Consider the following 288,358-nt stretch of genomic DNA (forward strand, 5'->3'; position numbering starts at 1 on the left):
TTCATTTGTTTTAAGGTTACTTGCTTGTTTTTCCCCTTTTTCTTATTACAGCAGCTTGCTTTATATTTTTTTAATTACTGCCTCTTTCCTGGAGAAGAACTTCCAGTCTTTGTTCCTACAACAGCAGCATTTCTAAACCTTCTGAAACAAAAGCCAAGACTCAGTTTTATTTGTATTGCAAAACCTGGATGGCCCCAGTTCTTTATTTACAAGTTGTTTTTCCTCAAGTGTACCTTGCTATGTTTATTATTACTCGAGGTGTGCAGTAAGTTCAAATATTTACTAAGAAGAATTTTTAGCCATATTAATACACTCTTAAGTAGTTTAAAGAGCAATTTTACTTAAAATTGGATGTTGAAAGTGTTTCTGCAGAAATCCAAGTGCACATATTTAAGTTATTAGTACCAAGGACACATTTAGCTACATCATCTGAAGTTCATTGGGATGGGACATATTTTCATAGAATCATACATAGAATCACCCAGGTTAAAAAAGACCTTGAAGATCATCAAGTCCAACCACAGCCTAACCACAGTACCCTAACTCTAACTGTCCTCTGTTAAATCATTTTTAAACCATATACCTTAAGAAAGCTATATTTTTTTGAATACTCAACCGATTTAGCGTTTCAAAGTATAGCATTAGGTCCTCTTTTTCATGGAAATATACCTAACAATAGCAATACTTAAGTCTGATGGATTACCAAAACACCAACCTCAATGCTGAAACAAAATCATTTGTCAGTGGTTTGATGCAATAGGAGATCTATTATTAGCAATGATAAATTGATAGGATGTCTTCTAGTTATACCCCAAATCCCAGTAAAGGCTGATTACAGAAACACCATATGGTCCTCTCCTTCAAGCTATATTAGGGGCTGCATTGTTTGATAAATGTTTGCTTATTTTAGACAGACCTTTATTAGGAAATATCAACAGAATCTGGGCATCAGATCCTACCTACTTCTCCCTTATTAAACAATAAATTAAAATTGTCTGGAATTATTCCACAGATTACTCCCAAGAAGAGGCCAGTGTTTAATAAATGTAGGAGACCCTATTGCATTGGCAAGTTTGATCTTCTGTACACAGAATAGGGAATAACTGGCTTTTAAAGTAAAAGAAAACCCTGCTAAATATTGAATTATTTTAATGTAAATCTCTATAATCGGTTTTGTGCAAGTATGCATATTTCAGAAAGATAATCTCTAAAACCCTGTATGCTTTCACATTCTAGAGAATCCTTTTTAAACTCTGCAAGACCACCATCTAGAATTTGCTCCTAGAAATCTGAAAAGCTATACTGCACTGTCTGTCCAGCTTACAGCCAATGAATCATAACATGTTCTTAAATGAGGAAAACTTCACTGGAATGGAGATAAAAAAGAAAGTACAGCAACCATTCTACTTTTTGAAATTGGAAGCCTCCCTGATGAAACAAGGCACCTCACTCTCTGCCCAGCAAGTGTTCATGCAGGTACCTCATTGCTTATCTGATTGAAAAGCCTGGGAATTTTCAATCAATCCCATTGATTAATTTACTTGAATATATTTATTTTCCCCCTTTGTGTTCTGTTGCCAAGTGTTTATTTCTAAAACTGACTTGAACTCTGATTTTATCAGAGATAAAATACAGCTGACAAACAACATTTGTGCCTATAGTACATGGGTGTATCAATTCATAGATCCCTTGCAATTGAGTCAAAACCAAGCTATAACCTAAGAAACTGACTTCCTATATTTAATGACACCAAGTGAACTTCCCTGTTGATATACTACAAGCAGACAAAAAATGAATTCATATAAAAGAAAGTTCATACAGTTTAGAAGTAACTAGCTTTGAGAAACAGTTTAACAAATAGCTGCACCACAGTAAAAAGTTTGTCAATGCAAAAATGTGTGACAGGCCAACAACAACAATATATATATATATTGCTTATATATATATATATATATGTATATATATATATATATTTATTTATTTATTTATTATTATTATTATTCTTTAAAATCCTACTTTAAGTGATAAAATATATCTGAGAGATAAAAAGACTGTTCTGTAAATGAACTGCATGGATTTACATCCCAAAATTGTCCCAACACACTTAGCGTAAACAGTTCTTGCTTTATAGGAGGATATTATTGAATTAGATTGGTATAGACAGCATTCTATATAGCATGTTATTAAAGGTGAGTTATAGTTTCTAACAATCTTAACAAAAACTACGTTTACTCAGTTGATTAGCACTTCCCAGTACTGACTCCTACTTTTTCCATGCTGTTCTGCCTCAGGTTAAAATTTGTCAAAGAATTGAAACAAGACCATTGTACGCAAACATTTCCATCTCCTTACCCAGCCCAAGAAGATTTAAACAAATCTATATGAAAGTGAGGTTTTTTAGTGGTTTGTTGTTTTTTGTTTGTTTGTTTTTACTCATTTCTGAAACAGGGAACACCAGTGGGGATTTTTTGCAATTTAAAAAAAATTTGTAAGAATTTGTAGAAATACACAGCTGTACCCCACAGTCAATGAAAAAGGTGGGAACAAACTATGAAAAGTACTTAGTCATATTCACAAGTCCTACCAACTTGCTGAAAATCTGCATTAACGCCTTGTCAGAAATGTAACACTGGAAGATCTTTTAAACGTTGTGTTCCCTGAACAAAATTGTATTTCTTCTTGCGTTACTTACAGATATCAAAGGAAGTTATTAAAGAAGAAAAAATCAAAGAACAGAATTAATTTATTATTATTTATCCTCTTGGGCTTTTTTTTTTTCTTCATACTTTTTACTTTAGAATTCAGTGCAACCCCAACATGTTTTTGCAATTTCAGACGAAATGTACATGCTGTGAACTTACATGAAACGTTGTATATGAATTCACTTGAAGTACATAACCAAAATTTGTGAGAGAGGTATGAGATACTCTCTTAATGTTATAGAACATAATGGATCCTGCTTACAGCTGTGCAAGCTACACAAGCTTGCACTAAGGCCAAGCTAAGGCTTTTAGCAATGTAGATCTAAAAAACAGCATCTATTTTATTTTAATACTCTTTGGGACTTTTTACATAAACACACATGTGATAACATTCTCAAGTAGTAAAATTTTCTGCAGTAAGAAGTGCTAAACTTGTTTACTGTAATGTCATTTGCTTGGGTGGGCATCACTACCTTTTAACAGACAGTACAGCTGCACTGAGACAGGTGTGTGCAAATGAAGGGACTTCTTGTAAAAGCCCTCATCTATTGTTGTTTTATCTTGGAAAAGACCTGTAGAGTAATCTTTCCCAGTTGATGTGATGGAAAAAAAAAAAAAAAAGGAAGACATCTAATTAAATCCAAACATAAATGTTAAATGGTGAGTTTTCTTTTTCTAAACTTCACCAGAAAAGATTACAAAACAAAGCTGCACATCTAAGCTTTTACAGATCACCGCTGAGCAAAAGATTAGAATTAGATTTACGTTCATAGTAAACAAAAATTCAGATTAGGTGCTGGACTTCACAGATAGAAATTCTCTTGTCAGTTACCCTGAGGATGCTTAGACAAAAGCCCCATGGTTTGCACACATAGTGCCAGTTTAAAGTTTTTATATAGCCATTTTATATGTGACTACATTGTTTAAGTGGAATTGGAGAGAAGGACCCAGAAAAGAGTACTCTCACCTCACACATCCTCTGTGGATCAGTACATCAAAGGTTGATGATATTTTGGGGTCACTTAGACCATTTGATGAGTGATAAAAGCAATCTGTATCACTCCAGGACAAGGGCTTGAGTTAAGAATCCGATTCCATGTTACACTTAGTTTTGCAAAGAATGACAGAAAACAGGTATGGTTCTGCATGCTTAGGTGACTAGAAAAATGATCATTCACAGGAAAAAAAAATACAGCAAAAAAAGTCCTGAGTGCAACCAAATGTACTCACATGTATAAAAGAAAAGATCAGAACCTTCAGAATTCCTAACAAACAGAACATCCATTTAAACTGAATCATGCATGTACATACTAGTAATAAATCACTCTGAGGCTAATCATTTAGAAGTATATGTCACTGAATTGTTATGAATCTGTTATGTCCCTAACACCCCACGTACTAAATTGAAAAGCCAGCTTCAACACAACACTTATATGGCTTTTTCCTCCATTATCTGGTATGTGAAATGAAATAATGTTTCTTAAATAGAAATCATTTTTATGTCAGAAATTGCATACCTGAACATTTGTGAACATACTCTCTTGCACACAATTCAAAGTCTGAAAGAAAAAAAGGACGAAAGAGAGTGTAGCCGATTTATAATTTGACCATTTCCCTGAAAAAAAGTTTACTGACAGTTTCGTGTAGAGATTTGGGAAAATACCATCTGAAACTTAATTGTCTCATATCCTCAGGTGTGGGGGCTCCTTTTCAAGGCCACCAAGAATTTAGAAGTCTGTTCATGTACTGTAGTCACAGGAAAGAGATAAACAAGGGAATAAGAAGGCATTAATATTTCCTTCCACATCAGGAGAAATTTCTAACTCCTGAAAAATAAGCAGTCCTGTCCTTAACTTAATAACAATTTCAATGAAGCACATATTGGGTTTTTACTGAAGGCTTCTGATATGCATGATCACACACGACAGTTAAGCTCTCCTGCTGACTGACATCCGTTTTGCCTGAGGGAGAGTTTGCTAGATGCAATAGATACTTTTTTAAAAGAGGATGGTAAAGCCTGTTTAAAGATATGCCCTTCTCCATCCAAATGTATCTACAGACACCAACAGGATAAAACAAATGATAGCATATACTATACATCATTACCGTTTGATAGATATATGCTGTTTTAAATGGATAATGAATGGATTGTGGTCTCAGGAAATTTTTAGCAGGCTAGAACCCAAACAGCAAAAAGCCATGACCACCACTGTGCTAAGTAGCATTCTCAGCAAGAGACAAAAAGTTTAGGAAACTGCATTCCCTTTAGGCAACGGCAGATATGTGGTAGCTGTTCAGCACAAGCAAGATAGCATGCTCATTACCACAGACCGTGCATTTTAACTATCAAAACATATAAGCTTTTATTTCACTGGTGCTAAATTCTCTTTGCAGTTTTATTTTCATTGATGTACATACTACATACTTCTCATGAAACCCCAAGTTAAATTTTCAGGATATCCTACAAATGCAGCTCTTTTTTTTCAGACAAGAATGAACTATTTACAGGTCTTCATATATCCTTAGATACAGTAAATATATACTTCTATTTAAATCAGGACGACCACCCTTGAGACTGCTGAAGTGATTAAATAGGGGAACTCCCCTCTGTGAGCTCAGCATTCAGTTATAGTGAACTCTCAAGAGAAATGAAGATAAGAGTGAAGATGTAATCCCAAATTCAGAATCAGAGCTGGAATGGTCTAATACATGATACTGAGAAATCGCAATGACCCCAAGTTCTAGGAGCAAGAGACTGATTCCACCACAAACAAAAAGATAAAAGAGGCAGAAAGAGGCAAATTAAATGAGGTGACCTCATGCACCTGCAGCTGCTGGATCTATCATACAAGAAAATTCAGAAATAGAGGAAGGAGACATTGGAAAGGAAAGCATAAGCATTCACTGTTTGACACAGAACAGATGCTAATTCAAAATGAATTACAAGTGTAAAGAAGGTATAGCAGCTACATATTAGAGTAATTTAGCAATTAACACACATTTATTTTTTATGCTTGACATGTTTTTAATTAGGTTAGTTTAGCAGTTCTGGTCAATTCCATGAGAATAAAAAGTCATCATTTGTGTCCCATTACTGTACGCTAGCAATAGTAAGTTTTGTCTTTCAGTAGAACGTTTGGTGAGTGAACAAATAACAACTCTGCACAAATAACTCCCTTGAACAACAAATGGTCCTGGATACAGGTTAACTGAAAATAATGTGCATTAGCACCTTATTAGCACAACTTTTCCAGGTTGGCTTTTGATACCTCTGCTGTGCTTTTGGAAAGAAGTGAAGTTTCTACCCAGCTAGTGATAGTATTCCCACAACAAAACAGAAAACAAACAAACAGAAAACAAAAGAAAAACCAACAAAAAACTAATATATTGCTACACTGAACAGATTATAGTGTGGCAGATAAACGGGATTGTGATTTTCTTATCTCACTGAATGTTACCATCCACATGGTTAACACAATAGTCTGGAAATGTGTTCTTTATTAGGTAGGAATTAAATCACCTAATTCCTTTAAAATAAAAGGTAATAATGTGACCTCACAAAACACCTGGGAATTGCAACAGATTAGCCAATAGTCACAGAGTTATGATGCTAACATGATCCTAACATCAGGAAAAGAACAAAAATCCCATTCCTAAACTGGAAGACTGTAGTAAGGTGTCCAATCTTTGAAAAAGTTGTGTAGTAATAATTATAAATGAAAGATGATTATACAAATAATAATGACCAAGAGAAATTATGAGCTTGAGAGAATTGATATACAAACTTCCTGAACTTAAGAAAAAAAATATCTTTCCAAGTCATTAGTTCTTTATAACATGTCATTGAGTAAAACAGTGACTGGAGGAACTGGGGCTGTTTAGTTTGTGGAAAAGGAGGCAGAGGGGAGACCTAACTGCTCGCTTTCAACATCTGAAAGGTGCTTACAGCAAGAGCAGGGCTGGTCTCTTCTCACATGTGACAGGACAAGGTGAAATGACCTCAAGATGTGCCAAGGTAAGTTTAGGCCGAATATCAAGAAAAACTTCTTTACAGAAAGGGTCGTTAAGCACTGGAATAGGTTCTCCAGGGAGATGGTTAACTCACTGTCCCGGGTTACCTAGATTTACCTATGCCCATGACAGGGGGGAGCCACGCCGTAGGGCCCCCCCAGCCTGGAAAGAAAAGGAAAAAAGGGGAATGGGATAAAAACAGAAATCTAAGGAGGAAAACTTATTTTACTAAATATGATATCGGAATACAAGATAACACAATATAATATAATTGAGGCTAATAAATCGAACAAAACAGAGAGAGAGAGTCTCCGAAAACCGAGAGGCCTACTGTGAACTCTAGGTGACACGGCTGGAACGCTTCCCACTCTCCGAGAAGTCCGAGAGAGAAAAAACTCCAGCCTGGGAACGAGATTATATAGCGTCCTGATCCCGTGACTTATCCCTGACCGTGATGTTCTCTGGGATATGTAGTCTTCTTCTGTGAACTGCACATTCGATAAAAGTATCCATACTTTACATGATGTTATTATGTGGAATACTGATAGCAAAATTACAAAATTACAAAACCATGACAGTCACCATCCCTGGATGCATTTAAAAACTGTTTGGATGTGGTGCTCAGGAACATGATTTAGCAGAGGGTTGTTAGAGCTAGGGTAGTATGGTTTAGGTTGTACTTGGACTGGATGACCTTTAAAGAGAGACAGTGAGGGGTTCAGAAAATCATGTGATAACATGCTTCGTATGATGAAAATGGGACAGCATTGCCTGCTTAGGAGCTTGTGAGTAACAAAGTAACAAAGTACTCAGAAATCATATCAGCTGTTAATGACATTGTGCAACAAGAACAGATACAGCAGCTTTTTCCACCTTGGGATGCTGGTGGGCCACTACTTCAAATGAGTTCAATTTATGTATCATAACAGATAAATATTATTCATGAAATTGCAATACGAGATTTTATCACCTCTGCCACATGGTGAGAGTCACAGATATACACTCTATTTTGGAGTGATAGAAGAGAAAAATGCCAGAGTACACTTATAAAATTAATGGTGACCTCAGTGATCTAACTACTACTTCTGCATTAGACAAGAGAGTGTTAGAGTGACAAATGCAGCAAAACAGGATGCTGAAAATTAATAACATTATAGAAACCCTAACGAAAAAACAACACTGAAGATATGTATTCGAAAAAGGCTAGAACTGAAATTTCCATAAAGATAATATAAGTTGATATAAATGGAAGTGTAGTATTCCAGTACATTTCTAAAACACTTAGGTCTCCTGCTGCTTTGAACACTTATCTCAAAACCTTATATAGCAGAGAGAAGAGTTCCAATACAATTTTTCCAATAGTCCTCCCTCTCCTTCTCCCTCTCTCTCTATATATATACATATACACCTTTTTAATTTAAAAGCCTCCAAATTCTCAGTTTATAACACCATACCATTCCCATTTTAAAAGTGAGGAAATTAGATTCCCATCTTTAGTCCCCATGGCAAGTAAAGTACCCACTTACAACTCCAGGACCAGGTAAGTGAATATGAAGAAATTTACTTTAAGCTACTTAGTGATTCTCAGACTTCAGGCACACAAGCCCAGTTTCCAATACATTTATAATTATTGTGTATTTCCTAATTAGTTGTATTAAGTCAGTTGCAGATTGTCCCAAACACTTATGACTTTTTCTATTTACAAATTAGGTTTAATAAATAACTATCACATGTTAATAGAGGAGAGCACTTTTATGACACTAACACAATTTTACAGTTGAAAGATTCTCCCATATGCCATGACTTGCAGGTTTTTATGTATGCTTCCTTCTGTAATACCATGCAATACCATCCTCTGTTGAGAACCTGATATACGAAAGAACATCTTTGTTTCTTTGTTTTAAAGAACATATTAAATGATGCAATGATACCACTGAAGCTTACAAGAAGTAGATTTTCAATTGTTTTATAGCTGAAAGATCTTTTTTTGAGAGTAAAGAGACAGGCATCCCATGCTAATGATAAAGTACGTTATCTAAAGGGCAGTGCTAAAGGGTCACACATTATCCTTAGAAACATATTTACTAATATTCAATTGTTTAGGGCTTGTTTTTTCCCCCTCCCCATACCATTATACGTAACTTGATTTGCTTTAATATTACTACCCATAGTAAAAAAATAAGTAAGATTCCTGTTTATTAAAGTAGAATAATCTCAGAATTAGTTAACAGTAGCATTCAACTGCTGTCCCTGAATTCTGAGTGGCATTTGTCAAGCTCCTTTTTCACATCACAATCAGCAGTACAGATGTCAATAGAAGTAATTATTGACAAGGGCTATTTCTGTGTCTGTTCTAGGACATATGTTTCTAAGTGGCTAGTTGCCAATATCACACAGCACAGCTGAGGATCCTCTGTCACTACTTCTGTTGTGCAGCAATCAGCTACATGACCAGATGTTAAGTGGGTGAAGTGTGGGTAGAAAATCAGAATAAGAGAACCATTAGGACTCTCAGTGTGATGCTGCATCCAGAATGGTCTCAGATTATTAGTCTTTTTTCCCTTTCAGAAACCTGAAGGTATACACTGTCTCAAATACAATGATTTAACCCCAGGCACCAAGAAGATTTACATGAAAAAAAAACCACAAAACTTCACTGTATTGAACTATGTAAAAATGAGCATTCTGCAAGGACTAGTCTTAAGTGTCCCTGGAAATAGTCCTTAAAGTTGGGAAGCCTATTTACAGAAAGGTTACAGCATTCAAAAACAGAGACCATCTCTTCACATTTCTCTCTTTGCTGTTAAACTACAAGGCAGTCCAGTTAAGTAACATTGTCTGTGCAATACACATACACATATATATAAAATACATACACAGATATAGATATATATATATCATGGAAGAGTTTATCAATTAGAAAAATGCATAAATGAGTTACTGTTATTAGTGAGGGCAACAATGATTTCTATTTATCTAATGACTGTTCAGACATGATGGAAGCATACTAAATTCAATGAGATTTTTCAGCCAGGATGCTGGATACAAAGCTACAGCCTTGAGGTTGGTGTTGGGACAACAAGCCAAGTCAGAAGCAGTATGCAGACAGGGAAGGAATAGTAATCTTTTTCAGAAGCAGAATTGAAGTTGGGGTAAGAGCATGTATATCACAGTGACCCCACTATCCATTTGCCAGGATAAAAAACAGATGTGTAGCATGGCATTTCTTTACCTCATGATTTCTTTCCTGGTCATGTTAATATCAGTAAGAGTTTTACTACTAATTTATATGGGAAGTATTAGTCTAATATAGAACATTTTGAATAATTCTTCCCCCCTCCCCCCCCCCCGAATAAAGGAACTTATGAATCCAGTTTTTAAAAAGACCTTTCAAAGGAGTATATCTGAAGTTTAACAAAAAAAAAATCTACTGCTATGCACAAGAGCTTAAAAGAAAGTGTAAAAATTCTTATGATTCTTTCTTCTATTTCATGCTTTCATTTTATACTTCTTTGCAGTGAATGACCTGGCCTCCTCAACTCACTTCTTTATCAAACTCTTTAGAAGATCCTGATTGAGATAACATAATTTGTCAAATACAAGAACTGTTTCAGAGAACAAATGAAGCAAACTTAATATCTAATGCATTCTCCCAGTAGTCTGATTGAAGTCATTTTACCTCATCCTTGTTTTCTAACCTAAGAAAAACAGACCAACTGAATCACAATAAGAAAAATTGCTCCTATATTAAGTAAACAGTGAATATTTTGCAAGTGAAGCAAACTTCCACATGGCCTTATTTCTACTTTCTCTGAAGAATTTGGTAAACGTAGGATTCCAAGTTTCATTTCAGAAAAAATACCTGCATAACTTAGAGAAGTAGCTCATGATCCTGGGCATTTTCCTGTTTTTAACCCACTAGCCCTACTCCATAAAAAGAAAAACGTTTTATGAAATTCAAATTTCAGTTTATTCTTCAAAGTGATTTATTTTTATTGGTAACATTATCTAATAATTGAGCTTTTAGTTGCACTTAGCCTCTATTTATTTTCTAGATGCACAATTATAAATTCTGCACTTCATTAACCTGTGCCTTAGGAAGTTAAATTAATTCCTATTAGAATCTTCCACTGAAGAACAGGGGAACCAACATGTTATTTAAATTAGCTCTAGAGGTACCCAGGTCTAAAGCTGAGGGTATGCAGAAAACTACAAGCTATGCTGAAGCTTTAATAACTTAAATATGATCCCCAGTGGCTGCCCATAGGTACCCTTATTTACCGGCCTAGTTTCATAACGTATCTAAACAAATTCAGAGGATTAAAACAATGATTAATGAAGCATGCTGTCGTAGCAGATAGATACACTGCTATACAAAGGAATATAATATTGCCCCAACGAACTTTTCAGTCTATATATAAATACGCACACACACATACACATATTCACAGATAATTTGACAGTTGTTTTGTTTTGGTTTTTTGTTTGTTTGTTTGTTTTTTAAAGTATACATGAATAAGAGGCTGGGAAAAATATTAGAATGCTCAGCAGAAAATATTGCAAATAAGCAACTCACATGGAGCAAAGAAAGAACAGTGAGAACCGTGAGGACAGCAGTAATAAGTATAAAGAGATAATAGCATAAGATGGAAAGAAGAGAGCTGTATTATAAAACACCTCATGCATATTGGAAGAAGAAAATCTTCATTTGGTGTTTGGCTGTCAGCAAAATCATAAAAACCTGAAGCTATGTAGTCTATAATAAAATGGTCCATCTCTTTTATGGCTTTGCTGACAGGTATAGGAGATCCAAATCTTTCCTTACAACAAACTAGTACAGGTTTTACAGCCATGCTTTACACATCCTCCCTTCTTCTATGTCACCCTTTCTTCCCAGTATGACTGCATCACCCCTAAGCGCAGGCAGAAACAGACCCCTCCATCACAGGCACCAGCAAATCCTCCTCTCCAACTGCACTCAGCTGATGCTTCCCCCTACCTTTTGCTGCTGTCTATTCAGTGATTAAGCTGACATTATCAAGGAAAATTCATTTCACTTGGGTTTAAAAATAAATGAAAAAAATATATATTGTTGACCTATTGTTTTATTTAGAACTTATAGCCCACCCCAACAGTTGGAAATCTCTGAAAAGTTATATTACTCTATAACTTTGTGCCCAACGTCAACATTCTCTACAGATTTATAGAAGGGGGATTTTATTTATTTATTTTTATTTCTTGCCACTCTCCCCCCAGGAACACAGTATTCAGTCATATTCTGGACAAAACTAATCAAGTATCTGACTTCAATCTGTCCTTGAGGATTTCATGCTTTATTATGATGCTGATAGGGGAATTATTTTTCATTTCCAAGGACAAACTGGACTGCATAGTATGCAGTCAGTGACAAAAATTGTAATAGTTAGATGTCTCATCAGGACACGCTTTTATCAGACCTTTTGCATTAAGTGTGACAGGTCAAATCATTTCTTCTAGAGAAGATAGCAAGGAAATCTGATATCCAAGCAATGGAAGGTGGTATTTAGTAAAAAATCTTCTTCCCCTGGCACTAAAAATGCACATGCAACTAAATCAGTCTAGGAAAAATACAGACCTACTCAATTATGCTTTTAGTATTTTGCAGTGTAGGGCTTTATATCTGGAATAGTTTCTCAGGCTGTAGCCCATGATGTACGGCCTGTAACATGTGAAACAATGTCAAAATGTATACACTTTTCAACATAGGCAAAGTGTGAGTTTTAATTAAGGATAGCTTAGGCTAAATTGATTATTGTTTAATTGTACATAGGTGAAATCATATTGTAAAAATGGTTGTGTAATCTCTTAATACAAGAACATTCGAGAATATCTGTGTGATGCTGAAGTAATTTCCCCAAATGAATCTGCTAATTTGTACAAAGTGGACCAATATAGAGACACTGTGGTCAGGGGAAAAAAAGGGGGAGCAAGAGCAATCTAGTAGTGACAGTGATCACTTTCAGTCTGTTGGGAGCACCTAATCCTCAGGGAGTGCTTCGTTAACACAAAATGAATTCTCAGCAAGATAAACTGATGGGAATATTGTTACAAGCTGTCAGCCTTTGGATCAGGGTCTTTGAATACATTACAGACTTCTTTTCAGATATCTGCAGCTGGAAGAAAGATGAAAAAAGCTTTCCCAGAGCACGGACAAAAGAATCAAACTCTTTCCCCCTTTCTCAAACGCAGACCCTCCTACTGTCTTAATACAGCCAGGTAATTATTTGTGCCATTTTGAAGATTCATGAAAAGTCTCAAGATGATAAATTTACACTGGAGATAATGTCTGTCAAAAATACACCCAAACCCAATCCTACATGTGCTAATTAACAATTAAAGCTTATATTATAGCCTTGTTACCAATGTATTTGATTGATGTTTGTATCAACCGAAGCTATAGATGAAGGAGTATCGCTCAATTCCTAGATAATGGTAACAGCTTCATAAAGAAAATTATTGTATCTCAGACTTTCATAACACATTTAAATTGATTACTACAGTACAAGCTGGATGGATGCGTACAACCTGACATAACAAGTTGAATACTTTCTCTCTGAAGAATAAGTTTCTTAACAGGTATATATACACAGTAACATTTTGAAAAGAGATGCTGCAACTTTCAGTATAGAGAGTATATCAGAATTCTGTGAGATTCTGGTGCTTTTGATATTTTAATCAACAGCGACTATTTACATGAAAGTGATCTTGTAAACCTAAAACAGAAATATTTTATGCAAGCAAGATATATACGTATATAGATACGTTAATTAAAAAAACCAACCACAATGCTTATTGTCTTCAATAAGCATTTGAAACAACACTCAGCTTGTGCATACAATAGTGTAACCATATTCCCTTTAACAGGGCAACATTAATGAAAAGACAGGATCACAACTAAAGCAAGTAGCTTGAAAATGTATGTTAAGGAGAAGTGACTCAGTTAGATACAGTTCCCCTGTCAACCAGAACAACCACCCATACAAAAAAGTCCACAAGCATTGCTAGGTGCAACAAGGGCTTTATGAGCTGGTAACACTACTTGTAACTTCACAGAAGGATTCTTCAAAAGCGAACACAATTAGCAAATGAAACTATTTTAATACATCTTGATTAAGCACAAACTTCATTTACAGTTTTATGTCTGTTGGTCCTTGCATGGCTTGCATGTCAAATGTTAACCAGTTAGCAGCACTATCTGTTCACAAACATACATTTTACAGGATGTATATTTGTTATCTGAGAAGTCCAATACCCCAGAAACTACTATTTTACTGCTGTGTACTTTAAAATGCATTTTGTAAATAAAGTTTCATCATGTGAGAATTGGTGCATACAGGAGTAAAATTTTCATTGCAGGAAACGAAGTACTTCACTTGGCATTCAAATAAACCCAGCACTTCTTAGGTGTTCCCATTATACAAAAGTTGGCCAGTCTGATTTTGAACTACACCACGGCAGTTTGACTCTCTCAAAAAGAAAACAAATATCAAAATAAACCTGTTCAATTTAATTTCCTTTAAGAAGTAGAAGAACATTTGTAGATGTTTTTCACTGCCCAACACATCTCAGCTTTTTCATTGTTAAAAAATGAGCAAATTTCAGTAGAAACAAAAATTATTTGACCAGTTATAGCTGGTAGTCAATTACTATACACAGAAGATGAGCTTGTGTATTTCCACACCTTTGCTAAAATGAGGGAGGAACAGGTTATATACTACGCAACTGTAATATGTAATGTAGACAGCCTGCCAGCACCATCCATTAAAACTAAAATTTATGATTTTTTTAACTGTATGTAATATTGATAAATATTAGCATGAAGCTATTCAGATCTAAAACAAATTATCACTATTGTGACATTTGATCATAACACATCCTTCTACAAATACTTCGTAATGATATGACAAACCAGTTATTCAACCATAAAATTTCACTTGTTACTTAAATGCTGCACATTAGAAATTGTTACAATACACCACAGTGCTAGTTCACCTAACAATTACAACTGTGTATGAAAATAAATGCAACTATTGAAAGAAATGAATCACTGGAGAACTGCTTTGTCTTTTATATTGGCACAAGAAATATAGACAAGAGACAGATGCTAAACAGTGTTCCAAGAATGAAATGATGAAGGCCATTACACAGTGATGCAGACTGTGAATCTGACTTCAGACTGGTAGGAGACTTATTCAATTATCAAACTGTTCATAGTGAAGCTAACAATAGCAGTAGAAAATAATTACATTCTCACGGTTTAGCACTGCCACTTTATTATTTGAAACATCCCATAGACTTTCAAAACTGCGGCAACGTGAAAAACAAAAACACTTCTCTTGTTCAAGCCAAAAGAGCTTTTCAAATATTACATGCTGTGCAGTTTAAAAATTATGTAACAGTTAAAGATGTTATTGAGATGGAAAATAAAGAGACTTTTCTAATTTGTTCTTCAGTTATTTTCTAGTCATGTAATATAATCCTACTTTAAATTTTATACATTATAAAAAGCAGCTGACTGTTCACAAGTCAGCTGTGGTACAAACTTACAGTAATTTTCAATAAAATATATGAAGCTGATAACACTTTTTTCTTTAAACTGTAAATTCATACAGATAATTGCAATCTTATTTCTTTTTCCCTCACAACTACATTGTTATGTATTCATACATGTGCATGTATTAGAAAAACAAAAAGCACTTCAGTAAAAAATAAAAAGAAGTCCACATAAATCAGGTCGATTACATTCAAAGAAAAATGTATGAATTCAGTCCCCTTTGCTTAATTGAAAGTAAGCATAAAACATATTAAGTGGTTTATGTATAAGCATCATCACATAAAAGAGGTGTACATCATTAAGCAATTTTCTCCTGCGCACAATATTGATACACTCATAAGGATGTAACAGCTATAAGTAGTATAAGATCTCTCTACTGAAGTACTTCATTTCAAAAGCAGCATCTATTGTGACAAAACAGAGACAGTATTTCAGGTCCAAGGTGAAATACCTTGTTACTGCTGACTAGAAAGACTCAAATTGAAAGTTTGACCTTTCAGAGTGGTAACAGATGTTTCATTTTAGGGAAATATATTGATGTTTTGATTTCATACTCATGCAAACTGCTTTTGAATGATGGCTGATGTTCAAAATTAGCAGCCAGTCTTTTTAACAAGGATCTTTTATTTCCCCCTGCCCCTTCCTTTTAATTTTCCAAAGAACTACGAAATAATAGAACATCATTATTTTTTGAGTTCCCTCCGCCCCCCAAAAAAGAAACATTTTCAAGTTATTTTTTAATGCAACTGTGTAGAATACATTTTTATAATTGTTATCCAAGCTGTAGAAACACTCAGTTCTATAACTAGGAAAAAAAATACATTCGCTATTGGCTGCCTAATTGAATAATTGATAAAAATATTTAAAATAAATTTTTAACAGTCAGCTTTTTTTCTCATGCAGGGGTCAAATAATTCTCAGTGTAATTTTATGTCTGTTTCTAACAACCCTCACTTTAGCCTCTAGGAACGTGCCACTTGATAAACGTGATACTGGCACTTGAAAAATACTGTTTAAAGTATTCTGACCTTTCCCAACCTACCTACTTAATTCTTCAGCTATTTCAAGCTTACTCTTTTGGATTAAGTTGATTCCAGTACAGCTTTATCTCAGCAGTTAGCCTATTCATAATCCTGTGACAAAGATATGGCCACTGGGATGCTGCAGTTCTCTATGCTCACAAAGTGGCTTGCAGATATTCTTTGAGGGATTTCCATTATTAATCCGAAACCCACTTAGCCATGATTAAAACACCATATAAAACTCTCTGTGAAAACTACCAGCCCACTGCTTGAATTACACCTCCTCTCTCTGTCAGTCCTTCATATAAGAAAACTAAATGCAGATTTCCTGTACCAATGACAAGTTTCTGAAACTAATGGTCTGTTAAATAATCCAGAGTTGAGTTCTGCTTTGAAGCCTCCATAAAACTGCAATTCAGAAAAAGATGAAGTGGCATTTGTATTTATCATTGAAGTTTATTAAGTCTACTAGTCTTCATGCATATTTTAGGTAGAAGAAAATTAATAGCAGGATTTTGCAACTAGCAGGATGAGACATACATTGTACATAATTATAGGCAATCTAGAACTTCATTTCTTCAGCAAGGGTAAAAAGCATTTTCAGCTAACAAAATGCATGGTCCTAAACACAGTCTGAGAGCACAGAGATTTAAGAAAAAAAGTTATGCAAGTACTTACAGAGAAGAAGACGGACATTACTAGTGGGGGAGAAACAAATACTTATGCAGAACAGATGAAACACTGAAATTATTATATCTCATATTTCTTTGCAACTTCAAATGGCCTTCACTGACTTGCTCAAATATCAGGTTTCAGGAGGCTTTTGTTACCCTGCTTTCCGAGTCAGTTCTAATATGCTAGATAATATATACCAGCAGACATAAGGTGAATTAGAGATGTTAATGAAGATGTGTCTTTGGTAACAATATTTCTGGATCTGATGTAGCAGTCTTCTCTGACACGTGATGCAAATGCAGGAGGCAAAGGGACAAGGCCAGACTCCTTTCAGTGGTGTGCAGGGATTGGATAAGGGGAAATGGCCACAAACTGAAGCATAAAAAGTTCCGCACAAACATGAGTAAAAACTTCTTTATGGTGAGGGTGATGGAGCACTTGAACAGGCTGTCTGGGGGGAGGGGGTGGTTGTGGATTCTCCTTCTCTGGAGATAATCGAGACCCTCCTGGATGCCTACCTGTGCAACCTGCTGTAAGGAGCCTGCTTTGCAGAGGGGTTAAGCTACATGATCTCTAGAGGTCCCTTCCAGCCTCTACAATTCTGTAAACTCTGTAGATGTAGGTACATGTGCATGTATAGGTATATATATTATAGGTGCAAGTTTGTATACAAATACAAACATATTTAATATATATATGTATACATCTTTGCAGGAAAATAATCAATTCATCTAGAGCTAAAAGAATTGATTATGAATGTACTATGGAATACACACAAACTGCATTATTTATTTATTCTGTAATTACTATAACTATCAAAGCTATTTGATAAAGTACTATTCCTTTGAAGGTACACTTTAATTGCTCCACAACTGAGCTCCCACACACTGAAATTCATCTGAAGCAAACATGAACCATTTTCAACTATCGCTGCAAAGGAATAAGGTGATCTATCACACACCAATCAGGAACCCACCTACAGCTCTGCTGCTATTGCTTAAATGTCATTCTGTGAATTAGTCGAGACTCATTAACAAGCATGTTTTCCACCTATATGGAACAATTAAATATGATACTATTAGCAGCATCAATTAAGGTAGATAAAGTAATAGTTTAATTGAATGCTCGAGGAGGCTAATGGTCTTTCTTTCGTCTTATAATAGATGGCACTCTGTAGTCATGTACTATTAAGTCAGACATGGGATCAATACTTTCTTCTGCTTAGAAAACCTCCTTGCCTGGAGCATAACAGATATCTAATTTAAGAATCATTGCTCAGGCTTTCTTATCCTCATCAAGGAATAATAAATACATTGTGGGGGAAAAAAAAAAAAAAAAAGTATCTTTTCAGATGCACCATTCTCCCCATCAATCCATATTAAGTTTATTAAGTTTAAATAACTTCTTCAGCTTTTACTCCATAGAAGGGATCTGCTGTCATGTACTCTGGTTCTCAGTAAGTGACAAGAGAACCTCCAAATGAGCTCAGTTGCAGAAATATTATCATATTTGGAGCTCTGTGCTCTTAGAAGGGCTTTTTAAAGACTGCTGAATCACTAACAAAGTTTGCATGCTTACAATTAAATCAACAATGAGATTAAAAAATTAGTTTGGATTGTCTCATTCTTTTGCTTGGGTCAAGACAAAACTGCTGTAATGGAAGAAGTCATCTTTATGTATTATCAAGTTAGTGGGATTGTGTTGCATATTGAAGACAACAGCATGTCACAGCACAAAATACAGGAAAATACTTGGCACTTTCTATAAACTTGGCAGGAGTAACTTCATAGAACAAGAGGAACATGTCCACAGAGATTACCCCAGTGTTTCAGCTAATACTGCAGTTGCTGCAAAATTTAAGCTTAGTAGAATACATAAGCCCTCAAGCAAGACACCATAAAGTTGAAGACGTGAATCTACTCCATTGCAAAAGTAAAAATACAACCTGGTGTGCACTGACTATGAAACACTTACCTCTAAATGTGAACAGAAGACAAGGCAGAAGACTCACAAATTTCTAAATTACTCAATAAAGCAAATATCCCAGACTGGTTCACTTTGAAAGCATGAATGTTTTCCTTTATGTTTCATTTTCACAAAGGGCATTTATTCACATCTGTACAATATAAAAAAGACAGATTCTAAAACTTAGTAATTTCAATAATGTTTTCCCAAAGCCTCATAGAAATATCAATAACTCTAACAGTTTTTTTAGCATTAAAGCCATAAATTCCTACTTTTTAAACAAAAAGAGCAGAAAAATATATAGAGAGAGAATCTTCAAATGAGTTCAGGCCCTTAATATTCAAATTTTAAATGTTACATCCAAGTGAGATGCAAACAAAGAGCTGTTTGGACTGCATATCATCAGTGTCTTAACATTGCTTTTTCTGTAACTGTCCAGATCTGACATCCAAGTGGAAGTGACTTGAGCTGTGAATAAGTTTTATAGAGTTCATGCTAAAGGTACAATGGAGGTGTGCCTAAACAGTGGTTTAGCATTCTCCACAGACTAGCTCCTTACAACTGTCTCATCTGCAGGCCTATTGCACTGACAGTTCACTAGTAGGCCTGGTCACTATAAGCATCTATTTTGCAACAGAATACTTAGGCAAGGTCATAGTTAATGAACTGAAACTTGGGAACTTGTAGCATATCCAAAGAACCAGACTGAATCTGATTTTTCTGGGGTACTGTAATACAACTTTTATAATCAGGATGCCATACAACAAGCAATGAAAGACCAGTGGGCTCAAAGAATGGGAGAGAAATAACAGATGTGTTCATGTTTTTTCAAGAGGAGACACCTGGATTTTAGTTTTGTTTCAATTGGTCACAACTTTACTTACAATTATCTAATAAATATGCATAAATAGTGCTGGAAACATAACCAAGTGCCTTCCTCCAGGTATGTATATTCTTTCCACATTCCTCTTCATGTGCTTTTTCCTTCTTACATAGTGTTGTGTTGAATCAACCTTTTATTCTTCTGCAGCTTTGATAAGAACAGGAAAGAATAAATTAAAACATCCACTGCTAAGCCTTTTTTTCTTTTTTCCGATTCTAGTATTTTTTGAGAAATATGCCATGAAAGATTGCACCACCCCCCTAAATTGTAGAACTCATTTGTAGATATTTTATTTTTCACAAATAGCGAAAAAGGCAGCTACTTTAGGTGTCTGGAGAAAAAAAGAGTTTTCATATCACTTCAGTTTATTACCTCTAATCAACTGTTTTGAAGTGGTCTGTTCAGTGCTGTGTAGGAGGCATACCCTGAATTAGAACACAAGGTATTCTGAACCTCTTGCATCTAAGGTAACGTCTCTAAGTCTTTTTACATTCAGACTGGTGTTAACAATTAGAAAGATCATTACAATGGAATGGTGATACAAGAGGTGTAATGACAAAGAGGCACACACAGTGGAAAGGTGTTATAAGGGAAGGATAAAAGGACTGCTCACCCATCTCTGAAGATCTAGGCTCACAGGGAAAAACTCAACAAAGGAGGGCTCTCCAGAAATAGACCCTTTGCCAGTGGTAGTCAGATCTTAAATGGGGTCTAAGAGAGGTGCAGCCAGGCTCCATTCCTTCCAGTTACACAGCTGAATTGCTTTCACCTGTGTTCCCAGGGCTGACCAGGTCCTTTCCTCAAGTGTTCAATCAGTGGTTCAGGCCATGACTCAACAGTTACACAAATTACACATACAAATGGTTCTTAGACACCAATAAGTCCTTTTTAAAATATACATGGAAGATTGAGGCATTCCTTCAGTACTTCATTCCTATTAGGCATCTTATACTGGAAAACAATACAATAGCCAACTTCCTTGTACTCTTCTTCTTTGTAGCTCATCCAAAATTAACAGGCAGAAGTGGTTTGAAATGCTCTTCCCCAATAAATCTTTTCCCCCGGGTCCAATCTAAGATCAAAGATCATGTACTCTGGACACAGAGAGAAATGTTTTGTTTTGTTGTCCAGCAGTCCACAGATAGATTATTCCTTATGAAGGAAAGTGCACAGCCCAGCAGAGATCAGAAGTTGTTTTACCACTCACAGAAAGGGTAAATACATGTTAAGTTATACAAAAATTTACTAAGTGAAAACTGATAAATCCAGCATTTGACCTAAAATTAGTATGTTTGAAACACAAAAGATAAAAGGATAGACAAAAACAAAGGTAATATGACAAGAATAGAAACTAAATCAGAACTGAGACTGGGATTTAAGCAATCCTCACATGATTAGAATATCTGAAATTTACTACTGCCAAGGCAACAAAATGCATCTGACCTAGAACAAAACTTAATGAGCACAGCCAAGAATTCAGAACATGCAGTGTGCTACACCTTTATAGATTGACAGTAAATGAAATAACAGCATTTAGCTCTAGATGAATTCTTGCAACAAGCAAAAGCCAAGACAAAGCTAGTATAAGGACAGAATAGAGTTTAAAATACGTTCTAGGCTGTATCACTTCACGAGAGTTATCTCAGGCATCACAATGAAAATCTCTGGACAGAAAGAAAGCACTTCATCTCAAAACAAGTCTTAATCAAAGTAATAGGTAATACAGTCACAAGAGAAAAATGGTCTGCACATCTCCATGCTAAGCTTATCTGTCAGAGAAACATGGGGGAAGAATAAAATTCAAAGCTTACAGATCATAAAAAAAAAAAAAAAGCAAATCAACAACAACAAAAAACAACAACAAAAACACAAAAACATGCAGGTATACTGGTTTGCCCCAGATGAATGAATACTAGAGGATTAGTTTGAGCAAAAGTTAACGAGAATAACATTTCCAGAACTGTCAAAACAGAATAACCAGACATGTCCAAAGTCTCCAAATATTAAGGAAATAACTGAAAAAGTTGATTTGTGTTTAGTACTAATATTAGCGTAGCACTAGTGAAGAACAAGTTTTGTAAAACCTGAACAATCTGCATTTATCATGGATATCAAAGCAAGCATGCTTTGTGAAAGACTGTTATTTGTTCCAGATACAATGAGATAAACACGAAAGGCAAACGCAACAGGCATTAATGTACTGCCAGTTCCTGAGGGTGACAGCATCATGGCTATCTGTAATACAAGTTTCTTATAACAAACAGCTGTGGTACCCAGAAGGGTCCATTTGCACTTCAGGGATATACAAGCATATGGAGGAGTAGAAAACAGTTCCTCCTGCTTGCAAGTGTGAGGCCCAAAGGCATGCTAAGGAGGGCCTCAAACAAGCCTTGCACAGGTACAACTGGATCACACAGACGAGTCCCACAGCATATGTTTGAGAGCTGGGAGGAATGCAATGCCTTGCAGCAACGCATCAATAACGTGAGGAAGCCTGAGTTGTTCAAGGTACTGGATGTTGTCAGAGAGCTCAGGTAGTGCTTGTAAATATTCTAAATTGTTTTATACAATGTCATTTATTCTCTGCTGTTATGGTAACATTTGACTAGAAAACTGTACATTTGAGACTACTGTTATACAATTTTGAGACTGCTGGAACAAACACTGAGCAAAGTAGATCTCTCAAGTACCTGGTCCCAGCATGATGCTTGAAGACTTCAGCCATATATCTTTTCCTGATATGCAATACAACACACAGTTGAAATATATATGATTAAAGTAGCCCCTTCCAATGTCTCCTTTTCCTATTCTGAGCTAAGAGGAGCCAGCACTTCTGCACCAAACAAGTTGTCCTGAGAAGCCCCCAGATGTTTCTGATGTCCCTTCAAATACTAAAAGGCTGTAATGAAATCCCCCCAGAGCTTTCTCTTTCTGAAGCTAAACAATCCTAGCTTGCACAACCTATTTTCATATGAGAGGGGATGCAGTCCCCTGGACACACTCTGTGTCTTCCTTGTGTGGGGACTCCAGATCTGTACGCAGTACTGCAAATGAAGGCAGAGGGGAGAACAATCACTTCACTCACCCTGCTGGCCAACCTTCTTTTGACACAGATCATCTGGAAATTTATCTGTGAAGATTTTTCAGTGCATGTTTCATGTTTTAGAGATTCCATTTCTGAATTGAAGAATGGTTACCATAATGTCACTTTAGAGCAGACTGGCAACACATTTCAAAATATCAACACTTATTAATGAAGCTTCTACTACTATCACACAGTAATCATGGGAAACTTCCATAATGCTTGTACTGTTGCTTTTTTTTGGTAAATTTATAAGTGCCTGTTTCTCTTGAACTCCAAGATTGACTTGCACTGCTACCCTCCCCAGTCAGTAACAAAATATAAATACTAACACTGCAGGAAATGTCCTGATACATCGCTGAATGCTCAAAATGTTTCTTTCCTTCTCTCTTCAGTTTTTTGGGTTTTGTTTGTTTGTTTTTAATTCAAATTAATCAAGTGTCTGAGGCTTCTTTCACTACCAACTATTTTCAAAGATTTAGAACTCCTCTGAGAGATAGACTCCCTAGGTTCTGTGCAGTCTTTAGACAGACATTACTAATGGATGATCTAAGAACCATTTAAAAGTGACTACTTCTCCTACATGAGAAAGCTGGGTGCCTATTGTTGGGAAGAAAGTGCAGGCATAAGTCAGACGAAAAACCTGTTATTGTGAGCTCAGTTAACACATTTCTATTTTGCACATGCTGAGAAAGGATACTTGAAATACCACCACATACCATTTTAAAGAACATGTTTTTGTGTCAGTGCAATTAACTCTCCTGAATGAGAAGCACAAGCAAACTTATGGCAGTGAAATAGGTCTACCTATAGACACACAAGTTCACAACATAGACCTTCAAAGATGGGAAGTCCATCAGTGTGTAAGGTCTTTCCCACTAGGTTCCCAAGGCTTCCACTTTCTGTAGTCATGTCACCCAATCACCTAGCATTATCCTCCCTTCAGAGTCTGTATTCTCTGCCCTCTCATAACCTGTAGAGACAGCACTGGTCTCACTCTCAAGGTATATCCCATGTTAAGTTACTACGAACCAAAAGGTGAAAGAAGGATTTTTTTCCTTCCTAGAGTCCCCAACTTTTTCTGCCTTCAGTACAGAAGTATGCAGATATCTGTCCACATCACTGTCCACTTGTTTTTATTCCTCTGAAATTTCATCACCCTGCAGACACAGTGCAAAGAGAGCTTATGGTCTGCTTTTCTCCCACCATCATTCCCGTTAACCGTAAACAATTTGACAATATACTGTCTCAGATAGCAGAGCAATCCAAGCCTGCCAAGCTGAGAACACTGGATGCTCTACAGGAAGAAAGTAGAAGTTATTTCCTGTACCCAAAACATCTGAGAGAAGCATCTGATCAGGAAATTCCAGGACAACAGTGGGATGAGACAAGTCTCTCTTCTACTCCTTCCTTGGAGAAATACTGATATAAAACATCATAATTCTAAAAGACATTTCAGTGTTATGAAGCTTGATAAGTGCTCATATTTAAGAGATCTCAGGAAATGTACTTTACTTCATGTGGTATACTTCCTCCTCTGCACAGTAGTCTTTATGTATAGTAAGTAGCTAGAAAAAATTTAGCCTAACAGCAAGTGATCTGCAAAAGAAAGTAGATGAGTTCGCACAAAACCCAGCTGTACAAACCATATTCCACACTTCCCTACAATAGTTACTTCAGACAGTTTCTTATTTCAGGTCTCAAGCAGAAAACAATGCATCTGAAAGACTATTGAAAATCCTTTTGAAATACTACTGATTTTCTCCCAGAACACAATATTTAACTCAAGCTCTTGTTAAGGACTTTGGAAACTGTTCTGAATACCTCTGAAGATAATAACTTGTAGACCAAACTGCTCCTATTATCACTTGTATGGCAGTACATAATTAGATGCACCCTTTGGCCACTTATCCCACATCCAGCCATACACAATAGCTTAAATGCTAGCACAGCCTTATAATAAGGTTACATTTCCTAATGCAAATGTATCTCAGATATATCAAGGCAGAGAAGAAAAATGCTTCTCTGGATATTCTACACTGGTGTTACGCTTCTCTAACACTCAACAGTTTTTGGTAAAGCAAACAGGACATAAATAGATGGAATGCCTAACACAAGCCATTCCTAGTGCATTATCACCTGTGTGGAACATACAGCAGAACAGTGGTTTTCCTAACATCATAGTCCTTAGGAAGCCAAAAATTTGAACAAGCTACATTCGAAGTATAGTCAGCCATGACTGTATTTTGAAATTATTCAGGGATTTTCTCCTTTCTAAGCACAGAATTATCTAAGTATTTTTCATCTATTTTCAGAATTGCAGAAACTGTCTTGCTCTTTATCATGCAACAATAAAACACCTAAACTATTTGCATCCAGGTTCACACTCAGAAAAGCAAAAGCCCTCAAAGCATCAGCATTCATGAGGAACGCTTAAGTAGTGTGTTAATCTAATATGCAATAATGAAACAGACAGTGCAAGGATGGTCATCTGTTCTGCTTATGAAGAAGTGCAATTGCTTTGGACAGGCTCTTGGCAATACCAGTCAAAGTATTCACAGGTAGATCATACAGAAAAGAAGAGCTGTACTCACCCAACTGGTGAAGATCTCTGACTCTGCAGCACTCCTCCTCAGGGAGCAGTCTAGGTCAAAGAAATAACCTTCCTTCAGTGGCCAGCCCTTATATGAGCCCAACATGGCTCCACCCTTGGTCCACCGCTTCTGATCATCTGGGAAGCACAGGTGAAAAACATCCCTTCACCAGGTGTTCAATCACCAGTTCAAGACACAACCTAACAATTCCCTTGCAACATCATTTACATTTCAGCAATCACTGCTTCTTTGTTTTAAATCCAAAAGGCATTACTCCAATAATACTCATCAATGAAAGAATTAAGAAGAATATTTGGAGGAATCTTATGAAAGGACAGGAAAACAGAATACCTTTGCCTCACATTTCTAAGTAGGGGTATATAAAAATGCAAATAAATACTGATCCTTCAATACATCACACTATATTTTCAATTGTCTTTGGGTAAAAGAGCATGAGATGGAGCAGTATTTGATAAGGATAATTTCACAGCATCTTATTACCCCACAAATACAGAGAGCTGTTATATTAAAAAACGACCAAGAAGATGTACCTGTATCCAGCACAACACACTCTGGAATTTGATTTATTTTTAGGGAACAGACAAAGCTACTTCACATACTTCCTTCTGACCTGATGGTAAGGCCAGCCACAGAATATTCCCACCAAAGGTCACACTGAACTTCTCAAAGCAAACATCCCTAATGGAGGCAAGGAGTAGATAGGCTACTGTCCTGACATAGGACTGTGTAGAGAGCAACATAACATGAAGTTAAAAATTAAATCACTGGCAGTGACAGCAACACAAAGTGAGAACAAAGTTAAACGCAGAAAAGCTGGAGAAATTCAAACATGAAGAGGGGAATTATGTAAAATTGAGAAATTGCACAAGGTATTAAAATCAAGAGAACGTGAAGTTCAGAAAAATGCCTATAAAAGATTATTGCTATGCAATTTAGTTGTTGGAATTGAAGTCATAGCCTTTAGATTGTTCAAATGGAAGAACAGCCAACAAATATTGAGTTGCTCTCAGTTAAGAGAAAAAAAGCAAACTTCTGCAAGAGTTCTCAAGTAACACTAAGAACATAATTCAAGCAAAATAAGCTTGCTAAGGAAGGTACAAACAAAATAATTTCAAAGTTGTCACATAATGCACATTTTAGCCTGCAGACTATTTTAAACCAAAAAATTTTGAAGGAAAAAAAAAAAACAAAACAAAACAGCTGGTGTTTGGAAACCCAGGCAGAGTTTCCAAACCAAGAAAGAGAAACAACAAAGATTCATCATTAACATTTAAGGTTAATGATGTATCTATTAACTAAGGTTAGAAAAGACCTCTCAGGTCATCTAGTCCAACACCAGTACTGCCCACTGAACCAGAATTCGTTCAAGTACAACGGAAACAACAGAGCAAGGATGATATATTCCATGTTTTAGCTTAAAAGCATAAACAATTGCACGTTACATTTATACCTCATATTCACTTTCTCCAAAGCTAATTAGAGCAAAAATGTCTTAGGTCAGTTTTCATCCCATCAAGACCCAACCCCTAGACAGACTGTTTATGACATACTAAGTCTATGGCGTGGGTGATAATATCCACTTGATTTTCAGCCTATGAAAGAATATCATAACTTATTGTAAGCTGATGAGTAAATTAATTTTAAAATTCTGTGTTTCAGTAGATTCACACATGTTAGAGATTGAAGTCTACTGGTCAACAACCAAAAGTTAAAGAAGTTTTAGCAAACAATTTTTAAGAACAGATCAAGTGTGCGCACAACTTTTTGAAATAATTTTCATCTCTCTCTGTTCAGTTTTTTATCTCTGCTTTAAAAATCAAAGTTAATTCACGGAGAGGCAACAATAATCACAATAACTTTTCAATGTTTTTTTTTGTTTTTTTTTTTAAGTATTGACATCATTCCATCCACAAAAAAAAATAAAGCAAACTGCTGTTCTAAGCTACTTATCCTTGCCTAAGAATATACAAGATAAAGATATATGACATGCTTTGCTTTGTAGCAAGGAAACTTGTTCACTAGTTTAAGAAGCCTTTAGAAACTATAGAAAGATTCAGAGATGGAATTGCTCTGTGACACACAGAAACCAGCAATAAGCTGCCACATGCGTGGCATGCATTTTAAACTAGAAACTGGCCAAGGAAGCACAGGATAGCACAGGATGATTCTTTCTTCCCTTTCTGGGGATTTAGGAGACATAGATGTTTGTTCTCCCATTGCCACTGTGGTACTTTGAGTAGATTAGCCATGGATGGCATGCTTTAATAGTACATTAGCTTGATGGTCACAAATACCACAATCGTTACTAAAAAATGAGGATCTGTCACACTAATATTTTCCAATTCATTCTCAAAAGACAAGCACAAATTAAAAACATAAAACATTCCAATGCAGTTAGCATTAAATATGAGATGCTGTGAAAGTAATTCAAATATGTGTGTTATTTAAATGCACATATATCTGTGGTGTTTATATATTTATTCATTAGAGTACCATTACTAAAACAAACCTTCTTTATTTGCTTTCACTAAAGAATCAGAGAAATTCTAAATTTTTACCTGTGGTTAAATATTACCTAAGCTAAACCTTAGCACCTTTCTAGCTTTATAATTTCTTTCCAAAAAAATCCATCTGGATTCATTTTTAAGTGTCAGCTATTTCCAGATTGAGGACTATCATATGTTTCACCAACCAACAATTACTTTGCTTGCCTTTAGCTGTAGCAAAATGCTTGTTGCTTATGTTTGAAAAGGGTGTAGTAGAAGTCTTGACAGATCAGAAGTAACACAAGGGAGATTGCAGCTATGCCCTTGCAAGACCCTCTGCCACAGAGAAGTGCCCATCACTCTCTGCTACAATCCTGGCAAGTAATGGAATTAACACTTCAGGATGACTGGAGGGGAGGCAGGGGAAGTTTGATGATGTTTTCAGTGCAGACTGAGGTGAGCTGTTGCAGTCATGGTGTCAGCCCTTCCAGGCGTGCATTTGAGATAGCCCGCAGAATCCAATAGGAACCAGAAAGCTCTGTTATTAACTGTTTTACCCGGAATAAAAAAAAAAAAACAAACATTTCAACTACAAGGAAGCTTATTTTGGGGTGCCCAGATACATAGATACTGTTTTAAACTAGTTTTATCCATGCAGCAAGTGGATATTCGGTGCATCTGTATACATTTTAAGGACTGCAAACTACGCTTTTCGAAATGACGGAAACTGAAGATAAATACATTCATCATCCCTCGTGGCCAATTATATTGAGTTACAGCTTCAATCTTGATACAACTGAATGTTTTGCCCCTTCTGGTAAGGAAAAAAATCCCACCTTTTTACAACAAACCTCCCACAGATATTACAGTATTGGTTTCAATAAGCTGCTTGAATTCAACTGCTTCTTTAGATTTCTTAGTAAGGTATTCTTTACTTTCTGGTTGGCAGCAATTTCTACATAACTACTGTGTGCTCATAAATCAGTGTACAAACTTAAGCATAAGTTACTAAAAGTATTTTAATTTTAATAGTGATTCATTAAAACCATGAAATCTCTTTTTTCTTCTGGTTCATTTCTGTCCCATCTTGTGACCATTTAACTTCATTTAAAAATTACAACTACTGCCAAGACTGGCACTGACCAGCAACAGCACCACATCAGCCCACAGCACAGTACTGCTATAGGGCAGCCTGCACCAAGCCAGTCTGCCCAGTAACCTGCTGCACACGGGAAGAGATGTAGGGCCACTTCATTGCCTCCTGCCCTAATTCAGACAGCCAATGCCAACTTCTAGAGATGAAAGAATGATGTTAAGAGGATGTTAGATACACTGTCTGAAAGACTCAACATTTGCTATTTCTTTTGGTGACAAACCTAAAAGAACAATACCTGCAAGAGGAAAGTCTTATTTGATTTTTACCTCAGATTTTGCTTAAGCAAGTGCTATCCAGTATTTTCACATCACAACTTTTATTAGCTTAGCTGCATCACAAGGAAGCTTGGAAACAGTGGCATAAAATCTGAACTGTGCTGTCAGATTTGTTACCATTTCTCAGAAACAATTTATTTTGCTACTGCCAGAAGTTTCCTAAAACCCAGGACAGCTTTAAGAGCACTAACAAAGTCCAAAAGAAAAAAAAAAAAAAGCAGAAGAGCAATCAGAACCACATACCTCTGGTCCTCTGCTAGGGCTGGTAAAGAAGGCTGGGAAATAATTGCCACAAAGTAAACAGTGAACTGCAGAATCTTTTCAAACTTTCTAAAAGAAAAAAAGAAAGTAAGAAAAAGGATTATGAAGAGAAACAAAGTTCTGCCATTTTCCATTCCCCTTTCAAACTTAGGAGTATTTTTTAGGGTTGGGTTCTTTGTTTGTATGGGGACAACAGGAAGCACACACCATCATATATTTTTATTGCATCTTTTCACCTGCTTCATTCTTTCCATGATTTGTCTTCAGAGAAGGAATAAAACAATATGTAATTCCCAGAATAAAGTGCAGTTCTGCTCAGATTTAGGTTTTATGCTTGCTCTATCCTTGTCTAATATGCACACACAAAAAGGGCAATGTGTTACTGAACAAAGTACTGATGCAGATTAAAGCAAACAAAAACGACCGCTTGAAATCATGCACTGACTCAGTTTTAAGTTTTGTCAAAACAGGAGCAGAATGTCAGAGCTCTGCCTGCACAGCAGAAGCTGGATCTCCTTTACCTCTTACTACTGCTCTAAGACTAACAAATACCACTTTAGCTATAAAATTACCTGCCACAAAAATGCCTTTGCATCCCAAGCCAACAATGCTGTTTCTAAAGCTCTTCACCATTAGAGATAACATCATATTCATGGATAATGAGTACACAAAATCCAGGTTTAAGCTGTAATTCTACTTCTTTCACAAACTGCATAAATACATATTTTTAATCACTTACCTTTTGCTATTCTCAGCTCTTTTAAGATAACTTAATTAACAGAAACCTCTGTTTTTCTGATAGAGAATGGGAGATTTGAAAGAATGAAGTTTAAAAGAACAGCTAACTATTTTCTAGCACAGTAGAGTACAGCAGTTTTCAGAAATCTATATCTAAACCTTTTGGAGCAATTCAGATATGCCTGTTCAATACAGTTGGACTGAAATGTTGATGAGCCATTTTAATCACCTGTAGCACAACTGAGCGGAAAAATCCTAGCACTCCCTATATGTCTTTCAGCAAAACCATTACCATATTTTTCATTGTGAAATTCTGAAAAGATTTTATCTAACTGTGTCCATTTCAATAAATATTTATTTTCTGACAGTTCCTGCAAGCTTTTTCTAGATCTTTTTGATTTGATCCAGACGGAAATCGGAGTTGCCTCAGATAAAAGCTTCAAAGACAAAACTGTACAGATTTATTGCATGTCAACTTTCTGTTACTGTTTCCATACCTCTGTTGTTGAAGAGGCAGGACTCTTTCCACCCTGTTGAAGTATATTGCTTATTCTTTCTATTTATTTTTACTAATAACATATTGAATTAAAATATGAAGACAGGGCTTCATATTTAGATTAAGAGCTTATGGTCAGATCATTCTCTCCTTTCAGGGCTGAAGGGTTAAGTACTACTTACTTACTACTGGTGTAAGTAGAAGTTTCCACAAAACTATTTTTGTTAAGGCTTTCTCTACTGCAAGCATGCATTCAAGAACTACCTTTTTTCTTTCTTTCTTTCTTTCTTTCTTTCTTTCTTTCTTTTTTTTTTTTTTTTTTTTTTTTTAAATCAGAGAAAGTCCCATGGCTATATGAGTATCTTCTGCAGTCTGACCATGCTGCGCTTCTATGCAAAACTGCTTGGAAATTGAAGTTCTCAAAGATGTTCTTTGTAAGATGGAGGTCCACTCCCAGATATTTTGGACATAATGAAAGTCAACTAGTAAAAAGGATATAGAAATCCATGGAAGACTGAAACAGGCAAGGTCATCAGGAAAAGCAATGAAGCTATGAAGGATCAGACTGTTAGACTGGTTTCTTCAAATAACCCCTTTGAATGTTTATAAATAATACAGTTCCATTGCAATTTAATGTCTAAGAGTGACATGCACAAAGATACATGGAGACGCACAGTATTATGTCATATAAAATGACACAGGCTATCTGCACTGACTTTGCCTTTCTTTTCAACAATCCAGTCCAAAAAAAGTAGCTCTGATGTGCTGCTGGGGTACTCAACATACTTTGGCTGTAGCTTACAACAGGTATGTAGTACAGCCCTATCTTTTGACTTTTTTTTTTCCCCCATTTGAGTCTGAAGTTAATGAAGTTTGAAGACTTCTAATTTCTCCAGGCTATAAAAATAAATTGCTGTAACCACGCTGTGAGAATGCTAAAAAGTTGTCTAAGGATAAGCTAAAGGAAGACCTGGAGAGAAAATACTTGAGACAAAAATTTCGGAATTTAAACACTGGAAAGAAGCATCCAAGATGGAAAACTTCATCTGTGTTATGAAAGAAATATCTGATCACACTGGCAGTAACAAAGAAAAGTTAATTTTCTGGAACTTTCTATCACCAACAGCATTAAGGTTTCTTTCTGAAGCCTTATTACATTGTATGTGGCATACTTCTTATTCTGAATTTTGAATCTCAAGTCTCCACTCCCAATTCCAGCAACTTCTACCCATCAGATCTTCCCTTTTCCACACACACAGAAGCTTTTTGCAATTGTAGAGGGCAAATCTGATACCTGTAGCCTTAAACGATTCTGAGATCACTTCCCTTTTTTCCATAATTTTCTGTTCCTGTCATGTCCTACACAGCAGGCTCTGTAACTGAACCTCATGAGAAATTTCTGCAGGACTGCATAATTCCTTAAAATCACAATGTATTTATTCATTTTGTGGTGGTACCCACTGAGCCCTAAAATAATCAGATGACCTGCTAAACTCACTTCCAATCTACTAGCACTTTACTCCTTGTGAATCTTTGTCCCTTTTGTACTGGCACTGTAGCATCTTTGGTGTATAAACCACATTTTTTTCTCCGTATAGAACACTACATTAAAAAGGTACACATTTTTCCTTTAAAAAAAAAAATAAAGTGTCTGTGATGTTCCCTAACTTTTCATTATTTTTACTGAAAAATAACTATCAGTAACATAAAGATGTGTCATCTAAAATAAGTCTGAAATTGACAGTTTTGTTGTAAAGGTAAGATGATAAAAGTGAGCTTATCATCATAGGAACCTTACAGTTTAGAGCACTAAATGATGTACTCCATTGGAGAAGAGTTAGTACTTGAATACAGCTGCTAGAAGACCCTAACAAAATTCGGCACTGAATACACTTCACTCTCTTGTAGTCAGTGAAAGACACTCTAACACTCACAAACATGACTGAGTATTTAAAGTAGCTCAAGAGGTCCCCATCACAAGACAGGGCTTCAACACAGCCAGGCCAGGAACAGCACATGCACACAACATTTGCAGTAGGTGTGAACCAAACTTAAGTCCTACCTACAGCAGAGGCAAAAGAGACTTGATGAAAGACAAGACCCTCACTGTGAAATCCAGAGAGCATTCATGGAGCTGACAGTACTAAAAACAAAACAAAAGACAGTTGTCATCTTTGTCCTTATGACACCAAGACTGTTTGTGAAGATTGTTACCATGACAGTTGCAGCCCTACAAAACTGTCTCCTGAGAAGACAGACACAGAAGAGAAGAAATGACATCAACTCAAGGCTCCCAAAGGAATTAACAGAAGCATGAGGAGCAGCAGAAGCACAGGGAACACTGATTTAGAGCTCTGTCACAATCAAAGTGAAGCTAATCATCACACTGCTGCCTGACAACAGTGACTTGAAGTCTCAGGGGAACAGGCAGACTCTGCTATGTACAAATACCCTGATGGCTTACTGCCCATACTCTGCATCAGGATCTCAGAAATTACTCAAGCATTGTTATTCTCTGTGTGTTTTAAATATTTTTACAATGCTGAGGCGTTGATATTTTTCTGTTGCTAGGCCTTGGGAAGAAGATGTAGGCAACTGTATCTTTAAAAACCTCTTTAAAAAGAAAGAGTACTGCTTTGTATGGGAATTCACGCTATGCCACGCTGAGCATTTACATCCAAGACACAAGGCCTCTCTTGTTTAGAGAAACAGAACTGCAGGCAAAAGCTGAACAAAAGCTTATTTTCTGAATTACAGACATGGAAGAAACTTGACACAGCAGTTCTCATCTGCCATACAAAATACAGAAGTATAGTCTGCATTTCTATTCAAACGTATCTGAGACAAGACAAAGATGTGACACCTCAGCATGGAGACACACACCTATTATCACTCAGAACAGAACCACAAGATGCTGGCAAGCAAACAGGTACATTGGTATGCATTATTTCACAACCAGAGTGAACATTTGGAGCAGTGGGCCCTAACCCATATAACAACGACTAATAGGAGCAAGTGCTTTTGTGGTGTTTTAATTTTAGGCAAGAAAATTACATATGAATTTAGCATAACATAACCATTAGTCTGCTGAAATCTGAGACAACAAAACATCTTTAAATAAAATTACGTAGAACAGGTGAAGTGTTCAAATTTCAGTTTAATTTACATGTTTGTAAAATTTTGAATATCTTGATTTAAAAAAATAGTCTGTTGTAAATTAAATACCGTCTATTTTCCTTTGTTGAAACAAAAATAATCATTGAAGTGTCTTTTCTTTGATTAAAATACAGTTGCTGTCTTTCCTCTACATCACTTGTTATAATAATCCTATTGGTGCAGTTGCCACTTCATACAGGTGTACTCCATTACTAATCCAAAAAAAGTGGTGTACAGGGTAATGCCACACTCAGCAAGATTAAAACAATATCCCACATTAAAAAGACCATAAAAAGACTGATGTATCTTTAGGGACCTGAAGAGTAATTAACTCATACAGACCTTCATGCTTTTTTTTTTGTTTGTTTGTTTGTTTGATACAAGTCATGGATGATCATTTATTATTTGTGAACATATTAAGAATCAAATTCTACCTGCTTTAGAAAGAATATCTACATTGTTTCAGGTTTAATCTGTTCACAGAGTCTCATCAATTTGCACAATAAAACTTCAACTCCGGCTTGGCTTTTAGGAAAGCAAAAAAATATTTCATAGATATTCCTTGGAAAAGTCATGCTTTGATAAAGTAATTTCCGTTTGTCTTCTTGTACATTTATACAATTATACAGTCAATAGGTAAACAGAGGTTAGAGATGTTTCATATGAAAAACTATCATGATAGAAAGATAATCCATGATAATTGGAAAATGCTCACTGATGTTGCAGATTTGCAGTAAACTCCACAGAGGAGTGATTTCCAGAAAGAGATCCTGCCTTAGTGGTAGTCAGCCCTTAAGTGAGATATGGGAGAGGTGGAGCCAAGCTCCACCCCTTCTGGTAGCACAGCTGAATTACCTTCACCTGTGCTCCTGCAGCTGACTCGTTGTTTGCCTCAGATGGTTAATCAGAGATTCTGGCTGTGATCAACAGTTTCTCATACAGTTCTGTACAAGATGCTGTCATTAGGGCAGACAACAAATTAACAAGTAAAACACAGGCAAAGTATACTGTGGATCCGGCACCCAGATAAGCAATATTTCAAACTTGTGGAAATGTAGAATAGTAACTTATCTCTACTAGGACAGTTTCTGAGTATAAGCCCATGTAAGACCTCTGGTATTTGAGAAGCAAATGGCACATGAACTGAAGATCTAACATGAATTCAAATTTGAGAGTAGCTGCTGACTTAGGCTGATGAAAGTTATGCAAATAGAAGTTAGTCTTCAACTGTCATTAGAGCATTATCTTACCCCGTCTGCAAACATCTCAACATACAACATCCAATTGTTTGAGTTGCTTTACCATTAAAAACTTGCAGGGAAATTCATTGCATTTTTATTTGCACAGCACTTGTGGGTTTTTTTCCTCCCAAGTCCTGATACATGGATATATGTAATAAATACAATTTTAATGAACATCAAATACCCGATATATATTTCCCCAAAGTAAAAAATTCCATGAGATTAGAAGATGTGAAAGGCCTGATGATGAAGATGAAGTATTAGGTCTGCTTTTACCAGTGAAGTTAAACTTGACTTGAACAGTAACTGACTTTTTAAAAAGCATGTTCTCAATAAAGTAGTTTTTTATTTTTTTTTCTGCAGAAGGAAACTTTTCTTTTTATTTTGTTTACACTATTGAGAATTATTTTCATTTTATTTCTATATCTGTTGACTGCAGCCAGAAGTATAACTTAAGAATTTTTCAGGAATTTCTGCATTACCGTAAAAAATCGTTGACACTAATATCTTTGATGTATTAAGATAAAATGAGAACTAACATTACTATAAAACCTGACTCCACAAATACAGACTCAAAACGTACAAAACACAGGCTTGGCTACATGTATCCTTCGCCCGTTTTGAACATTTATTCTTAACTCATCAGATATATGTCATCTGCGAAGGCAGCTTGTAATTTGGGCTTTTCATTTTCAGCTCCACTATTAAATCTAATAAAGCAGACAGATTATTTTTTCAGCAGGTACTACTTATTTCATCAAGGTGATATAAGCTACAGGATAGCAAAATCAGGACATTTCTTATCAAGGTTTGAAGAAAGTCATACTCAAAGGCAATGACTACAAACTAGACCCAGTCCAAAACCTCTAAACAAGGCTGAATTTCCATATGTGCTCTTAACCATTTATTGATACAAGTCACAGGAACACTTAACAATGGCAAAAACCTGGTGTACATCAAAGTCACAACTTTTAGCAATGCAACTGACAACAGAGACATAACTTCCAGAAAAGAATAAGCAATGGAATATAGCTCCCTACTGAAAACTGAAGAAGCATGTGAGCTTCAGTAAATCATAAGCTGCTAACAGCTTCACAGATTTTTATAGCAGAAACATGTTAACTGGAGTTTTAAGCATAGAAAATGGAGGCTGGTAGAACAGCATATCTGAATAGCAAAGGAAAAAATATCATCATACTCCCTATAACGAGTTATGATTTCTCATTATACAAATGTGCCTTGAAGAGTCACATTACCACAGGGTTATTACACTCAATAACTACTGACCCCTGGGTCACAAATTAAAATCAACCAGATCTACAACTCTATTTAAATTATAATACACCTCTCATTTCATGGAAGAATCTCATCATGAAGATCATAATTGCAAATTGCCCACCATACACATTAGGCAGAAGTTGGATTTATTTTAAATTAAAAAGTAGCATTTCTTCCACCCCATCAGCATACCATAAGGGTGATTAAAACATTTTGGGAAGCTCTAGTTTTAGTTTGTCTTCAACTTTTCTGTTATAGAAAAATAAGTTGCTAATTTATATTAAAATTCTTGGTATATTTTGAGATTATATCCTGCAGGGAGGGAAGGGGGGGGGGGGGGGGGGGGGGTGCGGGGAACAAAGCAAAAATACAAGAAGCAAAGTTATATTTATCACTGTCATCATGAAATACCAGAAGAAAATATTTATGAGCCTACTGTTAACAATGGATTTGAAAAAGCTAGAATCAAAAATTAGGTTAGAGGTTGTTAAAGCATGTGCTGCAGGATAAATAATGCACACAAGGTAAGATCTCCAAAGCAGCTTGCATGTTTACAGCACTATAACTCCTTATTTTACCTCTCCAGTACATGTCACACAATGTAGGTGACAATAGCCGCGTGCAAATTGCAAGGTTAGGACTGTTTTCCCTGCTGAGATGTGGGTATTCATTTCCTCTCATAACTTTGTATGCTTCCAGTGAAAAAAGAGCTAGAGTACCCAGTAGGTAACCAGAGCACAGGGACTCTAGCAGGCAAAACAGCAAACACCCCTGCTGCTTAGGTTAAGCAGGGATGTTTTAGTCCAGCATAACCATTGTGCAAAGCAGATTTACACACTGGCAATTTGTTTTATTTCTGCTTTTCCTTAGTTTTACCAGGAGACTCTTAATTCAAGAATGGATTTATTCAATAAAGATTCATTTGACTATTTGTCTTTAGAGTTTGTTTTATGCAGCTTCTATGTACCTCTATATTTAATCAAGCACAATACTCTGAACACTGCTGTCCACTAGACAGGGCAATAATAAAGCATTCATCTTTTTTGTCCCACAGGAAATTAGAACATTTGACTAACTTTATGTACAAAGATCACTTATGCCACTGAAACAGTCCATAAAAGCTGAAGAGTAATAAAATCAAGACTAGAATTGGAGACTAGGGATAAAAATTTGAGAGAATGTTATCCTTGTTTATAACCCAAAGGACAAAACTCAACTATGGATGAGCAATTCAAAAAAAGAAGCACAAAGATGAAATTAAAGCAGAACAGCCTAGACCCATACTCAAAACATTTGAAGCAGCTATCAACTTCTGTAGATTGTTTTACTTTAAAAATCCATAGACACTCATCTTGCTAATAATGCACATTAACAAAGCAAAGCACAACACTTTTTTGAACTTTTAAATATGCAGGAAGCTTTTTTCATCTACATTTAAATAACAGAGATAAGTATTTATGAATCACAGTAGTTCTACACTGTAGTGCATACTACTTATCCTATTTAAACCAGTGCTAGAATCTCAAGGAAGAATCATATCTGTGAGTAAATACCTACAACATAAAAATCACTAAGTATAAATAACTCCCACATTCTGCATAAGAAATGAAAAGCTTGGCTATTGTTACCCTATGTAAGAGGGGTTCAAGTATCTGGATGAAATTTTGTCCTCAAACTACTGAGGTTATCCTGAGTGAATGCTTAAAATGAATTTTGAACTTAATCTCCTCTTCAAAATGTTTGTGAATTGCTCAAGGTTTGTCTTCAACAGATGTACACAGTAAGTTAGAAAGCATCATTTTTTTGATTATGGGAAGGCGGTAGATTTATCACTTTGAGCAATCAGCAGTTAAAAGATAAGGCTGTCAGCTGACAAGAGATGAACAGAAACCCCCAGTTTTCAAAGCCTTTCTACATACTCAAAAACAATATCTAAAATCAAATTGCCATAGCACCTCAAAAGCCAACTACAAATCATAAATTCATTACAGAAAAGTCATTACTGAAAAGCAAGACCGGGTAGAACTGAACAGTAGGGACAAACTAGAGGTGTACTGAAAATTAAAGTCACACTGATCATCACAATGAACAATGGACACATATAGAAGAGACACTGTCAGAATTTGCAGAACTTAAAATATTTAAAGAATGAGGTTTACAGATGTTTCTGGTAATTTGGTACTATTTGGGAAATGGAGGGAAAAAAGCAGCAGTGGTTAGTTGAGATGGACTTGGGCAAAATTCAACACATGGATAGATTACTACACAAAATGTTCAAAGTGAAACAAGGTCCTCTCAAGGTGAAGTTAAAGTATTTGATGTGAAAGAAAATTGGGAGCCTGTAAGGGAATATAAAGAGAAGGTAAAAATGGTCAAAGCCGGCAGCAGTAAACAATCTGGCAGTATTTTCCAGTCATACATGAATTTGTAACAAAAATAGGGACATTACATTTTGAAAGTCTGCTCAGGGAGCAATAGAGCAGAGCACACATCTTAAAGACAGTTTGCAGAAAGAATCTGTAATGGTTAAAGGTATCTGCACAGACTAAGTTAAAGCAATATAAGAACAGTTGACAACTGAGGTTATACACACCTGAATGACAAACAGCTCACAAGAGGAGGAAGCAAGAGACAATAACCCTATGAAGACGAGTGCAGAGGCATTGTAATTTGCTTTAGTTATTTTGAACTTGAACTAATAGCAAAAGGATTGCTAGTGGGGTAGATCAAGATTTCAGTTCAGACAGAAGACAATTCTGAAAGGGAACTGTATCTGACTGGTTTTTGCAAGAAGTCAAATAAGTGCAGAATAGAAATACTGCAGGCTTTTCAAGCAAACATTACCAACTATTGCTAGGATTATTCAAAAATATTACTAAAACAAATTCTTCAGTATTTGCAAGGAGCGTGACCCAGTCCTGCCTTGAGTGGCAGCAAAAGGTCAGCAACAGGCTTTAAAGAACACATTTACAATGTTTTTCCCAGTGTTTCCCAAAGCTGTGATTGTGACTCCTGTCATGGGAAACTACACCTACCTATAAAACATAGTATTTGAAAAGATTTAAAGAACCTTCATATTGTATCTTCCTCCCACAGTTCTCCCAGACTCGGCACTCTGGCTATGATCAAAATAAGGAAGCAAGGCCACAGACATCTTACTTCTAGACCCTCTGCAAAAGTACTCTCCTCAGCACTATTGCAAACCTAATTGACATCCTTATTATTCAAATTCAGTAAATGCATTCAATAGCAGCTGAAAAACAACATTTTCCTCAAGTTCTCAAAGTTGTGTTAGCCTCAAGCTGTTTTCACGTGGACATCAAAGTAGCACAATTACTCTCTCAAAAGCAAAGATTCTCAAGAATGCACTTATGAAAGCTCAAAGCAACCGGATAGCCCCAATGTAGATTACCATGATCTATGTTTTATTTAATTTCCTGAAACCCTTGCCCAAACCATATCTGGAAACCTCAATGCATTCAGTTTTCATCTTTGAAGACCCAAGAACACTGGACAAAACAGTCAACTGTATGAGTTTTTCTGATCTATTTCCAATTATATAATAGACAAACATCTCACTTATGGCTTTACACATGCACTAGAAAACCATAGAGATACTCCCCTCAACAAAAGGCAAATCATAAGTTCCTTATTCACTTAGTATTAGCACATAAGTTTTACACGTTTATTTAAGATAAATTCTTAGCTGAAAACACAGAACAGATTTTCTAAGTGTTTCCTATGCAAATTCTCGATATAAACACATAAACACACAGTAAGTTGCTTCTCCCTTCTAGGTATTACCTACATCGAATAATCGAACTACGGATAACTGAAGTATGGTTTCAAGAACAGAAGATAAGTAACAGAGTTTTGATTTGCCACATTCTTGTTTCCTCTTTTTACACCCAACACATTATATCAATTATAAAAACAAACAAACAAGGCAACTTAAGATATTTTGCAGCTTTCACAAAAGTCTAATGATACAAGTGGAACTTCAACAGTTTTTGGGTTGTTTTTTTTTATAAAAAGTCCAGTCAGTAACAAGCAGACCAAATTCAGTTTTATTTTCTCTACAGAACTGGCAGTGAGCTCTTTCATTATAAGGAAATTGTTTTGTCAGCACACTGCTTAGAAGAGAAATAGGGCTACGCTATACAAAGCTATGGATACTGCTTACTTATTAAAAAAAGAAATCTGAGAAGTCATATAACCCACTGACCTTCTGAAAGTGTTCAATATTATAGATTTCAAAATCTCCATATTAAACAATTTCACAAGGTACAATGTGAGTACAAGACATTCAGTTGAACCAAGTTATGTTGAAGAGTTTTAAAACTGATTTTGTTTTTTTAATTTTGTCATTCAGTGAAAACCTAATAAGAGGTACTTTAATCTTCCTTTGAGATTTACATTAGTGATCTATATTTACCTCACTACTGAAATGAAAAGAACTTTTAAATGACCACAACTATCCCATCTTTTCTCCAGCTCAAGCTATCATATGTTTTGACTGAACACTGGATAATTTGTTATTTCATCTATGAATAATGTGGTAGGGAAAATATGCTCCCTTCACAACCAACCTGGTAGCTTTCTGTGCTGTCACAACCAGGTAAGCAGGTAAGGGTAAAGCAGTGGATGTTTCCTACCTTGACTTCAGCAAGGTTTTTGACACTATTTCCTGTAACATTCTTATAGCTAAACTTAGGAAGTGTGAGAAAGATGAATGCACCATGAGATGGCTTAAGAACTGTCTGACTGGCAAAGTTCAGCATTTACAGTCAGTAACAGAATCTACTTGGAGGCTTGTAGCTTGAACCTAGCAGTGTTCCCCAGGGGTCAGTACTGGGTCCAGTCCAACAACTTCATCAGTGACCTGGATGAAGGGTTAGAGTCCACTCTCATCAAGTTTGCCAAAGATACAAAGCTGAGAGGTATGGCTGACATCAGGAGGATGTGCTGCCCTTCAGCAAGACCTATATTGGCTGGAAAATTGGGCAGAGAGGAACTTCACAAGGTTCAACAAAGGCAAGTACAGAGCCCTGCACAGATCTGTACAAGTTAAAGGCTTGCCTGATAGAAAAGACCTCCGAGGAAAAGGATCTGGGAGTTCTGGTGATCAACAGATTGGTCATGAGTCAGTAATGTGCTCCAGGGGTCAAGAAGGCCAATGGCATCCCAGGGCACATTAAAAGCATGTGGTCAGAGTTTAGGAGAGGTGACCCACCCCCTCTATTCTGCCATGGTGAGGCCACATCTGGAAAACTGTATGCAGTTCTGGGCTCTTCAACTCAACAAAGACAGAGAACTTCTGGAGAGTTCTTCACTTATATTCGTTAAGTATAATATAATGGTGGAATCTGGACAACCAACCCTTGATTTTACTGAAAAGATTTATCCCTACTCTACACAGATTCCCAGAGTTATGGAAAATACAGAATTGTACATCATTTTCTCTTCATATAAGATTTCTGCAATGTACATGTTTGAACTCAATGCACTGGTTGAGCTCAAATACAATGGAATTGCTTCTTGAAGGGCCAGGATTCCCACCACCACCTTGCCTGGGTCCAGTTACAGCCAACATATTTTACACTGATAACTATATACCAGCTTATCTATAATAACCATGTAGATTATCAGCAACCTATCACAGCTTTAGTTAGAAGCTGAGTAACGCAGAGAAATGCTGATCAAAAGCCCACATAATCATTGGTCCATTTGTAAGATATGCAGATGTTTATAACACTTCTCATACTACCTGCAGTATCCTCCTAGATAACTGACTGTAAGCTAGTAATTTTATTAATTATCCTATAACATTACTGAATTTTCTAGATTTATAAAAGTCAGTAACTTTCTCATCATCTTCTTGGAAAAGAACTCATACTTAAAATAGAATGGTAAGACTTCTCCAGAGCCACCTAGTCAGAAGCAGGCAAGAAGCAGTAAAAATCATCAGGCCTCTACAGGTCCAGTGGACTGCTTTACTTGTTTCTTGCAACCTATTTCATACATCGGATATACCTACAGTATGTCTGTGGGTTTAGAGAACTAAAACAAGTCAGCTTCGACTCATGTAATTTTCAGATTAAATGGAGCGTATGAATTAAATGGAATTCCTGAAAATGTTTTCAGCATGTAATAAGAAGCAGTAATGTTAAAACCTTATACACAGAAAAAAAAAATACTTAGAAAAAGCTGAACTTTTGCTCAGCTGTATGTAGATATAACTGAAAATATGGGATTTATATTTCAACAGGATAACAATGCATACTCATGCACTACTTAAAAATATTTCACTTCGTCATTCCAAATATGGATCAACATTTTTATTATTATTTTAATTATTGCTTGCCCTGATTATCCAGGGACACATACACCATTTCAGTTTACTGTACTTGCTCTGCCCTTCTTCAAAGAAGACTGAAAATGGCACTTTAAGCAGGCCAGGTCCTTAGAGCATTCAATGTTCATTCACAGCTTGAATTTAAAACTAGCCTTCTCACTTGCAAAACTGTAATTTAATTAGCACTTTTTCCCTTGTATATAGAACTGTTAATGAATCAGCTTGGTTAAAAGCTTTCTCTGAAGTTAACAACTTGTGAACAGGAGTATAAAAAAAATAGAAAAATAGAACAGGATCATAATTTCTTAAACTGAAATTTGTAATTATACAAGCATTTTTCTCCCTCTAGATTCATGACTCATTTGTTTTGGTGCATGGTTTAGAATATTCCTCTCAAATTACTCCTAGTTTGCTTTTAACTTATGTCTGTTTTAAAACACCAAGAGCATGAAGTTTGGACTACACAGAAAACATCTCTGCAAGAAACTGATCTTGTTGATTACTGACCAACCCTAAAGCACTTGCTGATTTCCAAGCCTAGACAGCACTTCAGTGCCTGCAAGGAAATCACAGCTCTCCCTGTGTGCATCCACAGAGCTGGCATGCTCAGGAAGAGGTGGCATCTCAGACATGCCAGCACTTAGGAACTTGATGGAATAGCCACCATGTTGGAAAAGCCTATACAGCACTATTGTGTGTATATATATATATATATATATATATATATATATATACCAAACAGAAGAGTTGATGTAATAGTTGATGTAATATATATAGGCAATATAGTCCACTTTCTCTATTTTGAATCTCACTTTGGGAGATTTTGTTCTCCCCACGATAACTTCTGCCTAGAGTGGCAAGTCAATCTAAAACAATATCATTTGTCTCGAAGATCTCCAAATTCTTGTCCTGAAGCAGTTAAAAAAAATAAAAAAATAAATTTAAAAAAAAAAAAAGGAAAAAAGGAAAGAAAAAAAAATTTAAAAAAAAAAGAAAGAAACAAGCCTTGCAAAGAAACATGGATTAGATAAGGCAAATAAGGTCTGGAATTTGTTATCATCAAGAAAAACAATAAAACTGAGCAGTGATGTACTTCAAGTATTTCAGAGTTGAGAAAATTTCTCAGCACAACTACAAAAAAAAAAGTAAGCTGTTATATTTGTACCAGAAAGACTGTAAAATATACTCACTGCAATTAATAGCCTGAAAATGAGAAATTCAAGATGCAGAACTCAAAACGAGATATTGAAATCAGAGTTTTCTATTTCCTCACTCCAATTCCCCTTGTTTCATTTAATATTATTTATTAATATTAAATAATATTAATACTATTTAATACTATTGTAGGCATATGAATTACTTAATAGCAGTGAAAAATAATTTTTTCCAAAACTAATCTTTATTATTTTAGTCTTCTTGAGATATTTTTTGAGACTTAGATTTCTCAACATACCTCAGAAATTATTAAATAGCTTTAAGTTTTCCCATTTATTTTTCCAGCTCAAGAACTAAGAAATTATAACTGGGAAAAAAAATAATTTCCTCAACCTGCAAATATTGAGTGAAAGAAAATCAGCATGGAAACAACATTTCAAAACATAGCCTAAATACATATATATATATATTTTTAGTGTGGTGGGAAAAAAAAAATGTATTAGAGATTCACAGCTACTTTGACAGAGGTCAAATTATTGATTTTCTTAAAATTTTTTGAATTCATACATAAATACAGCACTGCTTTGTGTAATAATATAGCCAACTGTCTCACAGAATTCAAAGTTCTGAACTTACACAATTTAAGAGTTTATAATAGCACTATCATTGTTTTTGTGGTGAAAATTTACCTTGCTTCAGTAAACAAACAGATCAGATTTACACCTATTGTTTTGGTTTTGCTTTGTAAGAACTTCAGGACTCAACCTTCTCTCAACTTCCTCACTGAAGGACAATGTGCCATTTTTTTTTCTTACTACCCCTATCACCCAAGATATAAAGAAATAGCAGCAGGGATGCTAGTTTGATGGTGTGTCCTGGAATGACTTGTGACAGGAAGCTCAGTTTCTGAGATGAAAATGGCCAAGCCCAGCTACAAGAAGAGCTTTATTAGTACAATAAGAAGAATGATAAATGATTCGCAACCACACTTTAAGGTCACAAATAGCATTCAGATTTATGAGTTATAAGAATCTGTTGAGTCAAAAAAAAAAAAAAAAAGCCTAACATACTTTGCTCCTGCTACTCTCTCTTCTATTTTGGGAAAATACATCTTTGAAATAAACACATTTGATTGTAAACATGTACACAATGGATAGAGTTTTGCTTTTTATTCAGAAGAGGAAAGGATTTTATTCATGACAAAGATACCTTTTAAGAGTCATCCTAAGTTATTATTAGCTAATATTCCTGCCACTATATTCTAGTAATATGAAACATCCCAAAGTTGTGTATACACCTGCCTACATCACAAAGGTCTTGAAAAAAGACACCTGGTTTACATCAACAACATAGCTTATGCAGGCTCTCTTCTTTAGAACTCAAGCTCAGGTTGATTTGGGGGCACCTGAAGCTCCTGTTAGATTCTTCACCAATGAGAATTGCTGAATTAAGCTCTTCCCTTCAATTGTCACAGGAGTACCTTATTTCATCTCCAGCCTTTATTGCCCCCTTAATGTACATGACAGAAATATTTGCTATGCACATCAAGCAGAAAGATGAAAGAGTGTAAATCATAGACCTTGGGTGATTATACAAAAATCAGATGGCTGAGAAATGAAGCATAATATCAGTTAAAGTGTCACTAAAATAGAGTTATGAGTATAGTCAGGTAAAATACTTGATAATTGCTTATAATTTCCAATGTTTGGAAAACAATTTCCTGGCCAGATGCTTTCATATTGTATTAGATATTTCACTCCCTGTCAAGTGTCGTACATTTTCTCTGATTTATGATTCAAAGTGTTAATCATATTCAGTCTTTCAAGACGATTACCTGGTGACATTAACATACAAATGTACACTGATTATCTCTGCTTTTTAGAATTCCTTGCATTTTACACAAGGAAAAAAATAATAAAAGAAATAAATCAGATTCTTTCAACTTGCATGATGCCCGTTGCAAAAATGAAATTACCATGAATTCATATTGTATGAAAATTAAGTATTAATCAACAAAGTATGGAAAAGTTTCACCTGTGCATAAAAGCAGTCTTACAATAGGAAGGAGTTTATAGGCATAACTTACATACTTCCCACATTCAGTCTCCAGTGTTCTCACACTGATAAAACCTACTGAGTACTGAGTATCTACAAGTGTTTCTAAAAGATATGATGTAACCAACAGGACAACATCAGTTAAAAAAGGTGCTACATCAGAATAGAGAAGAAATTCCCATCAAATCTTCGGTTTTATTGTGAAACAGTAAAAAGAAAAAGCAGCAAAGCTGGGTCAAGTCCAACACTACCTGAACCACAAAACCTAAAGGATATTTATTGTCTATCAAATTCCTTTATATAATGAATGTACATCTCCATTTTACAATGGTTTAACAGAAGTTATGTGAAGTAAATAAGATCGTTTCTAGAGGTGCTAATACATAATCATTTTCTTATGTCTCACCTGGTTATGTCCTGCTGCAAAACAGAAACAGTGCACATCATATCAACACTGCACATTGCTGTTGATATGGACATTTTTATGAATCGCAGACTCATAGAATCACAGAATGGCCTGGGTTGGAAAGGACCACAATGATCGTCCAATTTCAATCCCCCTGCAGGGTCATCAACCACCAGGCCAGGCTGCCCAGAGCCACATCCAGTCTGGCCTTGAATGCCTCCAGGGATGGGGCATCCACAACCTTCTCAGGCAACCTGTTCCAGTGCCTTACCACCCTCTGTGTGAAAAACTTCCTCCTAGTATCTAACCTAAAGCTCCTCTATTGCAGTTTAAAATCATTCCCCCTTGTCCTATCACTATCCACCCTCGTAAACAACCATTCCCCTTCCTGTTTCTATGCTTCTCTCAAATACTGGAAGTACACAATGAGGTCTCCCCAGAGCTTCCTCTTCTCCATGCTAAACAAGCCCAAGTTTCCTCAATCTTTCCTCATAGGAGAGATGCTCCAGCCCTCTGACAATCTCAGAGGCCCTCCCCTGGATCTGTTCCAAATGTTCCATGTCTTGCTTGTGCTGGGGGCCCTGGGCCTGGACACATTACTCCAGATGGGGCTTCACAAGCGCCAAGTAGAGGGGGACAATCAACTCCATCTCCCTGCTGGCCAGTTCTTTTTTAATGCAGCCCAGAACACAGTTGGCCTTCTGGGCTACAAGTGCATGCTGCTGGCTCATGTTCTCTTTTCTTGGGGGTCTACCATGACCCCCAAGTCTTTCTCCACAGGGCTACTCTCAAGGAGATCTTTCCCCAGTTTGTATAAATATCTAGGATTGTGCAAAATTCACATAAAATTAGTGACTGGCATTTAGAGCATGGTGGGGGGGAAAGATATAATTTGAATGACTACTTTAATTTCTCCTAAATGTTTCATCCATGCAAGACACTGAAATGACATACATTTTTGTTGAAGACCAGCAAATACATTCTTTTTGAGCAAGAACCAGGACCAACTATCTCCCAGTTTGGTAGAACATTATCAGAACACCACTACTACAAAAGAGAACTGAGAAACCAAAAGCAGCAAATTAAGGGAAATACTTCTCTAGATTCATAGGAGACTAAGCTTGGTAAGCTTGCATCAAGCTTATTCCGAGTTTCAGCATTTTGCCCATATTTCATTAGTTATTAGCTTAATTTGCATGAAAGAAGAATTTTCCCTTAAATTTTGTGCTACTGAAAGAAATCCCATAAAGACAGGAGAAAGGATACAAAAGAATGGATCCTGAGTCTTATTAAAGTCAGGGACAAAAGGATTACCGGAAATAAGAGCAAGGTCTGAACAGGGCAGGAATGATATTTAAACCCCGGACAGAATATGTGTGTTTAATAGACTATATGATTATAGTATGACCTCTTCAACCCCATGCTTATATAACAGTTTTGCTTCATCAGTATAAATTTTACTTTTATCTACATTTATTCAACACATTTTTCTCCCTATTTTTAGCTAACCATTAAAAAACAGAAATTTGCCCTAAGAAATATGTTCACCCAGTATCTAGCAGTAAAGAACTACAAATTATAACCTTAGAAGACTGAAGACAAATATTAATTACTGGACAAGCATTTCATGTTTTCTGAACAAAATTTCTCTTTATACTAATGCTGTTTTATTCCATGGTGTTTTAGCCAGCACATATAAAATCCAAAAAGGGACAAGTTGATCTCAGAGATAATTTGTTATATTAAGGCTTATTTTAATTTTCCCTGTGAGCATCCATATTAATAACAGATTTACCTGCACTTATTCTGATAGTAGGATGCAGATGTTAGGATCCACAGTAAGCAGAATTAAGAGAAATATTACAGATCTGCAAACAGTATTATTGTTCTGTAGACAGTTGCTCCACTGCCTCCAAGTCATGAACATTTTCTGAATGTTTGTATAATAAATACACATGGCCAAATACAGAATTCACATCAATGTTTGCCCCACTTCACCAAAATCCCTCCACACTTAGAAGTTTATTTCTGACACCCTGTTACTTTTCATCCTCTACTCACAGGCTTTGAAGATATGTAATGGTTAATGATGTAGTCTATCAATCTGTAATGTCGAAAGGCTACATTTTCAAGTAAAGATATTAGCCTTTCACTGAATACAACAATTCTAACACTTATTAAAAAACAGCATAACTAAACAATGTTTTAGGAACACAAGCCCTTACCACTACCTTTAATAAACTTGTTTACTGTTCCTGGGTAAGATACTTCAAGAAGTCTTTCAACCTTGAACAGCAGTTTACCAGAACATGATTCAAAATGAACCAAAGATGTTATATTCCCCTCATTCTCTCTCATCTTCTAAACTACATTCCCTTTTTTTATTATTATTATTCTTCAATGAATTTCTCCCTAGATGTAAAAGCAAAGCAGAAAATCAGAGAAACATAAACTTTAAGTAACTATTTTAAAGAAATAAATATTTCTATATGAAATTTGACTTCATATTTCATGTCCAATAATCTTTACTTATGCATTACTTTTTCCAAAATATTTGTTTTAAAACTTTACTGACTTCCAAAAAAAAAAACAAAAAAAACCAAAAAAAAACAAAAAAAAACCAAAAAAAACCCCAAAACTGAATTAAAATGAGAGTTTCTTGGTTTCTTGTGTAGAAGTTATCTAACACTCAGCATTAGCTAAGGAAAAGCAAATGCAAATCTTCAAAAAGTTATATACATATATTTAAATGTTATACACAATTAATGAGCTGCCATAATCAATGAATGCCTTAAGACATGTTTCCATAAACTTTTTCAGATGAGCCTTAAGAGATGAATGAAGCATGTCCTGCCAGATCTGCTGTTGTTATTTTGTTGTGTTATACCTGGAGGGCTTAAAGGATCTCAATTATTTATTTATTTATTTATTTTTAATAATAGCTATCTTCCTGTTAATCAAATTTTGCTTTATACTGTGCAAGTACTATTACAAAGAGAAGCACATGATACTAACTCAAGTGTTCAAATTAAGTAGATTGCACAGTTATGTCAAGTTCCCCCAATGAAGAGAAGTCAGTTGCTAAATAGAGATGCAGTCACCTCCCAGAGTACTGGTCTACAGGGCACATATGCAGTAACTTTTATCCCCAGGCATATCCAAGCTAGTTGGCCTAAGAACAGTAGGCAATAGAAAATACAGAAAAGCTTGCATTAACCCTATTAATAATTCTCAATTATCTTTGTAAATAGGATAAAAGAAAACTCAATAAAAGCTCTGGATACAACATACCACACCAATCATTATGCTTTCATGTGAACTTACTCAGGAAAGAGTACCTGGAGATATGACAACTTGACATTGCTGCTAAAATATTCTCTGGGGAAAAAGAAAGGCAGAGATTATGCTCAGGTTCCTTTGTAAAGGAGTATCAAAGAATCATTAAGGTTGGACAGATCCCTAAGATCACCTAGTTGAACCATCAACCCACGCATGACTGCTTTAGACCACGTCATTCAGTGAGACATCTACCCTCGGACAACTCCAGGGATAGCAACTCTATCACCTACCTGGGCAGTCTGTCCCAATACCTGCTCTTTCTGAGAAGAAATTTTTCCTAGTATCCAATCTGAACCTCCCCTGGTGCAACTTGAGTGCCTTTCTTCTCATCCTGCCACTGCTATCTAGGAGAAGAGTCTGACCCCTACCTCACCACAACCTCCTGTCAGGGTGTTGTAGAAAACAATGTAGTCTCTCCCCTAAGCCTCTTATTGTCCAGACTAAATAATTCCAGGTACCTCAACCACTCCTTGTAAGACTTGTGCCACAGAATCTTTACAGCTTTGTTGCTGTTCTTTGGACATGCTCCAAACTCAACAGTGAATGTGTGGGGATTTCTGCCCAAGCAGTCTAATAGTACAAAATATATTTTGACGAAGGTGTTCTGCAGTGTGACCCCAAGAAATTTAAGAGGATCTTTGCTTAATTTTTATAACAGAATCGCACTGACTTTAGCCCTGAATTGAACCTCTGAGTTTACTTGCATCTCACCATGTATGAACACAAATCAGTTTTGTCTCCACACCTGGAGAACTGTCAAGGTTTGTTTATACATTCAGAGCCTGAAAAACAAACAGACACCCAAACAGGTAAGACTTTTGAAAACAGCGGGTACCTATTTGTTTCCTTTCTTGTCAGTACAAACTCTCAGTAAGGCAGCAAACAGCAAGCATCCTGCTCTAACAAGCAGAAGAGGAGGGCGGGGATGGGGGGGGGGGAAGAGAAAAAGCAATCTGTGCTGAGAGAGTCTGGTAAAAACAAAACTAATTGTGGATTCCCTGACTCCTGAGGTATTCCATCTGAGCAACAGAGATAGAAGACACTGCCCACTGCTCTCCTGATGAACTCCTGAAACTTGGTACATGCTGAGGTTACTGCTTAAGTTTAAATAATTGGGGAGCAAGACAGACACAGCTGAGTCATAAACCCTGCTGGTCCCTCCATCTTTATTGAAAAAAAAAAAAAAGTGGTAACATCATAGCAGAGAAGCTGTCCCAGCCTCTTTAATGACCACCTTGGATTATTCATCACTAAGACCAGCATCAAATACTGACTTGCAAATAAGAAACAAAGTCCGACTTCCTTCCCTGTTTCTTCTCAGTGTTGTCACAAACCGAGCTTTCTACTACCTGAACAAAATGCACAGTTCACAATGCCAGCTATAAAATCTCCCATAGTTATCACACAGAATTAAATTTTCATCTTGTTTCTGTTTGTCTGACCACATTTTCCATTCAGTACCCCTGTTCATTGGGTAAAATTGTTTGTCCATCTTATTTTCTACCAAAATATTTTGATAAATCTAAAGGGTTTTGGCTAAAAAATAGATTCTCTTCTTTTCAACTGCAAAAATATTCCTCATATAACTACTTTCTTTCCCATCTTGGTATTTCTTCTCTCATTTGCAAAGCATAAAATAAAGATAAGCAATAAGTGAGGATAATTTTTAGTTCCCTGCAGAAAAGCAATACAAAATTATGTTGCTTTCACTAAGTTCTTAAACACACAGAGTACACAACTTGAGTGATTTTTTGATTGGTCATTTAAAGCAAAGAATATAACATGAAGGGATTATTTGCATAATGACTTCAGAACTGAAACAGTTACTTTAAGGTAACTTGAAGTAAATCTTGAAAACTGATCATAAGGAACTGAAGCATTAATTCATACAAAGCATAGGACTGGGGAAACTCTATACAGAGACTACAGTTCTGAAATTTATGCCAGGAATGAAAAATTTGAATCTACTAATTTGACAGCTATTTCTGCAATTTAACCACCTCCATTTAACAGTATTTATTAAACAGCAAAGTCTCTTCACATAAACTGAAGGAAAATATTTGATTTTTCAGGTAATAAACAATAGAAGACATTTTCTTGCTAATTTGTTGGGGAAAACTGTATCAGAAGTGTTTTTGTAATAATAGGTACATCATAGTTCCTAATTCATTCCAATGCAAGGAAATGCATATCTAAGTGTATAGCAAGAACCATGTTCTGTGTTACTGGATAACTGACATGGCAGTGACAAAATAGCTTGTTGTGTGCATGTATATATTTCTCTGCAAAAATGAAATATTTGTCCCCTAGCGATAGCCAACTGTGCAATACATCCCAACAGTGTTTTCTATAATTCTGTGAATGGAATGTGAAGGACTGACAGCATTAAATCAGGTAACTTCTAGCTCCTAGTATCCATGCACTTTCTCTGAATTGACCTCTCTGCTCCTCTCTCACATGCATGAGGGCAACACTTACACCAAGCAAGGTGTGTTCAGCTGTCCAATTGAGAAACTAAGGACCTCATAGAATAAAAAGAGACAAGGCCAAAAGGTAAGTCTTTCCCTTACTCAAGCATTTCGAGTGAATCCTTATTTATAAATTTGCTCACACCAATATCACACACGTATGCAATGGAAACTTTCATTTTTGGCAGTGGAAAAGCAATGCTTGCAGTCTGAAAAGAGGGGAGATAGACTATCACAATTTCCCCCTACATTCACATATACCAAGTGACTTGGAACTTTCAGTGAAAGGGGAGTTTCAGCCTGCCCTCCTGAGAACTGTTTTAACTGGTAAAGGGGCACTTTGATCCAAAGACTTCCAAAAGCAGAATTCCAAGGTCCTCTTTAGCTGGGAGCTCCTGGAGCCCAGCAAGGCAACAGTTGCTCATTGTTCAAAAGCAGTTCAGGCTAGTTTTGCATATTATACTAGACAATAAAAAACTCTAAATCATATAAGTGAGGCATTACATTCCATTACAGATGCATTAGAATGCAGATGTAGTTAATAACACATCATCAAATAGACTGGGACACATTTACTAACAGATGCCAGTGAGCCATCACTGGAATCAATACCAGTGTGCTACTGTGTCCAACTGACTGGAAAGGTCATACACGTTTTGCTTTCAGCACGATCGTATTTTATCTGATCATAAGAAAGCAAAAGCCTTAGATCACTTGTAGTTGTGATTCACTTAGATTCAATTCTACTGCACACAAACACATGCAATCCAGAAGGCATGTGTACTTTATTTTCTTACCTCCTGCATAACTTAAAAAGCAGAGCTATAGTTATCACATGTTGAACTTTCTAAAGCTAACACCAAAACCCACTAAAACCTCAAGTTTTGTTTCTGTTCCACGTGCCTGGGTACAGGAAATACACAGTTTGGAGCCAAACAGGAAGCAGCGTTGTATAAAACACAACGAGCTGTGCAGCATCACACACCTCAGCATCTGAGATAATTAAGAGGCTGACAGTAATTGAAAATATCCCTGCTTCTTGCACAGTAAGTACCTTGTATTACTGGTTGATGTATTGTAGCTACTGACACATGACAGAATAATTTGTCTTTTATTCAACTCCAACACTGAATTATTGGAACTTGGAGTTGTCTGTGGCCTAGAGGGAGACATTGTGCCAGAGTTTCATTTGCTGTTATTGAAGGCAAGAGGTTTATAAAAGTTAATGAAATACAGCTAGCTAACAGACTGAAGTCAATGTGAATCTCAGAAAAAAAAAACAAAACACAACAAAAAACAGCTGCCTATCATTATTACACGAGGCAACTAAAATGCATTAGTCTTTCCAAGCTATAACACAATAGAAAATATTTAACATTTTCAAAGCAACTTCTGCCTTTGAAGTCAGCTGATTAACAGCATCATCTCTTCTTTATACAGTAAGTCATTCATTGCCATTCTGCAGCATAAGCAAATGCACTGAAAGGAAGACAATAGAACTCAAACACGAAGAAACTCTTTCAGTAACAACTGACACACTTTAAAATCTTCAGTTAGCTTGGAGATGTCCTCTCTGCTACAGGGAGACACAATCTTCACCTGACTACTTAAAGCGCAAGTGATTTCAGAGAAAAAAGAAATGACTCTTAAATTTTAATCCTATGTGAGACACTGAAACTTGTATTATCCTAGTATAGGATGAAAAGCTCTTGGCAGAAAAATAGTAACATTACTTTATAGCTCTGTAACAGTTGAACCATCACTGAAAGACTTACTTGTTTACATGGCTTGGTTGTATATTTTTAAATTAAATCTTCCTAATAATTTGAGAAATTCACGGTACTATTTGCTTTCTGGGACACAGAAAGAGATTAAAATGGCTCTAAAAACATCAAGTCTTCTAAGATGCACTGTTACTGATAACGGCTAAATAAATTTCCCTTATTACTAAGAAAAATGATTCTGTATCAAAATATCCATGAACTTCTGCATAAATAAGTCTGATTATTTTTTTTACTATATATATGCATATATATATTTATAGATATTTATATATTTTTTTAATTTATATATATATATATATATATTTTTTAACTGTAACATTTTTGCATCACTTGGAAAAAGGAGTCCACATTTTTTTCTTTGGAATAAAACAGAGAAAGAACCACCGACCTTGAAACATCTCTTTTATTACAGCAGCTCCCCTAGCTTTTTTTTTATAAGCCTTTGAGATTACTCTTGTTCTGGAACCATCTTACAGTGCACATTACAACCAAGGTTATTCTGGATGCTGAACTGTTTGCTAAGCTGGGAATGGGAAGATCAGATAGATTCCACAATCATTCCTACAAAACCATGATAGCTGTCTCTATGCTATAGAAAGCAACTCTTACACAACTCACCAGTGTGTGAAATATCAGGCAAGATCCTTTCCTACAGCACACAGTGCCAAACTAGAGCTTCTCCTGAATGCCATCTCCTACAGACTTCTTCCTCATGCTCTGCTTCTTCTACACTCAAGAGTTTCTGCTTGAACAGAACCAAGTTTGGTGCAGACAGGGCTGCCAGTTTTCCACAGACAGGCAAGAAGTTATATAATGTATAACTCTTACTGTGTTTCCTTGTCTTAGTGGAAGGGAGAAAATAATTCATAGAAAAGAACATAGAAATTCAGAGACAGATGTAAATATCCCTGGCAGGAGGAAGACAAGGGCAATAAGAATATTTGAGTGTGTTAGAGAGGACTAAAAGAAGGCAACAGGAAGGGAAACAATGCACGTCAGAGAGGAGGGGAAGGAAGTGGCTGTACATCACCTCAGATACCATTTGTTGTGTTAAGATGTCAGCTTATTCCTTTAAGAGAAACAGACTTCTCTCCAAATTAAACAAGATTAGATACTTGCAGTCATATCACCAAGAGTTAACAATACATATTAAGTACAACCATTATAAATAGTTTTGTCAGTAGCAAATACTAAATATTATTTAGAGCAATGGAAATTATTGTGTTAATTATTTTAATGCTCTCTATTTCATATTCGCTATATCAAAGAACTCCGTATGCACATTTACCAAAGAACAAGTGTTCTGCCTGGAGATATTACTATTTCTGCACTGCTGGAGAAGTGTGCCTAGGGAGCCAGAAAGCTCTGAAATAATGCTGCTTCTCAGACTGAAGTTTTAATTCTTGTTCGTTCTTCAACCCTTTGACATAAACTTCCCAATAAACTATCTGCTTGTACACTGCTTGTTTAGGTTCCCCTTTCTCCCATGTTCCACCCACAGCCCACTGAAGTAGATCATCTTCATGCATTCTAAATGTTAATGGCAAAAGCTCTGAAATCACATTTCTTAGGTGATTTTGTACAGAGCTTTGTATGCACTGAATAATAATTCATTAAAGGTTCAGTAGGTTATTAGATGCTCAAAGCTGACATGATGCTCAAGATTTGTTGTTATGCTTAGCCAAGCACAAATAGGCATTGAAAAATGCTTTTCATATAGCTGAAAAAATTCTGGTAGAGTTCAAGCAGCAACTGCCCTCTTAGAAAACAAGATTTCCACCACTACCAATCCTATGGCTTTAGTTTTCTTTCTTCATTGGTAAATGATGAATAATACCTCACATTGGATATTGGGAAACAGGCTGCCAAGGGAGGTGGTGAGGCCACCATCCCTGGAGGTTTTCAAGAAATGCCTAGATGTAGTATTTAGGGACATGGGTTAGTGGGCACAGTGGTGATGTACTCGTAGTTGGACTGCATGATCTTAGTAATCTTTTCCGACCTTAATGACTTTATGAGTCTATAAAAACCTTTCTATAACCATCTGCTGATTTTCTGGAGGGTAGCAGTTGCCCTCCAAAGAAAGAGTTTGAAAATTCAGTACAAGACAAGTGTGCCTGAATTCCAACTCAGATGCTCAAAGTCTGGTGAGCGTAAATTCATAAAGCCAATGACAGCCAATCTCTCAACAGAAGAAAGTGCTTTAAGTGCTCCTAACAAATACATACAATTGCATCTTTAGTCACATGTTCAAAAAATGTCACTTATTTGCTGCAGAGAGACATAACACGTTTTTCAGTTCTTCTGAAAGTTCTGTGGATAGTCATGTCATGCACATGAGCTTGAATGTTATCAACCAGATACTACACACTGCGTGAGCAGCAGTTTCTCATCTGTGCACTAAAGAAGGTTAATCCCATTTGATTTCACACTAAATGCTATATTGGTGTGCAACAGCAAACACCAAAGCTAAAAACAAAGCAACAGCAAACCTTAGAAAGCAGGGCTGTAAAAACTGGCAATCAAGTAAATGCTTCCATTTGATCATCCCTAACTTCAGTGCTGCGAAGTTTGCACCCCCTTCTCCCTTTTCTTAGCACACAACTCATGTCCAACAGGAACAGTTCTTCTGGCATAGCAATGAACGTGAAAGGGTTTTATCTCAAGCACTTCCTCCTAACTGCACCTAATACTAGCTGACACTTCTCAGTGCTTGTTGTTGATGATAGTTTTGCAAAAGCTAAACTGGTTGGAATGTAATAGTCCATTCCAGACAGCTGCCTCAGGCCATTATTTCAGCCAGAAGTTCTTACTAAAACAGCCTGTCATTTTCAAGAAACATCAATTATGTTTTCCTCCTCATCTTCTTTCCCCTTTTCCCTCTCTCCAGAAGAGCCTATTTCTGCCATACAGAAAAACAAATATCTTTTTTGTCCAGCTATATCTGGATTTTCATACACACGCACTGAAGCTTGACAGTGAGGTATAGCTCACCTGGCCACTGGTGAGACTAGTTTTTGTCTACAAAAATCCACCTAAACTCAGAAAAGCTAAGACTTTTCTCCTTTGTTCTTCAGAGTTTCTAATCTACTTCCATTTGTTTCCCAGAGCACTAAGCTTCTTGAAAAAAAATCCATCTCCATAGAATATATAACATCAACATTACTTACCATTGAACCTCTCAGGAAAAAGAGAGCATAATAGAAAAAAAATTGTGTGAACAGCATAACCAGGCAGAGTTGCATTTAAGTTGTACAGGTAATATACTATTTGATGCTTCTTCTTTAGATGTGTATAAGCATTTTAAGGAGGTCAGATGTTTCAGCATCCCTTCGCATTTCTAGAAAAGTTGGGGGAAGCAGTATGCTAAAATGCATAGGAACTCAAGAGACAACAGAACGTCTTTGAAACCAGAACTTATTTTGCTATAATTGACTATGGTTTCCACAGAGTAGAATATCTGGTAGTATATCTCTAGGTAAAACAAACATTTATTTTCTTTCCTAGGTAGATAGACACTTCTTCTAACTTGTATTTTAGAGCTGTCATAGGTTCAGGAAAAAAAAACAAAAGCAAACGAACAAACATGTACAACATTCTACATAAATGACTGTTATAATCATTAGGTTTATTCAAAATCTATTTCCAGTTGCTTCAGAAATTACCCATGGCTGTTTGTTTGCTGGAGCAGGAGATGAAAGCCAACTAACCATAGCTACTTGGGGGAAGTGGGGGAGTAGGGGAGGAAAGCTAGTTAACTTCAGAGGTCTTGTCTATAAGACAATACCAATTTCTGAAACCAGTCAAAGTGAAGCCAGATCAGAATTAAAACTGCCAGTCACTCTTTTCCTTCTTGGACTTGTTTACAACCTCTGTGGAACTTCTTACTGCATTCTGTGGAGCCTCATAACAGACCTTATCTGTATTTCACTCAAAATATGTAAGAAATAAGTTTTCTGTTCCATTAGTCTTTGTAAGAGAATTTGGGCTTTGAGAAAAAAAAAGTTTAAAAGCAATCTCTTATCTTCTTCATTGATTCTATGGGTCTCTTGCCTATCCTGTAGGTTTCCATAGTTATCTTTGATAGCTCTTTCCACCATTGCACGTATGTGCCAAGAACGGCTTTCATTTATAACTTCATGCCACCAGCCTCACTGGAAGCTCTGTTACCTCTCATCTAGATAAAATGTTCATCTCAAGTCTAAAGAAGACTCAGGTTCACCTGATAAAGTTTTGCAGGGTGGGGCTAACAGGTGACTTCATATAGGTCCAGCAATGTGAGAGTTAACTACAATCCTGACATTGAATAAACACCAGACAGATTTGGTCCTGCTTGGGATTCTGACTACAGGTACAACAGCTAGGAACAGTTCCACAGGGAAAACAGAGGGAGGAAGCAAGGTCCAGTGACTATACTACACATATTTTAGATTGCTTAATACAAGTTTGATAAAGTATTATCATAGACTTTATGCAGACAGGTAAAACTGATTAATCCAGTTGGTATACTACAACCCAAATTACATCAAGAATACATTTTTAGGATAATCTTTCATCTATTCCTGCTTATTGTAAGAGGTGGAACAGATAACATTATGCTGGTGTTGGTACTTCAGCCTGTCACAGCATGCAACATGCTTTTAGACATTTTGAGCATTCAGAAATTGTATTTGCTCTTCTTTAAGAATTTATTGTGTGCTGTTGTAGTAACTGTAAAAACTAAAATACCAGCTACTGAACAAATGTTAATGGAAATGAGCTCATCGCACATACAGTTCTAGAAGATGCAGACAGGAAACTACTTCAGAATTTGCTTCCTAATGACTAAACAACTGAAAGGAAAAAAAAAAAAAAAAAAAAAAAAAAAGGAGATTCTGGAAGAAACGGGCTTCTACTAGCTCCCAGTCATAGGCTTGCAAAGTAGCTCTGACATTTGCAGATAACTCATGAAGAGCACAGTCCTCTTCTAAACTTTTCATTAAGTTCTACACCTGACTTAATTGAAAGCAAGTCTTCTACACTATAATGGACATTAAATTTTCAGCTACTGTAGCTTTTAGGCTGCATGTTACAGAAGAGCACTCTCATGATAGACATCCTATAGAGCACCATGTGCATTTATTTTTTATATTAAGCCACTGGCAAGCAGTGATGTGTGAGTTTCTACCCAAATTCACAAGCTGACAATGAAGTATATCTCCCCGCACACAGAATAAACTGCCATCTTTTATTTGACTGAGGTAATAAAAAGACCCTCTAGGTTCAACCTTATTTAAGATGAGAAACAGTTAGAAGTTGTATGACAGGCCTTCCTCAATTATTAAAAAGCAGTGTAGTGAAAGAGCTGTCACAGAATCATTAACGTTGGAAAAGACACCTGAGATCACCTTGCCCAACCATTCATCTACAATCAATATTGTCCCCTAACTCATGTTCCTGAGTACCACATCTACATATTTCTTGAACATCTCCAGGGATGACCTCCCTGGGCAGCCTGTGCAAGTGCTCCAATCACTCTGTCAGAGAAGAAATTCTTCCTAACATCCGAACTGAACCTCCACTAATGCAACTTGAGGACAATCCCTCTTGTCCCATCAAGTCCCACCAGTACAACATTTCCTTTTCTGAATAAAGGAGACTGCTGCAGCCTGCTCAAGTGGTCTTCTCTCACCAGGAGGAAACTGAAAACATCCTTCCAGTATCTTTCCCATGAAGGGATTTGGAACACTTTATCACTACCTGTACATGGTTTTGTTCAGTCAGTGCTTTATATTCTGGCTCTCAAAATAGCATCCTAAAGGGAGAAATATGTTTTCTTTAGATAAAGATTAATTTTGTTGTGTCAAACCCGAGGCTTTTTTCCAATTGCACATACATCTGAGACAGTACAAAGCACAATTTGTAATGGGATCTGACCACAGGAATGCAAAGCTGCTTTCCATGAGACCCAGTAAGCATGAGAGGATTCAAACATGTGCAGTCTCGATATTAGAGGGCTCTCCCCACTGTCTTTTGAACAGACCAAGAAGCCTGACCTGAAAACTCTCCAAGATGTGCATATAGAAGGTCAAAAGCCTGCCCAGCACATGAGATGGCATTGCAAAACACAGGGCTCAAATGCTTCAAGGTTCCCAGAAAGTGGTTTATAGACATGAAAGAAAGTTTTTTGGGCCAAAAAGCTTTAAAAGCTCACTGAATTTTTGCATTAATTCCACCACGCATCCAGTGTCTCAGTTTGCTGCATCTACATTGCATTTCAGTTATTACACCATTAGATTTTCTCAGAAAAAAACATCGGCATAACACCATGAGAGGTGGGGGGAGGGGGAAACAAAAAAAAAAAAAAAGCCCTTCCTTGCTACCAAAACCAAAGTCTATTTCTGTCTGTGTTTACAGAGATTAGTTTTCATTTCCTTTTCCTCTCCTTGGTTGTTACAGCATTTGACCTAATTCTCATCACATTGACTTGAGGCAATATAAATATATATATACACACACACATATATATATATTTAAGCAGGCACTTATATACCAATTTATATACACAGAACAACCAGTAAATAATTTATAAATACTAACCTTGAAGAATGATATGAACCTAATAGTAAGGGACAGGCAGAAGCTAAATACAAAGTTGGCCAAATGCAGCTTAGTGCTCACATGCAGGTATGCAGCAATAGAAAGTACAATAACAGCTTCTACCAGGATAGGAACACTCTTAGAAAGGTATTAGTCACTAGTTTAGAAAGTGACACAGGAAAAAGCAGCTTAACATTTCTGAAGGCTAGAGGAAGCTCAAGAATCGAATTATCACCAAAAAGAGACAGTGCTACCTCAGCTGCTAACCCTTAAATGGGGGTGAGGCAGGCTGGACCCTAAGCCTACTCCTTCCTGTCACTCAGGTGTGCTTCTTGCACCCGTGCTCCCTGGGTTACTCACACCTTCTCACTTGGCACTCAATCACTGATGACCTAGCAGTTCCCATACAACAGCTTAAAACATAGGCAGCCGGAATATAAGCAAGTATATGACCAGGATAACACAATCCTTAACTATGTCAGATATCCCCTATAAACCAACACAAGTCCTTTTAGTCAGCTTTCTCAGGCATACTAAATACACGTTGGTTATATTCTTCAGGGACTTACTTTGGTGGAAAAAAAAATAAATAAATAAAGAAGAAGAAGAACACTCTCTGCTCTTTTACAGAGGAGATACGAGAAGATTGTACAAGAAGATATACAGAGGGAGAACCAACTAGACTGCTCATACATGCAGATTAATAGAATTTATGGAGAGGGAGATATATCTCATTCTTTGATAGCTGCATTTCTGACTTAGCCAAGTACTGTGAAAAAATAAAATCTGAGTAAGGAAAAAGGAATCCACAGCTTTAGCACAAAACTAGAAATCCCACTTTGGCTTACAGAGAACTTACAGACAGATGAGGCCGTACCAGTACTGGCATCTCCACAAGACACTGCCTGGCTGTACACAGCACATCCCATCCAAGGTGCTCTAGCACCAGCAGCACAGAGAAATCATTGCATCATCCCCACAGCAATCCATAACATCTCTTTCATGGAAAACATTAAAATACTTAACTTATTGGGCCAATAAAATACACCTTCAGAATCATGAAAAAGGGCACTTCACCCTTGCTTCTGTTCTGATCTACTAACATCATATTATCTCTAAGAGAGCTGCATTTCCTAACCTCAAGCTTTTTTAACAGATGCTCCTGATTGATTTCCTACAGCTGGGCAGATAGTAATGTGCTCCCAGTGATAGGGCAGGCAGCAAAGCCTCTCAACAGCTCTTGCCCAGCTTCCCCCTCTTCCAAATGTATTTGATCTGGAACAGTCAACAGTCTTCTGTGAGACTGTAGGTGAAATCTCAATCTTTGAGATATATTTTATGTTGATAAATGCTGTTCCATACCTGACTTGAAAGACTATTTTTCAGGGGGTAATGTCTCCTGTGCTGAAGGCTGATGGTTGCACAAGGATTGCCAGGGCTGGGTTCAGCTAGTCTCTGCAAAAAAATGCCCCATCTTTGATAGGGTTTGCATGGACCACTGAGCTCAGCTTTCAGCTTGCCTTACTGTATAGCTCAGGCTACACGAGTCTGTACTGGAAAACACATAATTTGCACTAGCAGAAGACTCTGATAAAATATTAACAAGCATAAAATAGTCAAACCATTCCTCACACTATCCTCTACTTGAGGACCTGCATCTAAATGTTTGATGTCATGAGGGGATATTTTTCTCTTTCTAAGTGTGTATAACTCTTGTAATACTAAATGAGAATACGCTCCACGGTGTCACACTAAGACATTCACTGACTATCCATCAGCACAAAAAGGGTCTGACTCACAAGACCAAAACAGAATGCAAATATAAGAATTTTCTAGCTGTTAGGGAAGAAGAAACACCACAGAGAGAATCCTTTTGCCACCTTCTGTGAGAGCTCCCCCAGGAAGTAATGTGAAGTCACATAGCTTCCAGGTTTTATAAAGCGATTTGCCATATTTATATGTGCTAAAAATCCAGAGACTTACTTTAGCTTAAAATAGGGAATAAAGATAGGGCCACACGAGAGTTCAGATGACAGCTACTAAAAACAGGCTAGGAACATGTAAACATTTTTATAGGTCTCTGAAGTTAAGAAGGCAATCAACATGAATTGCACTAACAGCTTAAAGGAAGGCAAAAACGTTGGAGCCTAAAAGGAGAACGTTGGAAATATTACTGGTAAATATACAGTGATGTGGCTGAATTTATGAAAGTCTTACAAAACTGGAAAGGACCTTGACGTACTAAGAGAAGCGATGTAGTGACAGGGCTACAACTAATGAGAGAGATTTCTGAAAGGAGAGAGATTAATTTAAAAGGAACACAAGCAAGGATAGGGACACTGACTAACTTGGGGAAGTGTTTATCTACCCCCTTTCTGATACCTGATGTTGGCTATTTACATCTTTGTCTTCATACACTCTGTATTCTGAAAAGCAGCATCAAAATGTGTATCTACTCTTGTCTTCAAAAATGACTCTTATCACCTCCCAGTTTCTCCATGAAATGCTTAGATTTGCTTATTTTATTAAGATTATATATACAAAGCATGCTTTCTCCTCCAGTAAGAGATGTTTGGTCTAACTTTCTCCCTGATACACTGAAATGTTTGGCGCTAGAAGTATAATTTTCCAGATATAACATTGTCATAGTTTTGTCATAGTTTCTTGCAATACTGAGCTTCTGAAAACTAGGCTTTTTTTATACTGCCTTTGTTGCTCGTGTCCAACTTCAGTCTTGAATTTGTTATAGTACAGTACATACCTGGCTACCTGATTTTCTTTATTCACTTGTGTGCCAAGCACCACAAGCTTCATTACAGACTTGTGCAAAGACATGAATCCAAGCAGAACCTGAAAGCCAGGTCCATTTCAGCAAAACCCAAATATGGCCCAGCTGTCAGCACGCAGCACCTCAAGCTGTGGGAAGAGGTTTGTCAGAAAAATACCTCATGCTAAACCACAGTTTCTCTTTATTTATGGCAATGTCTGTTTTTTTTTCCTGTGACTTCCTATGTATCCAGATTTCTTAAGAATTATCCTGTCTCAAAACCAAACCAGCTTTCAAACCCTGTCTTGTAAATTAGATGGAATGGTGGGCACAGTGACACTGGCTCAGTCTTTAGAGAACTTCATTTTCTATCTTAGGAAAGATCACCTTTCAAACTGTTTCAGAGTGATTAAATAGAAGCCAGCTGTAGATTTAAAATCACATTTCCTAGGTCCTGATATTATAATGCCACTAGTAATAAGAATATTTTGGATTTTCATTCTTATAACCATATCCATATAACTTTGAAATAACAGTCATCACTAATAATTGTATGCTAACTGGTGACTGACTGCAGAAGGATTGATAATTTGCTCTGAGAAGAACTGAAAGTCTTTATGCAGCAAAAAGCCTCACAGCTTTAATAAGAGAGAGATATGTAGGATTGGCACTTGGTAAAACTCAGCATGTTTTGGCATGTTTTGTACTCTGTATTTTGCAGTGCTTTGCACACTGAGGAAAAGCAAAATTATTGCTTCTTTCTGTAAGTTCCAGTAAGGAAGCCTATCTTAGAAAGAATAGAGAGGATTAAATAGGCCAAAATAAACCTGAGAAGACCATATTATGAATGTGAGAAAAATTAGATCCACTTTGGCAGGAAAAATTTACCAAACTTTCAACAATTTCCACAGCAATTACCACCACAGTCTTTACAAACTCCTTTAAAATTAGTTTCCATCAGAAGTATCATAGTGTTACTTTAAGAGACAAAGCTGATGGGATTAAGAATAAATTCACTACTTGGAATAATATTTCGTACAATGAATTATATCATCTAAGTCTGGGTAACTTCTGTTAGAGGTAAATTTAGCACAGGAAATACTGACTACCCACTTTGCACTTTCAGTTTTCAGTTACATTAAAATTAACGCCTTACAGCAGAAAACATCAGACTTGGCTCTTCCAGCAAAATGTGAAAAGAAGATTGTGTGTAATGGATGCTTCACATAAATCAATTCTAGCACTGAGTACTGGGTTTTTTGATCATACGATGTACAAGAGTAAGATTTCAGCCTGCACTACACTGGGTATTCAAGTATGAAAGGAAACACTCCATCAGTCAGCTCCCAGTAGAGCACTTCAGTTTATTCCTGTGTTTCACATTTTTAACAGCAAATTTCTAAGTACAGTTTTCTGTTGGCCTTCAGAACATCATAATTTGCAAGTGAAACAGGAGTTTAGGAGATAACAATAACTGGTGGAAAACACACACGAAATCTAAGTCTTATGTTGGTGCTGAGCCCTTTTTTAGGCTCCTCATTTATCAGATGAGACAAGTTTAGCAAATTATGAGTTCACTTACATTATCACTCCTATGTCATAAATTGTAAAATTAGACTTTTTACTATAAACCTTAATCTATTTTGACTCAAATTATTTACAGTTTTAATAGATGGCAATATACAGATCCTCTCTGAATATAAGAAAGGATCTAGCATATATGAAAGTAATTTTGTTAAATTCATACAAGCCTGTAAGTCTCAGGAATGGGTTTAAAATTTTCTCCATCTAATTTTGTATTACTTCTTCCCATTTTATTGTATTACTGTACTCAAGGGGCAACAAACCAATGAAAAGTGGTTCTGTATTGCTCACATCATTTCATGTTGAGAGCAAAATGTAGTGACATGGGTGTAAATAGAAGATTTTGTCCCTGTTACATGGCTCAAAGCTTAACTCATAAATAAGAGTAAGGAAAAAGAAGACTGAATTCTTGCCTTATTTAATTCCCTAAGGTGCAATTCTATTGTTCAATTAATTTTTTGTAATTGCAGAACCTGGGAAATGACTTAAATTTAGTGTGTTTTACTGGCTCTTAAATTTAGATCACTGGCTTGTTAAATACATCCTTTAGTTATATGGCCATGTACTGAATGGCTGTTAATCTATTTGACATGATAATTATGCCTGCCATTGAGTTTACAGCTTGTACTTTGAACAGAGCACTTCAGAATGCTACCTATTCAGAAACCTTTTTGTTAACCAAGTAAACAGTTTTGAAGGTCCATGAGATTACTGATATATGAACCAGCGATTCAGTATAGGCAGTATACATGCTGGGGGCCACTTTTTCGTTATTAACAGTGGCAAGAGAAGTATGCCAGGTGTCAAGTCCGTTACACTATATAGCTGCAAATCACTTCATGGAATCACAGAACCATAGAATGGCTTGGGACAGAGAGGACCTTAAAGACTACTCAGTTCCAACCAAGGCTGATTTCAACCCCCTAGATCAGGCTGCCCACAGCTACATCCAGCCTGGACTTGAGCAGCTCCAGGAATAGCGTATCCACAGCTGCTGCAGGCAGCCTATGCCAGTGCCTCACCACTCTCTGAGTAAAGAATTTCTTCCTAATTTCTAAATTAATTTTTCCCTCTTTCAGTTTAAAGCTATTTTCCCTTTTCCTATCACTACACACTCTTGTATAAAAAAAAAATTCATCTCCAGCTTTACTGTAGGCCCCCCTTAGGTACTAAAGGCTTCAATGAGATCTCTCCAAAGCCTTCTCCTCTCCAGGATGAACAAACCCAGCTCCTTCTATCAGCCTTTCCAGGAAAGGTGCACCAGTCCTCTGATCACCCTTGTAGCCATCCTCTGGACCCACTCCAATATATCCACATTATTCTCAGGCTGCAGCTCCCAGGGTGCTTACTGCCCACAGTAAAGTTGCTTGATCAGGTTGGTTCTTTCCTCAGGTTTATTTCAATCAAATAACACCTTACATAATAGGTTGCTTTCAGTACATATGCACTGTAACATTTGCCTTCATTTTCAGCAAGCTTATGGAAAACAGCATGGAAGTGGTCAGGGGTTTAATTCTGTGCCAGTGCTGATCAGTGTGGATAATTCAGCCACTTCTGCCAAGATGGAGTTTTCACCCTTAACACTGATAAAATGCGTCATGATGGTAAACAGAATGCATAAATTGATTCCATCCTGCACATATAGCAATGTTGGGGCACATTCCACATAGTAGATGCTTATAAATATTAGAGGAAGTCCTCTCCATGAGAGTATCACACTAGGTGTTATTTCTGCTTCTGAAGAGAAGGTGTTTTTACTTTTTAATTGATATTTTACTCAGAGGTTTCCCACTTCATTTCCCATGTCCTTTGCCATTCACTAATACTTCAGAGTTAGTTCTAACTACAAGTTGCTTTACAATATAAATCAGTCACATAGGTGTTCCCTTCTTCTACCTTGCTACTTTTTAAAGGATCACATTTGAACTCTTGAGTCCAGGAAGACACAAGAAACTTAAATTTCAAGCTAGCAGCTGTAAAATCTTCCAATTATTACTTATTTAAAAATTGACATCAATTAATATTGTCTAAGAGGAGATAAATAAGGGAAGAAAAGGAAAATATACATATCAATCCTATTCCTTCAACAGATTGAGTAATAAGTGTCTGTTTATTTTTCCTGAAAGTAAAAAGAATATCAAATGAAACAATCTTTTAAAAACGTTTCCCTTAGAATTATAAGGAGGATGTTTCAGTTTCAGAGATTTTAATGAAAAAAAAATAAAGAGACATCATTCTATGTCTATGAGCAATGCATCCTAGTGCCAGCCTATGAAAAAAACAAATACAAACATGGGATAGTGGGTCTGAACTTGAGCTGTAGAGGTAGCAGAAATGGTTTCCACAAATCCCACTGCAGCAATTCTTCTCCACAGGTATTACTATAGATCACACAAAAAGGCGTCATTTAAAAGTTCAGATCTAAACTTTCTTGGCAAAAGAAATAGTTTAACTGTGAGAGCAATTCAACATATTTTCAACACTGGATCTTGGTCTCATAATGGGAAAAACAAGCAATGTACTCTTAGGCCAAAGGACAGATTACTTTTTAAAATGTAAACCCCAACTTGTACCTGGGCTGCCTGGCACAAAATCATATTAACAGGCTGTAATGCAAGGTGACTTCATCTTCATGTAAACAGCTAATATTTAATTTAGGCATGTATGGTGAGCAAATATGTAAGTGTATTAATCCATTGCAATCTTCTGATGTATACTGCAGCCATGTGATTTGATTTGAATTGATTTTGCAACTAACTTTGGTGACCTCCAATAAAAAAAATTGTTGCACTCACCGCAAAGTGATTTATGATGGCAGGACTCTCTATTACATTAATACTTTCCAATGCATTAGTCAGAAATCAACTATCTTACTTTATTAAACCAACATCAATAATCAATTCTTATCTGATTTACCAGGATTTTATGCAAGGAAAAAATATTCAACCTTTATGCCAAATGGAGTTAAAATGTTGATCGTATAATATGAAATGTCTCTACCTCAGTGTGTAAGTGCAACTAATCAAAATCAGAGGCTGCATTCAAGATTTTAGCTCTGATCAAATTCCAGGTTGCACATTACAAGAATTAAATACAGTACTTCTGCACTTATAGCTAAACATGCATATGCATATTTTGATAATAAATAGTGCTGAGCATTAACACTGTGTCATTCTGAAGTTAAATGGCCACCTAGTTTAATCAAAATGGAAAACTAAAGACATTTTTAAATACGAGCATTTTACAAATGCCATTGGGAGACAAAGTCATTACTGGCAACACATTAGTAACATATATTTTATTCTAAAACATCCTGAAGCACTTTACTATCTGTATGCATAGGCTTGTGAATGCTAATATGTGCACACTGATATTATACACAGGAATCACTTTAATCATTATAGAAACAGATAGAAATTTTGCTTCCTGTACACATGGAGACAGAGAATAACACATCTGCAGAAGCAATATGCTATCTTTTTAATTTAAAAGGATAGATTCACTACTGAATCTATGGCTGCTTATTACAATGCACAGACATTAAAAAGGGTTTTCAACCAACTACTACATAATCATTGATACTTCTGCCAGAGTGCAGTTTATTACAGATTGCTACTTTCTAAGCCTAGTTAGAGAAGGCAGAAAAAGTAGGACGTGGTATTACTTCATCCTCTAATGCTAAAGGTTTATAAAACTCCAAGAGGAAACATGACACTGACAATCAAAAGTGCAATTCAGAAGCACCTCAGTTATTTGCTGTCTAAGCCAGAATTAGGCAAGCTCTTCTTTCATACCTCCAAGATGCTAAAATATATAAGGTCATACCTCTGGACAATCCCTACAGCTACTTTGGTGACAAGACTGTCTAAATCAGAACTAATCCAGAAGTTAAGCTCTTGTCTATATTTCAATGTGAACCTGATTGAGTATGCAACCCAAATTTCATTTAGCTGATGAGAATTTCGATGAGTCATTATTTTACACATAATATCATCATTTAATCCATAACAGTCCCTGATGCAAGGACAGGAAGCTGATATTTTCCTCTTTCAGAAATCCATTCCAGTCACTGAATAACAGAGACCTTTCCTTTGCCTGTAGTCTCCCTCTGAGCCATTTGCTCGGATAGTAATTTTGCAGTAAAACTCAGAGGGATTGTTTGGTCACCTTTTGTGGACATATGACTTCTAACCTCTTAAGTTCAAAACAAAGGGAAAAATGAAGGTATGAAGAACCTCAATCAGAGAATAAAAATGATTCTGTATTTTCTGTCTCTCACTCATTTAATCATTATAACAACAGAAAGAGATGATTTGGTTACTGAAATACTACAAAGAAGTGATCAGGAGAAGGATATTTCCATAACACCTCCTCTTCCCTTGGAAGCTGTGATTTACAAATAAAGGAATTAAGCCAACCTCTAGGTTCCTGAGGAGACTTTCATGACATTTTCTTGAGGAGTGCCTCAAGGAACATGGTATAGCTCCTCAACTCCTGCCCTGAGAGTTTTGGAGAGCACTCAGCAGCTGTGCAATGGCCATTTTTGTTTCAGGAAACTTTTTCCTCAGCATGTCAACTCTGCTGAATCCCCTTAGACAGTCAGCCAAACACGGGCAGCACTGAGCTCCTGTTCCTATCTCTCTGAGATATACAGCACTGGCATAACCTTGCACTGCCTAGGAATCCTAGACAACTTGTACAGGCTCTGCATGCTAATGCAGCAGCCCACTACCCAAACACAGGGCGCTGTAGAGTCCAAGTCCTTTTTAAGATTCAGAGCAATGATGAATGATTAATAGCAAAGCCAAGTCATGCTCAAGATTCTGCTGATGCATGTACTACCCCTACCTTCACTCACTGAAGTGTAGGAAAGGGTCTTGTCTGCTTCTGTGAGGGATCTAAATTTCTGTAATACTGTCTGAATATACACAGAGTACAGCAGTTCCAAAGGTGCCAAAGCCTAATGCAGGGTGCTGCTGCTGACTGCATGCATACCTGTACTGGGCTCAGCAGGAATTGCCTGACTTTCAGCAATAAACAATGCTCAGCTACCAACATCTGAGCTAAAGGACCAGTTCACTTAGCTATCAGCTTCTGGCATTCCTGTTCTTTGTTGGCACATGTTAGACATCAGAGGGAGACTATTACCAGCACACACTGCAAGGACAACATAATTTTCCAGATAAGTTAGGACTGGTAACACTTTGAGGTCCACAGCATTTTCATTCTGTAATAAACTGCAGGATCCTCTACAGATACCTCAAATACTGTGGGACAGACATGGCATCAAGTCTGTCTCTTTTTCAGCCCCTTGAGCTACATCAGTAACTTTGCTAGCTGCCAGGAAATAACAAGCCCCTCTCTCTCTTTGAAGCAAAACATCTGATCTCAGTCACAAAGTCTTTGCCTCACACTACTAACAGAAAATTCAGGAAATATTTGATAGTTGGAAAGGGAAAAGAAGCAACACACACACACACACAAAAAAAAAAAAACAAAACAAAAAACAACCACCACACATGCACACAAAATAATAACAAAAATCACAGAACTCTTTATGGTATTTAAGAATGTTGCCATCAGTTTCTCTTCTCCCTGTATATAATCCAGCAACACGAGGGAAAGGATAAAAATATTTGTATCAAAGGATCTCTCTCTTCAGAAAAGGAATATTGCTCTTACTAAAGGAATTGAAAACATTTTCAAATACTGGAACATCTACCGTACCTATGGACTTTTTCCAGTTGTTATATTTTTTATCAACTGGTAAAATGCTGTTGTATCGTCCAAAAGCTTCTATTTCATTGAAGTTTCTGGAATTAGTTTCTGTTATACATCAAAGAGCTTTCTTGCTGATGTTTCCTAACCCCCAGTGCACCTGTGGAATTCTACTGCAATGTTCTGTGAAACCATCTTCATAAAGATACAGTTACAAAAGACAACAGATGAATACAGGCTTAAACAGAAAATAAAATAAATTAAATTAAATAAGGAACAACTCCACAGAGGAACAGACAAAACCAGTCAGTTATAAGGAGGCATTTTCCTTGGGCAAAGATTGTTCAGCATGATGCACTGCCAGAACATTTTCCTCTAAGACTAGCTCATTATTTTAATGTCAATTTCATGTACAACAGAAGTTATAATACATGGTTCAACATTCTTCATTTCATCTCTTCTTATGTGTGGCTCTTTCATTTCAACTCACACTGAGCCATAGCACTACAGCATACACATTTTGCAATGTCATACAGTAGGTGCTGAGATGGGACAATAATACTGTCTTGATTACAAGGCACTTGAAGAGTGGATCAGGTAAAAGTGCAGTTTGCAAGGGCTAACATCTGCATAGATATCAAGTCAAGACAGGAAATCACTTTTAATTTGGCATCTCCAAATTTGCAATTTAGTCGTAAGGCAGAATGCTTAAAAAGAGAAGCAATGACGCAAGTAGTCCCCAGGACTCTTTAGGCTGCGGCTGACCAGCTGTTTCAAGCATAGCTGCTCAAGGACCATTAAGAGGATAAAGAAAAAGGAAAATTTCAACTCCTGCAAATGGTTTGATTGTTGTTCATCTGGCTTTATTTTTCACTGATGATAATCTGCACTCAGGAGTAACAAGTGCTGCACAAGCTAAGTACATGACACTTGACTGCCTTCCTAATGGCAGTGGTGAATGGGAACCGGATAGAGTTACACAAACTCTGATTTAACAGAGTTCATTTTTTTAAGGCATATGTTACAAAATGAGACTTAAAAAAAGAACTATGGAACTATGTGGGCAGCTTACATTATCGGGTGTAGTACTATTACACAGAAAGAAATGACATTTAGAAATTGCAACTCATATACCTTTTTCAAAAGAAATACTCAGGTATAAAGGAAACGTCTGGATGAATAATGGAACTCTTCTTAATACAGTGTGCCCTATGTTTAGATGTTTGTCTCAAAAGATGAAATGGCCACATCCTTTGATGGAGCTTTTCCAGCACAGAGCTTAATAAATAAATAAGGCATAGAAGAAGCAACCTGATGGACTGATAGTGAATTGTAGGTGAGCCTCGTTAAAATGATATTTTGCTACGTGAACTGTATGTTTCTAGATACTGCCTGCAGATGTTACTTTCAAATGTCTTTTCTCCATCTTTTCTATTTAGTACAAATTATTTTGGTCTCGGAATGAAGTGAGCCCACTTATCTATTAGTTTCAGGTTTATCACATCAAATTAAACATGAGAATACTCAGTAATTACAAATCACTTCGCCCTGGAAAATGGGATAATGACAGAGTCCTTGAAATCAATGAAGGTTAAAGCTGCATGTTTATAACAACGTTTCTATAAACCACAGATAAGATGCTGATTACGATATTATATCAGCCACATAACAATTAAAAGTTATATTTAAATCTGAAGGAACAGGTTTATTTTGAGCACTGCAAGGCCTCACAAATGTATCCAGCAAATAAACCACCTGATGTGATGCTGAAGATAACAAATAGGGAACTTTGTTCAAACTTGTCTTATGCCCACACTCTTCTCACAGCTAATCATTCAGGGACATTAACTGCATGTGAGGTGTTACTGAAAATAACAGTCTGCAGAAAATTGATGGGCCCAGGGTTTTTTTCCAATAGGAATGTGTAAAAGAACATTATGTCAGCTAAAACACAGACAAAAGTTTCCGATATAATAACTGCAGGTTGTATCTAGGTCAATTTTGCAACTATTCATTATTAAAATGAATAGAGACGTTCTCCTCCCCTCCCAGTAACTGTAGTGCCTGACCTTTGTAAAGATATATATATTTTCTGTGGTCAAATGAAATTAATTCACCCCTTATAACCAGCTTAACATTAGCTTGATTAGCAAGCTTTAACAGCAAGAACAGGTATATTCTAAATGCAGGATGCAACACATCTGGCATCAGGGAGTTTTCATGAAGGCTCCAGAATGTCCAGATCAAGAGAAAGTTTGCCAGTGACCTGCCCAATCCTCTAATTCCTTCACCTTCATACTGTTAAACGCATTAGACTTGCCATATGCTTAAATTAAAGCGCATGCTTTTCTGAATCAAAAGCTGACTTGAATTATGCCTGGCCTTTTTACTCGTGTTTTAAAACAATCTATTTTCCTGAGGGACTTACTGAGGCAGCAAATTGTCCATATGGAGAATGCTGCAGCTAGAAATCACAAATTATTTATCCTTTTCTTGCTTTAAACAGCACTAAAGACAACCTTCATTGGAAATGCTTCTATTTTTTTTTTTTTTCTCTTGAAAGCAGATCCAAGGAGGTAATGGTTTAGTTAGGAAAATCCATCATTGTTTCATTAGAGCAATATCAATTCTACATTTTCCTGAAAAGAATGTTAGGAATTTTCTACATCTGAAGTCAACCTATCTAAATATGTAAAACAAAAAAAAATGTTGAGCTGAACATTCTCCATGAGAGTGTTTTATTATTTTCCTGCCCTTCATCTGTTCTTTTCAAGCAGCTTTCCCCTCTTTGTGTTTCCTTTAAGTATTAAGGACACAATTTCCACACAAAGATTGTGAAGTTAATCTGCAGTGGTGGCAGCTCTTTGTTACTGTGTGGGTATGATTCTATTGCAACACAGAGGTCACCTCTGAGTCTCCTGCAAAGCTATCCTTCTAAATAACATGCCAAATCTTTTCCATAGTTGGCATTAAAAAGGATCCAAGTTGTACACAGCATACATGGATAAGCAGAAACTATTTTTGACCTTTTCTTTGTGAACTCGCATTATTAATAATCATGGCATTTGAAAAAAATAATGCCTAAAGTTCCACGTGAAACAAAAGTTTCATACAGATTTAACAATTTTGCTTTCATGTAAGAAGGCCTGGATCACAGCCTCCTTTGTTTTGACCTCCCGTATAATAATCTTCTCCGAAACGATGTACATAACTTCCAATTTGCCACACTGAACAACAATGTTCACACAAGCAATAGCTAATGCACTGTAAACCTAAACTCTAATTTCTGAGTTCCTGCAATTAAATCTTAAATGTGCCTTTCAAATGTTCAGAAACAGAACATTTGTTTAAAATCTGTAACACTTTACTTACAATTAGTTAAAGATGTGAGGGGAGGTGGAGTTATTGTAGTACTCTTCAGGACCTTGAAGTAACAGGATTTTTTCAATAATCTGTTTTCCTGGCTAACAGCTGGAGTATGAAAGTATGAGGGGAAAAAACTGACATTCTCCAAACAATATAATTTTAGTCTCTTAAAATCAGATCTACCTTCCATTACATACACACAGCACTATCAGCATGTACACAAAGGAAAATGTTTGTTCAAATCTTCTGAGAAGTCTCAACCCATAGATCTGAACAAGATCTTCCTTTACATTATTTCTGTCTTATGTGTAAATTTACTCTCCTAAAGAATACGTTAACCATAGAATTTGATATATTATTTTTCACTGCCAGCTGTATTCAACTTTTAAATTTGATGCTCCAATCAATACCAGCTATTTTTATGGCTCTGATTGAATTCTATGACTGAAAAGAAAATCACCACAGAATTAGATCTTTCTGCTCCATCTCTTTATGAACAAAGATAGTGCTGCTCTAAAAAGTTCAAATTTGAAAATGACTAGGGTTTGGGGTTTATATGGTGAACACTGGCCTGTCCATGACTTCCATCTGGACACTGAACTGTCAGTGCCTGGTTATCAAGGCAACAGAAGTTGCCAGTCTTCTCACCCCTCTCACCTTGTTATCTGTGCCATTCCATGACACCAGTGGGGAGCCCATCCTGTGGGATGGGTTTCCCACAGCACAGAGCTGCCCTGAGCCCCATAACTAACTCCAGGCATGAGAGGTACCCTGAGCTCCAGCACAGAATCAGAGAATCACCAAGGTTGGAAAAGACTTCCAAGATTATCTGGTTCAATCACCCTCTTACCAAGACCGCCCACAAAACCATGTCCCTAAGTACATCTGTATGTTTCTTCAACACCACTAGGAACAATAACTCCACTGCCTCCCCTGGGCACCCTGTTCTGGGCACCCCCTGGCAACCACTCTTTCTGAGAATCTTTTCCTAATATCCAAACCAAACTTCCCATGGGACAACATAAGGACATTACATCTCATCCTACCTCTAATTGCATGGAAGAAGAGGCCAACCTCCACCTCAGCACACAACCTTATTTCCTGCAGTTGTAGAGATTGATAAGGTCTCCCCTCAGCCTCCACTTCTCCAGACTGAACAACCCCAGTTCCATCAGCCACTTCCCACAAGACCTGTACTCCAGACCCCTCACCAGCTTTATTGCCTTGATGTCTTTCTTGTAGTGAGGAGCCTAAAACTTGACATGGTACTCAAGATGTGACCTCACCAGCGCTGCGTAGAGAGGGACGATCACTTTCCTGTTCTTGTTGGCAACACTATTTCTGATATAAGCCAGGATGTCATTGGCCTCCTTGGCCACTTGGGCTCATTGCTGGTTCATGTTCAGTTGAGTATTGATCAACACCCCCAGATCATTTTCCTCAACACAGCCTTCTAGCCATCTTGTCCCAGAAACAGCCAGGAGAAACACACTCTAAAAAATAGGGAAAATTTCAAGTTCTGAACAATAAAGTCAGCAAATTAATAAACAACCTGACAGGGATACATCTTTCCAAAGGATGTCCAACTGAGCAGAGAGTAAACAGCATGCAATCTGAAGTTGTATAAGGTATTACCATAAGTTTTATGGGTTTACAAAATCAGCTGATATATATATATATATCCTGACAATTAAACATACATTAATTTCACAAATTAAAATTTATTCAAATAAATAAGTAAATAAGCAAGGAGACAGACAAGGAAAAAAAAAATCCTTCAGAAATAAAGACTTTCAAACTGAAGAGCTGAATTTCAAGCTAAAATATATGCCTTAGGGAAAGCAAATGAGAGCTCCTGAAAGTCAAGCTGGTGGGGCAGTAGTCTTGGTAACAAGGTTACAGTTCTGTTTGTTACAGGAATCAAAAACACCTTCGGGATGATTTAGGAGGTATTTCAACTGCTGTTGAGCTCACCAAGGAATACCGTGCTATTTTCACAGATAAACTAAACTCACTTTCAACCTATAAAAGAAGATACTAGATATTATTTCTCCATTCTGATTTAAAAAAAAAAAAAAAAAAAAAAAAAAAACCAACAAGGAAAACATTTGGGGGTTACTTTTGCAAATGAGGTCATGTTTGCAAATTAAACAATATAGCAACTCACTTTTATGTCAACATGGCAGAACTTTTAATTCTGAAGAGAAGCAAGCATGAGAACCAATAACCATGGAAAGGGCTGAGTCAGCAACCTTAAATGTTATTGATCTACAAATCATCAAAGCTGTTAGATGAACTATAGACTAATATTTATAACAAATGGTACATGATCATCCATGTCAGTGTAACTCTGTTAATATGCTTGTTTTGATTTTTAATCTGGGGCTCATCTGTGCTATTAAAATGAGTGCAACTCAACCCTTCCAGACAGGCATAGGGAAACCTTCTACACTGTGCATACTTCTGCACCAATGACTAAGTAAAATCTCATTTCTCAACCATATTGTGTGGAAGGTTATGTTGTTTAAACAACAGCTTTAGACCTAGACAGATAAAACCAAAATAAAACACAATTGTTATTTTTTCCTCTTAGCCTTCATATCTGGATAATAAAAGATTCATTTTCTCAAGTGAATCAAAGCAGCAAGTTTGTTCTGTGATTTTCTTTCTGCTTTTGTTGGGTGGTGATTTGGCAGCATTAATTGTATTAGTGTTTCTGTCAGCACCCACAACAAATATGCTTCTTTACGGAAGAAGTCAATTTCCAGCCTACTTTAGTATACTAAATATACAGCCTTCATCACATCCAGATTTAAATCCAGCTACCACCTGGACTGATGTATGGTTTACCTAGCAAAATCAAAATGCCCATAAAATTTCTGTTCCAAATATCTTACTAAAAATTAACTGCTGACAGAAAACCACAAACACTTTTTGCTTTTGCTTCTATCTTACTCCTTTTTTTCTTTTTCTTTTTTACCATCAGAGCCAATTCCTCCCACCCTAATTAGAATTAGGTATATCACATGCTCTTTTGATATGGTAGCTGAATTTACTTTCCCTTGTTTTACATGTTTTGATAGAATGCCCTAGTGGTACTGCAGCCTTCCACACTACTTTTGATGTCCTACAATACTTAGAAAAGGATTGATGAATTTCAACAGAATCAGAATGGGATCTTGATATCTATGGAAGTAGATATCCAGAGAGCTGGGAACAGAGAGAAATGACCCTGCTTCAAGCCAGATCTCTCTCCAGCCCCTGTAGATGTCCCTGGATATTGCCAGTTCAACAGATTAGAAACCAAACTTCAGTACAGCTATTGAAAACAGTTTAGACATTGCCCTGTGGTCTGTCCAGAAAGGTGTTCAAATATCTCAGATCCTGGGAGAGTTAGGTTGTGTTTTTGCAGTAGAAAAACTTCCAGCTCTGAGATGCAGGCCTTTACTAAACTTTCTTAAAAAATGGCTGCAGGGGCTGTTGTTCACACAGAGCTGCTGAGGCAGCGCCTGGCAGAGGGTACAGTGAGTCTGCCAGGTATTTTGCTTTTCAGAACACTCTGACCAGGTGGGTAGAAATGGTACTAACTGAAGTTAGTACGGATGGCGTTGATTGTAGAGCGAAGTTTCTCCCTCGCCACGAGGCGGCGCGAGCGGAGCTTTGCTGCTGCACGGAGCATAATAGTGTGTATATCACTTGCCTGCCAGTGATTTGCCTGAAATCACTGCTTTTGAGTGTTTCTCACAGACTGCGTAAGAAAATAAGTGGATTTCCTTTCTCCGCAAATCTAAACAGCCGCCTTCCTGACCAAGGAGTTTTCAGGACTGCCGTTTTGTTGGTGGGGAGGAAACTGAAGCAGCTATCCGTTACCAGCACCACATTCCTTTTCTTACCATGTATGAGTAATGGCAGGAACCACAGTTTCAGAAATACAGGTGTTAGGTGTTTTATTATTATTAATTTCATTTTAAATTACTCATGTGCTCCAGAATGAGTCTCATTTCTAATTTTACTCAGAAGATCTGGCTGTTATTTTTCTTACCTTTCATTATTACAACCAGAAGATAAACACTGCAAAAGTAATTCAAGCAGTATTTGAGGGAGGGCACTTTCTTTTTTCCTTCTGGCAACTAATGCAACTCTTCCACGTTATTTCTGCCCAAAAAAGAATGGCAGTGCCACAGTGACATCTGAGCGCTTTGAAGAATACCACTTATTTTCTATTAGAGTACAGTCGTGGGTCTACGGATCTTCAAGAAACAGGAACCATTATGACAAAATTGTATTAACTTCTGTAAACATATTAATTTGGCACTGAGATCAATAGCTTCTGTAAAGTGCACTTTTGCAAATATGATCTGATTCAGACACTAAGTAATGGGGAAGTTACTTTATCTGTCTGTGAGTGAGTCAAAATAAAGTTTGGAGTTTTAGAAGTATATTCAGGTACTTTGCATTTGGATTCTCAGTGCTTCTGATTCTATCCGCAGCACCATCTATACCAAGACAGCTTTCTGAGATTCACTTTTTTCATTTTGGTATAAGTTTCTTTGATGCTTGTGTTTGTTTCCTTGTTTTTATTTATTTATTTATTTATTTTTAAATGATTACGCTATGAACATTATTGGATTCTGGCCACACAAAACAATAGAATTGAAACTAAGGCATATATCTCATTCCCATGAAACTACAGCACTATTGTACTTCTAGTTGAAGGGCAAAATTCAGCACACGCTTAACTTTAAACATGTAAGTAGACCTGTTTCTTTGAACTGAGGTCTAAAGCTCCCTAGCTTTATATAATGGACAACATTATTTAAACTCAGAGACACTGTGAATGAACTAATGCAGAAATCAATGGTAAAATCTAATAGAAAGCAAGAACATTTGGAGCTTCATTTTTCCTTTTGTTTCCTTTGACAATAATTATGCCCTTTTAGTACTGTTTTTCCTCAGTCCTCCACACCTACAATGTAATATTTATAAACTCATATTTTAGAACACTAATTAAGAACATATTCACAGCAAGAATAGTGGATGGGCGGACAGAAGAAAAGTGTTCAAGCACCAGAGAGCAAATTAATACCCATAAAAAAGAAACTAAAAGGAAGGAGAAAGGGAAAGAGAGAGGAAAAAAGGAGTTTGCTATCTGCTGGTAAATAAACAGAAAATTATACTGTCGAATGCTTATCAATAGTCTTTTCTGTCAACATTGCACCAACTTTTATATCACATAATTGATCTTAACATATATGTTTTCCCTGATGTTTTGAAAATGTCATATATACAAGTAGCTAAAAAACAAGTACTTAGCTTCAGCCATTAAAGTGCTATAGCATCAGCTTTTTGCAGAATAACAGAGTGTTGAAGTATCCCTTTTTACCTGCTAAATGGATGTACACAGTCCTAAGTGTAGATACAAGTACTCTAGGAGCAGCTTTTCTTGGATCATTTTAGGTAGTGTTTAATAACAAGTCATTGTGGCTGGGCAGCACCCCAGATGCATGCAGAAGAATGGCAAGACAGAGGAGACTGACTGCGGTCTTCCTATCTTAAGCTCAGAAACTAAAATTATTAGGAAAAAAAAAAAAAAAAGATTATTAATTGCCTGTAGATTTTTAATTATTGTAAACAACACAGGTACCATTAGTTAACTTTAATGAAAATGGCAGGCTGTCAGTTATCTTGAAGACTGCTTGCTCTGAATCTTTATTCCTGTGACAGATCTTAGTATTCAGGTGCATTGACTTGCTAACGTGGGATCAGGCTACTCAAATATGTGCTTATTAATGTTTGGCAAATAAAAAAGTTATGAAAAGGAAACATGCTATCAATTTCTTAGCTTGTTAAAAAATACAACACATAGGATTTTAGATATTCACATAATCCAAAGGATTTCAGCTCAGTCCTTCTTTCATATGAGATTTAGAGGTGGTGAGAATAATTTTCTTAAAAGTTAAATACCTGGTAAAATATGTGAAAGCAAACAATCACATATAACACAGAAAAAGTGAACGCTTGCTCATCCTCAAGAAAGGCAAATGGCAGGCACTGTAAAGATGCTAATCATACGTTAAATGTGTTTGAATTCTACAAAGCAACTTTGTGGCAACTATCACAAATGTATTAGCCATAACATGATGAAATGGAAGGCCAATATTTAGTATATTATATTTGAGGTCAGAGGAGATAATCAGTATCACCAGGGTAATTTTTATCCATTTTTAGAGACCTTTATATAAGAGAGTAATTATGGAAGCAGAAAACACACATGCAAAAGAGACCATCCTGTAAAAGGTGCTAAAATGTGCCCTGAAAAAGCACTGAAGGTTTGGATTAGCAGCTTGACTAAATGCTGGAGCTGTGAGCTATCAGGGAACCCCTCCACCTAGTTTTCTAAGTTGCTTAAATGTACCCGTGCTGCCTAAATTACAAAATCAGCAAAGCTGTGGCTGTGTCCCTAGCTGGAACTAAAGCTAGAGGTCCTCTTATATAGAAGCAGTCTTATTTCACCTTCATTATCTGCTAGGAAAAAAATGAAAATAAAATGATGGGTAAATTCTCTTTAGGGCAATGACATCTATAGGTTGTGTGGGGTAACAGATCTTAATGTGCTCTTTTCTAAATAACCAGTCCAATAATGAGCTTCCCAAGGAAAGCCAAGCATAACAGAAGAGAGTCCTGTAGTGAAAAAGCAACGTTATTTAGTGATACTCAGCATTCTCCCTACTGCAAGGATACATTTACATTCATATTATGGGATCTGAGACAGTCTTTAGTGGTGGTTCTGAGTACCAGAAATTCAGATTCCTAGTTTGTGCGTTACTGTAGAGGCCTTTCAAAAGTGTAGTGTTCATTTCATCAAAAATATCTACTTTGAAAAAGCTTAAAGTTGAGGAGACAAAACTGGGAGTCATTTATTTTATATGCTATGTCTGCCTGTGGGGAGAACATAGGAACTAGCAAAGCAAACAAACAAATGTGATTTACTCCGTATGTAAGCTGTCCTGAGCACAGTGGCAAGTTACACAACAGTTAAAACACAGCATGGCTCTTGGGATCTCCAGTCTGTTTTCAGGAGGTACTGGGGATCTCTATTTGAAGTTAGATATTTGGTGTTCAGAATTATTTCTAGATGAAATGTTAATTCCTTATATCTCTGGTTATTCATGAACAACCAGTATTCAACATGAAGAACATTTTGACTGAACATTTGGTGCTCTCAGTATGGATTGCTTCCTGATTGTTTGCAAGTATCTTAGAAAATCAGAGTGCTGATGCTTGCATTCACAATCCCAAATTTAATTGCTGTTACTGTTCTGCAATTGTTGCTTAAAATGGTTTGTTTTGACTAATGTTCATTGCCAAGCTCATACTCCCACAGGATGAATGAACTCAGTTGGCCCAAATATGAAACAAATCAGTGATGGAGGGTGAGGGAGATGAAATATCCTCCATCAATTTAGATGACAGGTTTATACAGTAAAAGTCCAAGGGTCATATTTGCCAGGGCTGGCACAGGAAATCACATCTGACAACTCCAAGGACAGATCCATCCCAGGGAGGAGATTTGCTTGTAACTGTAATCTTCCTTTCTCCCTTTTACCCCCACTTCCCACCTGTCAGCACATGCAGTGTTCAGATGAAGGAACATACCAAACTGATGTGTCCTCTGGCACCTTCCAGAGTGACTGCTACCGCTCACATCTGGGACAGCAGCAGCTTCCTAAGATTAATGCTTTTCAATGTTGTTTCTACCTTTTCCTTTCTACCTTCCCAGCTACTCTGTGTAGCTGACTGAAAAGCAAAATATCTCTTTAAGTAACACTGTGATACAGTAGTAAATCTCTTTTTTATTTTTTTCCTCCATTATTCTTCAAATATGCAAGTAAAGTAAGACAACTTGGAGTCGGGATCCTTTCTCTTACTTTTCTTTTTCTCCTCTCTCTCCATTGTATTTTATTGATAGGTGAAAGGCTAATTTAGTCTCAAGTGTTCTGTGTCCATTCCAGATACTCAATTTCAATAAATAACCTTGCTGTGAATACATTCTAATTAGTGATTTCATACATGGAATTGAACAGGTATAATACAGTAGGCAAGAGGATCTATTGAAACGGTATGAAAAAGGCATAATTATTTTCAAAAGCTCTGTTGGAATAATGCAGGTAAAAAAATACCCCTGCTGGTGTCTGTTTTCTGTGTCCAATGTATCATTAGCACTTCACACTCACTCTGTGTTTATAAAAGGTTAGCGATTGGGCTTCAGCTTCAGGATGCCTCACAGACCTGGAGACTTTTTCATTTCTTATTTGCTGCTGTCTGCTGAGATGATTGTAATGAAGACAAGACTTTGAGTTCATTCAAAATTAGACTAAAGTGATCATGAAGAAAGATAAGAACAACACCATAAGATTCACAAGCGATTTGATAATGCTATGGGCCTGGTCTGGGCATATTCCATGTAGAGTGGAGTAATGTAAAATGAGCCTAGGAACAAAAAGTCAAATACTTGTCACGTTGAAGGCAAGCTGAAAGAGGAAGAGGTCTGAAGTGTGGTGAAGGAAAACCTGCAAGGACTGTAAGCTCATTTCAGCACTGAGTCAGGATAAGATGCTGTGCTTCAGCCTAGGGGGGTGTGATACAGAATGAAAGGGGGAACAACGTATAAAGCAATTAAATCAGGCATTAGTTACACTTACTGGGACTGCAGCACCATAAATCTGGCCAATGCTCTCAGGACACGCATCACTGCACAGAACAAAAAGGATGATAAAGGCCAAATGGATTTTTGAACATTGCATTAGGCTGCATTTGATGTGCAAGTTCCCTTGAAGGGCCTTTTTATGCAAAATTATCATGTTTGAGAAAACTGCCAGAAATTCACTGGCACGTCAATGAAAACAAGAAAGTGTTCTTAAAATGTAGGCAATTTACACCTACTTGCAGAGACTGCAGTTAAGGAACACGTAGATGGAAGCTGTCATATCTGCCTCCTTCAACTCCCTCGTAATGTCTATGTGGACATTTTGGCAAGTTTCCTGACCTGCGCAGAGCCTGAATGAGTAGGCTGTGTTCAGCTGTCATATGCACCTCAGCCAGGCTTTCAGCCCATGGAAGAGCGACCTGTAAGCAGGCAGAGCAGCAGACTGCACAACAGTCCTCAGGCTCTGCTCTGCAATGGGCTTTGAATGGCAGCTGCCACTTTACGTAGCACTGTAGTATTGCAGACAATGCAGTTGACTGAAGTAACATTTTAGCCAGAAGCATGGTTGCTTTGTCATAGAGATGCTGTACTGACAGCTTTAGCGAGGTACCTAACAGTAGTCAATAGGAGGGAGAAAACAGGCTTCCCAGGGAAGCTGTGGATGCCCCATTCCTAGAAGTGTTCAAGCCAGGTTGGACAGAGCCCTGGGCAGGTCGCTCTGCTGGGGGCAACCTAGCCCATGGCAGGGGGCTGGAACTGGGTGGGCTCTGAGGTTCCCTCCAACTTAAGTCATTCCATGATTCCATGATTAGTTTATGGTCTCAGAATAATGGCAAAATGGGAGGGTAAATATTCTATTTGAAATTCTACTGGTTCAGAAAATAAAACTTTTAAAATGCCTTTAAATGTGAGGCTTGGCAGTGCCTCTGCTTACTCACCCTGTTGTGGTGCTGGCCTGGTGGCTGCTGTATTTATCCCTCATTTGTATTCCTTTTCTGCATGGTTTACCATTTCTTAAATTTCTTATATCTTAAACACCAGTATCTCCACAGGAGAGGAGCCTGGCTTTCAGGGAGAAAAGTTTACTTGTGTGTAGCCTCCTCAGGCCAGCACAGCAGCATCACTGCCTGTGGCAGCATTTTGCTGCTAAATAATTACCCATATGTTGCTCTAAGCAGGAAAGCATTTTCTTGAAGAGCACCAAATAAGTAGTAGTTTTGTTTCCAGAGAAACCTCAAGGTATAATTATATAGAGAAGGTGTTGTGAGATCACCTGCCTAAATTCACTAATACTAAAGGTTTGGAGAGAGGGGAAATGTGGGAACAGAGAGTTCAGAAAACGTCTGAGTCACTTGAAAAACAGCAACTCTACAACCTGGGGTCAAGAACAGGGAAAAGGTAAAAATGAGAAAGGAGTCTCAAGCATAAATATGTGGCCAGTTACAGAACGAATTAACTCTGAGACCTATTTCTCTGGGCTTTTCCACAGGATGCTTGGGAAGAAATCTGAGAAACCTGAATAAACTTGAAAGGAATGTATAAAAAAGTAATAAGCCAGCAGAGAGTTTGAAGAGTAGAGAGAAGTGAATGAAGAGATAAGATGTAAAGGTCGGTATGCAAGGACCCCACAGTATATGCATTCTTGACCAAGTTTTAAAAGAGGAGAGAAATATATTTGTCTTGCAAAGTGGAAAGCGGAACACGGCGTCTGGTATGCTTTGTGCAGATAAAGCTTACAAAAATACTGCATATCACTGAGGAAAATAAAACACAAAAGTTCTTCTGGGAAAAATAAAGACTGAAATCAAGAAATAAACAAAGAATAACAACATTTATCCACACCTGCTGCCTTGCAGTTGTAGGAAATTAAATATCTTAGATGAGTCTATCTGCACCGGACACAGAACTGCTGTTTAATGTTCTCAGGGTAAATCTGGAAAACACAAAGAGATCAAAATCTGCAGGGCATTTCCTCCCTTTTCATGCACCATACTCAATGAAGCAGTGACCACATAAACTCTCCCCCAGTAACCAAACCTCTGCTTTTCCCAGAAATTAGAGTTCTAATAGCAGTAGAGGGAGAAAATCATCCTTCCCATTTGTTCCATTTATACTGCTGAAACCTGAATTAGAACACATACTTCTTACACCTCAAGAAAATGGTTTCTGTTAGTGTCTTGGTAAAACATTCACCCTGGGGAAGAATGTGTAATCTACAAGGCTGTGCAAGGAAGGCAGAGGGACACACTGCCTCTCTGCCACCTCCTACTCCTTTCCCCATTTGGCTCACTGTGCATATTGGGAGTAATGGAGAGAGGCCAGGTTTTATTCCTGCTTGACTTTTTCGAAGTTTTCCAGAGATGAGCAAACACCAATTACTGCACACCAATCTCAGTTCGAAGCATGTTCTGCTCCTATATAAAAATGACTCCTCTCCTTCTTGTGCTTTATGAATGGAATAAGTAGACGATGGTCCTATGTGACTAAATATTAGAAAACAGAGTGGTGAGGCACCTTCCGTATTGGCATAGCTATACTCTTCAGGTCTCCAGATTAGGATGCAGAAAAAGAATGCAGTCTTTGCCTTAGCGAAATGCAAAGGAAACTTTTTGCATATTTTTGATATGTGATCTTATCAGCAGACAACTTTTTCTTTCCAGTACAGTAAATCCTTCTAATTCCACAGTGCAGAAATCTGCCAGTGCAGAAGGAAGCTTTATGATTGCTTAAAGTCTTTGCACAGCATATATTGCAGCTTACCATAATTATTTATTACTGATATAACCATTACTGAGTGTTTAATGCACTCACGGCCAGTGGGCAGAAAATAAGCTATACTGAGTGACAACAGTAAGAATGTACTTCAAATGGGAAGTAACGTTCTGAAGTTCTTGTCAGGCTGTAGTATTTTTCCCCCCTATGCAAGAGTACAAAAATAAAAGCTTTGGATATATATAAATCAGAGTAGGGTGAACTCAGTCCTGTGCCAAGAGGAAGCTGAATGAATCCTATAGATGTTAAAGCTGAAAGGGCTGCCTAGATCAGTTTGTTCTGCCTCCTTTCCCATTGCTGCTAACAAGTGCTAATGTCATAAGAACAGACTCCTAAACAGAAAGTATAGAAAAGAAATACCCCCTTCCAGCTGCTCATCACTGCATTACTGTTTTCTACAGAATGCTCACTACAGCTTTTTTTTTCAATACCCTTATATTTTCTCATGTACCATATCTAATATTCACATCATCACTTCTGCAGTGATGGTACCATAACATCTTTCTCTAGATAAATTATTCTATTGTAAGACTGACCCTCCCTTTTTTTCCTAACATATAACATGATTTTTATTTTTCCTTGTTACAGCCCATTACATCTTCTAGGTACTCAATAATTCCTTGCCATGTTTACTGTTAGTAGAGTTACATATTTATAGACAAATACATCCCTTGCTTATTGCTTCAGTGTGGGGCATGGAATTGACAGCCTCATGATAAATTGCATATCCATTTGATGAACTGAAGAATCACATTGGAGAAGACATTCAAAGGCAAAAAGATGAATTAATAATCCCAAGTACAAGTAAGCGTGGCACATAGCCATGTAAAAAACACAGGAAAAAGAGGAAGGACTTTCAACAGGACAATTTCCCCCTGAGGAAATGATTCTTTAAAGGTAGATAGAGAGAACTAAGATGCATCTATCAGTATGCAATATTCCTTATTTTCTCTTCACAGAAACAATCAATGAATGATGAAATTAGGCATATGAAATATGGCTTACGAAGTAAGTTCACTACTCTGTTATCTGATACTGCATAATAATGCTTCATGTTTTCCATATTATACAACAGGATTTGCTTTGCTTCCCTTTGCTCCATTTTGAGTCTGTGGTTAAATCCCAGCATACTATAAGAGAAGGTGGAAGTGAGCTGGCAGTGTGCCACCAGCATCAGGGCTATACTGTGCTTCCTGAGATATGCCCATGCTCATTATGAGCTTCATCCCCTTGCACTGAGTCCTCCTCAGCCTCAAAACTCAAGCCTTCTTCTACCAGTACCCCTCATGTGGGATTCACTGTCTCACCAGCAGCTCTCCCTCTTATCTTTTTGTAAAAGTCCCCTCTTCTGGAGGGGACTTTAAAGATCATCCAGTTCCAATCTTCTGACATGGGCAGGGCTGCCACCCACCAGATCAGGCTGCCCAGGGCCCCATCCAACCTGGTGCTGAATGTCTCCAGCCACAGCCTCCCTGGACAGGCCATGCCAGTTCCTCACCACCCTCTCAGTAAATAATTTCTTCCTAACATCTAACCTAATTCCCTTCTCTTTTAGTCCCTCTCATCCTACCGCTATCAGATCATGTAAAAAGTTGCCCCTCCTCCTGCCTGTAAGCTCCCTTTAAGTACTGGAAGGCTGCAATGAAGTGTCCTCACAGCTCTATCTTCTCCAAGGTGAACAAGCCCAGCTCCCTCAACCTTTCTTCATAGAGGAGGTTTTCCAGTCCACTGATCATCTGTGTGTCCCTCCTTTGCACCCACTCCACCATCTCCATGTCCTGTCTGCACTGGGTGCCCAGGCGTGGATGCAGTGCTCCAGACGGGGCTTCATGAGGGCAGAACAGAAGGGACGATCCCATCCCTTCCCTGCTGCCAGCCCTCTGTTGATGCAGTCCAGGACCCTGTTGGCCTTCCAGGATGCTAGAGGACTCTACTTGCTCATGCCCAGCTTTTCATCTATCAGGAACACCAAGTCCTTCTTTGCAGGGCTGATTGCTTTTAATTTCCCCAAATGAGTTATTGGAAACATGTCCACGAAAGGAATCTATCATTACAATTTCATGGTCATAGCCAACTGTATTTCCTGGTTGTCCAAAGGGTGCTCTTTTCTTCCCCATATTTCTTATCTCACCAGCATACATATTAAAGCCTTTGAGTAACTTTAATCCATTTTCCAAGTATTGACTTCTGCTTTTTGAATACCGCGGAACTTGCCTAGTGCTCTTGTGGTATATCATCTGAATGCAGGCTATTTTTTCCTATTATGCAAATTTTATGTTTACTGAGAGTTAGCTCAGTTTTCATGTATATTAAAGTGTTTGACAGCTATTATTGTTATCAGTAACTGCAACTTGCTTATATCCTGAAACAAGTAATGCTAATGATGGTGGTATCAGCTTAGTAAAAGACATAATACTTGAAAAGCATTGAGAAAATAGAAATGGTCCAGAGAGCTGGCAAGCAAGTGGTGAGATGATTCCTCAGACTGACCAATTTCAATTTTGCTGAATCTCAGGTTTTACAAGCTATAAAAACTTCACTGAATGGTCTCACATTTGTTTTCATTTTAGGCCTGTTTTTTCCAAAATAAAGTATTTTTTTGTTTGCTACAGCTCAAAGTGCCATAAAGCAAGTGCAGAGATGGTAGCATAGCAACCACAAAAAAGTAAGTTTAAACACTGAGAAAATGAGCTTTTTGCTTTCTAATAGCAGAGCTTTCATGTTCATATCTTCTTGCTGGCTTTGAAACACCTGTTTCTATTTCAGCTGACTGTTTGTTTCATCCTCTCAGTTCAGGAAGCTCCTTGGAGCTTCTGAATTACAATTAAGTAAGGCTGTTTTCTGTAGGTATTCTGTGGTCACATGCAAAGCACTGGCAATATTTTGAATGATGAGGAATTCATTTAGGTTTTAAATGAAAATAGCATATCCTTGAAATTGAAGTGGATTTTGATGCAGTGCTGAATTGATTCGTACAATAGGCATGAAAATAAACTCACTTTTGGCTGCTGACTCAGGAAAATTTTAGTGATCACACCAAAGAACTCCCAGCACAAACTTCTGTGATTTTTTTCTTATAACTCTTTTAGGGATGTTTGTGAACTCTGGACAGCAGAGAGACTGAGAGTTCTGTGTCTTGGCATGTCACTGGTTTTGCCTGATTGTGAGGCTTTTGTCTGAGTGTAAGGCTGTGACTCACCTCAGATTTACATCTTTGCTTTACAAGTTATTGGTGTCTGGAAAAGTAGATGTGAAAAACTGAATTTAATAGCATCCTTTCTAGTAACATTTACTCTGTGTGTGTATACATAGCCACATAATAAGAAATGCAACAGAGAACAATCAGTGAAGATTTTTTAATTGTTTCTTTAATCCTTCTGTATTTAATCTGAAATCCTTTTGCATTCTCTATTATGATTTTAATTTGGGTAAGTTTTCTTTCTAATACATTTGCTGTAACAGACGATGAAGACTTCTGAATTGTAGAGTATACTGCACCAGGTGCACTCTCTGGCTGCGATTTACCCTGAAATGAAACAATTTCTACCAAACTGGTATTTCACTATCTCCACTTGAGTTGATGGCAATTGATTTTTCATCTCATTTATCTGTATTTTCACCCATTCTGCCTTCCAAGATGTGAGTCTCCTAAGCGTATACTAGAACACCGCTAAACGTGTAACAAGAAGCTATGCCTCTGTAGATTTTACAATTGTGTTGGCTTGCTTCCAACATATGTGAAGTATCTTGACATTTCTGTTCTCAAATTATATGATTTTTGCTCTCCTCTACACTCCTTGTTAATGAGGGAATGTGAAAAGCTAAAGGGACTTGTTCATGGAAGCTGGAGCTCTGTCAGACATATTGCAGTGTCCATAAAAGACAAAGATTAGCATAAAAAGGAAGGAAATGACTGAATGGCCCTCATGATCACTAACATGATGGCTTCCCGTGTCTATGAGCTGGACAGATTCCAGCCAACAAGATGCATAGATGAAGAGCTGACAGCTTGCCATGCTCAAACCCATGCAATTTTCCTCCCAGCTGGAACAAGAAGTGCTCAGGGCTCCTTTGGGGCTACCATGTCCTTATGTCCCCTGTTGCCTTTGCCACTGCACAGTACAGTTGCACTGCTTGGGTAAAGGCTGCAATGCAAAAGTGAGGTCAAATGTTTTCCTATCTCTGATGTGGACACAAACCAGTATGGAAAGCTTCAGGAAGGACCCAAAATGATTTTCTGCCCTAAGTTTCACACAGAATGAAAATAACTCAACATTCATACACTGTAAGTACAAATATTAGGCTTTTCCTCCATTTTTTTCCAGCTCTGATTTTCCATGACCAGCAGATTAAAATGAGAAATGTTTAAACATATTTCATCATAGAATCATAGAATGACTCAGGTTGGAAGTGACCTTAAAGCATATTCAGTTCAAATCTCCTGCCATGGACAGAGTTGCCATCCACCAGATCAGGCTGCCCAGGGCCCCATCCAACCCAGCCCTGTGTGCCTCCAGGGATGGGGCATTCCACAGCTTCTCCGGGCAGCCCGTGACTATACCCTCTGAGTAAATATCTTCCCAGCCTAAACCTCTTCTGTTTTAATTTAAAGTCCTTCCCCCTTGTCTAATCATTATTGTGCAAAAAGTCAGCCCTCCTCCTGCTTGTAAGCTCCCTTCAAGTACTGGAAGACCAGAACAAGGACTCCATGAAGCCATCTCTTCTCCAAGCTAAACAAGCTCAACTCCTTCAACCTTTTTCATAGATGTGCTCCTACCCTTTGATTATCCTGTCATTGTGAAGCAGATATTTGTTATGACTTAAAAAGAAAAAAAAAAAGCAAAAAAAAAACCCATCTTATAACTTCAGTGTCTCTTCTACGCAACTATATGCACACTACACAATTTGCTATGTATTTTTTCATTAGTAACTCAGTCTTTCTTTCTGTTTGCCTCTTCCAACTCTAATTCTGTTGGCAGCATTTCACTTGTTGTGAAAGTTTTCTGTAATACCACACGCCAAGCTGTGCAAAGCTTTTAAGATTAGTGAGCTTTACAAAATGGACCTAAAATTCTTATGTTCGTGTTACAGGAGGGTTATCCAAAGCCCAAAAGTTATGTAAATTGACTACAGATATGCAGAGCAGAGCTCTGAAGAAAATACTAATATCCTCACTCTATGCCTCACTCAGAACTAATCAGAGATATCCACTGCCATAATTAATGTTCTTGTTTATGACTTACACAGTTTTTCTATGCACGTAATTGACACATTTTTGTTTGCATATACAGATTGTATTGGAATGTCTTTACTGATGACTAATTTGCAGTAAAATAGTAAGAATACTTGAAAGATTCTTGGAGAATTCTTCATTATTGAATAATGCGCTGGTAAACTATGAACTCTTTGTATTTGTGTAGTAGATAGAGCCAGTTCTATAGTTAAAACTTGAGTTTGCTATTGTAAGATTTATTACTAATTTATTTATTTTTCAAATGAAAATCACATACCCCATATTTTATCAATATATCCCATATTAGTCAATATACTGCATATTTAGCCTGCACAATCTATGCAACTTTTTTGCCAGTTCCTTCTCCTTGCAAAAGCCACTTACTTGGCAATTTGTGGACAGTGCATAACAGGCATCAGGATTCCTCCTTTTTTCTTTCGTACGCTCTCACAAAGGAGGTCAGAGGCTTCACTCTGCTAAGCCAGACATGTCTGGAGAAAAGAAGCAAATAACTGTTTTCATGGCTACAATGAGTTGTTGTATCCAATGGGATCATACCAGATATACCTAAAATACACTTTATGTTTTCCCTTGTTTTGTTACAGTTCTTTGGCAGATGGAAAGAGGCTTTCACATCCCTGCTGGAGCACTGAAACATATGCAATGGGCTGAAGAACTGCTTCTGTATCTGTCCCTGCTGGTTGCTTTTCTTTCCTAATCCTTGGAGGTTTCTCAGTTAGCAGCAGCAAGAAACTTTGCTGCACGCCTCCCTGGCCCACTTAGGATGGCAAACAGTTATGGAAACAAGTAGTGCCACTGACAGAGCTATGATGTGAGAATAGCATTTACAGTGATTGCCATTACTAAACTTCACTACTAAAATATATGTGAAAAGAATATACAAAATAATGTATGTGTAATACATATCAAAATAAGATCTAATTTGTTTAAATACAGTGGTTATAAGAGATTACATGGGGAAAAAAACACATATTTTTTCACATTTATGTAAAGTAATTTGAAGCAAATTCCTCAAATTCCAATATCTTTTCTCTCACCTGAGAAGTGTGTTTTCCTTGAAGTCCTTTTTGTGGGCCCATCTGTGTTAGGACCACAGTGTGCATTGTGTGCATTTCCCCATTGCGGCTCAGCTCTTCAGGGATCTCATACTGAGTCAAGACCCCGTGGTCCACTTTTCGCCAACATAAGTTCTGCAAGAAGCGAACTCATGAGCAGAGTTGAGTAAGCAACACAGCAACTTCCAAAAGGCTTTTCTATCTGCATGATCAAAAGACCTGAGGTATACTCATCTCAAGCATTAGTCTCAGACAGTGGTATTACTCTTAGAAGGAGATACATGGTAACATTCACAAAAATACAGAAACCTGACCCTAAGTGACCCGCATATATTTCAAAGAACATAGATCATTCTCCGCCTAAAGCCAGTCAAGTGCAAGGATGTGCAAGAACAGACCCCTAAGTCTTAAGCAAATATTTCTCATTAAGCAAACTTCATTTTTAATGGATATATGAAAGCAAACAATGTACTATTCAGAGCAATAATTATTAATGTTTAATTTAGGGGGCTTTCTTTCACTAGTATGTTAACTAATCTGATTTCAGTGAAAATCTGGGAATTTACCACTTTTGCAATTTAATCAGTCATCTCTAATCTGACTGAATCTTTTAAAGACATCTGTAAAGGATTTTTCCTCATACAAATTTTATGTCATTGTTTGAAAGAATGTTATCTGAAACAGTGGGAACACATAATTCTTAAGACTGTAGACATGAAACTGCAAGGAGCACTTCCCTTTGAAGGGCAAGTATAAACACAAGGGCTGTTTATGAGGGTGGATAGTGATAGGACAAGGGGGAAGGGTATTAAACCAAGACAGGGGACGTTTAGGTTGGATATTAGGTTGATGTTTTTCACACAGAGGGTGGTGACACACTGGAACAGGTTGCCCAAGGAGGTTGTGGATGCCCTATCTCTGGAGGCATTCAAGGCCAGGCTGGATGTGGCTCTGAGCAGACTGGTCTGGTGGTTGGCAACCCTGTACATAGCAGAGGGTTGAAACTAGGTGATCATGGTTGTCCTTTTCAGCCAAGGACAACCTATGATTCTATGGTTCTAATATCACTATCCGTGAAATTAAAGCCAGCACCAACAGTTAACAACTTATTGACACAACTTCTCAGTAGCACTCGTGAAGCAGTTAAATAAGGTTAGGTCAAAAAGTTAATATATGATACTATTTTAAAGGGGAATAGATCTTTCCATGCTTTACCTGTTGAAGAGCCTGAAAAGAACTGAAGTACAGGGTGCTATGTTGACAACATATCAAAAGCAGAAAAGTACAAGAGTAAATTAAAACATGATGGTATATTCACACCAGTGTATGAGAAGCAGTACAGAAATATGGATGACTTCAGAACATTCCAGACTCAACTATTGACAAAGGCTGTACCAAACTTCATCACAAAACTTGGGTGAATTTTCTTATGGATATGCTCAATCAACTTTAAGAGAATATGACTGTGACTCAGTGACTGAACAGAAAATGTGAGCCAAAATATGGTAGTTTATACTTTACAACCTACAATTGGTAATCTACAAAATTAATTTCCTTCATCTTTAATGAGGTTCTGTTATGTGGTTTTGTGTGCATTATTATGTGTATTAGTCATAGCCTGACTAAAGGGAAATGCGGCATCAAATTTATCGTAACAGCAATTTTCCTTAAAGTATATTAACACAGATGAATTGGCAGATCTCTAATATGTGGCTTAAACCTATCTTTTATACAATATTGCCCTCTATGGGAGCACAATATGTAACAGATTTGAAATAAGCATGCTGCTGTGCTTTCATCTTTTTACATTTTTAGCATAATATTTGTCTTAAAATGCTTTTCTTTTTACCATAAAAGCTTTATGCATCAGAAAATCCAACCTATTGCCCTACTATCATTTAATCTATTTCTTTCAAGCATACATATAATATTGTAATAAATATATCTATTTCTGGCATTATGCTTTTATATGATAATTTCAGTTAACAGAGTCATTACTCAAAGCGTGTATGCCTTTCTGCCATCTTGTTTTGTTTTCTCTTGTTTTTTATAGCACTTGAATCCAAATGCACACAATGAAGTAGCTGCCCTAGTGGCATAAATGAGCAAAAAACATTTTGGATAATATTTCTAAAGCACCCAGAAGTTTGCAGTGAGTGAAGATGCAATCTCAGAACATTATAACAGATAGAACCAAATATGTTCAATTGTAACCTATTGAACATGAGTGCCATGAGAAGTAATGAGGCACAAGAAAGAAGTGTAAGGGTTAAGTCAGGTATCAAGAGCTTACTCACTTTAAGTGCTCTCACTCTAGATTATTCCGTCTTTTTTTTTTTTTTGATCATTTTAATTATTTTCTTTACTTTCTTCCCACGATAAAAAAGAAAATCAAATAAATTTGTACTGAAAGATGATTGCTTAGAGAACAACAATCATTGTGCATTTTTCACACTCTACATTACTGCACCTTCCAAAACACCTTCTGCTTCTCTCCTGATTTAGGAGAGCTGTGCTGAAAGTCTATAAATAATTCCTACCTCAAGGAAAATTAATCTATAGCAGTTAGACATTAAAAACATTTTTAGCTTATTAAGTCTGCTCTCTTTACACACACTGCAGAGAGATTTCACATATCTAAAGAATGCCAGTGCAATATAAATATAAAATCACAATCTTTATTTTTCTCTGTCAGACTAAAATTCCTTGTAGTCTGTCAGCTTGCCTTTTGTTGAGCACAGCCCTGTACATTTTACTAAACGTTAAGGCAAAGCACAGTTGCATCAGCTTAAAAATAGACCTTAGAGAAAAAACATTTCCATCTACCTGTTTGAGCTTTTAGGTTTCATGGTTTGGGGTTGCTTTTGTGATCGCATGCAGGTTAGCATATCTCCCTTCCAGGAGAGAGATCAAAAGAGAGCCCTCCCAGTGTACTGGCATATGCTAGACACTGCCAGACTGGAGATTCCAGGAGGCTCTTGTGTGATAAGAGCATGAGCACGTTACAATCATTTGGTGCCAAGTTCCCCATCTAGTTTTGGAAGTTTGAAAATTATCCTATAATGTACAGCTAATGGTTACTGCAACACAAAAACATTGGACTCAAAGTTCTCATTCTGCTTACTCAAGTAATCCCTCCAAAGTTAATACATGTCTAAGGGACACAGTTATATTTGAATGCCTATGGAAAAACATAATATCCTCTTTTTTTTTTTTTTTTTTTTTTTGCATCTCAAAATAAAAAGCTGCATTAAACATTCTGGAGACATTTGAAGTGCAGAACATTCACACACCCAATAATCTCTAGGAACAAACCAATTTACTTAAGAACGGGAAGACCAAGAACTTTGGAGTACCAGGGACATGCCTCAGGGTGGTGGAAGTTTGCAGAGAGGGCCACAGAAGAAAACAAAAAGTGATTTACTGAGTCTCTGTTTAACATCAGTATTTCTCACAACAGCTAGGGCATTATCAGCAGCAGTCTGTAAGTGTGAGGCCTCCTCCTATAGGACCAGATGAAGCAGGAAACAAATGATAATGGGATTTCAAAAATAAAACAGATTTGCTAAAAGCTGAAACAGAATACTCTGTACAACAGCATCCATTTATTGCTGTAATACTAGAATACCAGTTTGAATGTGGTTTAGTAATGGATTTTTCACTTTGACTTTTTTTAAGTTTTAAATTAGGGTATATAAAAAACTAAACTTGTAAGAGCTAACCTAGAAAAAAGTCATCTTTAGAATGTAATGGAAGCTTGATATCTACATTGCAAAGACAGAAAACTAAAAAGAGAAAGATAAATGCTCTTTGTAGTTCTCTTTTTGAAAATATCATTCCTGGTTTCACCTTTTATTCAGAGTGGATTAGAGTATTTAAAGAACCTCTATAGACATGTTTAAGGGGACTCCCATCAGAGATATGGTTTAATTAAGTTACCTTATGAACCCTTCCACTGCCTGAATAACGGGGAAAAAAACGTGGGGCGTGGGGGGTGGAAATCACTTAATACTTTTAATACTTTAAACCAAGAGTTCAAGCTTCTTAATTTTTAGTAATCAAGGAAGAAATGCTTACTTTCCAGATTTGTATGCTGTCAGTTTTCTGGAGGATGTTATTCTATGTGATAGAGGCTTTGCAAACAGCTGCTTTGGATTCCTCTTTATATAAAACTATGTGCTTCCAGACAGCTTACCAGCTCTACAAAAACTTCACTGATTTTACTGTTTGTTCTCTAGAGTGTGCTATTAGCTATTGGGTCTTCAAAGAATTTATTTTAACTATTGATTTGTTGATTTATCCATCAGAAAATAATGCACTGTGGTGGTATAACTGCTTTCCTCTCTCTACTTATAAAACTACCAAGTCTTAGCTATGCAGCTGGCATATGACAACCAAATGATGATATTCTACAGAGATAAATCTTCTCATTGTCCCAAGTGTTGCGATAGAGCAGGAAGAATGAATTACTTCTTTATTTCCCAATATACTTCTGTAATTTGTTATATAATTGCTCCTTAAAGTGAAAATGGAGTGGAAAGAAGGATACACATGACTCCCCAATGGCTGAACCACAGACCTTTCCTCTGAGCACACTGTGATTCTCTTCCTTACTTTCATTATTTTAGAAAATAGCTCCACTAAGTTTGGAGTGGGAGAAAGCAGAAAGGCCTAAGGAACCACACCAAAACAATGACTTAGCTGGGACCAGCCCAATCGTGGATTCTTTGTTTTTCCCAGAGATCCCAAATCAGTGCAAATCTTTGTGTCTTTGTTTTTTGGTGGTTTGTTTGGTTGTTGGTTTTTTTTTTTTCTTTGGGGAGGGGTTGGTTTTTTTAGTGTTTTTTTGTGTGTGTGACAGCAAGGCACTCCTTTGTGTAGGGACTTCTGCTCTCAGATTTGCCTCACTCCCTTGAGGGTTCCACTCTCTTATGAAACTATAAGAAGGCACTGAGTGGGACTGCTGAAGCCCATGCTGCAGAAGAGAATGCTACACAGCCATCTTGTGAGTAGTTTTTTGAGCGGCTGCAAAGTCATGCTGAACAAAATACATGTTAAAGTAAGTCACTTTATCACCCTGAACTTGTATTGTGAGTAGGCACTGGAGAACTGGAAATAGCTGACACATACCAGGATGATAGCATTTCTGTTTTCTGTGTTTGCCTGGCTACAGGACTGGGGAAGAAAGAAACTCTCTGGTCATCTCCATGATGTTGAGAAAACTCACATCATTTTCATAGGAGAAAGCAGTGGAGTTTTCTTTTCAAAGAAAAGAAAAACAGGTGCTCTACTGGCATTTTTAGAACAGCAAATTTCCACACATGCTGCAGCTAGCTATGTGCTAGAGGTAGCTGCATGAGTAGTGAGCTTTTCTGAGAGAGGCAGTCATTGGGTGAATTGTTGCTGCTTTTAATCTACTCATTTTGATCATTTTTTTAAATATAGGTTGACTTGCTGATTAGTAGGTAGGTCAAAAGCACAATCTTCAGGAAAACACTCCAGGTAGGAAAGGGTTTATAGGCACTGGCATAGTGGTACAGGTGCAAACACAATTTATGGCACAGCTAAGCAGAACAGAACCCTACCTAGCAATACACTCCTGCCCCATGAATGTGCACCCCAGAAAATAGCTTTTTTCTTTCTAGGCCTACACCTATTTACCTCACAGGACATTTCTGCTTACTTGAGACCTAACCCAAACCTAGGAAAGTCTCAGTACAGCAAATAGTGGGAAAAAGCCCCAGAGGCTTTAAAGACTTGCAAAGATGTGCTTTCCCTCTCACACAACACCAGATCTTTTCTCAGTGTCACAGTGAGCTCAATAGCTCAGAAAGCAGTGATGTAGATCAGACTTTGGACTAAGTGGAACAAATACTTTTTTTGCCTTGATAGCATCTTGATGACAGTCCTTTCAGAACAGAGTTTATGAGTTCATAGTTGAGTAAGCACTTAGGACATAAAACAGTAATGCAATTAGAGATTTGCAGAACAGCTCTAATGCTACATGTTAATGAATGTATGTTAGTTTAACAGATACTTCAATATTAGTTTCTATCAACACTCTAAGACAAATACATCCAAATGCTTGCAGGAACTAAGATACACTAGGACACCAGCATTATTTCACAAAAATATGAAAGGTAAAGATAAATAAATAAATATATAAATAATAAAACTGATATGTGCTGATTTGCCTTAGTCATTTGCAGAAGAAATTTGTCCAGACATCAGCAGGGGAGGTTAATAGAAGCTGTGTAGGTGGTGAAAGCCAGTGGTCAAGTAACCTAGTTCATATTTTTGCATATCTATTTTATTTTGCAGATAGGACTTTGCAGTATTTCTGCTCTTGTTTCAGATCAGTTCTTCATACTTAAGAAGACTACTTGTAGCATGTTCTCCACTGCTATCTGGAAAATAAGAATAATCCACAAGTCAGGAATTTCCAATACAAGATGGGAATGTCTCAGCTGAGTTGTGATGCTCAAAACTCTGCTCGAAGTATCTGTGTATTTCATTTCCACCTTTCTGAGCATACAGGACTTCTAATACATTCTGGGTCAAAAGCAACTTACTCGGTAATTAAATGCAAATAGATAAATAAGTAACAACAGAACCAAACCCAACCAGATCAACAGACTTCTCTTAACAAAGGTATGTTTGAATACTCTGAAAAGACCCACACTCATCTGTGCCTTTTTGTTCCTTGCGCTTTTCTTGTGATCATAATTAAGTTCTGCATATCTTGAGAAGCTGCTGGAGGATTAGAAACTAATCCATAATTGTTATAAGTTGTCATAGTTCCTCTGAAATCAATGGATATTTTAATAGTTTACACCAGCTGAGGAACTGCTCTGTGTTCTTAATAAAAGACACACTGTTGTTCGATTATAGGGAAGTTTAAAAAGTCTCCAAAGCTCAACAAAAAGCCAACCCTTTGAGCAATAGTCAATTTTTGTTTCTTTAAACTCATTATGAACTCAAGAGTCAAAAGCCATCTTTCTTTCAATAAAATCTGTACAGATCAAATGTCTTTAGCTGAAAGAAACACTCATATGTATTGTAGCCAACTACATTTTGCAGTGTGGCCTTTGTGCTGCAAGGCAGATTTTGAGAGGAGAAGTCTGGAATGCCCATCACAGTGTCACTAAAGCACTGTAGTAACAAGTGAGAAATCAGAAGAGAATTAAAGAAAACAAAAGCTCTGCATTACAACAAAATGTCCATCCAAATATTTCTATGAACATTTTCAAGCATCCCAGAAGTGTGCGCAAGGGAGAGATCATACACTATAGTGTATGGAAATTATTTGCATGCTGTGTATCACATCTCTAAGCACAAAATTGAAGGAAATGTATTTTTATTCATAATAATATGTTGTGAAGATAAATATCTTAAAAACAGGTAGGTGCACAGACATTGTAGTAACAGTACAGTCCTTAGAAGAACTATGAACACCAGAGTCTGGATTTAGGTACCATAACAGGAAAAGGACAATGAATATTCAGCAGTTGCCCTTAATGTAAATGCAGTTGCCCCTAAAAAATATAAAATAAAATCTGATTCAAAATGTGTTTTTAACATACACAGCACTAAGCAGAGTCAATGTGAAAGCACCAGGCTTAGAAAAGCAAAACATTTGTTTACATTTGCGTAAGCTCCAAAAAAATTGGACAAAACAAAGCACTTTCACTGAAGTCTGAAATAAACCAAAACCAACCAACCAAACAAAATACACCAAGAAAAACAACAGCAGCAACACCACCATGGCAGAGCTATAAGTTAAAAAGGCATGTTTCTGAAAGGCAATACCAGTTTGGGGGCAAAATATATACAGGTTTTACATACAACTTTCGAATTACTGAGATAGAAGAACTAGGCAATGATGGTTAGCTACATATACACAGGGGAAATAAATCACATAATAATTAACTAATACGCTATTTCCACCAGCTAATGCAAAATCCATGCTGCAGGTAAGTACAGAGAAACGTACACCCTATGGCAAGAATTTCAACATCAATACGGTACCTCATTAATATGGTATTTCATTATTAGAGTTTCCCTCATTTTACTGCCTCTCTCCATCCATACTTGATTTCTGTTTCTTCCTGCTCTGTTTCTGTTTTTGGATATTTTCCCCTAAAGCAGAGTGTGAAAATAATATCATGATTGGAAGAAAAGTTTTGATAGGATAAAGGGGAATGGCTTTAAAATAAAAGAGGGGAGATTTGTGTTAGATGTTAGGAAACAATTCTTCACTCAGAGGGTGGTGAGGCATTGGCACAAGCTGCCCAAAGATCTGCTGTGGATACCCAAGTCTGGAGGGATTCAAGGCAAGCTTGAATGGGGCTCTGGGGGACAACTCTGACATTACAGGGGTTGGAATTAGATTATCTTAAAGGTCTGCTTCAACCCAAGTTATTCTATGATCCTAGGGAACAACACCAAAGAAAATCGGTATCTGAGCAAGGCAAGTTCTCACCTGATACTCTACTTAAAATGAATCACTAAAAAAGAGAGCAGATACTGAGGAAGCACAAATCAACAGCTATGCTTCTTCACGTTGTATTCATCTAGCAAGGCATGCTATTAAGCTAAGGATTTAAGTTCAAAGAGCGACTTTAGCATCTGAATTAAAATACACTCCCAACTGTATGCGTAACCACTTGGTTGCTGGCCTGCCATGGGAACCTCTGCAGCATCAGCTCCACCAGAGTGTGGTGGCTCCAAAGGGGCAACCACTGCTCTGCCACATCTGACAGCATATGAGCTGCCCTGACATTCACATCCTGCAGTGAAGCCTGGAAACTCACAGTGATGCCTCTGATGCTCTAATTACAGCCAGGAACCAAAAGTAGACAGGCAGCAAGAGGGGCGATCACTAGACTTTCTTCTCGCACAACCGTGGCAATGGGATTAGTAATAGGAAGGCCTCACATTTTTTGTAGTTTTGAACCAAGTGGACCCAAATTCTTTCTTATGTTGGGAAAAGATTCTCTAACTTGATTCAGAGTTCTTGATTTACTGCCTGACCAAAAACTGTATTCCCAACAGTATTTGGAAAATAAAGCCCAAATCCAGAGTCAGCCATAGGTGTGAGGGATTTTAAAAGACCCCAGTGCTTGCTTTGTAATTAGAAAGTGCAGGAAATGACTCAGACATACTTTGAATTTTAATTTTCCCTCAGTTTCTAATTTAGCCAGAAGGAATAAATTAGTCCCCAGTCAGGAATATCCACCATCTTTGAAACCTGGATTATCACAGAGTAAACAGCTCTTCAACGCAGAAGATCCCAGCTGAAGGATGGGAAAATACATGGAATACCATTTATTTACACTATTTTGGAAACATGAAAGGTTGAGCTGACCCTCCCATGATTCAAATCTGAGTTTACAGCATCATTCATCATTTCAGAATGGGTTTGTTCCAGTCTCCTTGAACAAAACTATTTTCTCCTCACATTTGCGGCACAGAATTGGCTGAATTTCAATTCTGAGGTGCACGGTACAAAGAATAGTTCTGGAGTGAAAGGTGTCAAGCTGGCAAAAATTGAAAATTAGATTGGTATAAAATCTAATTCTTCTAATACAGGAAGTGTTTAGATTTTCCTCTGTAATATAATTTAACCCAGAAAGTTGCATAACAATCATGTATCTTGGCAATGGGTATAGGCTGCAACCTTAGCTGGATGAGCTAAAGGATTTTAATAAGAAATTATGCAACAAATACGTGGAATTTGTGTTGCATATAGTAGAAGAAAGTGCTTTGCACCTCCAAGCCCTGTATGTTTGCTGGAATCCACCCAGAGGTGGTAGCATCAAGAGCACTTTTAACCAGCTTGCTGGGTGACCTTTGCTTGATTTTGGTCACACTGTTGCACAAACAAAAAAACCAACCTCCTATTACGCCAGGTGATCTTACCAGTGACCCAGCAAGAGAACAAACCACCAACTCTTGCAGCGCTGTGATTTTATGGAGCCCCTGTTAGCATTTGGGGATGGGGTGGGCTGCCAGGAGCTCCCCTTGCACACTTGCCTGAAGCACTCTCCTCTCTCCTTCCAGGAAAAAAAAAAAAAAAAAGACTCTTTCAACTTTTCCATTTTTTTTTTTCCTTTTTATTTTTTTTTTTTTTTTTTTTTTTTTTTTTTTTGAGTCTTTCAGCTGTAAGAAGCTCCAGGGGTAAAATCAGAAGCTGCCAGCGGTGTTTTCCTCCCGCATTTTGGGAGGGAGGTGGACCAACTGCACAATGACAGATTATGCAGATCCTCCCGGAGCATCTAATCAATCACGGCGGCGCGAGAGGGACGCGGCTCATCTCCGAATTAGCCTGCGTGGCGGCGGCCTCGCGTGAAGCATCCCCCCGCCGGCGTGACATCAGAGCAGCTCGAGTCCTTGAAAGTCTCGGGGTTGATTAGCGGAGGAACGGGCTGCTCCTGCCAATCACCGCCCTGATACTCGTGGAGATCCGAAGCGGAGGGAGGCTGGCTCCGGCGAACAGGAGGCACGGCGGCAGAGGCACTAGTAACAGGAGCAGCTGGTATTCGGGTGATTAAATAGTTCTCGCAGCCTTTTCGCTGCGCTTCGGCTGCTCCCTGGTGTAATCCCCGTGTCCGAGAAGGAAGCTGCATTTTAACGGTGCACTGAGCAGAGGTTTGAATCGTTCCAGCTGGCTGCTTGTTTGGAAAAGGACAGCCTGTGTATAAATGAGATGTGACTGTGCCGGCAGAGTTCAGTCATTGGGACTGGAGTGAGAGGAGCCTTCCCGGGATGCTGCTCCGACAGCTGCCATCAATTGAAAACTCTCTCTAGCTTACCTGGGGCTGCGTGAGGAGATGTGAATAGCAGATGTCTCTTTCCTGCACGCTAGGAAAAGAAATTCTTCTCTAGGTAAGCTATTCTTCAGCACGCATTGCTACACTAGCCTATACTTCTGGGTATATGTTAAGGCTACTGATTAGGCAGTACATGTACTCAGAGAAAACTGTTCTTGAAAAGGTATGTTATATGCAGAGCATACAATAGTATGCCTATAAGCTATTCATTTATAACAAGCACTTCTGAAAGCTACTGACAGCCTGGCATTCAAAGGTTTATCTGAAAGTTTGATATCCTTGCTTTCCTTGCATGCAAGTGTCTCAGTTGTAAAAAGAGGGGAAATAGTTGTTGGGGTAAATATGTGAACGAGCGCAGAAGTTATAGCACTGGAAGTTAGATGACAAGAGGAAATAAATAGATAGGGTTGCAATTCTTTAGTCTGTTCCATATACTTTGCTTTTCTTTGCTACCATCTAGCAGTCAAAGTTGAGCAAAGCAAAGTTGAGCACTGAAATGACAATGTGAAAGCTTGCCATGGGTATTTAGTAACAATGTACTATTAAAAGTGCTCTGCAAGGAAGCCAAGATCTGCTCTTTTCCAGCAGTTTTGTTTCCAATCAACATCCATCAGCAATGTTATTTTAAAATAGTATGATCATTCACAGTGTGGAAGCAAAGAGCATGTCAGGCAGAAAGAAGTAAACCAAATAAATCAGCATTTATTCTTCAGATTACTATAGTCTGAGCACACAGGCAGCCCAGCACTTTTAGGTTGCAGCTGGCACATAGGCTTTAAGTCATTGCTGCTGGGAATAAGCATTCAGAGGAGAATTGTGTGGAGATGAATAAGTCTCTCCCTACAAGCACTACACTACAGTAACCACACATGCATACAGAAGCCACGATCGTTAATTCTGTCTTCCCCAGGGAATTTGTCCTGATATTTTTCTTAACCAATTTTTGCAGCTCCTAATTCTCTTGATTAAACCTTTCCTCACTTTTCATAAATGTTTCCGAATTTGGCCTATCCTGTGTAGGAGGTTGTTCTGCCTTTTCAACCTCAGTACTCTGGATGTTATCAGAGCAAATGTAAAATGGAAACAACAAGTAATTTTCTCTCAGTTACTTCAGTAGTTTTTGAATTATGATCCTTCTGCTATAAGAAATTCAACTTGTGGGATAATATCAGAATCTCCTTGCTCATAAAGTTTACATAGTTGGCGATGCTGCCAGGTGCTTCCCTGTCTTGCCCTATCATGTCTGCATACTTTCATCGAGCACATTTTACCATCAGCCAAGATGCACTGTCTGATTTGCTTTCTGAAATGCTGTTCTAAAGATGAGAGCAGTGGGAAATGCCAAGTCACATTTAACAAAGGAAATTCTTGGCTTTCAGTTTTCTTCTGAACCTTATCAATCCAGATAATATGATGGGCTCAATTAGATTAGATATTCCTATTGGCACTGCTCCCCGCAGAAGTTTAAGATTGTGTATTAGTTTTTTGTGCCATTTCCCCAGAGCATGGATATTTTTCTGATTCATAATAAATGCCTCATGTCTGAAAGTGTCAGAAATGAAAGCAGGAGTTTCTTGATTTCCTTGTTAACATCAGTTTTCTATGAGGCTGGAGGAATGATGTTCTATCTTTCCTTTTATTGGAGTAGATCAAATCAGAGGTATTAGTTTTAAGCATAGATCAGCATGCTCAAGTCAGTGACTACCTCTGTGTGTGTGTGTGTGTGTGTGTGTGTGTGTGTAAATACACAGATATATTTCTGTCTGAACACCCTGTTAACTCTCACTATAAAGTTGGGGAAGTCATTAAAACTTTATGGATGTCCAGAGGTTGTGATAGCTGCTATATTGCTCTTCATAATGGCACTGATCACAGCTGATTTGGCAGCACACAGGGAATTGTGATCTCCTCTGGAGTTCAAATATCATTCAGTATGAGTGAGTGCGGAGAGGAAATATGCTAATAGTAAAGACTATTTTTGTGAAGCCGTGCAGTATAGGAATTCTTAGAGGTATAATAAGATACTTTAAGGAAAATATGACTACATATTGCAAAACCAGGGCAATATTGTTCAAAGAAAAAAACAGTGAGTTACTAGCAAGTCATGACTGAGCTTTCAGTTAAGCAAAAAAATGGCATTTAAACTTATACCACCAAAAGAAGTCTCATTTTATTTTTCTACAATCAATAAAAGAAAGAATATCACTCTCTCTTAACCAAATGTCTATCTATATATCATTTCTCTTCCAAGTCTGATGGAGCCCACACAATTTTGATTTGCCAGCTTTTATGTCCATCAGGCTGGCTGAGCTTCGGCTGTGCGTATATACTGATGTTTGTTTCCATCAAGCATTGGCTTTGCAAAGCTTTAATAATGCTTTAGCTTCTTAGATGCATCCAGAGACCTACAACCCATACCTGCAAAATGGACCTATTCCAAACAAAACAAAAAACCAGTAGGCTATGAACAAAGCATTTGTTGACCAGCACTTGGTGACCAGAGAAAAGAGTAACTCAAAACTGTGCAGAAAGCGTGATTCCCCAGCCCGTAGAGTCAGAAATGGGACGCCAAGCTAAAGACAAGAGAGGGCTTCTCCACACTTCCCATGGTGAGGGGAGCCTGATTGTGAAGCAGTCTGCAGTGAGATACAGTGGCAACTGAATAGATTCTGTGTTTTCAGAGTCCAGAAGGAATCTGGGACCTGAGCAAGGAGCCAGCATTGAGGGGCTGAACTGCAGGAGGCGGAGGGTAGTATCCACGCTGGAGTTTACTTAGAGCATTGTTAGTGTCCTGTCTCACATTTTGAGAAAGGTCGAATAGTCATACCACAGCAACAAGTTCTTCCTATTGAGATATTAGCATTACACCTATCATGGAGCAGAAGCCGCACAGAAGAGTGCAAGAAAATAAAAACACCAAAGAATTTTCTTTCCACGTCAACATCTAAATTTGAAAAATTGTTTGAACTACTAAAAAAAAAAATAATCGTCTGCTGGAAGAAAATAAAAGCCATGCACGTCAATCCAAAACATTTATTACAACTATTGTCAGTAATAATAGTTACAGTGAAATCACAGATACTTCTGAAATTAACAGTTGCTATAGAAAATGAATAATATTTTATCTAAACAGTAATGCTACCAGAATCACATGGCAACAGCACAACAGTGTAGAAACCATGTCAGTATTTGATGAAGAAATTACATTGGCACCAGAACTCCTGTATTGTGACGTGATGTTCTAAACTATATCTGGAAGGAACAGAGAAGTATTAAAACCCATTTCCATGTCTCTGGCTACAGGAAGGGTCACAGCTTCTTTCCCCAAGTGCAGGCAAATAGAGGAAATGAATCCTTCCTCCAAGGCTGCAGTCTCTTTTGGGGAACTAGAGCAAATACAGAAGTGAGAGCAGGGTGGGCTGCTTCCATAGGAAAAAAAATAGCAGGGAAAAAAAAGCTTTCCTCTTTGTACTTGGCTCATTTGACCAAGTGAAAGCCTGCTGAATTTCTGAATTGCTTTTCATGACCTTCATTCTATTTGCTTCATGTCACATGCAGTTTGTCACACAAGTTTCTTCCCTCCCTCAAACCCTGCTAAGGCAAGATATTGAGTAGTGCAGCCCCAATACCAGGCAGTATAATACAGTCACCAACTTAAGATCTGCTTACCTACAGTTGCTAACACATTTCTCCCATTCCTCAGTGCAACTACATTTAGTGAGTGTATGCTTTTTCACACAGTTGGCCACTAACAAAGTTGCTGTTGGAGAATTTCAGCCAGGACAATGGTGAAACTTCAGGATTGAGCCCTAAGCAGCCACAGAATGAGAGAAGTACCTTCAATCCTGCCATAGCTCACCAGAGCACTGAGAAGCACACACCTTGCTAATGCTCATCGTTGATTCATCTATGGCTGTAGTTTTACTAATGGCTGGGTCTTAACCTTATGCCGTTATATATCATTATTAGAGACAGAGCAGACAATATAACATGAGTGGGTTCTTCCCTGAGCAAAACTGGTCTTGAGATGTATTCTCCTGAAGGACTATCCACAGCTACTTATTTCAACCTGCACTCTGCCAGGCTTCCACTGAAAGGATTGCATTTAGCTCTTAGTGTATAAATAAGTGTTGTTCTAAATAATTAATAGCAGCTGCAGGCCATAAAAGAGGCGACTGTTCAGAAAGTTAAAACAGTCTGTCATGAAATATGCACCCACCTATGTTCTAATTTCAGAGGACGCTTTATCCCCCATCCTTTCCCTGTACAAGGGACCAGCATTTTGCAAGAAAGACAAAGCTTGAGCTCTAGAGCCTAAGGGTATTCCTTAAATATATTCATTACCACAGGGAAGATTTATCAAACCCTAAACCACCAGAGGGGAAGGAGGCAGGTGGTCATTGTTTGACAGGGAAATTTTTATATATGACAGGAAAGCGACTGGTCACTTTTGATTTTAAGGCTCTTGGGGCTTTTTTATTTTTTAAATAAAGTAGGACTATCTATGTTGATAATTTTGCAAAAATACAGACAGCCTACACTGATATAATGGGCAGTTTATTCATTGCCAGTCTTCTTCATTCACTTTGATTCACTTCTAGTTTTTAGACTGTATTTGTGCTATTTAAATGACTTCACTGTTCTTCTTCAAAATGACTGTACTACAAATGGTGGGACACCCTGTACACAAAAGTTGCAGTCTATTCGGTCACAAGGCACTGCAAAAGCCAGTGAATACCATCAGCAACATAGGGGCCATGATTAGAGTTTGCTTAAGATGGAGGAAAGGATGCTATATTGCTGGTAACTGAAAAGCAGTGATTCTGGAACAGCATAACATATGAGCTGAGTCTTATCTCCCCATACCTCATTGTTTCTAACTTACCTGTAGGGGTCCATGTGGTTATAACTCATACCACAAAAATCACAATTAAAGATCAGGATAGCTCCATGCTATGCACCGTCCACACAACAAGGAACCCACTCAGACACTGATAAGACTAATTCCTTATCAGGTTTAGAAAGAGAGAGATTTACATGTCAGCATGAATCAACAGCAGGCGTTTTGCATTCTTAACTAATGTAGCTTAGAAAGCACTTTGTCCTCCTTGAAAAATCTTTTCTTTCAGTTAGAACAGTATACATCTATACATATAGATACATGCTTTGCTTGAAATAACTATAGATTCCAGTGTTTCATTGCATTAAGTAATGAGACATCATTCTGTAGGCTAATAACTCCCTTTCATAAACCAAAAAGCCAAGCTAAGTTTCAAGAAACATCCTGGAAATACATATTGGAAAATCCAATCTATACAAGACAATAGGAAACTGAATATAAAGGGCAATGGCAGCACATTCGGTTAAAAAGATTTTGATTACTGGTTGGATTTTCTTTTTTGCTAGATCACTTTTTCCCTCCAAAAACTAGCTAACCATCTCAGCAGATCAATAAGCAGAGAATTTTCACAAAACATGTTAGTCAAAGCCTTTGCATTCTATCATATAACTCTAATGGTATTAGTTCAAGTTCCAGTCCGTAAGCTTAGTGTGACTCAACAAAAAATCCCTTGAATTCCCAAGTAGATCCATTATCCAACTAGTGGCATTTCTAAATTCAGCTTTATCTAGATGAAACAAAGAACAGATTACTTGAAGGGAAATATTTGTCTGTATTTTGAACTAAAAGAAAAACAGGATGTATAGGTCACAGATGATGCATCAGAAATCTCCAAAGTGCCCTTCCACTTGATGGAAAGTGGCTTATCTCAGAGAAATATTTAAAAAGAGTATTGGTGAGCATATGAAAAATAATAAGATAAAACAAGCACAGTAATTCATTGGTCTATATAGGTGAAAATACTAGTTCTGCTCTGGGTTTTAAATTAACTGTTTGCAGTAATCACACTACATACATTTGAACAAGTATGAATCTCAGAATAATACAAGGGAAAATTGAAGTGCTGAAAAAGCAGTGACTTCCAGAGGGCAAATGATGGTGGCAAAAAGACAGAAATCAACATTCTGTCTCCTTGCTTTGTTCTCTCACCACTAGATATTTTTCCCTCTTCAAATGCAAACACCACTCAAACGTTCATTTTAAGATTAACAAAAAAAAAAAAAAAAAAGAGTTGAATCTGTATTATATTAACATCATCCATAAGACTCTCCTGAACTATCTTGTCTTCTTGCAGCATTGGAAATACTTAAATGTGTTAAAGTGAGATATAGTCTGTTGGATTGCATTGTAATATTTTTAGCAGATGATGAAGTTTCTGTCTAGATTAGTTTTACTGACAGTAGAAATATGCACAGCCATAATTGGCTCCCAACAAGCTGGTCTTTCTAGTTTTAAAGAGCTGGTAATAAGAACCAGAATCTTCTAACTCTTGTTTACTCTAGTTTGCATAGAAACCATTACCACCAGTTGCAGGTTAGCAATGTCAGCTCGTTGCATTAGCATGCACATCCCAGGCCAATGCCAACAGCTAAGATGATGCTTCCACTCATGCATTTGCCCTTATCAGAGGCTGCCCGGACCAGACACAGATTCTGAGCAATCTGAGAGGTAAAAGGAAGGTCTCTGGCTACACATATCATTGCACTTCTACTTCAAATATCTCCCAGAAAAGACTTGCTTTTGCCTAGCTCACTGCCTATACTACCTATTTCTCTATCAAATCCTCTTGATGATAACAAAACCCTTCAGTCAGCAATGATGAAGACAGGGAGGGGAAACTTCAGTGGAATTTATTTGAAGAATAAATATAGGCAAGCTGCTACAGTTGTATCCAGAGCTTGAAAACCATCCCTGCCTGCCTAGAGCCTGGCTTGAGCAAACTCAGAATAAACCTGTTTAAATGTTAGGTTGTAAACATGCTGCTCTGAGGATTTGGGTACAAAGTTGTCGTTATCTCCGTTTAAATAGACTTCCTTTGTAGCAAGTGATAGATCATTACTGTGTGACAGAAGTAGTTTTTCATAAGTTAGTGGCCTCCTAACTCCTAGCACAGATGTAACCACATTGGACTTTCTCACAACTTGACAGGATACAGGTATCAGAAAACACGTTGTTCAGGGAAATATATTGTTATTGTTATACGAATGAGACACTTTAATTATCTTGTATGACAGCAAATGTTTCGAGATCCCATTACAGCAACAGGAAATCAGAAAATGTGGGAAACCATTAAGCACTGGAAAAGAGTATCAAGACCAAAGAACTTAGCACAAAATAAGCCAGTTCAGAGCCTGTAACTGTACCATGTATGTAGAGACTGCTTCTTTGAAAAGAAGGAAGCTTTTAAACCTATTTAAGAATCCTTCAAAAAGTAAAGTACCAATAATTAACCAGCAAATCTGTAATTGATGGCAGATTTGCAATCTACAGAAATTCTGCCATTAGTTAGATGCTAATAGGATCATCATGAAAGAGATTTTTTTGTTATGTATTATGTTCTTTTTATATGTCAGCTTTCACATATGATCAATGTGCAGAGTTTAACTATTGTATTGATTGAATTTAAAGACTACTGGTAGGCTACCATTAAATTGCACAAATATTGTATCTTGACTAAATTCAAAGCACAAATCATTCTATTGAAACTGCATTACTAATTGACAGCCTTACAGGAGTAGACAAAGATAACAAAATACATGAACTATAATAAAACAACTGATACACCATCTCACATAGGTTTCATATGAAAAACAAATTCAAATTAGCTTTCATCGAAGCATCGAACTATGAACTGAAAAATGATGAGGAGCCATTAACCAAGCAAGATCAGATTCATTGCATCAGGGCAGGAGAATATTTTGCAGGCTGTCTTGGGGAAAATGTTTGAAGCCTGCTTTTATCCACCACCTTAATTCAAAAGTGAATTTACTTGGTGAAATTACAGGATGTTCATGATAGCTGCATTCTCTCTTAATCCAATTGGGAAAGCAAAGAATGAACAACAAGGACATGATCCTGTAGGTCACACCCTACTTTGCAGCATAGGAATACCTGCTCTCTTTTCAACCACAACTTTCTGCTGTGACATTTTTGCTCTGTCATTATGACTTACACAGTAAGCTTCTGACATTCAGATCATTGCTCAATCTTCTCATTCTTGGTAGTATTTTTATATGGATCCCACAAAGGTTATGAAGACAACTGTCACTTGGAGGAGGTCATTTTCCAAGAGCAAATGGCTATTGCTTCCAGCTCAGCTGAACTGCCTTAGACAGGACTGCACTCAGGAGTGCAGTCATTAGCTTTTGAATATTTGTTAAATTATCAGCAAGAAAAGGTATATGTTATCATTACTCAAGTAAGACAAATACATGTTGGAAAAAGCATGGTGTACTGCTTATAAAGAAGCAAAATTGCTTCTGACACATTTTTAGCAACGCAAGGCAAAATATTCACCGTTAGACTAATAAACATATACAGAACGAAGACCTGAACTGAACTTCAGCTTTGAAAAAAGACTGAGAGGGGACCTGATCCTGGTCTATAAATATCTGAGGTGTGGGGGGCAAAGTGGTGAGGCCAGGCTCTTTTCAGCAGTGTGTGGAGACAGGACAAGGGGAAACAGCCAGAAACTGAAGCATAGGAAGTTCTGCATGGATATGTGCAAGAACTTTACAGTGAGGGTGATGGAGCACTGGAACAGGCTGCCCAGGGGGATTGTGGAGCCTCCTTCTCTGGAGATATTCAAGATCTGCCTGGATGCCTACTTGTGTGACCTGGTGTAAGGAACCTGCTTTGGCAGGGGGGTTGGACTCGATGATCCCTGGAGGTCCCTTCAACCCCTACAATTCTGTGATTCTCCAGTTATTTGATGGGATTTTTCCCAGATTCTGGGAAAAAATGTTTGAGGAAATATTACAGAAGTGAGGTCTGGGTGAGCCTTGGGTTTAAAAATTCCTAGTGGGGATTAAGTATCTTGAAATGTTACATCTGGGCTGGAGAAGGAAGCCACATTTCCACAAGGGAAGATTTGCTGAAGGAAAACACCATCCTTATAGTCTCACTAGCTCAGGCTTATAAGTGTTCCACTGACAGAATGTTTTTGTGGGGTTCTCATTAGTGGAGATTACATTAACTGGTCAAAAAAGGGTATCACTGAGGAAAAACACTTGACAAGTCAGCAGCTTTAGATATGTGTGAATAAATGAGAGCAAAATACATCTGTTTACATGCTGTCATTAAAGTACAGCTATCATGTATGTTCATCAAAGTGGGCCTTATGTCTCTTACTCAGTTAAAACACAGGTTAAGCACTGAAATAAATAAAACCATTACTGTGCTTCAAATCACACTTAACAATACTAAGTGTAATAAAAATAAGCCAACTTTGGTGATCCTGGTGTGATATCAAAAGTTAGCTTTACATCAATTACGCTGCATCAGCCAGATGTTATTTGTTTTATCAAGGCTAAAGAGTCTGAAGACTCACTAAGTATTTGTTAAGAGGTGTATTTGCATATATGTACATGTGAGAATGGGCATGTGTAAAACTCATCTTCAGATATGCCTTCAGCTGCCCTTCCATCAGGGAAGCATTATTTTCTTCAAGTTCTGAAGTCATCTGGTAAATGTAAGCAGAAAAGAAATTTGGAATTCAAGGATCTAGTTTCCAAGTGTTCTTTCATGCCTAAGATCATGGTCTTTCCAATACTACAGGTGCACTATAATTAGAATAGTTCAATTGAGAGTGTCCTAGAAAGACCATCAAGTCCAGTTGTTTGACCAATTCAGGGCTACATAGAATTTAAAGTATTTTATTAACAAAGCCTGTTCCAGTGTTTGACCACCCTCGTGGTAAATAAACTTTTTCTTAATGTCCAGTCTCAACCTCCCTTGATGCAGTTCTGTGCAATTCCCATGCATCTTATCATTGATCACTGGAGAGCAAAGCCTGGTAACTCACTGTCTACTTCCCATCCTTGGGAAGAAAGCAATGAGGCCACCTCTCCTCAAAGGAGATACCTTGCAGGCCTTTTACCAGATTTTTTTGTCTTCCTCGACACACTCAAGTACCTTACATTCTTTTTATGTTATGGTGCCCAGAAATGCACACAGTAGTCAAGATGAGGCCACATCAATGCTAAATACAGCAGTAGAATTATATCTTTCAACTGGTTGTGCTGTATTTAATGCACCCCACAATGTAGTTTGTCCTCTTGGCTGCTAGGACACACCTTCTGACTAAGAGGCTACTGTCATCCAAGTATCTCCACGGGGCTTTCTGCAGCCACTCATCTCCCAGTCTGTAATTGTGTCTGGCATTCCTCTCTCCCTGGTGCAGAGCCTGGCATTTATCCTTGTTGAATTTCATGCCATCGATGATTACCCAACATGCCAATCTATGTAGATTTCTCTGCAAGGCCTCTTGTCCCTTGAGAGCCAACTGTATTTCCCAGTTTAGTGTAATCAGCAAACTTGCTTTGGATGCACTCCACTCCAGCATCTACATCACTGAAAAAATGCTGAACAAAACTGGCCCTAAAATTGAGCAGTGGGGAGTGCTGCTAGAGACAGGAAACTGGGCAGATGTAGCCCCATTCACAATGGCACTAAGCTCTATTGCTGAGCCAGCTCATCATCAAGAAAAGCATTTATATGCTTATCTCAAAGTTGGCCAGCTTGTCCAAAAGGATGTTATGAAGGCCAGTATCAAAGGCCTTCCAAAAATCCAGAAAGATTTCAAACACCACAAGGACTATTCTCTCTCTGCAGTGAGCAGAAAACCTGAACATTTGCCTGTGGTCAACAGGAGTTATTTTTCACTTGAATCTGTTTTCTTGTTTCTGTGTTGAATGAGCAGTCGTTATGTAAGGAGTAGTAAGCTGGTGTCATGGATCATTAGACTGCTAATAAATGGCAGAAGTCACATAAGCATAGAAAGGAAGGAAAAGAGGAAAGATTTTAGCCTAAAGGGAAGTTTTATATATAGAAAATAAAGACATGCTGACTACTGATTTATACTGGAATAGGATGAGAGGAGGCCCTGGCCTGTTTCCAGATGAGGTGCACATAGAGTATTGCACGCAGCATTGCATTGGCTGAGACAGGCAGCCGGAAATTACCATATTACAGAAAGTGTACCGCTCCTCTATGTAGCCTTGTAGTCAGCAACATATTCCTAACCTGTTACAGATGTGAAGTCTATTCAATCAATCAGCAACATGAATAAAAACAAGTTTCCTTGGTGTTAATCAAGATTTCTGCTTTTCATAAACCAAACCAGAACCTTAGTCTGTCTACAATGACAGAAGAGCTGATAGCCATGCCATGCAGTGTTCGCCCCAACCTTTACTTGAGCTGGCAGCCCAAGCACCAGATACCTGCTGCTATTCTCACTCCTGAGCCAGACCACTAACATATCACGTATTTCTCCTGATGATACAAGCCAGCAACTCTCACTCTTCATAGAACTCTTTATTTACCCAGGCAATGACTTCATTAATGCAGTGATCCCTCAACAGCAACAGCAAGCTGATTTTGCAGTATGGAGCTGCATTCTGCATTGTCTGTGTTTCCCTATCCATTAGTTGCACCTATTTTGGTTGAAATATGTGCTAAAATCACTACACACTGCTAGAAGATCCATATTCAGAAACTGGGCCATGAGAGTCAGCTTTAACTCCTGGTGCCGTGCTAACACAAGGCATTAATAACACGTTGTTTCTTTTCACTGCTGCACTGTCATCTTTTAGCCATTAAGTTTTGATCTCCCAATCAATCATCTTCAATATCAGTACACTTTAAGCAATCAGATGCATTTGTATGAGGAAGCAGCAATTATTATTTAGCAAAGAGATGATTTTTTACAACTTCCAGGATGCCTAAGTTAAAGAAAATTGACAGTTCTTACAGACAGGTGTGGAACCTCAACATACAGTTTCTGGCCAGAGAGACACAGTGTCCAGGGAGACAGCTAAGCACAAGACTGAAAGACCTACTAAAGGATCAAGTCTGAGCAAATATAAGCAGAATTCCTTGGTGAGTACCCAGCTCTAGACTTTGTCCCTGAAGTGTCAGTGTGCTTTGACCAGTAATCATAGGTTCACAGGCCCTCAAATACCAGTTTCTAAAATGAAACTACATTAGTAATGTTAATCATGAAAGAAGGCCAATTTGCATGTTTTCAAATTAATATAGTACAGAAACACTCTAAAGAAATTTGAATTTTTGAATGAATATAAAGATGCTGAACTTTGAGGGGGAAGAGTTTCAAAGGCACAAACAGCATTTAACTTCCAATTATGCTTTAGAAAATGTCCCACTAACGGCTAATAGAGCTGATTTATTTTCATAAACTTTAATTACTTCACACTTCTTTTTTTTTTTTTTTTTTTTTTTTTTAACTGAACAATATAAACAGATCGACTCAAATGCAATACACAAAGCAAAAAGAGACCTGCTCCAAATCCACATTTCTTCCAGGAAGTTTAAATTTTTTATTAATCTTAATATTGCATGTCTATATCATAGAATCCCTGGCAGTGTTCAAGACACATCTGGATGAGGAGCTACGAGATCTGATCTAGTGGCTTGTGGTAGCAATGGTAATGGGAGGACAGTTGGACTAGATGATCTTGTAGGTCCTCTCTAGCCTTGTGATTCTATGATTCTCTGATTACTCAGCTGGGAAGGGACCTTACAGACCACCCAGATACAACCCCTGCCTTGGGCTGTTTGTCTTGCTGCCCCCATCAGATAAGGCTGTCCAGGGCCCCATCCAACCCAGTCTCAGGCACCTCCAGGGACAGAACATTCCCAGCTTCAAGACAGATAACTGAATACTTGCGTTTGCTGAAACATCTACATACAACAAGTAGACTCTTCTACATACCTGGAAACTACATACTATTCTAGATGACTAGGAGGTATTTTCAGTAATGGTATTTCTATTAACTAATTTGGGATAAAAATACTTTGTTTTGTCTTATATGAATTTGCATGCTTTTTTTAGCTACGTAAATGACAATAACAATGAAGATTTAGCTCAAGCGTATTATTTTGACAGTTTGCAATGCCAGAGAGAGATCCAGCAAGACAGAATAGTGAAGAGAAATGTGCAGTTTAAGGTCTCCTTGCGTGCAATTTCCCCTTGTGCTACAGATGTTGATTGAGACATCCAGTAAGTATTCAGTGCAATTTAGCAGCAGATTTTTTAGAACAGAAACCCTGTTTATTTCCTATATTTATTAAACATAAGTGTCTCAATTAAGGTGCTTTACATGCATGGATGATTTGTGAGACCCTTCTGGAAAGAACACGAAGGCAGAGCCGTTTGCTCTGCGAGCTGAGGTGAGAACAGGTGCTGTCTGGCAAAAAGCAAGAAAATATTGCCCTCTAGTGCTCAAAGAAAGCAGAAGATGCAAAGTCCGAGGTGTGTGTGGGAGGGTGTTAAGCATTGTTCCAAGATATCTCACATGCTAACAAAACTAAGACTTGCTGCAATTAGCTGTTTTGTGAGGAGATTGCTCGACCCCCCTCTCCTCCCTCCCTCCCCCCCAGGCTATTCTTCCCACAGAGAGAGCAGTTCTCTTAATCCAATAAACCCTGAGTGACTCATCAATGTCACTGCATCTGAAGCACAGCCTCATAGACAATGCTTCACTTGATCTGGTTTTATCTTTTTATAAAATCTTAATTAGAGCTTTAATAAGAAGTGAGATCCAGACAAACACACAGAAAACTGCAGAATGAGGGAACTACCAATGGGATTTGGTGGGGGGGGGGGGGGGGGGGGGGGGGGGGGGGGGGGAGGATAGGAGGATAGGAAGGGGAAGGTACTCTTACAGTTATCTTCATGATTTTAATTTCTTAGCAATAGCTTCATAGCTTCATTTCTTTTCTATTTCTCTCTTCACACATTAGACTTTACTAAATACAGGACACTTTTCTCACTTCTTCTTTTTTTGACTGCTTATTAAAGTCAGTGCAGAAGTTACCCACTTTGCTCGTTGTTTTTGTTAACTGCCACTTGACACACAGCAGGGTCACTAACACTAAGTAAAAGTCCAGCCAACTCACAGCCAGCCTCAGCAGCAACTCCCTCTACCTAAACTGCGCGAGCAAGAGCAAGGTTCTCTTGAATAAATAGACCTCTTAATTCACAATTGCTTCAGCAATTGTTCATGGCTGAAAGTGGTTTTTTGGTGCCTAAAGGGGGGCTTTAAGATAGAAGGAGACAGACTTAGCAGGGCCCATGTGATAGGACAAGGGGAAATGGTTTTAAATTAAAAGAGAGGAGACTGGATATAAGGAAGGAGGTTTATTTATAATTAGGGTGGTGAGGCACTGCAATGGGTTGCCGAAGAAATGGTGGAAGCCCCATCCCTGGAGACATTCAAAGTCAGACTGAAGGGGCTCCAAGCACCTGATGGAGCTGTAGGTGTTCCCGTTCATTGCAGAGGAGTTGGACTAGATGACCTTTACAGGTCCCTTCCAATTCAAACTACTCTGATTCTAACTCAACACCAAAGCCATAAAATATAACTGGCAAACAAGTTTCCTCGGTATCTTTCATGAAAACTCTTTTCAATTTTTTCCACTTAGAGATTAATATGAGTAGCTTTCAGAATAGCAAGAAATAAATAAATCAGAATTATAACTCAATACACGCTTGTCAGTTGATAAGCATCTTCTGTGAAAAAGAGTTTCTTCCTCCTGCTGCTCAAAAATCATCCATTACTTACAGTCCCACATTTTTCCAATAGGTAAATAATACAAATAACTCAGGCAGACATTACTTCTTACTTAAATCCATAGAGAAACATAGGCTATTTGTTTAGTTAATTTTAATTGCTTCTGAGTCACATGATTCTTTGTCAGCAATGGTAGCTCCACATGAATTTAGGTAGAAATATCAAGTGCACAACTGTGTCAGAACTGGCCAGGCAGTCAGGTTTGAGCACCTCAAATTTCAACTATACAACATGGTAGAAACTGCCCAAAGCCCCCGACAGTTAGCAAGAAGTGCTTTGATCCAGAGCACACACTATTGCTCCCATCTAGTACTCACAGGACAAACCTTCATGGCTCAGCAACTCCAACACTACTCATGTCCCATGCAATCGCCCCCACTTATCCCTTGGAGAGTAGAAAATTGAGCTCTCACAGCTGTAGCCTGCAGTTTCCACAACCTACTCATTCATTTGGAAAATTCATGTGAAATTTTAATCATTGATAGTCCTTAAATGGACTGTAAAATACTGATCACTCCAGGCACAGAAGAGAAACTGGGGAGACAAGTTCTCCAAAGCACTCCTAACCTCTTTTTTTTTTTTTTTCTTTGCTTTCACAGTCTAAAAGAGAATCCGTTACCCCTTTGCAGAATATTTAACCACAAAATTATGAATTTGACATGGAACTTGACCCTATATTTAACCAATATTTCATTTCTCCTTGTTTTATTACATGGTTATCCTTAGTTATCCCTAGTTGTAATAGTAATAAACCAGTCTAGCCAATAATTGGCCATAAATAAAAGAACCACTGTGCTCAAAAAACTATATTATTATTATTGTTGTTGTTGTTGTTGTTATTTACTCTAAGAATAAGGGAGAATCCTGCTGTATGAAGATAAAACACAGAGGTTACCTTGAAAGTAATTCCTCCTATTTATTTCCTTGGAAACTACAACAGATAGAAGAGCACACTGTTTGATAGAGCAAATTCTCAGCTACAAAACATTGTTTTTCAACATAGTCACCACCACTGGCTATGCATTTTTCCCAGAGATGAGCGATAACCTTATAAAAAGCCACATCAACATAGATGACCCACTGTTTCATAGCTGCTATGACAGCATAGTCACTACAAAAATGTTGCCTATGCAGTCCATCTTTCATCATCCTGAACAGATGGAAGCCAGATGCACCAAATCTGATCTATACAGTGGGCATGGTTGGTAGGATAGTCCAGCTTAGACTGGCTAATGTGCTCCACAGTCTTCAAACTGGTATGGGGCCTGGCATTACTGTGTTGCAAGAGAAAGGTTGTCTTCTTCTCTGACCTGACTTTAGAAGTTTGAACCTTCAGCTTAGTCAGCATCATTATGTAGTGGCCAGAGTTCATGGTTTGTCCAGGTACCAGGAAATCCAGAAGGATCACCCTTTTCCTATCTCAAAAGTACACATCGCTTTACCCAAAGAGGGCTGTGTCTTGAACTTTTTCTTTGATGAACAATCCGCATGTCATCACTTCATGGATGGCTGTTTTGATTCCACCTGGTAGTAGTGACACCATGTCTTGCCACAGGTAATGATGTGCTCTGGGGAACTGTCACCTTCGGCTTTATATTGCTTCGATAGGTCCTGACAAACGTGTATATGTTGTTCTTTCTATTCCTGTTCCTTGCACAAACCTTGCAATATTCCAACGCTGCCACCATCGTTTCCAACACATTGAAGCTGAAGATATTCAGCTTCATACACAGTTCTTTGGTCATAATCTGCTGATTCAAATAGATGAGCTGATCGAGACACTCTGCATTTTGTGGTATGATAGCTGCGCATGGCTGCTTGGAAAGTGGCTTGTCTTTCATGCCACAGTCCTCACTGCTGAAACACACCACCCACCACCACCTCACTGTGCTCACGTCCTCTTTGGTCTCCAGAAACATTCAGCAAGCACTGATGCATCTCAGTGGGTGCCATTTTTCTTCCACACAGAGGAGTTTAGTGACACACCTTTGCTTCATTCACACTTCCATGTCAGACACCATTTTGTCAGCACCTCTGCTGCCATTTGTCACACAGCAACATAATGCAACAGAATGCAGCAATATTGGCAGGAAGGTTCACCTTCCACTGCTATATCACCAGCATCCACCTCTGACATTGTGGGCTGATATAATAAAATAGAAGCAGCTCTGGTATGTTAAGACAGCAAGCAACATTTTAACTGTTCAAGTAGTGCTTGAGCCTCCCTCTCAACTCACATCACTGATACTTTCTTTATTGACATACATTTTTAATTGCTTTATGAATTTTATTTACTTTTCTTTTACTTCTTGTTGCAGATAATGTTAAGAGTTTTCTTCATTGATTATTGGCAACTGCTGCATTCTGAGAAAGCCTCTTTCAATTTAGCTTTCCAGATCCTTTGATTTCCTGCTTCAACAGCTTTATAATCTCCCCAACAACTTCATAAATGCACTGCAATGGTCACATGAACGTCTCAGGAGAGGAATCAGCACCTCTGCGTCTAATTATTATTATGGCACTTTAGAAAGAGAAAACCAAAAAGCAGCAAGTCCAAGTATAGTTGGAAGTCCTACAGAAGATGAATCTAATAGTGAGGCTCCGAAGAAGTTTCAGAACACTGGTCATTCTCCTGGCTGCCTTCTGCCTAGCAAGTATTGTCATTTCTGCCTATTACCTGTACACTGGTTACAAGCAGGAGATGACTCTTGCAGAAACCACTGGAGAAGCAGAGTGTGAAGATCTCAAGCTTTTACCATACAGGTCCATGGAGCTGAAAACAGCTAAGCCAATAGATCCATCTAAAACTGATCCCACTGTCCTTCTCTTTGTGGAAAGCCAGTACTCCCAGCTGGGACAAGACATCATAGCCATCCTTGAATCCAGCAGATTTCAATACCATATGGTCATCGCACCTACCAAGGGAGATATTCCCCCTCTCACAGACAATGGAAGAGGAAAATACACAATTATTATATATGAGAATATTTTAAAGTATGTATCCATGGACTCGTGGAACAGAGAGCTTCTGGAAAAATACTGCGTGGAATACAGTGTTAGCATAATTGGTTTTCATAAAGCCAATGAGAACAGCTCCCCAAGTACAAAACTGAAAGGCTTGCCATTACATCTTTACAATAACATTGCCCTCAAAGATTGTGTTGTAAACCCTCAGTCTCCCCTCCTTCGCATTACCAAAGCACCAAGAACTGAGAAAGGCCCATTGCCTGGTGAAGACTGGACAGTTTTCCAATTCAACCATTCCACCTACCAACCTGTTCTTTTAACTGAACTGCAGGCTTCTAGGCCAACCCCTATGGCATTGCCAAAGGCTGCTCTGTATGCAACTGTCATCCAGGACTTGGGGCTTCATGATGGGATTCAGAGAGTTCTTTTTGGAAACAACCTGACCTTCTGGTTGCACAAGCTGATCTTTATTGATGCCATCTCTTTTCTGTCAGGGAAGAAGCTCACACTGTCTTTGGATAGGTACATTCTGGTTGACATTGATGACATCTTTGTTGGGAAGGAGGGCACAAGGATGAATGTCAACGATGTGAAGGTAAGGCAAGAACTGGGAAATACCATCCTGGATGCAAACATGTTCATTGGTAACTAGGAGACAAAGGGTGAGAAAACCAAAAGTCCCACTTCCGCTTAAAGGCTCAAAGTGCACAAGTATGTTGAATACACAGAGGTGGCCTCAAAAATAACATATGTAGAAAACATATAGACCACCTCTCACTCTTGAAAGTCCTGCTCACTTGAGCAAGCTAATAAAAAAGAAAATAACTTTTGAATATCTCACACAACCTTTTTTTTTTTCCTTTTTTTTTCCCTCCAAATTATAACAAAGACATCTCCATTTCTGGAGCAAATTTACTGCTGAGAACTCTGAATTCAGATAAGAACACGCTTTATACTACATTAATTTTTTCCCCCTTTGAATATACAGATGTACACGTGTATGTCTACTTATGACATACATATAAATTTCATTTGTATGCATTTGCTGTATTATTTCTGTTATAATGAACAGAAAATGAAAGATTGTTCATTTTTTGAAATCTCCCGTAACTATCACTATATCAAAATAGAACAAAAAAGAATGGAAAAATTGGTCACAGTTTTACTTACAGTGCTTAGCAGGATAATTTTCATTAATAGATAAGTATCCAAAGTTACTTGAGATAGGTTGAAAGCACAGCCTCAGCTTTAGCAAATATCCTAAGTAACTGATAAGGTGGACTGTTCACAAACTTCTTTTTGGAGAATCTTTCAAACTTATTTTCATAGTCTTTAATATTCAGAGACTCAATTATATCTGTTTAGATTAATTCTTAAAAGTGTGTGCACTGTGGGAAGACATACAGACTTAAAGAGGTAAATAGACAGGAGTCTACTGCATGAAAATTACTTTATTGTGATTTTCCACATGCAGGAGAATCATGTTCAGATATTAGCTGAAGCTCCTAAGCATGCAACATTACATTCTCTAGCCTTTATTACAGAATTTTCATGTAAATACTCTACTGCTTTTGTGAGCAATAAGTAAGCCTCTTTTTTTTTCTTTTACTTTTCTTATTTTTAACACTTAGATACCTATTTTGTTTCTTAATACTTATTTCCAGCTCTATGAGTTTCATATTTGCCTGCCAACTCACCTGTATCATTAAGAGAGTGATATAATACCCTCCAAAAAGAGTAGTTTCAGACACATAAAACACTGAAAAACTTTGGTTCTATTGACCAAACCAGGAGTATGACAGATCATCAGAGCTGTTTCCAGCATCCAGATGCTTAAGAGCCAGTATTAGATATTCTTGGTGTCTTGTGATCCAAGCCCTATGCACAAGCTAAGTGATCAAGTGTTTCCTCTGAAGAAACATGGTTAAACACACTGATAAAGGGCCCATCTAAGAGAGGAAATTAGCTGAAAAGGCAATTGTGGAACAAGTTTCTCCAGGTGGAGCTTTTTGCACACACAACTTTGAGACTCTTTTTCTACATTGATTAAGGAGTCCCTATTACTAGAACAGAACGTCCTCACTGAGTCACTTGAAAATTCAAATCATACTGACTACTGAAATAGTCTCCAAGCCCCAAGGAAATCCCCATTTCATTTTCCTTATCATCCAGAAATCAGCAACACTAGCAGACAAACCTTTCACTTATGCTTGGCAGAGCAGCCATGTCCCATCATCATTCTTTATGGGAGATACAGGACAAAACTGAAGATCTGAGGGCTATGTTAGGAGATCGATGTCAGAATTATAGCTGCTAAAAGCATTCAGCAGCACTTTTGTATTCTGCACACAGTTACCCATCTGAAAACTGAACAATCCACAACACTGGATACCTCAACAACAAAAGAAATGGTCTTCTAGGCTTCAGACTTTAATAATAATAATAATAATAATAATAACAATAATAATAATAATAATAATAATATATTTATGGTGATACTTCTCTTTATGGATTATATTTAAGTCAAGATTTGAAGGGAAACTTTCATTCTTCCCACTTTTCTCAAGTGCTAAAGAAGTAGCCCATATCCCTTGCAGTATTACAAATAGATTCATTCATAGGAGAAATTCTTTCTTGGTCTCAGAGAAGAAACAAAAACCATGGTGAGATGTCTTTTGCGAGCACATGCTCAGAACCATCTTCCCCATCAGGTACACTGTTGTAAGGTAGAAGTTATTTCCCTTTTGAATGATGCTTCCATGTAAAGGGATTCTGCACCTTGACCATCCGTTGCTATTCTGCATGTCAAACTGGGCTTTCATTTCAAATCAGACTAGACATTCTCAGAATATAGTAGCACTCAAAGCAGGATGCTTGCTAATGAACAGGACAAAAAAAACAGGGTATACTTTACTTAGTTTACAGTAAAGGATAATTACAGTGAGTTAGAGGAAAATCTCAAAAGTCACTTGGGAAATAAAGCAATTAAGAGCCAGTGAGCCTGGCTTCGCTTCTCACAACAAAGCAGCATCCTTGGTCAAAACACAAAATAGCTAAGGAAAACAGTTAAGAGGCTAATGCTTAAGTGATGTCAAAATATTGCCAAGCATTGTGACTAGCTGCTCAAAGGGGGCTGTGTTTCCACAGCACAGTGGGAGGCTACCATGAAAGGCATGGAGGTAACACATAGAGGCAACATGAGATATAGGAGCAGGTTGTACTTGCCTTGTATGTGTATTGTAAGAGTAAAAGCAGGAGCAAGGAGGTGCTTGCCCCCCCTGTTTTCATCTGTAGTGAGGCTGCACCTCAAGTACAGTGTTCAGTTTTGGGCCCCGTGCGACAAGAGAGACATTGAGGCCCTGGAGTGTGTTCAGAGAAGGGCAACAAAGCTGGTGAGGGGTCTGGAGCACAGGTCTCATGGGGAACAGCTGAGGGGGTGGGACTGCCTAATCTGGAGAAAAGGAGGCTCAGGGGAGATTTTATGGCTCTCTACAACTGCCTGAAAGGAGATTGTGGTGAGGTCGGGGTCAGCCTCTTCTCCGTGGTAACAGCAATATGATAAAAAGGAATGGCCTTAAGTTGGTTACGAGGAAGAATTTCTTCTCAGAAACAGTGGTGATGCACAGGAACAGGCTGCCCAGGTAGGTGAAGGAGTTGCTTTCCCTGGAGGTGTTCAAGAAAATGATGAATATCATATTTAGGTACATAATCTAGTGGACAGTATTAGTGGTAGATGGATGATTGGAGTAGATGACCTTAGAGGTCTTTTCCAATCTTTATGATTCTATGAGATTAGTACAGGCTCTTATGTTGTTCAGTGAGAACAAACTTTGAATGAGAAACAAACAAGAAAAAAAAATTAGACCGTTTCCTTTCTTTTCTGAGATGCATATTTCAAGTATATTTAGCATAAAAATCACAATCCACATGAGCAGTATTGTGCACATCAAAATTCATTTCATCCCATCTCCTGTAACAGATGTTTACAATATCAGCATCTCCAACATGGACTTATTTATACAGTACTTTAAAAACACATACACACACAAACCAAACTTGAAATGCTGCTTGTAATGAAGAAGTTTCTCAGCATAGCACAATTCACAGAATTATGTGGCATCACTTTTTCTCCACTTCCTTCAGTTCATATAGCATTTGTCACTGGAGCTGGCATAGGTTGATTTTGCAAAGTTATTTGAGATTCTGTTAGACTCTTACAGTACCACAGACACTAGTGTTGCTTGGGAATGCTTTTATATGCACCAGATTCCCAGATGCATGCAAGTAAACTGGAAACAGATGCGCACTTCCGAAACTGTGTTAAAAATACAGCCAAATAACATCCCCCTATTCAGGCTCTTAGGAATTTCCTCCCTTACCAAGTGTGTAATAATTGCCAATCCAAAGAACACATGACTAGAAATGAGTTTTTTGATAACAGTATTCATATGTAGCAATAAAAAGACGAGTAACACTGTTCCTGTGTAATTACTTCCTGCAACGTGAATGTTTTTATCCTCTCACAAAGCCTTTCCTCAATTAGGTGCTTTGAGTACATATATATAGTTTTATAAGGGGTGGCATCAGATAGAGAAACAGAGATTAGAAAACAGAGCTATTATGGGCTCTATTTACCACAAAAGATCTGCTAGTCCCTTGTATTGCAGAAGTTGTGCAAGGTCATATCTGGCTAAGTAATTAAACAGGAACTCAGCAGAGCCACAGAAAGCTATTTTCCCAAGCTTTACAGAGATCTATCTTGAGCTCAGTGAGCCCCTGCAAATGAATTCCTCCCTTCCCCTCCTGCCAATGTATTATCTCTCTGCTTGATTTTAGAAGGCAAAAGACTCAAGAACTCTTCAGTTACTTTGCAGAATTACTGAATTCATGTTCTTGCAAATTATTTTGGTTCTTGACCATATGATGAGTCCATGATTGGCATCAGTGGTTTAGCAAAAACAACTAGAAATATCTAGCTTTTGTGGTCTCCGGGGTTGCCAGACAGAAAGAATATAGAACATTTATCTTTAAATTTCCTTCTAAGTGAGTGCAAACAGCAGCATTACTCAAACATGTAGTGAGATCTCATTAAGAATTTTCCTTTGCTGCTATTATAGTATAAAGTTGCAAAATATATAATTTAAATGCACCTATGAAGAGCAATAGCTAGGAAACTTTCAGCACCCTCACTGGTTGATCTGGGAACAATCATTTAAAGCAGCACAGTTAAAAATAAAATAAAAATAGCAATGCTATTGGAACATCCTATATGTTCCTACCTGGGAGTGGACTCTGCTTTTCCTAGCAGCATCAAATAGCCTGTCTGCATTTTCTCCCATTCTCCTGCTCTAACCTTCAGTCTACTCGCTTCAGTGGAAAAAAGAATTGCATTAATCTCTGACACTTCCTCGCTTCCATAAGTCTGCTCTTTGCCTTTGACTTTAACCATCATTAAAATGCCTAGAACACTTAAAAGGTGTGATTTCTTGCTCATTTTAGTATTTTAAAGACAAGAATTCATGCTGGAGTCACATCTTTTCTGATAATTCCAAATTAAAGAGTACTGGCTCAGCAGGAGTCTGCACTTGATAACAGAATCTCTCTAGCATATGCTTTTTCTGATCTTTCTGCTAGGCAAATTGCTTTCAGATAGAACGGTTAGAAATTTCTGGGCCATATCATCAGGCATAACAGAGACGTATTCAGGAAAAAGCTGCAGGTGAACGCGGGATGGGATATGCTGTGTGCTACAAGTTCATGCAAAGTCTCAACAACTTCTGAAGGAAGGAATTTAATAAACTGTTCTGGACCAGTGCTATATTTCTGCTTCAGTTCTGCTGGAATCCCATCCCTCTCATGCTGTTCAGGATTGGTAGCAAGGATTGAATCCAGACCCATGGATAAGGAAGATCTATTTGATCACAGACAACAGTGTATTTCTCGGTCCCTTTACATCTAGTGTTGCAACACATGCCCAAGTTTCCGTAGAAGTTTGGCAGCAGAAGTCAAGAGCAGACAAAGGAATCGGGGAGGATGATAATGAATAACTAAATTTCTGACTCAGCTTTCTACAGATTTTCTCTGGATGCCCTCTTCTCCTATACCCTTCTAGAATTCATGCAGAACTGTGGGAGAGAGCATGATAGAAGTTACAGTAGCCGAATATCTCCGTCTCCCTCCATTTAGTTCCAAATGTACTCATTATCAGTTCCCCACATGAATCTCCAGCACTTCAGCAAAATCTGAAGTTCCTGGTGCTACAGATAAGATTGGAAACAAATCTTCCTTTTTTTAAAAATTGTTAATTCATCATATCCTAAGCAATCATTTCCTTTCTGATAACGAGATATGCTAGTCATTCCTGTAGTCCTTCTATAGTAATAAACTCCTGCCAATAAAATAACACATCAATGGACAATAACATGGAGAAACTGAAAGCAGAAGATGTATGAGCACTGGAAGTTAGAGCAGACAGCTGAGCATTAGTCATTACAGTCTAAGTGTTACCATCATGACACCCTTTAAAGCACTTGAAAATGGCAGTGGAGAACACAATGAATAGAAATTCAGAAGTTTCCAATTTTGGATGATCTTAAAGACTTTAAAAATGAATTTTAAGAGCAGTTGAGAATGCATTATAGGAAAAAAAATAAAAATCAGGCGATTTTTATTTTTTTTAATGGGAGTGCCTATGCCATGTTACTTCAGCAGAGATGACCGATCATTCAATATTTTCCTTGTTGATTCCTCTTGATTCTCCCTGTTCTTTCTGCCTAGTGTTGAATACTGCTCAAGTGCCTTGTCTAGATACATCACACAAAGCATTTCATACTTCAGCTCTTTTCTAATTTTGGTTTCAGTAAAGCCTGCTCTTTCATTCACAATTTCAGCACTGACATAGTGAAAAAACACAATTTCTTTGCCGTCAGCAAGACATTTATTTTTCTCTTTGGCAGCCTGGAGGATTGACTGTCTGCCCAGGCACCTTATCTGAATTATAATGGATTTGGGGTTCTCTTGTGTTATAGATTTCCCATTACAGATATGGTAGGTCTTCAGCCTGTATTTTTACTGTGAAACAAAGTCAGGGAACTCCAATTGTCTAGAACTTTCATACTGTTAATTTAGATAATTACATTGCTTCCATGCATCTCACATGTTAAAAGAGTAACTCTCTTTTCCCAGAGAGCACACTGACTTTTATGCCGTGCACTCTGATATTGCTTGTGGGAGGATCTCAGAATTACACACAAAACAGACTTTTTCAAGAAAAAGCTTAATCTTTCACAAAACAAGAAAAAAAATTTTTAAAAAAGATTTAAATCCTTAATTTTTCCAGCTTTTTAAGCAGCTTTAAGAAGTAAATTGTTTTATGTTCAGAACATAATGAATTCTGATTTAAAAAACAAGCAAACAAACACAGAACAATACATTTTAATATGTAGAAAGGTCGTGGGTTCTTTTGTCTAGTTCATGAAGTGTGAAACAGCTAGTGCTCTTAGCCTGTGCCTAGCATTGTTAGTATGTGACACAGTCTTCTGTCTACAATTCTGTGAATTTCCCAAGTTTAGACCTATTTCCTGAATGCCTTCAACAAAATAAGTCTGCAGTCATAGGATGTGTCATACTGGAATATGTTTTGAAGATGTATGTGGTTCTCTCTATTTTATTTAGCTTCATTTAATTTCATTTAATTCATTCTCATGGCATTTGGGGAATCAGTAGGAGCCAAAAAGCATGGCTGCTTTATATCCGCCTCTCAAGAGGCCTGCAGTAACCCGTGTTTTAAAACAATGCATGATACTTTAAAAGGTGCACTAACAATTGTTCCCTGTATAACAAAACAGCATTCTAAGTGATGGAATACCTTTCAAAAAAGGCTAGCCAATGCAGATGTAAAAAGGAGTCATAATTATTGCCTTAAAAGCACCTGATGCAGCAAAAAGCACATTACCATGAATGTCCTATATACATTGCAGTTGCTTTACTGGCAGTGTTACTTAAGCAACTTCAGTTGTGCCATTGTCATTCAAGCTCAGTCTAGTATCATTAGTATCATTAGTATTATTTAAACAATTTGAAAACACAAATGTTCAGAAAAAGAGTGACTAGATAGAAGGATGTGCAAACTCATAAGAGAAAAGAAAAACTCAAAGATAAAAGGTGTATACTGAAACCACAAATATTTAGCAATAATTAACTGGCAATTTTCTGTCCACTTTTGAGTCATAATACAGTATGGAAACAAATCTTTGTTTATGTCTGGTTTTGAATTCTTAGAAACATATCTACACATATATGCATACATCCACACAGATTTGTGACCTTTTGTTTGTCTCGTCTATTAATGTGGTCATAGATGCCCACGTAGATGCTTATCATAGTGGCAGAAGAGTGTAAGATCCTTTAAGTAAAATATACCAAATCCCTGAGGGCAGCAGAAGGGACAAGTGTGAATGGCATGTCAAATTCTGGGCTCGGTGTCCCTCTGAAGTCCAAAGTAAAATTCTAGTAAGTGGACTCTATTATAATTCCTGAAGATACTGCATGTCAGCATGCAGAACTTCAAAACTGGTGGGTCCTAACAGATTGTGGTAGCAGATAATAAGATGACCTTCAAACCAAAGCTCCTGTTTCCTTTCAGAAAAAGAAATGACAGTGGTCAAAAACTGGTATATGAGCATTGCCTTCATTGAGCTGTGTGCTTGTCGGTCAGGAGATAGACTTTCTCCAAAAAAAGACTTTATCTGTTGGAAGACAGGCTTTCTCCAAAAGGCTGGACACTTTTTATAACGGTTTCCTTTTCCTCTGGCCACATACAGAGTCCTAATATTTTCACAGAGACCTGAGAACAAATGACATTCTGACTCCATTCTTCAACATGAGTCATGCGTAGCTTGGAATCGTTAGAGTGAATCATATATTGCTTTCAGCACAGTTTGTTGGAGAATACCGCTTTGCATACAAATACTTTGATTCTTCTGGAGAAGTTCACTTTGCAAGAAACTCTTTTAGTTAGGAAATTTCCTAAGATCCATGTGTAGCTACACTAAGAAATAAACAAACAACAAAGAAAAGTTATTTAATTGAACATTTCAAATAGTGACAATTTGATATAACTGTTTCACTGCCAAAGGGGATTTCCATGCATTGGACAGTTTATTGATTTTTCTCTGCAGTGATTGTAAGGACACACACACAGAGTCAAACCTGATGAAAAAATCATTATGTATTTTATGTTTATGACACCAAATAATATTCTGTGTCCATGTGGACTGGCCAAGCTAAAGAAGAGAATGTATTGCAAAGCATTCAGGATTTGCTGAGAAAGCACAAGCTGTAATAAACCACCCTGATGCATTGTGGTTTTCCATCAGATGCAGTTTAGCTAGACCTCAGTGTCAGTTTTTCATCAACAAGCACTGGCACAACAACTCCACAAAACACTTCGTTAGGGTACAAATCAACTGCAAGAATGTCCAGCTTAAAATCAAAAGCACAGGGGCAAGAGATAGGTTAGCTCTTCACCATCTGCTAGATCCCTTGAGAAGGTACACATTTAGAGGACTCACACTTCAGCTTTTGTCTCTCAGACTCCTTCTTTATGTCAGAACCTGGGCAATGCAGTTTCAAAGGATGACGTTAAGAATATTGGCAATGGTAGCCAATGGTTTACTCTCCAGGTGCTGACTAAGACTAGTATGCACCACACTGTCAGTACTGAATGCTGATCCATTCATCTCTATGCACAAGTTCAGTTGCACATTATAGTTTCAATTGAATCTAGACTTCTCATATCATTGCCAAGATAGCTAAGTCACTCTGAAAACAATGCCTCCTATTTGTTTTCATAGAAACCATGGCACATACAAAGAGCACTATTTGATAGTGCTAATTCTGCTACAAACTGGTACTTCTTAACACAGTCACCAGCATTAGCTATGCATTTTCACCAGTGATGAACAAGAGCCTGCAGGCAGCACTCATAAAAATCCACACCAGTGGAAGTGACCCATTGTTGTCACTGCTGAAACACACCTCCATTGCCTCACTGTGCTCACCATTCATTGTTTGGTCTCTATCAACATTCAGTAAGTGCCAGTGAATTGGTGCTCTTAGCCCCAAGTGCAAAGGTCTTTTTTATCTGCCTCTATCGTTTCTATTTGACTGGAAATATCCCTACTGAGGAAAAGCACAGCACTGTTCTGCAGGGCTAGCAATTTGCAGTACTCGAGACCTTGCGCATGCTCAGAAGAAGTCATAAACTAGTGAAAATGCACTGTAGTGCTGGGAAGTTCCTGAAAAATCTTCCCTTTCCACAGATGCCAGAGTCCCCGTGCTTAGGAGTTTTGTAAGATCACTTCATTTTCTTTGTTGTGTGATGTGTGCACAAATGGCTGGACCTGCTGGGGGCTGGATGTTAACATGTGTCAGATGCAGCCCCCTGCTTTGCTGAACAGGGCACCCTGACTCCCTTTGCAGTAATCACTGCTGCGCAGCTGCTTTGACCCCCTTCATAGACAGACTCTCAATTCTTCAATGTGTTTTTGCTGCCAGAACAGATTACTCACTCACTGGGTCTGTTTTTATTTACTGCTGCACACATGCTAGAAGCAACAAGGTTCTCCATCAAATCCTTCTGCTTTTTTATTGCCAGCCCATTCTCAGTTCAATAACAGGATGCCAATATCAGTTTCAGCTTATCCTCCATTTTCGTTTTGTGGCCTTTATGTCTTATCTATCTGTACATTTCTTAGCATTGCTATCTACATCTCTTTTGCAGCGCCAGTTCCAAAAGCACAGCAGTACCCTTCTGAAGTGATGCACATGCATGTAGCATAGCTCTTTATCAGACTGTAATCATTTTCTGCAGACAGCAAACACAATTACTGCATAAACACAGAAGGTGAGAGGAATAAAGCTATTTCCCTTGGTCCAAATGCTCAAGGCAATGCTTTTCCAGAGATTTACTTAGATATAAAAGGTAAAAGTTATTCAAGAACTATTATCCATAGAGCATCATAACCCAGAGAGAGATGGCAGTCTTTTGTTCTGGAAACATTGTCCTAATAAACTAATATACCCTCATACATTTAGTGTTCTTACTGTGACAGAATATGCAGTGCTCCTAGATTCAAGTGTTCCAAGTATTTGTGAAATTCATTAGCACAGGACCTGCCTTTTCAGTTATTAAAATTGTACACATTTTATGTTCTTGTTTTTTTCTTCTCTCATTGGAAATGCCATTGTAAAAAACCTTACTAATTCTTCAACATTTAGATGAAAAAGTTTTTTGGTTGCTAAAAATAAATAAGGATTTCTTTTTTTTCCCTCTCATGGCTGATAGAAAACACTAAGTAATCTCATGTTACGATATTAGAATGTATCATTTCATGTGGATGCAGATTCTGTGCTTGTAATGGAGAAATTAATTACAATATATAGATAAATATATAATTTAGGAAGTTGCAATATTTTATACCCAATATTTCATAAAAATTAAGAATTTACCTCTAGATATGACAGGATTAAAAAAAAAAAAACAAAAAAAAACACCCCCTTTTTTTTTAATGTTAATTGAATTTTACTTTCAAAATTAACAAAAAATTGAAAAAAGTAAAAAAGTAATTTACAATTTCTGCAAAACAAATATGAGTAAAAGCTACAGGAAGTCCTAAATAGTGTTTTTTTAGGATTTAATTTATTGCAAAGCAGCTCATGGGCTAAGGTTTTCTGATTTGATACTCCAGCACTTATTCTTGAATAGTATGGTGTACAGCAAGTAATTCTGGTTAAGGCTGGCACAGAAAGACTGCCTAGGCAATGTAATGTCCTTCCCACCTGAGTTCAGAATAGATTGACCATCTCTGTGGCCAGCGATGTTGAGTGAAAAAGGCATTATCCCACTTCTGGCTCCTTTTAGACCTACAGATTAGGATTATAACTTTCCTTTCCTGGACTAAAGGGGTGAAAAATCCTTCTGTATCTGCAAAGTGGCAAGGCAGGCAAAAATGAAGATTTTATTCTTCTTATTTGATCAATTTGGACCTCTCCAGTGAAACAGTTTTCCATGGCAAAATATTGATTTATTAAATGGAGAATGTTCCACAGGAATGAGATTTAAACAAAATGGCATTCTGCTAACTCATCTGCTCTGGCAGACTGAAGGGAAAGTGGACGGTTTGAAGAATATTTAAAAAAAAAATTCAAAAAAATCATAATGAAGTGCAGCTTTGGAATTGCTGTTCTTCCTGAAATTAAAAATGAAAATAATTCACAGTGTGTTGAGAGACATTTTTAATATGAGAGTATACCAGAAAAATGGGTATTTCAATTTTGTACTGCCTCTTCATTTCACGTAAAAGCCAGAATTATTACTGTAACTCTTACATTGCATATTAAATCCAAAATGTCAACATTTAAGCAATCTTTAAAAGTTCGCTCGATATTATAGTGGAATTGCATTGACTGAATCAGATTGAATCAAAGTCATAGGCTTCAAGGACTTATGTTTTTGACCTCAAAACATCAGAGCTTTGAGTAAAGACTATATAAAGAATGTTTGAATTCACATTTTTGACAGCATACTGTATTTGCTTCCCTTCCCTGAAACTCATGAAATATTGGCTTTTAAAACTGTTAGCGATTCTCGAAAGCACAAGTGCTTTTTTGGTTGAGGTCCAATTGTTTTAACAGGGTTCGTCTCAGTATAATTTTCCATTCCCTGCGTTTTTAAGCTCTTCACAAGTCTATAGGCCTGTACATTAGTCTGCTCATTAATAGCACAGACATAAAGCCAAGATCAGATCATTTTAGGTGACAGAAGTTTTGATATTGATTTAAATATCAAGAGCCTGGCCTCAAAAATATTCTCTGCAGAAGCAGTTCCGGTCGTGATCCTCAGATGGTCCTACCTGGTCACCCTCTCCTCCTGCTGTAAGCAGGTATGAAATAACTCCAGTCCAGAAGTCAAGCCAAACCTATGACATCTGCCTTGATTATTACTGCGAGTTCAGGAGAATAAAAAGGCAGGAATCACAGAGGCTATGGGATCCCAAGGGGGAGCAGGTTTTTCAAGGGGAAAAGCTGCCTAGTAAAGTACAGAATGTGGGAGAGAGGCTCAAGCGAAGAGGGTCAAAGCAGACCCTGAAGCAGGGTTGTGTTCTCACAATTTTCCTGTAATACGATGTCCCTAAGGGCTACAGAGACTGAAAACTTCCTTTGTAATTATCTTTACTGTAGATTTGTCAACAAATTATCACAGATATTTGGAAGTTAATGAACTATACAGGAATAAATAAACATTATTTTATACTTATTTGTCATTGATACAGATTAGATACTCTATAACATTATTAATTTAGAATATGTTTAATGAAGTTCCAGACATGTAAGCTGCTGAAACTATACATGTTTAACAATAAAAGCAAATTAAAAAAAAAAAAAAATAGATTCAGTTGCAGAATGTGAATTCTTTAATATAGAAGCTCTGCATGTGTCTTCCTTATAGCATAGCTCAAGATTTATGTGCATCATAAACAAATATGTCTGTGTTATTATAAAGTGTAATTCCATTGTATTTGTTATTAGGAAAGGGAATAAGGTTTCCCATATGCTTTCACTGCTATTTCTCTTCTAACTGGGAACATGCTGGAAACATTATCAGAAAATACAGGCTACCCCTCAGTGGTGTAAATATTGTGAAGTGGGTGTTACAGGGCCGGTCTGTTATAGACTGCAGGGGCTTAGCCCTCCACCTTCAGGCAGCAGGTCCATTCCAAAGCTGAGCAACAAGAGGTAGAGCCTTGGACTAATGACATGGTGTGATTTGTTCACCTAATATAAGGAAACATTTTGAGTTGATGATACACACACTGACTTCACCAATGTAATAAGATGCTGGAGGGAAGCTTAGAAATTTTCAAAGACCTTGGCTGAGACAAGGATGTAACATTACCTTACATTCAAGCTACTATTTTTCTCTCAGCCCAAGATTTCATGAGGGTAAGGGAAAATTCCTTTCTAGTCCTCTGTGTATTGATTGTTGATATTAAAGTGAGATAAGTCCTAAGGAAAAAAGAAAGTGTCTTTAGAAAAGAGAGTTTGTTACTGTTTTGCCATTACTGTTATGGTTTGCATTGTAGGGCATTAGTGCAGCCAGCAAGCCCCTGTATACTGCACGGGGCACTCTTCAAACTCAATAAAAACTCAACATGTTGACATGAGGGTACAAGATAATGGTGCTGATAAATTCTCCTTTTACTATTCACCAGGTTGGACTAACATCACGTGTAACCATTTAACTGTCTAAATGTATTGGGTGAAAATTCTTGGCTAGGTCACATATTTTCATAACTGCTTTTTTCATAACTTGCTTTTTTCTACTGTTGTACTGGACAATATTCTGTGTTACACCCGTGTCAAGCTTGTGAGTGTGGAAAGACTTCAATTCACTCTGATACATACAGACACAAATGTGCATGTGTACATCTATATGTACACAAAAAGGCTGGAAATGGTTCAGCATAGAACAACTGAAGTCAGTTTTCTAATATTTCTAATACCATCAAACTGATGGTAAAACAGCTGAAGCTCCTTCACAGAAGTACTCTCTTTTCACTCATTCCACTGTCTATTTGCTGATCCTAAGACCTCATAACAAAAAGGCCTTGGCATGAAACACACCGAGAGAGGAGAGGAACTGCAAAGGAAGGGGAAGGTAGTGTCTATAGTAGAGCTTAAGCAAGAAGGAAGATTTTCCACAATGGAAAAATAACACCTATTTTTGTTTTCATCTTACAGTTGCAAATCCTTTCTAGAATTTGAATGTATACCTTGTCAAACAATCCCATTTGGGTAGCAGAGCATTAGCCAAATGAAACCTATCAGAACAATCCAGTATTTATGATATTTAAGGAGCTACTCCCATATAAAATATAATTATGGCACTCCCCCACAGCTGTGAGAGTAATAGTACCTCTCCAGAAATGACTGGAAATTTAGTGTAACGCCTATAATTAAAAGGTATATACTTTGCTGAACATATTTTTCACAGTTTAATGAACCTAAGTTACATGAAATCATATTTTACACTGCAAGTGCCTGCACAGTTTTCAATGGGAATATTTAGAGAGAAAAATGCTACCTGTAATGAGTAAGATTTAACGCAGTAAGATTAAAAAGTTAACTGGCTCAGTAATGCTACTTTCAGCCCACCAGCTAAGTGCATGAGGACAGCTTTAAAATAAGAATACTTTAAACAAAACAAAAATCACAAAGAAAGGAAGAAAGAAACAACCTCCCTGTCTTTTCTGTGCATCTCATTTTCTAACGTAATTAAGTGACAGTATTTAATATTCTGGTGAGCCTTCTTCACTGTTCCTGAGTGTAAGTTTTTCACCATGAATATTAACATCTGATGTCCTCACTGATGTGAAAATAGAAATATACATATGTGTACTGTAAGGTTTATGAAAGGAAACTTTAGCAACACAGACTTTCAGTACACTATCATTGTCATCAGACATTGTTGTGCTTGGAAGACTTCTTCTAAGTCGCGGTTTCAGTCTTGCAGCCAAAATTACAACCTATAAACCATGGGAAACCATTGGTGAAAACAGTAAGAAATTTCAAAGTTATTTTTCCATTTAAATACAGACATCATCCAGCAAGTAGTAAAAGATACTAGTAAACAACCTCTGATTAAAACATGCTTGCTGGAAATGTTTATTTCTCCTTACAAATAACTCACGTTGTGTACTAATGGCATAGCACACTATTCTTCCTGTGTAATTTAGAAAAGCAGGGATTGAAGAGTTCAAACAGAGAACAAGCATACCTCTCTAACAGGAAATATTTCAAAGATGCTCAATGCTTGGGGAAATTCAACACATTCCAACAGCAAAAAAGTTTGCTTGTCAGAAGCAGTTTTAGGAGCCCTGGGGATAAGTCATCCCTGTCAAGAATGATTTAGCAGTACCTAGAAAGGGATGAGCTCCATCAAACACTAGGAAATTCATCCAAATCCTCTTTTACTGGCTGAAATTCCCTGCCAGACCTCCCACCAACAGCAGCTGCCCTTGCTCAGGGTCACCTCCAAAGCCCTGCAAGCCAGGCGAGTTCTCTCCCTAGTGGCTGAGGATGTGCCAGTTTGACATGGGCATCTACACAAGGGTGAGCTAGGAAGGCCAAGTGGGATTGCCCTGACATTCTAAACAACACAGGGAACAAGATTTCATCCATCAGTTTAGGTATCCACCTTCATCTGTCACAATCATTAAAAGCCTAGACCTACCAATTGCCCACAGATTTGTCTTTGGTTTTGCTGCCAGACTGAAGGGCTCAGTTATCAGAAGTTTCCTTCCTCAGTGGTCACTAGAAGTGTTAAAATAATCCTTCATGCTATAAGACGATTACATGGTACTGCTTTAATACCTCAATAAAATGAGGTTTTGTTGCTGTTATGGGTTGTTTTTTTTTTTACCCCTATATCTCAAATCAAGTCAAATCTGGAAAACAAACAACAAAACAAAACAAAAAACCCAACAACAACAACAAAAAGAAAATAACAAAACCCTGCGGTACTTCAGTTTTGCTCTAGGTGCATTTTTTCTACTTCTTGAAATAGCATAATAATACTCTTTAACTGTACATCTATGACCTGATACATTTCCTCTGGCTATTAGTTTGTAGAGATTTGTTCTCCATTTTACCTAAAATTACTTGCTTTTATGATGAAGTAACCTACCGGAACATAAAAAATGGCTCATTTCAAATTTGTCATCTACATTTCATGATCTGACTTAATTTTATTGGAGAACATATTGGCCTTTGATATTACCATTTGAGAGAAATGAATATAATAATAACATTATCAGAGTGTGAGAGGAAAAAGTTTAGCAAACTTGCTATTGGTATTGCCATTTTGCTTTGAATCTTCCAGATTTTGTCATGGGACAACCTACTACGCTGTCTGTAAGTACTGGGAAGGATAATAAAGTGATGTTAAGTGATTTTTAGATTTTTAGGCCTGGAGAGGTTTTGAAGTCATTTTCAAAAACAAAATAGGCTTTATTTTGCTCTACTCTAAGTCTGAAACCTGTAGGACATGATGGGGACATGTCCTTCATGAACTTTGGTCAAGGAAATGAGCGTGATGAAAAGCAAAAACACTTGCCTTCGCAATTCCCCTTCCAGTTCTAGCCAACAAACATAATCAAACATTGAAGTGATCTCCCTAGATAAAGCAAGACAGAAACATGAAGAAGCCAGAAGGGTCAAAAAAAGTTAAGCTCTGGTAGAGAAATAGCAAACAGCCCAGAAGTATTACCAAGTAACATTTAATTCTAGTGATTTTCAAAGTACTCCATTGCCCATAAAGATTTTGTAAACTGCATTTTTCAGAATAATCAATGAAGGCAGAGAAGACTCCAGTGCCAGGGAAAGCCTGTTGAGAGGAGTCTCCAAGTGAGACTTACTTTTGTTAAAGAGTGAGGGAAACTGTTGCACTGGCAGATTCATGTGAGCCTACTACTCCATTGCAGGGACTCCAGTTCAAGCACAGTTGCATTTTCCACATACTGCAGCCAGATGCATAACTCCAAACAACTGAAGATAAAGGAGGATCTATAAAACTAACGTGTTAATTAACTACAAAATGGGTTTTCCATAAAATAAAAGCATTATTAGATCATTGGAATTAACTGCAAAAAAGACTCTGTAATACATGTATTTCACTTGTAACACTGTCAAGAAAGATTGTGTAACATTTAAAGACCTTCACCAATTTTAAGGTATTACTTTGCCCCCAAAAATATTCCAGGGAACAGTTATAACTTTGAGGAAAGTGATGTTCTTACTTAGCGGGCAAGAAAGTGTGACGTCTTCTACCTATTCATCTTTTTCTCCTCCAAGAACAACACACAAGCTGACTGAAAAGGACAATGTCTGCTGCCTGTCTTCTTGCTCCCACCTATCTCCAATGCTTCTGGGACTACCTCCATGTTTATGAAGTCTGCAGGGACTTAGGGATCTGTAATTAGCAGAAATGCTGTGCCTGCCTGTCAGCAGCTCTCTGCTGAAGTTGATGCTGCTCAGTGTTCCACTGCCTTAGACTTCCTGGCTTCTGATTTTAAAAGAGGATGGCAATGGACAGGCTTGCAAATGGAAAAATACAAGAACCCACAGGCAGCTGTTTTGGGTGGTAGTAGTGATGTGTGAGGGCAGTAGAAGGGAGTGGATGATTTTAGATTTCACTCACCTACTTTAGTAGAGGTTGCAGGGGAAAACAGTAACTAACAATAAGAAAGACAATGATATTGAAAAGCTTTGCATGCAGAGAGTGTGATTTTATAACTGTCTTTTCACAGACAAAAAGCACCCAAGAGAGTCAAGTTTTAGAAGCCTGTGATTTATATAAATGGAAGCACCCTCTTAGAAGCCACTGCTTATATCTGCCATCACACAAATGCCCATTCTAACAACCAAAGGACAGATCTGAATTTGAAAATACCACCTCTGTATGACTGAATGTGTGCTTAAAAACCAAGACAAAATAAAATCTTAATTTCACTACAAAACAACTATATAAGTTAGGTTTTAAGCAGTACATTTAAAGTAGAAATTTTATGTAGGGCAGGTAGGAGTTCAGAATTTTGAGATAAAGGTCTGCAATGAGAATCTGAAGGAGTTTTTATGACAAGGTTACCACAGTAAATGATTTCCAATGGCAGTATAGAAGCAAAAACCCAATCAGATCAAACCTTAGTACATGCAAATCTATAGACTAAAGAAGACCAATAAGGTGGCCTTCATTAGCCCAGCTCTTAAATAATTTAAAATTACAGAGTACCCACCAAACAGTTTTTTGTTTCTGTATTTTTGCATTAAGAAGTAATTCTGAATAACCAAGAAAAAAATTGGGGGGGGAAAAAAAAAATCAATTGAAAGAAAATGTAGTTATTAGTGTTACTCAGCCTTTACTACATATTTGCATTGTGCCAAAGATGGGGAGATGGACTATTTATTTATTTATTTTACATGACATGAGCACTTCTTGAAAGAAAACTATAAACGTTAATCTCTATGTTTTACTATTAGCCACATGCAGCTCAATGACTGACATGGTACAGGCTGCTGCAATGCAGATTGCTGAATGTGAATATTTTATTAGCATACTATTTTAATCTTGATGTTGCCCCCCAGAATGGCTTGAGAGGATTTCCTGTTCAATATTTTGATGGTTGTACCCCTCTTATGTTAGAACTCAGAGGGAATTGTCATTAAATCCTGGTTCAAATAATAGGCAAGCAGTTATAATGTAATTGGATATTGATGTCACAAGAAGTGGCCATGGTCTAGCAAGGAAGCTGCACCTGACTTGTAGTCCTGTTCAGAAAGGCTTACCGCAGTTTTCCTTTAAGGGGTAAGTGGTCTAAGGGACAATGGGAGGGCTCTATAAATTAGAAAATCCTTGGGTAAGAGACAAGTTCTAAGGCCCCCTACTACACTGCTGAAAGTGTTCCAGGCTGCACGCAAGACAATTGGAGGGACCTGCCCTTCAGCAGGGCCAGTGCCAGGAGTCCGCCTTGCCCCTATGAGCACAGGGAATGCCCACAGTTTGGCACAGACTGGCTCTTCTCTTTCCATGACTTGTCAGCAGACCTGATTAGTATTTCCAAAAAACCTTTCAGCATCAGTAGTGGTCCAAATTGAAGACCTTCAGTCATTTCCCAAATGTCTATACATCTTTTCTGCAGATAACACTGACATAAAATAGCAATCAGTTGAAGTAGGTAGCTACTTCAGCCATACCTTGCTCCTACAGCACCTGCAGTTTGCTCCCGTACCAAATGCCTTTGGTCTTCCCCAGGCAAGTCCTGCTGGAGATCTGGAAAGGACTGCATTCCCCTGCTTTTCATTAATGCTTTTTGTTCTGAAATTCACACTTCACCCACATTAGACTGTCCTCTTGCTCCCTCCTTGAGCTTTTTGTTGCTAGACCTTATAAGTACAAGACCACTGGCTGTGAATTCCCCTTTCCCAGGGCAAAGAATGAAAAAGCCTTGGCTATTTGCCTGTGTACACAGGTATGCATTTGGCCAAGGCTCTCTCAGTGTTTCTGTGTCACTGACATAGCATCATCGCTCCAGGAACACCACACCAAAAGCTGTTTTCTGAATTCTCAAGCAATGCTTTTAGACAGTTAGTTGTGAATAACATTAAATTTGGTGCAATATCACCCCATTCATCTCATTCAGCTGAAAGCAGCTAAACCTTTACTGGAGTGGATGCATTCCTCTGTGCTGAATTAAGTGCAATTAAATTCCTAATAGTCTTCTGATTTTAGGATGGGATTATTAAAGAGCAGCAAAAACAGATCTGACAAGTTGGGCATTCCATCCATAAAGAAAAAAACACATTCTTTTGTTTACAACAAACATATCACATATGAGTGCAAAACATGACTTTTTTCTTGCTTCAAATAAACCCACATATCCTCCCAGACCTCACACTAAGACAGCTACTCATGGGAAATGCTGAACAGACTCAAGTAATAGCTCTATAATAAAAAAAATAGATCTACAGACAGAGATGGCTCTGATCAGAGACCTTCCTATTAATTATTTATATAGAGCTATAGATTAACATAGTACTCCATAGAAATAAATCTGAAAAGAAGAAGTCCCTTCTCACAAACATAGTGCATCTGTGGCTGAAATGTCACTCATCTCCTTGGGTGTGGTGAGTAGTCTGCAGTCAGTATTTGGAATCACATTATTTGTATATTGCATTATGTGAAAAATGCCATAGCAGAGAAAGAAAATCAGTGAGGTCGAGTGCTGCACATTGATTAGACGCCTGGTTAACTTCCGTTCAAATCGGTTTTGGCATAGGGTAAATAGTACAAGTGATTTTAAAATCTCATTAAGGATTTGACCAACTTTATCACCTAAACTGCCTTTAAGATCTAGCAAGTCAACAGTGTTAATTCTTTATAATCTCTCCATTGTGGTATTAATGAATTTTCTATTAAAGTTCTGTTATAAAAATGTGAAGTAGGCTGAAATCTTCACAACACAGAAATCAGTGACAACTTCACAGTGGCTATAAACTCACCACTGTGTTGTCCTTTTAGAAGGAAAGGTACAGCAGATGAGATTCTACTTCTTGCAGTAGAAATTTGCTCTTCAAAACAAAAGGTGAATCTGGGAAACCCAGAATCCTGGCCTGCCAGTAAATCTGTTGATGATGTTAAGCTGCTCAATACTTCTTTCAAATTCAGTTTTCCCCTGAGAAAACAGCAACTAGCTACTTCATTCTAGCCTTATAGTGCTGACTGGGATTAGCTGTCTTCTAGCGATACGAAGATTGCTTTGGCTTTGAAAGTCACCAAGACTCAAAGAGGTGGAATCAGATTTTTTCTTAGCACAGATTTTGGAGAGGAAACAAGAACAGGAAAAGGCAATCAAACATCACATGCTGACGACATCTGCTTGCAGTGGAAAGAAACGCTGCCCTGCTATTTTTTCCTACACATTTACAGCTGGAAATCAGGAGCAAAACTATATTTTGTTATCCTCCATCTTTCCACAGACCACCAGCAAATTTCTGCACAGAACAGCTGGTAAATGAACCCCAGGCTACATAATTGCAAAAGCATTAAAGACAGATGTTTAGTACAAAAAAAAAAACCAAAGCAAAACAAAAAAATAACAACAAAAATCTAAAAAACCCACTTCTTGACTTCTTGGTATTAATAGCAAGTATGTATAAGAGGAGCTTAAGGAAACTGCCTTGAAGTGAAAAATACAGGGCAAAACTTCACTAAATCTTAAAATAATTTAGGCCAAAAGGGATTTCTGGAAGTGATTGAGCCTTAGCCCTTACTCAAAGCAGAGGCAACGTCAAAGTTAGATCAATCTGAACAGGGTCTTGTCCATGCCTGATTTTTTGCATCTCAAAGGATACATTCCTTAGCCTCTCTGGGCAACCTGTACCAAATAAAAGTCCTCTTTGCTATAAACATCATATAAAGGAAGATATTCTCTAAAGGAATATCTACACTTACATATTTGCTTATACTTTTTATCTTCAGTACATACAAATGAATAATAATTCATATATGGGTAGCATGTATACATTTTATGCCCACATGCACTTTAAAGAGAGAATAAAATGCAGCACTGGAACCACTACCCAGCACTAGGATCCATTCCTAAATGAATGATGACTTTGAGTAATGGGAATTTAGCCCATTTTTGACAAGATTCTTAGTCATATCCCAGAGATGGTGATGGGGCTACATAACCTTGGCTATAGGATGCCTGCCACTGGCACATCCTCCCACATCAGAAATGCTTCCCAGAATGATTCAAAAGAAATAATATAACTCTAGATGACAGCAAGTTATAGATACATTGAAAAGCAAAAATACCTACACTCCTCTCCTTCCCTTGATCTCTTCTCAAACTGTACAAAGAACTGTGTCCTTTCTCATTTCTTCTCATAATGGACAGGCTGTGTGGTAATCTTGGATCAGGTTTTACTGGGCATATCTACTGAGTGAAGTGCCCCACATGTTGGGGACCCTGGGCACCCTGACCACAGAGGTCTTTGCTATAGAGATGGGAATCTCTAGTTACTAAGTTCTTGAGCTTTTGTTAGTTTGAAAAATTCAAATCCCTTCCGGGAAGGTCCCTAAAACATCGGCAGAAGTAATAAATTTTGGCTTGTCTTTGTGGGAACTGCTATAAGCTGCTATATGGACTTTTTGACAGTTTTAGGTTTTGTTCTAAACAATGTCTGTTTCACAAAACATTTGGATTTTCTTCCAAAAACAAATTTTAACAAGTTTTCACCAGGTGTTCACTCACACACCAGTCCTTTCTTTGACAAAGGCTCTTCACATGTCTAACACCACATGGCATGAGCAGCTTCTCAAATGAGAGCTACATGAATCAACCTAACTCTAGGTTAGGCTGCAGTTAGGGTGGTGACCAGGTATCAAATGCACAACAAAGAATAAGGGCTGCATGTTAATTCCTTTAATTAATTATATTTTTCATTTAACTAAAATTTCCAGCCTGTGTTTTCAAAGAAGAGGTTCACTTATCCCTTTTACTTGCATACACACACACACATACACACAGGGTTCCATACACCTCTCTCACTACAAACAGCCCCCAGTACTGCCCCACTTTCCCCAATAAGGAATATGAGATTAATTTTGTTGACTTGCTTCATCCAGCATCTGCCTTCTTCACCCTATAAATCACCACACGTGCTAGCAAGGGCTCAGACTCCAGTACTAGTATTGATCCACAAGGACCTTTGAGTTAGTAGGAAAGTCTCTTTAATTATTTGGCCAACTTTCAGTGTTTTGGGGTTGTTTTGTGTGTGTGTGTGTGTGCGTGTGCTTGGTTTTTAGTTGTTGCTTTATTTTCCCTTTTTTTCAGTTTATTTATTTATTTACTTATTTTCTGGGTGGTGGGTGGTGGTTACCACATCTTTGGAACACTATCTATCATGTTTTAGTGTAATTGTCATTTAGTTTAGTTAGATTTGGAGTTTTGGTCCCCTGAGAAATACCTTCTACCTCAATCTGGCCTTCCCATGGTTGGCAACAAAATCAGAAAAAAAAGTCATTCTTTTACTTTCTCTAAGGATTTGATAACCTCTTCACTTTTCTTAGCCAGAGGTATTTTGACCTTTAATTAAAAGGAAAATTTGTTGTCTTCCATTCAGAAGGCAGCAAATAATGAACTCATTAAAATGAGGTTAGTGTTCAGGCCTCAGAGCAATAAGAGCTGAAGTCTCATTAGCAGCTAACAATCCAGAACATAGCACATAAATAAACCTAATATGGCAGAGCAAAATGCCTTGGTGCATTAAATTTGAGCAGAATCAAATGTTTACAGTCAATGATGTCTGGGGCATGAAGTTTTAATGTACTTAATAAAGGAAAGCAAATTGCTTCCTATTAGCCATGAAATGTTACTGAAGAAATTGCCCCAAAAAGTTTATTATGTAAATGAAGGATAGAGTTATAATTAACAAGGACATAGCAGAAAAATTCTCACTTCTGCACAATAGATGCACCAATTAGGGAGGCAAAAACCACAGAAATTTCAAATCTACAAAAATTGATTATATGGATTAATGTGAAATACTGCTGAATATAAATGTACTGTTAAGAAGAAACCATATCTCGTGGATGTCACAGAGAGAAGCTTCATTGACAAAATAAAGAATCAATTAACAAAAAGAAAATCACAAGTTTTGAGATATTCCTGGCAATTGGTTTTTGTATTTGAAAGAACAACCTGGAATACCTAAAATAAATAACTAAATATGAAAAAGAAGCTATTTGCTTAGGCTGGCAATGAGACATGCCAGCTTGTCCACGTGCAAATGTGCTCCACGGTTCTTTTCTTGGAAAACAATAATTATCTAGCACGATTTACTTAACTGTTCAACAAAAAAGCAATGGTGAGTAAACAGCTATTAGTTTAACACACCCCTACCCATTCAATGGGAAATGTTAATTGCATTCTTCCATAGCCTTCAACACTTACAAACAGCCTTCCTCTACTTAGAACTCTTTTAAGGCTCAGTAATGGAAGGAAAATGAGTAATCCTACTGGCTCTGAAGGAAAGATATACACTGGCAGATAGGATTTAAATACTATGGACAGTGGAAATATAAGAATAAAATAAAAATTAAAACAACAACAAAAACATACCTCCTCTACAAAATAAGATTTATCACGCTTTTTTTCCTACATTCCTCTGTATGAATCTCCTTCTTCTAAAGTTATGGGCTGTGCCTACCAGTCAAGCTTCCAAGTTTCTCCTTCAGTGACAGCATCAAGTCCTGAGGTCATGATACAAAGTCAATGAGAGTGGTGACAGGGATGGAGACAGATGAAGCTCTGGGGAGTGAGGTCTGCCAAGGAGAGGCAGGGAGAGCACAGCAAGACCTAAGCAGAGTGTGAATAGCTGTATTCACACCTGGTGGCAGGTATGATTTCCAGCTGTTAAAATTCAATAGTCCTTCCTCATCCTGCAAAATCCTTCCCTGAGTGTTATTAGAATAAAATAAATACCTTCCACCTCTTTTGAAGGCCGTGAGCCCTGGAAAGATTTCTAGCACCAGATGGCAGGGACACAGAACTCCTCCAGGCTGCAACGCCCAGGAGCCAGTGGGCAGCAACCCTGCTTGAACAACAGCCATCCTTGTTTCAGCACTAGAAAGCAGGGGTTTAATCACTCACAAGCATGCAAGGAGGATGATGAAAAAAAGTCATCAGCTCTTTTCTTGTCATGGTACTGTGTGCTGTTAAAGTCTGCACCCTGTAGGATATAAAATTCTTATTATTTACTCTGCAAATTTACTGGTGAGGGCAGTGTAGGTCATTAGAAATTTTGTTCAAATATATATTCTGTGAAAGTAGGGAAGGTAAACCCTAATCACCTGGGGAGGTGTTTTGGAATGCTGTTTCCCATCCTCTACAAAAAGGTAAGCAGTGACAAAATGCATAAGGTTAACAGTATCCTCTTAGTATTGAAACAGAGTGAAGTCATGAAAATGAAATTTAGCCACATATCATTGAAGTTAATATGCATATATGGAAATGGCAATAAAACCAAGTATTTGGGACCAAGGCAAATATAGTTTGAGTGACAGATTTGCCCTTTAGACAGAGAAAAATGCTTGACACACTGCAGGTTACAGGATTTACATCTTAATCCTCACTCTGAAATTTTAATGAGACCTCACTGGGATGTAAAGCTTCTGCCCATCTTCCAGTTCTGTGATCTTATTGAAACGTGAGTGTGAGGGAATTTAGAGAAAGAAAAAAAAATAAAGTGATATAATGACAGTTCTTTTGCATACCTTCTTGTACTATACATTAAAAGATAATTTCTCAAGGTGCTCTTTCCTCAAAGGAAAACTGAATTGATTTTTCTAAGCCCATCAGTCTTCCTCAACATATATAAAATGCTCTACTTAGCTTGGGAGGTTATATTTTAACATATAACAACTCAGATTCTCTGCTTATGACTCTAATGGAGTCAGTTTAGTGACTTTTTTAATCAACTGGGGATATTCCTCAATTTCCTAGAGATTAATGCCACTATTAGCTAAGGTTAAATGTGTTGGTGAATATTTATATAGTATGTAGATAGAGCCACAACATGTGAAATTGTCACAGAAATTAAATGATAATTTATTAAATGTCTGGCAGTATAGGCTGGAAAACTTAATGTATCTCAAGACACAATGCTCAAGCACATAATTTACTGCAATAAGATTGTTACACTCATTTCCTTTAGCAACATATACACTAGGTGACTGCAACGGCTGATAACCACTGTTTATGTCTTCTTTAACATTCAATCAACATCTCTGTTGGAACAAACATAAAATGAAGACACACCTTCTGATGTCTTCTGAAGTGGCGTGGCACCCAAACAACACCTTTATCAACAATGACTGTTAGCAAATGAAGCTTTAGTAGAGACTAGAGCTCCAACATCCATAGCCTCTAAATATACTGTAGTTAACATGCAATCAGTACCTTTAGAAAGTTAATGTCCTACCATGAAAGCTGACAGCAGCCGACAGCACCTCCTAACCCAGTGCAACACAAAGGAAATATCAGAAATTGTGCAACCAGTGATTTGTTTTGCTTGGCTCCCATATGGATTAGGATTGCATAGGCCACCAATCTGCATTTCAGCTTCTTAAATCCATGATTCGTCATTTTATAAGGGACTAATTACACTTTGGATACAAATAGTTCTTTCCTTTCTTCCAGTTAATACCAGTGAGTTGAACAAAATGGTGATGCTGTCTTCCTGTAGTGTAAAGTGAAATTCCTAATGAACAAACAAAATTCAATCTTTTGAAATGAAAGGAAATTTTAGCTGGACTTTGGGCTGCGTGTAAACCATTGTGATCACTTTGTCTTTGAACATTACTAGAACATGAACATTTGATCAATAGAAATGTTATTAGTAGATGATGTGAAAAGTTCTAGAGAGCCACATAATGGAGACATGGAAAATTGATGAAAATAGAGTTTATAACCCATTCAACAGTGGCAAAATGTATAGGGAGATGAATGCACTATCCATTTCGCATACATAGCACATCCAGATTATGTGAGCTGATGATTCAAAGCAGACATCTGCATAGCAAGGACTATCTTTAGAAGCAGCGCAGAGATGATGACCTAACAATAGAGGTAGACAACTCATGCAGACAGAACCATTATCTTTTTCTGTGTTTGTTGGAAACGTGTGCAAGAAAAAACACACATTAGATAGATTACCAGGACTACACCTATTCTGTACGCAATATACTTGTCCTTGCTTTTGTTTAGATTAGTCTTATCCTTTTCACGGAGGAGAAATAAAATAAACATGAATTTAATTATGTTCATGAGAAAAATGGATGTTACTTCTACTATAGGTTAAAATTTGACTTTAACAAATAACCCTGAATTTGGTGATTAAACACAATCAAATATGTTTCTGCAGGTAAGTAAACCCCAATGCCTCCACACCTGGATGGTAAGCAGTATTTCTAACTTTGGAGTTTAAGCACATTTTATCAAGCCTCATTAATAACTCCAAATGTGGGTTGCTTAGTGATTTAGTGTACCACTAACTCTCAATGACTGGATTCAAGTCCTGCCATAGATCATTGCAAATAATATACAGTATTTTGGTCTGTCATGTACTTCACCACTTAGAAACTACTACTAGCATTGCTTGATCATCAAACTGATGGAGCAGATTAAGCTAACTGTGATAGTGTTAAAAAAAGAAAAAGGAAAAAAGAAGAATAACCTCAAAATGAAATGTGAAATATTTAACAGGATCTTCTTTGTTTTATCTCCTCAGCTGGACACAATTTTCTAAAATGAGGCATTCAAAAATTAATACTCTCTTTTCTAAATGCATGTTAATTTCTTATTTATTTCAGGCTTTACTAGAGACTCAAAATTTACTGCGCACTCAGGTTGCAAATTTTACCTTCAACCTTGGATTTTCAGGAAAATTTTACCATACAGGTAAGAAGGAACTTCATGTTTTCAGGAAGCTACAGATAAATAGGTGACAGGATTTTAAGCCCAGATTTAGACATGCCTTTTTTTAATTAAAGTACTGACTTGGTAGAGGAGTGGGAAATATATGCTCCACCATTTTAGCATCCAGAGTCTTATTCACTGTCCACTGGGGCAAGAATAGCCTATGCATAAAGTTATTAGGAATACGTAGATGTCATTGGTGCTTTTCTGAAAGATACATGGTAGTAAACCGAGTGTTGTAAAAGGAGAAAAGGAGCTGCCAAGATCTCTACAATTCTGCACAACGCATGAGAGCAGAGAAGACATACTAAAGATTTACCTGCGTGACAGATACAAAGAAATACATAAGACTGAAAGAAAACATTTCTCATAACCTCTAAAGATGCAGATGTACTTAAATGGGACACATAAGACTTTGTTATGATTAGAAGTTATTTATTTTAACAATCTGAAAACTGGGAAGGAAGATGAAGGTAGAATCATGCAGTTCAGAAGTACAGTCTTTTTCCAAGAAAAGGGAAAACAAGATGAAAATAACTGTAATTAAAATACTGTTACCTCTGTACTGGATGCAGGAACAAGTTGTACACCCACACCATGCTTCCATGGAAGATTAGGTGCTTTTACATGTCCTTTTTATGACTCCTCTCTCTCTTTTGTACCACTTCTGTGCTGCACAATGTCTCCTCTCCACCTTTTACTCCCTCCCTTCCCCTTCATCTTCTTTCCTCTAAGACAAAAAGACATATTTAGAGACTCACTGCAACAGAGACATGTACTGTCCTTTTCCTTGTACTGCACCTTTCTCATCTTTCAAGACTCAAGAATTCTCAGCTGCCAATACATTCAACCACATCTGATGCTTCTTGCCCAAGTGGCACTTTGTAGGCTGGGAATCATTTAGAGGAGATGTGGAGGCATTGCAACAGCAAAATGATGCGAGAAGTTTAGAAGCAAGGAATGATACAGTCCTAGCTGTAACAGGTCACAAGGTAGCTGCGTAGTACAGCAGGAAGATGAAGATTCCCTGTCACAATGTAAATGCAGCAGTAGTCGCCATTTCATTGCCAGCATGTGAACATGATGCTAGACAGCTCATCTACCTCTTATGCCTCTACTTCATCATCAATTAGAAGAGTAAAAAGGACCCTGGGAGAGAAGGGAATGAGAAATCATTTGAAAGATAATTAGAGAGAAGGAAACCAAAATTATTCATTTGTGTTACTGTTGCTCTCAGGCACCACTGAAAGTCCAGGCTGTTTTCTCCTTGTGCGGACACATAATGCTAGGCAACTGCTGCCCAGGAAACCTTACAGACTAAAGAAATAAGCAGCAGAGTCTGAGAAAAATGAGATGTAGAGAGAGATGGAATTACTTGCCTGGAGTCATATAACAAGCCACTGGCAGACCTGTGATTAGGGAAGAACTTTGGAGACAGACCTTCAGTATTCTCCTCACTTCATCTTGACCTGACTGTATAGTTAGCTCTTCTGGAGATTAATTGGACATACACTTAATACAGCAAAATAAACAAAATTGCCCAAGGCTCTGAGCAGCTCTGAAGCAGGATGCTGCTCCATTGCAGCTATCTACAAAGTGAAGCTGATATCAGACGTTTCAGTGTCCACCACAGAAAGACAATTCAAGGAGGAGAAGAGGTGGAAAAGGAGATAATTTATTACTAATATTATAAGATTAAGGAAGTGGTTGGCAGAAAATGTGAAGCTTTCCTACAAAAGCACACTTTACCTCCCAAAGCACTTTTTCTGACAGTCTCACTCATCTCCATTTGCTGTTACTATTTCTTAGTGAAGCCAGTTCCTACTAGCCAACAGGTTTCATTGCCCTGCTTGTATAACACTGACCAATTTGATTCACTACTGCCACTACAGCAAGAGAATATAGGAGAACGTGCATGTTTGCCTGCCCTCCTAAGGATCTCAAGGAATACCAAAATAGCACAAAACTACTTAATGAGATGAAGCATGCCATTGCCTCCATTAAGAGACACGCTGCTGTCTGTACTCAGTGAAGTATTCAAGTTTTTAAGTGAGCACTTCATTTGCAGGTCAGCAGTGGCATTTGTCATATCAGTTTAGCAGAAAGATTCTAAAGTATTCTCTATGCAATATACACTTTATTGACTCATAATAAATAAAACATGGAAAAGTATTCTTTAATTACTCTAAATGTAGCTCGTTTACCCCCAGAGGCTTTTAGTATCAGATATTCAACATGTTTTATTAGTGCACCGAGATTGCTGTGCCTTATTGACTTCTTTAATGTGTGATTTTGCTTGCCTTTCCAGAACTAGGCTCACTTTAAACCTACAGGAGGGAGATGATCTTGGGAACGTGTTGGCATATTAAACAGTTATGCATTTTCACTGAAAGACACTGCTGACTTCTGCATGACAAATACCAATCCTATTTGGCTTGCCTGCATACCAGTACAATAACTGACACATCTTAATACTATCACCATTCCCTCCTGTAGCACAGGTATACTATGCACTTTAGATGTGAGACTGATAGATTAAAATAAAAAGAGCACAGATTACTGGTTATGCAGTTTTAGCAAATATCTTCTGCTTGTTTACACTATGGCAATAGAGATGAAAATTTGCATTTGAAATTTCTAAGACTATTGATGGCAACTTCAATCTTAGTTTCAGTCTTGAGCTTGAGAGCTCTAAGTTGCTGTAGGTTCAAAATGAAGGTTTATTTATTACATGCAATCGAACACTGAATTATTATCCACCTGTGCAAAGTGCATTCTGTCTTTCAAAGCAGATATATGTTTATCTTCTTGATCGTAGGTCTACTGCAGTTTTCAGATTTCATACTAAAATGAAGACAGAAAGTCACATAGAGAAAGCTGTTTATACAGGAATTGAAAACTTCACAATTTCTTATTTTGCTTTCAATACTTTAAACAAGATGTTGGGCAAAAAATATTCAAAATATATAAGCACTTCACAAACATTAAACTTCTGACTTTTTAAAAAATACCTCTACCAAAACAAAAAAAAAACCAAAACAAAACAAAAAAAAAAACAAAAACCAAAACATTCTTTTTGGAGCCTATAAAGAACATAGTCCTCCAGAAGTGAAAACTTCACCAAGTGTTAAACTTCAAGCCTTGCTGCTCCAACTTTGCCACTTTGTCTGTATAATATGGGGAAGTGTTTTATCTTGTTTATCTTTGCTATAGTAAAACATACATGTTTGCAAATTTTGATGAATTGTACCTAAATTCATAAATAGATCAATATAAAATGTGATATAAAATAATGTATCTAAACAATCATACTTTTTGCCGTGTGCGCCCACTTTAATAAGGCAATTAATTATCATTCAGCCTAAATCTTACGTCAAATAATTACAGTTCTTTATTATATTTACCCTTTTCTCTTCTTCCTGCTTAGAAACAGGAATGTCTATGTTAATTTTCTCCCCTCTGATTGCACTTCCCTGGGAAAGTGCAAGTGAATATATTCCAAGAAACAAGACAGTAGGCATTAAAAAATGGTCCCTTTGTTTCAGGAAGAAGTTCCCCCCCAAATAAAGTTGTTTCCCTCTTTTCCAGAAGGGCTCCCATCAGCAGGAGCAACCTTATGCTACAGGGGAGAATAAACTGATTCACTGATGCTAGGTAAAAGTTTCAAATAAAAGCTCCCTTTGTGTAGTAGCATTCTTCAAAACAGACCTGTAAAAGTGAAAAATGAAGAGCTGAAGTGCATGCACTGAGCAGCTTTCTCTATGTGTTCCTGCTTCATACCACAGAAATAAACAGTGATATCCACGGATTATTTTCTTCCAATGATTTTTGCAAACACTGAAAGGCCCATAGAGAGAAAGCAATCCATGTTTGCATCAGTAGACTGATTTGGACAATTATTTCTTTAACTGAAGCTAAATAAAGGCATTTAAATTAAGATGATAAAGAAACAAGACAGGAGAGTGCAATAAACTGAATGTTGTTCGGTAATTTGAGGGTAAAGTTAGTGGAAACATAACTTTTTCTTCCTAGATTAAGAAAGCACTGGAGACATATGTCTGCAAACTGTGGAAGCAGCATTGTATCATTTCTTAGATAGGTGGGTTTGATTTGTTATAAGCATACATGTTTCTGCCTGACACAGATATTCTTCACTAACATAGGAATTCTAATCCTTTTAACTTAGAGATTGAACATGGCAAGAATAGAATATCAAACCATAGGAAACATGTAGAACTTTTTTCATTGTTTTTGTGTTTACCCCATTTTTGAAACTTTTTTCATGTTTTATCAGAAAGTATAAGATTCCACTTTGCTGAGGTTAATGAGGTAGCTGTAAAGCGTGAGTTTTAGCAAGCCACTTTTACACAGCACTCTGCAGGGCCACCAAGCCAGCTTCAGCTATGCACTGTCAACTGGAACCAAAGCAGGTGGTTACAAGTCATGCAGTCATTAAGGTTGGAAAAGACCTCTGTGACTATCCATTCCACCTGTCCAGCTACCATCAATATCTCCTACTAAACCATGTTCCTCAGTATCATGTCTTCACATCTTTTGAGCACTTTGAGGGATAGTGACTCAGCTACCTCTGTGGACAGTCCATCTAATCTCCATCTTCACTGGGAGCCTGAACTTCTGAAAACCTCCACTGTATTACATAGAACAGCAATTCACTCTTAAAACTTGCATTGTGTTAGAAATACAGTCAATTAACATAGTGTCAGAAATAGAAAGAGATAGCCATCATCCGTGGTATTTCATCTCATTCCTTCTGTGATATTTTAGAGATTGTCCATAGCATAGTGAGAAATCAGGGCCACAGACCCAGGGTTTTATAGCAGCCTCTATCTTGAAAACAAACTTTTCTAGTATTTTTTTTTTCTCTTCTTCTATCTTTTGCAGGCACTGAGGAGGAAGATGAAGGTGATGATTTGCTGTTGAGATCTGTGGATGAGTTTTGGTGGTTTCCCCACATGTGGAGTCACATGCAGCCTCATCTCTTCCACAATGAGTCGTCATTGGTGGAGCAGATGATCCTCAACAAAGAATTTGCACTAGTAAGTAAGAGTTACCAGATGGATCACCTTTGCATATAAATACTACAAGGAAAGCATGGCTATAATGTTTGTAGTATATGTATGTTTAAATAGGCATAAAAGTAAGGTTGCAAGATTGGTAACTCAGTCCTAAAAAAGAAGCACTCTGCCTCAAACTTGGGCTGCATTTTGCCTTTTTCTCCGGGACAGGCTTTCTGGATAGGAAGCAGTCCATCGACCTTGTCTTACAAGACCACAGGGATCAGAAGCAGGAAACTCTTGGCATATGTCTTTTAGCCTTTTGAGCTTTAGGAAGGGAATTATACACAGGTTCTTAGCTCCTTGACGTCTGGTGCAAACACCTTCAGAATTCGAGGGTGAAAGCTTCCATCAACTTTGTGAAATGTTGTGCACGGTTTGTGAGAAATCTTGAAGCTAATGAGGTAAATAAGTGAAGCTCTGGGACTTCAGAGTGCTTTTTCAGATGACCTGAAAATATGCTTTTTCACATAGCTAAGCTGTTCGTAATGCTTATAGATAACATTTCCTTTTTTGCTTGTTTCTGTTGTTAACTTACAAGAGCCGTCCTTCTAGCACTGCCCAGAGCTCAGAGCACTTACACTCAGAGGTCACATGGAAACCACTTAAGAGTCCATTCAGGGTAATTCTACTCAGTTAAGCAGCATCACAAAAAAAAAAAAAAAAAAAAAAAAAAAAAAAAAAAAAAAAAAAAGAAAAAGAAAAAAAGCCGAAGTCTGCAAATGCTCTCTTTGGAAAAGACACTTATGTGGACTTTGACAAGGCACAGAAATGCCAAGTAACCTGTGCCACTCAAGAGAGCAGAGTAGCACAGTGAAGCTTTCTCTGCTGCTTAGGGAGCACAAAGCTCAGTCCCTCACAGCTCAGAAAGGGCAGCCAGCAGCAGACCCTGCTCCCCATCCCTCACATGAGCCAAGAGGCATCAGGAAGCCAAGCCAAGACAGATGCCTTAACAAGCAGTTGGAAGTAATTTATTCCCTTGTTTATGAAAATATTTTCCTAACAACCTTTAAAGCAAATTCATTAAAAATGGCTTAACCACTTACTCTTCTCTCTAGATTACCTCCCTCATCCGCATCTTTGTAGGAAATCAGTGCAGAGGCATTTTGGATGACTTTTCTCTTCTACAGATCAGTGTTACTGTTAGCTTTCACTCCCGGCTGTTCATGTCCTTTGTTTGACCTGGACTAACTGCTGCAGAGACCTAAGGAATCTATACATAGTTGAGATTTTAAATGCAAGAACAATTTAAGTAATTCCTATCCCAAGTACATATGGACTATTCATCTTTAAACCTACAGGAAAATTTTCCTAGTATTTTCAGGTAACATGATGTCTTTTAGGTCAAATCACTTTCAGAAATAAAATCTATAATGCAGCCTGAAAACAGAGCTTGTAATAGAATGTTTGCAACTTCAGCTACAGAAAGATAAAGCCCATCTTCCTATCATCATTGAAGGGTAGAGACTCCTTTGGGTGCCTATAAATAAGGGGCTGATGTCAGGGAAAGGCTGCAGTTATTACAGCTTTATTTCCTGCTAACATTTGGACAGGGGTTGTACCAACCTCTCAACCTTGAATCGATACAAGCTCTGCAATTTACTTATGAGAACATTTCTTTTCAAAAGGCTTCCTTTGAAGTCCACTCTGGGGTAGAAATTTGTCTTCCTGATATGACAGCCTCCCTGATATCTAACAGAGCTTCCAGCTATGGCTCCAGAGTAGCCTTGTGCTTTTCTTTCACATCTTCTTTGAGAAAGGAACTCCCTTTCCTACAACTGCACTTCTTTAAGTCTTCCAAAATGAAAGCAAGTCCTTTTTATTATTCTTTTACTTCACAGCATGTTTCCAAATTTAAATTATAGGTCCAGAACAGTAAATAGTAAATCTGCTTAGCGCTATAAATCTTATTTGTGCTCTATTATCTTTATTTAGCACCTTACTCAAGGGAATACAGCTTGACGTTTATGCCATTTTCTCACACATTTCCTATTTATTGAACATATCTGCCCACCTCCTGTTTTAACTGTAAGTAGAGAAAACACTTTGCCAGTTTGTGCAAGGAAAGTTGCAGTAATTATTCAGAAGTATGATCACATTCATTTTTCAGCGGATGTATTTCTTTGTTCATTTCTTAAACACTATGAGAAGGAAATGAATTCTTCAAGATGGGAGAGCAAATAATTATACCAGAAAAGAGAAAACAAGGCTGCTTTAACATCCCAAAAATCACCACCACAACAATATATATATATATTTATATTATATATATATAGATAGATATATATATATATATATCTTCATTAATACCTGTCAGTTCCTCAGGGCATTTCCATTTTGGAAGAAACATCACACTGACTGGGAACCTGGACCTTAAAGGCTAAATCTAAATCCCTTCACAGTCAGCAGTTTCTTCGCGCAAGGGAGCATGAGGCTCAGGAGTGGTGATGTTCACTTGGAGAAAACATTTCAGGAAAGGAATGTTCTTCTCTGAGTGCTGTGGATTAAAGTCAAGCTTAACAAACATAAGTCAGTTTATCTGAAACACAGTATTTCATGGATATTATCACATGGAGTTATAAATGTACACAAGCACAACTTTTATTGGCTCTTGCATTCACACAATGTATAATCTTTGGTTTGCAGAAGCTTGACCGTAAATACAGTCTGCTGGATACAGGAAAGAAACGCAGGTGTTACAGCCAGCAGCTGGATAAAACACCTTGTTCTGTTCTACACTGGTACGTCCGCACCTCAGAGTGAGGCTCTATAATTGAGGCTATAATTGCAGCCTGCTTCAAACAGATACATCACAAAATACTCATAGGAATCAGGTAGCTAAACAAATTTGTATACGTACAACCTATTGCTAATTAGTTGTTCTATTACCTTGATTTCAGTGTAGATAAGTAAACCTCTGTGGATACGTAAACCTCTGGGGTTTATAAAAACATCAGTCTTTAAAGAATTCCCTTTACCTGTAAACCGCTTGTGAATCAAAGGAAACCACCTTTAATATGAGCATATCAGATCTTCTAATGATCACGGAGACATTCCTCATTTCTGCAGTTCCATATCTAGATGGTGAGAGGAAGTTGTTTTCTGACATCTTTCATACACGCTGTTGCCACACTGCCCTAGATCTATCAAGAAATGAAGGAAGTTCTGCTTAACAAAACCCCTGCTAACACATACCTGAGCTATGGCCCCACAGCTGCCAGTGTCCATCTCCCACATCACTAATAATAGATAATAGATAATAGCCTCGTGCGTGTTGGAAAGGACCTTAGAGATCATCGAGTCCAACCTCTGTGATTCGAGCCTCTGTGTAGCAGAGCGGCACTTCTACCACTTGCGCCACAGGGGGGATTTGAACCCAGGCCCCAGTACAGCCTCAGGCTCTGAGAGAAGGGTATAACAGCTATAGGAAATTAATGCCTGGTAGAATTCCATGTGGCCTCCGAGGTTTCTGCTGTTTCAGAGTATATTTCCCTTGCATACAGAGGAGGGCAAACCCAAGCCCTGCACTGTTGATGCACTGTTGACGCACTCAGTATATTCATGTTTCATTCTTCCCTCACTTTTCATAGATAAAGTGTGAAGTTTTTTTCTTTAGATTTTGGTCTTTATCTCTGTTTGTAACCCTCTGGGGCAGATTTATGCCAGAAAGCCTGAACAAGCAGACACCAGAGCAAGTGACTTAAACTTCAGTAAAGCAAGTTGCAGACTAACCATTACTTTGTTATTCTAACACCTTATTATTTATGCATATACAGATGGTACATTTCAAAGCTCAGCTAAAGGAAAATGATATTTACTTTGATTATTAATTTGTTCTGTCAATAATATTTTGAGGGTTGTTTTATTGTCTTCTTTTTCTACCAGAGGATTCCTAAATCCTTTACAGACATTAATGGATTAAGCTTTGCAAACTGATAAGATCACAAGTATTATTATTCTTATGTCTTTATAGGCCAGACAACTGATCCAGAGGTAAACAAATCGTAAGCAGACGTCTCTGGTAGCCTACATTCCAAAAATAAAACAAACCAAGATCTGCTGATTTTTACTGCCAACCTTTAATCATAAAATATTCTTCCTCTCTCTCTTGTGCATCCTTATCTTACAGAAACTAGGATATATTTAATCCAAAGCCTGTAGCTCTTTATTTTGTCCCTTGATTTATTTGCTCTCTAATTATCTTCTGCTCTCATTTGTGAACATATGCACTTAAAGCACTGTAGAAATAGGGCAAAAATTATCATAGGCTGTAAAAACATCACTATGATCTGATATGAAGTGAGATGCACCTACACAAAACAAATCAATTCAGAGCCCTTCTAGTATTGCTCCTTTGATTCAATTTCCTGATTATAAACCAACTGGATTCACATAAGCACTTCTCCTGCCTAAAACACCTGAAATGCCCACACCAAAGAGAAACCATGAGCTTTTAATACACATTTTAAATAACAAGAATACAAATACAGTAACTATATATCAGATGCAAAGCATTTACCTGTGACAGAAGAATTAAATTTTCCCCATTATTAATATCTGTAGGTAATGCTGGGAAAGACCTCCTGCAAGCCACTGACCCCAAGAACAGTTATAGTCACTCCAACCTGATATACTCTTCCATAAAACTAAGAAAAATACTTTACTTTTGCACAACATAAGCCTCTGTCTCTTAACAATAACTTCTTATTTGCTGAATCATTTTGTCTAGCCAGAGAATTTTTAAACATGATTTTAACAGTTTAGAATTGAACTAAAATTAAAGGATGAAGTATTTATTCGATAAAACTATCCAGAAATAAAAACAAAATTTTGTGTTTGGGGAGGCTAATACCACATAATTTTATGATTGCTGACAAATAAGTGGTAAATTCATTTATCAAATTAAAATAAATAAATTAATTACTAAGTATTTTAAACTTACAGAGTAACATATAATCCCATAGGAAATCTCATCCATCTGCAGCAATATTAAAAATATATCCCAGTACTAAAAGTATGTAAAGCTTATGTAAATCTCAGCTTTGGAAGGTAACATCTTATGAAGTACCATATTTTCTCTGTCACCTAATGTTCGACAAAGTCAAAGTGTTTTTGAAAACTTGCCTGAGGTTATATTAAGTTTTTCATCTAAGAATTAGTTTTATAAAGGCATTCTTGCGGTTCAAGTGATTGTATGAGGAAATCCACAGCAGACATAAGATTTGCTGAATTAAAGAGCTGGGGTTTCTTATTCTCTCCCCAGTAATGGTCAGTATTGTATATTTCTGTAAAATAAATCAATAGTCGTTTTTAAAAACCAGATTGACTACCATTATGTAGCATAGCTTTATTTCTTACTGTGCTTTAACAAGTAAATGCAGTACTTGTTGCAGTCAGGAACCGAGTCTCTCTCAAACAACATCCTGCTAATATAAGTAGCCAATTTTCCTGTCACTGTTTGTTCTGTTGCTGTTTTTGTTTTGTTTTTAAACTAAAATCTCCAGCATCTGCACACAGAATAAAACAGAACACAAACTTATGTTTTGAGAATGCACCTACTCCTGGAAAGTAGTGCTAAGTTTCCATTACCTGTCTTTTCTTTAGCAAATGTAAAATGAGTATACGTAACACATGCTGACATGATGAATACAGCTCATTTCCGTACAAATAGCAAGGTTAGAAGTCTTCACTTGCTTGAATGAAGCTGATAATTATGAGAGGAAAGGAGTCATAGCAGATGACTTCAGCCTTTCAAACCACTCCTAGAAGTACCTGTCCTGCACATGGCTCTCTTAAGGGGGCTCTGAAGGCTGTGCAGATGAGCCAGGCTGCATTGGCACGACTGAGCATTTCCAAATCCTATTTCGGATTCCTGTCCCCGCTCAAGCATTCTCAAGAACATAATACTGTTCTTCACACTGCCAAACTATACAAACACATGTACAAAGTCTTGAATGTAGACATAACCTTATGAAATGTAGTAGGAAATTATTCCCCAGAGCAAAGAGTGTACTCACTAATGGCAACTCCCATTTTGCCTGACAGCTTGGACCAAGTCCCTCTTGGATTCACATATATGCTTCTTCTTTAACACATTAATTCTCAATGCCAAACTAAATTCTACTTAAATATGAAAAAGGGAAAAAAGTAGAAGAAATCACTAAAATAGGACATCTGATGTTTAATTTACCCAAGTAAACTGAACATGAAACTGGTCAAAGAAAATCTGATTATGTCTTGCTTATTTCTTTTTTAAATCATATTGGGTGTCTAAGTGACATGTACTTAAGTGATGAACTGCATAGTGTGCAGGTTTATTCAGAGGTTAATCATCTTTTTATTTTGAGAATTTGCAAAGTGGTGCATTATTTTATTTGTGAATGGAAGATTACTGTTTCGAGGTTCTGTTACTATAGCAATACCAGCTGCAAATAGTAAGTAGATAAACAGCGTTTTGCATGTATTCATCCAGATACCTACTTTCAGACATATTCAGAGTAGCAGTCATAAGCTAGATTGAGACACTTTTGCTTTACATTTGTGTCTGTGAACTCCCTAACAGGGTTTGGTGAAGCTTTGTTATTGCACATTGTAATACAGTAAATCTGGCTGTGAGCATCATAGACTGCTCAGACATTCTGTTAATAAATAGTCAGATTTTTCAAAAACACTTAGACAAAACCTATTCTTTTATTCACGTTCAAAGAAAAAAGAGAAGAGCGACACTTCTAAGTGTACTTCTATTCATCATTTCACCCTTAAACTGACTCATGCCTTTCAGGTATGTAACATTAATAACTGGAAGTCACATTTTTCTTTCAGTAAATTGCAAAAGAGTGTGTTTGGAGTTCTTTTTATACATTCTCTCCACCTTCCTCAAGATCAGCAGGTAACCTACGATATTTGCTAATAAGAAAGAGATAATTTTAAGTGGATGTATTGAGTGGTGTTCCTCAAGTGTTCCACATAAGTTTAATTTTTTTCATTGAACTAAAGCCTTTCATTGCAAAGTACTTAAAGATGCCCTACAGAACCTGCCACTCCCAGAAGTAATCAACAGTTATTAGATAATATGGGCAAGATGAAGGACAAGCACACCAGCTCACATTTTAACCATTTTCATCTGTATCAATTATATATGAACAGAAAATGGCTGATGTGGCAGCTCTCTCAGTAGGAGAAGGGAGTGCTTTTATTGATACCTAGGGCAGCAGAGGAGAGTAGGTGATGAACTGGGGCCATGGGCACTGTCCCACATCACACAGCACTGGGAGCAAAAGAGGTGCAGTAAACACACAGAGCATAGAAAGAGATCCCCTGGAAATCTCCCATGGGAGCTGAAAAGGATTTAGAAATTGAAGGGGTTGAAAACGAGTGCGAGGGTGAGGAAAAAGAGGCAGAACATAACCTTTCTAGTTGGCAGTATTTGGTGACAAAATGCTGGGTACGTTTATATACATCACTCAGACCAACAAAGCTAATTACTCAATCAATTCACATGCATTCTTAGAAATATCCCAGTCTACAGAAAAGGTTAAGGGGCCCCATTAGATAATCCCATCAGATGAGTTTTGCAGATAGACCATGAGGTCATGGATGCGATTAGCAGCAGAACAAAGACAAGAGACCTTCAGGAGTAAAGGAACAAGCTCAGCACATTAGTGCTTACACTCTAGCTCCTTGATTCCATCTACCTGCATACAAGCACCTCTCCATCAGGAGATACTTTCAAGATAACCTACAGATTATGTATGTGAAAACACACATAATTCCTTAGAGGAACTGAATAAATATTTATGAAACTGAAATTATGTCTATCAGTCCAGATTGTTTGCTACTACCCTAAAACTTTCGGAAACATAAGCATATTCGGAAGCTATAGGGGACACATGCCCATTTTTTTGTTTGTTTTGTATCAGCAAGACATCTTGCTATTATTCAAATAATAGGAAACAAAAAGCCACAAATGTCACAGCAACAAGTTTTTCTGCTCACTGCTCTAATACTATTTTATAATTTACAAGGTTCTTTAAGCAGATCCAAACAGAATATCTATTATAAAGCACGTAACATCTAATGAACAGGCAGATAAACCTGTTCTCTATAACAGTAACACAATGTAATCCAAGAGGATTATTTGTCACTCTACAGACATCAAACTAATTCCAGCTCCCTCCACTTCTCCCCTGTTTTTAGCATGTACTACATACAAATAGATACAAGGCTGTCCAAGGACAACAGCTTCTCAAAGCTGTTATCTGCAGGAGAAAATCTTTGAAGAATTACGTGTTCTTTTTCTCCTCCTAAATATATCCTTCCCTCTGCTGTGTCGCAGGAGCATGGCATACCAACTGACATGGGGTACGCAGTGGCTCCACACCACTCTGGGGTCTACCCGGTCCACATCCAGCTGTATGAGGCCTGGAAGAAGGTCTGGCATATCCGAGTGACCAGCACAGAAGAATACCCGCACCTGAAGCCTGCACGGTACAGACGGGGCTTCATCCACAATGGCATCATGGTACACTACATTTCCATGCTTCATAGCAATATTACTTTAAGTGATTCAATCGTACGCTATTTTTACCAAATGTCTCAAGTTTTAATGCAATCATTAAAATTCTCTGTGACTGAGGATTTGTAAAGATGCCAAAGGAGTGCACTTGTTATGCAATTTTAAAAAGTCACAGAAACTCAGGCAACTGTAAATGTAATCCTCTGAAACTAAGTGTATTTGTAACCCAATCTACTACCAACCATCAGTCAAAAATATAAATGCATATTTTGAAATTCATTAAAGTGTCATTCAAGGTCTGGTTCATCTCTGTGCATGAAAGGATTAGAAACTCAACACTAGAGAGAATGAACAGGTGGAAGTAATCTCCTCCAGCATTTCTCTAGGGCCAAGGTTTCTTTCTGACCTGATTGTGCTCCTGAATCTCCCGGAACCAGGGACTGGACACATACTTGACTCTTCTACACCCCACATTTAATCTCTAAGATTATCCAGCCCAACCGTCCACCTTAGCACCAATAAATCCCACTAAACCATGTCCTTAAGTACCACTTCTCCATATCTCTTGAACACCTTCAGAGATGGTGACTCCCCCACCTCCATATGCAGCCTGTTCCCAATCAGTCTTTTGGAGTAGTTTTTCCTAACATAAAACCTGAATCTCCCCAGTGCAACTTGATGGCATTCCTTCAGTATGTCTCAATCAAAACCAACAAGTTACTGCATAAAGTCCAATTATGATTGGCAAAGACTTGAATTCAGCAATGCATTTACACATTAAAATGCTTCGCTGATCTTAAGGTTTATTTGTTTTTTGAGTAGAAAAATGAAAGCACTGACTGCAGGGAAACAAAAGGCCTTACCCAGGTGAATCGTGTCTCTGTATAAGTTAGGCAGTATCTATAAACTCTGACATTTGTTGTCTTTACTCATTGCAGCAGAGCCCTTTGATTATAACTAGTTAGCAATGTAACTAAAACATCTCCTTTTCCAAGAACAGTTTACTTCCCTACATCTGCTAGCTTGCAAATTTCTGACATGCAGCCTCCTGATTAATGATGGAATAGAGGCCTGACCTCAGATCACTCTCACATGCATGCTCCACCAGTCCTGAATGGTTTGACAGACAGAAGGGTTTCACTGTGATTTTTGCACACTGTAATACACAATGTGTTATGTTAAACTGAGGAAAACGTGAAGCTCATTTGAGGCCCACAGCCTTGAATGCAAATTCATTTCAGTGCCTCAGTAACGTTAATTACCTGCAGTAGTGAAGGTGGCCAGGAAGCGTTATTTATCCTTAAATAAACTAATCTTGCCAAGGGAAGAAATATTTAGCTTTTTGTTTTCTTTCTCTTCCAAACACCAGGAAACAAGCCCTTAATTATTATTGGATGAGATAGCTAAAGCAGTCTGCGTGTGTGATGCAGCTTTGCATCTGGAAATCATATCTGCAGGAATTTGCTTACAGTGTGAGTGCAGAAGGTGCACTAGAGTCTATAAACACACTGGGTTACAGAGTCGGAAATGACTGCAGCTTTGTTCAAGGATTACAGCGAATACATTAAAGTAAGTTTACAGAAATAATATTACAACGATGCTGTCATTTTGTTCTCAGGTGCTCCCTCGACAGACCTGTGGCCTTTTCACTCATACTATTTTTTACAAGGAGTATCCTGGGGGTCCTCAGGAGCTGGACAAAAGTATCCGAGGAGGTGAACTTTTCCTCACCATTCTCCTGAATCCTGTAGGTACCTTCTTTTGCTACTTTTGCTACTTTTGGACACACTGGAGTGATGGGAAGGAGGGAGGGAAGAAGGGAAAGGTATTAGTTTCCTTTGATCTACATTAGGAAATTAAAAAGAAGATTACTTGATCAGAGGGAACATACGGTTTAAGACGAAGGAAGAAAAAAACATCCAGAAATTAGTAAAAAAAAATTCTGGCTGTATGCAGCAAGTTGTTGGAAAATGCATTCATGTCATTTTCAAGCTTTCTCTCACCCTGAAGCTGAGTCCTTGCAAGAGGAAAGGACATTGCCACGTCTAACCAATATTGAAAGAAAACAGCAAGAGTAGAGAGAGCAGAGTGACCTTATTCCACTTTCCTTTCTGTTTCCCTAATCATAGTTCTGCACACTCCTAAGAGAACTTGTTGGAAACTCCAGGGCTCAGGGCTGATATCATTCCCTCGCCACCACTTCTTAAAAATAGGTCCTGCATAGCTAAAAAAAATACCCTCAGGCACTATATAGACTTCTAATGCCTACACATCACCTAGCAGTTATAGAAAAAAGATGAAATTGGCTGAACATTACTAATGAGGCAAGTGCATATAGGTAAGAAAGTAATAATTTCACAAAATACATGCAGAATAGCACCAGGAACAGTATTATCCAAGAATATATTGTGTTCAGTTATGCACTTTTTCTTTGTCAAGATTTTACAAACCATAACCTATTGAATATCTATGTAAATATATATGTGCATAAACAATCTATACACATATGGTTTGATCACGAGTATCACATTCTTTAGGATGATTTGCATAGCTATTGACCAGTTTTGTCTCTCAATAAAACAGGCTGAACTGTGCCATGCTAAAATGCATGTGCTCCCATAGTTAAGACAACACAATGTGTGTAGATACACAGATTTGACCGTGCTTATCAAGGAGGAAAGCCATGTGACTAAAAATGCTGCATTTTGAAGTAAACAACAGCCTGGTGTCATTTGAGACAGTAGCTTAGATGTTAGAGTGAGAAGAACAAAAAGTATACCAATTATTTTTTTTTTGCTGTTGTCCTCCCTTCCTCCTTTTCCTCTCAAATAAGGTATTCTACTCACAAGATAAATGACTTGTGTCTTGGTAGGTGGCCTAATTTTCAGTGGTTTTCAACTATGGTACTCATTGACTTTTTTGTAGAGGTACAGAAACTTCAGTTGAAGCTAGCTCTCAAATCCAGGTCGCTTTTATTTAAAGACCTAAGGATAGAAATTGGTGTCCTATAATTAGATGATTGTGTGTGAAAAATTTGGCTGGGGAGCTACGTTGGTGCCTGAGTCAAAGCAATTCAATGATCATAAAGAAAAGGGACATGTCTATTAGGAATTTTTCTATATCATACATGACAGCTAATTGAGAATACTAACTTGAAAATAAAAAAGCCGTTCTTTATCCTCTATCTGTTTACCTCTCTGACATGCTTTTTTCCCCTTAGCTTATTTAGTTTAACCTGGCTTGGGATGCTGCTGAAATTTACTGTGAGTTTTCTCATACATGGATTATTACCTGTGCTATCTTTGACTTAACTGAAGTTTTCCCCAGATTAAAACAGGTGAGCACTCAGCAGCAGTATATGCCCTCTTCCCAAGAAGAGGGATGCTCAGAGCATCCTCATTTCCTCCATCAATTGCCTATTCCACATCCAAGTTTTTGAGTATGCTCAAGCCACTCTGATTTCTTCTACATTTTCACATTTTCCTTAAATTACAAAATACTTCTTGTACCCTCCAATTTTCCTATAGAGTTCATAAAGTATTATTGAGCAGGATGAAACAAGATAGGCTTATCTCAACACTTATGATAGTCTCCTCAGTGTGTTATTCTGGAACCTCTGAGCTGCTTCTGAGTAGGACCAACCTCATAGGTGCTAGAGCATCTCTTCCCCCAGCTGGTCCTCACCCAAAAAACAACCAAATCTCTCCCTAAGGGGGCTCATAGCACAAACAGGCACACTAAGTGTCCCACCTTTTACACTGCACATAACGGAAAACTCAAGAAAAACAGTTGTATCCTTTGCTTATTAATGGTATGAGGTTTCAGAGATGATGCAGCAGCAAAGATGAGACTTTTCCTATGGAGGTGGTATGTAATGGCATGTGAAGCACTCCAGATTTAACTGTGCCTCAGTGATGTTCACAATAGAGTTAAAAAGACTTCTTCCCCCCAAAAAATAAATAAATAAAAAGGGGGAGGAGTAAGGTGTTATTTGATTTTTTTTTCTCAGTACTTGAGCTTGTTTTGACCAAACTATGTTCCAATAACTTGAGATCGCAATATATATTATTGGGTGGCATTTGAAGAGAGCAGCTTTATATCTATACTGTTAACGTTTGATTTTTTCCCCCCTCTACTTTTATGATTTTCTATCTCTACCTCATCAAAACAGCTATTTTATTGAGCTGAGGCACACAAGTGAAATACTGACATGCACTTCCCTGACTCTGAGTTAAGTATGAATCTACTCCAATATAGTGCTTATTCAGACAGGAAGAAATATAATTTAATCATGTATGAGCTGAAGATATACCACAAAACTCCACCATCATTCAAGTCAGGTTGGTACGCTACCGTATGAAATATGTGATGATGAGAATAAAAAAAATCCAGCCTTATCTCAGAAGGCTACTGATGTAAGTAGGAAGAAAGAATAAAATGAAATCAGCAACAGCTATGCACCCATTTTTTAAAAAAATACCAAATTTGGACAGCACACAAACGAGTAAATGGGGAGGTCCGGTTTTCATTCAAAGTAAGAAAAGATGTAGAGTTTTGGTGGTTAATTTGAAACACAACAGGGATTAGTATCCTAAAATCCATGCTATCTTCTGAAAAGGATCAAAAGAATGTCTATTCCAGACTCCACTCATAAAATAAATGGTGTGCTGTGAATGTGATTTTCTCCCCAAACTTCCGTAAGAATAGCAATGAGAGATTTTACAGCATATAACCTAGAAGACTTCCAGACACCTATGTCCATTAACAAGTATGCTTTTTTAAAACATTTGGATATTAACCTATGCATCTGGGGGCTTTACCAAGAGCAGTATGGTATAAACCAGTGTGTGCTGTCTGAATGGATTATGGAAATGAACTGTCTGGAATGCAAAGACTCTTTGAAAAATCATATTTTTTTCCATCTTATTTAATGAAATGCCTAATGTAGTTCATGGATAGAAATAATTTCCATAAAATAAAATCTTAACCATAACACAATAACCCCTGCCATGTAATTCGCTTTACCTATCGCTGTAGTTGCCCCGCTGAGTTTTGCAGCAAAAGCAACTGTCTGTACCATTGTTTATTTTTTAACTGTTGACATTGTTTACTTTTTTTTTTTTTTTAATCTAAAAGTCACAGCTCAGACTTTTTCTGGTGAGGAGAAGACTTTCATATAGAAAAACTAATAATTGCATCAGTTTTGGCTAGCATGGTTTCCAGTTTCACATTTGGGTCCTGGTATCCCACAAGGTACACAAGTGCCTATTTGCTCCTGACCTCCCTATCAGAGAGAACTACGCAATTTCTCCCAAAATAAATCAGGTCCTGTTCTGAGCATGGTTTGTCCCAGGTCTGTCCTGGGAAGCCAGCCTGGACAAGAGTGTTTCAACTCTTGTAGACCTCCAACACCATCCACAGAAAGCTTTGAATTCCCACATCTTCCTCGTGTCTTTATGTCCTTGAATATGCAACAAATTACCTGGGCAATGCATAACACCAGTGTCCTACAGCTTTAAGTCATTCTTTCAGGTACCTTGAGCTTAAAAAGCAGACATGCAAGCAAGTATTGAATTTGAGCCATGTGTGCAGAAGTGTCATCTGGCAGGAGCTGTGCAGTCATGATCTTCTCCCTCAAGTGGGCACGGAACAGCGGCACTCTCCCTACTTGGTACACACACATATATACAGCACTGCTGGCACCAGCTTCTGATGAGGCCTGGAAGCAACCAGGGCTGCTGGGGCTCTTGAAACTTCTTTCTGTTTGCCTTGTTGGAAAGGGCTGTAGGTGAAATTGCTGCTTCGAAATAGACTGATAGCACCAGCAAAACAAGCAAAGAGGCACTGTGCAGCATGGCCCCTTTCCCTTCACAGCATTAATTCATCACCCTGCTAACTCAAGCTGGCCCTTGGCACCAAGAACTACCACATTTATTCATCTGATGGAGGGGACAAGAGTACAGCTGAAATCACTTCATGTCCACTGTTACCCTGAGACAAGGCTTCCAGAAGTGAAAATCCATACGCTATTCTAAAGTAAACAAAATTATTACATTTGCTTCACACAGCATAAGACTTTCTTTTTCAGTCTGTTCTGAATTTCAGGAATAACTGCAATCCCTTAATTAAAATCAGCACATCACCACCTTTTGCCTTGGAACACAGCTATTTCTCTAAAATGAAACAAGAACTCAGCTATTTCTGTTCTCCCAGCTTCCTAGCTTACCAAGTCAAGGTTCAAACCTGAACACATGTGAACAAGTGGGGTTATAAGCCATTCTGAGCAGGCACATGCATGATGAGGGGATGAGGGATGTTTAGCATGAATAGCAGCCCAGGCTCAATGGAACCAATCAGCGCTGGCTTCCAAGAGGAGTGCCAAGTTTTCAAGTCTCAAATTGCTGTCCATACATCCTCTCTGCATTGATATCCATATGGATAGAGTAGTACATAGGATATCACAGTATCCACTATTAGTCTAAGGAAGCAGATTTCTACCTCATTCCCCCCCCCCCTCCTGCCCCAAACAAGCGCAAGTACAAACACTACTTAAATAATCAAGATTCTGATTAAACACTTTTTCAATTAGTTTGATTACTGAAGCACATTTCAAATTTAATTAACTGTGAGGCAGGGAATTTACAAAATAGGAAAAATGTAACAGATAGGAAACTTTTATAGCAGGGGGAGGGTGGGAGATAATTAAGTTCTTGTTTGAGGTAAAGAAAATACATTTACATTTTGGAAAGGGAAAGAACTGCATATCTGCTCTCCATTCCCAACACAAAAGCGCTTCCAATGAAGGCTACTGGAAAATCTTCTATTTTTCTCTCCTGAAGCTTGACAAGCACAGGGAATACAGAAATCCTGATCATTACCCAAAATGAAGCGATTTCAGCAAATGTATAACAAGTATATATTAAGCTCATATAAAAAAATGTTTGCACTTTTGAAAAGAAATGCTACTACAAAAGTAGTTAAATTAGAAAATGCCCAAGTGACATTGCATTAGGGTAGTTTCTTGAGAAACTGTCAACAGGATCTTCTGATGGATTTTTTTAAATGGTTTCTACTGAATACTCTGTGGCTCAGATATATATTTTCACTCTCTAATTTATGAATCCTAGGGATGAGTCACGTCTGGCAGAGATGATTTAGTGGTATGCAGAGGAGGGATAAATTCCACCAACAGACAGAAATCAAACCAACTTTCCTTTGAGTTTTAATGAGGGCTATAAGAATACCAGCCAGACCTTTCCAGGACCCAGCTAATGCAGTAGGCTGCTTGAGTCTAGAGTTTGGGGTACTTATTCTTTGCATAAACACTTCAAAGCAAAGCTCATTAAAGGTAGCAGGAAAAGTCTCAGTGAACAGACTGGGTTTGAAATAAATCTACATAGGGCAACTCCTTCAAAAGGTTTCCATCTAGCTCCTCTCTGAACAGTTTCATTCATTTTAAGGCTTAGAACAATAACAAGGAGCTTCAGATGTATTTAAAAAATTAGAAACATGCATGCAATTTGGGATGGAAAATGGGACTTTACTGTGGCTATTGCAGGTTTCTTTTACAGTTTCATACCAAAAAAAAAAAAAAAAAAAAAAAAGAAATGAAAAATTCAAATAGGATATTTTTTCTCCTTTTTCTGGACCAAAGCTAGCAGTTCAATCAGTGCTATGTTATTATCATCAATGCTGTTTGTTTGACAATGCTACTGTGATTTGACAGCGACATCAAAAATCAGTTAACCACAAAATTCTAATTAGGACACAGGCAGAGTCAGCATTTTCCTGCCAGTGCTGAGAAAACAGCAAAACCACCACAGTCAAATAGCAATAAGCAAGGGAAGAAAAAAAGAAAAAACATCAATTGGTCAAAAATACAAAAATTTTTTTGTGAAAACTTCTTTTGTACCTAATCTTATTCTGATAGCAAACTTAAAATCTTTCACCCAACTAAGAATTACAGCTCTTATCTCTGCACAGTGATAGCATGCATGCCCTTGTTAGTTGCACCTAAAATACAAAACATTGCTACACCTTCAAGTCAGTAACTAAAGAATTACCCACCACATTGCACTCCTGCATTGTCTGGCAGCTTTCTTTCCAGCAGCGAAAGTTCATTTCTGGTCACTTCTGATCTCATGCGATCTTTCCACATGAGAAGACCCAAGTCCCTGGTAGGGTGTGCATCCCACAGAGAACACACAGCCAGCATTAGCTGGCAACATGAAAGCACAGCATCCCAAGTCAGAGAGTGCCAGAACCATTAGGAAATGCTTGTTTCAGCCTACTTGTTCTGATTTTTCTTTAGAGCACTAGCCAGGAGAAATACCATGGCCTTAACATCTGAATCTAACACTACCCAGCTACTTAATGTGATAGAAAATTATCTGGTCTCAACCCCACAGAAACCTGATCCCTTGCAAAAAATTATAAAAATAATAATAATAAATAGCTCTTCAGGTGCAGAGCATCCCACAGCTTCAACAGGAAAACAAAGTCACCTTAAAGTTCTGATTGGATGGTGGGTGACTTTTGTTCAATTTGTTGTTGTTAGGATTTTTTGGTGTGTTTTTCCTTTTTTAAACAAACAGAAATTTCCTTTTCTCTTTTCCAAAGTCTTGCCAATTCCTTAGAAACATTTTGCAGTGCTTTGAGGTGATTTCAAAGCATTATTTTCTCAATGTTGGCTTTATTGTTTCCTGTAATTATAAGAAATGCAAGGGAGATTTTATTTCAAAGAATTCAACATTCCAGTCATTTTTAGAATGTTTTTTTTTAATTGTTGTTTTTGGTTTCTTTTTAATTCTAATTCTCATTATTTACTCAGCTTAATTTCCCTTTAGAAAAAAAAAAAGCAAAAACAAACTCTTTCCAGGATACTTTTTAAATCCCCCTCCCTTGTTTGTCACCAGCTCTGCTCCACACTGCTTTTTTGTCTTTTTTTAATTGCTTCCCTTCAGATCTATTCATTCACTTTTGTGCTCAATGTACTTGGTCCAAGGAGAAGACAAGTACACTGGTGTTACATTCAGCCTGCACTGAGGTACTTCCTCCTCAAAGAGCTTTACTGATATGCACCAGTAACGCTTTTAAGGTGTGCTCACAGCTGCCTCTATCATAAGCTAACATGAACAAGCACAGAGCATGAAGTACAGTGAGGAAGCTGAAGGAACAGAGCAAATCTATCTTGCTTCAAAATGCAGTCCATGAAGATTTACAATTAAAAAAATAAACTTCATAGCATACTGCTCCCAAACTGAAATACTTCCAGCACCAAAGAGCAGGTTTCTTACAAGAGAGCTTAATGAACTCCATTGGAATTTAAATATCTGTAGGTTTTTCCAGATCTGCATGTCAGCCTCAGAACTAAGTAGGTTCAGTCCATGTTCTCTGACCATTGCCCCTTTTTCAGCTTCCTGAGAAATGCTCAGGCATATTTAAAGCCCACTCTCACAAATTGTTCTGTATATCACATCTACAGCAACCTGTATTTTACATCGACAGTATCCACAAGGTCTTCAGTATCTTTTTTCTAGTTCATCTCCTTCACTCCCCTGCTTCATAGACGATAAACTACAGTCATAAACGTTTAACAGCCAAGATAAGCTAATAAATACAACCCTAAATATTATCGCCATTACAAACAAGAGCAAGAGTCATTTCTTCTAAAAATTCTCTTTAAACAGACAGCTTTTTATTAAGTCAGCAAGTAACGGCACAAGAGGCACCTCAGTCCAACACTAAAGTAAGAATAAGTATGCTGGGCTTTGAAAAGACTCAGCAAGACCCACTTGCTCAAACAAAAAGTCAGTTAATTGGATTTACTTGCCAGTCTGGTGCATATTGCACTCATTATTTGTTGACCTTAAAAAGATGATGGATAACCCTTAATACCATCACCTCTTTTAATGCAGCATCCTTCCGAATTTCTGTTAACTTACAGATGTGCCTCAGGTCCAAAGCCACCAGCCCCACCTTAGAGATACCAACAAGTTAACTCCAACAGAAGAAATAGCTGTTGACCTTGCTGCATGTGAGGACAAAGATTTGCAAAAAGTATGACCCTGTGTGTGTACATAAGGCTACCTTCAAAAAGCAGGAAAAAAATCAGAAATTGAAACAAAATGGGAACCTAAAATCTTAAGGCTTTCCCCTTTGTCCAGTCAAGGCTGACTGCAATGAAGAAAGATTTTATGCAGCCTAAACTAGGATATCCCTTAGAGAGATCATTAAATTGAAGGTCTGTATCAAGAAAAAGATTATTTTTTATATCTGGTGTCTTAATTCAGAAGACACCTCCTCTCTTTCTATTCTTTCTCAGTATTTCTCCCCGGTATGGATATAAAGTACACTGGGCTAACTTTTTTTTCTTATTACTGCAAGGCATCCAGTCTTCTGATGGTTCCTTTTTCATAGTTCCACCATAAACATAGTTATAGATTTACATCTGCATCACCACAAAGTGCCCAGAGATATAAGTATACTTTGCAAAAGTATGTTTTGTCTTCCAAATCAAAACAAAATACCGGCAACTGATAGACTTGGAGAATATGCCCTACAAGAGCAACTGAAGAAACTGGGTCTGTTTAGCCTGGGGAGAAATGAGGCTGAGGGGAGACCTTATTGCTCTCCTCCAATATCTGAAAGGTGCTTACAGCGAGAGCCGGGTTGGCCTCTTCTCACTGGTGACAGGATGAAGGGAAATGGCCTCAAGTTGTGGCAGGGTAAGTTTAGGTTGGATATCAGGAAAAACCTCTTTACAGGAAAGGCTGTTAAGCACTGGAATAGGCTCCCCAGGGAGATGGCTGAGTCACCATCCCTGGATGTGTTTAAAAACTGTTTGAATGTGCTGCTCAGGGACAGGATTTAGCTGAGTGTTGTTAGTTAGGGTACTATGGTTAGGCTGGGGTTGGACTTGATGAACTTTAAAGTCTTTTCCAACCTGAATAATTCTATGATTCTATGACTTTTAATGTTGAAAAAAGAAGAAGAAAAAGGGAAAGTTAGACACCTAATAAGTCAGACATTTATTTTAAGCTCCTCTTGTCTCAGTCAAACAACTCCAAGAAACTTTAACCTGAGCTGAAAAGTAATATATGAATTCAGGAAAATTTGTTTCTTTTGTAGGAATTGGTTGCTGATTGAGAGTGAAATCAGACCTGTGATTGAAAGGAAACTTAGAACTCAACTCAGGAGAAGCTGACCCTAAATAAGGTGCATCATTATTTTAACTGTAATCAAAACATGATTGCACACCACAGAAAGACAAATTCTTCATAAATATCAAGGGATGCTTTTAATTTTGATGGCCACTTAGATGCATTTACAGTGAGTGTAAAGAGGCTACTGCTCATTTCCAGTTTGTTAGATCCAGATTCTACATTTCCCACATGTCATACTTACATTTTGTTTTTGTTTCCTGCCTTAACTCCCCACAAGAATCGACAGGAATCACACCATTGCCTCAGAATATTAAATGTAAATGCAAAGAGGGGTTAATTCCTACCTTCCATGAGAGATCTGGGAGTATTATTGTGGAACATCTTGAGCATTAATAATATTTTTATTTGCTTTGTTTCACTGAGCATAACTGCAGAAAAAAATAAAAAATAACCTTGGGCTTTGTAGAAGATACAGTGTGATCCAAAAGTAATTTATAACTGTTCTAATAAGGGCCATGTGAATAGATAATCTCAGAATATTTCAGGAACAGGAGAAACAAAATCCTCCCCACTACAAAAAGGTCAATATTCGTTGAGCCATCATTAGCAGCCTACTGCACATGGGAGAGGGACATGCCTGTCCCTGTTATTTTAATTACATTACGTTCTGTCTACCAACATAAAAGGGAGCTTTATTATTAACCAGCTATGTCAGAATTTGTTTTAATGGTTACAAACACATCACACCAAGTTAATATATATAAAGGTAGTCGATTCTTATTCTTCTTTGTACTGCAGCCCTCTGACCTGCATGGAAAATGTAAAGACCAGTTGTACTGTGTGTAAGTGGACACTGCAGTGAAGCACACAAATAATCAGATGCTCGTCCCAATTCAGAGGACCATGAGGCTCCATCCCAGGAGCACACCAGCCAAAGTCACCCATGTGGGTGGTGTCACTGCGTGAAGCAGTCAGTAGCATTTCCCTGAGTATGTGGGTAGTATCTCTTCTTTATTCAGAAAGACACTTGTATCCCCTGCACATTCAGAATTACAAACACCTTCTGTCCTCCTCCTGCCACAGTCCATAGTGAGGCTCAGTATAACAATATGCACTAATACTGAAGGACGACATACTACAAAAGTACCTCTATCTACCACAGTCACCCCTTCCCCAATAGACATCTCTTTTGTAACTAGAAGCACTGTAAGCACTGATAACGAGATATAAATATTGTAATATAGGCACAGAAGTTGAAGCCACTTTTATCGTTCAACTTCAGGTGTACGATTACATCCATTTCAACCTTGCTCAGGCTTTTGAATCCTTTTTCTCCTTTAAAGATAATTCTTCCTTCATCCTACACTGTCGTACCAGCTGGAAAGAACTGGTATAGGAAAACATTATCCTGTGGAAACTCAAGCCTTCAGCAGCATATTTAGAAACTAATTAGCTTGAAACTGAGAGCATAAAGAAAATGTTTCTAGGATAACACATGATCTTTCTTTCTCTTTTTCTTCCATGACATTTTCCTTCTTTATGGCAGTTGATACTCCACACCATACGTTTGGGTACTTTATCAGAATTACTTCTCAGCAAGCTAGGTGATGGCAGAAATAGTAATAAATGGCTGTGTGTCAACAAGAGGGTTATTGGGAAAAAAAGAAAAAGAATCTGTTGCCTTCAAGCACACACCATACAATAATTTATTAAATTGTCAGAAGCAAACCTTTAAGGTAAGAATGAGCTGACTCAGAATTCTCTGATTATTGAAAATGAATCCTTAATAGAAGTAAATGGACAAGAACAAAATTTCCTTGCTCTGTTTGCCATTTAAAATTAATTGAAAAGTGGCTGATTTGAGAATATTATATCCTCTAGTGAACTGAAAATGTTGTGGGGTTTTTTTTCCTCTGAAACCAAGAGTAGAGAATTAAATTAACTCTGAGGTTTGTTTGCTCATAGTAGGCCACCAAAATAGATTAATTAATCATCATTTATGAATACTCTATAACACACGATAGTCAGCTCTTCATAAAACTGCAAGAATAGCAACATGACAGTAGAACAGTTATAAAAACAAATGATATATTTCTTGCATCTCCAATCTATATCAACTGACATGACATTTCTCCCTCTGCAGTTTGAAAGAAAATATTCCAGTGAAAACACTTACTCAGTGTTTTATAAGAGGCCTCAGTTTAAACAGGATGATTTACAGTTGCTCCATATCTGTGTGCTACACAGGGTTCTGGCCAGACATTTTCATAGAGAAATCCACTTTAGCTCAGAGATTTTTACCTTTCTCTACTTGCAGAGTATGATGCGCCACATTAATGATCACAGATTAATTCCATCATTCAAAATACAATTAGAAAAATATCTATTTAAACATCTATGAAGAGAAAATTCAGAGAAACAGTCATTTATGGGCATTTATCCAAACCAGTGATAACTGTGTCCAATATTTACCATCACAAGATAGACAAGCATATTCCTCCTGAAGTTCAGCTGTCTCAGATTATGTTTTAACACACTGATCAGAAAGATAAACAGGAAAACATGGCTGTAGATACAGTACCGGGAAATACCGACCTTTCTCCTCAGGTATTAAAGCCACCATATGCTGAACTTAGGAATATCCACAGTTAGTCAAGTAACAGTGAAAATACTCTTCCTTAGAAACCATCTGAGTAGTTTGGGAACACCTTGAGGGCAAGATTTAACCCCAGGTCATTGCAGAGAATATTTGATGGAGCATCCCCAGATGACATACAGTGAAAAAGTGGAAAGATCAGAGTCAAACTCATAGATTGGCCTGTGCAAAACACCAGGCTCAAACACAGTGCTCATAAATATTTATTACCACTGTTATTAGTTATTTGGCAGCCTGGCCACTGCTGGCTCCCTTCATTGAATGCCATCCAGTTATTTACACAGATTCCTGAGTGGCAGTCTGCTCTTCTTATCCAAGAATCATAACCATGCAAGTATTACATGGGTAGAGCAAACAGTCTCTTAATTATATATCATATCCTTCGGGGTCTACATAACTGAGGTTTTACACTGCTTAAAATGTAAGCATTACATTTAGATTTCTTCAAGGTAATGGAAGAGCAGTTTATTTCCATTAAAATAAAAAGCCAAACAGGAATATGTTCTGACTCTTTTCCACTCACACAAGTTAAGAAGCCCCATAAGATATTCTCCAAATTTCAGAAATAATTAGTTTCATTGCAAAGATATTAAATCTACGCTAAAAAGCGATCCCTCCTGGATTGTCTGCAATATCTACATGCTACTAAAATATGTCATTATTTAATTAGCTATCAGGCATTTAAGAACAACCATACACAAACAAAGGGCAAAGCTGTTCTCTTCCTAGAAATAAGGCTAAGAAGTGGGAAAACTTAGTCAGAGTAAAGTAAAAAAGCTTAGTGTTTGGCACCCAGGCTAGTTGATACTCATGGCTCCTGACTGAGCACTGAGGTTTAGCTGAATGTATCGGTCTCCCCATACAAGGGCATGCAAAGCTGCTCTAAATGTATTCATTCATATAAAATCCATCAACTAATTAAATCATTAGGTCTTTAACACCACCCAACAACCCCTGCCTGGATATGTGTTGTCCTCTTCAGCCCTGCCCCACATTGCAGTGCAGAATGCAGAACATAAGGCTCTGTGCACAGTCCCTTTCACCTGGGCAACACTGCTTGAGAAATAAAAGCGTAGACTTCAGACAAAGAAGTAGACAGCATCCCAGTGTGAGGGCCTGGCCCACCTCACCATCTCCATGTGGTTGGGCAGGGCTGCCCTCCTCCACCTGCACAAACAGAGGACAAATCAAGGCCCAACAATTTGGCTAACACAGGGCTTTCCTATATCAGCAGCCCTTTTCAACCCATTCGACTTCATGAAGAACAAGGCTGACACAATGCTCCTTCCCCTCTTCCTTTATAATACAAAATAAGGGGATTATTTACAGGTATTTAAAATTTTCAGATATGCTGTGGTGGAGACAGAGCTTGTAAGAGCACTATATAATGCTGCCTACAGCTGTCCACTCCAATGCACTGGGAAGGACTCAGGCTAATGCTGACCCAGGATTGTCATTCACCTGCTGGCTCAGATCAACCCTTCTGCCGTGATGATGCACGAGGAGAGAGACGAGGCATTATTAACAGTAAGGAAGGCTGTCCTCAGTGCAGTAATAGGGAGAACTTCACATTTTGCTGTAAATAAAGCCAGTCACCGTGGGATATAGTTAGGTATCCTTGATGCCAAGGAATATTCAAATTAATTGGCACAAAATAATTGAAGCTATACTGATTTCCATCTGCAGAGGATTATGAGTAAGGAGATGACAGCCTCAACTAGCATTATGTTGTTGCTTGATAGGAGTTAAAGAACACACAAAGTACACAGGCAAGGAAATGAGAAATTGATATCTATCTCCTTATACAAACTCTTTGATCATCTCTAAAATCTGAAGACTAGAACCATCAGAGACTTCGAAGCTGTTTCTTTAATGACACTTTCATTATTCTTTCAGAAAGTCTTGGTGTACAAATCTGACTTGAGACAATTGCCCACATCCTTTTTCATCTGGTTCGTGTTTTAAATTTGAAGTCAGGTTTATTCTTGAGCCTAAACTGAATACATTTTCTTTCAGAGAGGAAGTTTATAGCTCAAGGAAACATTTTCAATAAGAAAACATAGATGGCAACAAAGAAAATCCCAATTTCATGAAGTTCACCTTAAAATGTAAATATTTTCTTACAACAGAAGGATGTAATTACTCTAGACTTTTGCCAAGACGTGACAGAGCGCACAGATGTAGCATCACATTTGCACAGATTTCATTGGAGTTCAGCCACAGTTAGATGTACTGTTGACCACTTATACAAGTGTGACAAATGAAGAGACAAAGAAATTCATTTACTTTCTCCACTCTAATACAGCTCTGCACTGATTGCGTAAAGTCAAAAGCATCAGGGCTGTTTCCCTCCCCCCATTTTTGGTGGGGCTATTTTTTTAAGGGCATACTGTCATAGCCTGCAAAAGTAATGAAAAAATAATTATAGGAGTTACAAAATAATGGAGTGGAATCATCTAACTAGATTCCTTCATCTAGGACCACGGGCACTGGGAGTATCAAAACCATATATAACACAGGAGATGGTTGTTGTATTGAAATATGATGATTAATCTTTAAGTAAGAAGTGAGACTCGGTAGATATTAGAAGATTAAAATAAGAAACAAGCATAGCAAGTTTACTTGCATAGGGAATAGAATAGGAAAGCACATGAATTTTATGTTAATAATTTATGCAGCCATATCAACTAAATAATGGAAAAGTAGAAAGCTTTTCTTTTTGAATAGGGAATTTTAGAAAAACATAGAAACACTGCAGCATTCATATAGTTCTACCAAAGCCATGTACTACCACTGATCAACAACAGCTTCCCTTCCCATCACTGGAAACACTTAGGATGGAATATAGCCACTGTAATAAATAGGGGCATGGGAAATAAAGTGCCATTCAACATTTTTGTTTTCCCTTCAAAGGGAAAAGTGCTACTTCCTAAACACTGCTTTCGTTGCTTCTTTTAGAGATATCACATTTGGAAAATATTTGATTATCCTGTCAAGAATGCTAAGAGAAAGAGATGTAAAAAGGGGAAATAAAGTTGTTTGATTTTTTTTTTTTTAATTTTTTATTTAAATGTGATTTTTCAGGCATGTGGATGACTTTGCTTAGTAGCAGAAGGGCCATGAATATGAATAGTGCTGAATTCTAGAGAAACAATTTGTCATTATTAAAATTAGTGCTTTGTCAACACAAAACTCTCAGTTCCAGCTTCCTTTTTGTGCAATTGCACAAACAGCTGCATTAAGGGCTCAGCATTCTGGGATTCATTATCAGTGAATGGGGCTCTGGCTCATAAGGTACAAGAAAAGTCTGCAATTCATAATAGGAGGCTGTCAGGATGTGAAATACATTGAACACTCGAAATTGAAAGAGGTATTTGTGTGGTCAGCCTAGCATGGAGCTACTCCGTATTAGTAAATGGACACTTGACAGTTTTGCATTTCTCAGCCATGACATACCATTTACACATTCAGAAATACAACATGCTACCATCTAGATCCAATTATGAGAGCTTGCTCTTGGAGCAACCGCATAGCATTTTCTAAGCACAATGAAAAAAGACAGAAGAGCAAAATTCTTTTTTTCTGGGAAACATTCATGCAAGAGGAACAGAGAAGAGCAGTAAACACTACCAACTTTCTACAAGAAAGAATGCTTGCACCACTCATCTCCCAATATGCACAGCATTTAATCTAGTTTATTTTTACATGAATTCACTCCCTCTTGCTAAATTTCATTCAAGAGGCACATAAGTAAGAGGGAAAGCTGCTAAAGATGGTGCAAAACAAGTTTCTCTTAGAGGAGGAAATCTGTGCAAGACCTATCTCGACCCCTGGGCTTCCCAGTAAGGGGGTAATGCATCAGCAAAGCAGCAGGAAGGAGCCTAAGAAGGAAAATTGCTTTTACTTATTGCTGACTGTCTGTTAAGATGAGACAGAGCACATAATTCGTACAGAAGTTTTGTAAACGACTTTCCCCACAAGAAGCATGGATTTATGGATAGGCATTGTTTCAAGTATTCGCATGAAGACAGACAGTATGGCACTTTGGGGGAGAGTTCACTGGGCATGGTGGCAACAGACTGTTTGGACTAGATCTTTTCCTTGTGGTCTTTTCCAACCCAAAAATATCCTATGGGTACTTAATTCCCCACATGCTACAATACCAGGGAGGTTTGTTGTGGCATACTTTAGCTGGATGCCAGAGCACTAATGGCCCATTTTCCAGGAATTTGTTCTAGATGTGGACATGTTATTCTCAAGCAGAATGCAAACTTTATGATAGATATTACTACAAAATAAAGATAGCAAGGACCTGAGTGGCTGTGGAACACAAAACTTCTGTGAAACACATAGGAAGAAGCCTTGTTTAATATTAGCTCCTATACAAACAACACAGTCAGGGTGAGGGATTTAAATCAGGACTCATCCTCACCTCCTAAAGGTGCAGATTTGAAGTGAAACATCAAACATTCCTGCACTCAACTAAACTGCATGTTTAGGGTGAACAAAATCCTGTAGTAAACAAACACATGCACAATAAGGACAGCAGTCTGAAAGCAACTGAGCCCTGCTTTAGGAAGTGACTTTGCTCTTTGGCGTTCAGAAAATTCGCATTCTTGATGTCTTATATACTGAGCAATTTAAGTCCCTGAAAATGAAGGTAATGGGATTGTCATAGCTACCTGGAGGCTGCAAGCATGATGTGGATCACTCAGCCAAGATAAAAATCCCACTAGAGTTTTGCATCTTTTGCAAACTTCTTCTTTAAGCCACATCTACACTGCAAGATCTACAGAGGTTGGCAGTTCTCTGGGATGATCCTCCCAAAAAGGCAAATATAAATTGGTGGCTTAGAGCAGACCAGCATCCTAGTGCCTTCTTGAGACAAGTAAACAGCCATTGCTCAAAAAATTGCAGGCAAAAAAGCAGGTCAAAGGCATGAATTCTGCTGCAACTGTTTCCTAGCAAGACACTGCAATTTTTTTGGCATTGCAGTAGTTGCATTGGCTTTACAAACTATTTCTGCTGGGCACTGTGACAATTATTCTCACTATCATTCTGCACGTTACTAAATGAAGCAATTGTTAACATTAAAAAAATTCAACCAATGTGTGTTACTCAGGTACATTATAACATAGCTATGAGCGCTTTTAGTTAAGACTACAATAAGTTTCGCACTTACAAAAGTAAATCAACATCCAGATTATGCATAAATAGGTAAATAAGATGGTGCTGATGGACAAAGGGCATTAACTTGGAGTACAGAACACAGTTTCTCTGCGCTTAAAAGCATGGGTTTCTATTTAATAGTTTTGAAACAAGCCACTCACCCTACTAACTAATCCAGATATCACTTTACTTTATCCTCTCCCAAAGTGCTCCCCTAGAGGTCTGCACTCACACTGATTACCCATTGCTTGCGAGATTAGCCAGGGGAAGAACAATGTTTTGTCACCTGACTGTGCTTGGAAATACAGCAGGAGCTGCCAGCCGCCTGTTCCCTGCTGGAGCAGCCAGGAACTGCCTGAGAGCTGCTGACAGCTTCACTGCTCTGGAGGAGCAGCTTGAATGCTCAGCTGTCACAGTCACAAGGGTTCAGGTTTGTTAATAACAGGCTACCCAAATATTATGACTTAGAAGCAGAGAAGCTGGTAAATAACCAGATGTAACATGTAGGTTCTGTTAGATCATGTCAGATGGAGATGTAAAACATTCTCAACAGTTCTGTGTGGTAATATTTCGGCCATTAAGTATTTGAGTTGAAGTTGGTACTGATTTGAAGTTACCCATTCCACTGCTCCCAAATGACAGAGGAGAAAAAAGTAAGACATGTATGCCCCAGTGAACCAGATGAAGTAAAATCTGCATCAACTGAATTAAAAGCACTACCAAAAGTAGAGATTCCACCAAAGGCAGAGAAAAATGATCCACCAGCTCTGCTTCTGCTTTCCATTGGACCCTATCTGTCCCCCAAAGAACTGCTCAAAAGAATCTTCATTTACTGTTAGCAACCTTAACTGACATTGTTTAGTTTGGAGAAGAGGAACTCAAAAGAGATCTTACTGCCCTCCACAGCTCCCTGAAAGGAGGTTGCATCAGTCTCTTCTCCCAGTGAACAGTGACAGGACAGGAGGGAATAGCCACAAGTTGTGTTGAGGAGGTTCGGGTTGGATATAAGGAAGAATTTCCTCCGTGAAAGGGTGGTCAGGCACTGGAACAGGCTGCCCAAGGATGTGGTGGAATTGCCAGACAAGGAGGTGTTCAAGAAGACAGATGTTGCAATGAGCAACATGGTCTACAGCAAACACAGGCATGGGTTGACAGTTGGAATGGATGATCTTATTGGTCTTTCCAACATTAATGAGTTTATGAAGATCTGTTTTCCCTCTCCCCACACAGCCATACAGAATAAAAACATGATTTTCCCACTAGAATTGCAGATTAACTACACAGTTGGTCCAAAAAATTCAGGACTGCTGTTGTCCTCAAACATCTTTCTTACAGAAAAGTTACAGACAATCTACTTGAAGTGTTAACAGAGTAGGCATCAGAAACGAAGAGGAAAAAGAATTCTAACAAATATAAAATAGAATCATAGAATCACCAAGGTTGGAAAAGACCATCATCTCATCCAACCACCCACCTACCACCAATATTGCTCAGTAAACCATATGCTCCTCAGTGCTACTTGTACACAGTTCTTGAATACTTCTAGGGACAGTGATTCCACCACCTCCCTAGACAGCCTATTCCAGTTCCCAACCACTCCTCCAAGCAAGCTTTTTCCTAATATCCAATTTGAACCTCCCCTGGCACAACTTGATGTCTTTCCCTCTCATTCTATCAGTATTACCTGGGAGAAGATACTGACACCCACCTCAGTGCAGAGAGCAGTAAGATCTCCAGTGAGCCTCCTCTTCTCCAGAAGAAGCAATCCCAAAACATGATTTCCATCCAGCCTGTAGCCTACATCCCTCCATTCATTCCCTTTTAATACAGGTATAAATGGGATGCTCCTTGAAGATCTGTGTGGGTTGCCCCACACAGGGGGGCACAGCTGTAGCATTCCAAGCAGCTACTCTTGCCTTGATGGAGTGGTAGCTCCATCATTCCAGATGGGGCCAACTGGTCCTGCATCCATTTGAGCAGCTGCAGCGTTGAACAACAAAAAGCAGGATTAAAGATTGCATAAAGATTTTATGTACCTACATAACAATTAAAAAATTTAAAAACGCATAGAAGCTAAAGTTATTGTCATGAACCCCTTTAAAGCAGCTGTCCCCTGCTTCTGGGGAAGAGGACTGCATGTTAACTCATTTCTCCCTAAATGGAGGACAGGTTTAAAAGCAATTTCATTGACTTTGAAATGCTGACCCCATGTATTTGTTACTTAGATTTATACAGAGAAATCCAGCCTTTCAAAATGAACCTGATAGCAATCCTCTTCTTCAAAAGAGACAGTGCCCGTCTTTCTGTCCAGCAGACATAGAGGTGGATAAAAGGTTATCTGGTTTTCCATTCCAAATCTTTCATTAGCCTCCCAATTAATTCTTTGCAAATCATACCACCCCCTCCGTGTCTCAATTTTTTCCAACAGCAAAATGTAAATCTCAGCATTCCCTTTTCTTATGCAAGATTTTGAAAGCCACAGCTTTCAGCTAAAAAGCTGTAGATATTTCTTATCTGCATACAATAAAATGAGAGATTAAAAAATAAAGTAAATGCTTCAATAAAAAAAAAAAAAATAAAAAAAAAGGGCCCTGACTAAAGAGGAGGGGAAGTGATTTTGAGAAAGACATATTGTGTAGCATGAGAGGGAGGCAGCAAGGAAGATCTAATCAGAGGGTGGATCGCAGAAAGAGGAAAGCAAAAACTTTTTTGACTTAAACTTTCAGCATTATCTCTCTTTCAGATCTCAAATTATTAGTGAACCCAGTAACAGGAACAAAGGGAGAGGTGAACTGCCGAAGCTAAAGGGATACTGCATTGGTACGAGCTACAGAATCATTTGAACATCGCTCTCGTCTGTGCTCTAGCACAGCACAGAGGAAAACACCAAGCAAAGTAATTCACAACCAATCCAGTCTCACATATTCCAGTGTCAATAAACTGAATGTCAATAGCAAGGGCTTGTACTCAGCTCTTCTCTGCACATTTGTCTGATACACATTGCTTATGCTAGTTTAACCCTAAGAGTAATGCCATGCAGCCAGGGCCATAGCCCCAGGAATCCAAAGTAATTTATTGCCTTTGTACTGCACTGCTGCACAAGCAGTACCATACCTCCCTCTGAAAAGCATTACCCCACTGTGATGAAGTGCTGGCTGCTGGTTGTTGTCAGCCCGTGTTGTATCTTGCTTTTTGTCGTGGAAAGTACAAAAACATGGTATTTTCTCTTTTATTCCCCAGTTTTGCTCTGAGCGTTATGAGAAAAAGATATTAAGCAGTTTTCACTGGTTTCCTCACTCCTGCCCACAAGACTGATTCTGAATCCCTCCTGTGTCGATCAAAACAGCACAGCACAGCCAGCAAAGCAGTGCAACTGTGTTGTGCAGCACAGTACCAGCCCCAAGGCATACAGCAGCATGGTGCTTGCTCAGCACATTGCTCCGTATTGAAGCATCAGCAGGAAAACACAGCTTTGTGTCCATCCATGCTCTAAATGTGATCAGTTAATAACCATCCACACTTCTCTCAAAATATTTGGAAACCGATGGCAGTCAGATATGGTCTCATCAGTGCATAATACATCACATTCACATCCTCCACTTCAAGTATTATCAGTGGAGCAAAAGAAATCAAGAGGTATCTAAGGTATCTTGACACCATAAGGAGTGATAATAGGATCTTCTGAACTGTACAGCAGCCTAATGAAGCTAAATAACTAAAATAAGCTGAATTCCATCTTCTCTAGGCATATTGCAGCACACACCTTGCCCAATTTCAAGTGTAAATAAACAAAATAGCAATTATAGATTTATGTGCCTACATTATTTGCTGCAATAACATTAAATTGCTGCAATAATGTTAAATACCATTGACAGACACTTGGTCACTTAAAAAAAACACTTAAGAGACAAGATGATCTTCTCGATCAAGATTTCCTATAAGTGTTTTCATTGTTTCTAAATAGTTTGTATGAAGCACTTATCACGTTTACAGGAACAGGAGTGTAAACCAGAAAGGATTCACTTGTGGGTTGTTTTGTTGTTGTTTTTATCTGTATTGGGGATAGGGAAGCAGGTACAAAAGGGCCAGCAGACTAGAAATTCAAAGGAAAAGAAACACCAAAAAAAAAAAGAAACTTATCTTGTCTATAAGATGAGACATATGAGAAAGCATGAAGTCTGGAGCAATTTTATTGTTTGGCTTTGTTAAATACTTTCAGTCATATGATACATAGGCTCTGATCTGCACCAAAACAGGTGGAAGGAAAGACAATAATCCAATCTTTTCTCAAAGATGGCTCGGAACAGAATAAGAGAAAAGACTAAGTTACCTTGCATGGAGTAGAGCAAGTACTGCGCAAACACACTGCAAATAGGCCATAATGGACAGTTTCCCTTAAGCTCTACTAATCTTCACCTTAGAGAAGTACTAAAATACTCATAAATAATATAACACACTAATGGGTAGGTTTTTAACACTGTGGGCTGCCACTTAAAAAGCACCAGGGTAGCAGAGCACAGTGGTAGAAGTGGAAAGCATGTGGCTTGTTGTCTTGTGGTTGATTATCTTGGAAGGCAGAACAGCTCTCTATAACTATGGCCACAGTCCATGCAGCCAAAGCTCAAGCCCAGGGCTGATCTCAAAAAATAGCAGACAAATGTTCCTCTTCCATTCCCAGGTCACAGAAACATTACACAAACAATTCCCACCAGACAGGGACAGAAATCTCACTGATCTAAGCATACTAGATCTCCTACTACAGCTCTGAGAAGAGGAAAATATGCCTACCCTCTCCCTTCTTATAGCCCACACAGGACTTTGTAAACTCACACCCAATGCCATGAGCCTTCAGCTTTGTTATCAGTCCCCCTTGATAATAATCCAAAAGGAGACTCACCTGGCCTTAGGTATCCAGTTGTAAAGCAAGCAGCTTGTGAACCAGGAGTCCCTACTACTGGTGACTAATCTCTTCCCGTTCAGGTGTTCCAGAACCTAAAAGATCCTACAGATGCATACACTCATCCCTGCCTACAGAGCTGCATCATGGGCTAATGCAGGTAGCCTAAGGGGTTTAGCACACTGGTCATTTCTCTTCTCAGTCTTCAACCAAACACTCCCAAGGCTTAACAGCCCAGCTTCATAACTCAAATGAGGCACAAAAAAAGCTAGGAAATGGAGTGCTAAGCCTATTCCCCTCTCCTAAGTCCAGACCAACCTGAAAGCAAATGGATCTGGGTTTGTGAGCTGCGGCATGCATGTAAGCTTGCTGTAGAAAGCAAGAACAGAACACACTGTCAGTGTGGTGGAACATGATCCTTTCAGAACATTTGTTGCTCAGCATTGTTCTTTTTCTTCATTGAGGGTCTGGCTCAGACCACATTTTGCTTTTGGGCTTCAGGAGTTCAGTGTAGCATGAAGAAGTGTTCCCATTAAAGGTCATCCATAAATACCTCTCATGTGAAGATATTCCAAACTTCACATAAAGGAGGGCTTCATATGTAAGGAAACGCTGCCCTTGTATGGATTCTTCACCTGTCACAGTTGTGATAGGCACACAAGACTTGAGGAAAAGCAAAAATCTTATGGACTCTGGATGCATTACCAGCTGACCACTGGTAATGTGACCACACAAAGCCAGTGCTCTATTTTACCTTTCCCAAAATTCTTGCATTGAGTTAGGATGGCAATATACCATTTTTCCCACCACCACGTTTTGAGGTTTGCTGTAAACTGTCATTATACTCCTAACTTTTACTTCACATTAAGGCCTCCTTAAAATATGATATGGTTTTATATAGATATATATACATATACACTAGTTATCAATATGATGCTATTTCTCTGTAACAGTGTAATTAAATCTATTGTCACTGTGCACCATATCTGAGGCCAGTGTACTGAGCAAAACAGCTAAGTAACAATACCCTGTTTGACAGCTTCTTCAGAAAGCTAAATAATCACAATCTACAGATAAACTGGGGCCTTCGCAGCACTGAAACTGAGTTTAATCACTTCATATAAAGAAAATACTTGGAAATATATTCTGCACATTATTCTTACAAATTCTTCTCTTTATCTTTGGGAAATAAATGATGAGATCTACAAAGCAAATTTTTCCATGCAAAGGAGAACTATAAAAAGACTGATAAACAGACAGAAGTTTTATTGCCTTTAATAAGAAATCAATGGCACTGATATTTACTTGAGATATCATAACCTATAAATGCTTGAAAGTTTTACATTTCCGAATATTTTATCTTTCTACAGCCACACCATTTAAAACAAACTGGCCAACCCAGTTAGAGGAGACAGTCTATTAGTCAGATTTTAGTGTTAGTGTTAGATTCAGTTTGAACGAGGCAGACAATTTGTCAGATTGTAGTGTTAGTCCTGGAAATTGCAGCTCTGAAATTAATGCTTTTCTGAGGAGCAAGAGCTGATGCTCCAGGAAACTGGTGGTGGGCCCAGCCGTGTGTATGACTTGAACTCATAGGCCCTGGTGCAGGGATAAGGAAGCAAGCAGGAGTTGTGCAAGAAACAACTTTGATGCAGTTTGAAAAAAGAAATCAAAATGGAAGAATAAAGAATCCCTGAATACATCTCCTGAACGGAGACAGGGAGTTTTTGAGGTAAGAGGGGGGATTTTGAAGACATAGCACACATGTGACTATGTCTAGACTTGAAGCTGGCAGAGAGGTTGGGAAGTAGGACTGGCTTAACATTTTCCTCTTCTATTGTTTTTGAGTGTCTGTGAGAGAGTTTGTCATGCCTGCCCTTGCTCTGACTGAAAGGTTTCTCTGCTCTCCCAGATCAGCATCTTCATGACCCATTTGTCTAATTATGGGAATGACCGCCTGGGGCTGTACACCTTCTCAAACCTGGCCAACTTTGTGAAGAGCTCGACCAACCTGCAATTGCAGACACTGCCACCCATCCAGCTGGCACACAAGTACTTTGAGCTCTTCCCTGAGCAGACGGACCCCCTATGGCAGGTAATGTCCTGACCTCTTCTGGCCTCCAGTTACATTGCTTGTCGAAAAGAATCTGTTCTTATAAAAAATAAAAACAAAAAGTAAAAAGCCTGCTTCACATTAAAAAGTACTTTTTCAACTCACCCCAAATCAGGCATGTTAAAAGCAACTACATGTGCGAAAGCTCCTTCCCCTTTTATCTGCAGGTTTGCTGATGCATCACAGTGTGTTAACTAGTTACAGTGCATTGCCAGTAAGATGAGTGCAGACAGCCCATAGCAAGAGCTACCCCAAGGCAAACAGCACAGGTCCATTGTGCCTATCAATGCAAGCAGCTGCAAGGATTTCATACCATTTGAACCTCCTTCACCAAAGAAATGAGGAGAAGGGAGGGACAGAGGGGTCAATGCTGTAGAATGGGCCGCTGTTTTAGGAAAGGAAAAGGGTTTCCACTCATCCCACAAATGGCTATTTTCTATCTCTGTTGCAAATGCACAACAGTGCTGCTTGTAATCTCTACACTGTTAATTTCCCAGTTGTTGTACGTGTCTGACTCTTCTCTTACTCAGAATATGATGTGCCACACTGTGCTTTTAGCTATGCGGGCTTAAATCCAGAGTGACACCATTGAGATCCAAGCAGTTTTATCAGGCTTATGCTCATACAAAGGAGCAGAAAATCTTGCTATTATTTTTGGCCCAGATGCAAAAGAAGTATAAATCAGCAATATTCCCATTGAGTTTAGTGGAGCTGCAGTGATTCACATCATTTAATGATTTTCTCCATTATATTTTGCTGACTTTCTTTACTAGCAAACTGTATCTCCTATTACCAGACAAAACTATCCAAAAGCAGGATAAGTCCTTACCTTTCCTGTGGGGTCTTTTGTTCACACACTTTTATTTTGCATTCATGGAGAGTAAAAAGCTAAGATGATGATGAGTAATATCCTACATTTCTATTCTGCCTTCCTTTTGGGTTCTTATGTAAATTAAAATTGGTACTAAGAGTACTATGCATCTGAAACCATTTCATCACCTTTGAAAGTAATGCCTCAAAGCTATTCAAACAGAGGTTTCCATTTTAACTTCAAATGAAAACTTGATTAAATCAATGGTTTAATATTTCTTTTATTTTTCTTTTTTTCTTTTTTTCCTCTAATGACTGAACTTAATCCTCAGTCATGTAAAACCATTATACACACATTTAATTTTTGTCATAAGGACAACACACATGCTTGCCTAAATGCCCACAGGCTCTGAGCTGATGAAAAGCACCAAACTAATAAAGGGAAGGAAACACGGTAGTCTCATAAGGTGTGGATTTTGAAACCAATACTTCAAGGTTTCACAGAGCTGTTCAGCTTTCCTGATTTCACTGGGGCCCTGTAAGGACCAGTCCTGAAAGTTATCAAGGAGCTTCATCTCTGTATACCTGGAAACTCTGTTGCCCAGTGCATTGGAAGGGTTTCCAGGGATTCCTACCAATGACCTCAATATCTGTGCGGAATAAAATCTTATGGGAATCATGGAATCATAGAATGAATCATGTTAGAAGGGACCTCAAAGACCATCTAGTTCCAACCCCCTCTGCCATGGCCAGGGCTGCCACCCACTAGATCAGGCTGCCCCAGGGCCCCATACAACCTGGCTCTGAGCACCTCCAGGGATGGGACATTCCACAGCTTCTCTGGGCAGTCTGTGACCACCCTCCACATGGAGAACTTCCTCTTAACATCTAACCTAAATCTTCCCTTTAGGTACTGGAAAGCTCCCTTTAAGTAATGGAAGGCCACAATGAGGTCTCCGCAGAGCCTTCTCTTCTCCAGGCTGAACTAGCCCAGCTCCCTTCAGTCTTTCTTCATAGGCACTCAAGTCCTCTGACAATCTCTGTGGCCCTCCTCTGCACCTGCTCCAACAGCTCCAAATCCTTTTTGTACTGGCAGCCTCATTCCTGGACACAAGACTCCAGATGGGGCCTCACAAGGGCAGAACAGAGGCAGACAATCACCTCCCTCTCCCTTCTGGCCATCCCTCTGTTGATGCAGCCCAGAATATAGTTTGTTTTCTGGGCTGCAAGCATGCATTGATGGTTCTTGTCAAGCTTTTCATGTATTTTTCAGCAGCTCTCAATTAGTTCTTCTTTCAGTCTTTACACATATCTGAGATTGCTTCAAACCAAGTGCAATACCTTAGTTTTTTTTACTATTTTTATGTAAGGCTCTGGTATTAGTGTTTAAGATTTAGATTCTTCAAAGTCTCATATGCAAGCAAACTGTTTAGGATGTCTCTGTCACAATGTGCCACAACTCTGTTCTTGTTCAGAATCCATGTGATGACAAACGACACAGAGATATTTGGCCCAGAGACAAAACTTGTGACCACCTGCCCAAATTTCTTGTGATAGGACCCCAGAAAACAGGTAAGAAACAACGAATTTGTAATCTAAACCAAATCCCAGATTTGTATATATGTTTGCAAACAGACAATTTCCCTGCTGTAGAAAATGAATTCCTTGTCCATATGGGATTCAGATAGTAACTCCTCCACCTCCAACAGTGAGAGAGAATGGTATGAATGGTAATATTGCATTCTCTTTCCACTACCAGCCACTGCTATCAGAAGTCTGGTAAGGGAGTGGCACCACAATTTCCCAGTGGTGTGTATTCTATTGGGTATTGTTAATCTTTCCCAATGTTGTATTTGTTTGAACAGGGAAGGCTCAGATTATGATTTATTTGTGGCCTTCAATTATGATCTTCTTTCCAAAAACTGAAGACGCTTTATAAGATATGAGGATGGATTATTTTGGCAGTAACTTCTGGTTGATTTGCTTTTGGGAAGAAGCATGAGCTCATTCTCATTTGCTCATCCAGAGCTGACTCTTGCTGGCAGCCAAAGGGCAGAAATCCCAGCATCCCCAGGAAAACACAGTTGCTGATGGCAGCCCCATCCAAGCCACAAGCATCTATGTGTGCACCTGCCTTGTTGAAGTAGAGTGTTGTGGCACTTTCAGAGCTGGTACTTGATGGCTGTGCACATCTAATTTCACTGCTGACTTCCACCCACTGGTAATAAGACAGTGCAGGAAAAGGCAGTGCAAACACCCACCATAAAGAAATATGCTGTCAGGGTGCCATAAGTTAAGTTTGTTATTAAGTTCTTTGACAAATTGTTTCTTCGTTGTTTGAGACCCTAATTGTCAGTGAACACATTTGCCTCTTTGCAGGCTTCCTTTGGGGGTCTCAGCATTATTTAAATTAACCACATATTCCCATTCCCAAGCTAGCTGTTATTGTTGTTGACATTCTACAGAAAGTGTATGTTGAGGTGGGGAAATAAATGAATAACCCAAGATTATATAGAGATTCTGTGACAGTGACAAAGAGGCAGAAGGTCTTAATTCATGGTCCAGTGATAGCTTGCATAGCACAAAATCTTTGAAGAGTAATTTGGAAGACACATTCTCCAGAAATTTCACTTTGTATTGAATAACATTTCTGCTTGTTTTTTCTAACCAATAAATAACAACAAAAAATTATGGGGATTTTAAAGCACACTTATTACTTGTGGGTTTGTTGGCAGGTAGACAGTGCAAACGAAAAACACTGTGTGTCCTTGATAGACTTTTTATTCCTCAATAGCAGACCCCGCTTCCCCTTCCCCCCACCAGGAGAAATGCACAGAGGAAAAAAGTGCTGTTCTGGGAGCAAGAGAAGCATAATTGCAGAATTACTACTTAGGAAAACTTTTGTGCATGTATACAATTTAAAAACAAACATGTTCAGGCCAAATTCCATCACTGGGCTAACAAAGTCAAGAAAGCAATGTCACCCACAACAGTATCATTACTGTCTTAGAAAGCAGAATTCAGAATCCAGAAATGAGAAAAGTTTACTAAGCACAGAAAAAATCTACACATATTCCCCACTTCATCTGGAAGTAGCTTGTTCCTACATACCCCTTTCACCAAAAGGTAAAGGAAAGCTTTCTGATTTTCCGGTAGATCTCAGTATAAACTGAGTTAGAAGTACTTTTTTTAATCAATTAAGTCAGTGGTAGTTGTCTGTTGTTTTTTTTTAATGTATCCTAATAACATCTCTGTGTTGCTGTAGGAACAACAGCACTTTATTTATTTCTTCTGATGCATCCTTCTATCATCAGTAATCTCCCTAGCCCAAAAACTTTCGAAGAAGTTCAGTTCTTCAATGGGAACAATTATCACAAAGGAATTGACTGGTAAGAAAAATAACAAAAATAAAGTACTCATTATTAAAACATGCTGAATCACCATGATACAATAACAGTAGCATTCTACATAAGTACTGGATTAATTTGTTATGCTTGGCATTATCAGACAGAACAAGAATCTTACTTCCAATGGTAGGACATTTAATCATGCCATAGAAACATAGAATGGGCTGGGTTGAAAAGGACCACAATGATCATCTAGATTCAACCCCTTTGCTATGTGCAGGGTTGCCAGCCACCAGACCAGGCTGCCCAGAGCCACATCCCAGAGCCTCCAGGGATGGGGCATCCACAACCTCCTTGGGCAACTCATTCCAGTGCTTTACCACCCTCTGTGTGAAAAACTTCCTCCTAATATCTAACCTAAACCTCCTCTGTCTCAGTTTAACACCATTCCCCCTTGTCCTATCACTATCCACCGTCATAAACAGCCATTCCCCCTCCTGTTTATATACTCCTTTCAAATATTGGAAGGCCAAAATGAGGTCTCCCCGGAGCCTTCTCTTCTCCAAGATAAACAAGCCCAGTTCCCTCAACCTTTCTTCACAGGAGTATTGCAGTAACAATTTTCTTATTCTTTTCACAAATGAATACAATAGCAAGCACAATTACGATGGCTGCTTTCTGAATAATATCTCTGTCTTCTCATAACTATGTATTTTGAAAGGGATGAATTATACCTTTTTTCTACAGTGTTTTTAATTAAGTAAAATTCGGCTTCTCGTGAGAAGAAAAAAAAGCCCTCCATAAAGATTTTCAGCTGATTCTCCTCTCATAAATTTTAAACATTGCTTTTATCGTTTTGCTTAAGAAAAAAAAATTAGTAAGGCTTTTGTTTCCATGGGGAACGACACTCCTCATCTTCCTATGAAAACCCAAATACAAGACAAACATCACATTATACAGGAACAGATCAATCTTTTCCAAAGTGTCAAGAAAACGGAGGAGAAAGAAATACTTCTCATTTATTTTTCATAGTGCATAAGGGAAGAGCTCACAGATAGATATCACAGAGTATGTGATATACTAAACAAGGAGGAGAAAGAGTGGGATGAGCAGGACTGATGGATCGGGACTTGGCTCCCAGCATGGCAGGGCTGAAGTGCTGTGGAGCCCCATGAACCAGCCTTCATTCCCTAAAAGCCATGTGAGACCGTGAGTCTCTGCTCTGCTGCACTGTGCACACAAAGAAGCTGGCCTTGCTGGCACCTGTTCTGGCAAATTTCAATGGGATTGGCTGCTAGGCTCAAAGTTCAGTAGAGTTTTGCACACAGGTTAATGTCCCACATACTTTGTTTCAATAGAAAGTACTTAAATACAGCTAGTCACATCAAAACTGAAGTTTCTGGAGTACTCAACCAAACTAACGAGACGAAAAAATGCCTCGATTTGAATTCTTCAGCCTTTGGATTAAACTTTCTATGCTATTCATTTTTACTTCAAATCAATTTTCAGTGGAAAAGATCATCAAAGCCAAAATTTGAAATCCTGCTTTCTGAAAATGGTTAAAAGATTTGTCAGTTCAAAGATGAAATATTTCAACAATGTTAAAACTAAATGGTTTGCATTTTGAAGCTTCTCTTTTTTTTCTCTAGCTAAAACTGAACTGGCAAAAGATTTCCTTGTTACACTGAACTTCTTAGAAGAATCCCATCCATCAAGGGGAAAACCTAATTACCTGACTTCATGCAGGATTTAGCTATTACCAGTACCATCCAAAAGCCAAAATCTGTTCCCCCTATTCCGGTTCTGGAATGAGCTAAGAAATTTAATTTTTCTTGTTATGAATTATGTCTGAAAATCTACTTTTTGACCTACCATGAAATGAGATGCAGATGCATATGACCCTTTTAATTCTAATTAATTTCTTTACCTCCCAGGTACATGGATTTCTTCCCCACTCCTTCCAATACCACCACCAACCTTCTCTTTGAGAAAAGTGCCAACTATTTTCATTCTGAGGAAGCTCCTAAACGAGCAGCTTCCCTCATCCCAAAGGCCAAGATCATCACCATCCTCATCGACCCATCTGACCGTGCCTATTCTTGGTATCAGGTATGGACCTTGTCTTCGAGAAACAGACAGTGAAATCAACTGCGGGGCATGATGACCACCATCAGTGGGAATTTTTTCCCTTGAGTAAGAATAGGATTTATTGCACAGCATTTGCACTGTGTAAAACTGGAAGGATGCTGAATGCCAGCTTTTGCAGTTGGCACCTGTTACACCAGTGTCATAAATGATGAAACTTCTCAGCACAGAGCTGCCACTAGCTGTAAACAAGCATATTAATCTCAATTACATTTGACACTACATAGAGGAAAAGCAATGTTCCTCGCCCAGGGAGATACATGGGGGAAAATGAGCATAGCCTATCTAAAAATCAGAGCTTTTATGCTGAGAATCTGGTTCCTCATCTATCCCTCTGTCTTGCAAGTTGAGTAATATGGAGTAGTGTACAAATATATGTAATGTCTTCTAAAGATTCCTCATAGCTGAAAAGAGATGCATCTGAAGAGTGGGGCTGAAGATTTTTTTCTTTTTTTGGAAATAAAACAAAACATATTACTTTTCTGATGAAACTCTAGGATGCTCCTTCTTGCCTTTTATCATGTCCATACCTTTCTATAAGAAAGTCTGTACACTATTTTTTATACAGATATTTTAGTATGCAAAATATGGTATAGGTACAGAAATGAATAATATACTAAAAAAAGGGTTAAAATGGACACAGAAAATGTTACAATAAGCATAAAGTACAACACTTCTGATGCTGTTTTACAAGAAATAAAAAGTGGCTTAGGGCTGCAATTTACACCCTTTCTAATTTGCATCTGTAGAAAGGCTAATGTGAGATGTGGAACAGTAAAACATTGCATCTCCTTTGGCAGAGCATCTCCTCAGCTCTTCTCTCACCCATGGCTCCAGCCTGCAGTAGACAGAGGTGCAGAGAAGGGCAGGCACAAACTCCATCTTTCACACACTGCAAAATCTGAACTGAGGTTGTTGCCTTCTGAGGAGAGTTATAGGATGTATTGGGAAGGAGGCCGTAAGGAATCGTGATTTTGCTCTTTGTGGGAGTTAGAAGCACCAGAGCAATTTATTCATCTTTTTCTCTTTGATCATGGCTTAATCTTCAGAGTCATAGTGATGTGTGACTAAATATCTCCCATTAGCATCAGCGCTCTCATGAGGACCCCACTGCCCTGAAATTCAATTTTTATGAAGTCATTACGTCAAGCCCCTGGGCACCCACAGAGATAAGGACTCTCGCGAAGAGGTGTCTGACACCTGGATGGTATGCTGTCCACATTGAACGATGGCTAACTCACTATCCAGCTTCACAGGTAACTTCCAATCTGTTACTTCACCAAGGTGGCAGAAGTTCCTGCAATGAGTATTGGCTTCATTGACAGAAGTAATGGGATGCTTCCCACTGGAACTCTTAGCCATTAGGAAGTGCAGATTTGTCAGTATGAGAGCATTTATCATAAATATTTTGATTTTTCTGTCTTCTGTTGGTTAAGATGCAACAGGAAAACTATGGCCTGTAGCCACGTGGACTCGATGAGTGACTTAGGACCTTCCTTCAGGATAGCCAAGGCTTCTGAATCTTGAGAAACAAGCATTTGTAGCATGAAACACTGTTGGAAGTTTTGCCAAATTAATCCAGAAAATGCCAAGGCATTTTTCAAAAAACAAATTTAACTCCCCATCCCACTTACTTTGTTCCATAGAAAATTTCACATTTATTTGATGCTGATAGGGAATTAGCATTCCTCGGTATTAGAGCAGAAATTCTTTCTTTTGCTTCATCTTCCTTCAGATGTTTTATTGCATTGTCTTTATCAAACCTTTCCATGAACATTTAATGTAAATGTATAGGCCTAACCAATATCAAGGAATCACAGAATCATCCAAACTATCAAACCAACTGTCCACCTACTGCCAATATTGCCCACTAACCTGTGTCCCTAAGTACTACATCTATCCTTTCCTTGAATATGTCTAGGGATGGTGACTCCCAAATGCTTTAGTGTTACACAACAGGGCCATTCTTTACCTGTGTACATGGTCCATTGCTAACATACTATGTATACTGAAGGGTATTTAAAGAATAAGCATGTATGTTCTGGGAAATCTGGAGCATGCACATGCTACCACATGTCCCATGGCCCATTACCTGTGTTCGTTATTCTCTTTTCTTCTGGGCTGGGCTGCTGCCATCTCTCATGCAGATTTCTCCACTTCTCCTACAACAGCAAGAAGCAAATGCACACCTCTTATTAAACATGCAGGGGCACACTGACATATTTCTTGTAAAACTGGTAACCACTCACGTTGCATAGTTGTAGTGATTAATTTTACAAGATGCACAACAAAATGCACTCGTTCTTAATAAGGTGCGCAGAGAGTGCACTCACAGTGCTTACTAATGGGCACTCAGTAATGTGCATTCACTCAGCCTGAGCACTCAAAAACTTAATAATTCATAATAAGCCTTCATGATAAATATAAAACACGTCTGTCCAGAATAGTTATTAGCAATGCCTCTTGGTTCTCTGGGAGACTTTTGATACATACTCGTAATATTTGCTTGTGGAGGTCAATGTACCTTTGCATCATGACAATTCTAAATTTAACAAAGAAAAGAGAAAGAGAGAGAGAGAAGAGAGATCTTTGCTAACAATTTTGCAAGGCTGGTGGTAATTCTGAAACAAACAGCCGCAATGTCAGTTTTGAACATTTAATTGTTTAGCTTCTGAACATTTAATTCTAAGATATAAGCATTCTATCATTTTTCATATTCCATGCCAGACTTCCTACAGACACACTGTAAACCCTTGCAACATCTTTGCATTCCTTCCTTATCTTTCTGACTCAGAATTATTTGGTACTTGGGTTAGTTTTGTGAGATTTAACTCTTCTGAACAAGAAGGAAATAATGTTATTCCTTCCTTTAACCTCAACCTGTTTCTAACTGACTGGCACATTTATCCCTACAGTTGCTAATTATTGATGGACAGCAGCTAAGAACTGACCCATCTACTGTAATGGATGAAGTACAGAAATTTTTGGGAGTCTCTCCTCACTATAATTACTCTGAAGCTCTAACGTGAGTCTGTTTCTTTATCATCTGCCCTATGGAATCAAAGATTAGTACATCATTAATTGCAAACAATAACAAAAACTCACAAGAAAAACAAAGCAAAGAAAAAAGCGTTATTTTTTTAAAGTTGTGTTTAAGATGCATTCAGTTTTCCCCTAAGTTGAATATGTACATTTCAGAATTTACTTGCAAGGTTGCATACATTTCTATGTGAAAATTCTACTTCACACTACAAAGCAAATGGTTGCTCAGTATTTTGTATTAGGCACAGAAAGAAAGCCCAGGTTTATGTAAAAAAATGTCAGCCACATTTGAGTGTTAAACCACAGGTGCCCAAGATGTTTTCTCTCATTCCAGTGCTGCTTTCCTAGCTGTAATGATTAAAATGTGGGTTCAGTCAATGTAAGTTGTGCATGTACAAGCTCAGCACACATTTGCAAATCACAATGTTGATGGTTGTGGTTGGGCCATTTCTGCTGCCTTTTTCTCTGGCAGCATTCAGGCACATGGCATGGATGGATCTGGTCTGTACACTGGTAGTTGGGTGCAGTTATGAAGCACTACTTGCAGACCTCAACCTGGGATACGGAGGCAGCTCAGATTTTCATGTGAAGCTGGGAACCCTTTGTCGCCTGGGGTGCCAGCTCTGCAACTGGAGGTGCTCTGCAGGAGCCCAAATCAAGGTCCTTACACAGAGTGGAAGCCTTTTGATTGACTGCCTGCAGCCTCTGGCTTGGAACTAGTGACTGCAGCTATGATGAGCCTGGATCATATTTCTCATCCTTGCCACCCAGAGGATAAGACTTTCCCCAGAAAAGGGGATTAATGGCCTGTGTGGCACTCTCTCTTTGACATGTTTCAATTCCCTGCAGGAAGGCAGAGTCTTTGTGGAGGCGGGAGTGGGCTGAATTTATCTCTACCCTCCTAGTCCGACAGCAAATTGTAAGAAGCTTTTGCACTGAACATCTCTGTGTGAGAATCTTGTCATCATAAGCAGAGCTGCACTGGAGGAGTCCTGGCACATTCGTGGGCTGAGAAGCCTTGTGCCCTGATCAAGGCTGTTCCTAGCCCATGACAGAGGGGTTGGCACAAGGGAGAGCATCTGCCTTCCCTTCCTGCATACTGGCAACAGGAAAACTGCCAGAAAAATGAGGCCATTGAGGCCCCTCTGGCCTCACACTGTTTCTTCTCCACCTACAATTTGTCTTCAGTATTGCCTCTGGTAGGAGGGTTATACTTATTTAAACTGCAGGCATGAAATGAGAGCTGAGGGTCTGCTGTTCTTTGACTCTCAGAGACATTGCTCTGACAAAATACTTTTCTAGAGGAGAAGTTTTGGATTTCAAAATGTGATTTTTTAAGTTTCTGAAGTGGAGAAAATACAGCTGAACTACTGATGCTCAAACAGCTGCTGCTACACATCTGCAGGGCCTTCTGCTTTGCTCTAATAATACACACCTACATGCATATGGCTTCCTTTCTGTAACTAAATTAAAATCAGAAGAGTAACATATAGGGAAAAATTTGGCATCTCCTATGTTTTTGAACAGAAAAAAATGTATTGCAAAAAGGTCTATAAAATTATGCATTTACCATGCATTCACATGAGAATGTAAATGTGTGATGGAAGCCCACACCTCTGTAAAGACTAGGAATGGAAAATGAAAATGCATTAAATGATGTAGTGACTTTATCTTAGAACAGTCAATGCAATAGGAAAATTCTTAGTCATTACTCTCTAATAACTGCATACTACACTCTTTTAAAGTCATCACAAAGCAGCCTAAGGATCCAGTCCTGCAAATGCTAGCGAGTGATAAGTTCATTATCAATCATGAGTGCATAAACATCTCATGGGAGAGTAATATTCATGCAGGGACCAGAGAACCAACCCCTTCTCAAGCTGCAGAGTGAGCAGAACAAGGAATGCAATTCTTTGCATATTGCACTGTGTTGCCAACTGGATCACCATCTCTTCCACACATGAGGACACTCTCATCCTGTTGAAGAAGTAAAAACCAAATGGGAAATGAACAAATATTGCAAGGACTTAACACGTAACATTGTTAGGAAAACACTGTGATCACCAGGCAAAGTGCTAGGAGAAGGAAAGAAGTCCATGGTGTTTCATGAAGTTCCCACATGTTTCTGTTCTACTCAATTATGTTTACATGAGCCCTGAGATTTTTGTAATACCTGGACACAATAGTTTGAATTAAGTCTGGGATGCCTTTTCCTCTATCCAGAAAAGCCCTCTCTTCTACTATATAAACTTATACATTCCTTTAATACTATTCAATATGCTAAGTCTGAGGCAGAAATATTGTTTGGGGCATGGTTTTGTAGTTTTCCATTTATGTCACATACTATATTACTTCTTCTCTTGGGAAATTAGTGCGAGCCAGCTAACGTGCTTCTGTATGTAATGAGCAGAAGGAGAAGGCCAATGTAAAAAGGATTCTATCATCAACATACCCATTTAACCAGTGATTTATTTTTAATTGATACAGCTACTGAAACAATTTAGGAAACAAGGGCCAGGCTCACAATAATAGGCTGGGCAAGAAAAAAAAATATGAAGAAGGTTCACTCTTCTCCAGAAATTAGTTCAGTACTGTACAGCCCCAAATCACACGTATGCCCATGTCATATGGACAGATCCAGGGCAGAAAGGTAGTCTGTAACTAGTTAACTCCATGTTCCAGACAATTATACTTCATCCTTCTCAAACATCTGCTGAATAGCAGAAACAAACATTATGTGTGCTGCAAGTCCCACTGTAATAAATTCAAAACTTAACACTGTGTATTGTTCATTCCTTAGTGAGTATGTGCTTTAATGTCTTCATCTAAGATTCCTATATCTTTGAATTTTAGACATCAAAATCAAATTGCATATTTCATATGATATTGTTAAGACAATGCTTATATTTTAATGCCTTCTTTGGAATGGAAGTGATACTTAGGCCTAACGATACGGAACAACCAGCTTCTCAGGTGGAGTTCAATTACCAGCAAAAAAAAGTCATTCTGTCAGAAAACATGAACACTACTTGTTTCACTCAAAAAAACAACATAAAACATTTTTATATTGGATTTCTTATCATTTCATACTCCAATCACACACGTACTTTAGAAATATACTTAAGGATTGAGTCTGTGTCTGCCAAAGTCTGCAAAATATATCAGATTGCTCTTTTTAACCTCTTTCACATTAACAGTACTGACCTACAATATTATCAGCTCCTACTGGCCATGTGGAGCACTTTTCTTGAGTAAAATGAGAATGCTCTTGAGAATACAGTGTATGTACTTTCAGGAAAAGAGCTGGTCAGTAATTCTCCAACAAAGGTTTCTTTATTCTTTGTCAACTGATAAAAATATAAGCATTGATCCTGCTTGGATCTGACATGGATAACACCTCTGATCAAAACCATATTACCAAATATGAGTGACGGTCTGGAAGATCTTTGAGGTTGTCCTTCAGAACCATGACTGGTATCCTGTAGCTCTACATTTGAAACATATACTCTGTATGCTGGGCTAGTAGAATAGAAAATAGATAGCACTGGTAAATACAAAAATCTTATTGCCTTGAGCCACTGTCAAAATGAATTGGGGAAAAATATTAAATTCCCAGAGCTTTCATGAGAGGAAAGCTACTTCCCACTCCATTCTCACTATTTACGTCATCTAGAGATGCATGCAGCCATAACTGTTAGCTAACTCTGATATTATAGTAGCTGTGAGATTCTTCTGTAATTAAATCTTACATATAATTATAATACTTTATAGGTTTGACCCTCAGAAGGGCTTTTGGTGCCAGTTACTGGAAGGAGGGAAAACAAAGTGCCTGGGAAAAAGCAAAGGTCGAAAATACCCACCCATGGACCAAGAGGTAAAGGCTTTACAGAGATTTAAGTTAGTGCATTTTTAATACAAGTGCTGTGTTTGAATCCTAGAGCAAGCACTTTAAAAATAGTAATAATAAAATAAAATCATTGGCTTGGTATTCTTTAAAACCAAAATTTCTCAGTGATCTCCGAATAGTATGAACCCCTACAAAAGGCTCTCCCTAGGAGACAGGCATAGCTATCAGACACCCCACTGTATGGAAGCACGAGCCTGCCACCATTTTGTGCAAGGTGAGCCCTCTTGTCTGACTACTTGTGTTGTTTCCCCCCTCACAGTCTCGAGATTTCCTGTCAAGCTACTACAGAGATCATAATGTGGAACTGTCAAAACTCCTACACAAACTGGGACAACCTCTGCCATCATGGCTGAGACAGGAACTACAGAAGGTCAGGTAGCACACAAGGGCAGGGGACCAGCCAAGGATCATTTCCTTCACCGTGAAACCCCTGCTTCTCCAACTCACCTGTGATCGTCAGTAGAGGACCTCGTGAATAATGCTCTTTCTTTAAAAAATAAAAATTAAAAAAAAAAAAATAGAAAAGAATAAAAAAACCCAACAAGTGTTTATATGCACGCGCTGACAGTTATTAGCATCAACCCCTTTTGTCAGCTTCCAGGAAATAACATGGAGCTACGTGGCATTACTCTTTACCCAGAACAGGATTCGTGCATAGTCTAGTCCCTCTGTTCACCAGAAAGTACCAGAAACTGTGTGTAGGACAGATTGACTTCAGTGTATAATGACAAATTGCAGTCTGTCAGGACACAACCAAAGGATGGGAACATCTCTCGCTGGATTGTGAGGTTGGTTGACTCCTATTGTTTTTTTCCATTCAATCACACCCCAAGTTTTCCTTTTATTTCATAGGGGAGTTGAGAACTCTGCAGCCAGAGTCCCTCATGTTTATGACATATGCAGTAATAACACTGTTGTTTTTGCCACTGAATGAGGTAGGCTAGCTTCTTGTCTCTTGCTCTTTCTTCTTACCTCTTGCTTCAAGGCCAGATGGTTGTACCAAATGATCTTAGACCTATTCTTGTGGGTTTCCTGTCCTAGCAGTCTGTGTTCTTACTGCTGTTGCATACTTTCCTGCTTCACAAGAAGATATATCCTTATTTACCGAGTTACACATATTGTTGACGTACCGCTCAGCAAGGTGGCTCTTCTCTTAGATCTCAATGAAATTCACTGACTTTCATCTTGATGGGACTGCTTTGCCTCCCTGGTGTTGTTTTTCATCATGTCTGCTCAGTTCCTATAGGAGCTGTGATAGAGCTCTGAGATCTGAAGTTATATTAAATATTTTTTTCATAATGCCATGGGACTCCTTAAAACACTATCAAAACCTTTTAAAAGCTAAATAGGCCATTAGAGAAATGTACTGACAACAACCTAATGTTGTCGATTTTAACTGGAAATTTTTTGCTCTGAAGCCTTGAAAAGAAGGGATGGGTTATTCATTTAGGGTCTCAGTCTGAAAACTACTACAGAAAAAACCTCTAATGACCCATGCTATTTAACAAGTTTTTCAAAAATTCTACAAAGACCATTGAAGAGCAGAGTATTTCTGTAGATCTTAACAGAGTTGAATGTACAAGTATATCCACTGTGTAACACAGACACTTTTATGATGAATATGTTTTTATGCCGGCATATCTACATATTGTGTGTATCTACATCAGGTATACACTTAGTTCCAAATATTTGGGTTTTATGCCCATAAGTAGATGAAAGAATTTGTTACTAAAAATGCAATATTATGAACTGTGTTTTGTTGTCAGATCTGTGTGGGCAGGGTTGACAAGGCTGAGCAGGGAAACTTGAGCTGGGGGGACAAATAACATTTAGGCATGTCTGGTAACAACTTTTTCTCAAGAAAACGAAAGTTTTGCTTCACATTCTTTATGCAGACTTCCTTGTAATAGTTTCTAAGCACAAGCCCTTTCAGGTGATGCATCACAACACCATCAGTGTTTATCATAGCTCTAGCATTTTTTGGATCGACAAGTCCAGGGCTTCCCACAGCCATCCTGGATGCATTTTGTCTGCAGCAAGGGCAAGATACTATTGGCACCTCTCACAAGTGTCCTCTGGCACCACCTGCTGACACAGTTTCCTCTCACGTCCTTTGCTTTCCTCCACCATTGCCCGACAGTCTTCACCTGGCTCCCTATCCTGTCCCTCCAGATGTTTAATCAGTCTCAGTGATACCCTGGTCCAAGTCCCTATCTCACATGAGGAGCCAGCCCTGCCCTCTTTGGTCCCACGCACAGCCCATGGATTTGCATGGGGAAGTAGATGAGGTGCCGCCAGCACCAAGACTCTGTATTGCCCCTTGTGCTCCTTGTCTCCACCTCAACCCTCACACTTTCTGCATGAGGACTCACAGCAGGGCTGGGAATGGCACAAGGTCAGGCATCTCCTACTGCTACAGGGGTACAACTTATCCAGCATCACCAGTCCGATACCTACATGCATAGAGGAAGACATGAACATACAGGAAAGTCTAAAAGACAAATGTTGTCTAATCTCAAATTTGCTTTTAAATACTGAAATGATATTCATGTCCCACAAGTGAGACATCTACTTCATTTTACAGGTGGTAGAGGGAAATAACATTTCTAGGACTCATTTCACTTAACCTCAAAGTAGATTTCTTAAATGAGTAAGATTAATCTTGCCTCTTCCTCGTCAATGATTGTTAAAGGCAACTTGTTCAGAGGTAGATTCCAGCTGAAGAAGTATAAAGTGAGGTGAGAGCTGAAATCTAAAATGTAAAATAAAATATGAAACATCTTAAAGCGATTCATCATCTTTTAAATAAGATGTGTTCATAATTAGTCCTCAATTACAAGCTAAAGAAACATGATTAAAAGTTCCAGGATTTTTTCAAAGAAAAGAGTCAAATGCCATAAAATCCAGAACATTCTTTCTTGTTTTTAGCTTTTCATTTAGGGGAAAAAAAAAAAAAAAAAGGAAAAAAAAAAAAAAGAAGGGATTTAATCTTTTCAACTCTTGATTCCGTAATAGCATCATGTCCTTAAAACGCACTGGACTTTTTTATACCTCATTGTTATTTTTTTAGTTTGAATGGGCTTTGCATTACCCAGAGCTCTCATGTTCCATTGAAAACTGACATTTGAAGTGACTTCATTATGTGTCACATAAAGATGAAATAACAGCATTTCAAAGTTTCATTGCTTCCACTTGTAATAGGACCCATCAACACAGAATTTCTCCAGATCAGCACATTATAGAGGAGCCTTTGTGAACTAGCTGTAAATGATCTCGATTTCTTTTATGCCTTTGATATCTCTGACCATGTAATTGTTGGGATTCTTAAAGACCAGCAAAACAAATGCAATAAAAATGAAACATTTATTCATGGCAAGGGGGCTGTAGCTCTGAAAGATAATTCTGGGCCTTCGTTCCTATTCATAAGCTGCAGGTTTTGTCTCTGCAATACATCCATGAGATGCAAGCTGTAAATCAAGCTGAGTTTTACATCCCAAAGGCCTGCAGGGCTGCAGTAATCTCCCATTGCCCTGGAAGTACTGATTTCTATATAGGTTTGAAGTAGTATTGTTGCACTAAGAACCTGACCTCCTACCCACTGAAACCAGTAGGAGTCTTCCCATTAATTCCAGCAGACCCTGGCTGGCCCAAGGATCTGGTTTTGTCAAGCACAGTCTGTGTGACTGAAGTTTCACTTCACCCTATCACTGCTGAAAAGCCAACATTAGCTTGATTTCTGTTACAGAGCAGAGTGTCTTCCTATCATGTTACTCAATCAGTGGGATAGCTGGGGCTTCCTGACTTGCTGCCAGCCTTATCATGTCACTACCACCACCTGTGCACCAATCCCCACCCCAGCACCCCATGGGGCAGCACTGTTTGATCTCCTGCAGCACAGACAGGTCTTTATCTGCTCCCATCTCCTCCATCTCTGATCATGACAAATAGAACGGCTAGAATAGCTCAGAGGCTGATGCAGGTGTCAGGGTCTACAGCAGCAGTTTTGATAACTGAAGTAGGACTTCGGCCCTCAGAAAACCAAGCCTGTGTAATTGAGGTTCTTTTTGAGTGAGAAGCAATTAGAGTGGCATCCAAAAACTTCTAAATTATGTATTGACCTCTCAAGGTCTGAAATAAAGTTGCCAGATTAACTGCTTATAGATGTTTTCTAATAAAACAAATTTTCTCTCTGATATGGAATCAGACTGCCAAGTGTCCCCAAAACAAATTAAGATGGTGACATTATAAATTCTTGGGGGAGGAAAATGTGGAGTAATGAAAGCACTGATGGGTCGAGGCTCTCTGATGTGATAAGGCAGCAAGGACATGCCCTGAATACGAAGGCAAAAGCTGAATATTTTCCCTCCTCCATCCTCCATGCTTATGTTAAATTCTGAGCCAGAGTAGTGCATGAAAATTACATGACAGGCAGAGCCTGTTAGGAGATGGAATATTGCTCATCTCCTGACCCATCAGCTGAGAATGAATTGGTTGCAGGGTGCTCGCTTCAGCTGAACTGGGCCATCTTAAAGTTAGACAACAACTCCCGACTCATAATTTAGTTTCCAACAGTAGCAGATTATTTTTATAATTGGATTAAAATTGATGTTTAAAATAGGTAAACAAAATACCATAAAACAGGTGCAACATAGGTATATAAATCAGCAGAGATTGTGTCCAATTTTATTTTATTTAAGTAAGATTAAGTTCACTATTATTATTGTGAGCAGCTTTGTTTGCACATGCTATTTAACTTTGCCATTTCATCTCTCACATTTAAGCGGTCTTTCTCATCAGTATATGCTCTCTCTCTGAAAAGGCTAAAAACTCATAGTTGCCTCACTAGACTTGTCCTCATCAGTATCAAAACATGAAAATTAGCTTTAAATGTTAGTCTATCCATCACTGTATTAGCTCATATATCTCTGGAACTGTTGCTTGAAAGATTTTAAGAAAGCTTTCTTGCAGGAAAAATCCTATATTGTCCTTATTTTCTCTTTTTTTCTTCCAGTTCATCCTCTTAGTGCGAAAGCAAAGGTGTGGACCTGCCTATGGATTTGTCTCCATCACTTTCCTATCTTGAAAAGCTACCAAAACCAAACGAGGACTTGTAAACAACACAGATTCTGAAGTGATCAATGTTCCAGTGACTGGATAACTTTTATATGACTTGATATCAGTTCTGTAGTATTTCAAAACAAAAGACATTCTCTTGATAGAGCTGAGGAAAAACTTCACAGTCTTGCCCAAGCCTTTTCTTTGTTCTTTTCTTTTTTGCCCTAGGTGACGACAGCAAATCCAGACAAACAAGTACTTGATGTTGAAGAAAAATAAATCAAAGTACATTTTAATTACTCAAAGTATTTTTGTTGGGGTGGGGTGGTGAGGGAGGTCAAAGTTGATATTTGCTGGAATTGTTTTAAATAATTGATGTGCATACACCTTATTATTAGTTTTATCACCTCTGCAGAATAAACACTTCTGATGGTGTGGTACAGAGAGCTTTTATTTCCTCTCTCCTACTTTCTGAGCCAAAACCTGCTCTTCAGTGACCTCAGCAGTGTATCTGGTGTTGTGCACTGACTCAGCACCTTCTCCCTCAGTAGCCTCAACACTATGGGACACACAGAGCTGTAGGCCCCACTGCCTCCCTCCTGATCTCCCATTCCCTGGCAGGCAGTAATAACTGTGTCAAGTCTGTCATCAAGGCTTCACCCCCCCCAAAATATCACGATGCTTCTATTTTGTATCATACAATATTCATTTGTTTTACAGATGTATGTCAGAATGAGGTTAAATCACATTACAGCCAAGAATTCCTAATGCAAACCTCCTTAAAGAAATAAGAAATTACGTCTCGCTAGAGCTTTTTTTTTTTTTTTTTTTTTTTGTTAAGTGAATTAGAAGTGACACTGCAGACATCTTTATACCAGTCTGGCTTCTTTCTGGATCTGCTTGATGCTTTCAGACAAGGGAGATGTAGTAGGTAAAGTTTTCAAAATATTTTCGAGCTTCAAGTCTGCTTTTCAAAAATGACTTTCAGGCCCTCAGAAACCGAGTGATTGGCTTTCTATTGTAATTATTTGTTAGCAATTGAGTCAGACAGCCAGGCTCTTTCGAAAGCCTGCACAGACATTTGCCTGTCTGCTTCTTTGGATCCCAAATGCCTTTATACATCTAAATGAAGAGATTACTGAACAAATGTAGCTGTTTTTTCCTGTCACTCTGTTCTTTCCTAACCACCTCTTATTTTTCCTATCTATTTCCCAGTGGGGAAACGAAGCCCTGTGGAAATCACTGCCAAAACCCAACAACAAATCTGAACAACATTTGTGTTTTTACCTAAAAGAAAAATCTTATTTAGTAAAAAGATAGATAGGGGGGTTCTTCCAATAAAAGCACTATTTCTATTGCATTCATTAATGCTTCTGGAATCACATTATTCCCTCCCAGACAAAGAGAAACCTGGAATCATTAAAAGCTCTCAGCTAGGGTTCTTTCTGCACACAGTTCATGAGAAGTGTAGAAGGCCAATTTTTTCATGTATGTCAATAACCACATTCCAGTTAGAAACTGATTTACAGAATTACAGAAATTAATTCTAGATGTAATTTATCCTCAAATTCATGAAGAATTAACAATTTCCAACAGAAACCAGATTGATATTTGCATTTCAGACTGCTTCAGCTGTTAGGCTAGGGGGAAAAAACACATTTAAAATACCCAAATAAACCCATACCTTCCACTTTTTTGTTTACAAAGCCATTTTTTTCCTGCTGCAGCTATGTCTAATCAAACATGGGCTGGTTTTATAGCCCTCTTTCTTCTGGCAGAGGGCTGTTGCATGTTAATATACAAATCTGTTTTCACCACAGAAGGTCAACTAGGTTTATGAGCTGGTAGTTAGCCAATTACGCTGTGGTTTTTTTCAGAGGTTATTTTCAGCCAGAGGAAGGTCAGCGGTGGGTGGAGGGGGATTCCTTAATCTGTCTAACTTCCAATTCCATAAAAACGCTATGGGGGTTCAAGAAAGCTCTCTAATTTGGGAGATAATTGCTTGCCATTCAGTTGACTTTGTACTTACTACTTCTCTAACTCTGCTGTCTCGCAGAACTTATCTGTAAGCCACATTCCCTGTTGAGTAATTTAACTTCCTTCCATGGTATGATTTAAATTACGAGAAAGAGCTGGATATCTGAGAGGATGAGTTCTTACAGAACTTCCTGCAAGTCAGTTATTTACAGTTTCCTTTAATATTTCTTGCTTCACCGTGTTTGCCCTGGCCAAGGAATCATCTCTGTATTAATCTGCATGTCCTCTGAAGACACACAGATCCCAGTAACATCGATGATGATTTGATATTCTCATAAAGGAGAGATGAGACTCACCAACAGAAAATGCTGTTTAACTGTATTATAGTTACAGCACATCTTCCTTCAGAGCTTTGTGTAATCACAACAAGTAAACAAACAAAAATTGTTCTGCAGTGTGAAACATTTAAGATTTTATAAGCAATCTTGGCTAAATATAAAGCAAAAATGGCATTTAAGTTACCCCATAATGGCTAAGGGCTGGAGAAACCCCACTATTTTATTGACATTAAATTCTCCATGCGCAACATAACCAGGAAGTTCAGTTTGAGCACCAGAGCCAAACTCACTACTGCCCAGATTCACTGCTACGTAGGAAGCCCATGCCTTCCAGTGGCCTGAGGCACACCTCCAACTGCACACCACAAACCCACAGTTTAAGAGGTTCTGCTTTTAACATTTCAAATACATTAAGCAGTTTTGGTCTATGTTAATAAGTGATTACCCTCCATACGGTACCCAGGTGTAAGGGGTGCCAGAGCAGTTGCTTGTCACCTGTGTCTAAATCCATGAATTGAACTTATGTTCCCTTACAAGAGACACTGGAATCTCTGAACAGCTCAGTGGAACTAAGAAGGATGTTGGAATCTTATCAAGGTACCACACCTACTGCTGCAAGAGATTTCTGTACCACATCTGGAAGTAAAACTCAGCATAAACTGTTGCAAGGGTGTTTTATATAAGACAATAAAAATATGTATTGAGTCTTCACTTATTTGTTTACTGTATGCATATACAGGGCTTATGAATATTCTAAGTTTTCTGTCCTGGGTATATCTTGCTCTTTCTCCTGCTAAAGGACAGCTTCCTTGCTGTACTGTGGTCTGCTTTCACTGTTTCATCCCATCCATCTTCCCTAGGGCTGCATCTCAACATCAGTATCTGCTGTTCTGCCTGTAATATTTCAATAGCAACCATGTTTTTCCGTGAGAATGTCTTATGTTCCTAGCATTCATTGAGGAAAAAGATGATAACTCACAAGTAGGCACCATCTTCCATTTCATAAACCATATGCATTTTAATTACTTTTGAATAACCTCATTAACTGATGTAACATGTACTAGGAGCACATAGTTTTCTGCTTTATTCCTATACTTTTATTCAAGTGCCCAGCTCCAACTCAGGGAAGCTACTCAGTTATAAAGCAGGACAGCGTTGGATGGCACCACGTGTAAATCTGCCATCATTAAGTTGGAAGCTGAAGTTAAATTATAAACTGTCATCATAAGCAGGAAGAACATTTTTATGGATCCCAGTTCATCCTCTGCAGACTTCATCTATTTCCAGTAACTGCAACACTGAATATACTCCAATTTTTCAGCTGCTCGGAAGAGGAGAGAGTTGAGCCTGGAGACTTAATTCACTTCAATCTTCTTAAAAGATATGACCCAACATCTCAAGATAAAAATATTTCCAGCTTAGGGAGATATAGGGAGGCAATCCAAAGCAGAATGGACAATCAGAATGGACAACACCCTTGCTTAACACTAAAACTCATTTTACCAAAAGTTAAATGCAGAGCCAGAAAGCGACAAGCAACCTCTTCTTCTCCCTCTTGTTACAAGATCTGGTTGAAGATGCGATTTCAGGTCTTGCCTGGATCATTGCGAGAATGTGTAAGTGCTAGAACAACGATGTTGTAGTGGTGTTTCTAAACCCCACTTTATTAGACGCAGTCCCTTTACACACAGGGCTAGCTGAGATTTTTATTTTTTCTTTACAAACATATTTTATATCGATGACATCTTGCAACAGCATTTTTTGGAAATGGAAAACTTTTATATGAAGGAGGATATTTATGACTACAGAAGGCTGCTCAGCAGCTGAAAGTTTTAGTGCAGATCCTAAATCACCACTTCTCTAGTGTTGTAGCTAATTTTTTTTTTCCAGCATTGCTCTGTACTTTTCACGTACTTTTGCTAAAGTTTCTGCATATTCACATTATGAAGTCAACTACCCATAACGCAATAAAGTCAACTGTCCAAAACATCCAAAATGAACCAACCTCCCCAGTAACAAATGCAAAATCTCCACTTTTCTGAAGTGTTTGGTATGCAGCTCATCAGCAGGCTATTATTTCATCACTGGGCTGCCTTTGCCATAGGGAATGTTGCCACTTCATCTTCATGGTCACACAGAGGTAATGATGGTGACCTCAACAACTGCAGAGTCTATAGGAAGTGCATGCACAGCAAGCAGCCACCGTCCCACAGAAAAGGATGGTGGCTGAACTTGCTCTCCTTATGCAGCCAGTATAAGTACACATCATCTGAACCCCAAAACCAACACCTTCACACTCTGGACTGGATTGTATGGCAATGCTGTTCCGCAGGACCTCCCAGCCCCAAACGAGTGAGATTATATTCCCTTCAGTTGGTCCCTCACTACATCACTGTTGGTAACACGTTGATTCAGTAAGTGAATCTAGAACAGAAGTGTAAATTAGAAAAATGCTGGTGATTCAGAAAAAGAATTATTTTAAAGGAAAATACTTGAGAGACAATTGTATATTTTCTTGTAACCTTCAGTTGTGTTAATAAAATTCGTGCAAAATTCTTGCTAGCTTTAAACTTCTGACTTGTCTGAAAACTAGATCTGTTAGAAACAGTCAGGAAACTACACGCTACAAAGTCCCTCACCCTCCTCTCTGCAGTCGGATTGCCAATACGTCTGAAGGTTCTCAGGGTTTCCAGTCTTTATTTGGAACAGATGTTGTCAACAGCTCTGGATGGTTTCCATCATAATTTGTCTTCATTTGTCTTAGACACTACAAAGACCCCTAACACATAGACCTCTCCATACCATCTTTGTTGCAGTTTTTACACTCTTTCTCTATAAGCATAAAATTGATTTTTGGCCCCCAGAATATTAAGCTATAAGGAGAGCTAAATGAAGCATTTGCCAAAAGCCTACTCTTCATTCTGTATTTCCTTGTTTTCTGTAAGACATAATCTACCAAACACTGAGTATTAAAGTACAACTATTCTTTTCAGACTTGTCTTTTTCATGGACCTATTTAATACCGGAACATCAAGCACATTTTTACTTTACTCATTAAACAATAAGAATTCTGGATACTTAATAGTGTCACAGTGAAAACACTAAAATTCCATAATGTACAATAAAACTACTTTCAAAGATGTTTAACCCTGAGTATATCCACTTTCTGGTTTTCTTCCAATGATTTTTTTTTTTTCCAATTTTGCCTTTTGGTTACTTAGAGCCAAATAAAAATTATTCACTTCTCCATAGATAACTCCATTCCATTTTGGCTGCCTTTTCCTTTTGCCGCTTGTTATCTTAATAATTTATTCCTTCATAACTTTCTTGTTTTTCCAATAAAACACAAGTTGAATTCTGGGGCAGACACTAATCTTTCTTCTCTGTAATAAATGAGCAGAGGAAAATGCTATTGTTTTGTGCGGCTGGGTTAAGGAAATCTCTCCTACAGTGGCTAAATTGCTACCAGGCAGTTTTACTTTACAGAGGCTAAACACTGCAGGAGAGTAAGAAAACTAGGAGATTCAGTTTGAGCTCGTTGCTCCATTTCCTGTGTCACTAATAACAATCACCACTGTTAAATGCATGAAGAAACGATAATTATAGCAAGAAGCATTTGAAAAACATAATGAGGGACAAATGACCAACACCCTGAAACAGAATCCCCTTCTTGGAGAAGATTTAATGTATGGTAAATAGAACTTCATGAATTCCAGCAAAACATCTCATTAAAGCCAAACCCCACAATTGCTATGTTCAAGTCATCTTCCAAGACCTGCAACATGTGGTGTTTCCCAAAAAAAGAAAAAGAAGTCAAGCATATCAAAGTCTCTCCTTGCTGCTAGTCCATCTATTGTGAACTTTATATTAGAGTGTTAAGCATGTCTAACTCAGCAGAGGCAAGGAATTATTATTTCAGCAGGTGAGAGCAGGATTGGTGGTAGCAGGAAGTAGAAGTCCTTAGAGGGAACTCAGTGGCAGTCAAATTTGATGTTCTTCCTTAAGAGGGACTTCTACAGGGACAGGATCATAGAGCAACTGCCATATTAAATACTCCCTGTTCTTCAATGCTCTAGCAGTATTTAAGGAGGGAACTAATCCTGGACTGGAGGCAGCCTGCTAGAAGCAAAACCAAGAAGACCGAATTTCACCAGGGAATTTGTTTGAAGTGCAAAGCCTTTCAGGGATGGCGGTATGCAACACCCAGAAAGGAGAAGGCAGAAGCTTGCTGAAGTTATTACAGATTTACTGGGAAAGTCAAAACTTATTTTCTCCTGCAAGCTTCACCCTGACCAGCGTGAAACCTGTGCTACTTACGCCATTGCTCAATTAGCTCAATGAATTGCACCATCACTCATCAGCTTCCCAAAACAAGCAAAGCCCATGGGAATCTAAATCTGATTTCAAAATCGTCTCTCTAAAGCTGGAATCATTCAGGATATAGAAGCATAATCCTATTACAGTGGCAGAGTTTAAACTCTCTCTGAGCCACCGGAACAAAGATTACAGCCAGCATAACAACCAGATCCCTGCAGCCCAGCAGTCAGACCCAGCTGGAAATGCCTTGGAGGAGCCTGCTGGATACCTGTGGGTACAGCTGGGGTGGAGGAGGACCATGGTCAGTTCTACGTCTCTAGCACAGGAAGGAGAAAACAAGGATCAACGGAAAAAGCTGCATTATTCACCAAAATATCAATTCACCACTTTAGTGTTAATGCACTGAAATTGCATTGGCTGATCCCATGAAGCTGGATGACTCAAGGGCCTTGAGTCACAGGCCATGCAGAAAAATCCACTCCACTGAATAGAGCTGAATGGAATAAATGGAAAATAAGGCAATCAGAACCAAAAACAACTGCACGTACTTGGAACAGCAAGGAATTCTGTCAACTACCTGAGCTAAAAGTTATTGGATAGTAAGTTATAAACAAATAGCACAGACCTCAAATTGAGTATTGTGTCTCACAAAACAGCCAAAAAGCACATTCTTTACTTTGCTCCCTTGCAGCATTTCTTGTAGGTGGATAATACAAGAACCAGACTCTAATTGTATAATTGACTTAGAATAATAGAATGCTATCTAGCGTTCAGCTCTGGCAAAAATTCTTTGAAAATATTTGACCTGAACTCCTTCCTACGCTGCATTAGCTACGATGTTTCTCAAGAAAGCAGTCTGAACATTTTAATATGAGTTTGTGGAATAAATGCACAATCTCTCTAAAAATCTGTATACTTTTTCTGATGCATTCACACACACTGAACATTAGGTGGGCAAAAAGCAATGGAAACACCATATTTGAGAGGCACACAAATGAAATAACTAACATCTCTACACATACTTAATGTCATGGATTTCACCTTGTGCAAGGCATTATTGTAAAACCTATGAAGAAAGGTTGAGGGAACTGGGCTTGTTTATCTTGGAGAAGAGAAGGCTCCGGGGAGACCTCATTGTGGCCCTCCAGTATTTGAAAGGAGCATATAAACAGGAGGGAGAACAGCTGTTTACGAGGATGGATAGTGATAGGATAAGGGAGAATGGTTTTAAACTGAGATAGAGGAAGTTTAGGAAAGACACTAGGAGGAAGTTTTTAACATGGAGGGTGGTGACACACTGGAACAGTATGCCCAAGGAGGTTGTGGATGCAATTAAAAAAATGCAGATTTTCAAATTTTAGCCATTGCAATTTGAGAGTGGCATTTCTTAAGCGGCTCGTGTACTACTGAAGAAGAAAAATGAAAATCACCTCTACTTTATGAAGGGGGCTGTAAGAAGACACTTTTGAGACGATTGATTGTGCCTATATTATTGTATACCACTGCTGGCTGTCATTGTCATAACAAACAATACAAAGTAGATTAAACTTATGGAAAGAAAATAATTTCTTTTTGATTGATACACTGGAAACCCTTGCTTTCTGGGTCTGTCTGGTAAAGGATATGATCCCACAGTCTGGCAAGCATTCAGCCACTCAAACCATAATGGGGACCACAACCAGCAAAGAGCACCTTATCACCTCTGGCTTCTTCAGAAGGGACTACCTGGATACCCAGGCACTGCCACTCAAGTGGCAATCCACCCTGTCAGCCTCTGGCTCTTGTTCGTTGGTGTCAACTCGCCCAGGTTTGCTGAATTCTCAGATGAACCTCCAGTGGTAGGTCTGAAGAGTGAAAGCAGGTCAAATGATGTACGGCGCTAAGTTTAAACCATTTTGGAAGGCAGTACTGTCTGACACAGGTCTCAAAGGAACATTTTCCAATCTTCTGGCAATGCAGAAGGGACCACTCTTTTGGCACATTTCAGAATGTTAGAATAAAGTTCACCTGCCAGGAGTCTCAGAGGTGCTGAGCTGGAGAGGTTGATTTCACAATGTTAGAATAAAGTTCACCTGCCAGGAGTCTCACAGGTGCTGAGCTGGAGAGGTTAAAAATAAGATTCCTCCAGACGCAAAGTTCCCTCGAGTGTCAGCCTTAATTTCACTACCAGCCTAGTAGCAAAGGAGGCACTTTTAATTAAGTGCAAGACAAGTATGGAAAACTGAGTTCAAGAAACAAGGAGGAATAGGATTATTATAATCCAATGAGACATAATTAAATGCAGAAATCAAAGGCTCTAACAAGTTCTGTGACTCTAAGAGTCTTCAAGTGGGTATTTGCACTTTAATCTGACACATTGCAGCTTCTTCAAAAAAAGAAAAGCTTTTTAAGAAGGAATGAAATGATTACAAAGCCATTCGTAAATCATTAAGAAAATACAAAGTGAGCAAAAATCTATAAATGAACATTACAGCAAAGGCCTGTTCCTCGCACACACAAAAAATGTAAAATCTGACAGCACTCATGAAAATACTATTTTTAAATCTATATTCCTATGTGTGTTTTAATAATCTCAAGGTATCAGCATTAGAGAACAGAAGAAAGAGGCACAACTTTGCTTAAATCCATTCATGCCCATTTACAAATCATTCTGATTGGCCTTGAGGATTCAGTGACATACAGCCTTCCAGACCTCATTCAAAGTCTGCTTTAAGTCGATAAAACTTTGCTGACACTGGATCAGACCCACCATGATACCTCTTCAGGCCCAGTCCCTACCGTTCAACATCCAGAGATGTGAGAAAGTGATAACAGCCCCCCGTGCCAGATGTTCCCACCCTGTCCCCATTCCACTACTTACAGATACTTTTAGGATTTGCAGTCAGTCTTAAAATAGAGTTAAACAGGAGAAACAGGTTTTTGCATGGGTTTTGGTACTGCTGTGCTGTGCAATACCAATTAGCATCCAGCATTATTTCACTTGTCTTCCTGACCACCCCTGCATAGACTAAAAGTTTTGCCTCCTTCTCCACTTCCACTAGGCTGTTATCCATTGCAGTGGGCGCTAGCATGGGCCAGATTCTGCATAAGAACATCTTTGTCTTCAATAAGCCATGCATGAAACCATCTCACAATCAGTCACAAACATTCAACTCACATATCTTCAGCCTTGTGATACAGTTATCAGCTAATAGAACCAGGGAGCCAACGTAAAAAAGGAATTGCTAATACTGCATAGTACAGAGATAAGGTGAAGGTTAGTGCACAGACCACAGAGATTAAATTTAAATATTATTTCCTTGTGTTCACCTTTTATTGTCTGCTCTTACTTTTTGAAGAAACATAGTCATGATCTTTTTCCTGAGACTACTCAGATTGTAAAGTTTAATTATGGCTACTGCTGGAAAAAGATTAATGAATACATAGTCCAAAATGCATTGTAACAAAAATATGAATGTCTGTAAAGAGGTAGTTTCTAACTTTATGCTTTTCTGAGCAGAAACAGCTCCCAGGGTACTTCAGCTGCTTTTATTCCCTGATAAAACAGACAATTTATTTTTAGTTGCTGAATTGGTCAGATTGGGGAATATGAGGAGGCCATGAAAGAGCAACACACTGCACTGGGAACAAAGATAATAAAGTTTCAAGGAGGCATCCATGATACAAGATAATGTTATTTCAAGTGGCCTGCTCTGCAGATCCAGCTCCTTTTTGAGTCCTGCTGTCTTGACAAAATGCACATTTTTAAAATCCTTTTTTTTTTTTTTTTTGCAAGGGTGTGAGAAAAAGTTAAGGCTAAGGTTGTATCACTGTTCATTGCTCACTAAACGCTGTCCTCACATAAGCACAAAACAGACAGGACCCTAATTCAGCTGTGGGAGGAAGATTCTCCAATGAGAAGGAAATAATGTTTGCTATTCTGAAGAGTTCAACAGAGCTTTAGTTTTTTGCCACATTGCCATTTAAAGCATAATACTGCAAGTTCATCTTTCTCTCGTGGACATGATTCTGCGGCTGCCATTATCTCACATACCCGCATACTGGAGCTTCTTTATTACATATCCAGAGCCACACAAATGGCCTGGTGTCCCTCCAAGCCAGTAATCTCATTCACATTAATACCTTGGATGAGAGCCTAGGCCAAGACTGCCACCAAGAGTTGTGCTTCTGCAAAAACAAGTTGAGGGACTGCCTGTTAAGCAGAGAACTTGGAACAAAGAAAGTAAGCAACGAGTGCTAACGGCCTCAAGTTGCACTGGGGAGGTTCCAGTTGGGTATTAAGAAAAAACTATCTTCTGAAAGAGTGGTTGGGCATTGGCACAAGCTGGAGAGTCATCATGGAGTGGATGGAGTGGAACGGAGTCATCATCCCTGGAGGTGTTCAAGAACTGTGTGGCACTGAGGGACATAATTAGTGAGCAATATTGGTGGGGGGGGGGGGGGGGGGTGAAGGAGGAGGAGTTGAGGGTTTGGCACAGCAGCTTCTCCTCCATACAGGGTAGAGAACCAAGGTGACTATCTCAGAGCAGTGGAGTCTCCTGGTGGTGTTCCCAATCAGGGCACCAGGCTCCAAAGGAACAACATTTGCCTCTACACCCCTCAGGTGTCCTCAACCCACCTTCATGCCCACATGCACCCCTACCTCCTGCAGAAGGATCTGTGTCCTCAAAATACAGATTATTTTTTCCCTCAGAGCCACATCTGACCACTCCCAGCTGGCACTTGAGTTGTTCATAGGGCCAGGGAGGGCAATTTGAAATGCATTCACTGCGTGCCCATGGGGAGAAAGGCTGAATGTATATGAGAAGAGTAATCAACAGTAATTCTTCAGCAGTCTATCATTAAATTTGTCATTAAACAGAGTCCACTGCTACCTGCCTGCCCAGACACCGGCGGCAAGTTGTGCACACCACGTAATGGCATTTTGATAGACTGTCTTTCCTGCAGCCTTCCCAAGATTGGACTGCATAATTTACACCACCAGCATAGCATTGCCTCACTGTTATTTGAGCAGCGAGATCCTTGTCCCACTGTGATTAGACTGTGATTAATTGGATGCTTGCCTGCGGAGTCAGAGTACAGTGATGGGGACAACTGCCAAGCGGCTGGGACACGGCACAGAGCTTGCCATCCTCAGCTAACCAGCCTGGGTGTTTGTGCTGATTCATCCTCCCTCCTGCACAGTGAGGAAAAAGCAACCACATTATTTAAGCATTTATGGTGTTAAGAAGGACAGGTTGATGTCCCCAAGCCAGCTGAACTCCCCTGCCCAGGGGCATTCCCTGAGCACACCTGCTTAGGAATTGCCCGACAGCATCACTCATCATCATTCAGAGCCCTAACTCTCACACCCAGAGGCTGCCAGCCACAAAGTTGCTCCTAAACCTTTCAGATGGCAGGAGAGGTGAGTTCCTGGGGGCATGTGAAGCCCCTGCTTCTGGTTCCATACCACCTAATGTTTCCCTGGGTAGTGCCACTGTGGACATAAGCATATGTCACAGCTCAGTTACGGGATGAAGGTTTAAAGGGGCAGAAAGGAAATCCACAGGAATTAATCATCTTTCTCATAGCAGCTGGCAATCAATATACCTGAAGAAGGGTTGCATATTGATTTCTAAGGCTGTGTATCCTTCAGCTAGCATCAACACTATATACAAGGATCTGGGGTGGTATATAAACAGAAAATGAAAGGCGATATGTCTGTGGCGACGTATTGATTAACTAGCTATAAAACTGTTTCGGAAGAGTGATCTCTAGGTGCCTGTCCTTTGTTTATGTCAAAGGAACAGTTCTTTAGGTGGATGCACCTTTGATAACTACAGGGGTCTGATATTTAGGAAAAACATAGACAGTGAATAAATAGTGTGGCTCATCTTAGAAAGAATCTGTTTGGTATTCAGTCAGCTTTGTTTGGAAGGTGAGATTCATTCTGTCTTTGACAGTAGGGAATAAAAAACCCTCTCTTCTCCCCACAGAATAATACTGACAGTTCTGTACTAAAGGATGTGGTTCATTTGTGAGTATGTAGATGTTACCTGGGTTCTTCCTTCAAAATCTACATAAGATAAAACATATATTGGAACCCTTGGAAACCAGTGCTTTCATCTGTGCTGCAGAAGACTCCAGCACAATAAGAGTGCAGCATGCAAGCACCTAGTGAAAGCATACATAAATTTACGCAGGTCTGCGCATCATGAAGTACCATTTGTACCAAATGTTTTGCTCAGGTTTCACTACATGCCCGCACTGCTGTCCAAATTCACTGCTTATCCCCTTGTTATTTATGGCAAGTGCCTGCTGCTGTTTTCCAAGAGCTTGTAAGCTTTCTGTAGGCATTGTATTCCACTTTGCCTTTTAGCCAACATGTATATAAAAACCACTCTAGCAGGAGGCAATGGGATGTCATTCTTTTCCTTTAGATGTCTTAATGATGAGTATCTACTACTCACATGATATAAGCAAAACAACATAACACTAATCAAAAAACTTTGCTTCTTTATAAATCACTGAGCTTTCAGTTAGCTAAATCTTCATCATTTCAGAGGATGCCTGCAGCATCCCATAGCTGTTACAGCTCTGTTACAATACATAAGAACAGCTGTTGGGATCACATAGTGGCACTAGTCTCTCCACTAAAATAAACCCGTTATCACCATTAAAACAAGCCTGGAGACAGCCCAATGGTTTGACACCAGCACTGAAGTGAGCAGGGAGGAAAGGATTACCACGACTGCAAGAGGCACTGGGGAAAGTGACATTTTCCCCCTCCAGTCTCACAAAGAGCCCTGGAACAAACACAAAGCCTTCCTCCTTCCTCCTGCCAAGAAAGGGGGCACATCTCTGGGACTAGAGCTTAGCATTACTTTAACTTCTGGGTAAATGTAGGAGGGGGAAATGGTTGGCACTTGCAGTTTCACCTAAGTGCAGTATTCAGATATCAGTTAATTTATACAGCCCAGATTCAGGTATGCACATTACTGCTCTCATGCATGCTTCATTATGTCAGCAAGAACTTCATTCTCCAATAACAGATTTTGAAGCCACCCATCTGGAGCCATGTCCAAATACACATGGTTTCAAACTAATCTCATTCCTAGCAGTAGAGCTTGTAGACTCATATAGGTCTAACTCTCTTATTAATGGTCCTCTTAATAACATTGCTATTGTTCAACCCTTGCTACAACTTCTGCTGGCTGACCTGTCTTACTTTCCCCTATAAGCACCCTGAATGCACAGCTCCGCTCTCTTAAATTCTAAATGGGATCTCGCCTTCCTAAACTAGCTGCAGCAACCTTCAGAAACAACCATGCAATTCAAATAACGCCTGCATCTTCTTCATGCATACTTCATTCTCCATATTATATTAAAACAAACAAACAAATAAACAAAAGCCCAGTTTCCTTTCTAGTAGCAACCAACCCTATTGTAAACCACAAGCTCTTCCCCACCATGTCAGGGAACAAATTACCTAGGTGCTGTCCCAGCATTACAATGGTTTTTCAGATGCTGCAACCAGCTAATCATCTCCCTTTTACAGGCACACATATTTTTTTCAGCTGTGTTGATTTGTGAGAAGAAAGAGAAGAACAAAGGAGACTCTTCCAATACCCACAGAGTATTCTATGCAATGAAGGAGCAGGGGAGAGCAGCCATGTGCATGGTTTGTGATCTAAAATCTTGCTTGGGTAGGCTCCGTGTCCTCTCCAGGTGTGAGATGTGGTGGTTCATGGACTTGAGCTACACAGCCCACCTCCCCACAGTCTGCAAAGCTTCCTTTGCTCTGACTGCCTCTACCCTGCAGCCATAGGCTGCATGGAAAGCTGGGAAGTAGAAAAAGCAACTAATTTAATATTAACAGCAAAGTACAATGGGACGCTGAAGTAATTACAAGTCAAGCTGTGTTATTCATTCTCATAAAGAATATGGAAAAAGACAAATTTCCAAGGTGTCACAGGAGAGTGTTGCAGGATTTAGGTCCAGTCTGCGCAGTAACGCAAAGCCATGCCCACGAGGAGCTGCATCAGAGCACAGCTCTGTGCAGGACATTGAAGCAGTGATGTATAATTCAGCAGCGCTCCAAATACCTATTCAGTATGGCATTTATGAGCAGAAATAGCGCAGTGGAGCTTACTGGATTTATTGAGTGCAGCATTTATTATATTCATTGAATTCCTTGGTTTTATATGGGACTCCTAGTAACAATTTCATTTCAGCTCTTACATATTAACACATCCAGAATTGCCTAGCACGGGTTTTCAGCAGTACAGAGATGTGAGAGACAACACCACTCACATTTAGAGCGGTGCAATGGAAAACAATAATACAGATATTACAAATAGCTTAATGGGGGAGCAATATGCACTGCAAAACAAAAAAAAAAAAATGGTTAAAATGTCACTGAGCCTCCACACGTGATCAGAGAAGCAGCAGCAGGACCACACAGATCTATACTAGATGTGGTCAGTCCAATCTCTCTCCTTTAAGCCTCCTGCAAGGAAGCTCAGCAGCCCGCTCCCTGCCTTATCACCCTTGGTGCCCCCATGGCTCTGACCTGGCCTGTTAGCCCTGCTCCACCAGTTCATTTCTCAATAAATTGAGCTCATGACACCTTACTGATCTCTAGCATTTATGGAAAAGAGATTATTTCTTTTCCATTTTATTACAGTTTTTCACATAGTGTTACCCCTTCCAGCTTTCTCTTTTCACCCAGCTCTTTGCCCCTTCCCTGACAAATCAATTATTTTCTCCAGCTTTTCCTTCTCCATCATTTCTAAATCTTCCAAATCTTGATATCCCAACCACACTGAAGAAAACCAACAGGACAACCGATTTAAGCTTTAAGTTTCAAGAGTACACTCTCCATGCTAATGCCTTCATACATTTGGGGTCACTGGTCTTGGCACACCTCAAGTTTTAACTGACATCTCATGCTGTTCACAGCCATTCTTGATGTGAATCAGGACCAGCAGGCAGCCAGAATTAAAGCTGCTAAGGGGCAAAGGGTTTATCTCCAGACGTAAGGTAAATGAGTTGCAAAGCAGAAAAGAAAACCATCCCTGCCATCAATTTCCTCACTGGCCAAGTGATACCCTTGGTGTTTTGCATCTCTTTCACTGTCTAGAATTTCTGGGGATGAGATCTCTGTGATATGCGTTTTGTAGGGCATGAAGCAGTAGGGTCATAGACTCAGGGTAGAGTCTATGCCAAATTTCAAATGAGGGTAACCTCAAGCTTAAGATGTGCGGGCAAGACCCGATCTACTGATTCAGACTTGTAATTTACAGTTGCTATTACATGGATTTTCTTTTTTTTTTTTTTTTCAATTTGTTTAATGCAATGGCTCAGTGGCCTGAGGTCAGTGATGGAGATGGGCAGCGTGGCTGCCAGCAGCACAGCATCCCCCTTCATGTCATTGCCATCTTGTGGGGATAGTAAGAAAGAAAAAGCACTATTTTGGTTTCAAATAAGCACATGGGTTCGGATAAAGCTTTGGAAGGAAGAAGGGGATGATGATAGTGTCTGAAGTTAACTTTGTCAGCATACAGTGAAATGCTTTTTCCGCCTGCACCGAGCACTGCAGTGATACAGAGCAGGAACTCATGCTTATTTTCCAAATTCTCCACCAGTCACACAAGCAAAGCCTTCTGGTACTTCCAGCCATCAGCTTTGCATGAACCTCCAGACTTTGGTTAAACCTTCACCATACCATATGATCTGGCACGTGAAATCATGAATAACACCACTGTTGACTACTTTGCTCATTTTTTTAAGGCACAAGAAAATACACAGCAATTGTAAAGTCAGGGTTCCATTTTCATGGCTATGACAAAAGCGTAGGTCACAACGCTTGCAAATGTCTTGTCTGGTATTCAGAATCTCCAGCCTTATTAATTTTAAATATCACATATGCATCCACTTCAGCAGATAGAAAGGAGGAAAAATAGTGGCATTAGCATCATCTATGCATTAGAGCAATCTGAATGGTGAACAAAACCTCACGTCCTAATTTGGGTATTCAATCCTTAATACAAAAGAGATCAGCGTAGCACTGTCACTCTGTGGGGTGCTAACGACTTGCTTTCCATGTGGTATTTACTTCACAGTTTCACTTGAAATATCAGCAAAATTGTTAATGTTTATCTGAGCTCAACCCTTGTAAAACATTTAGCAGCACCAAAAAAACTAAAGCTGAAAGGTAAATTCTGTACTAAAATTTCTTGCACCTATGTGTGTGATCACAAAATTTACATCCACACACACTTATATCTTCAAAGTGGATTCTGAACTTGAACTCCAAACTAAGACACTTTCAGTAACAAATAAACGTGTCTTCTTAGCTCAGCATTTCTAATTGCAAATCTGAGATACCAAGCAATATACCTTCAGATCCGGAGCCAAGAAACCCCAAATCAAAATAATGAACAGAAAAATACATATAGCTTCTACAAAAGTTTTTACTGAAACCTACAACATGAAGTATGCAGTGATTTGGAAGTAAAAGCTTATGCTCATTGCCGACAGTGTGAATAGCAGCTTCAGAAAGGGACTGTAACCAAAGCAGAAATGCCCATTGTCTTAGTTGATATTCCTGTGGTGGTACTATAGAATCACAGAATGCTGTAATATCTCAAGTTGGAATATCCTTCTTAATCCAGCCAGAAGAGCAATAGCATCAGTTATATTCTTTATTACAGGTAGGGCTAGCGGGGTGCCACATAGAGGTTACCAGGCTTTTGCATTAGCATAGAAATTTTCCCCAATAGGCTTTCCTCCAGAACTCATTTGCAGTAGGGAGGAGAGATGTTCGAAATAAATGCTGTAGTCATTCTAACACAAAAACTCTGAATTGCCTTTGCAAATTGCATCTTTGTTCAGATGGAAAGGTTGATGTCCCTGCTGCAGCTTTGGAGCAACTTGCTGGGAGCTGGCTTCTCCCTGTCTTCTCTCCTGGCCCACTGTCCCACCTCTGATCCTTTCCTGCAGCTTGAGCACCTGCAGATCTTTGTGAGCTATGGAGGGAGCTGCATGAAGGGAAATACTCTAGAATATGAAATCACTGCTTGGTATTCAGAATGAATCAGCTCTTTCTGACTTGATTTCTTACCCGTTCATAGCAAATAATAATAGCTTCTGTCAAATAGAAGTTGTTAGTATATAAAGCACAAGTTACTTGTGAGGGAACTCACATAATTTTGTGGCACTTCAGTTACCATAGTGCAGTGTAGCACACTGAAGTACTTGCAGGACAGGGAAGCCTCCAGGGAAATAATTCCCTTTGCATCAAATGGGCATAGGTGTGGAGCCCTGTTCCTTCAGGTCACTGGAAATGTCAGGATACAACCCAGGCAGTGAAATCTCCATTGAATGCCATACACATCAGTAAAGAAACCACCAAACATTGCTCAGTAACTTTTGATCCCAAACTTCCTCAGTTCTCATGTTTGACAGTACTCCAGGTAAGGTCTCCAGCACAGGACTTGTTCATCTCCACTATTTTTTTAACATATGTTACATCTATGTAGAATAAATGGTTAGTGCACTGATAACTAGAGTTTCTATAACTTCTGCAATGCATTTCTGGTTTCTAGGTACAGAGGCTGCCATATTTCTACCTGTCCTCTTGGTGTCAGTGGCACATCCAGCAGGAAGCTCCCAATGGAAGAACAGGATGGAAAAACATAAGCATCACCAACCTGGACCTGGGGAGACACAGGAGCGTAGGGGCAGCAGTGCTGTTACTCCTCACACTCAATGTGCATACAGCCATTGTACTGGCTGCTCAGGCTGACAAAAGGACTGAACGAATTCATACATTTTTGAATCACTCTGGAAAATTGCCCTCACACTTGCAGTTTGCATTGCAAATCACACTGAGGAATGTGGTGCATACATTATTATTAGGTGCCTGACATACCTCCGATTATCCAGAAGGTGCTAAACAGCTTCTGCCTTTCACACCTTCCAATTCATTTAAAAGGGACTTTGACAAATTGTGAGCAGGTGCAAACCAACAAACTAGCATGTACTGCATGATGAAGTAAAGGCCTTGATAAATACAATTCCCCAGGGCCAGGAAATGTATGCTGGGTTAAATAAAAATCCTCACAAATGCACTTGGGATGGTTTCAGGATAGGTGGTGGTATCCAGGAGCTCCCAGTAGCAAGGATGGGTGACTGTTATCACCAGCACAATGCTGTGCCTGGTCCTTTCAGCAGGCTGGCCAGCCAAACTGATTTCCAAGTATATGCCACATTGTGCATGTATTCCAGACTCTGTAGGCACTACAGACTTCTAACATCTGTTAATCATTTATTTACTACTTATACATGTGTTAATATCAAGTTTCATCATGAGGTTAATAGCAACAATCTGTTCTTGCTTTGAGGCTGCAAGGATGTGCTGAACAGAATCAATTTGAAGGGCAGGAGAAACATGCCCAAACATTTCCCTCTGAAAGACTGCTCTCTTTACAGGAAGGTCAGCCCTCTGGGGTAACGCTAGAGAAGATTGCTATCTTTTTTATGCCCTTTAAAAAAACTCCACAAGTCGGAAGGTCATAAAATCTTGAAACTTATTTAATAAATTTAATATGGTGTTAAATTTGTGAACTTCAGGATAGTTAACAGCTCTTAATACATGTCCTGAGGACTACAAATGTATGTACTCATTATATACCCACAACCTCAGCAACAAAATCTTGCCTTGTTTTACTGGTGGTTTGTGGTTAACAAATAAACATATGACTCACAGAACTTACAAGGTTAAGAGCTAGCTCTGATCTACACAGGGAATCACACGTCTTCAGTCCAATGTGTTCATTTTCTAAAGCTTCATGTCTGAAAATTCTCAATCTTTTCCAACAAGTCAATGCAGTACAATAGAGCATCATCTCCTTGTGTCTTGGTGTGGAGTTACCACAGGTTAATAGTTAGGTTGGCTTGGGGAGCTACAAGGAGCCCCACCAAAGCCCATAAAAACACCCTTTGCACAGATCTCTGTCAAGAGTATGGGAGATGGGGCCATCTGTGACCACTCCAAATCTTCAGCCAAATCTCTGCTCCAAATATGTAGGAGTTAGCATTAAAAAGGAGAAAAAACTGTCATTCAATGTTAAGGCGTAAATCCAAGTGAAATTTCTGTTATTGGCACCTACTTGACTCCAAGCAGCCTCCTGCATGCACAGGCCTGGATTCCTGGCTGGTGACCAGAATAGTAGGAATGGGATGATAGAACTTCCTTCCTGCAAAACCATCATAAAGTTCATGCTGGGCCTCCCAGTGGAAAGTTTTCAAAGGCAGTTCAGGAAGCCACTGACCTGGGAAATCTGCTGGTGCAGCAATCATCACAGTCCGGACCCTTCTCCCAGGGCATGGCAGACCTTTCCCGTTGTGTTGTATAAATTGCAGAGCTTGGTTGTCCTGCTCTTCTCAAGGCATGTCTGTACTTATTCTACATTTACACTGATTAATCTGAATTCAGGCCCTGGTTTGGGGGCAGGCATTCACCCCCATACACTGAGGGCAGGCAGGGACAGAGACCCGCTCCTAGCAGACACTGCACAAGACAGCAGAAAACCACAGTTTGGATGTTTATGATCTCTAAATGCTTCAAATTAAATTCCTGAGCATGAATTTTTTTATTCCTTAAGATCAAAGCTGTCATAAAGCATATAATATTGTGATGCCTAGAATACTTACAAGCTGCCATAGAGAGAACTTGGCTTTATTTTTTATGTATTAATTACAAGCTGCCAGGTGGGAGGATTTGCTCTTGTAGGGCCTCCTACCAGTCTGGTTATAAAATATTCTGTACTGAGTCCAAAAATGGGATGAACTATCCAATGACTCTATCCAGCCATATAGAGGGCATTTATCAATATCTAAACAGGGACTATAAGAAAGAACGGGACAGATTCTTTAGCAGGGTCTGTTCTGATAGGACAAGGGGAAACCATTTCAAACTAAAAGAGGGGAGATTTAGGCTGGGTATCAGAAAGAAGTTGTTTTACAGTAAGGGCAGTGAGGTACTGGCACAGGCTGCCCGGAGAGATGGTGGAAGCCCTGTCCCTGGAAACACTCAAGGACAAGCTGGAGGGGGTCTGAGCACCTGATGGCGCTATAGGTGTCCCTGTTCATTCCAGGGCATTTGGACTAGGTGTCTTTTTAAGGGACCCTTCCAACTGTAAGGATTCTATGATTCTATGTGTTTTTGTGGTGCTGCAGTCACCACGGTGGGCTGAGCCCCAGGCTCTGGGGTAAGACCGTCTCCCGTCCCCACAGAGATGGGAGAAAAAGTACACTCTCATGCACAGCCTCCTGAAGTCCCATTATGCTTACCCCAAAAATACCCATGAAGACTGCATTTCCTAGTGCAATCACAGTGCCTTCTGCCATCAGGGCTGGGCAGGGAGTGGACAGGGCCGTTCCTCTTCTCTGCCTAGCATTTACTTGACCTCAGGCAGCACTCCTACACCCGCATGCCCTACTAGGAATTTGATGTTGTTTGCCCAAGGAAGCATAAATAACAGTGGAGTTCAGCAGCGCCGGCTGAACAGCCTGAGTGAGCCTGTGAGTCATCTGCATGAAGTTGTCACCAGTACATCACCCTCTCCGCCTCAGCTTCTGGCTCTCACAGACTTAACATATACACATAATCTGTTATTAAAGCACCACCTTTGTCTTGAAGCAGAGTTTTAGCCAAAACTAAAATGAACATTAGCAGCACTCCTCATTTTCCTAAAATTGCTCAGTGAGAACCTCATGGAGTTCAATTGTTCTCTGCCCTAGCCAAAATTTAAGAGAGGCTGTGGAAAAAAAGTCACCTTTGTGTCCCTTGTCAGCAGAGTTTTATTACTGTTTCGATCCTGATGGCTATCCAGATAAAAGGAGGAATCCTTTCAAATCATACAATGGAGGTAACTTAATAAGTGGTCAACAAAATTGCTGTGAGCTAAGAACTCTACCGCTCCTTTTTATCTTCCTTTCCTCTGTGAGTTATGAGTTTCACTTCCCTCACAGCTCCCTGTACCAATTTCCTCTGGTGGCAGCAGTTCTCAGAGCACACAGCAGCATGCTGGTGGGTGCCATGACTTCTCGGTCCCAAGCAGCTGCAGCCATGCAACCCAGTCCAAACAATTGTCAGGAATGTGTTTGTAGTGCTGAACAGGCATTGCTCTCTTAAAAGAAAGTGAACCCCATGAAGAGTCCGTTTGAAAAGTAGGATTTCTAAGCAGAAATTTACATTCAGTTTAGGATGGTAGTTTGCAAGAAACCTGGGCACACAACTGCTCTTATCTCCTGTTGAAAATAGCTCTTCTAGAAAGAACCTGGCTGTCCACCATTACAGGGGGGCACATTTTCTCTTGAGATTAGTGAGTCCTAAGCCTGCGTAGCTTGGCTTTGGCCTTACATCTTCATCCTGACCTTTTTGTCTGTGCACAGTCAGCCATATAAGTTTTAGCTCAATTTTGCAAAACAAGGCACTTAGAAGGACATGTGTAGCTTACAGCAGGAGAATATGTGACAGTGGAATACTGGGCAGATGGTTAAATGTCTACCTTAATCCTGGTCTCATAAGGAAAATAAATATGACTTTCTGAAAAATATACGTTTTCACAGTTTATTTCCTTGTAATTAATTCTCTCTTTCCCTTTATGCGTCTCTGTAATACAAAATTACAATGTCTCATGTCCTATGAGGAAAATGTCACGACCTGTTTTTTTAGCATCATCTGCAATCTTCCACTCTGAGAAATGAAAAATAAAACTCCTTTTAGACTTATTATTAACAAGAAGAAATGTACTGACAGCCTAGCAGTAAGTGTGAATTATAGGAGTGATAGCATGAAGACAAGCACTGAGAGATTTACAGCCAAAACAGAACCGTCCACACAGCCCCAGGGCACCCGGCTTCCATTCTGATCCAAACACCATCTGCCTTTGCCATGGCTTAGGAGAACAGCTTACCATCCACTATACTCATAAATATCCTGCTACCTCATAAAACACTCCCTTAAAAAGAGGCTTCTTAATTTCTAACGGGGCTTCCTTAATCTGGGGGATTTCAGAGCCTTGATATAAATTATTGAAAGCTTCTTTTTGCCAGTCTCCACTAGCAGAGAACACTGAACAGCCAACCCTATCGTTTCATTCCAGAAACATTCCAGCAAGAGAGAGGTATGAAAGTCTGAAAATAGCTGGCCTATGTTTCAGAAGCAAAAGCTTAAATTACTCAGAAGTAAAGTTACCTTGCTTTGTGATTAGCAAAATCTGGCCATTGTTGTTTGAACTTAATGGGAGCAGACTCTCACATCTTCACATCATAGCTGTCTGGATGGGTCGTTATTAAGATGGAGGTGCACACTGCCTCCTGAATAACTCTAAACAGAGTTGTTATAACCACTTCCAATAACAAATGCTTTGTCTCTTATCTATGTTGTGTCCAGATCATCAAGCAGCTGCTTCCTCAGCAGCAAATCCAGCCACCACGATGCACCATCCCAAATGGACGCCACTCCCAAATGGGCTCTGCTTCCAAAGGGGGCAATGCTCTCAAATGGATGGTGCTTCCAAATGGATGCTGCTTGCAAGGGATCGGCTCCCTCCCAAGCTCTGCTGCTCACAGTGCTGCTGACTTCAGTGTACATTAATTGCATCCTGTTGGGATGGCAGATGATCATCACTCAAAAGTCATTTGCAGCCAGGCCAATTTTTAAATTATTTTGGGAACTATATTTCTTTGTTCTGTAAATGTTTACCCACTAAATATCAGATGTGTTAGTTTCTCAGCGCGCTGAGAGAAAAATCTGCATATGAATGGAAGGGAAGTAGATACGGTCTCTGGTATACAGATGCACATAGAATTGCAAAAGCTTTGCATCCAAACACTTGGAAGACATTATGTTGTTTTCTCTGATTTATCTTTTGTTGTTCTAGTTGCAGAGACGAAAACCTCAAATAATTTCATAATTTTTGATGTCCAGATTTCATGAATTCCAAGGAACACTTGCGGGAACATTTCCCACTCAGCTTCTAATTTGGAGATTATTTGAAACACATTGAGCAATTTCCTTTTATAGATAGAACAGCCCCTCCAGGAGGATGTGGAAATAAAAAGCAGTGAGAGACACAAACTCAAATGCTTCAGTCATCAGGCAAAGCCATGGCTTTTCCCAATTACAGTTTGTGTGGTGAAATGAAGACTTCTACAGCAGAGGTACAGGCATGAGAATATAAAAGTATTTATCATTTTATGTAAGAGATTTTAGTGACTGCGCTGGCAAATTACTCTCCTAACGTAAAGCATTCTCATACTGAGGCAGATAAATGGCGTCAGTGCAGGCTGTGTGATCAGATGAGGTGTTGCTCCTTGCTGGAATTCCTCCATTAATTTCAGATGAATTTTGAAGTTCTTCTCAAGGAGAAACACATTGTCCTTTGCTTCTTTTGTTCCTCCAGCTTTTGTTTTCCATCTTTTTTAGAATGATTCATACCAAAGGATCAGTCTAAACCAAAGTGAGGCTATTTAGAGGCTAACTTTACAGAGCCATGAAATCACAAGGAGAGCAGCAACAGGTGCTCAGAATTACAGCCCCATGGATTTAACATAGTTCATTCCTTCACTGCTTTTACAGAGGGTACAAAACTCACAGCCATGCCAGTTCCCAGACATCTTCCAGAGTTTATGAAGTTCAGCCAGAACAAAGTAGGAGTCTCCCGAGCAGGGCAAAAACAGCACTCCATTGGGCCATTAGCACAAACTCTATTGCAGTCCTATTGCTTCTGAAAGATAGGGCTTTCTGGCATCCACAGGAATGTAGGTCCTGCTCCAGAAAGGGAAGAAATGCTTAGGACTGTGTGGGGACAAGAATACAGCTGACATGAGGTCTCTGAGACACATAACAACACTTGGAGTGGAGGCTGTTCCCCTTTACTGCCATTCATGGCCACCCAGGAGAAATACTGGTTGGTTTTTTTTTTGTATCAGAAATGGACTAACACTACTGCCTGTAAAACATTGTAGGAAATCTTCCTAGGTTTAGGCAATATTTTTTTTTCCCCTTTTTTGTACTCCTAACTGTTAAGAGTATTAAATCTATACAGCAGATCATTACCCAGAAACTCTTAAGGAAGGATATCAGTGCATTTTCTACAAAACGATGAACTAAACCTTAAAAATATCCAGTGAGGTCTCAGTAGCACAGAAGAATATGAGTTAAACCTAACAAGAGTCCCCAAAGCTTCTTCAGTATCTGATCAGCCTTGGTTCAGCCACCATGGGACATCCTCAGAGCAAGAGGCCATCAGCAGTGGAAGACATGATAATAGCTTCACACTCATAATATTAGTGAGTCTCCCAGACAGCCACTGCTCAAAGACACATACACTGCGCAGCACACAGTCTGCAGAGAACAGGAAAGCAAACCCCATACAATATCCAATTTCCATCTGTATTTTGGAAAGTAATTTAATTCTGGAGAGAGCTGAGCTCTCTAACCTGCCTATATGTCCCCATCATTCACTGTGGGCTCCACAGCACCCAGGATGGATATGTGACAGGGCTCCTAGGAGCCAGACCAACTCAGGGTGAGGTACCCAGAGGTATGTAAAGATCAAAGGAGTCCCATAAGCTCTGGAGAATAGTAAATGCCAGGGTTTCATTCATGGCTGCCCATTTTGTCCCTTCCACTACAAAAAGGCAGAAGAAGCAGAGAAACCTTTCTTCACCACAGCTCTGCAGATTGCCCTTGTGAAGTTAGATGCCTTCTGTCAATTGCTAGGCCAGGCTGAACTCTCTGCAACTCAAACTCAGTCCTCTGCTGGCAAATGCCTCTCTTGACCACAGCTGGATGAATTGGGTTTTTGGCAAACAACCCCTTAATCTTATTTCAGGTTTATTTTTCCCCACATGAGTAATCTGCAAATGGTTTTCATTCCCTAATTCCCAATCCACTTGATGACAAGTGGATTTGTTTCTCAAGGTGCATTCATTGTCCAGTGAATATGAACTCACTGAAGATGCCACAAGTTCTTCTGGCCATCACAGATCATGCACTGCAATGGCTCCTTCCTACCTGCCTAGTTTTCTATAGTGCAATTCAAAGAATAACAAAGCAAACTAATGTAGCTTCATATTTAAATTGGACTGAGAATTTAAATGCTGTCTAGCTGCCCGTGTATTTTATTATAAACCCCTCTGTCACTATACTATGCTTCAGACAATGAATAAACTAGGTTATTCGTTCTTTTCATAAAAGTTAGGCAATTTTTCAAAGTTAAGCTCTAAATATCACTGCATTTCAATATCTTCATTATATATAGAGAGAGAGAGAAATGAAGAAATGTTTTAACAGAAGTTTTTGCATCTGCTACACTGGCAACCCACAGGGATTCGTTTTGCAAATATTTATACATTTTATTTTACATTTAGCATGTGCTTTGTAATTATCTGTTAGATAATATCTGTAAATATTTATTTGTGCAAATAGTGATCTGGTGATCCATTAGGAAAATAAATTGTTGATTTCTCTACCTGTGCAACCACAATTAAAGAAAAATAATAATAAAATGCAAGTATGTATCTCTCTTCAGGGCTGGAATAGTGGAAACAAACACTTCAGCTCTTCTGCTGGGAGTCAGGCACCAGATCTAGTCAGAGCAGTCCCATGTGCTCAGCTCATACGAAACAGCATCCTCTGGTTGGTGATTTCATAGGTTCATCACCCCCTGCAGCCCCCCGGCCCCATTTATCTTCATAACGCATGAATGAACAACCTAGCATTTGCTCTTTGGAGCCATAATGTCATCTTCTGTTAGCTCCAAGAAGGACATTAAGAATTTGGATCACGATCTGGTTGCAAATGTCCTTAGCAGATGAGATGACCAGCTTCAGGTTAACAAGCATAACAAATCTGTAAGCTCTCGTTAAAGAGAGAGTGGTGAAAAGACAGGTTGGTCTGATGGGTGCTTGCTGTTCCTAGAGCTCTGAGAGCACTTTCGCAGGTATTAGCCAGGCTTCTGCCATGGGAAGTGATTTCTGCAATTAGGGCACTCTTGCTTACATGTCCCCAGCTACTACAGGAAAATAATTTGACAGGGTTTCATTATACCACCTGTGGGGCTCTTGACAAGTAAACATGCCATAAAGTGAGAACAGTAGGAAACGTCCTGCAGACAATCTCTTGCTCGCTTTGCATTTTTCATTTTTCTGGCTTGCTGCAGAGCAGTAGCCCCTCGCAATAACAAAAACTGTCATCTTTCTATCACCATTCTGTCAGCTGTCTCCGTGGAATCAAGAATCAGATGAAAAGTACAGCTTTCACTCCCTGCTATTGGCATCGGCCTATTTTTGTCTGACAGCAAATCCCCAGATCTTCCATATGGGTTTATTATCCATATCAGAAGTGTCTCCATTTTGTGGGCAATGATTCAGGAGAGCAGGATGCATGTGATGGCACTCCAGCAGACAGTGGCAAGCTGGGAAATGATCCGTGAGGTTGTCAGTGCACTGAGCACGTGTATCCTTATTTATACATATGAATTTTGACTCGTTTTTGAGAGCTTAATTTCTCTGCAAATAAAGCCACTGACTAAACTCACTCACCAGATGTCACTCCCTATTGTCAATCAGATATTCAGTTTAAATCCCAGCAGTGAACAATGCCTTTTTTAAAACAACAACAACTAAGAACTCACATAAATCTTAAAGAAGCTTAGAAGTTTTGCTCCTGCACACATATTTTCCTTTCAGGATATAAAGGGAAGCAATAAGAAAGAAGAAGGGGACAGACTCTTTAGAAGGGTCTGCTGTGGCAGGACAGGATGAAATACGTTCAGTCTAAAAGAGGGGAGATTTAGGCCTGATATATGGAAGAAATGTTTCACAGTGAGGGTGGTGAGGCAGTGGAACAGGTTGCCCAGAGAGGTGGTGGATGCCCCATCCCTGGACACGCTCAAGGTCAGGCTGGAGGGGTTCTGAGCACCTGATAGAGCTGTAGGTGTCATTGTTTATTGCAGTGGAGTGGGACTGGATGGCTTTTACAGGTCTCTTCCAGCTCAAATGAGTCTATGATTTTGGCTGAGTTCATTCTTCATCAGTTACGCTCTACTCCTTCTCTATTTCCACCTTATCTTCCTTCATCGTTTGGTCTTGAAGTGTCTGACAGACTCACAGGTGCACATATTTTTTGCACTTTCTTGGGGTTTTCATTCATTACATAACTGAGGATGGGATTATTAAGGAAATACTACTGGAATAGCCCCTCCCCCCCGCTCACCACCCCTTCTCCCTCCCCCTCCCCCCCAACTAACCCTTTTCCAGTGCTCTAGTCCCTTATTGGCTGCACTCTCCACTGAACTGCAATGCCACCAGTCAGCTGGAAGAACACTGCCCAAACTTCCAGAGTTTGGAAGTTTAGCATTATCTCTACAAGACCACATTTTCAGCAAATTACCCCAAACAGACCCTAAGATCACCAGGCCCCTGGAGCACACTCATGTTGTATATATGTTCATGCAGCACAGCTGCAGTATATACAAAACACAGAGAAAATAGCCACAATGTGCAAAATTCCAGTCATCTTGGGAGACCTGCCAAATTGCTTGGGCTTGGGGCTCCACATTCATCCATCCTGAAGGCCTTGTCCACAAGGCAGCTTCTGTGTCAGATAAAATCTATCTGATGACATTTTATTTTAGAAAGTGCCATCCATCCAGAGTAAATGAACCTTTTCTTTATAATCTACTTGGTTCATCTCCAGAACACCTTGTGCACTGGGATATTATAAAGAAAAAAAAACAAAAACATCCTCCATGTCAAAACTTCTTTATTCCCCCATGTGCCTCTGTTGTGAGTGCCACAAGTTTATTTAAGCCATCAGGGTTTCAGTCAGGTAGTGTAACGCAGACTATTCTCCTAGCTGAGAGTAATGACCAGAAAAGCCTCCATGCATCACTGTTTATTACACACCTCATTTACATTATTACACTACTCATTTACTCATTTACTAAACCAAAGTCCAGAGCCTATACAAGGCACGCTTTCCTACAGAGGACAGCTTCTTTTCTGCCCATGCTATCCGCTTGCCTCCAGATTTTGGTTACGTTATCAAAACTATGGGTCACAGCAATGTAGAGAAGGATTACTTTTGTTTTGTTTGCTTATAGAGTAATTAGAAAAACCCAATAGACTGTTTCCTCATTGATACAGTGAGATAATAGAGACTTGAAACTCACCCGTGCAGGGGAAAGCTGCAGACGTGTACCATGTTACAAAAGATTTAGTAACTTTGATACTGGGATGCACAATAGCTTCTAGCAGGAATTTCATGAAGATAGAATCCCTGCTCTCATTATCATGGAAACAGAGAAAAAGAAAGCTTAAAAGGAGTACAAAAGGTCACCTAGTCCATCCTCTCGTCCCAGACCAAGTTCAGCTGCTACCATGGCATTGCAGAAAGGTACCTGACCCGTTTGTCTTGAATAACTGAAGGCAATTGTTGACACCATAGCCCTGCTAGTCTCTGCAGTGCCTCAATGTCCTTGTCAATATGCACTATCCTAGCCAGACTCTTTCCTGCAGCAAATTAAGCCTGTTATTCCTCACTCAACCTTGTGGATCACCCTGGAAGGGAACCTAGGGCCAGCCTGAAGTTGGAGGGGCAGGAAGGCTGCAGATGGGAAGGATGGAAGGCATGCAGTGCTGCAGCCCCATAAACATCCTTGCAGTGGGACTGGAATAGTAACACAATGCTGTATTTCCAGCTCTTCCACTGCTCACAAAATGCAGCAAAACCAATGTTTTTTCCCACATGGAAAATTTTCTCATATCCTACATCATGCAATGACAAAAGTCTGAGGTCAAGAAAGGAGATAAAGAGCTCCACAGAGAGCCAAGGAGAGAATCTTTAAGCCAGTATCTCAGAACAACTTGAGAAAGTGGGGCACGACTCAATCTAACACCGTACATGTAGGATTACACTGAGCTTTGAGATTTGACATGTTGAGGAACATTTTCTGCCTTGTATTTAAGAAGAGGATATTTTATACATTTATCCTTCCTGAAGATGAAAAAGATGCAGTACTCTATGTATTTGGATAACATCTGTATTTCTTGAGGGCTTTTCTAAAGCGATGACAGACTTTTGTGCTCTCTAACCTCCTTCCTATAGCATTTTTGTTTGCTTCTTGGCTTTTTGTCTTTGTCACCAAGGCTTTTGTAGCTATTTGAGTGTCTTCATAAATTGAACATGTCCACAGCAATGGAACTCCAAGAAATGAAAGGCAAAACAACAGGGCTGCAAAAACATATGCTTAATTTCACAGTCCAGTTCCTCAGTATGGAAGATGGAAATGCCTCTCCTGCATCCTCCAGCCTCACGGGCCTCTTGTTCTGCAATTTATACCCATCAGCCCCTCGACATACCCTTTTACAGCCAAGTTTTCAGACCGAAGCCTATTAAAATGCCAACTGACAATGCGAAATTTATTAAAAGTTTTAAAAAACTTGGTCACCAGTTGCCTGGCATTTTGCATTTTCACTGCAGGTAACAAAAGTTCAGGAGCTGAGGCTTATTATGTATAGATAGTATCCACACCTAAACACTTCAGATGCTCAACTCTGCTTCAGAAAGGCACAGAATTCTCTGCAATAATGCAGGAGTATCTCCATCAGCAGGACAGTGCTGCAGAGGAAAATTAGGCCCTGCATTTTCTCAGAGCTGTTTTTCCTCTATGCTGTCTACTCTTTTGAGTAGAAACGAGCCCCTGGTACCTCAGGCTGTACGTAGGGTGTGTTTTAATCTTCTTTGCAATAATTTTTCTTTTGTAAGCAGTCAAGTAGCACAGTCTGGTATGGGTAAACACCTCACGGTACTAATGAAGTTTGAAACAAAAAGCAATGCTAGAGCAAACCTATGCATTTGTAAACAAAATTAGGAGGAAATGTGTCCTGGGGGAATCTCATCCACCACAGGAATTGTCGTACAACAAACCGTACTGATATGGCAGGATGGTTTGTATATGGGCTAAATCAAAATAAGAACACTGAACTAAAATCCTTCACTTCTGTGATGGTCTGATTCATTTCTGCTGATAAAAGACCCAAGGCGCTGTTTAAGCTGTAAAACCTGCAGTACCTTGCCCCTGCTTTGTGGCTTTACACGCATCTGAAATCTCAGAAGAATGATTATTCATGGCAGATTCTCTCCATTTCACCTCAGAAACATGGTCTCTCTAAATCCTGGCTGCTTCAATCCAGCCATGGAGCATAGCTTCTGCCTGAACCTAAGCCCCCAGGTGTGACAGCCCCAGCCCTGGCCCCAGCCCTGCCAGATGTGCAGAGCAGCAGTCACCCCATGTTGCTCAGCCTGCAGAGATGGAGCAAGCTGTACCCACGTTAGCACCCAGAGTTTGACTTAACAGCTGATTCCCTACACTGGGGCAGCTGTGTTCTGGTGCAAAATAATAGCTCTTGATGAAGGCATGTCTAAGAAATAAAGCACTCACAGGCACCCATAGGTTGAGGGAGGCAGGCTTGTTCAGCTTGAAGAAGAGAAGGCTCTGAGGAGATATCACTGTGACCTTCCAGTGCTCAAGGGAGCTTATAAGGACTGGGATCAACATTTTACGTGGTCTGACAGTGACAGGACAAGTGGGAATGACTTTAAACTAAAAGAGAGAACATTTAGGTTAGGTGTTTTACTCAGAGGGTGGTGAGGTCCTGGCACAGCTGCCCAGAGAGGTTGTGGCTGCCCATTCCTGGAGGTATTCAGGACCAGGCAGGCTGGGGCTCTGGGCAGCCTGAGCTGGTGGAAGCAATGAGCCCACATCAGGGGGTTGGGACTAGGCAGTCTGAAAGGTTCCCTCCAACCCACACCATTCTATGATTGAGACCTTACCATGAGCAAGGTCCAGCTAAACAGATTTCCTCCTGAGCCTTTAAAGTACTGCTCACTTTTTTCTATTTTAAACTATCTTAGAATCTTTTAGGATTGGAGATTAATGTCACAGAAAAGCAATTCAACAATGCCAGCAGTGCTTTGAACAACCTTCAAAACCACCCTGAGGAGGTCAGGGTATTAATTTATCGGGAGCAAAATATTATTTGCAGCATACAGTGACTTCCAATCTACAGCTCATTTGCATCTTTCCTAAGTAAGGGCATAAGAAGGGAATGCACTAAAGCCTTGAAACAGAGACTGTCCTTCAGTACTTTGGACATGATTTTACAATCTACTCGAAACCGTACTCTTTGCATCTGACAACAAGGGAAAATGCAATAAGAAAATATGCTTGTTTCTCACCTAGGAAACTGAGGAATTCCTCAACAGAAAAAAAAAAAAAAAAAAAAAAAAGAAAAAAAAAAAAAAAAGAAGAGGAAGAAGAAGAAAAAAAAGAGAAAAAAAAAAGTGGAAAGTGGCAATGCAGCTTAACACATAACACACCTCTTAGAGTGAGGATTGAGCATAACTAAGGGATGAGACACAACCCTGTGTACCTTCACATCAACCCTACTGGAGGAGGCAGCACCACACCCAGACTAAGACTGAGAGAAACGGGAGGTTTTCATCTGTTCATGCAGGCGTGGACATGACTCTCCGGTACAACATAGACCTCTGCCTGGCTACCTTTTTCTATCATGTTTCTTTGTCATGAGTAACCCTGCTCACACTGCATTTACATCCAGGTCTTCTTTTTGGTGTATTTAAAAGTGAAAGCGCTCCAGAGCTGTAATAGATTAGCAAAACAAGGCCCTGTACTCAGCACAATACAAGGGCTGCAATTTCATCTCTGAGACTCGGCTGCTCCACTTGAATTGTGCTTTTGTGCTTCATGGCAGCAACAGAAACATCCCCGTGAATTGCTGCCTTGTACTCAGTCACAGACAGTATTATCTGGCTTTTAGCAAAAAGGCATCTGTGAGCATATCCCCAGTGCACCAGGAAGAAAAGCCAGGCGGGGCTGGAGGAGAGAGAAATGTTTTCTTTTTAATTTTGCAGGACTGCAGTCAGTGTTTAGACTCAAACTTCCTCTGCAGCAGTCGGATCTCTCACTGGAAACTACAACGTGATCAGGTACATCTCGGGTCACTAGTGTCTGCCACAGGGCTGACTCCCACTGAACATGTGGGGTGAAGCAGACTGGAAACAAGAGCAATAGCATGAGTTTGTGCTGCATGAGGATGGTTGTGCTTCATCCCTCTGGCCTGGAGTTCACCCTGAGATGGCATTTCTCAGAAGCACAACTCAGTGAGGATTTCTCAGGCAGGAAAAAGTTCATTCACCCATTGGAGATGTGGTAACATCCCAGAAACCAGCAAGAGCTGAAACCAGCAGCTGGAATCTGCAAGGCTTAACAAGCTTTTGTAAAGGAGGGTTATTGCATATTCCACTACAGAAAAATAATTATTATCCTGATCTTTCAGCAGCCTTCAACTCTAAAGTCAGGCATATTAACCGTGATGATCTTTGCATAAGATAGCAAAGGCCTAATCCTGCACTCAGAGACTCACAAAAGCAATTTTGATATGTAAAATTAGTGAGAAAGTCGGTCTGCTGTATCATAGGCATCCTTTGGAAGAAAGGTAATAAAAACATAGACATAACAGAGAGAGTTCCACTTAAATTATTCATTCTTATAGTCTTTATGGAATTTTATAATTATTTCACAAGCACATCAGCTACACAGAAAACATTACTGGCCCCAAGAATAAGTGACCACAAGGCACCACATCTGCCAGCAGCAGACCCACATCAGGGCTATCTGCAGCCAACACAGGCACCCTAAACTGGCATCCCCCAAACGTACACACAAACTCACATAGGGATATGGATATGGAGAGGGACAGGAGTAGGGACAGGGATAGGTTATTGCAGCAGTGTTTCGCCTTTTTTGCGTTTTTTGTTTTGTTTTATGATGTTTTTTACTTCTTATTCCCATCGCTTTTATTTATTTTAGTTTTACGCGTTTTGTTTATGCTTTATTTCCTTCTGCTGTGCGTTCTGTTACCAAAGGGAAGGCGGCCGCCGCCAGGTGGCAGCGCAGCCCCGGCCACGGCGGCACAGGCATCGAAAATAAGGCAGCAGGTCTGCGTGGGGGGAGCAGCTCTCGGGATAAAAAGCTCTCACTTGAGATAAAAAGCTGTCACTTTTGGGGCCCTCTCACCCCAGCCTTACCCTCTCCTCCTTTGCCTCAAGCTTTGGTTAGGTTTAGACCTTGTAAAATGTCTTTTTATAAGGCAGATGGCACACATTTCCAAAGACAGCCATCCTTCGAAATAGGTAACAGAGATAAAAGTTCCACTTGAAAATATAGACGCGAATTGCTTTAACAGTGAAATCCTTTTTCCCCAATTCATTTCTAACGCCAGAAATGGCTACAGGTAGCAGGCCGAGAAGGGGCCCAGCTTTGCCCCTAGCTGTGCCCGGCAAGGCCCCGAGCTCCACGGGGATGTCCAGAGCGTTCTTCTCCGTCACTCCCCTAGAGGGCTGTCCCGGACCCACACACTAAAACACACTAAATGACCGACTTAGGCTCTCTACTGGCCAGCTCCTGCCCTCCTGTTTTCCCCGGACACCATTCTCTGGCCGTAACGCGGCCTTGAGCCCTCTTTGTGCAGCACTGCTGGAGGGCTCCTCCTCTCCTTTGTGCTGAGGTGAGGCAGGCCCCGCTGAACCCTGTGTTCCTTCCTAGGAACTAGCCTCTCCTTTCCTGCGACTGATAATTCCTCATAAACACCTCAAACATCAACAAGTTCATTTTTTTCTTTTTTATTTTGAGAAATGCTTGCTTGCAAGCCCAGGGCCAGCTCCAGCTTTGGAAAGCTGGGTGAGGCTAGGACAGGCCTGGCCTTGGCTGAGGGCCCTGCAGCAGGCTGTGCAGAGAGGCCTGAGGTCATGACACCAAGGCCTTGGGGATGCTTTTCCTGCTGGAAAGTTCCCACACAGCACACGAGTTAAGGGAGCAGCTGTGCCAAAGTCCCCCAGATCACTGGCTTCAAGGCTGTTATTTACTGGATGGAGGGTTTTGTCAATACCCAAAGTAAAAAGCAAAGGCCACCCAGGTGACCTGTGCAGCCGTGTGAAGCAACACCACCCTTATCCCAGTGGAAGTCAGGCACGACCTCTTCTGCTTTAGTAATGGCCACGCTGCCACCCAACTCATCTTATAGAAGAGCTTTCTCAAGACTTAAGCAACCCCACCTGCAATAAATACCTCAGATAGCACAAGTCCCCAGCGACTGCCCCTGGATCATGTGGCCTATTTCACCTCTGGTCACTGGGGATTTCATGATTTATTTCCTGAGAGCATCTTTCTCACAAAGTCCAGCTTTCACCTCACACCACCAGCCACTTGACTTCTCCTGCAGGGCTGGAGATTTGCCCAGTAATTGCTCAGTTACTGATCTTGTCTGAAGTTTGTTAAGCAAAGACTGAGCACAAGGTGTAGCAACCTAATCACAAAACCCAAGCAGCACAAAAGATGTACTCGTTATTCAATACCTCATTGCACAACCTAACTTAAAGGCAGCACCCTTTCTCGCTTTGCCCACCTGTGTCATCTCTCTGTGTGATTAAGGTCCATATTTCACATTCTAGGTACCGATGAGGTAGAAATGAACTTCCAGTTAGCAGAAACTTTTCTGGGAGGCCATTGTTTATCCAGGTTTCTTATGGAGGCCATGGTGAGGTCAACTATGAGAAAGAAAACACAAAGTCAACAAGCAGAAGGAGAGGGCAGCAGTGCTTCAGTGTTTGTAGGAATATTTGCATTTGGCTCAGCTGAACTGAACAGGGCTGAATTACACTCAGATTCCATGTGCACTGGGGCATTTCAGACATCTGCGATGTACTCAGGAGAAGAAAAAAACTCCTGTTTGGCTTTGTGGGATTTCTTTTCTTTTAGCTGCACACACACACAAACTAAATAAGCACTACACCAGTTTGCTTTGCATGACTGCTATCCTTAAATTGATAATGGTTTCTCTCCCACAGCATGTGACATACCTGTTTGTGGCCCTGTACTAGGCAGTGACTGCACACAGTGTTCTCCCAGCTTGAGAATCGAGTGCTGTGTTGAGTAATTTTTGAGACTCCACATGCATATCTTCAGTGGAAACTGCAGATGGGCCTAAAGCTTTGCCTTCCTTTCATGAGAGTCATGGTGATTCAGGTATATCAATCTACTATATCTTTTCAACTGATAGTTTACAGTCAAAGGGTTAAAATCTTGGGAAATGAATCTAAAAGAAAGTGCCAGAAATGCTTTGTTGCTTAAATAAAAAAGTATACTTCTGAAGCACGTCAGCCTGAATGATGATATTTTCCTTTTAACATGACCTGACCAGCAGGGCAACCTCTGGTCATGTTTACACCCATTCTGCAATTTCACCAGTACTTACAACTATCGGAAGTAAAAAGGGCTCTCCTAGCAGTGCTGGGTTTTTGGCAGAGCTACCCCCCGTCCCCCCAAAAAAAGATGTTGAACAGAAGAGTGAAGGTGTAAAGCTCAGTAAATAGTTCAGGAATGGCAGTCAGGAACATCTTTAGCAAAATTTAGGTCTCAGTCAGAAGCAAAAGGGAGTGATGGGATGAGCTATAAGAGGACACACAAGTGGGATTTGTGAGGATCTCATACACAGAAGGTAAAAGTGCCCAACTGGTATATGTTGTAAATACCCCTTCTTCCAGTGCCGGAATGGGAAAAACAGGATAGCCAAAGGCCTGAAGCCCAGTAAGCCTACACAAACATGCTTATCATGCTGTAAGATAGAAGACCAGACTAGGAGAAGGCCACAGGCTCATACCTCTGCTGAGAATAATCTGTTCTCTTACAGCAGCAGCAGCATTTCTCTTACACCAAGGTGTGTCCTCAACATGAGAAGCCACACATAAGCATGTGAGTTGGCTTATATTACAAATTAGAAGCATCAAAGTTTCCCATCAGCTTAGCCTTTTCCTCCCACACCCAGGAGGGCAGGACTGCCCAGAAACTGTCTTCAACTGTCTCCCACCACCACCACTCCTCTGTCTCAGCTCAGGAGCTCCTCAAAATACCTTCCAGGACAGCAAGTTATACAGGCCATGGTCACCCAAACGAATATCCCAATGGAGCAAAGGTGAAGACGGTGAACTATAATCAGGATCCAGGTGGATCATGATATGGATCAAATCTTTTGAGTCCTTTTCACACATTAATTTCCAGGCTGATGAAGAAGCAGTATTTCTGTGGAGTGGAGCTGATTTCCATCAGCTGTGGATGATGTTATCAGCACATGAGCAGTCCTGGGCTACATCATTTCCCTTTCACCCATAAAATAACTGATGGAAGATGCCATGGAGAACGTTGATCAACATTTTGAGAAAAACAAGTGCTCAGTCGTCCTACTCACTGAGAAGACATCGACATCTGGCCACCATGGTCTGTCTGGACAGTGTGATGAAAGGCAAGCATAAAAGCAGCACCAGTCACAGCTAAATAGCTGCTCTTTGCCCCGAAACTGCCCAGAGGTCACCAGTGGCCTGGATGTCAAAACACAGTGGGCTGTGAAACTCCTTCCTGGTATGGCTCTGTACCTTCAGGTATAAAAACTTACCCAAGGAGATTCTTCAAACTTTCTTAAGACTCTGAAAACCAGGAATGGGATGGTTCCTGAAGGCTGGGTATTTATGAAAGAAGCTAGTGGCAAAGGAGTCAGTCACAGCTCTGTGAATAACCTATCCTAGAGGAAGCTACAGAAATATGGGGAGCAACTAATCCATAAACCTGGGGAGGCCAGATACAATGCAGGAGGTGCAAAGTTTGTGACTCCTCTTCAATTCTTTCTCCAGAATTGTTCTTAGAACTTCTGCAGATAATGGCGAGTCTAGGCTCACCGACCAGTGATGGCAATTCATGTTTTAAAGGGATGCCTCGACAAAACATTACTTTAGCCTTCTTAGCTGAAACCTTTTTTGTTTTAATTCACTCACTTAAAAATATCTTACAGTAGTCCCATGAGTGATCCCACAGACAGGCTAGAATATTTCCTGTTGTTGGCTTGAGATGCTCTTCTTTTATGCATTAACTATGTATTTTTATTGTAGAAAATGAAGCTGATTGAAGTGCCAATCACAGGTGTGGATTCATTTGCATTTTTGGCAAAAATCATCATACAGTCCTTGCCCTTCATTACATGTCATGTCTTACACTTTGCATTCTTCACTGCTCCATCTGTTACTCTAACAGAAATTTTGTAGAACTCTTCTGACAAAGAAACAAACAGGGAAATGACCTGGGTTTTATTTCTGTTGGGTTATTTTTAACCTTCATCTTTTTACTGATTAAAGTTATGGTGCAGCATCCACCCCCCCAACCTCCCCCAACCAAAAGAAGGAAGAGTATCTGCACAAACAAGAGAGCATGCTGTACTCCATGGCCAGGATTTCTTAGGAAAGAAAGATTGTAGAAATCTCTTGGCACCTTGCTGTGATCCAGGAAACAAGAAAACTGGCATCTTTCCCATTCCCTGTGATCACTCACACTATAAATTCAACAGGATTTTATCTTAATACATAAACAAATAAATATGTTCACATTATATTTTTAGTAAAGCAGTGCAGAACTTTAACATGCTTTCTATAATAGATAGATTTGTTATCATGTTATCTTCTCTGTCAATGAAAAACTCAACATCATACTTTATTCTGTAACATCAGACTGAAGCTACAGATCTAATCCCAGCAGAAAATAGAGACAAAATAAGCTTTTCTTTCATCAGCATGCTTAAAGCTGAGGCTCGTGGTCCTGAAAGTCATTATCTGCAACTAAACCAAACTTATTTAGACCTGAGCTTGAAAATATTTCCCAGAGCAAGAGCTCCGCTCGGCCAGAAAGCCAGCAGAGTCCAAACTAGATAGAAGCAGTAGGTAAGATGTACATAAGCTTTCTGCACATACAGAATTAAGATGGGGCTGCTGGGACAGCTTCTGGCAGTTACACTACTACCACCAAGAGAGCAGTGTCAGGTGGACTGCTAAATGCCAAGGAGCCTTAATAAAGTGAAAAAAGAATGCTGAATATACAAAAAAAAAAAAAAAAAAAAAAGTATACACAAACAATCTTGTAAGAAAAGTTGTTGCACTAAAAAGAGAATATATAAAAACACGCAGAAAAGGAGGCATGAAAGCAAGGTTGAGACTAGAAAAGCAGAGCATGGCAGAGATGAACAATATAAATATAAGGCTAATGCTTTAGCTCCTTGTAGAACTCCATGTATTCTTTATGTGTGTTTCATTTATTAAGAGTTTTCTCAGTGGGCATCTCCTAGAGCTCTGAATCATTTTCTTGCTCTAAATCTCGCAGTTCAAAGAAAAGAGTTTATTCCAAGACTGTATCTAAGATAATCATGTATGTGATATTTAGTTTCCAGAAGTAAACAAGTTGTTTGTGTTTTGAAAGATGACACATTTTCCTCCTGTGAAGCGATGAGAGAAATTTACTGAATATTTGCACAGTGAATTTTGGTAACGACCATTACGTTTCAGCAGTCCTATGAAAAGTACAGATAACAGAAAACCCACGCTGTAAAAGAACAGTGTCATCTAAAGCTGAGCACCTACCACTTCTTCCTTCACTTTATGTGGGCTCAGTATTTAGGCCAAACTTGTCAAACCAAGTCCAACTAATGGTTTTTAAATTCCAGTGCACCATCACTCCAGATTCAGCCCATAACTGAAAGTTCAGAGATCAAAGGTAATGATTTGTCTTCCAAGTAAGAGATGAGACACCAGGGAAAGGGACAAAGCTTTGCAGGAGCAAAGGGGGAACTTATCTTCCAGTTCTGCCTCACTATCGCTTTTCTTAAGTCTTGAGGTAGGGAAATCTGCCACCTTCTAACCTCAGCAAGAATCTCAGTGTTGTTACTGACCGTGTTAGCTACAACCCTCTTGCCAAAGCCTTGTACTAACAGACAACATGGTTGTTACTTAAATTAATTACATATTATGCAACATATGATTTTATCTTCTTGAATCATTTTTAAATGTGACACTCTTTAATTTTCCTGAGTTGTCATTGGGAAAGGCACATACGTCAGTTCAGTTTTGCTTCCGTGTCTCGTTTTACATCCTTTTAATACATGTTTAATACGTGTTTATAGTGTTACAGTTCTGTTGAGGCAGTGGTTACTCCAGCTTCATGCTGGTGTAGTACAAGTCAGGTAATGATCTTTTTTCATCCTTGTGTTTTTTCCTCAGGCTGGATGACTTCCACTCCTCTGTTTGATCATTCCACAAACTGTCTTTTGCCTGTTCTACGTGTTGAAAGTAGCCTGAAGCCATGGGATCAGAGAAACTCATCAGTTTAATTGTATCTGTTTATCCCTGGGCACTGGGCTGATGCCTACATAAAGATGTATGAATGCTGAAGCTTGTTTTACTCACTACTTGTGGCTCATTTTGAACCAACCACTGCTTCAAAGTTTTCCTTTCTCGTACTTTACCTTTGTGCCCAAATTACTAAGCTGGATCAGCAGTTCCTACGTGACCTTTACCGTTCCCAGTTTTGAACAATTGTTGTAATTGTGCATTTTCTTGTACCACCAGAACAGATAAAGACATAAAACGCTTCTTATCTCTCACACAGGTTAATTATTACACTGCACAGCCCAATCAGTGCAACGCTGTAAGGTAAAACGAGATAAGGAATCCTCCCTGATTTCTAGCCAACAGTTCATACCCACATACCTGCTTTGTTAATCTCTGCTTCAACCACCTGCTTTCCGTGTGAAATATTTCTCTAACAGTAAGAATCTGGCTATTCCTACATACTCAGCCACAATACAATGAGATGAATCTATTTTCCTTGCCTCCACAAGTAGAAGCACAATGGGGTAGCTTTCTCTCCACCTCCCGCATCATCACAGTGGGGTGATCTTACCTGAGGATAAGGAGCGCAGCTGACAGACAGTGGCCAGGAAGGAGCAGAATGTCACATAGCTCAGGAACAAGTACTGAGCTCCTCAGCTCCAGCACCACATTGTCTCCTCCAGGGGCCACAGTGCAATTCCTTTTGCAAGGAAAGTTGATGTTCTTGGATGCAAGATCAGGCCTGGGAGCACTGCATCAGACACAGCCTCAGAGAAGCAGTTGTGCCGTTTGGGCTCTCTACTGAGAACTGCTCACAAGGCAGTTCTGTTAGTGATAAAATTGCCATCATGGAACCATCCTGCACTTGAGCAGAAGGATGCAAACATCTGGTTTAAAGACAGTAATGAGAGAGCATTGGATAATTTGACTGCCAGAATCAATCCTGCATGCTCATTTGCAAAATGTTAACTACCCGTCTTGTTTTTTGCTTTAGTAACCCATTTGTTTCATTACAGAGCAATAGAGAAGACCAAGATAGAGATGCATGACGCAATCTTATTCCTCTTACTTTATGTGATGTAAATCAAGTGTAGGAGTTTTGTTTGAAACAGGAAAAGGACTAGAAGGTAGCAGTTTTATACAATGGACAGGGGTAATTTTCATTACGATAAAGTAACCCTCCACTCACCCCTGCTGTTTGCCAAACTGATCACTGACAGAAGGTTATCTCAGAAGATAGTTGCTGGTTTTTGGTTCTCCCTCCTCTATTTTCTCTGTTTTAATGCTAACCAATGTCAATTAAGCAGAATACTAATATCTCAGATTTAGTAACATCACTTGGTGTGCAGTCCACAGTTGCGCATTTATTTTCAATAAGCCTTCCTAACACCACTTCAACACTGACTGGTTGAAATTCCAACTGAAAGCTGATGCCAATCACTCATGGATTTCTTCTGCCTCAAAATATAGAAACATTTGCTTGTCATGGCAAAGTGGTCCCCCCCCCCCTCAGCTCCCCATTTGTGTACAATGCAGATTTGGAATACGTATCAAGAGATACAGGGTGGAGTTGTTTTGCTGATAAGTCTGAGCTGGTCCATCCTTCAGATGTCTTCATGCTGACACTGACAATATTAAGCTCACCCTCACACAGGAATGTGCTGGAACGCAATTTCTGTCTTTCCTGAGTAAAATGATTATCCAAACAAAAGGAAGAAGTGACCGTCTTCCTTGGATACAGCTCAGTCTCTCCTACCACTGCTGCAGGAGAAAATAAAAAACATTACTCGAGTTTCTTTGCAGATCTGTAATGGAACAATTGATAGAAAAACATCACAACATTTCTGAGGAAAATTCATTTCTCCTACCCTTTCTTTCCCTCAGATGATCTTCATCCCAATCCTGCCATCCTATCTATGAATAAAAAACTAACGCAGACATGAATGTGTGTTAATATACAAATAAACTCACTTGTAGACCCACAAAATTAAAGGGAAAAAATAGCAGCCTAGCAATAACAGGGTCATAATTTTGCTTACGTGTAGGTAGGTAATAGTATTTTAACTGTTTCTGCTCTAACAGATCAGGCTACCCATAGCAAATGCTGAGCTCTTACCTTGCCATAGACTGAGTAAGCAACTGGCTATATGAAAAGTAGCACCTGTCAGGAATATCAAGAAGATTAACACAGTATTGTTAAAAACTTGATCCTTCACATGAACTGGGGAGTAAGAAAAAAAATGGTGGCTTATTTATTAATTTCCCTAAACTATGAACATATGATAGCCATCTCCAGAACCTGTTTCTGCAGGTGGTAAATAAATGGTCTTGTTTTTATGGCTGCTTTAATTGTTCAGCTATTCAGAGGAAGTAAAAAAGCAGAATATCAAAGTCTATGGTGAGAGCCCAAGTCTCAATCACCTCTGAAAACCTTTACGGAAGTGACCTATGTCTGCTACGCTGCTTATTGTGGCTACTTCTTGGCTACTGGTTTTGCCCACTTATTATTTTATTCCATTTTTTTTCCAATTACCCTATTGCACAGCTATGAAGTCGCTATTTGGGAGAGCATGAAATCCACACTGAAGGCTGTGCAAGGGCTGCGCTTTACACAGCTCTGCCATTCCACACAGGGACTTCAACACACCTAGGAAACGCTCAGAAGCAAATGATTTGGCAGCAGTTATACTCTCCTCTCAGATGCATTTGTGGCAGTGTTCCTCCAAATAATTGCCATCAGCCATCTACTTCTTCTAATGCAGCTTCCTGTGTTATGCGAAGTAACCGCACCACTAGATCATACTGCAGCTTACAAGAAAGTAAATTAGAACAGAACAGGTACTTCTACAGTTTGGGTGGATCAGACCTATCTAGAAATTAGGTAATAAAACTGATAGCATAGGAACTTCCTCCTCATACAAATGAATTGTAACGTGTTCAGAGAGAGTATTTCAGAAACAGCCACCTCATCTCTTGTGTTTTTGGTTTTGCTTCCTAACAACACTAGAAAAGTTCACATGCAACATGACCTAAAGAACTCCAGTTAAGCACTCGCTCTTCCAATTGATTCAACAGTCACAGAGGAAATACATCTATGTTCCACAGACAGTAATGTTTGACTTCAAATACATGTCATGCATCACTGCATATACTGAGAACAAGAAATCTGTGAATCTTCATAGTCATCCACATCCACACACACGCACACACTGGGTACTTCAAAATAGCATTCATATGAATAAAAATATACTTCCAACAACAGATTTTCTCTATTAAATTCATGTTTATTGCTTAAGTTTTATCACAGTGGAGATTAAATTACGCTTAATCATCCGGTCAGTGCTTTTGTACCTTCTTCAATGCAAAAAAAACCATTTAAACCAAGTCATTCATACACTCGAAGTCTTACTACTATCCCACCATTCATCGCCTCCTTGTGTTCCTTTAGTTGACACAAACTGTAAGATTGTAAAAAGGTATAGCTAATAGGCTTATTTATAACACCATTTTCTTCAAGTATTCAGAATGCAGTACAAGTAACTGTACCGCGTATTAGAAAGATATCTGTACTGTTATTTATTGCTATAGGATAGAGGCTCCTGATGGGATGGTAATGAAATATTGCATCACTGTGTATGAGGATGATCTCAGCACACTGTTATCGTCACAACTCTTCCCATGTTAGTGAACAACACTAGGTAAAACGGGTTTCCTTCTTTCTTCTTCCAGGCATGGGATTTCAAACTACAAATAAATAAAGCATACACTCACAACGTGTGTAGTGCAAATTCCAAGTAAACAGAATGACATGGAAATAAATGCATAGTTGCCAACTCCGGTTTGGCAGGGCCACGCTGATTTTGCTGCTAGGTGCCCTGCCTCCCTGCCCTGGGTTTGTACTGCACCACCACAGGGTATCCATGTCAGCTGCAGTGATTGAAAGAGATTGTTGCAGGGAGGGTCCGGAGCTGGGGACAGGAGGCACAGCTGCCCCACGCTTCGCACCAGCCCGGCTGCTCTCCGTGTCGTGCCTCCCACTGAGCCTTAAGGCAGTGGTTGTTACCTCCCAGCAGGCAGCCTCCTGCCCCACGGTCTCAGAGGGGACATTGGCAACTATGGGAAATACAGATTGCGCGGCCCAGACTAAGAGAAGGTAATAGTTTCTCAGATACAACCATTGAAAGAGAACATCTACAACATTGTGAATTAGGAAAAAAAAAAAAAATAAATAAAATAAAATACAACAAAAAAGGAGAATTAATAGGAAAGACATTCAACTTTTAGCATTTTCTTGTTTGTTTCTTAAATCCCAAATAGCAGTTCGATTCTGTACTGCTTTGGGCTATTACAAAACCTTCTGCATTAAGCACAGAGGTGGATATTTTTTTGTTTTGTTTCATTTATTTTAATTATGCGAATCTACTTCCCACACAGCCATATTTAAACTGAAATAGAATTCCCTAACATCTTCATGGCATAACTTACATACGTAGAGAAAGGCAACAAATACAATTTTGTATAAATTAAAAATTAAGACTTATCGTAGACTTGCTCCCTACTCTTTTCTCTAAAGCACTGGTAGTGAGCAGAAGAGTCATGCAGCTTACCAGAAAACATAGCATACATTTTTGCCATTTTTCTTCAGTGCTTATTTTAAGAATTGGTGTGGTTTCTTTAATGTCTGTGTTCTCAGTTTGCAACTTCCTATTTCTTGTACAAGCATCGGGAATTTATTTATTTACGTTTTTAAACAGCATTCTTATACATATTGAGCCTCCAACACATGAAACACAGAGCTAGCACTAAGTTCTCTCAGCTAAAGATGCTTCTTCTCATAATAAAAAAAAATAAAAGGAAAAAAAACCTTTGCAAATAAAAAGAGACCTTTCCTCATTTGGGACACACACATTTAGCTTTTTTAAAAAATGAAAATACATAAATATGATCATCATATAACTTTAGAGGATTAAGGCTTCTAAAAACTTCAGTGCCAAAACAACCTTTCTGCATCAGTATTAAGAATAAAATATTTCCATTTTAGGTTGTGCTTGGTGGTTTTTTTTGCTTGTTTTTTTTTCTTTTCCTTTTTTTTTCTTTTTTTAAATACGTTCCTTAGTTCCGTAGAATTTTGTCACATATTATTACATACTGAAGGGGAGTGTTAGAACTGCTTATTGATGTTTTAAGTAGTTGTTAGACTAAGTTACAGCGATAAAACTCATTTACTTTACATGAGGGCTTGGCTCATTTCACCTTTTATTCATGCTTAATGTGGCCATTTCTTCTATGCTTGCCATTTGGTATCCCATTCTGGTAATGTCCATTAACAGTGCTATGTTCATCATTTGACCAAATATGTTTGCTTTGTTTGCGGATAAATTTTGTTAGCTTGGCCAAAATATAATAAAATAAGGCAGCACCCACTAATACAACAAAGGCAATATCCAGTAAGAAATACTGATATAGAGAGATGCTGTAAACAGCGGCACGTAGATGTTGCGCTCCATTGTGACGGAGGATGTAGTTAATCCAGTACACAGTCCGGTTCACAGGATGACCAGGTTGGTCTTTGTGAATTTCAGACAGCCTCTGAGCCCGTTGCCTGTAGCTGTATGAACGAGACGAAGAAAATGGAATAAGGTAAAAACCGTAGCCAGTGCTGAGCAATGCAAGTCTTCGTAAACATATAAATGCACACAAGAGATCAAAAGGTGTCCTTCTTCTGCAGGACTCTCCCATTAAGCCACATACAGAGGAATATAGACAAGGCATAATCTCTTTACATCTGTCACTACAGCTCACTGACAAAGAATTACCAAAAATACAGAACCACGGGTGACTGAAGGCTGATATCCACCCTTCAGCAGCAGACCTGCAGAAGGGATGAAGTGTCGATCTGCTCTCAGGCAGGAACCCTATCAAATCCCAAGTGAATGGAGTTGCCCTTCCTGCTCAAAGTGGCATCATACTCCAACACGCCACTCATGCTATTGTGCAATTAAGTTATTAGAGAAATAGGACAAACTGAGAAACGCAGTTTTAGATGTGTACTTCCCCTTTCAGTCCAGACTTCAGCCTACAACTGATTTTTCATAATGGGCTACCTGCAGCAGAGGATCACATTAAATTCCTCCCCATCCCACAGCTGCAGGGTCAATAGGTTATTTGAGCAGAACTTGCCTTAATGCTAGGAATAATTATACAAGAGAAAGCTGGAGCAACTGATGCCACTGATATTTCTTTAGCAATGCTCCTCTTTACTAAGCTTCTGTTGCTAACGAGCTCAATTCTTACAGATTTCTCCCTTTCCAAGGAAAGTGCAACTTAAAAGACTTTGTTCCCGTAAAAGCAAGAAACATTGTCATCATTGTACTCCAAAACACCCATTAACTTCATACAAGAAGAATGGAGCTGAGTCATTCTTTTTAATCCAGAGACAGTCTGCCCATCCCAAGTGTTTAAACTGACTCTTCTCAGACTTTGCTATTTCTGAGTAAATTCATTTGATGAAATTAAGAAAAGTTATTAAACCTAGCTCATGAACTTGTACTGTATTGCATCTGAATGACAAAAAAACTTACAGAAAGAGGCTGGAGCCCTCATAGTATGGTTTGTTGCAATGACCATGTTTTAATCAATGTGAGCGACCTTTCCACCTTTGCAACTCTATGTTAGAGATATCTGCTTTCTGTCCAGAAAATAATTTTCCTTTTTTTTTTTTTTTGTTGTTGCTGTTTGTTTGTTTTAATCAAATTGTGGGTCTTTAGAAGTGACTTTTTGAGCAGCGCCATATTTTCAGCTACAAGCCAAATGCAGCACCAACGGTATAGGTACGCTTTCCTCAGGCCTCACTAGGGCCTAACAGTCTGCTAAACAGACAGATTGCTAAACATGTTACTGTAGTGAACACAGGACACAAAAAAAGAGAGGTTGGCATGCAACAAAAAGATAGGCTTGGTTTGTTTCTATAACCTTGTTGTTCTACTGGTGGCAAACTCCACAGCCACAGAAAAGTAAATGAGTTGTGAGCCTTGGTATACTGGTCAACAAGCTTGGCATCTATATAGAAATATGGTCAGTTGAGTAATTCTGTGAAATGGGAACAACTATCCAAAGACATGGCACTCCCACACACGCAAGTAAACACCAACACACTTTTTTTTTCCTTGCTCTGTAGGAAGGCTCTGTATCTAACCCATAACAATAAATCAAAATAAAAGTAAGAAACAATCATTCCACATACCTGGGATCATTAATAACTTTTTCTAGTGCTTCATACAATTCACTCTCAGTGACAGTTTTCCAGTTCAACAATATTCCCATGCCTTTGGCCTGCACTCGGGTCATAGTATCGTAATGGTCTCCGAAAAGGGGAATTCCCACCACTGGAACCCCATGGTACATGGTTTCAAAAATGCTGTTCAAACCTCCATGACTAAGAAAAGCCTTAATGTTAGGGTGACCTGGAAATATAAGAGGTATGAACACACACACAAAAATTACATCTCCTTAATGTAGCATTATTGAAGCAACTGGTTACAATACATTTATTATTGGATTCCTACAGCTCCAATTCGGGAAGGTAGAATGAATTTTTTTCTTAAGTTCCCACCTATTTAAACCCACTCCGCAGAAATTTTGCATGCATTTGCTTTCTTCATTTTATATGAACAGAGAAGAAACACCCAATATGAATTAAAATTCTCATGTCTGAGTTGTCTAAAATTATACAAGCCACTCCAAAACTAACGCTTCCTTATTTCCATGAAAACTACAACAGATGCAAAGTGCAAAACGACACGATACAGCAAATACTTAGTTAAAACAACACTGTTTTTCAGTACTGTTGCCACCATTAGCTGATTTGTGTCCATGAGCTGATTGATATGCTCTTCATTTCATGATGTGACATTGAGTAACTGCATTTGGTGACTAAAACTGGTATTTACCTGTTTAATATTACAAATGAATGACAGAAAGAATGCTTTTCCTTATTATTCATATGAAAGACAAGCTATTTAATGACAGGACAACTGGTGTTGCATTCTCTGAAGCTTTACATGCCTTACTTCAGGCTAGCAAGATATGACAATAATGACAACAATATACTCCCCTACTGCTATGCAATGGAGAGATGAGAGTGCCCCAGCTCAATTTAGTAACCAAAAATATCTACCTGGTTCAGAAGTTGTTTGCCTAATACCTACATTACAGTAACTACTCTGGTTGACATGAATGTACAATGACACACAGACATTCTTCAATGTATTCATCAGTGCTCATCATAGCACCAGTTATTGTGCAAATGCACAAATATCTAGGTGTCTCAGAGGCAGCCATAAACACCTGCAGACCCTAGGATCCAGTGAATTCAGCTACACTTCAACACAGGAGGAAGGGGAAGAAAAAGCAAATACAGATACTGTAATATATAAACTTTACCAATAGATGAAGGAAGACAAAGCGTTATTGCTCCATTCAAGAACTCAGAGCATGTCAGGACAGATAAACAGAAAGATCATTAAAGATTCGCAAGACATCCCCAATTTCTGTTAGGGATTTCATTGGAAAATTTATATAATACATATATCAGTAATACTAATATTAAACATGTAATCAATATGTTCAGTTCCTAAAGACTTGGTGTAATATGAACAAATTCTGCATGCTTTGTTTATAGATTCTTCCATGAACAGTCCAGTGAAGTTCATAATACTACAGCTTCTTCACTGCTGAGAAGTTAACAGTTACAGTCATCAATTCCCTAAAACAGCAAATTCTAGAAAATTCCCATTCATCTTTTATAATTATAATATTTTTTAACTGCACACATTGCATAGCATACAAGACTTTTAACAACAAACATCCCCGTTTATTAAGTCAAACAGACTTGGCAATGACTGTGGCCTTCCATGCAACTGACTTAAGAAAAAAACAGAGTTAGCACCAGATAGAGTATTAACATCAGAAAGAATGTTTCATTTCATCATCAAGAAACTGTGAAGAATGCTATATTCTTGCTCTATGATTTCTATTACTATGACTGCTATTTGAATAAAATATTGTTGGGAGAGCAAACTGAATTTCAGTGAGAATAAGCAATGTATCATAAATACTCACCAAGAAGGTCATTTTGTGGTAACCATTCTATAAGCTTTGTATTGTTGCCTAGATTCCTTGGTTTGTTTCCTGAAAACCTAAAGAAATAGAATCAAATTGGAGCTACATTATCAAACCCTCCAAAATGCGCGAACTCTAAACAGTAAATGAAACCAAACGATCCAGCTTTCTAGCTACACTGGGATACTGCTTACTTACCATTATAAGAAAAAAAAAGCTATAAAATTAATCAGGAATAATTTCTTTTTTTTTTTTTTAATTTTTTTTATCACTCACTTCCTTATAATCAGGCTGAAAATGCAATGTTTTCTATTTAAATAATGGCAATACAGCTGCTTTAAAAAGCGTATTGTAAGTCGTACCAGTGTGAATGGAAGAAAGTCTTACAATCTTTCTATGACTCTGAGATTGTTGCTTTACTGAAAACTCTGATTAATACCACACAAGTAACTCCACTGATAACACCACATCAGCTCATAAACTGTAGGTAGGCCCTACTACCAACATAAGACATTCCCATTCAGTTGGCCAACTTCCAGCAGCTCTTAAGAACTGACAGCATCTCATTTTAAAACAAATTACTAGTACAAGGAAAGGAAAGGGTGACAGTCCAGATTACAAGGCAAGAAGCTACTGATGGAAAGGATTGGATCGGACTGTAGAACAGCCGCATTTTGGTTACTTAATTCACCGCCTGAAATATACTGACAATGTCTTGCTCTTAGTGAGTTTGTTGGGAAAGTTTAATAAACAATACAACCTTTAAATACAAACTGATTTCTGTGTCACATACTGTTTATATGCAAAATTAAATATATTCTAAACTGAAAAAGAGGAGGGAAAAGAATAATGGTGACTGGAGGGCTTTTTATTTTTTTTTTCCTCTGACAGCTCCAGAAGAGAGCTTTCAGGGAAAAAAAAAAAAAGACTCAGAAGTATTCTGGTTATAGCAGATCTATAACTGCATAACGAACCACCTTGATGTTTCCAATTAAGTAAACCAAGAAGCTTGCATATTCCATATGTTGAAAAGTAAACTGAACAAATTTCCTGACCTTACATAAAAAGCAAGAAAACCATAAATCTCGTACTGGTTTTGGTGCTAAATAGTACCACATAACCAGAAGGAGATTAAGAACTATAAGGATTTCCTTGACTTGGCATCCTGACGTAAGACTGTCAAGCAATACTATCATTCCCATTCTCAGAAACTTCTAGCACAACAAATGCCTGCTTCCAACACAGATCAGAAGTCAATAATCTGAAAAGAAGAAAATCACAAAGTGAAGCTGGCTTCAATTTCATATTTAGGTGTTTCCTTACAGAACTCAAATTCCCACTGATATGACTTTTTGCATTCAAAAAAAACTCCAATAAAATATTTTAATAGATTCCTCATTTACTAGAGATAGTGGATACCTACAGTTTCTTACCTACAGTAAGAAATCCAGAAAAACATGACAAAAGCATAGCACAACACAAAAAGCAGTACAATCAATTGGGATGAATTCACATTAATCCCTCTAAATTATGCTCTGTTATGAAGCACGTAAAGCAGAGCAAACTAATTTTTACATTAAGTTTAGAGAGCTGTTCACGATGTTTTTACTATAACAAAAAAATCTTATTATTTCTTCTGCAGATTTTCCTTCCTCTGATTCCTCACAGAGAAAGGCAATTAAGAGGAACAATTATCAGAGTCCATGTTTCCATAAGATAGGGGGGAAGGAAGTAGGATGTAAGAGGAAAGCTGGAGGGGAGGGGAAAGCAAGCCTTGAATCCTTCAGGGGGCTAGATAAGGAGAATTACACAGTCACTCCCTATGGTGGCTTCTTGATTAGAATTGACGCAGCTAAGTCGCAAATATTACAACCTTTTAGACTCTCTTCACTGTTCTCAATCCTAGGATATAAATTCAGTAGAGGAGTATATAACCTATGCTCTATCCTGCCACAAAATCATTGCTCTTTCTTACTGCCAGAGGACTTCAATGCTTCTACAAAGGGCATCTTTCAAGAGTCAGGTTCTCCGTGCCACCCAGACTGATTTCAGATTCTGCATTAGATGCAATACTAAAGATGGCACAATAGGAAATGACTGTGCTTTCAATTACTCCAAGAACGTGTCATTGCACTTACCTCCAAATAACTCGCTGCGGCAGTCTTGCCAGAGCATGTGCTAACTTGTTTGCAACGTCTTCTGACAGATATTTCACTCCAGCCCCAAACGACACGAGGACAAAGCCGTTTTCATTAGCACCATTCACCCATGTTTGGAGATCCTGTTGAAGTAAAGTTTATGCCGAACACTTATAAGCACAGGTAATCAACAGACATGGAAATTACTAAGTGCAATGTTTGAGAACACACGGCATAGACTATAAACATCAAAATTCTTTCAGGTTTGTTCTAGCTTCTGTATTAACAACTAACCTCCAGAGGCAATTATTCAACCTATTAGTTGGCACATTCACGTGTCAAAAAACAAACAAGAAAAACAACAAAAAACACCTGGTATTTTCATACAGCAAAATATAAATATATCTGTCTTGAAGTATCAGCCCCATTGTAAAATACAGGGAAAGAAAAAATCAAGAAACTCAGGGACTCAATTATTCCATCCCCAGCATTAATGATAGTACACAATACAGGCTATTTTTATTTAAATTTATATAAGAAATAATAAAACAACTTGACAGAAGCCAGAGCCTTCAAAAAACACCTCCCAGCACCAGGGTGCTGCAGCCCTCGGTCCAAAGGAAGGCAAAGCAGGCATGAGGAGGACTGCAGCAGTTTAAGAGCATCATTCCCAGGTGTCAAGATGACATGCCAGAGTGTGCTGTGACACCCACTCCTTTCAGGCAGGAGCTAAAATGTCTGTCCAGCACAATGACAGAGACTTCATGTGTCAAGGAAAAGCCACAGCCCAGCAGCCCCAAGTGACTGTGGTTACTGCTGAAATCATGGGTGAAATTTTCATTGGGACTGAAGAAATCAGCAAGAGACATGGCCTGAGCCCAGCTGACACAGGAGACTTCAGAGCTGATACATTTACCCACAGCCTGAGCTCTGCTAGCTGTAACATGCAAAGGAAAGAGGAAAGAAACACACCAATATCCACACAGTTCTACTATCCAGATCCACATGTGTATTGCTGAAGGTCCACTCCTAGTAGACGAGTACCCGGAGATGCACTCTCCAGCCACATTCCCAGCTAGCGTGGCAGGCAGGTAACAGTTAAGTTACAAAGAAGACAGCAAAACCTGAGCCTTGGGGCTGACTCTGTGGCAGTGGCGTTTATGTAACTGGTAAAAACGCAAGCCAGCAGATGCACCTACCTAACACTAGCAGCTCTCTGCAGACTCGAAAGAAAAAAAACATCTGAGAGCATTAGATGGAGCAGAGCTGCAAGCTAAACAAGTCTCAAACACAAGAGCAATGTCATCAGGCTTCAAAAAGAAAACACAGAAAGATGAAAAAGGTCCACTGTACCACTGCTTGTGGAAACAAATTCAATTTCTGATTTCCAACGCAACTGTTTACAGTGGAAACTAGACAGTTATCCCACTGACTTACAGATGGCAGTGTGCCAATACCTTATTTTTCTCAGGATTGGTTTAACTCCATTATCATCCAATCAAAATGTGAGGCTGCTCAGCAATAGGAAATGAGTAAAAGGAAAATTAAGTGCCTTGTTCACAATGTGCCCCTTGTCCTGGCAATAAATAGCAGGCTAGACGGCAACGGGGCAATGCTGCGCTATCGTATCTGGGCACAAAACCACAAAAGCTATCACAAAAAACAGCAGGCATAACAAAGAACCATACATTAGACACTGCTCCCTGTTGTGCCCTGGAAAAAGGGATTTCCATTTTCTCTAGAATCCCTGCTTCATTTTTCTTCATCTTTTCCCAGCGCCCTTTCTTCTCCACTTTTTTTCCTATGTCTGCAGAGGGAAGGGGAATAAGGGTAAAGGAGGAGGAAGTGTCTGCAACCTGCCTCGAAGCTGAATCATTTTCTATTGCCTATGCTTTTGGCATTAAAGTTTCCAACTGATTTTGTGATTTATTTCAAATTTGTCCTTGAATTTTACTTAAACACCTGAGGCATGCTTGAAAAGTAATTGTATTATATTCTCTTCGTGGTTCAACTACTTACACCTTGAACTACTTCCTATCCATTCTTTAAAGTTAAATGGATGAAAAAAAAGTGGGCTCAATGGTAAGTCTTTCTGAAAAATCAATCACATACCACACTCTAAATGATGTATCGGAGCCCACTTGCAATATGTGATCACGTTATACTCCAAGAACTAAAGTCATCTGTTATGAAACCCCATGTGTCTTGTGTTCCCTTTTATGAGCAGCATACAATTTATTTCCTAGTATGCATTTTCCATACAACTAGTCGTTTGAGCTGAAGTATCTTGTGGCATTACAAATGTAAGGCTCAAGAAGCCAATGAGGGGAGACATTCCGCTGTACCTCGTACTTGTGAACAAGGAAGAAATGGCCTTGAATATGAAGGCCAAGGGCAGACCTGGCTACAGTTATTAGAGGCAGTTGTTCAGGTTACTGAGAGGACAAGGATGCATCTCCAGAGCTTCAATGGAGCTGACTTAGGCTTTAAAAGGGACCTGTTTGGAAAAATAGGTGCTATACAGTCCTGGAAAGAAAAGAGGGGCTCAGGAGCACTGGTTGATATTCAAAAGCATCATCTCCTCCAAGCTCAAGTCTAGCTGAGAAAGTTTTCTTAAAAAAAAAAACAACACAACTGCCATTAGTGGCACTGCTGCTGAAACACTTCTCACTCAGTATCTAAGTCCTATCTACCACAACTTAGGCTTGGTCAGATATGTGGTTTCTCCTCAAAATTAGCCTGCTGTAACTCAGATTTTGGCTCCCAAGACTACTGCTACTTCTCTCCATCTTGCTCAGTTACAAATTATGTGATACTTCACAACTTTGTGATGCATTCATGTAATTCAAACGATACATCATTATGTACACATGGCAAAGGTGTGTAGTATTTCCCTACAGTGACATTCCCAAAACAGTATTCAGCAACCTCCGTGTGTTGCAAATAGCTATTAAGCATGAAGAATTTTATGTAGGAGGGAAACAAGAAATGAACTTTACTCTGTACCATGGCAATAGTCACTCTACAAGCAGGCTTTTGTATTTTATTATTGTGCAATAGCAAGGCAACCTGTTTTATGTTATTACAGCTCATTTCACAGCCAAACTCTTGTAATCCCTCCTTTTGTAACACATCCTAGATCCAACAGAACATAACATGTAATAGATGTACAAGCATTATGAAGATACTAACTTTCCATGGGGGAACTTCACACTTTGCCTGGCAAGACAAGATCCTGCCATCAGACTCAAACGGAATGAACTTGTTTGCCATCTTATGTGAGGTTATAAAAATTAACAGAATGTGAATACATATATCATAAATAGCAGCTTTTTGAGTGTTTCCTCTCTTGACACACTCAAGAGTGGGAACTTGGGCACACCTGTAAGCTCTTGCAGTGGGACCCAAGCAATCCAAGGTTCCATTAGGTTCAGAGGAAGCATACCTGACTTCAACAGCCAGGCCTATGCAAGGAAGTGAAGGGTGGTTCGCTATGCTCTGAGCTGCAGAGGTGCAAACCAGCTCTGATCTTAGAGTTCGAGGTGTTTAACTGGATGAAGGCAAGTGCAGAAGGTGAGGACCCATCTCTGAGATAAACCACCTACAAGGCTACCAGAGGCTTCCACACCAGAGGTGGACGATGCCTGCCCAACTCAAATCTGAAACTTAAGAACTTGGAATTTGTCTTTAGGTTCTATTTTAAAACACAAGATTTGACAGAAGCAGAACAGTTCTGAGCCAAACTAGAGAAGATCCAGAAGATTTTCAATTCAGTTTATCATATTTTGACAACAACTAGAAGGACTTCTTCCATTCAAATCTGTCTGCATTTTACTTAAGCCCTATTTTGTGCTGGTAGTAAGAGGAATTGCTTGCCTGCCTCCTGATCTGCAGCCCCTTTCCAAACTGCTTCCCCAGAGGGGTGCTGAAATCACTGCTCTGCAGGAACTGCAGAAGACGAAGTGCAGACTTGTCAGAACAAAGGTTCTCCTTGAATATATTTGTATAATTTCTGGCATAATATAGAAATAATTAAATAGGATCACTAAACATTGCTAAAAATTCAAGAGTTGGGGTAAAAATGAGAAAATGGAGAACAGGGGAACCAATATTCCCTCTTTGCAAAACCACATGAGTTAGTGATCTAAAGGAGTCTACAAACTCTCAGGTACCTTTAACTTTCTATACCTATTTCTCAACACTTTTTTTTTTTTTTAATTACAGATTTCCTAAGGTAAAAGGTCTAGCAGATCTGAAACCAAGTAAGCAGTGTTAATAAACCTTCGGTTGCAGTCATTTGATTGTCCTGCTGTCATGGTACAAAGGCTCACCATATTTTGTACTTCTCTGTTCATGATCTTGGCACATGAAAGATACTGAATACCACCTTTATTATTATGGCCATGCACTAAATTCGTGCATATGCATTCCTAATATTTACTTTGCAATAAACAATGCAGGATTAGTAGCTCAAAACCTTTGTTTTGCTCTAATCTTGCAAAACCTGAATCACAGAATTAACTATGCTGATGCAGTACAACTTTTTCCCCCTTCAAATTTCAGCATACCTTGGCACTCCATTCTTGAGTCACCTTTCTGCCTTTTTATTGACTTAGACCACATGAGCCCTAGCACTCCAATAATCAGTGTCAAGAAATCAAGAACGGAAACCAGAGAAACCAGCTTTGCATTCATCCAGAGAGAAGTAATACACTCATCGAGTTTGCCACCAGTCGTTGAGCTCTGATGACTGGCAGTCACATAAAAAAAACACTGACCCACACTAGAATGAAATGAAATCACCACTCTGTACACTAAACAGCTTCACAGATAACTGCACTTACCCAGTGTGAACTTCTTTTAAATCTACTTACATTCCTGTCCTCTAGCACATTCTGTCTTCCTAATTTAATTTTGCACCATATGAAAATAGAGTCACAATGAGTCACTAGAAATGCCCTTATTAAAAGCCATCTTTTTTATTCGGGCAGCATTTTATAGCTCTGCACTCGCAGCATGAAAGCCACTTCATTTTGCTCAGTTTAAGTGTTGTTCAGATTTGCTGTAAATTCAGTTTGAGACTGAATCAGGCACAAGAAATATTTCAGTCCTAGCCTAGGCAGTGATTGCTGACATTTCATTAAGTAGGGCAACCTGAACAACTGACCAAAAGCTCTGAGATACAGAACTTGTTTTCCCCGTTCTCTACTAGGAATCAAAGCCCCAGCAGTTCTAACCCCAAAACTGTGAAGAACTTGAGCACAATTCTCAAAATAAGGCAGTCAGTTCTGTATGAAATGTCAAAAAACTTCCACTGGGCACTTATGTAATTTCCATCTGAAGAGAAATGTCGGGGGTTTTAGTGATAGGATCACTAAAAGAGAAGCTGATGTTAATAATTAAGTTAGACACACAGGCACATACTGGGACTTCCGAAAAGATACAAACAGCTAAAAAAATCCAGGACTGGAGAGACATCCACATTAAGCGCTTTGTGAGGCAGGCAGCTCTCCCCTATGTTTTCTCAGTGAGCAGAGAGGCTCACACCCACTCTGGGACAAGCTGGGATGCCTCACTGGACACTGCTCCTCCCGGGCCACTGGTGCCTCTGCCAGGCACTGCATGAGCGAGGGGGAGCTCAGCCCACATGAAATATCAGAAGCCTGTTAGGTCAGCTACTCCAGCAAGCATTTGGTTCTGGAACTGAATTTTGAACTAAACTTTCCAATTGAATGTTGGTTTTCATCCAACTACAGCTTTATATTTATATACTCAACCAAAGATCATCATCTAATAAATACATGTATTGATTACCATCTTTACTTCAGTGATTAAATTCGACACATGCTGCGGTACAAAAACACTTAAGCGTGTCCCGGTTACAACATTGAGCCAAACCCTGTCAGGTCTGTCTGTCTTCATGTTAACATTCATGAAAACTCAGATTATTTGGGCAAATCGGGAAAGTTAGACACTAAAACAGTTTGTGTAAAACAGAAAAGGAACTGTAATGGTGAAGCTTCTTTTGAAGTTCCCTACCAGTTGAGTCAGATCTCTGGTTTTCTTTATGATGACTGCCTGATACTGATATCACAACTTCCAGGAGGTACCAAATCACTTTCAATTACATCCCCCATCAGATGTGTTTTCTAAACCCTTTTAAAATGGAAGTTAAACTCTTACGGGTCTCACAAGATTGCACAGCACTGGCACAGACCAAATAAAAGCTGGTCAACATTCCCTTCCTGTTCCCCCCCTTCTGCAGGTAGGAGGCTTTCATGTAGTAACCAACCAGCCTCGTGCCCAATTCACCCTCTTCAGGCATTACACATTTGCTTTTACAGCACTCCCTTGCGATACACACAGACTACCTGAGCAGGCTGCTGCTTTTTCAACGCTAGCAGTATTTACTGCAGTCAGAGCTTAGCACAGGAGCAGTTATTACGACCTTGCCTTGTTCTCTTCACTGAGTTCAGCTGGCGATGCACAATCATTTCTCTTAGACACTACATTATGAAGGGTGAGGGATTTTGCATATAGATCGGTCTTTTATTTAAGTTCTCCCTTGTGCCTGCATAGGGAAAATATAAACACTTATTGATCTACGCTCTTCTATAGGCTAGATGGGGGATGGGGGAACAAATAAATCAAATAAAATAATCTTTTTACCATTCTCAGACAGGAATGCCATTGTGCCGACCCCACTATGTGAGCTTTGTTCTGTTTAGTTTGCTCATTAGCTATTCTTAGCAGGCTTGGATGCTAAATGCACAGCTGTGACTATAGAGTGAGGACCCAGCTGGCAGTAACCAGTGGTGCCTAATACTGAGCTTTGCTTCAGATAAACAAAGTACACAAGTACAAACATAACCGGGTTTAATAATCGAAGCTTTCCCTGTTCAGCTGCTCGGTTCAAATGTGCAGTAGCACAAATGTCTGTTCTTTGAAGATGGTTGCAAACCACCACCCTCCAATGGGGAGCACAGGCGTGCTATGCAACTTCTGCTGCAGAACGCTGCTTAGGGCAGACAAAACTAGATCTATTTCAAGATAAATAAATAAAATAGCTCTATGAAGCGGTCCTTAGAGACAAGATAAGGATAAACGAACAGAAAGGTACACAGTTTTTTTAGTGACAGTCTTCTAAATAGTACTTTTCTCATAAGCAATATTTAAATACTGTACTAATACATTTTAACTTCATTTCAAATTTTATTAAAAATAAAAACCACTGTGTCAGCAGAGGCAGTTAAAGGCCACACCAAAAATAATGCCTCCTATTTGCTTCCATGGAAACTGCAATACACACAAAGAACACAATAACATTATCTGATAGAGCAAATTCTTAGCTACAAAACACTATTTTTCAACATTGTCACCACCATTAGCTGTGCACTTTCACCTGTGACAAACAGGAGCCTGTCTCCTAAAAGTCTGCACCAGTGGAGATGAATGGCTGCCTGTCTCTACTGCTGCTGCTGAAACTCACCAGCCAGCACCTCGCTGTGCTCACATCCACAGCCTGGTCACTAGAAACCTTGAGCAGCCATCAGTGTCAGTGGGTGCCATTTTCCTGCATGGAGAAATTCAACAACTCTTTGCTTCATGTGCACTTCCATGTCAGACAACATTCTGTCAGAGTGCCCCTCTGCTGCCAATCTGTCACATGGCAACGACACAGAACGGAATACTGGTGGGAAGGTTCTGCCTCTACTGCCATACCACCAACATCCGCTTCTGCCGCTGTGGGCCAGCACCATAAAATAGGAGACACTGCTTTCAGAGCAGTCCTCTTATGTGCAAATCATATGACCTTTACTGTCACTCAGCAAGCAGGGTCCTGTCGCATCACCTGAAGGCTACAAAATAATGTGCCCATCTGGGTAAAGCCAGAGAAACATCATGACTTTAGGCAAAGCTTGATGTTTGCCTTGACTTGCTATTAGTTCACCTGTCACTTAACAACCCATTGCAGCATCTCCTATGCAGAGCAGAGGACATGAGGCACTGCCGCGAGCACCAGACTGCAGTGACCGGGACAGCTCGCGGTGCCCTGACTCCACACATCCAGCTGCCAGCTGGCTAAGCCACAGCCCTTGGCTCATTTCCACAACATGCTGAAGGTTATTTTTCAGCTAGCAAAAATCCTGCCTTTTAAAAGCATGCTGGTTCTATTGTATCCGGATCTGCACTGTTTTGTAACACCAGGCTCAGTTCAACTAACACCTGCCATGCTCTTCCCAACACAGAACAAGATCATTTTGGTGTTTCTCAATTAATTTCAGATTCGTTCCTCAGATACAAGTTACTATCACCCACTTCTCTATTGGGAACACATAACTGAGCTTAATCTTTCACTTCTGTCCCTCCCTCCTCTCCCTTCATTCTGTCTGAATTCAAACTGAAACTCTGAAAAATGAAACTGAAAAGGTCTTTTTGTTTTGTTTTTTGGCAAATTCTCAGTAAGCTTTGTATCTGTCTTCCCTAGATACACTAATGTTGGCTGACCTGCACCATGTACCGAGCTGATAAAAAGCTGGTATCTCAGAATGGATAAGACAATTCCCAAAACAATACTTGAGATATAAAAGAAAGCATATTCAGGTTGTAGCATCAGACTCGATTCCTCTAGTTCTTGCTGCCTAGAGCTATCTGTAAGCTACTCCCAGTCACAGAACAGAACATAACCTCTGAACTGCTTCCTGCGAGGTCTCTGAGCACTGCAAAGTGCTCCACTGGCACATATTATCTAAGAACTCTGCTGATAACAAAGTGCTTCTCTGTTATTAGGCACAGATTCAGCCCTGCTGGGAAACACATTCAGCACCTTCCTACTGTTTCTCACTAATCTGGTATATATACACACTGTTTTTGATGTTTTAAAATACCTCATAAAACTTTTCAATGTCTAGAATGTTGCATTTTATCATCCTTGGCCTCTACTGCCTTTTCTCATCTGACAACGAATACCAAAAGAACGTTTAAGAGCACTTAACTTTGAAGAGGAATGAATTTCAGACTCCAAACTCTATTAAGAAACACAGCACCGCAAGCCTTTGTCTTTTGTCTGCCCGCTCTAGAATTACAGCATATCCAATGAAGCCTCCAAGAACACAGTCTACCTAAAACTAGAGGTCAACCAGAAACTGCTGTGCAAGTACTTCCCTGATGCAACACTCTTCGTCAAAAATCCATTACTCACCAGGCCTTTGGCAAATGCACTGGGAAAGCAACCTTGCTTTCAAATGAATGGAAGGAAGGCAGTTGAAAACAAGAAGCTTGCCCTTCAAGAGAGGTCATCGAAATGACTGCACACTGACAGAGGAATAGGTAACATGATGGCATCCTCAAATCCAGGGTTCCAATTAAAAATAACTAACACAGAGGTAGTATTTTTTGTTCTCATAAAAAATAAACAATCTCCTCACATTCCTAAGCACGACATCCTCTAGAACACATAAGCACACACAGAAAGAATTATTACACGCAAACCAAGGTTATGGAATGCCTCCTATAATTTCAGTACTTGCATATGTAATAGAAAAGCTGCTTAAGAAGAAGGAGATTGTTTTTTGTTTTAATATGGATAACTGTTTGTACTAACACCACCTATAGGACATTAGATCAGATTAGATTTCAACAACTACAGGGACAAGAAAATTGACGAGAAGCAGAATTTTAAATCCAGGCCTTCATGTTACAGCTACTGTCCAATAAACCCGTCAATAAATCCACATTATAAAGTAATATAAGCAAGCCATTTTGGTCTCCATGGCTCCAGTACAACACCTGTACTTTGCCGATGGCAAGAGAGCTAATTCTAACCTGCAGCTTTGATTTGATAATGACAGGTGGTTACTTGCTACTTGTACAGGTTGAATAACTTTTCCCTCTATCCTCCTCTCTCTCTTTTTAAAAATATATGCATGCATACATGCATATGTGCAGTGTATATGTAGGTAGTCAGTCATCAGCCCTTCTTTAACAGGCTGAAGATCAGCTGGCTTCCAAGTCTGTGTTTCAGTGGTAGGATCTGCTGTTCTTTAATAACCCCTCCCCCCAGTCCCATCTGGTTGGGGTGATGCAGAAGCTCTTCGGAAGGCCCCAACACCACCTTTGCATAAGAAGCATTAACAGGAATCAAGCATTACACTGGCCTTTGCTAAGCAATTCCCTACTGTCACCTCTCTCCAGACCTCCGATCCTTCAGGGTCTCACAGTGTCAGCCAGGATGCAGCGCAGGCTGCCAGCACACACCCCATGGCACAGCAGCTCTCAGCACACGGGCACCAGAGCACAGAACATAAATTGGGACAGCACCAGCCAGATACCCACGTGTTTTCATGACCTAAAAAACTATCACACAGGTGATACACACATCAGTGCTTTGCTGTCTTCAGAAGCTAGGAACTGCTTATCCTGTCACTGGCTACGCAAGATTATTCGGATAGTCTTCCCAAAAAGTAGTTGTTTTGTCCAAAGAATTTTTCACAGCCCTGTTCATCTCCCTGGAGAAAGGAAAAAAAAAAAGAGTGCACTGTCAGGATTACTGAGCCAAATTATGAAGTGCTTCATTATTTTAGGATGAAAAATACACTCATAAATTTCAGTTGTAAATATGCTGAACTTGTACAACGATAAACTTCCCGTACACCACATCTGTCACACGTGAAGATCCCCTGAAGTTTTTTAAGAGAATAGCATTATTTGGCAGATGGATGCCAATGAGAAGCTGAAGATGTCTTAGTAATTTTCCTAACGCTCTTCGAAAGATCAGATAAAAATGTCTGAAACCACATCACAGAATCATCAAGGCTGGAAAAGACCTACAAGATCATCCAGTCCAACCATCCACCAATCACCAGTAGTTCTCAGTGCTGAAGGGGTTATGCATCACCCACTCTAAGTTGCTAAAAAAACACTGGGGACAATAAAACCATGGGTGACAGTGTCCCTCCTTTTCCCTCAGGTGTCGCCAACCCCTGCAAGTGACCCTGCTACAGACTCACATATTCCATCCACTGCTGTCCCCTAAACCTAACCAGCAAGGAGGTGAATAAATGCTCAAGCAGGTAATTAGCTGAACACATGTATCCATTTTACCTAAGCAACTTCTAAACAACTTAGACACCCCAAAAGAAAATCTGCCATGATTACAAAGGTTTATTTTTTACAATCAGTACCATTAATAATTAGGCTTGCAGATCCTCAATGTCAGCTCTGAACACCCCTAACTATTCAAACACACCATCCAAACTGATGCATGTTCCAAATACTAAAGAAAAGACATGCATTTGGTAACAAGATCCTACCCATCATTTCTCTCCATGATGTCAGGAATTGTAACAAGCTGGAGAAAACGAGTGGAAAAATACAACTAGCTCATTACTTGTCCCACATACAGCTTAATCTTACAAATTCATACCTGACAATCATTACCAGAGTAACACTTATTAATTTGTACACTTCAGTACAAAAATGAATTAGAACATTTTAGATCAGAAAGAAGCTCACACTAACCTTTTCTTTAAGTAAAGATATAGTTGAACGCTTTCTGATGCTTTTAACTCTCAGAATTTGACTTATGCAACACCCAAGTTCTGGACCTTGCATTCTCCACTAACAGCACATTCAATCATTTGAGATAAACAAATAACCATGTTATATGACTATACACGAACCACATGAACTCGATTTTTGCTGGACAGCACAGAATCGCTGCAGGCCAAGAACATGGACTTCTGTTGCCAGCATCCTCAGGAGGCTCAGCGTTTGCTCATCTGAGTGCTGGATGCCAGCTTACGTACTCAGAGCACCTCTTTCCTAAGTGTATTGGAGACACTTAACTGATTCCCAAAATCACCACGGTATCCTCTTCCCTTTCTCCTCCTATACAGGTACATGCTGAGTCAACATTTCTTCCCAAATTTGAAATGCATCAGTATAGCTGGAACAATATTCATCAGCGTAGCAATAATGGAACATCTGAGACTGGAGATCATGACAGGAAAAAGGAAAAAGTTCAATAGTCCATGGTAAAAAACTTGGACTTGGAAATGTATTTCAAGGCCAAAATATATGATTGTATGGCACAGTACAGCATTTGTGTAGTGCCCCATAATCTCTGACATCATTAAAAGGCTTCTGGTCTCCCTTGCTTAATAATAATACACATTTTCGAAGAGCTCTAAAATTGCTTCACACCATCTGAAATTTATTATCAAAAGGAGACAAGAACTTTTCTCTCAGAACTTAAAAAACTAAAAAGAGATGGGTGCCGTGCAACATGCAACAATCTACTGCTACAGTTTGCAAGACCTTATAGAAAGCATCCTTTAATTTGAATGAAATAAACATCTGGTCTAAGGAACGTCTCCTTACTCCCCCACTACATTTTAAAGGTAAGTAAATACCAGCGCCAGCAAATGCCGCTCTAAATAAGCAACTGCACACTATACATGAAAAAGTGAAACTTTTTAGCAAAGACATTTCAAAGGCACCAATTTGGTACATAGATCTAGATCTATTCAACAGCGAAGTTAGATAAGAGATCTACAGAGAAGAGCAAACAAGTTACTGTAATTACTACTTGATGACAACTGTGGCTGAAAGGCTGGCTTTTACTTCTGAAATGTGAGCATTCTCGTTTTCAGTGTAAATTTAGTCTACTCAGGTAGAAAAGAATTAAAAACAAACTGACCTTTGTTTCTCTTTTCATAGCAACAGTAAACAGCATTCAGTGCAAAATTAGTGCCTCAAGATCAGCACCGAAGAAAAGCAGGATATTACCAAGAGGAAGTTATGAAAGCTGTGCAGATATGAAGAAAGAAAAGCTCAACTTGCATTTCAAGGGGCATGCCTCATCTTAGTTTGTGATTTTTTCCATAGAAGCTAATACAGATAACTTCAAGTACAACTGTATCCAAAGAGTGGGATTCAATCAGCGTTCAAGTGTGCTTGTATAACTATAATTAAGTAAGTCTTCCATAACAACGCTTGCCTTCTTCTCCTGCAGCAAAGCTCCTGCTTGTTTTCAGTGCCCTTTGCCCCTCCCACACAACAGAGCTGGCGTTTCCCAATGCTGCTGCTTCCAAGAGCCACCTAATTTCTCCCCTTACTCAAGGACGTATCTTATCAGGCTGATTAATGCCTAACTATGTATCAACCCACTAGCAAGATACAAATGCCACAGTAGAAGTCTCCCCACTGTTTCTGAAACGGTGTTAGAGTAAAGGCCAGTTTCATCCAGCTTAATAGGATCCCTCTGGAGAAGTGTGATATGAAGGAGGCAAAAGAGCCTTTTACAATTTAATTGCCACCGTCAGCTAAACAAACACAAAGTTACAAGCTGAAGTCAGTGATGACCCTCAAACTGGTATTTGTTCTGCCTCCAACTTGTGATCCTTTAAAGCTATGTATACCCCTGACCAATTCAAAATACACCGTTTTCACAGTTATCTATAGAAACCCCAGACTCTTTGCTGTACATGGGCAAGTTTTTATTCATTTATGGTACAGTCACATTAATAGACTTGCTATTTTTTTTGAGCAGTTCCTTGGGGGGAAAGCAAAAGGTGGATCACAGACTGATTTTCTGAGGTGTCAGGGCACACTGCAATCAACACCGAGTTTGCAGGCTGCACACCACAGCTATGTGTGGTAGACTGCAGCTGCAATTACTACAGAGCTCAGAATGCACTAAAACTCATGCCTACTACATGACGTAACTACACGATGCTGCTTTCTGAGCTCTGAATGGCAACAAAGACATGTCCTGTAAGTCCAGTTTCCTCCACCTGACGTGTGATGTGCGTAGTTAACAGACTGCTCCCACGGGGACTCCAGGCTGCCTGTACCCAAGCACCATACCAGCTCAGCAGGACCGTATTTGGCTCTATACCTACCCTGTGAGTGGTCCAGAAGCTTGGCTACCTTTACTCTGGACATTCGCCAGAGTGTCCCTACAAAACATGTGAAGTAAAGCTGTCCAAAAGGACCCTTATGTTCCCTGTTAGACTTTCAGTATTCAGGTAAAATCAAGCTGCCAGTTTAGCACCCATCAAAATGTATCTGATTTACATGTACCAAAAGTATTTCACAAACCAAACCAGCAAGAACTATATGGGGACAACTGTGAGATTTACACAACCATGCCACAAACCTGAATAAAAATATTAATATAGATTAAGCAGAGCAAAGAGAGAGTTAGGTCCTGTCCTCTTCTATGCCGTGGATATTCAGTACTTTCTGCTATGTACTACTTTAAAAGCTTTAAAGCTTTCCTTTAAAGACATTGTAGGGAAAGTCCAGGTGCAGGGTCTGAGCAACTGTACAACACAGCTACAGTGCCCACCAGAATCAGACAGCAGGAATACTGTGGCTGTTCAAAAGGCCCTGACCTTTATTTTCTTCATGGACTGTTCCACTACTACTCTGCTCCCTTTCTTTCTATGGCCTTATTACCACAAACCTAGAGCCTTTCAGTTTCATTTAAGAATTGTGATAGTCGCTAAGGAGAGCAACAATATTTTCTTTCTTTTTCGCGACTAGAAGTAGCAAACCTTGGAGCTCCACAGGAGACACTGGGCCCAGAAGGAGCAGGCTGGACCCCACCACCTGAAGGCCAGCACTCCCAAGAAAAGGCTTGTCACCTCCCCACTGCAGCCTAAGGGTTCAAGAGGCTGCTGTGGTTTTATAAAGATCTGGTATTGTATTGTGAGTGAATTTCAACTTGGAAACACAGACTATTTTTTTCCCTAGAACTTCTGCAGCTAACAAAGTGGACCAGGCCTACACACAGACAGCTGCCACCAGCCACACACCCATCCTTCTGATGACCACCATCTTCTGAACAGCACCAGCTCTGCAGCTTACAGGCAGCTCCTGAAGCAGCATCCTTTCCAGGTCAGCATCCGCAAGTGAAGCAGTTCTGCAGCACATTAACATTCATTATTCCAGGGTAAATTTTTTTAACCTTCTGGACTGGTCTATTTTCTATTTACGTGTGTATACACAGGTGTATAAAAACATTTTCATAAACACACGTGCATATCCTTCAAGCAAAAGAGGAAAATAAAACAGTTCCTTTCATTTCCTTCCATTTCATTTTATAGAAAAGAAAATATGTACTTGCTTTGGTGAAAGGCCATGAGTGTGAAGTCTAATCCACGGAGACCAAAAGACAGTGTTAGTACAGTACCCAAATTCATCATGCAACAGAAGGATGTTTTCGTTCTTACAGAACAGTAAAGTATCACTTTGGAAAATGAACGAACAAATTCAATCCACCCAGCAGGGCCTTCCTGGGAAGAATATGGATGAACTTTGTTAAGGTGGCCAAAGACCACCTTGAGCCTATTTTCTTAAGATATGTTTGTATTCTGATTAGTCAGACACTTTCTAAGCATAAACATCAATAAATGGGTGCAGTATATCAGAAGTAAGTGCTGTTTTGTTTACTTAGAAAAGCAACAGGCGAGCTGTTATGGGAACCATCAACAAATAAAAGCCATGTAAAAATATGATGCTCCTTAACCTAAACTTTTTCTCTCCAAACAACGGCAGAAGGTACCTCTACCCCCTGTGACACTACAAACAGATACAGGCAGTGACAGTGCCCTAAGTGGAGACATCACGTTATCCTAAAACATAACTCTTTTCGCACGATCTGTCTGCTGTCTCCAGCAGCTCCTTACTCCTGAATTCTCATTAGAGTTCCTCTTTCCTGTGCAAGTTAGGCTACCTATAGAAACATCCTGATCTGTGCTGACATTAGACAGTCAGGCAACTCACAAGTTTTTGTGAGGACACATCAGACAGTAGTATACCATCACTCAGAAAGCCTTGGCAAGTGCTTGCTCAAGTACATTTAAAGCTGAGCTGAACAGGGAGGGAATAAAGGAATTGGTACAGCATCCCAAACCCTGCAGCATAAAGCAAACAATTGGCTGATATTCCCCGAGTTGATGAAAAAGCGTATCATTAGGTCAGAACACTGACAGCTTATAGAAAAAAAACAGCCTCCCAAGACTATTTCTCAAGGGGAAAAATAAAAGAAAAAAGATGCTAAGCAGACCTGGTAGGTTTCATGCAAAAAGCACGTGAAGGCTGAATGAGACATTTTTAGAAGTGGACAAGTTTTGTTGAGTGCTGCAAATCTACCTACCTATTTATCACTGAGTGATAAGTGTCTATTACTAGTCATCTCCAATTCAAGATCAATTTGTTCATGTACAAAAGCAGAAGTGCAAGTGACAAGATTTTCTATGAAATTTTGTTCTGCCTCTGACACTCACTATTGTGTTGCTGAACAAAGGCATTCTTGGCTATCAGGTATCAAGAGCACATGGTACACTGAATTAATCAAGCTTAATTATTAATCTATGCAGTCAGGATTTCCGGACTCAATCCATCCGCCCTATAACTATGTCAGCCTGAAACTTGGTACCTGATGGTAAATGAGTGCGCTGTAAAAATCTGTATCTGAATGCAGCCCTGGTGTTTACTATGGCACCCCAAAAAATCTCCATTTGATCACCTTTACACATTTTATCCTAGTTTTAAAGCCATTTTTACCTATCAAACCAAAGGAAGGCAACTGCAGAAAAACATTAATACCGTGAAATTAAAGATAGCATAACCTATTACTGGGCTTAGTTAAGTATGAGCTTATTCACCTGTTCATTCCTGTTTTAATCCACACTTGGTTAAAAGTCACTGGTGTAATTTTCAAAGTAGTGAGCACTGCTTTTTTCCTCTACCGTACAATTAAGTACTTAACTCCAAAGAAGAATACTCCTGCAACCTCAAAAGTCTCATCCTGAGTCTGCATCTCAGTTTCTCTCCCTGCCTCAAGCCAATTCCAGTTACTTCAAGGGTATATTCCACTGAGCAGCAACAAATCAAGTTTTAAAATTTCAAGACACTAGATCCCATTTGAAATTCACTGCTTAAAAACCGTCACTCATCATATGAGGTCAAACAGGTACTGCAGAAATTACTTTAAGCTCAGCAAACCTTACTTCTGGCAGAGGGCTGGCCGGTTTGGTTAGGATTCCTCCCACATAAACAACATTAGGAAGCGTTGGTCTTGGAAACTCCAGTGCTATATCAGTACAAAGCATCCACAGGCTGGATCCGTGAACCAAGTCATACATAGATCGTTCTGGCAGAACCTTGTGTTTCTGCATTATCCTTTCATACTTTGGCAGAACCAAAAAGCTGACTCCAAATCTTGAAATAAGATAAACAAAAGTATTTTTCATCCTCTCAAATAGGTTCATGCGATCTGTAAGTAGCGAGTTAAATTCTGGAACGTAAGAGAGGGGAGCTGGAGCACCCACTTCTGCTGGATACCAGAGGCCAGTGGAAAAGACAGCATACTTAACCCCTAAAAGGTGAGCTATAACAAATCCACACATCTCATTGGGATCTACCAGGAGCAGGTCAAATTTTTCCTGTTTCAGAGCCCGCATGAGGTTTTGGTTACCAACAATCATGTCGCAGTTCTTTGAATAGTGGTCCAGGATGTCAAACAGTTCCAGGGCCGTCAGCCTCCCAGAGAAGATACTCCTCATCTTGGACTGGAGAAAGTCATCCGATGTGCTGCTGTTAAAGATCCCTGGGTAGCGCTGAAGTCTATAGTGATTAGATGGAGGAATCTCTCTGCCCTCAGAGAGGAGAAACACTGTCTGGTGACCTTGGTCATGCAAGGCTGAGGCCAGAGTCTTGAAAATATAAAGATGGCTTTCAAACATAATTGGCGGCACAACAACAACTTTGGCAGCCCTCGCTATCCCAACAGCGCTCCACAGGAGGATGAAAACTGGAGTGTACGGCTTCATAGCTGAAATGAGAAATAAGAGCATTACATCAATGCAGACAGGTGGGCATTTTACCTAGAAATTTAAAAAGAAAAAAAAAAAAAAAAAGAGTTATGTTTTAATTCAGTAGCTATTTCTGTCTCAAAGATGTCTTTGCAATAGTAATGGGAAGAACAGAGCCACAAGGCATTAGAATACATTTGGTAGTGTTCATTCTCCAAAGAAGGTCTGCCTACTTCCCTTCCTCTATGTTTCCATCTGGCACAGAGGGCAGATGAGACCCCTTCCAGCAAAGGTAACAATATGGCACTGGCACCACATGGAAGTAAAACCAACAGAGAAAATGAGGTTAGTGCCCTCCACAAATATACTGCATGCACTGCTTCTGAATTATACATGCCATCTAACAACTACAGTACCTTGAAGTCAGCTCAGAAAGCTACATCCTGAACGATCTGGGATCATATTTGGAATCACAATTGCATTGTAATCATCATAACACATTGTGTGAATTGCACATTCTTTAAGGACACCACACTGAAAGACCTAAAGGCTAAAAAGCCGTATTTATTCACATCTGAAGGATGCACAGGCAGCTTCCTTTCAGCACAGAATATGACTGCTTCATAGATACGTATCAGTCTTCCATCCCTAACTAGAACTTGCACAACAACAACTCTTATTGTTCACTTAGTGTTCACTGTGCTGAAACCTCCACCCTCCTACTGTCAACACATGACTACTTCTACTGCAAGTGCTTCTGATAACCAACCACAGCTTTCACAGGCTGTCCTCTTTCAAACCGCAGGTCTCTATTCTGATTTCCTTGATACTTTCTGCTCTTTTGTTTTCACATAAATCAACGAGAATTGAGCATATAAAGACCCTACAGGGACACTGTTTTTCTTGTTTAATACACACACTGATCAACACCGAGGTTGAAAGTTGAAACCTACCAGGGAGATGTTACCAAGAATCAATGTGACAACTTCAATCTTCCAAAAATTACACTTTGTATTTGAGAACAAGCAAAATAAAAGGGAATTGGAATCATGTGCATGAATATCCACATCAGCTTCCAGTGAAGTAGTTTTACAGGTGCCAGATTCTTAACATAAACACTTAAGCATGAACTCTAGCCTATACTGATAATAATATTGTCCTAAACAAAGGCAGTTCTTGACAGCAGCAGGCTTCTGAGAGATGAGAAAATAATTTTCCTGGTGAATAAAACCTTCAAAACATTGTACATCAGATGAAAGCAAAGCCTATCAGAAGCATGGAGAGGGAACATGAAGACGCTCCTCGGTCACATTAACCCTCCTTGGATAGGAAAACGAGTACAAGCCAAACCAAACAATCTGCTATTTTCTTGTGCCAAACCTAATCCATGTGGGAATGAGAGTCTGGCACAGTGTCCTTTATAAATAAGCAGTACAGAAACTAGTAATGCTACTACTCAGGCCTTATCATCCTCTTACAGTGTACTATAAGGTCAGGCTGGACCAGGCTCTGAGCAACCTGTTCTAGCTGTAGGGGTCCCCATTTATTGAAGGGGAGTTGGATTAGATGACCTTCAAGGGTCTCTTCCAATTCAAACAATTCTGGGCTTCTATGATTCTACTCCTGTAACTCTCTTAAAACAGACTGCTTAGAACTGTATTTACTTATTTTAGATGTCACATGAGTTACCAGCTCATCAAAGGAGCATCTTAACTGTATCATTACAATCTAATATTGGACTTTCTGGTAACGTCCCATTTTTTTTCCTACTCCAGCTTCTGCAAATGGCTTGATTTTAAAGCACTTATAAGCATGCACAGAGTTCAAGTAAAGCTGCAAAATTACGACAAGGCACACAGATTATTTACATTATGTTTTTGTCATGTGAAACTCCTAGTGCACTGGAAGCCTGTTCCACACTCATCTTTAGAAATCGTTAGCCACTACCTAGGATGTAACTGACCATCACAAGAATCCTACCAATTTTAAATAATTATCACCAGCTGCTGTCTGTCTTCGCATGCAGTTACGCAAATTCAATTAAAAAGTCCATTAAGGCAAAGAGAGCTGGCTTAATTTGGTTTTGCTTCGTCTTCCTGTGAAAAAGTCTGCTGAATGACAAGGCAATGCAAAATCTCATGGTGCCCATGAACAGGCAGTGAAGCACAGGAAACACACTGGGATCTCTGGAACACCAACACATCCATGGGTTGAAGTACTATTCTGTGAGGTGCTCCAAGAAGTTTCACTGTTTTGAGGCACAAAGCTCAATTTTACCAAGATAACACACAGAAGAAGAAAATCGCTTGCTGCAAATATCACCAGCAGAACTAATCTGACATCACATGAGATAGAGTTGTTTGCTGAGCTGCCTCAATTAGGGTGTTGGAAGTTACCCTAAAACAGCTCCTCCCCTGCAAACAGTAATAATGAAAATTAAAATAAGCAGCAATTCTGTATTTTTTCCAATCAACTTCAAAAAAGTATACTTTGTATTTGAGAAACAGCTTGTCTCTTAATTTTTTTCTTAAAAACTATTAAAGCTTTGTTAAAAACAAAACAAATGCTGACATCCAACATCAAGAAAAGCAGAAGTCCAGTACTGTATTACTTATTTTTTCCATTGCTACATCTGCAGCAAAACCTTCTGCCCTACCAGGCTGTGTTTAAAGCACTAAGTTGACTTTTCAGTTCAGGCCTTTACTTTCACTGCTGGCTTTCTATAAAACCGCAGCTCTCCACACAGCTCAGCTTCCTTCACTGGAAGGACGTACCCAGACCAGGCATTGTTAATCATTGTTAATTGTTACCACCATGTTTCACTCCCACCCACATGCTCACAGACTTCAGGCTGCAGGGGCTGTACCAGTGAAGAACATAGGCCTGGTACAGCATCCACAGCTCAAACAAGTCACGCTCAACCATCATTAGCAGCACCATGCTGATCAACAGCGCTGGAGGATAACAACCACTGGGTAAGTTCTGTTTGAAATAGAAACCATTTATCAATGAAAAGTGATTATTCAAACTTGGAAAAAAAACATTATTGACTGCACTCCTCATGCTAGAAGCATGCCCGTGGTACATTAAGGTACTGCTTCTGCCAACAGGAGGGATATTACAAAACAGTAAACGCACTGGGAAATGCAGAAAGAGTTTATGTTTCTAAGATTACTGCAAATCTGCAGTAGCAGCAGCCTAAAGGCGAGCCATGATCCAACAGGCTGCCAGATGCAAGCACCCTGTGGTGCACTTTGATCTCCTGACCTGAGACTGGCTGGAGCACAGCACGTCCTAACAAACACAAAGATAAAATCCTTAGCTCCAAGGCCTGTTCTCCACAGCTTACGTCATGCGCACGCCACCAAAAGCCACGCGGCATAAAGCTGCACTTCCTTGGGACAATTAGAATATCACACCATCTCTTCCCATCCCTGCCCTTAGTCAACAGCTCTGCTTTAAGTAAAAACATATGGGATGGTTTTATCTTCACGAAGCTCCTATAAAGCACTAGGCCGGCTAACATGATGTCACTATAACTACCGGCAGTTTATGAAACATCGGTTTTCCCCATACCGTGGGATCAAGGATTGTAAATGAGACAATTCCCTGGATCTCTGTGACATACGGTACTTTCTCTACTAAGAATCAATAAAAACCACATTTCAAAATGTATTATGGAACCCCTCCTTTCACACAGGTGGAAAAATACATGCACAGGAACTGCCAAACCACAGAGATACTAAACATGCAACAGCATTAGAGAAATACCCAGTAAGAGTGGTGCTTTTACTGGGAACAACAGCATCAATTTAGGTTGGATGTTAGGGGGAAGTTCTTTATAGGAGAGTGGTTAGGCCCTGGAACAGGCTGCCCAGGGAGGTTGTGGATGCCCCATCCTTGGAGGTGTTCAAGACCAGGTTGGACGGGGCCCTGGGCAACCTGATCTAGTAAAGGTGTATGTTTGGTGGCCCTGCCAGGCAGGGGGGTTGGAACTACATGATCCTTGAGGTCCCTTCCAACCCGGGTCATTCTGTGATTCTGTGATCAATCTTACACTGTACTTGACCAGAATAAACTGCTTCCTAAAATAATTAAAAAGGATCAACATCTGATGTAACTGCCTTCTGCTGCTGGATCCTATATTAAAAGAAATCATCAGCTATCCGTACAGTAAGGAGTAAAAAAAAAACCAAAACCACAGATCTCTTGGTGTCTAAGCTGGCATCCTTTTACAGGATAAAGATATATGTTAAGTATGAGAATCAAAAAGATTTTTAAAAAACCTATATATATATATATATATATTTTTTTTTTTTTTTTGGCATTTTTAAAATTACTGAGGCAATTATTGAATTGAAACCATTACTAGTCTTAAGCCAAAAAGCCCCAAAAGCACAAGCAAGTATGGAGAAAAAGGAGATTGAAGGAGCAACTTTGTGTGAGTAAAAGCAACTGCTGTCTGTAAAGGGTTTGGCTATTGGAAGAAGTTAAAGAAATACCAAGAAGTTAAACATTAAACCTATTCCAATGGCTTCTCACAAAATTAATGGCCTACGTGCACGGTTGTCTTTGTTTTAATTAAAGAGAAAGCACAAGTTTTAATGACTGCTACAGAAAACCAAGCTCCTACTGCAAACACTGCTGGAAGGATGATTTCTGCTGACCAGGAGGTCTAAATCCTGACTTAGTCCTTTGGAAAGCACATTTCCCTATTCGTGCTGAAGGACAAAGCAGAACTGAGAACAGGAAATGTGACTATGGAGATAAGAAGTCAGAGTTTTACTCACGACCTGATACAGGAAGACTTGGAAACAAAGAAATCAAGGAACATTTAAGTTTGTACGAATTACACGAGGAAATTCTTAAAGTTTAAATGCATACTATTAAAACTGAACAAATATTATGCTTGTATTTCAATTCTAAAAATGATTTTAAAATCATTCCAATTAATAACTCATGCAGCAATCAGTTGCAGCACTGATAAACATACTGAAGGTAAGATTTTCTGCCAATCCTTAATAGTATGCCAACCACCTTTTACCTGAAATTTAGACTTCTCCTCTGCTTCCTTCCACCACCTCCCTGCATACCCATCTATTTCTGAATCACACAGAAACCATCATTTTCAAAGCAGCAATGCAATTTTCAGTGGGTTCTCCACTGGCACCATCAGTTCTAGAAGCCAAAGAGGCTCTGAAGCACTTTGGCACGCAGCATAACTTCAATTCAAAATGAGCAGTAGCGGTAAATACTCTTAAAAGTGCATAACAGCCATTTACTTTTACATGTACTATAGAAAACTGTATAAAAGTAATACTTCTTATTCACTGATACCATGCAATGTTCCTCTTCCAAAGCAGCAAGTGAAGTTTACAGAGTACTGTGATGGCGGTAGCTTTTTCCAGACCCTTTCAGCCTTTCTTCAGATTTACTAAGGCCCACTTGGGCAGCCAGGTCAGAAGCCCAGGGCCTGTGCCTAACAAGGTGCCCTTGGTGTGAAGCAGCAGCACCGCACTGACAGCAAAGAAACAATCCTCCCAGCCTCCAGCTCTCATCTTACCTGAAGGTTTCCAATTACTAATTACAATTTAACTGATATGACTACACACTAGATTTCCACCTCTGCAAACCCAAAAGCAAATGCTGATCAGCACTGAAATGGCTGTGTGTGAGTGGTAAGATAAAGAGGTGCATCACAGAAATATAATTACCAAAAAGAGGGGAAATTGAGATTTACATGCACTTCAGAAAGCAGTGTTTACTGCAAATCAGAGTTCAGGCAATGTACAGATTTATTCCTTGAGCCTCGCTAAGAGCATTCTCCTCTCTCTTTACTATCACTTTGCTATATAAAACTCAGTATTTCAGAAAGAATAAAAAACCCTACTTTTAGTGTCATGGACACTTGAAAATAACACATTAATCATCAGGACCAATTAGAAGAAAAGGCAGAAAAAACAGAGAGCTTTTTTGAACAAAGAAATGAGATTTATCAGTGACTAAACACATTTAAGTTGCAGATCTGATGGAAATTCCATACTGGGAAATGCAGAGCAAGGGAGGCTGCTGTCTACCACTGCTGAAACGTACCATCCACTACCCACTGCCTCATTGTGCTTCCATTTACAGTTTGGCTTTTGTAAGCATTCAGCAAGTACTAATGAATGTGAAGGGATGCCGTTTTTTCCACATGGAAGAATTCAATGACAGAATATTGGTGGGAAGGCTCAGCCTCTACTGCTATACCAGCAACATCCACCTCTGATGCTCTGGGCCAACATCATCAAATAAAAGGTATTACTTTTGGAGGAGCCCTCATACCAATCTCCGCTATGTAAAATGGAATACATAGCAATCATAAGAATCTTAAATGAGTCAGCAAATTGCCCTTGCCACAGTGAAGGCTACTGCTCTCCTGAGCTACACTGGGCAAAATTTGGCCACGAGATAATCTTTCCCCTCCACTCAGCATCCTTGAAGTCACACCCGGACTTTTGGGGCCAGCTCTGGGCTCCTCTGTACAAGGGAGATCTGGGCATACTGGGAGTGGATGGTGAAGGATGATCGATGATCCAGGAACTGGAGCACCTTTCCTAGGAGAAGAGTCTGGGAGAGCTCACACTCTTCAGTTTAGAGGAGGACTAGGGGTAGATTTCACAAACGTGAACAAATATCTAAAGGAGGGGTATAAAGAGGACAAAGCCAGAATGTTCCAAATGATGCCCACTGCCAGGACAAGAAGCAACAGACACAACCCAAAACACAGGCAGTTCCCCCTGACCATCAGGAAACATCTGTGCTGTGCAGGCACGGGATCACTGGCACATGCTGCCCGGAGGCTGTGGAGTCACGTTCTGGAGATCTTCAGAAGCCAGAGGAAAAGAAGTCACAGATGTGTTTCATGCAGTGGCTCATGAGCTCAAGAACCAGGCCACTGTTACCTGACACATTACCTATGTTACCTGATTTACTGAAGCCCTGGTTCAGCACTGCCTATTCGAAATCCTATTGATGTTTACTTATTTCATGTGCAAATCTGTTTGCCTTAGCTGTTATTAAATAGTTTTACAGATAAAACATTGTATCCAACCATCACAGGCTTGTAAACATTTCACTTAAACAAATACTGAACCAAGCCCTATATAGCTGGTTGCATGACCAAAGGCCCTGTAAGCAAAGTGCTTTATCGTGCTCAAGATAACAAAGAACAGTTTAGAAAAAGCACTTACGCTTAAGTGTAAAACTGAAAGAGGAAGAAAATATTCCAAAGCAAATAGAAGGTTCTCTAATGCTGCGGATGGGATGATTCAGCAATAAAACACGTGCAGCCAAACCAAATCTTAGCTCTATCAGCCACAAGCGAGCAGTTGATATTAAAGACAAGAATACAAAAACATACACGTAAACATGACTGCAGTGAGTTCTGTAAACTATGGAAGAGAGTGAATGAATAAAAGAATAAGTATCACTTCCTATTTGCAGTTTACTCCAAGACCTTTTGAAGAAAAATAAACTGCTGACCCTCTCAATTTAACACCAGTGCAAATGAGAAGCCCTGCTATACAGAAATGCTACAACATGAACAAGTTTACTGACCAAACTACGACAGCAATTTCAGAAAATGAGCAAATTATTACAGACACTGGAAGATTATTAATGAAAGTGACACAGCAGATGAGAATAAGACAGAACTGCTTCTCCAGTCTAAAAGTACAGGTTGATTCCTAAAGCGCTAAAGCTGGCACGTGTAAATTTGTTCTTCGCCCGTAACTCTGCAATAAAGCACCTTTCCTGTAGGTAATAGGAAATACACCATAAACCTTTAAGAGCTAAAGCCCATCTGCTGACTTCAGGCAGCAAATTGCATACAAAGATTAGAAAGTAACTACTAATCGACAACCCACTTGATGTAAGAGACGAAAGCATCAGAAATCTGTGGACGTGCAGAGCCTCGAAACAGCAAACTACATTAGGGAAGAGATTCAGGTAAGAAGTACTGCAGAACCTTTGCACTTGCATTCTTAAGTCTTTCATATAAAAGATCTTCTAACAAATTACTGAGGTACATGCACACTACAACTTACTTTGTGTTGCAATGCTTTAGATAGGTAGTAAGATCTGGCTTGTAACTACAAGTGCCTGTTTCAACCAAATTCATTAAGAAATCTGGGGAAACGAATAGGAAGAAATTGTGCGCACATAAACAGGGATGGGGCTTTTGCATTTGCTTGGAGCCATTTCTTGAACCGCTACATTCTTACCCAATGACTTAAGCATTTCAATGACTACAAGAATGCCACAGCTACAAATGAGAGGAAGATTTATAGCCATTCTTTGTAAGCATCCATCACCGACTTACTGTGTTAGTTATGAAAGCGGCAAAGCAGTTACGAAGAGGGATTTCACAGGCTCTGCAATTTATGAAGCCCTTTTCAGTAATGACTTTTTATTTGCATATGAGGTTTTTAATCAACTACGGGATTTCATCTGAGAGAGCTGGGGGAAAACAAAGGACTGTAACAGAGAGGCAGGCTGACAGAGAAACACCTGACATGGAAGTGCGTATGAAGCAAAGGTGTGGCACTGAAATCTTTCATGGGGGAAAAAAGTGGACCCACTGATATTCACTGATGCTTATTATTGCATCTTGGAGCCCAACCAGTGACCATTAGCACAGTGGGGCAGTGGGTGGTGTGTTTCAGCAGTGGTGACAGTGACGTGAAAGATAAGGGATGTTCCAAATGGCCATGCCCATTTTTACAAGCACAGCACACACGCTCTTGTTCATCATTTGCAAAAATGCACAGCTACTGGCAGTGACTATGCTGAAAAGCAGTACTTTGTAGCAGAGAATTTACTCTATCCAATATTGTTATTGCACTCTCCATATCTGTTGTCATCCCCACAGAAATAAATAGAAGGCCTGACTTTCAGACTAACTGAAGTATTTGCAAATATTGATTTGGATATAAACTTCCTTGCCAAAATTCAATATGACTGCAAAGGTTTGGTCAGGCCTACATGGACTGCAAGTACGAAAATCCCAGCCTGTCTTGAGGTGGCCTAGGCACACAGCAGGATTGGCACAGAGCAGAACAGGCCCCTTACCTCACGGCTGCCAAAATCTGCAGTTCAGACCCAGGACTGCAAACACCAGAGACAGTAGTAGAGCACTTTATGTCAGGTTGAGTGCTTCACAGAATCACAGAATGACCCGGGTTGGAAGGGACCTCAAGGATCATGTAGTTCCAACCCCCCTGCCTAGCACGGCCACCAAACATACACATTTACTAGATCAGGTTGCCCAGGGCCCCGTCCAACCTGGTCTTGAACACCTCCAAGGACGGGGCATCCACAGCCTCCCTGGGCAGCCTGTTCCAAGGCCTAACCACTCTCCTAGTGAAGAAAAAATAAACTGCTTCAGTTTGGACACAGCAAAGCTGAGCATGTAAAGATGTGTGGCAGTGGAGCTGATGGGCCATTAGTACAGCACATCAGTATACACCTTTTCGTTAGGCCACTGCGTCCTCCATCATCCTCAGGACAAAAAGGAAGCACAGAGCAGAAACCTGAGAAACAAAAAGAGTGTTTCAAATCTCATGTACCCTCAAACAAATGCAAATTGTATCAGCGTGCAGATGGCTCAATTTCATCTGCTCTCCATATTAGACAGCCTTTTCCTTGCTACCGTTACTTCACCCCTAACACCCAGCAAAATTAACTGCTGACTACATTCAGCAAAACAAAGCCATCTCTTTTGAAGTACAACATACATATTCCTTGTAGATACATCTGATGGAGAAAGATGTTCTCCTGTTTTCTCCCACCTTCCTTCCAAGCATTTAGAGCTCCCAGAAGATGAAGTATTCTGGTACCAAAAGATGAGTCCCCTGGCTGAGCCGCCTCAAGACATGAAGACTTATTTTCTGAAGTAGTGAAATCTAAAAGCACTGTTTCTCAACCTACTTCAGCTGTTTTGCGCAAGAAGGACAAGCAGAAATGATGTTGGGACATGAGAGGAAGGATATTAACACAGAAGTCGGAAGGTCACACCGTGTTTCTCAGGTACTCAGTGCTACCTAAGATGCTGTTCACTGACTTGAAAACAAAGGCCCTGCTCCTACTATGACACTGTGTGCCATGAACAGCCCTAGTAATAGCACAGCTTATCACAACACGCTTCATGCTGCATGATCAAGAAGCACGCATATCAAGTGGGAGAAAAATGCAGAAATCCTCTTACATAGAGAGGGAAAGAAAGAGGGATGCAACACTTCAGTTGGTAGAGACAGACATCGTAGTGCAGAACTCTGTATTAAAATTGATGTAACAAAGCCTACGGCTACAGGCTATGTATGATCATGCAAGCATGAAGTTTGCCTCAAACAAGATCCAGGGTATGAAGCAACACAATCCCCGGAAACAAGCATTTTATTGGTAATTTGTTCCAACTTTGACAATCCTTTGGGTGGATGCTTCACTGCAGCGAGCTTCAGCTTGGTACAAGCTCTCCCCGGTCACGCCATCACATGACATCTAGAAGAACTGAATTATTTCTTTGTTCTGTTTGTGACTTCATCCTATGGCAAATAACTACATTTTAATAAGCCACACAAACAGATTCACAAGGGACACTACAGAACACTTGTTACTGCAGCGGGAAACACTCTAAGTTAAAATTCTTTCTTAAAAAATGTTTTCCTCTTACTCAGCTCAATTAATTGAGCTGCTTAAGATCACCCGCAGCAACAGCTTGTATTCCAACAACATCCAGAGTGGATGCTAATAAGTTGTTTTGGAAATGTGTGCATTTACAGACAGGTGCTTTTGTTTTGTTTTAAACTGCTTTTTAGCTTTCAAATCTGCGTGTGCTTTATGAGGCCAGCTCCAAACTATCTCCTAGTACAATTCAATAGTAAGAAGATGAAAGTACTGTACATAGCAGTAGCTTCTCTAATCTAAGGCTTATAGCCTCTAATCTAAAAGTCCTACTGGAATGGTGTTCAAGACCAGGTTGGATGGGGCCCTGGGCAACCTGATCTAGTAAAGGTGTATGTTTGGTGGCCCTGCCAGGCAGGGGGGTTGGAACTACATGATCCTTGAGGTCCCTTCCAACCCGGGTCATTTTGTGATTCTGTAATGAGAGAAGACAAAACAACTCAGATACCTTCTTAAGAGGTGCAGACTGCACTCCCACAAGAGTTAAACAACCTTGAGTCTTGCTTTTTATTTTGCAGTATCTGTAGAAACATGTTTAAACACACAAAAACTTCCTGCCAATTTCTAATATCAGTAGTAGACTAAAACTGCATTGTACCTTCAGAAAGGAAAAGGCCTAAAGATAAGGTTTGGGGTTTTTCTTGTTTTTGTTTTGTTTAATTAAAAAGATCCTGAAAGATGATCTAAAGGATTGAATACAATTGGTTAATTTACAAATACTAAAGAAAGAAAAAAAAAAAGAGAGACTTAAATTTGACAGTTGTGGAGAGTTGATATAGAGATAACTTGCAGTTTCAAAGACCAAGATTCACAGAGGACAGTGTAGGTGCAGAATAAATACACAACAAACCATCCCAAAGGGCATAGCTGCATTTACCCACTGCCACCCGGCTTTGAAGAAGACGGGACTATCCTCCCCCATTTCTGGAAAGCAACTGCAACTTTTTGAATACTATCATGTGTAATAACAAACATGGAAAGTGGTTTACAACAACTACATTCTCTCAGTATACAACAGGGCTGTAGTTATCAAGTTATTTTAATGGTAAATAGGTTAAAAGTTATGGTAACAAAGCTGTGGCTGTTCAACAACAAGTGAGATTACAATAGTTTATTTGGAGCCTCCCCATCTTGCGTGTGCTGTCATGAAAATAAAGCTAACTGACAAATAAATTACACACTTGCTAAAGTACCACAAGGCACAATAATTAGAGATATATTGCTACAAATGGTTAAAGAGTGCAGCTTTAAGCTACCATACAAATCTGCTTCCATGAGTTTCCATTCAAGTTCTCCCAATACTGATATTATCATCTAGCTCGCTTACAGACTTTCAGACTCCAGAAGCAGTACCTTACCCGAACACCATGCTGGCCTTTCCAGTCAAGAAACCAATATCATCATCCCATCACTGATTGCTGGGACAAACAGTTTCTACAAAGAGAACTTCCCACAAGCACTTTGCTCAGTTTTTCAAGATATTTCTGTGCCCAACTATCAAACACCACACATACAAACACATTTCTGAAGATTTGCTTTCTTCAATCTCACTGAAATATCCCAGGGCAGGCAAAAACATTCTTCCAGTGACCAGCAAGGCTTAATCAAGGATTTAATTCCAATAAATCTTTGTATTAATAGCACATTAGTGTACGCCTTTTATTTAGACAGTGGTCTAAATAATGAGTTCTCCATTGTCCCTCAGGCATAACAAGCTTAGTAGAAGAGAACCCCAGTAGAAAATTGAAGAGATTCAGATCTCATTTTACAGCAAGGTATAGAGCAGCAGCAAGATTTACATGGCCTGTAGCTCATGTCACAGAGTGCTAGTGGAGCACACTTCTTGTGTGAAGAATCAATGCACCTCTTACAACACGAGCTTTTGCAGCCAGGGCAACCTATCGCCCACAGCCAAAAAACAATTTTAGCAGATGCCCTCAGGACCATCAGGAGCAGATGCAAATGCTACTTCACTATCAAGTGGCAAACTGATAGGAACAACATTTTTTTGTTTGTTTTTGTTTTTAAAAGAAGCTGTGATCAGAATACACACTTTCTCTAGCTCATCCAAC

At 38.9% G+C, this 288,358-nt stretch overlaps 2 protein-coding genes across 7 annotated transcripts in view; one reads left to right on the forward strand and one right to left on the reverse strand.

The window, feature by feature from the left end:
* Window positions 1-102,337: 102,337 nt before the first annotated feature.
* NDST4 (N-deacetylase and N-sulfotransferase 4) lies at window positions 102,338-206,948 on the forward strand. Of its 4 annotated transcripts, XM_032444374.1 has the most exons (17): window positions 102,338-102,886; window positions 114,704-114,829; window positions 115,857-115,970; window positions 119,862-121,105; window positions 148,505-148,592; window positions 153,513-153,667; window positions 162,021-162,206; window positions 163,819-163,947; window positions 188,000-188,182; window positions 190,486-190,582; window positions 192,276-192,399; window positions 194,292-194,466; window positions 195,588-195,758; window positions 197,418-197,527; window positions 201,316-201,418; window positions 201,711-202,239; window positions 206,463-206,948. In XM_032444374.1, exons 4-16 carry the CDS (start codon window positions 120,125-120,127, stop codon window positions 201,828-201,830), a joined length of 2,622 nt encoding a protein of 873 aa, XP_032300265.1. In that variant the 5' UTR covers window positions 102,338-102,886; window positions 114,704-114,829; window positions 115,857-115,970; window positions 119,862-120,124; the 3' UTR covers window positions 201,831-202,239; window positions 206,463-206,948. The 4 variants fall into 4 exon arrangements, with proteins under 4 accessions (XP_032300265.1, XP_032300264.1, XP_015717434.1 ...); XM_032444373.1 differs by lacking the exon at window positions 115,857-115,970; XM_015861948.2 differs by lacking the exons at window positions 114,704-114,829; window positions 115,857-115,970.
* A 42,796-nt stretch (window positions 206,949-249,744) lies between these two features.
* UGT8 (UDP glycosyltransferase 8) overlaps window positions 249,745-288,358 on the reverse strand; it is a 45,106-nt gene continuing 6,492 nt past the window's right edge. For all 3 annotated transcript variants that reach the window (XM_015861945.2, XM_015861946.2, XM_015861944.2), the window contains exons 2-6: window positions 274,761-275,584; window positions 257,740-257,882; window positions 255,602-255,678; window positions 253,725-253,944; window positions 249,745-252,089 (exon numbers count right to left, since the gene is read on the reverse strand). In XM_015861945.2, coding sequence (XP_015717431.1) covers window positions 251,738-252,089; window positions 253,725-253,944; window positions 255,602-255,678; window positions 257,740-257,882; window positions 274,761-275,582 — 1,614 coding nt within the window. In that variant the 5' untranslated portion in view covers window positions 275,583-275,584 and the 3' untranslated portion in view covers window positions 249,745-251,737. The remainder of the gene's footprint in view (window positions 252,090-253,724; window positions 253,945-255,601; window positions 255,679-257,739; window positions 257,883-274,760; window positions 275,585-288,358) is intronic.

The sequence above is a fragment of the Coturnix japonica genome, chromosome 4 (genome assembly GCF_001577835.2).
Source record: "Coturnix japonica isolate 7356 chromosome 4, Coturnix japonica 2.1, whole genome shotgun sequence".
Taxonomy (NCBI): Eukaryota; Metazoa; Chordata; class Aves; order Galliformes; family Phasianidae; genus Coturnix; species Coturnix japonica.

Excerpts from the sequence above, each read along its gene's own strand:
- NDST4 (XM_032444374.1), top strand. The coding sequence starts at position 120,125 with ATGAATCTAATAGTGAGGCTCCGAAGAAGTTTCAGAACACTGGTCATT. Across the intron at positions 162,207-163,818 it reads TCATCCACAATGGCATCATG|GTGCTCCCTCGACAGACCTG; the intron begins GTACACTACATT and ends TTTTGTTCTCAG. Across the intron at positions 201,419-201,710 it reads ACCCACCCATGGACCAAGAG|TCTCGAGATTTCCTGTCAAG; the intron begins GTAAAGGCTTTA and ends CCCCCCTCACAG.